General features: G+C 40.5%; 4 protein-coding genes across 8 annotated transcripts in view; all 4 read right to left on the bottom strand.

Moving 5' to 3' along the window:
* grik1a (glutamate receptor, ionotropic, kainate 1a) overlaps positions 1–36,039 on the bottom strand; it is an 84,251-nt gene extending 48,212 nt beyond the window's left edge. The window contains exons 1-3 of the mRNA XM_036595257.1: positions 35,732–36,039; positions 8,133–8,300; positions 6,589–6,846 (exon numbers count right to left, since the gene is read on the bottom strand). Coding sequence (XP_036451150.1) covers positions 6,589–6,846; positions 8,133–8,300; positions 35,732–35,849 — 544 coding nt within the window. The 5' untranslated portion in view covers positions 35,850–36,039. The remainder of the gene's footprint in view (positions 1–6,588; positions 6,847–8,132; positions 8,301–35,731) is intronic.
* A 9,781-nt stretch (positions 36,040–45,820) lies between these two features.
* On the bottom strand, positions 45,821–177,397 carry tiam1a (TIAM Rac1 associated GEF 1a). Of its 5 annotated transcripts, XM_036594673.1 has the most exons (28): positions 177,151–177,397; positions 156,488–156,627; positions 126,804–126,900; positions 123,362–124,271; positions 119,789–120,263; positions 114,785–114,957; positions 113,770–113,994; positions 109,797–109,982; positions 104,749–104,895; positions 103,957–104,031; positions 99,287–99,457; positions 91,719–91,823; positions 89,832–89,913; positions 89,175–89,261; positions 83,929–84,141; positions 81,681–81,817; positions 61,707–61,928; positions 61,035–61,103; positions 60,603–60,728; positions 58,824–58,932; positions 57,133–57,312; positions 56,131–56,249; positions 55,820–55,928; positions 55,286–55,344; positions 52,831–52,927; positions 51,845–51,932; positions 50,287–50,459; positions 45,821–48,157 (listed from the first exon to the last, which is right to left on the bottom strand). In XM_036594673.1, the coding sequence occupies exons 4-28, from the start codon at positions 124,259–124,261 to the stop codon at positions 47,589–47,591; spliced, it is 4,896 nt and encodes a 1,631-aa protein (XP_036450566.1). In that variant the 5' UTR covers positions 124,262–124,271; positions 126,804–126,900; positions 156,488–156,627; positions 177,151–177,397; the 3' UTR covers positions 45,821–47,588. The 5 variants fall into 5 exon arrangements, with proteins under 5 accessions (XP_036450566.1, XP_036450567.1, XP_036450569.1 ...); XM_036594674.1 differs by lacking the exon at positions 156,488–156,627; XM_036594676.1 differs by lacking the exons at positions 81,681–81,817; positions 83,929–84,141; positions 89,175–89,261; ... (11 more) ...; positions 156,488–156,627; positions 177,151–177,397 and adding an exon at positions 71,958–72,317.
* Positions 177,398–253,188: 75,791 nt separating this feature from the next.
* Positions 253,189–258,602, bottom strand: sod1 (superoxide dismutase 1, soluble). Its single transcript, XM_036594804.1, has 5 exons — positions 258,446–258,602; positions 257,170–257,266; positions 256,934–257,003; positions 254,738–254,855; positions 253,189–253,597 (listed from the first exon to the last, which is right to left on the bottom strand). The coding sequence occupies exons 1-5, from the start codon at positions 258,515–258,517 to the stop codon at positions 253,490–253,492; spliced, it is 465 nt and encodes a 154-aa protein (XP_036450697.1). The 5' UTR covers positions 258,518–258,602; the 3' UTR covers positions 253,189–253,489.
* A 1,629-nt stretch (positions 258,603–260,231) lies between these two features.
* Positions 260,232–286,724, bottom strand: scaf4a (SR-related CTD-associated factor 4a). Its single transcript, XM_036594660.1, has 20 exons — positions 286,558–286,724; positions 279,539–279,622; positions 279,328–279,372; positions 279,049–279,210; positions 277,440–277,578; positions 275,674–275,819; positions 275,338–275,514; positions 275,138–275,226; positions 273,486–273,600; positions 273,035–273,205; positions 271,665–271,741; positions 271,334–271,524; positions 271,058–271,158; positions 270,793–270,906; positions 268,687–268,843; positions 268,087–268,193; positions 264,523–264,685; positions 263,748–263,828; positions 263,499–263,594; positions 260,232–262,732 (listed from the first exon to the last, which is right to left on the bottom strand). The coding sequence occupies exons 1-20, from the start codon at positions 286,585–286,587 to the stop codon at positions 261,840–261,842; spliced, it is 3,138 nt and encodes a 1,045-aa protein (XP_036450553.1). The 5' UTR covers positions 286,588–286,724; the 3' UTR covers positions 260,232–261,839.
* Between the last annotated feature and the right edge of the window lie 1,634 nt (positions 286,725–288,358).

Here is a 288,358-nt window from a genome sequence, read left to right as displayed (position 1 = left end):
GCTCCACAGTTTCAGTTTCCATTTCCCAAATGCTTTAGCCGAGCGCGCTAACGTTATTCCTCCTGATAAACAGACACACGTTCAGCTCTGTCTCCTCATTATTCACCACCATCGCTGTAATATTTTATCTGACGAGTTTTCATCAACAAAAACACACAGAGACAATAAGGGCTCGGCGGAAATTGTGTCTGCAGTGTCTGGGCTTTTAAACGCTGTTCGAAAAAAACTCAAGTCAAAGCAGCGTTTTCAGTGTAAATAAATGTAGCGTCATTAAGCTACTTATAGTACACTGTGTTGCGTATCACTGCATAAAACAACAGAAACAGACCGTTAAAACAGAAGTTAAGATGCTCTGGGTTTATCTTAAAGTTAAGAAAATATTTTGGATATTTTGGCAACTTAGGATGTTTCTGTAAAACCGTTTTCTTATCTGGAAATAAGATTATAGACTTAAGAACTGTTATTCTGTAATGGCTTCTGTCCTAACTTCAGTCTTAACTGAAGTTGCCATGACAACAAAGCAGATAAGATATGATCTCAGACTTAAGAATCTTCTGTAATAAGACCCCTGGTTCCTCTCGAGGTTTCTTCCTCTTGCTCTTAGGGAGTCACAGTTATAAAGAACTATTTCATCTTGTGTGATGACACAACTACGTAAAGACAGACTGAGACGGATAAGACAATAAAGTGATAATCTACATTATGAACAGGAGGTTCTTCAGTACAGGCTTAGCAGACTGTACATAATGCTTGTGTCAATGTTTGTACAGATGGTTTCAGTATTGGGGTAATTCCTCAAAAAAGTAATCTGTTGCATGCTACTAATTATTTCTTTCAAACAGCAATGAGATTAGTTTGCTGATTATTTTTCTGGAAAAGATCATTTCACCACTCATTAATTTACTCCACATTATCTCTCTATAGTTTGGATAAATGTGCTTGTTTCAAGCTTTACTTCTTAAAACTAATACAGTGAGATAATTTCACTTCATAAAATTACTTAGTAAATAAATGTCTAGGAATAAGCTAACTTACAATATTCTTACAATTAACTGAAAATGAGAAATATCTGACATATCAACAAGATTTAAGATGAAAAATCTGCAGGAATTGTATGATGCAATAATGTCAACATAGACCAGGGGCCATATTACAAAAACCTCTTAAGTCTGAAATCTTATCTTATCTGCTTAGTCACCATGACAACTTCAGTTAGGACTGAATTTAGGGCAGAAGCTATTACAGAACAACAGTTCTTAAGTTCATAATCTTATCGTTAACCCCAGATAAGAAAACAGTATTATAGATACCTCCTAACTGGACAGCATTTCCTAAATTCTGTCCTAGCTTTAAGATAAACCCCAGAGCGTCTTAACTTCTGTTTTAACTGTCTGTTTATATTGTTTTGTGCAGTGACAGGCAGCACAGGTCACTATCACATTTATCTACACTGAAAACGGTGCTTTGAGAGGGTTTTTCTTTTTCTAACGGCGTTTTAAAACTCCCGACACTGCAGACTCGATCTCCACCGTCCCCTCTTATTAACTTTGTGTGTTAATGTTGATGATAATATACAGTAATGGTGGTGAATAATGAGGAGACAGAGCTGAACGTGTGTCTGTTTATTAGGAGGAATAACGTTAGCGCGCTCGGCTAAAGCATTTGGGAAACGGAAACTGAAACTGTGGAGCGGCGACAGCACGATAAACAGCACGAAGCGCTCAAACAACATACTTAACTTCAAGTTTATAGTGCTTCAGTTTTGTTTGACCTTTTTAAATCAGTAACGGTAGCTAACGTTAGTTGTCTGGCTAACTAACTTGATTACGCGTTTATGCTTCAGCTGTGTGCGTATGGTCGGTTGCTAGGTAACAGATGTGACAGTTGATTGGCGACTTTGATTGGGTAAGTTAAGATTCCTTAAATTGAGATAAGATAAGATGCTGAAAGATACGATTCCTAAATCAGGATCAGATTTGCTTCTGTAAAACTAATTTGTGAAAAATCTTATCATGACCTGTCAGATCTTAAGTTAAGACAAAAAGATAGGACGTTTCTGTAAAACGGCCCCAGAATCTCAGAGGAATGTTTCCAACATCTTGTGGAATCCATGCCACAAAGAACTGGGGCTGTTTTGAAAGCAAATGGACGGCCTACCCAGTATTACAATAGTGTTCCTAATAAAGTACTCAGTGAGTGTATATAAGCCCTACATCCTATAACCTTTAAAAAGAATGGAGGCAAGGCAACTAGGCAATAACCATAATAATAGAGTGACCCTCCTGGGCATGGTATTTTTGCGTCTGCTAACCCATGTGCAAGGAATTATGGAATGGAGGCACAACATGAGATTGTGTGTGCCCCCAACAGATAAACTGGTGCTCTATATACACATTTTATTCAGCACAAGCAGAGAATACGGTCTGACAGTGTGTCATTTTATTCATTGTCATGAACAATCCTATATTCTGGAGTCCAGAAGCAACAACAAAGAATTGAATGGATAGCACTGAGACCTTAGTAACACATTGGGCATACTGGTACAGGAAAGGCGCTCAGGCAATGAAAGCCCAACCTGCAAATGGTATACAGAAGAACTTTTCTTGGGTGTTAAAGTCTGAATTCAACAAGCCAGCTGCAAATCTTAAAACCTCATTTCTAAAAAAGTTGGGACGCTGTGCAAAATGTAAATAAAAACAAAATGCAATGATATGTATATCATTTAAATCCTTTATTTCATTAGAAAAATTACAAAGACAACATATCAAATGTTGAAAATGAGGAATTTTATTGTTTATCGAAAAATATATGTCCATTTTGAATTTGATGCCAATAACACATTCCAAAAAAGTTGGGATGGGGGCAACAAAAGGCTGGTAAATTTGTGTAATGCTAAAAAACACCTGGTGGTTAATTGGCAACAGGTCAGTAACATGATTGGGTATAAAAAAGCACATCAAAGAGGCTGAGTCTTTCAGAAGTAAAGATGAGGAGGGGTTCACCACTCTGTGAAAGACTGCACAAGCAAATAGTGCAACAATTCAAGAATAACATTTCTCAACATAAAATAGCCTTTGGCTTTTCATCGTCTACAGTACATAATACCATTAAAAGATTCAGAGAATCTGGAGAAATCTCTATATGCAAGGGACAAGGCCAAAAACCAGTATGTGCCAGCCGTGATCTTTGGGCCCTCAGGCGGCACTGTGATAAAAACAGGCATGATTCTGTAGTGGAAATCACTGCATGGGCTCAGGAACACTAATGAAAAACACTGTCTGTGAAAACAGTTCATCGCTGCATCCACAAATGCTAATTAAAACTCTAAAATACAAAAAAAAAAAACAAATATAAAGAGGACTCAGAAATGCTGCCACCTTCTCTGGGCCCGATCTCATTTAAAATGGACTGAGGGGAAGTGGAAAAGTGTCCTGTGGTCCGACAAATCAACATTTGAAATTCTTTTTGGACATCATGGACGCTGTGTCCTCTGGGCTAAAGACCACTCAGCTTGTTATCAGTGTGCAGTTCAAAAGCCAGTATTCATGATGGTAAAGGGGTGCATTAGTGCACATGGCATGGATGACATGCACATCTGTGAAGGCACCATTAATGCTGAGCGATATTTACCTGTTTTGGCAACATATGCTGCCATCTAGACGACGTCTTTTTCAGGAAAGGCCTTGATTATTTCAGCAAGACAATGTAAAACCACATTCTGCATGTATTACAGCAGCATTGCTCTGTATTAAAATAATCCAGGTCCTCAGCTGGCCTGCCTGCAGTCTAGACCTCTCACCCATTGAAAACATTTGGCGCATTATGAAATAAAAAACTACTGCAAAGGAGACCCCGAACTAATGAACAGCTGAAATCCTGTATCAAACAAGAACAGGAAAATATTTCAATTTCAAAACTACAGCAATTGGTCCTCCTCAGTTGCCAAACGCTTACAGAGTGTTGTTAAAAGAAGAGGTGATGAAACACAGCGGTAAACATGCCCAACTTTTTTGGAACATGTTGTCGGCATCAAATTCAAAATGGGCATATATTTTTCAAAAAACAATCAAATTTCTCAGTTTCAACATTTGATATGTTGGCTTTGTAGTATTTACCTTTAAAAATATGGTTGACGTGATTTGCATATCACTGCATCCTATTTTTATTTACATTTTGCACAGCGCCCAACTTTTTTTGGAAAGGGCGTTGTAACTCTGACATCTATAAAACTTTACAACTTGGTTATATTTCACAACGGAATAAAACTGACAATTACTTCCACAATAAGCACTGAAAAAAATTGGAAAAGAAGGGAAACAGACTGTCTCCACTGACCTTTGTCCTTTTCCAGGACGAATGCTTGGTCCTAGATTTCAGTGAAACAGCATAAAAGCATTGTATTTAACACACCATCATTTCAGCAATCTGCCAGCATGTCGTTCTCTATTCAGGAAGACTGTATGTTATATAACACAATGTAACAGTAGGCCTGCCTCCAGCATCCATTTCCATCTTCCTCACTTGAATGAATAAATTCCAAAAAAGTTCAACTGATCCGGCAGCGTTGTTTAATCAAGCGGCAGGAAAATCACGTAATGTTCAAGCAACACTCTGAGCCATATCAGTCCCTTCAACTGTAGTGGTTCATCAGCTTCGATGGTGTCAGATACATCACTACAGCAGAATGACAGGGCTTGGAAATATGCTTTCTCAATATTAAGAGGCGAGACCTTCGCCTAGTGCTGCGATATGATCTCTTGAAAATTGTATTGATATGCTATAAAAGCCAAAATCTTTCTCAAGGCTGCAATCTACACCCACAGATATGCTATGTAGTCTATGCTATCCAGTATTTATTAAAGGAAAACATTGCGTGTGTATCAATAACACTGCCCAGTTCCACAGCATTGCCTTCTGGGTATGAAATTCAAACTACCATATCTAAAATTACCTGACAGAAAAAGTCCTCTGTGCCAGTGAGTAATAGGCATGAACTGAACCAGTAGTACATAAAACCCATCCATGCGTAGACAGCCTGCAGTGACTATAAAATTTGCTCCCTTTTCCCAGCCAAGCACATCGAGAGCTCACACTGCTTTGAGAATGCTATCACGAGCTGCAAGAGAGAGATATCTATTGCGCTGTATTCATGTGAAATCAGTTAATCGCAAAACACAGACACTCCACACATACACACCCACGACTACACCCACTCTCACATTCATCACTGCTTGATGTATATCTGAGAAGTCATATGTAGAAAACAAACTGCAGTACAACCATCACTGTATTCGTAACTACCGAAATCCCTGCTGGTAACTACTGACTTAAAAAAGAAAACAATTCAACCTTCCCTCTAACGGCGACAAACATCCCCAACTGCAACTTTAACCATACATCTAATGGGAAACTTGTATCCTTACGGAAAGCACTAACTCTCAAGTGAGAGACACTAACATGACTTTAACAATACACAATGTCCCTGAGCCTCCTGGCCAAGCCTTAATCCAGTATGGTGGCACTGGACTAACTGCAGACAGCTGTAAAATAGGCAGGGGACTTAAAAGCGTCCTGTGGGGAAAAAGGTTGGGACTGGCTGTTTGGAAAAACAATATCTTTTTCATGGTAAATCACAGCACAGCACACTGTGCTGGTTCATTAAGACATCTTTTTTCCCCACTTATTTTGACCTCCTGTTTTTACAGATGATTGATTTTTCTAATGGTTCCTTAAATAGTTACATTATTTTAAGTTGAAATTCAGTTTTTCCATGAACCTCTCTTAAATTTAGCACTATTATTTTGCTGGTTCATCTTGGCATTCCAACCTCCTCAAAAATAAAAATATCAGGACACGTATCACATATTAGGAAAATGTCTTCCAGCATCGTGAAGAGAGTTTATATCACACCTGTTTTGGAAAAAACTCCTGTATGTTTTAGGACACATTTTAAAGCACCTGCGTACCTTTCAGAACGTCTTTGTTCCGACGCATGAACTTAGATCTGCATATACTGGCATTTATTAAATACAGAAAATGTGGAGAGGCCTCTCTCAGTTATGCTTCTAAACTGCGGACTTCAATTCCACCTTTTCTTAGGCAGCTTGGTTCACACTTCTAAGAAACACTGGAAAACGTATCCCTGTTTTTTAGATTTTGACTAAAATTTGACCTCTTTTTCTGAATTTATCTTTTATCTGTGTCTTTGCTTCATGATTTTAAATTAATGCTCTTAACTTTCATTCATTTTTTACTTATTTTCAATTATTTGCCCTTATACTGCTGTTACCAAACAGTAACTATAATGGCAGAAATCAAACTCAACTGTAATTTCTAACTTTATCACCTGTCTGTAAAGCATATTGAGATGCCCCCAGCGTATTATTTTAGGTTATTGCTATTATTACTATTATGATATTTTGTCATATTGCCCACCCTTGCACAATTTTAACAGCCATTAAAATAGAATGGGTAGTGAATGGACTGGCACAGTAAAGGGGACAGTGTCCACTCATTCTGTGCTACTAATGCAAAACTAATTGAAAGTTACATAACATCCCTCCTGCTGTACCCAAGGCTGTGACTGACCTGTGCTGTCCTCGTAGACCACAGTGATGGACTTCCACTTATAGTAGGTGACGACATCCAGAATAGCTCTGCTGATGGAGGTGTGCTCTGGGTACAGGTTGATGAAGAAGGTGTCCTTGTTGTCCACAGAGGGGTGTTTCCAGCGGGTCTGGATGTGAGGGACCTCCAGGGCATTACAGATGGACTGCACAGCGCTGACAGAGGAGCTATGAGCCGGGCCGAAAACTGCAGCCACGCCCAGAGCTAACTGGTCACACACTGAGAGAGGAGAGCCATCAATAAATGCAAAATGAAAATAACATCAACAAAAGCGAAGAGAAAAAAAGAGATGGAGAAAAGAGAACAGCCACAGCATCAAAAATGAAGAGAACCAAGAATGAGTGAAGAAAGAACAGGGGGAAAAACAAGGAAAGGAAGGGAACAGAACCAGAAAGTGAAAGTAAACATAATGTCCTTTGTCTACTCTACACTGCAGAGGTGGACGAAGCACACAAATCATGTTGAGTTAAAGTAGAGACCCCCAAGGTAAAATATTACTCCAGTAAAAGTAGAAGTTCCTCCCTTTAGACCTCCACTTGAGTAAAAGTACAAAAGTATTTGCCTTCAAATGTACTTAAGTATCAAAAGTGAAAGTACTAAAAGGTTAATTATGGCTCTGATGTCCTATTGTCGTTTTTATAACAGAACTCTTGCTTTATCAATTCATTTTAGGTGAAAATACTCCAGTGTCACTCTTGGTAAACCAGTCTTTTAATAGAATGTCATTAATTAGTGACGCTGATGTCTATTAAAATTATCATAAGCACAAAACAATGAAGGCAAACAGTTTCCATTAGGTAGAACTGAGTGGCTCTGAAAAAACGTTTTGCAAACAAGCAAAGTTTCAGTTTAAGATTTATTTGCAACTTAGTTACAAGTTTAAGTTTAATAAAAACTTTAAACTCAGATTCAGAAATGAGTTTCCTTTACTAAACTGCATCTGTAGGTCTCTGTTCATAAACATAAACTAGCCAAAAACAAATTTACTATAAAATGAAATAGTCACTGCATATGTGTACATATTTCTATATTGTGGTCTATTTACACAAAGTTAGGTTAGTTCATCATTTGTGTTGGCATAGGCACAATAACTTTTACGCTGCTGCCCTGACGTTGAACCGTGTGCTTGCACTTGGTTTGGTATGTCCAACAGGTCAAAACAAGCTCAAAACAAAGTGACCGCTGTGCCCTGATTGGTGTTCTTGCTTTGCGCTTCTTTCGTTTCGACATGTTATGTTTTTATACACACATAAACCAAAAGGAACGACAGCTTTCTCATAATGTAGTGGAGTGAAAAGTGAGATATTTGACTTTGAAATGTAGCGGAGTGAAAGTAAAAAGTCACCCAAAATGGAAAAACTTCAGTAAAGTACAGATACAGAAAAAACTACTTAAGTACAGTAACGAACTACATTTACTTAGTTACTGTCCACCACTGCTACACTGTACCCATCTGAGACATAATACAAATGAAACACGATGAAATATGTAATCTGAAGTCCGACCTCTTCGAGAGGCTTCAAAACTGTCAAAGAGGTTCACTCTCTGGATGTCGTAGGTCAACGTGGTGTTTGGCATCAGCGTTCTGTTCCGGTTTATGCTGGTAACAGCAAATTTGAAAGCTAACTCATCCACACTAACAGGCTCGTTCTCCCGGGTCTCGAAAATCCCCCCTGCACACAGAGGAGGGAGAGAGAAAGAAAGAAAGAGAAGAGAGAGAGGGGGTAAGAAAGAAAAATCATCACACAGTACACAGGTAAGAGGCTAAGCAAAACATTTTCCAATTCCCCTTTTCTATTACTGCGGGTTATTAGAAATACAATGGTCGGCAAACAGAACATTACATTTTACATTTTCTTAGATGGTTTCACAAAAAGGCAAACACAAAAACAGATTACACCATAAATCATCCATGCACATCTTGCATAGTATTACATAAATTGGTACTTGCTACTGACTTTCACAGAAGGAAAAAGATCATTAGAGAGCTCATAACGCACAAGAAACTTTTCTGGTATTGAGGAGCAACTTGTCAGATGCTTTCAGAACAAATATAAAAAGCTACACTGAAGGCTTTCTTCAAACAAAAGGAACAAATCAAGAATGAACACATGGAGCTGCTATTAAAGTCTACTGAGCTCAAACATCATAAATTAATTCAATTAGCTGAACACAAATGATGCATACACCAGTAACAATAAATACAGCTCATGCAGACAGACTAGCTGCCCTGCCATAAGCCATAGGTCAGGGGTTCTTAACCTTTTCCACTCCAAGGCCCACCTGTGTATAACTGCAAAGCACAGCGGCCCACAGTAACACTAAAATTAACTCTGTATAATACAACTTTATTTTTCTTTTCTTAAATGCTGACACTGAAAACCTGAAAATTAGGTCCTGAAAAAGATCAGATTGGCCATTCTGGTTGTCAGCAGGTCAGCAAAATTTGTAGGCATGTTAAAAAACATGAAACATGTTTGAAAAAATTCAGAATAGAAATGTACAAATTACAAATTAGCTGTGATTTGAGCTGCAGTCAATCGCATTTTCACTCCACTGGCTTTTCCAAAAGAGTCATTGTTTGGTCTTGAGATGCCTCTAGTTTTGAGGGTTTTTGTGATTCATTTGAAATAAACCACATCTTACCTGATATTTGCTTCTTCAGCATTGGTTTATCACTTTGAGTTTAACCACTCAGGTCACTGATGCGCGACCAAATATATGCTCCGGCATTCATGAGCTGAAATCAAACGCATCTCTTCTCTATTATTTTATGGCTCGTCTCTTGTTTTTAACAGCAGCTTGTGCTCAGTGTCTAAAGAGTCAGTCCTTAAAACAGTCTGCTGTTATGCTGACTGTATGGTGCCGATATGCGGCTAGAAGAGAAGGAGAGCCAGCTCTGTTAAAAAATTCCCTCGTTTGATCACAGAGTGCGTTTCCATTAGCAGTGAACTGAACATGGCTTGTTTAAAGCGGGTGAGACCCGCGGGTTTCTGATGGACCAGTTCAGCTGTTTTTTTGCTGACCCGAATACGGGTGGAGTGTTCGTACACGTCAAAACGCAGCGCATCAAAGAAAAAGGTGTGATAAGTCCTCACCAAACAAAGCAACCTGAGAAGCTTCTCCATCTCCGGCTAGCTGTCTGCACCGCGAGCCCGCGACTGCACTGCCTCAGACCGATGACGTTTAATTAGCCATTACTGCAATGTATTTATTTATACATCTCTATTAATATTTACATTGGTTATACCGTGAAAACGTTTAATTCTTTGATTTTTTAATTATTAAGTTAATCATTTTTCTGCTTATGTTTTTATGACCGATCCTAAATTACTCCCTCTGAGTTCAGGCCCGCGGATCATTATAGGGTGCCTCACGGCCCACTGGTGGTCTGCAGCCCACAGGTTGAGAAACCCTGCCATAGGTTAAGTATGCATAATATATATTCATCATTTCCTTTTTTGAGTTACTTTGTACATTTTAAAAAATGACAGCAAACAAGTGTGGCGACAAATGATGTAACAGATAAGACAAATCTATTTCACTGCATTATTCTGGACTGAACTACACACAGTTCATTACTTAACGTCAGTGGTTGAAGGCAGCACATTTTAGGAACAGATTATGTTTAGGTGCTCATCGCTACAGATAACATAAATGAAATGCCGTCTTGAACATGCCCAAAGAATTTTTACGAATGCTATTATTTGCCTACGAACTGACAGATCATTCAGCTCCTCAGTTTCTTCACGGTACTCCCATTTTATTGATGTATACAAGTTCATTAGAGCCACCACAGCCAATTTAAATTTAAATGAGCTCTAAATTACTGGACTCAAATCAGTAACTGTTATTTAAGACTCTTGCTATTAAAACTCCCTCAGCGGCCGTGGGAGAAAAGTCAGCGCCACGCTAACACAATGAGGTTGATTAGAGGCCAACGATGCTGCCAACTGTGTCCCCACTGCAAAATACTAAACTAAACAGTGAGCTATGTATCCACAGTTACGCACCAGCATCTGTTTCAAAACACACTGACATGCATCACTTGTTTGTGTTCATTGTTGGAGACATCGCAATGCAGTTCCTTCAGAGGATTGAAATACCAGAACACTGCTTTTCAGTCTTCGCAATATTTTTTGTCATATATTTTTTATTACTTATATATTTGATATACAGTCATATGCATAAATGCAGGTACCCTGGATGAATTACGTTTTGTTGATTTTCTAGGTAAAAAAGTACACATCCTCTACACTGATAGACACAAAGGTTCTGTGCAGGTACATTTCTTGTTCATCAAGGTACAAACAATGTAAATGTTCCCTGTCAGTGGTTTTAAGGTCCAATTGTGAACCTTAAATAAGTTCGTATTTGTACCTTTCATAATCTAACATTTTAAAACAGAACAGTAAAATAAAAGCCTGGAGTCGAGACGGGGTGTGTGGAGTCAGTACAGCTGAGATGAACCCTTCAGGGTCCCACCCCAGTGACAAGAGGGGCACTGACCCAGTGACAGTTTTGCACCCTTTTTTCTGAGAGTGTGGAGAGAATGCACTGGGACTGTTAATTTGCTCAATTATACATATTGGAAAAAATACAAAATGTATAGTTATGCAGTTCTGGCACATTTTATTTTTCATTTTTTCTACATTTTATATATATATAAAACCTGGAACTGAAATTTGATTCTTAAATTTTATTATTGATTATTAAATTTGTTCTCTGCAGAGAATGTGTTAACTTATTTTCACTTAGAAAATATCCAAAACCCAACATTCAACTGCAATGTATGTCATTTACTGGGTGCTTCGGATTGTTTTGGAAGAACCATCTAATCTATACAATTTAAATAAACAGTAAACTTTCTGGAAAAGCATCTGTTTTAATTTAAAGGAAGAAAACACAGCAAAACAGTCTAATCAAAACACGTTTGTATGTCAGGTTTGTAAGACATTCTTTTAGCATTGAGGATCATTATTCAGGAAAAATGCTCCTATTAACTAAATTAATGCAAACTTAAATATAATCTGATACCATGATGCTGAGGTATATTTGGAAATCTTGGTTTGTGAATATACTGTCCCAGATTACACGTTCTACATGTCGTACATCATGACACATCCATACTGTAGCTCATCAGTCTGAAGGCAGCTATGAAAGAGTATTACACTTGGGCTGGGGGGGTTGTATAGATAACCAGAATGAGAAGAACAAGAAGAAGTGGAAGAAGTGATGAAAAGCCCTCTGGTACATTTTACTCTGATGCCCCTCATTCCCCAAGGAGAAAAAGGACTGAAAGCCCTAAATATAAAGCTGAAAACAGGAAGATACAGTGTGTCAGAAACTCACTAGGAGATTTGTGTGTGTGTGTGAGTGCGTGAGTGTGAGAGAGAGAGAGAGAGAGAGAGAGAGAGAGAGACAGATAGACAGACTATAAGGGCAAGGCCAAGAAAGACAGATGCCAGAGGGCAGAATATGGCTTAGAGCTTTTTACAGAGTCGACAGATCTGGTGGAAAGAGGCAAGACCAAGAACAGAAGTCTTCACACCATGAGAGAGCTAAGTGGCTTCCAAACACAAATCAGGGCTGTCACTATACATAATCAGTAATTACTTTGATGACCTAACCATAACAAACCATAAATAGCCTTTGAAATAGTCAAAACTATATTGAAATGTACAGTATATATAAAAACATGACGCATATAAAGTCTGTGCTAATCAGGCTCTGTTTCTCACTACAAGACAACACTAGGAGAATTTTAAAATATGCATTATTATTATTATACAATTATATAAGCTGCCAACTAATCATTTCAGGTTCATCAAGATGGTCAATTGTAATCATAGATTTCTATTTTAAAGTGAGTTATTGAGTTTAATCAAGTAATTATAATAGCCCTGTTGTACTGTCCCTGCATCAACAAACAAGGCCCAAGGTTTGTCATCTGTAACTGGAGTTCTGGGGCTAAACAATCGCAAGAGCCTTTTTAAGGAATAAACCTATGCAGCCCTACATACAATAAAAAAATAATAATAATAAAAAAAGCTGTTTGGCACTACCAAACTTGTATTACATCCAGCACAGAACTATGGATAAAATCTATATAATAACAATATAGAAATGGTTTCATACCTGTTGTGGCAGATTAGTGCAAAAAAGGTACCAAACCGGTCCATCTCAGAACCTTTAGTCAGGGAACATAACTGTACCATAATCCACTGAAATGATATGTTCTAAGCTGTACTGACTCCACACACCCCGTCTCGTCTCCAGGCTTTTATTTTACTGTTCTGTTTTAAATCATTCGGTTATGAAAAGGTACAAATACGAACTTTTCACCTGGAAAAACTTATTTAAGGTTCACAATCAGACCTTAAAACCACTGTTGTACCTTTGAGGGAACATTTACATTGTTTGTACTTTGATGAACGAAAAATGTACCTGCACAGAACCTTTATTTCTAATGGTGTGGGCAGTAATTTCTGACTGGCTTTAAACAAATCTGGTCTGGTACATTGTTACATATTAGACTAGACGTCTCGTCTGCCTTGGACAGAAACATTCCATTCGAACAGAGAAGAGGAAACTAAGAAACTGCTTTTCTTCTGAGCATTCTGTGTATTTTGAGTGCATGTTTTGTGTGGCCCCTTCTCAGCTGGAATGGTTATTTAGGCACGCTTAATGCTTTATTTCTATTCATTGGAAAAAGAGACTCCAGGGACAGGGGCACGGCCAGGCCAGTTCACCTCTGGAACAGCCACTATAATGAATTACTCCTCTCTAACGTACTCAGACAATTGAGCCCCTCAGACAAAAAAGATATATCAACATTCCACCATTTCTGGATTATCAGTTATTTTGTTGACCAAATTTTTTGTACAAACCTCTACAATAAAAAGCCAAGCTAGGCTTTATTTGTGTTTTAGTGACCTCTTTATGTAGCGCTGTCGCCTCACAGCAAGAAGGGCCTGGGTTCAGTTCCCCGGCCGGGCGTCCAGGGTCACTCCTAACGCTGAATGATGGCGCACGCGCAGTGGAACAAAGCACATGAATCCGAACTGAGCGTTCACATTAAGGTCGCATGGCCACGAATCAGATACATATCCGATCTAGGACCACATATAAAAGTGGCTCAGGTCGGATTTGAAAAGATCAGATTTGTGTGTCCACACAGCTCTGAAAACATCAGATCTGAATCACATTAGGTCAAAAAATCAGATTTAGCTACGCTGACATTACAAGCCTCATTGTTCAAATCTGATTTTTTGCTCAAATCTGATCTCTCTGACATGATGGTTCACACTTTTTTAGGTGAGTGATTCAAATCTGTCATTAATGTGACGAACCGGCGTCCTGAAATGACCCTCATGAGCACATCCTACTCAGTAACGTCACGTGAATGAATCACGAGCATCATCAGCACAAACTAACGAGCAGAACGAGCTTCGCTGAGAAGATCATTAACTCTGATCAGCTCTCAGCTTCATTATTAGAGCGAGACGAAGGAGAAAAAGGTGAGATGAACTGCTTTTCCACCGTTTACAGGCTTTAACTTCTGTTTGGTGCTGCTGCCATGGTAACACTGAATGATGCCGCAGTGGAAAAAAGCACATGAATTCTGATCTGAGCGTCACATTAAGGTCGCATGGCCACGAATCGGATACGTATCTGATCTAGGACCACATATAAAAGTGGCTCAGGTCGGATTTAAAAAGATCAGATTTGCGTGACCACACAGCCCTGAAAACATCAGATCTGAGTCACATTAGGGCAAAAAATTGGATTTGTGCCACTTCAACCTGGTAACAGGAACGTGGCCTATGTCTGCTCTGCGATGTACTGGCGACCTGTCCAGGGTGTGTCCTAGCTTTTGCCCAGTGACCGCTGGGATAGGTTCCAGCTCCCCCCACGAGCCAGAAGGATAAGCGGTTTAGAAAATGTGTGTGTGTGTGTGTGTGTGAGACCCCTTCATTTTAAATGCAGGACACCAAACAATACCATCCCATTCTTATATGATTTTTACAAAAAGTATACATCGTTTTTCACTGCAAGCGTAAATAAACATTCTACCTAGAAACTCTGCTGTTTCTGCTGAATAAAGACCAGAACCCCATGTGCTCTCAGACAAAGACAAGAAATACACAGTTCACTTTCCGAGAAGACTGTGGTCATTTACTGTATGAAGCTCACATAAATTGGAGGAGCGCTGCCTTCTCTTATTCAGCATCCCCCCGGAGCCAGGCTGGGAAAGAGGGTGGCATACGTGGCAGGTAGGCCCTCCTTGCTGGCTTTGATCAGCAGACACTACAAAGACTCACCCGTGTCAGGTGCAGTGTAAATGCTAAGTGATGGTGATAGCATAGACAACGCTGCAGACTGCAGTAATACATCTATGCTAGAAAAACAATCTGGATAGGCTGTTTCTTCCCTATTTCAATTTCATTTAATACAAAGCATGAGGTGTGCAGTGAGGATAAAGACATTTTCTTTGCCGACAGAAACAAAGTCAAAGATTAATGTATACTAAATGCAAATTTTCCTCTAATGTGGAAAAAGAAATAAGATCAGGCTGTGGGAAAATGGTTTTCTCTTCAGTATGTGACCCACAAAACTCACAAAATGTGATTTACCTTAAGAAATATTCAATGCAACCTTAAAAACTGTTCACTTGAAGGAAATGCAGCCATTCCTTACAATTAAGATGAATCAGGAGTCCACTTACTATATAGGTCACTTTGTAGTTCTACAGTTACAGACTGTAGTCCATCTGTTTCTCTACATACTTTGTTAGCCCCCTTTTACCCTGTTCTTCAGTGGTCAGGACCCCCATGGACCCTCACAGAGCAGGTACTATTTGGGTGGTGGATCATTCTCAGCACTGCAGTAACACTGACGTGGTGGTGCTGTGTTAGTGTGTGTTGTGCTGGTACGAGTGGATCAGACACAGCAGTGCTGCTGGAGTTTTTAAACACCTCAGTGTCACTGCTGGACTGAGAATAGTCCACCAACCAAAAATATCCAGGCAACAGCGTCCTGTGGGCAGCGTCCTGTGACCACTGATGAAGAACTAGAGGATGACCAACACCAACTGTGTAGCAGCAGATGAGCCATCGTCTCTGACTTCACATCTACAAGGTGGACTGACAAGGTAGGAGTGTCTAATAGAGTGGACAGTGAGTGAACACAGTGTTTAAAAACTCCAGCAGCACTGCTGTGTCTGATCCACTCGTGCCAGCACAACATGATAAAATGAACAATGAGTGTAGAAACAAGGAGGTGGTCATAATGTTATGCCTGATCGGTGTACGTCATACCTGCTCCCAGGAGTGTAGGACCAGTTTGTCCATCAGAGCAGATGTGGCAGTACAATAAGCTGCCTTGCTTTTACTTTATTCCTTTCAATGCTTTTCAATGCTGAGATCTACCTCATCTCTCACCTGAAATCCTCACTGACGCCAAAAAGCGAACAACACTCTCTCTTTCAAGGACACACCTTCTCCTTTTCACTCTACCCAAAAGAGGGCCTATCAAGAGGAAATAAAAAGCATTTTCACCACACAAAAGCCAGGCAATTCATTATGTGACCGCATTCCACAGAATACAAAAGACATTTCGCAGCTAACAGCTGTAATATGTACCTTGCTGCGGTGTGGTACCCTGCAATTAGAGCTGACTTCAATTTCTCATTTCTCCAGTGTTAATGGGGAAATCAGCATCTCAAAGGCTTTTTGGAGATTTCGTCTTTCGTGTCAGCACCGCAGGGAGACAGTTTAGCTCAGCCTCAATCGCAGATGGGATTTAAGAACCTGAATTATTTCAGAAAAAAATCAGGAGAATACATTATTGGAGGATAAACCCTGTGAACCAATACTAAAACAAAAAACTGAAGAAACTCAAAGCAAGAAACCTGAAAATTCTCCCTTAGAAACCAGGATACACTCGCATGGTTACCCTTGTTGTTCAATAATGTGTGTATCTTATGGGGTATTTGCTTTGTAAACTTCCATTAAGGCTCAGTCCACTGTGCTTTAAAAGAAAAGGATCTTCTGAGTCCTCTAAAATTACTCATTCTACAAAAGATGATTGACTAGGAACCTTCAGGACATAATAACTCAGTGGTGCATAATAACAATAGATCGCTGTTGTTGGAACAAAACCTTGTATCTCCAAAATGGTAACTTCACAGGAGAAGGAAAAAACTTACTTTACCTTTAATGTAAGTCAATGGAACCAGACTTTTTTCCAAGTCATTTTGGGCTGTTTCTATTGGTCCATTCTTCATGATATTTACACACAATGTAAAGGACAACCGGCACTTTCAGATTATGTCAAAAACTGAAAAATGAGGTTTTGTTCCGACAGCAGCGATATATTTGCCTTAACAGGCAAATATACACCGATCAGGCATAACATTATGACCACCTCCTTGTTTCTACGCTCATTGTCCATTTTATCAGCTCCACTTACTATATAGGTGCACTTTGTAGTTCTACAGTTACAGACTGTAGTCCATCTGTTTCTCTGCATACTTTGTTAGCCCCCTTTTACCCTGTTCTTCAGTGGCCAGGACCCCCATGGACCCTCACAGAGCAGGTACTATTTGGGTGGTGGATCATTCTCAGTACTGCAGTAACACTGACGTGGTGGTGGTGTGTTAGTGTGTGCTGTGCTGGTCTTAGCGGATCAGACACAGCAGTGCTGCTGGAGTTTTTAAACACCTCAGTGTCGCTGCTGGACTGAGAATAGTCCACCAACCAAAAATATCCAGCCAACAGCGTCCTGTGGGCAGCGTCCTGTGACCACTGATGAAGGACTAGAGGATGACCAACACAAACTGTGCAGCAGCAGATGAGCTATCGTCTCTGACTTTACATCTACAAGGTGGCCTGACAAGGTAGGAGAGTCTAATAGAGTGGACAGTGAGTGGACACAGTGTTTAAAAACTCCAGCAGCACGGCTGTGTCTGATCCACTCAGACCAGCGCAACACGCACGAACATACCATCACCACGTCAGTGTTACTGCAGTGCTGAGAATGATCCACCACCCAAATAGTACCTGCTCTGTGAGGGTCCATGGGGGACCTGACCACTGAAGAACAGGGTAAAAGGGGGCTAACAAAGTATGCAGAGAAACAGATGGACTACAGTCTGTAACTGTAGAACTACAAAGTGCACCTATATAGTAAGTGGAGCTGATAAAATGGACAATGAGCGTAGAAACAAGGAGGTGCTCATAATGTTATGCCTGATCAGTGTATGCCAGTTTACACCGGACTGATGTACGCAGGCCTCAAGTGCAGTCAAACATTATTCTCTTCAGCTCAACAATTTAAATTATGTAAATGTTCCAAACATTAGCAGCCAGGCTATAGCCAAATATGATGAACGAACACCTTCTTTGAATGTTTATTGCAGAGGCAATGACTTGGAACAGACTAAAATCAAAAAACATTTGAAAGAAAAAAGTTGTCGTTAGTCATGCTCACATCATCATCAAAAAGCTGAGTCTGTGGTGTTTCTGGCAAACGCACTGACACAAAACAGTGGGGTACACAGTGCCACCCTCCAGTCCTGACAAACTATCTCTTTCTCTGTATTTCACACTCACCCATCATTATAACACGCAGTAAACACACAGGGACTGCATCATCAAAACAAGTGCCTTCCCTCTCATTCAGAGTCGTCCAAACCCATCCAAGTGCGCGGCATGCAAACGAGAACACAAACAGAGCAAGCGAGCACACTAACGCTGCCTTTTTATCAGACAGACAGAAGAAACAGACTGCATTTACAGTGTGTCTTCACTTACACTGTCTCCACCATGCAATCAACACCCTCTGGTTTTCCCTTTGGGATAATTTTGCATGCCTGAGTGCTCTTTTTCATTTCTTTGCATCATTGTATTGTGGACTGGGGCTGAGAATCAAATGCCTCATCATAAAATGCAGAACGACTCTGAGCAAAGTACTGACTGGCCGATTACACTGACTGATACTGAGGTATCACATATTTACTGGTACTGGTAAAAATCCTGATTAATCACTTTCATATCAAAATTGCAATTTTCAAATCACAAGAGCTGCAATTTTGATTGCGTACTACATTTTTTAATGTTTTAAGTTTAAATTTTAAGAAAATGTAATCTAATAATCAAATAGTTTATGAACGAGCATTCTGTTAAACTATGTTCAGCATTCAAGCCTCAAGTCTGAAAAAACTGATGTGTTGGTCTTCTTAGGGGAAAAAAAACAGTCTGGCCTACTTTCTACAGCATAATCACACTTACATTGCATTTGCAATGCTGGTCTGAAAAATCCCAGTTACACATTTTCCCCAAATTGTTCAGCCCTATTTAGAGGCCTGTTTTACACCAAGGCAGACACCTCTGCTGTTAGACAAAATGCTCAGATTAAAGGATTTGATGATTTCAAGACTGCATGCCAGTTTTTGTGGGGACCGAATACTTGAGAGTTACCACATGCTGACTCTTATTACAGTAGCTGGTAGGTTTAAACACAAAAAGTCCATCAAGGTCAAAATAAAATAAGCATGTACAACCCCATTTCCAAAAAAAGTTGGAACGCTGTGCAAAATGTAAATGAGAACAAAATGCAATGATGTGCAAATCATTTAACCCGTATATTTAATTGAAAAAAGTAGAAAGAAAAAATATCAAATGCTAAAACTGAGAAATTGTATTGTTCTTGAAAAATATATGCCCATTTTGAATTTGATGGCAGCAACATGTTCCAAAAAAGTTGGGACGGGGGCCTGTTTACCACTGTGTTGCATCACCTCTTCTTTTAACAACACTCTGTAAGTGTTTGGGAACTGAGGAGACACTGCTGTAGTTCTGAAAGTGAAATGTTTCCTTGTTCTTGCTTAACATAGGATTTCAGCTGCTTGACAGTTCGGGGTCTCTCGTATTTCAAGTTTCATAAAGCGCCAAATGTTATCAGTGGTGACAGGTCTGGACGGCAGGCAGGCCAGTTTAGCGCCTGGACTCTTTTACTACAGAGCCATGCTGTTTCAAAACATGCAGAATGTGGTTCGACATTGTCCTGCTGAAATAATCTAGGCCTTCCCTGAAAAAGACGTCATCTGGATGGCAGCATATGTTGCCAAAACCTGTAAATATCATTCATTATTAATAGTGCCCTAACAGATGTGCCAGTCACCCAAGTCTTGTGCAGTAATGCCCCCCCATACCATTACAGATGCTGTCTTTTGAACTGTGTTCTGATAACAAGCCTGGTGGTCTTTAGCCCAGAGGACACAGTGTCCATGATTTCCAAAAAAAATTTAAATGTAGATTCGTCGGACCACAGGACACTTTTCCACTTCCCCCCAGTCCATCCCAAATGAGCTCAGGCCCAGAGAAGGCGGTGGTGTTTTGAGGTCCTGTTCATAAATGATTCCTTCTTTGGGTTTTAGAGTTTTAACTTGCATTTGTGGATGCAGTGATGAACTGTGTTCACTGACAGTGTTTTTCAGAAGTGTTTTTAACCCCTGCAGTAATTTCCTTTACATAATTACGTCTGTTTTAATTTTACCTGATTTTCTCCCTAATTTAGTCGTCTCCAATTCCACCCGCTAGTTAGGACTCCCCCAATCACACGATGCTATCAACGCTAGGAGGGTGAAGGCTAACACAGGCTTCCTCCGAGACCTGTGAAGCCAACCACCGCTTCTTTTCGAACTGCCGCTCACGCAACGTCATTGGACAGCCGAACGCGCTCGGAGGAAAGCGCCAACCGCCAGATCTGTTATGTCAGCTAACAGACGCCTGCGCTGACTAGCATCATGCTGAGTGATGGGGAGAGAAGGAGGGGCCATCCTACCCACCCGGAGAGAGCGAGGCCAATTGTGCTCTCTCGGACTCCCGGCTACGGACGGCTGTAGCATCACCAGGGATCGAACTCGTGATCTCCTGATGAGGCCAACGCTTAGATGGTTGCGCCACTCGGGAGCCCCATTATGTCTGTTTTTAATGCAGTGCCACCTGAGGGCCCAAAGATCTTGGCTAGCCAATACTGCTTTTTGGCCTTGTCCCTTGCATACAGGGATTTCTCTGGATTTTCTGAATATTTTAATGTTATTATGTACTGTAGATGATGAAATCCCCAGGTTCTTCGCCGTTTTACAATGAAAAACGTTACTCTTGAATTGTTGCACTATTTGCTCGTGCAGTCTTCAACAGAGTGGTGAACCCCTCCTCATCTGTACTTCTGAAAGACTCCGCCTCTCTGAGATGCTCTTTTTCTACTCAGTCATATGACTGACCTGTTGCCAATTGACCTTCCAGTGTTTTTTTTTAGCATTACACAACTTTACCAGTCATTTTTTGCCCCCGTCCCAACTTTTTTGGAACATGTTGCCGCCATCAAATTCAAAATGGGCATATATTTTTCAAAAAAACAATACAATTTCTCAGTTTCAACATTTGATATGTTGTCTTTCTATTATTTTCAAATAAATATAGGGTTTAAATGATTTGCACATCGTTATATTTTGTTTTTATTTACATTTTGCGCAGCATCCCAACTTTTTTAGAAATGGTAAAGTCCAACATTTTTTATAAAGAGAACGGATGAAAAATAAGACAATTCTGATCTAATTAACAGATTGCAATACTGATATATTCAAATTATTTAAGATTTTGTGAGTTTCTGCTGTTTATTTATCACGAAATGCAACAATGTGAGACTCCACAGAGCTACAGGTGTGAGTTGTCGTCTCTGTTTCCACTGAGAGAACACTAAGCTCAACTGGCTGCTACCTCTAGACAACTGTGGTGTTTGATGCCTGTGCTTTGTTTTAGACTGGCCTCAACGGGTGGCCGATAATTTAACACAGCAGGGATGGACGTGAGCAACACAGAAGCCCCCACATTATGTAATTCTCTATCCTAGACTACTGAGGATGCCTTGTTTGATTTCAGTGTTTTTTTTATTATTCGTCATTAAATGCACTGTCCTTATGTGCCTCACTAACACCTGTTGTTTTTTCATACCGTCTCTATTGTTGGTGAATGTGTTGCCTCCTGTATCATGTGTTTATATTCTATGATTGTAAAGCAGCAACTGAGACTTTAAAACCCTATATGACAATTCACAGTTCACGACTGAAAACGATGAAAACGGTTCTATGTTTAGTATTCAGAACAGAACATATGACAGGGTGACCATATCTTGTTATTTTTAAAACCCAAATAAAGAAGGCGGCAGGAGGGTGGCACAGGCAAATGTCAAAACGAAAGCGAAGCCAAATCCCACACAGTTTAGGCAATTTAGAAATCCTGTATTTTTTAGGTTCTATAAAGAGGACATATCCTGGAAAAACAGGATGTGTGGTTACCCTAAAATATGAGGTCACAACACTTGACATAATTTTAAGAAGGCCTTAGCAGACCTTGAGTCTTCAAATGGAAGTAGGTTGAAAGAGTTACTTCATGAGCACTGATGATAGCAAGAAGCTGAAGCATTTGCTTGGTTTGTGTCTGTTTTTTGCACTCTATTTAATGAAATAAGTAAATATATATATATATATATATACATATATAGACATACATACATATTTGCTAGACTTGTCTGACTTTCAACAGTCTGCAGGCAATACTCTCCTACTCTTTAATTCCTCATCCTACTACTTCTACTTTTTATGGAGCGCAACAATCATTTTCGTTCTTTCCACTGAAAATGTTAAAAACAAACAAATTATTGCTGGTTTAGTTGAATGCGTAAATTCATGCAAAGCATCCACGTCACCTCATCTCAGAGCACAACAAACTGAAGCTAAAAGAGCAAAGATGTCTCTGAAGTCACATGTGTGGGAGCACTTTCAATTACTGGATTATAAGAAAAATGCACAGTGAGAAATGGTATACCGTAGGTTGGCATATCATGGAAGCATAACATGTTTGATGAAACGTCTCAAATATGTAAGGTTACTGAACCTTATCTGAGTACTGGCATGTGCCCAATCCACACAGCCTCCAAGTCAGTGTTCAAAATATCAGTACAGCAATATATCGCTGTTGTTAGAACGAAACCTCGTATCTCCAAAATGTTAACTTTACAGGAGAAGGAAAAAACATACTTGACTTTTAATGTAAGTCAATGGAACCAGACATTTTTCCAAGTCAGTTTCTTTTGGTCCATTCTTCATGAAATTTACACACAATGAAAAGGGCAGTAGGCTTTTTCAAATTATGTCAAACACCGAAAAACGACAAAATGGAGACACAAGGTTTTGTTCTGACAGCAGCGATATGGTGAATGAGTGTGTGGAGATATACGTACTGATCCCGTAATGGCTGTATCTGTAATTATGTGAGTGAAACAGATACTTCAAGTTGGAGAATGTGACATTTTGCAGCATCCAGCATGTAGTAAACATACTCCAATAGTTAGTGTTTACTGTTTGTTTATTATTATTATTATTTACATAAAAAGCTGTGTTCAAGAAAAAAAGGTCCAGTCCTGTCTGGTTTTACTGCAGCCCCTTTTGTTCCTGGAGAAACTATGTTGAGTTTATTCTTTAGTTTATCATCTGCTGCTGTGCACTTTAATGAACTGAGTATTCTTTCTTAACTGTAGTCAAAGTCTGTATGATCAATTTTAGCCCTGTACTTGTGTTAGTTTCACTTTAGGAGCTGTGGTTTAATTTGCAAAGTGAGTTATTAATTTTTAAGCTTGCTGCCATTAACATTTTGTTAACATGTTTGTAGTGCTGTTTTGTGTTAAAAACTAAGCGGATGATGTTAAAAACTAAGCGGATGATGTTAATCTGCTGTACGTGATCTGTGTCACGTATTACTGACATTCATTTTTGTTGTTGACTGATAGTTTAATTACCCCAGACTCACACATATCAGTCTCTGTGCGCTCTGAACAGCACCTCAGAGTGAACCAACCACTTCTAAAATATAGTTCTTAGAAGCCCCCTTAGCATTATTAACGTATTCATTATTCGTGCATTTTTTGTACTTTATTAATAGGTAAGCATTAATACAAGAAAATATGTCATCATCACTCTTCCCAACCTTATGTATTTATTCGTCAGTACTGCAGTTTTACAGGGAGATTCACTCGAAAGAGGCCCTGAATATTCTGCAATAACTCTCGCTAGGATGAAGCAATCTGAATGAAACAACATGCAATGTGCTCCTCAGTATATGGAGCTTCGAACAACCCGGGATCCCCTGCAACGGAGCGATGAGGTAGGCGCTGGACAGCCACCGCAACGTTTAACCTCCGTTTGCAACTTACGGGTGCATCCCATACCCCTTCATGTGTCTGGCAGAAAACGGAGATCACTTCCAGCATCGCATGTAATGCAATCAATTACACATACATTAAGGTATGTAGCGGATTTGTTTGGTTCAGATCGCTTCATCCTAATGGGAGTTACAACAGAATATTCGGGGCCTCTTTCGAGTGAATCTCCCTGTAAAACAAATTTTAATGTAAATATTGACCAAAAATGCCTGTTGCACATACAGTGTGTTTTGTATTGCATTACATTGCATCATTTCAGGACACTTGCATTGTGATACGTATCGTATCTTGAAGTTACTGACAATACCAGCCCTAGTCAGCTCTGTGACAAAACCACAGGTGGGAAAAATGGCTCTTTGCTTACTTTTCTTTTCTAATTAAACAGTTTTGCATCAAAAACATCTCTTTAACTCAGCATTTAATTAAAACTCCACGTCTCGTGGTTTTTATCTTTTAATTTGATCTGTCATTTTATTATGATTCTAAATTAATACGTATATTTTTTTAGAACTGTTTTTTATCACCTGTCTTTAAAGCACTTTGAGCTGCCACCTGCATGAAAAGTGCTATATAAATAAAAATTATTATTATTATTATTATTATTATTGTGATTATTATTATTGACAGCACAAACAGCAGATCAGAAAGAAATCAGTTTTTAGCACTGTATCAGAAAAGGTTCCTCTCCACACACTGTTACTACAGTGCAGGAAATGCTTTGCAACAACCACACTGCACCAACAAGATAACCAAATGATAAACAAATCATCCATCCATCCATCCATCATCTAAACCGCTTATCCTTCTGGGTCGCGGTGGGGTGCTGGAGCCTATCCCAGCTGTCATTGGGCGGAAGGCAGGATACACCCTGGACAGGTCGCCAGTCCATCGCAGGGTAAACAAATCATTGTTTTAAATATAGTTTAGAATGCTGTAGAAAATGGAACTGTTTGATTTGACTGCATCTTTATGGAACTTATGCTTCCCTCACAAGTCAGAAGGGCTTGTAAGGCGTGCATCGCAGCCTGACTGAACCAAAGCAACGATTACAATGGAAGAAGTGTATCTGTTCTGTTAGATGAGCAACTAAAATGCTCAAAATATTACTGTTTTTAAGGGTGAGTTGGGTGAGCTTGGGAACAATTATTAAAGTACATGTTCAGAAATATCAAGTACTCAAAGCTTGTAAAATGCTGTACTGGGCCAGCTCTAGTTATCAGTATCATGTCAGTTAAAATCAGTATCGGTACTGGTTAACAAACGCTCTTATCGGTCTGGCCCTACTTTGCAAATATCCAGTAACCTCAGCTATTAGCTTTTCTGGTTTTCTGTTAATCTTCGCACACTGCTTCAAACACGCCTATGAAGACGGATGAGGCTATGAAGCTCAAGCACACATAAACTTCTGCCTGCATGCATATGGCTGAGAGCATTAAAACACTCACAAACACCCACACACACACACACACACACGCTTTGGATACACTTTAAAAAGATGCATGAGCACGATGAAACGGCTGAGGAACTTCTTACGTTCAGCATGCACATTCAGGCTTCAATAAATTGTGCTGATGGCCGTGGAGCAGCAGCATTTCACACCCTGCATCACGCATCCGAGGGCACGCGCGGCCACATCTAACGGGATTAATTCCCCCAGACGGCCTGCGCGTTCCCCGCTAGTGCCACACACACCCCACCCCAGGCCACACAGTGAGAACACCTCAGCAAACTCACTGAGCTCACATTGTCCTCTAACGCCCTGAAACTGGGGTTTCGCGTTATTGTTTGAATGCTGCCCTATGAGCAAAGCTGGATGATAAACTGTCTGGTATGGGTGTCACACCATGATATTAATTTTCAGTTTTAGCCATACTGATTGAATTTTGACAGCACTGTATTCCGTAGAACAGCAGTGTTCCTGCTGTCAAGCAGTTTTTTAGGCTTTTCACCAAGACTACTCTGTTATGTTCCGTTCAATATATATATATATATAAACTTAATAAACAGTAGGTTTCCTCTGTTAAAATCTCATTTCTGACTGGTTAACATTTACAATACCATGCAATGTTCCCTTTGGTAATAATTTGAAGGGCCTCTATCCTACATGTTTTTTATTTTTTCCCCCTGAGGTACATTTAAAATGTTTCTGAGGTTTTATGAACCAAAAATAGTCAGAAATCATTTTCACATAACCCTTCTCCAAACTCTCTTTATCCCTTAGAATTAAACAGGATCTTTTTGTTACTGTGTCTTTAAGACTGATATATGTAAATGACCACTGTTCTGGCTGGCTGTTGTGTATTGTGCTGAAATACTCCTCATAACAGGGGTCGGCAACATGTGGCTCTTTTACTGCCCTGTTGCGGCTCCACAGCAGTAAAATAAAGCTCTGCTGATCGTTATAACACACAGTTCCAGCACAGTTTTCAAAATAAATCATCTTGAACACTGGAGTTGGAGCTGGGCGATATGGCCAAAAATGTTATCACGATAAACAAAATTCATATCGTTTGATATCGATACATATCGCGATAAATGTCAAATCATTATTTCTTTCCAGTTTGAAGGCTGATTTTTGCTCCTGGGTGGTTATTTGCTGTTTTAAACTATCCTTTATGGTCTGAACACGACAAACACTCAAACAGTGGAACATTTCACAGATCTGTCATGGGAGAGTGGGAGAAAGTGTCTGCTGAGCTGTTTTTACCAGCTGGAAAAGCACGGCTATTTTGTAATAGTCATAATTTAAGAAAGAAAACAGATTATTTGTAGCTGGTGCCAAGCGCTCGGCTACCCCGCTACAAACGACATCACAGTATTCAGACACCAGCCAGCGATGACTGGATTTCTCTATACTATCGTAGTAGTTTGAGGGGTGAACTGCAAAATATCAACACCAGACAGAACTTAAACTGAAAGCGGTGCTTTTGTGTCGTGTTTGATCTACAGTATCATCAATTCTCCGTGTTGTGGAGTGACGGAGTGCTACTTCAAGTTAGCCAGCTGCTAAAAACAGCTAGCCTGGAAAGCTAGCGCTCTCCCGCTCTCTTATCGCCCAGCCCTAACTGGAGTTAATGTATAACTGCTAATTCACCCTTTAACCCTGATGATCGGTGCGCAGACTGCCGGTCACCATAGCAACACAGACGGCAGTCACGCCTCGCTAATAGCTAAAGAAATGGAAAAGAGAAAGAATTAAGACAAATATATAATTTGGAGACGAATGGACTTATTTGCATTTATAATCACTCCAGCTGGTTTCCAAATATGTTTAATCTGCAACGAGTCAGTTTCTCATTCTCCAGCTTCTCGTTTGAATTTGCCTGTTCCACCTTAAATGGTGCAGCAGTTACCTTCTGGCGCCTCAGGCACCATTTAAGGTGGAACAGGAAAATTCAAACAAGAAGCTGCGAATGAGAAGCGACTTCAGTCTCGCAAAAATTCAAACGCTGGGGGACATTTTACAAAAAACTGTTCAATTTTTGGAAAAGTTTCTTGCTGGAGATGTGAGAAAAGTAGCTATAGCTGAGCTGAAGCTTAAAGCAGAGCAAAGTAAGTCTATTTTCTTATTATATGTTATCTTATATTTTTAGCCAACACATTGGCTAAATGCTAGTACATTAGCACATACTGAGACATATTTACAGCCAAGATGGTAAAGTGGACATAAAATGTTGTAGCTCCCACGGTGGTTTGTTGAAAGGACAAAACTACTCTTCTTAAACCCCCCTGCAACCCCTGCCTTATAACTTTAGTGAGAATGGGTAGTTAGCAATGTTTACATACTACATCAAGCACTTTTATTTAAAATAAGGGAAGATTATTCAGTTTTCCATGATTAAGGAAAGAAAACCAGAACAAAACAGTCCAATTAAAACAAACAAACAATCAAAACTTTATTAATGCTAAATGAAAGCTTTAGCGCAAGTTCTGCCAGGAAGACTCCAACGCTACGTCACTCATTACCCTGACCAATCACAAGCTTCCACCTGTCTTTAAAATGACTCGACTTACACAACTGCTTTGCTGCTTTCAGATGCTGACGTTTCGTCGTTCCCCTCCTTCCTCCCCGCCGCCACCAGTTGGTCCCCGCTCGGTTGCCCAGGGGGTATGCTCCGCCCCCTGCCGTCCCTGTACGGCAGGATCTGCGAAGCTCTACACGTCAAAGGACCTGGGCTGATGACGGGGCCCGCGCCGAGGACTTTAACTTACAAAATTTTGTTATCTATGGAATCGTTAAATACTATTAAACTATTTTCCTTCCTTCACGTTCGTCTCTGGAGTCTTTCTGGTAGAACTTAAATATCTTCTGATACTGTAATGTAATATATATATATATATATATATATATATATATATATATATATATATAAAATAATGTACTATGTTCTATGTTCAATTTTAACAATATCACTCAACCCTACCTGAACTTTATCGACATTAGGTTCACTATATTTGCTTTCAGTTTGTGATCATGCTGTTCATGATCACATGTTCTACACATAGTACAACATGATGGAACTGCAGCTCAACAGTCTGAGGGCAACTGTGAAGGAGCATCTCCCAGCACTACATATGAGGACACAATTCATGTGAAGCAAGTTTTGGCCTGAACTATTTGATGGGTGTTTGTTGTGAGCACCAGAAAGAAAAAACGCTTCTGTGTGAACGTGTCTGCAAGCATCTCCCTGAAAGTGAAGAGAGAGGGCAGAAAGTCTACACGAAGACTCTGTTTGTTCAGGAAAGATATGCAGCCATTAAGTCAATGAAGGATAACATCCAACAAATTATCCATGAAATAGAAGTATTACAAATATCACTGCCACGCTGCCATCCTTGCTCACTGGAGGCAAAAAGCAGAAATATGACATTTATATGTAAGCATTTGTAAAAATAGATGCTAAAAATGCAGTTTTTTTAGTTAGCCTGGGGTACCGGCATATTTATTGACAAAAGCACTGAGATATTAATGGAAATATTAGATGAGGGTACAAAGGGGTTCTTTAGGTCTGTTCTACCGGCATTTAAATGCCCAGATAAAATAAATAATGCATTGTTTTTCCTCTCTTTTCAGCACAGAGCTAATTGAAGTTCATAAAGGAACCTTGAAGAATGAAATTTTAAATTGTAAGCACATTTCGGGGCACACAGCTTCTTTAAAAAGCAGGCACACATTACCATGAGAATACAGTACCAGGCAAACTTTACCATTAGAATAATTAAATGGTTGAGACGTAAACAAAAGTCATTAAGGGTGGTTGGATGTGAAATGCTGAAAGAAACTTGTCAAGTCACAATTGTTCAATGCTTAGCATTTAGTGCCTCTGAAAGCAACACTACAGAGTTACTACATTAACCCTTGTGTGGTGTTCAGGTCTGTGGGACCCATTTTCAATGTTTACCAACAGGAAAAATGATGATTTATTATTATTTCAACCTCAGATTCTTGGCCTTTGCTCATTTTCTGTGAAGAACGTATAAAATAACCCATTTTCAGTGTCTTCACTCTGTTCACCCCCCACACATTTATATTACACATGTGGTGTTGGGTGAATCTGCGGGGAGTAAAAGTGTGGAGGTGCTGTGTCCTTCACTCTGTTCTCCTCCTACATGGCCTGCTGTTAGTGTGTGTGTGTGTATATATGTGCTTGTATATGTGTGCGTGTGTGTGTGTGTATGTAAGGGTGGACAACATGGACAGGCTGCTGACTGGCTACAGCTGCTAAAGGAGAACCCTACGCTGGACACTTGTGATATTTTAAACATCTGGTATTTTTTACATAAATTGTTATGGCTGTATTGATTTACAAACCAATAATGTGGTGGGTCCAACTGAGTAATACAAATATGAACACCACACAAAGGTTAAATGGTTATCAATAAGTGGCCCTGATGCATGAGACACTGTTCTATGATAGTTTAGAGATAAGGTTTGGGCTTAAAACATATTTTTAACCCCTTAAAATTCCAGCCTTATTGCATACTAAGAATTATTATTCAGTAATTACGTGGACTACAATGCAAACTGGTTGAGCTCTTCTTAGGTTATAGAGGTGTGTAATAAAATGTTGGGTTACAATACATTAATGGCAGAGAAAGGGCTACATGCTGGGACTTGTACGGCAAAACTGTCTACAAAGAATCTGTCTACTATTTATCGCTAGTTTACCATCAACATTATATACAAAAACTCAGAAGACATACATAGGATCACTGGTCATTTTGGATAGCAAATAAAATGGTAGCGGCATTCTCTTTTTGAACTGGTGGCTGGCAGATTTACTACTGCTCTCTGCTCTAGAGGCAGACTTGCCTTTAGGCTTCTTGATGGAGTATTAAGCCATAATGTGGCAGGTTATTGGCTTCAGCACCGCTCTGGACACAAATCTATTACATGTTGCACCGGGTTGTGTTCCCATTAGGCTGGTGTCAGGTGCAATGGTCTAGACAAGTCAGCGATTCTTGATTTAACGCTCTTGGTAGAGTTCATGATGATTAGTTTTGCTGAATCAAAAACCATCACATTTTCCCAAAATGACTAATACTTAGTACTTGATATTTTTCCAGTGTGTCAGATAGAAATGCTCTAATTATCCTGCCAGCCTAGACCACATACACCAATGCTTGTTTGGCGAGTTAGGGGCCTTGAAAAAGAGCTACTAAACTAAGCATGCTCAAGAAACTTTCAGAAGCTAGGTGTTACGAGAAAGAAATATAAAATAAATCAATGCCTTATATTTCAGGTCTATATTTCATTAAAGAAATTACTGAGCTGAATTATAGGTTAGCAAATTCAGACTAAATTATTCCTGAATCGTAAGCACTCTTATGCTGGTTATTCGCACCCCTGAGTCTTTCCTTTACTGACTCTATAGACAATTACACAATATGCTTTAAGCTAATGGTGTTTTATTCAGCACAGCCATAAGGAGGTGCTCCTCTCGCTTTCCGATCATGCTTTCTCTCGTGATTTAGTAATGTGTAGGTATGAGATGAGAATACTAAGCATAACAAGACACAAGCACAACGGCCAAACTATGTAACGTCTGCACTTTTCGTGCCCATAAATGTTAAATCATATTCTCTATGATTCCTTCACTGACTGTAAATGTATTACATGATATTTGAATACTACTTACAGCCAAATGTACTTTTGTTTCAGCTTTAGTTGTGAAATGACAGAGAAAAATGTCATTTGAGATAAAAATGATTACAGTAGACATATTTAAAAACTTCCTACAAAGAGTACTAAAGCATTTAATTAAAACCTGATTGCACTTCTTCAATATCTGTAAATCTACAGTCTGAATAGTGATGTGTTAAACAATAACACACCTACCTGTGTTACCTATTTTAGCATATGTCTGTGTTACTTTTAGCAACAAAGCAACAAAAAATGTGTTACCCATAAATAAGCAAAGAAATATTTGAAATGTTGTTTTTATGTTGAAAGTAACACAAAATGTGTTGATCCTTAACTGAACACAATGTATTGTTTTAAGCACCTCTGCATTTTTCATAGCGCTGAAAGATTAATTGTTTTTAAATCAAAACCACAATTTAAAAGAGTGCAACTTTCAAACCACAAGACCTGCAATTTTTATTATAATCTTATAGTCTGTTATCAACATCTTTGATAAGTTGCAAGTTTTGAATAAAGAAAATTTAACCTAATAACATCGGGCTGCTGAACCGCTTTTAGATCAATTCGTCTTATCAGAAGCAACCAAACATCCATGTGCTGTGACATCACAACCACTATTAACTGGCAGGCTGTTGTGTTATTTAACTTAGATATTGTGTTAAGCCTTCAAGCCTCAAACCAGAAAAAGTATACTCTGGTGTTCTTAGCCCAGAAAAAAGCAATATATAGAAAACAATTAAAAGCATAATCACAATATTGGTCAGAAAAATCACAATTACATATTTTTCCAAAATCGTTCAGCCCTAAATTTTCATACAGGAGTTTGATTAACACTGAGGCGCTTTCATCTTAATGACAAATGGCAATATGTCCACAAGGACAACATCTCAAAGTTCTCAATGTACTCTATTAACCCTTGAGTGGTGTTCAGGTCTGTGGAACCCATTTTCAGTGTTTACCAACAGAAAAAATGATGCGTTTTATTATTATTTCAACCTCTGATTTCTTGTCCTTTGCTCATTTTCTTTGTAGAACATATAAAATAACACATGACAGTGACTTCACACTGTTCACCCCCTGTACATTTATATTACACGTGTGGTGCTGGGTGAACCCGCGAGGAATAAAAGTGGGGAGGTGCTGTGTCCTTCACTCTGTTCTCCTCCTACATGGCTGCTGTAAGTGTGTGTGTGAGGGTGGACAACATGGACAGGCTGCTGACTGGCTACAGCTGCTAAAGGAGAACCCTACGCTGGACATCTGTGATATTTTAAACATCTGGTATTTTTTACATAAATTATTATGGCTGTATTGATTTAAAAAACAATAATGTGGTGGGTCCAGCAGACCATTGAGTAACAAACACCAACACCACACAAGGGTTAAACATGTTATAAAGAATGCTCTACACATGCTGTGACCTACTAGGATCACTGTGTCAGTATGGAATATGCGTGAAATCAATGTTATTAGTCCAGTGAAGACATCTCGGCTTCAACACCTCAAGAAGTATGAACACGAGATAAGGAATGGAGATGCTGTGCAATGATAGAAGAAGCCAGTCTATGCTGTCTGGGCGAAAATGCTGTTCTTGCTAATAAAATCATCCGTGCTGAGTCAACAGCTGAACTGGCTCATTCACAGTTAAAGTGAATCAAATTCTACACTCTGCCCTCAAACAAGCTGAAAAACCGTACGGAAAGGTGACGGGTTAGTCAGAGAGGAAAGACACAGCTGGGGCAAAACTAGGCCGCACAAGCAATATGTCAGCCTCTCTGTTTCAGATGAAGTCCAGTCTTTTGGAGAGGAGGGTCAAATCAAGCCTTGGCTAGGAAAGAGGATTAATGTAGGTTGTTAAAACTGCTTTAGGGATTTACAGGACGGTGGATGCAGGCAGGCACTGGCGGTCATCAGCCACTGTACTGTCAGGGGGCTTTTCTCAAACACAGCACAAGGAGGCCGTCCACAGATGGCCAAAGTGTGGCCACAGCTCACACTATTACAATGAGTATGATGATAGGATGCATGTTTCTTTCTCAAGTATGTCAACATTTCAACCAAAAAAGTTGAAAGGACATGTACAGGGGTCGGCAATGCGGCTGTCCTGTTGTGGCTCCACAGCAGAATTATTATTATATTTTTTTTTTTTCCAGGTAAAAATAAAATAATCCTCCTTTGCAGTAAAATAAAGCTCTGCTGATCGTTCAACACAGTTTAACAATAAATGGTCTTAAACGCTGGAGTTAATGTAGAACTGCTAATTCACCCTTTAACCCTGAAGATCAGCGCAGACTGCTGGTCACCATAGCAACACAGACAACAGTCTCGCCTAGCTAGTAGCTAACAAAAAAGCAAAAAGAAAGATTTGAGACGAAATTCGATAATTTGGAGATTAATGTACTTATTTGCATTTATAATCACTCCAGCTCATTCGCCAGCTTCTTGTTCGAATTTTCATGTTCCACCTTAAATGGTGCAACAGTTACGTAGTTAGTTACATTCTGGTGCCTCAGGCAACATTTAAGGTGGGGCGGGAAAATTCAAGCAAGAAGCTGCAAATGAGAAGCTGACATAAGCCGTAAAAGTCGAACATCGAGAGACATTTTACAAGTAACTGTTCTACGTTTGAGGAAAAGTTTCCTGCTAGAGATGTGAGAAAAGCAGCTATAGCTGAGCTGAAGCTTTAAGCAGAGCAAAGTAAGTCTGTGTTTTTGTTTATACTGTATTTTTAGCCTGTACAAGGATGAAATGTTGGACGGTGAAACGTTACTTCAATAAAATGGACATGAAATGTTGTGGCTCCCAAGGTGGTTTGATTTTTGTTGAAACTTGACAAAAAAATGTTCTTACTAACTTTTGGGTTGCTGACCTCTGGACAAGTACACAGCAACTGTGGCTCTAGCTCGCAGGAAAGGTAAGACTACGCTAGTATTGTGGCTAATAAATGGGTTTTAATAGTGTCAAATAGTAGTTAATAGTGTGAAAAGTCTTGATTTTCTTAAAGGGCTCACAACATGGAAACCAAATCTTCCTTGCTTTTTTCTTTATTTAAATAAAAGAATTGATTTAACAGTTAAACAATGTTTACATTTCAAACCATTCACTACCCAGTCCATACAGTCACTGTCAGATCTCCAAAGAGATAACTTTACAGGAGAAGGAAAAACATTCTTAACTTTTAGTGGAAGTAAATGTAGAAATAATTTATTCCAAGTAATTTTGGAGCAGTTCTATTGGACCATTCATCATAAAATTGGCACAGTGTAAAGAGCAGCTAGTGATTTCAAATTGTGCCAAAGAATGAAAAACCACAAAAATGGAGATACAACGTTATGTCCAGACAACAGCGACAGACTGAAACTGAGCTGTCTTAAATTCGTATTTATTTGACGTCAACCAACACATTTTTTAAACACGCCTCTTCGGCCTACAGCAGTTTAGCCCCGCCCATCCACACTGACATTATAAGGAGTGTTTCAGCACAAACTGCTGAACACAATACAGGGGAGTCAATCAGTACAGAGGTCATTTACATACAGTCTTAAAGGAACAGCAACAAAAACAGCCTGACTCATTGCAACGTTCTGGTACCCAATCCGGGTCCTTATGTACCTGCACGTTTGACCTGGTCAAAACACGGCTGATTTAAAATGAGCTGAGGTCGGTCTGTTAGAGGGAGGAAAACACTAAAATGTGAGGACAGGGCTGCTTCAGGACCAGGACTGTGAACAACTGCATTATGAATTATTGTATATACATAAACGAATTGTAAGTAGGCCACAAAATCTACTATGAGCCTCTTACATGCAGTACAATAAAGATATACCAGTGTAGTATATAAAAGTTGTGAGGAGAGAGAATTTTAAAACAGAGGATACATGTTCTATTACCACACTACTCTCCACACACAAAAAAGCTGTTAAAACAATGAGGATATGTGCCTCACTTTAACCCTTGTGTGGTGTTGATGTGTTTGTTACTCAGTGGTCTGCTGGACCCACCACAGTATTGTTTTTTTAATCAATACAGTCATCATAATTTATGTAAAAATACCAGATGTTTAAAATATCACAAGTGGCCAGCGTAGGGTTCTCCTTTAGCAGCTGTAGCCAGTCAGCAGCCTGTCCATGTTGTCCACCCTCACACACACTTACAGCAGCCATGTAGGAGGAGAACAGAGTGAAGGACACAGCACCTCCCCACTTTTACTCCCCGCAGGTTCACCCAACACCACATGTGTAATATAAATGTGTGGGGGGTGAACAGAGTGAAGACACTGAAAATGGGTTATTTTATATGTTCTTCACAGAAAATGAGCAAAAGACAAGAATCTGAGGTTGAAATAATAATAAATGACTTTGGTAAACACTGAAAATGGGTCCCACAGACCCCAACACCACACAAGGGTTAAGGCATTTTTAAAAAGAAAATTATGTGTCCCATCTGTTTAAACTGATACACTGTTTTGTGTTCGTGGGTTTTGTATATTATCTTCACTTCACATCTTATAGTACTATTTGTACTCCAATGAAACAGAGAGAGAGAGAGAGAGAGAGAGAGAGAGAGAGAGAGAGAGAGAGAGAGAGAGACGCTAAGAAGCTTTGCTACAAAACAAGCAGGGCCGTTTTACCAGTTTAAAACCAGTAACTTCTGTCCGCTGTGAAGGAAACTCACCTATTCGGAGAACCTGCTGCTCACTGAGGTCCCACTTTGCCATCACGAAGAAAAGCAGTAAAAACAGCCTCTTTCGTCGCTCCATGGCTCCGTAATCGAAACCTGTGGTGAACTTCATGCCACAAACGCCGCTCTCAGTCTCCAAACACCTCCACTGCCGTCCGCTTCCCGCCCTTTTCTCCGCGCCTCGCGTGCGTAATTGGACACATTATTCGAGGCGCGAGGCTCTGATCCGGTCAAACACACCCCATTACAGGCGCCCGTGTCCCGTCTGACCTTTGTACTTCATTTCGTCCGAGAGAAAAAGCCCACCGACCGACCCCCCGGAGCCCACCGCCGGCGCGCTCGAGCTACTTGTGGCGCCGCGCGCGCGCGCAGGAGTGGAGGAGAGCGCGCGCCCAGTCAAGAGGATTATGGTGAGTTACTTATTTATTTATTTATGTCCTCTCTGCCCTTTCGCTCTTTTTTGTAAAAGCCTGACCAGCGGTTGCATCATTTCTGACGGTCCTCTTCGTCCGTCTCAGCGACTTCAAACGGCTTCGCCATGACGGCCGCTGATAATGGGAGGTCCTACCTGCCGCAGGAGAGGAACACGGCCCAGCACAGCCACCTTCACCTTGGACTGCCTGGTCAAGGAACCAATCACATGAACGCTGGTGTTCAGAGCTGAATCAGTTCAGTTCAGTTCAGTTAGGAGAGCTGAAGTTCCCATGTGTCCAACAGGACACTGTAAACGCCTGGCGGAGCTCAGGATGAGAGAGATGAGACAAGCCGTGAGTGTGGGGTGGAGAAGGGCGCCATCTGTTGGACAAATGTCTGAACTACTTGTAAATTTATTTAGAAGTATAGTCACTACTTTGTCCTCCTGAGACCCAGAAAAATAAAGAACAGCTTCTTTCATTTCTCATTTTTACCCCTACCCCTTGTTTTCGAGTGTCACCCTAACCCCTTGGAACTGAGTTACAGGGTAGTGTTGAAATCTTCCCTCTGAAATGGGACCCTCAAATAAAAAGAGCATCACTTCATTAACAGCTACCAGCGCTGCTCTGTAGGCGACCCTGCCAGTCTGCAGTGACAGCAGAGGAGGGTAAAGTTCAGCTCCTCACTGCTGGGCTTTAGTTACATTTAGGGCATCATATGCCTTCAAAGAGGGGGGCAATTATTTATTATCACCCACCCCTAATTCTTCAGTGATATGAAGCTGAAGTCAGATATTCACCAGCTTCTTGTTCGAATTTTCCCGTTCCACCTTAAATGGAGCAGCAGTTACATTCTGGCGCTTCAGGCATCAGAACTGCTGGACTATTTAAGGTGGAACGGGAAAGATAGCTAGCTAGCTACAGAGACATCAGCATGCTATTAGAGATTTGTTATGCTTGTTATGAAGAAAACGACCATAATACACTGAAACGACATTAAACTAAGATAATACAGTGGTTATCGTAATTTTAACAGAGAAAATTCTCACATTTGTAGGTTTCTTTGGTCTCTTGTTCAGCCGTCTTGCTGTTTTTTCTTTTTTTTCTCATAACTCTCTGTTTGGAGTCGCTGAAATACCTCTGTTTGGAGGATCATGTAGCCCCAACACTTCACCCTACCCCTCTATCTCAACAAGAATCAGGACACCCCACCCCTAGACGTGAACGCGCAAAACGGAGGGCTAAGGGCGAAGTGGTAGGGAAGAGGGGTGAAATGGGATTGGGCCTAAGACTGAGATATCTTTCATTTTGCACTAGTATGTTTTTATATACTATCTCATTGTGTTTATATTTCTTTCTTTGTCCTTATTTATCTTTATTTCTTGTTCATGTCTTTGCTGTCAATTCTAAAGCTGCTAAATGGTTTTTCATTGTTTTTAACAATGACAATAAAGATCTATCTATCTATCTATCTATCTATCTATCTGTCTAAAAGTTTGATAATTTCATTAATTTTAAGATATAATTAATCTATTGGCTGAACAAAAACTTGTCACAGTGATGGTTTGTCCGTTATAGTGACAACACACTCTCAGAAATAAAGGTACTAAACTGTCACTGGGGCAGTCCCCCTCTTGTCACTGGGGTGGGACCCCTTAAGGCTCCATCTCAGTACCTTTAGTCAGGGAACATAACTGAACCATAATCCACTGAAATGATATGTTCTAAGCTGTACTGACTCCACTCACCCCGTCTCGTCTCCAGGCTTTTATTTTACTGTTCTGTTTTAAAACATTCGGTTATGAAAAGGTACAAATACGAACTTTTCACCTGGGAAAACTTATTTAAGGTGCACAAATCAGACCTTAAAACCACATTTACATTGCTTGACCCTTGATGAACGAAAATATATATCTGCACAGAACATTTATTTCTAACAGTGTAGTGAATCCATGTAGAGTTTCTAGAACTTACTGTGCAGCATAGAATGTAAATATGGTTGATGCTAGTTTCACATGTCAATGTGGCTTCGAAGTGGGTGACTGCAATGCATTTCTAAGGCCAACCAGAGGACACTGCTCCAAAAATTTCAGACCCATTTAAGGTCTTCTAGACTTTACAGCCACAAATAACCGAGAGCTAAAACCTGCAGCAGAAAGAGCCGCGTGTCTAGCACTTCCTTTTTCTAGCCAAAACATGAAAAAGGGAGCAAAGAAGTCAACTACACTGCAAACCACAAACTCCTTTTAGAGAACATTTGCGCAATCTCATATGATCTCCCCTCGAACGTTGGGCCCAATCGTCTCTGTTGCAATTGAATTTATTTCTAACAGTGTAGGACGTTGAATAGTAATTATGCTGATGTCATATTTCTTGTTTCCTATACTGCATCAGTCCAAAACTCTGCTGCAACATCAGCACCACCTTCAAAAACCTTGTCATTAGTCTTCAAAGTCCTGTACTGCTCAGAGTCATTCCAGGGCACCCAGTCAGTTTGGCTTTGGGTGTCATTTAGCAGCAAACTATTCCATGGTAGGGGTGAAGCTTAAGTATAAATGAATAGGGATGAGAATTAATTTATCTTAAATATTGAAATTTTAAATGTACAATTGTGTAAAATAAATTAGGACATTAAATAAAAGCTCAGATCCCGAGCTTAAATGCCAGCGCACATTTGTTCCAGCTGTCCATTTAGCAGTAAGAGTAAAGCTTAAAATACTGGCAGTGCAAAAAATGAGGACCAAAAAGAAAAAAATTAGATACACTAATATCACAATAATGTATTTAATCGCTAAGCTTGCATGTTGTTGCTTCTGACCCTAATTGGATCAAGAGGGGTGTGATCACCCTTTAATTTTTATCTGTCACAGGTGATACCATGAATTTCATCTAAAAACAGATTTGCTAAGTTCCAGTGTCCACCACAGAGGACATCAAAACAGTATACTGTTTATTATAACTGAAATATTAGAAATGGCCCAAAAAGACTTTGATTAAAACCTTGTAACATTAACTTCCATTGAAAGTTCCATTGAAAAGAGAGTTGATCCCGCCTTCATGCCTCTCGTGGCGGTCATCATTGTCCTCCCCTCTCTGGCGGCTGACGTCCTCCTCCTGCCGTCACTCGCATCCCTCGGCGGTGTTCGGGACTCGCTCACCGCCCCCCACTCACTTGCAGTTCTCCTCTCCCCGCTGTCCTCAGGGGGCTTCGTCCTCATTCGGAGTATGGGCCCCGCCTTCCTGCCGGCTCTCGCGGCCTCACCGGTGCCCGGGGGACGGGCGCGTGACAATACTACTATACTTTAACATTACTAACTGCAAAGTCAAATGCCCATAGTTTTTGTTCTGTTACCTAACATGTATACATACTGCTACAATCAGATACCAATATGTCCACTTATGCCCTCGGTCAAAGCGCCATTAGAGGCGGGTACCAACAGCTTAACAAAGCTTCGACTGACAGCAACCAATCAGGGTTGTGATTCGATAAGTCACCAGTCACCAGATTAGACCAAGCTTTCCTATCGGTCCATCAATTTGCCGTCAAAACAGGGTCAAAAATCTGCAGTTGCAAAAAGAAGTTCACACACACAGAAATGGAGACGTGTTCACGGATTTGTACTGTTACACTGAAAAACACCCGTTAACATCCAGTTAACATTGTTAACATGCAGTGGTCGTAAGAAAAAAGACCTTACATGTCGCTGTTGTCGGAAGAAAACCTCGTATCTCCAAAATGATCATTTTACAGGAGAAGCAAAAAAACCTACTTTACTTTTAGCGTAAGTCAATGGAACCAGACGTCTTTTTTTATAGAGTATAAATAACACATAATATGTAATGTTCCTATCTGTATGCTCAGCATGTCCTGCCTGTGATGGAAAATTCGCTTCAATCGTCAGAACTGCTGGACTATTTAAAAAATTACGGGAAAGATAGCTAGCTAGCTACAGAGACATCAGTTATGAAGAAAACGATCATAATACACTGAAACAACATTAAACTAAGATAATACAGTGGTTATCATAATTTTAACAGAGAAAATTCTCACATTAGTGGGTTTCTTTGGTCTCTTGTTCAGCCATCTTGCCATTTTTTCTTTTTTTCTCATAACTCTCTGTTTGGAGTCGCTGAAATACCTCTGTTTGGAGGATCATGTAGTCCCAACACTTCACCCTACCCCTCTATCTCACCAACAATCAGGACACCCCACCCCTAGACGTGATAGCGCAAAACGGAGGGCTAAGGGCGAAGTGGTAGGGAAGAGGGGTGAAATGGGATTGGGCCTAAGACTGAGATATCTTTCATTTTGCATCTCATTGTATTTATATTTGTTTCTTTGTCCTTATTTATCTTTATTTCTTGTTCATGTCTTTGCTGTCAATTCTAGAGCTGCTAAATGGTTTATCATTGTTTTTAACAATGACAATAAAGATCTTACATGTCGCTGTTGTCGGAAGAAAACCTCGTATCTCCAAAATGATAATTTTACAGGAGAAGCAAAAAAACCTACTTTACTTTTAATGTAAGTCAATGGAACCAGACGTCTTTTTTTATAGAGTATAAATAACACATAATAAGTAATGTTCCTATCTGTATGCTCAGCATGTCCTGCCTGTGATGGAAAATTGGTGTGTTTGTTTACAGCCTGTCTGTTTTTCCTCTGGAGTGGATTTATGGTGGAGAACAGGTTTTGGGAGTGTTGTGTTACTGAAATTCTGAAAGCTGTCTTTACAGAATGATGGAAACTTGTTGTGATTATGTCATTTCTGATGTGGGAAGTTGCCTTGGCCTAGACTACAGTGATTGTCAGTGGACAGTCTCCACAGAGAATGTAATGCAGCCCAAGGCCAAGCCTAGTATTTGCTCCCTGGTCACATTATTAGTCTATCTTGTCCACCTTGCTAGAGTACAGCTAGAGCAGTGCTCAAACTTTTTGTCTTAGGGGGCCAAAGTGCAATGTTTGTGGTGGGCTAAAGGGCCAAAAATAAAAAATATTAGATAAATAAAGGAAACAAGAAGGCTTCAAATCATGTTTTTATACATATATTTTACAAAGTAATACTGTATTTTTTATAGGCCACAAAAGCAAAATACAGTTTTAGATTTAGTAAATAATGTAAATATACACCGATCAGGCATAACATTATGACCACCTCCTTGTTTCTACGCTCATTGTCCATTTTATCAGCTCCACTTACTATATAGGTGCACTTTGTCGTTCTACAGTTACAGACTGTAGTCCATCTGTTTCTCTGCATACTTTGTTAGCCCCCTTTTACCCTGTTCTTCAGTGGTCAGGACCCCCATGGACCCTCACAGAGCAGGCACTGTTTGGGTGGTGGATCATTCTCAGTACTGCAGTAACACTGACGTGGTGGTGGTGTGTTCGTGCGTGTTGCGCTGGTCTGAGTGGATCAGACACAGCAGTGCTGCTGGAGTTTTTAAACACCTCAGTGTCACTGCTGGACTGAGAATAGTCCACCAACCAAAAATATCCAGCCAACAGCGTCCTGTGGGCAGCGTCCTGTGACCACTGATGAAGGACTAGAGGATGACCAACACAAACTGTGCAGCAGCAGATGAGCTATCGTCTCTGACTCTACATCTACAAGGTGGACCGACAAGGTAGGAGTGTCTAATAGAGTGGACAGTGAGTGGACACAGTGTTTACAAACTCCAGCAGCACTGCTGTGTCTGATCCACTCGTACCAGCACAACACACATTAACACACCACCACCACGTCAGTGTCACCACAGTGCTGAGAATGCCTGTTGCTCTTTACATTGTGTGTAAATTTCATGATGAATGGACCAAAAGAAACGGCCCAAAATAATTTGTAAAAAAGTCTGGTTCCATTGACTCACATTAAAAGTAGCGTTTGTTTTTTTCTTCTCCTGTAAAGTTACCATTTTGGATATACCAGGTTTTGTTCCGACTGCAGCGACGTGCAGCTACAACGCCATATTACAGTCAAGCTGGCAAGCTGAATGGACATCATCTTTGCGGCCGCTTCATGATTGTGATTTGCTCAAGGCTGTAATAGAGTTAGGAGGCAGTAAGACAACCATAACCATGACCTTTGGTTGACAGCCATCCATTGTGGCCCCGCCTCCCTGTCCTTGTTTCTCACCTCATTAAATGATCTTTAACAGGGGGGATAAAAACCCAAGCCAAACAGTAACCTTCAGGAGAGGAAATGACTGACCACTTTAACCCCATACACGTTATATAAGCATGACCCCAGTCTATTGAAATCACTTTAGATGAAAGTAGCTCCTGTGAGAAGTTTAAAAATACCTACGTTGTCATGGAAAATCTTATCACTGAGTGCTTTATAATCAGAACTGTTGATATTTCTTGTCATCTGATGGAGGAAATGCTGGAGTGTAAATACTGTGGAAAATCCTAATGGCAACTGCAATATTGTACTGCCCTCTTCTGACCATATTCTGACGTTACAAGTGCTGTTGTAATTATCAGCACTGGCCACCCATTTTAACAAAAACACTTAAAGGGGAACTCCATCGATTTAACAAAATTACCTAATCATTCAATGGTTTAGATAGAAAATCATTCCGAGTGGTTCGTAGGGAAAGTAGGGAAATTTACAGTCAGAATTGTTCACCATTATAGTACTGGGAACCAGACGTCATTATGTCCACACTACAAATATCACCATTTTATCTGCTATCTAAAATGACCAGTGAGCTTACATGTGTCTTGTAGGTTTTATATGTCACGCTGATAATGGTAAAATAGTGCTCACAAACTGCACTCAGTGTGGTTCGGCAGCTGCTCCGCATCTGACCTCACAAAAACTGCCCAATGCATCACAGGTGCCCAGTTACCATCCACTGAGAACATTTTCCATAAGTGCTGCCTGGGCAGGGCGAGAAACATCATCAAGGACGTTTCTCATCCTGACCACAGACTTTTTACCCTCCTCCCATCTGGCAGGCTTTACAGAAGCCTCCACTTCCGCACCAGCAGGGTCAGGAAGAGCTTCTTCCCTGAGGCTGTGACCCTGCTGAACCCTTCACTGCCACTTTAACTGCATCTCTGCACTCACTGCATTGTTACTGTACTTTATATCCTAGTATTATTGCACTATTCATATTTGCACCAACATTTACTGTACAAGTTTACTCTGCATACTTATCCTTACATATCATTGCTGTCGGACGAAAAACTTGTATCTCGATTTTTGTGATTTTTCAGTTTTTGACATACTTTGAAAATGCCTGTTGCTCTTTACATTGTGTGTAAATTTCATCAAAAATGGACCAATAGAAACGGCCCAAAATAACTTGGAAAAAGGTCTGGTTCCACTGACTTACATTAAAAGTAAAGTACGTTTTTTCCTTCTCTTGTAAAGTTACCATTGTGGAGATGCGAGGTTTTCTTCCGACAACAGCGATATGCTGCTCTCACAGGACATACACTATATTGCCAAAAGTATTCCCTCGTCTGTCTTCACACGCATATGAACTTGAGTGACATCCCATTCTTAATCCATAGGGTTTAATATGATGTCGGCAGCTATAACAGCTTCAACTCTTCTGGGAAGGCTTTCCACAAGGTTTAGGAGTGTTTATGGGAATTTTTGACCATTCTTCCTGAAGCGCATTCGTGAGGTCAGACACTGATGTTGGACAAGAAGGCCAGGCTCGCAGTCTCTGCTCTAATTCATCCCAAAGGTGTTCTATCGGGTTGAGGTCAGGACTCTGTGCAGGCCAGTCAAGTTCTTCCACACCAAACTCGCTCATCCATGTCTTTATGGACCTTACTTTGTGCACTGGTGCGCAGTCATGTTGGAACAGGAAGGGGCCGTCCCCAAACTGTTCCCACAGAGTTGGGAGCATGAAATTGTCCAGAATCTCTTGGTGCTGAAGCATTAAGAGTTCCTTTCACAACTCCTGAAAAACAACCCCGCACCATCCCCCCTCCACCAAACTTTACACTTGGCACAATGCAGTCAGACAAGTACCGTTGTCCTGGCAACGACCAAACCCAGACTCGTCCATCGGATTGCCAGACGGAGAAGCATGATCTGTCACTCCAGAGAACACGTCTCCACTGCTCTAGAGTCCAGTGGCGGCGCTTTACACCACTGCATTCGATGCTTTGCATTGCGCTTGGTGATGTAAGGCTTGGATGCAGCTGCTCGGCCATGAAGCTCTCTACGCTGTTCTTGAGCTGATCTGAAGGCCACATGAAGTTTGGAGGTCTGTAGCAATTGACTCTGCAGAAAGTTGGCGACCTCTGCGCACTATGCGCCTCAGCATCTGCTGACCCCGCACTGTCATTTTACGTGGCTGACCACTTCGTGGCTGAGTTGCTGTCGTTCTCAATCGCTTCCACTTTGTTATAATACCACTGACAGTTGACTGTGGAATATTTAGTAGTGAGGAAATTTCACGACTGGACTTGTTGCACAGGTGGCATCCGATCACAGTACCACGCTGGAATTCACTGAGCTCCTGAGAGCCCCATTCTTTCACTAATGTCTGTAGAAGCAGTCTGCAGGCCTAGGTGCTTGGTTTTATACACCTGTGGCCATGGAAGTGATTGGAACACCTGAATTCAATGATTTGGATGGGTGAGTGAAGACTTTTGGCAATATAGTGTACTACTTCATAGGACTAACTACCTCATTGTACACTGTCCACTTACTCTGTGTATATGTATATCATATTTATACTTGCATATCTATATATTTTTTACCACTATATACCGTCCCTCTGCACTTTATATGTAAATAATACTGTATTTTGCACTTCTGGTTAGATGCTGACTGCATTTCATTGGCTCTGTACCTGAACTCTGCACAATGACAAAGTTGAATCTAATTTAATCTAATCTTTACTGAACTAACCATAGATTAGAATGACTGTATAAAGGGATTAAATGAAGACAAAGCAATAAATCACATGAAAGCAAGCAAAAGAATTATAATATGCACAATATCAGCTCTTATTTAAATTGTCTCAGTATATTTACTATAATATTAATTACTGGTCCAAAGCTCGACGCACCGACCTTACACTTTATGAGCTCTACCGGCCCTATAGGTCCACTATATAGGTGTACAGTTACAAACTGTAGCCCATCTTTTGTCATGCACAATTTATCAGCTCCCCTCTGCCCCATTCCTAATTGGTCAGTGTCTGACCACAGCACTGCAGTTCACAAGATATTATTTGGTTGGTGAACCACTCTCAGCACATCATTAGTGGTCAGTTTCTGACCACAGAGCTGCTCTTGGCTGGATATTTTTGTGACATTGATGTGTCATGAGTATCAGGCAGTGATGTTGCTGGAGTCTTTGCACTTGCCAGTGTCACTACAAGGTTGACAGTGGTCCACCACACAAAAATATCCAGCCAAGAGCAGCTCTGTGGTAAGAAAACTGACCACTAATCAAGGGCTGGAGGGTCACTAAGAACAGATGTGCTACATTCTCTAACTGTACACCAGAAAAGTGGCAGAGGTTTCTAATCAAGCAGCCAGTCAGTGACTTTTTCCCCCCCTCTCTTTTCTTAAAGTTTGACCACTACTTTGAATGGTCAGTAAAGACAGTCATTTTAAGTATTGCATTGCACATCGTCTTCGCAAAACAGTAGTAACCATATTAACGCGTTTAAGTAAATCAGATAAAACTGCAAATATAAATAAGGAAAATTTATTTCAGGAGAACAATAGTCCACAAACCTATGAACATACACGGCTTCAAAAATGCAAAGGGCAAAAGTTAAGGAATCTTTACAGTCACATCTCTCTAAGCCAAAAAGTTTAAAAACTACAGATACAGTAAGTGATTGCATTTCACAACAGGAGGGTGGTCCTCCACGCTCACGTTAAAAATATACTTTCTTTCTCTTTCAGTAATATGTTATTTCCACCATGATCTAAACAAGCGGTGTATAAAACATCATAAAAAGGTCCAAAAGGTCCTTATATTTCACATATCAGCCATTAAAATGATCTCACAGACACTCAGTGCTACTTCATAAACAGCTAAGTGCAGTTCATGACACTATGTGCACTGATCGGTGATGTCATACCATACGGTATACAAAGTCTGTGTTGACTTTGAGTGACTGTTTCTTTCAGTAGTACATCAAAAAAGGGGGAAATCGTGATGATTTGTGTACCTTGAAGCACAAAATAAGAGGACTCACATTATTGCAGTGTACAGGGCTGAAAGGTCAGGGCGTTACACTGTCTCTAAACAACCTTGACATGAAATTCAAGTACAGCAGGATCAGTAATAATAATTCAAAACATCCCTTCAGTGATTAGGGCTGGGTAATACTGGACTATTGGGTAAACAGTAAAGCCAATGAGGAACAGAAGGAAAGAAAGAGCGAAGACTGTTTTGGGACATGCTAAATAGTAAACAGAGAGTGCGAACTTAATACTAAAGTTTATGCTTTTGTGCTCTGGACGAAGTCGTCTGCGCTTCAAAATAAGGCTTGCGTCAATTTTAGCCAGTCTTTAGCCACAGGCCCCTGAATGTCATGACAGAACACACAGCCCTTGAGTATAGCACAAGTGAACAGCAGTCGAAAAGCCAAAAAAAAAGAAGGAAAGACCCATGCTCCTAGCGTTTTTTGCAAAAATAGTCATTTTGGCAACAAATGTTCAATGAATGGAAGTGTAGCTGCCTACAGGTTATGAGTGCATACCTTTGCACCATGTCAGTGTGTGGAGGATCTATAGATAACATGATTGGACAGTAGGTCACTGTCAACATCTATATGAAGTCCAGGCTGGATGTCAGGTGGCGGGGTGAGGTGCTGCGCCCATACTGAGTCCATCAGCAGCTTGAGTCCATCCACGTATAGGCTCCACGTACTGGTTAATAAGTTAAGAACGTTTGTCCTGTAGGATTGTCTGGAAGTAGGGGCGCACTGATCGTGAATTTTTATGGCTGATTCCAATTTCTTTATTTGTTGGCCAAATTTTTGTCCCATTTTATTGGCCAAAGTGTTTTGCTAAGCTCCAATAAAGATAATAGGACTGTTTAACTTGCACATTGCAGGCGATATGAAAACCCAGACTAGACTTAAAACAAGCACTTGGCTGGCTCACAACCTTTACGTCATAAAATTATTAAGGCCTTCGGCCAAAATAAAAATAAATCGAGGGTTAGATTCCAATCCTGGCCCATTCCGATCCCGCACCCCTATCTGGAAGTAGTGTCTGCACAGTACGTCTGATAAAGGCTGATGAAAGCATTTCAGTCCTCTCTAAAGCTTATGGGACACAGATTGAGCTCAGTCGTCATTTCCAATTTATTTACACTGGCAACGGAGATCCCACTGACGTTCCGTCCAAAAGTAAGCTTAATCTGTGGCTTGAAAACTGGCTCCTATGTCTGGCGTCCATGCTTATATAAACAAGGCCTTCCCACGGCCTCGCTCTCTTCCACTCAGAAGATGTCACTGTTGCAGCCGCTGTTGAAATCCTCTCTGCGGACCCAGATGACCTCCCGTTCCCTCTCGGCTGCGGCGCCCTCCACAGCGCACTGCTTCCGCAGCGGGGTCAGCCTCAACGGGCCGTGGGACTTCTCGGGCAGCTTGAGGGACGGCTTGTCCTCGGAGCCTCCGTTCCGGCCACCATCTTCCTCTTTTTCGCCCTCCTCCTCTTCCTCTTCCTCCCCCTCTTCCTCACCTTCTGCGATAAGGGCCTCAAAAGACTCTTCAAGGCTGAGCTCAGCTGAGGAACCCTTGACGGACTCGCAGTACTCATCATCATCGCTGAGAATGTCTGTCTCCTTCACGTCTGCCTGCTTGTCATACAGCTGCAGGTCAAACTGCTCCTCCACCCAGCGGTCAGTGTCCCGTGTGTTCCGGGGTGGCGAAGGCTGTCGTTGAGGTGGAGAGTCCGCAGAAGCGGTCGAATCCTGGCTGCAGCCGTTGTCAAAGACCACGTCCGTGTCGATGGTGAAGCGGTTCCGGATCAGCTTCCTGCGGCCGAGGGTTCGAGGCGGAGCTGAAACTGCAAGAGACAGAGAGAGAGGGAAAATAACTATGTGAGATTTTCAGAGTGTGATCAGTTTATGCTGATTCTCAAATACAACCAGTTCCACCAGTCTGATATCATCACCATTATCTCCATTTTTGATCATTCTACAGAAACCATTTTTGTGTCCCTAGGGTTTATAGATACATTACACTTGAAAAACATGTCAGGGTTACAATTTATTTATATTTTAAACTAAAACAGTAAGTTATTTTAACAATTATGCCTTCTTGATCCTCAATTTAGCAATATTGGTTTTTAAATCAAGCATCTAGAATTCCAAGCACCACAGAAGAGCTCGTCCTCACAGTCATGTGTAAAGGTGAGGCCGCATTTTGAGGTGAAACACATATGCAGTTTTAACTGCAATAATCTATACATGACTATCAAATGTATGATTTAAATGACAAAGAAAACAAATGCCAAATAAATATTATTAAATATATAATGAAAGTTCCCCAGGAGTCGTGTCACTGGCGTTACCGCGTAACAAAAAATCTCTTATTTTGAAATATAAATCACACTGATGACATCACTTGACTTCCTTTTCCCTGTTTTCTGAGGATCTATGAAGAAAAGCTCATGGTGAGTCCACTGTGTCTTTCAGTTAGCAGAGATTTTCTCATTTAGCTCATGATTTCATATGAAGCTTTTAGCTGAAGTCACTGGTGTGACCGACTTTATTTTGAGGTAACTGTGAAAAAAAAAATGGATTAAATTACATATTTTAGTGGATATTCCGTGATTGACAACATGTCGTTTGATGTTCTGTAGCAGCCATTTTGTAAAATGCATTTTTTATTAAAAATGTCTCTGGTGTTCCCTTTATTATGTGTAACACCAATGACGATCAGTAACACCAGTGACTCCTATAGATAGATACAAAAGTGGACGTTTCTGTAGAATGACCCGTTTCTCTTTTTGCATAATTTGAAAATCCCAGCTGCCACTGTAGCAACAGTCCGAAATAATGGTGAAATAAAAAAAGTTTACTCTTTTGGAGATATGAGGTTTTGTTCCAACAGCGTCAATATATTTCTTTAGCCTGTTTTGAAGAAATATATTGTCCAGATAACAAAATGGAAGAAGCAAATTGGAAATGAAGTGCATCTCTAAAAAACAAGAACATACAGACATACAGACTCGAGACCTCAGCGTTGTAATAAAACTACTTGTATGGAAATAAGCACCATGTTTCTATAGTGAAACGTTCAGCAATGATGAGAGAAAAGAAGTAAAATAAAGTGGTCTCAAACTTAATTTGGTGGAACATTCAGCAGCATTGTGACTCGGCCTGGCGCGATATCTAAACTAGGCCTGTAAAATATCTAAAAATAATTAGCATGATAACGTTTTATTGTTTAAAAAAGTGATTATTGAAGAGATCTACCCTGCCCCAGTGAAAGAACACATGGCACAAAAAAATCAATCCAATAATTGTGAAAGCACTTCCAAGATTTCCATGTTTAATGTGGAAATAATGCAGTGATAAGACAAAATTGTGCACCTTTGCAAGTATTGCCAGGGTTGGTTGAATTTGCATGAATTCGTGATCGCAAATTCCTGGAAGGACTGTCCAAATCTAACATTTTTAATGTTTTGTTAAAGTTAGGCAAAAAAACAAATGTGCACAAATTTCTCCACACCTAAATACAGTGAACAAGACATGCTTATTGTCTGAAGTTTGCTTATTAGCTACAAAGCCAATCTATTAAAACTAACAAGTAAGGAAGTCTAAGTCATCACACCATTACATCGGCTCAAACTGTGTCAAACTGTTAGATAAATTCAAACAGACATGCATGCAGTGTATATATTATCCATAAAATTATACAAAAATTATATTGCATAGCTAAAAACAGCGGCCATCTTGATGCCTGAACTTATGTCAGTTTCTATCACATATAAAATGTCATACATGGTTAAAAGCCACATAAAAAAATATCAAAAGCAGAGTTTTGGCTGATTAAAAACATCTGGCGAGAGGAGAAAATTGTGTAAATTAGATTTTCCGCTGAACTGTTTGTTTCCGTAGCTGTTGAGATGATATTACAGAAGAAAGGAGACAGATATTGTTTATCTCAGCACCAGTTCATTTCAGCTACCTGCTCTGTTCATAGTGGGCCGGACTCCTTTTAGAGCACTTAGGCGTTTCCCTCCAAATGGAATGTATTGCTGATTAAGAGGCAGACTCTCTGTCTTCATCAGCTGCCGACGCTGTTTGTCCCTCAGGACGGAGTGCACAGTCTTCAGGAAGTCCTTCTTGCTCTCAGGAGAGCTGGAACAGAACATAGAGCTCATATATATATATATATGGACATTTTCTTTATAGATGTACCAGCCATATTAGTGTAATGAGATATAACATATGCAGCTCATAATGAGATCCAGTTTCCCTCTGCATGAATCTACATATGCCGGAGGTTCTGTGCCTTCATATGTAATACACAAAAAGATGCACTGATGTCAATTACTAAAGCAGTAAGCCACGAGGGGCTGTGGGTTACTGCGATTTTATCACGGGGAGGGGTGTTCTTAGGCACGGCATGAAGCGGAGTCAAGTGGCACGCACAGTCTCAAGTGGCTTATTACTTTTATAAAACAGCGGCCAACATGAAATATGATAAAATACACAATTGTTCAGAAAATAATTTGAGTTATTGTTAATAATAATCGACATAAACAAGTATTCTGCCACGAAATGTAGTTCCTTTAGAGTGCGGTATCGTTACCAAGCAACCATGAACCGCTGCATGAGGAGAACGTCCCGTCGTCCATTCCTGTATGTTGCGGTCATTTCATGAATTTTCAAACTTTTACTTTATAAGCACTTTCTGGTCACCAAATTATCACCGCGAGTCTTATTTAGCACCAATCCAGCGGCGCCCCTTTTCTCACGCTGGGGCTGAATCTCAAATGGCTCCATGCTCCCTACATAGTGCACTAGGCGGGAATTTAAATACTGGATCCTGCAGCCCAACAGTGAATAATACAGCTAAGAAATAGTCATTTGGGACTCATCCACACTCGATAAATGATGCATTATTTGGCTGTAGATGCTAGAATTTTTCATATCTAGCACACTATTTAGGGAATACAGAGCCGTTTGGGATTCAGCCTGGGTGTGACGCTGTTTCTGACTGAAACACGGACATATGAAGCACCTAAGACATTCAAGTGGCATTTTTTAGACTTCTATTCTGCCCTTTTACAGTCAATCATACTGTAAGTGCTTTAAATCAAGCCTGTGGTATTAATGTTGGAGTTGTTTAGCATGTTTGCTATCTTTTAGCCTGTTAGCTAGCTGACCAGACTAGTTCTAGTTAAGAACTTAAGCCGCCAGCTCCTCAGTTTAAACAGGAAACAGGTTCTTACTTCATCAGTACATTCGGTGCTCCATGCGAGCATCATTAGAGTCAAAGATTATTCCATTAACAGCACAAGGGTTTTGTTCGAGCCGTGGCGCAGTGACACAGAGTTCAGTCATTGTGAGGCAGTCATATGAGTGGGTATATTGTGGATTTTACAACGGCTTCGAACGTGGCTCAGCCAATCAGATTTTAGGACCAGAACTTTTGGTTTTATAAAATTTATTATGTGAAACTGAGAGCTTTACTTGTGAAATGTCAATATGATTCACCCAATATGTAATGGTGGACTCACCTGCAGCAGAGATGGAAGGTCCTCTCTGGTCTCCCTTCAGACTCTGATCTCACATGAACAATCTCGCACATTGACGTTCCTTCTGAATCTAGAGAAACATACCACGACATGATTCGTTCAAAGATCATCTTCAAACAACAGCTTAAAGACATTACAAAATGTGCTGGATGTGTCAGAGAAGACCTCTTCAGTCTGAGAGTCATGCTGAGCAGATAAGCAAGTAGGCCGCAGGGGCTCTGGAGAGACTGAGTACACTTGAAGAACATTAAAGGCTCTCTTGGGGTCAGGGGCAAGGTCACTGAACTTCAGAGCGTTGGCTTGCTGTGCTAAAAGGCAGCGCATTGAACCTTATGGAGGGCAATTATTGCAATGGCTGTAGTTACTCCCCATTCACAGGGGAACATGCACAGCAATCCAGCCATGACCTCATAAAAATGTCCCGTGCTGCCTATGCAAAGCTTGTGAAGCACATGTGACGCCCATAGGGGGTGAAGGAAGAGTAAATGTGATGGGAATTGTATATGTTTGGTAACAGAGCTAGCTATCTTCAGGGAATGGACAGGAATGGTCTGATACGCTTCTAATGACTCGTAGGTTTGATGGCTCCCCAGATGGAAAACAGGTTTGCAAGACTAAACAGTTCAGAAATAGAAGATTCTGATTTATATGTTCAGCTCAAGCTGCATAAACTTGGACTTGCATCAGATTCATAGTCTGACAGTCTAAACGTTGCCAAACAGCGTTCTTTAATAGAAGAGCCACTTGTAGTTTGCTAACTTGTAGTTTTAAATGAAGGTTGTTTAAAGAACCACTTTGAGATGTGCTACTGCGAAAAACCGTTTTAAAGTTTAAAGAACCTTTACCTTTAATGGTTCTGTACCAATTAAGCGTTTCTCCCAAGCTAATAACCATTTAGAAACCTTTATTTTAAGACTGTATTTTTTAACAGTATTCATTTTTGAAAAGTAATTAAAATTATGACTCACTGGTGGGGGTGCGGACTTGGAGAGCGTCCGTGGAGATCATGTGCCTGAAACGAAACGGGTCTCGCTCATCAGACACTGAAGCTCGGTGAGAAGTTCCCTACAGGGGGAAGAGAAGGAGATAATGAGAAACGAAAGGCTAGTAATTCTAAATTACTAATGAAAGACTGAGGTGGCAGAACAGTTCATAAAGTCCTTAAAAAAGACCTTACATATCACGGTTCTTGCAAGAAAACCTTGTATCTCCAAAATGGTAACTTTACAGGAGAAGGAAAAAACCTACTTTACTTTTGATGTAAGTCAATGGAACCAGACTTTTTTCCAAGTAATTTTGGGCCGTTTGTTTTGGTCCATTCATCATGAAGTTTACACACAATGTAAAGGGCAACAGATATTTTGCCAAAATGTCAAAAACTGAAAAACGTCAAAAATGGAGATATAAGGTTTTCTTCCGACAACAGCGATATGCAGTCACTAGCAGAGATAAGGCTAGAGCCTAAAAACTGGATCTTTTATGGTTTGTGATACTGTATGACACACCAATATCTATAAAAACAGACAAAGCGCAGGCAAATTGACCCTCCATGGTGGCTGCTATTACTTATTTAGTCATGTGAGGTACTTTTGCCCATTTCTATAAGTAACAGCATGTAATATAGTGTCAGAAACCACTTAAGCAAATTTACTTGAGATTATTGAATAACTTGACCCAGTTTGAGGCAAGTGTGTGATGGTATACAGTACTGTCCAAAAGTCAGAAAGCACTCTTCATTTATTTAATTTGCAACCAAAACAGACATTATGGACATTAGTTATTCATTTTTCCAGGAGATATTTCTGACCTGGTAGACCCCCAAAACTATCATCATATAATCAATACTGAAAACTCTTTTTTTGAGAGAGAAGATAAAATCAAGCTCCACTCTTGCTTTGGATCTTAAATAAAAATTACAGTTGGTTCCTTCCACTGTGAGAACTGAGAGGGTGTGTAGCTGTCCAGAAGCTGTTACTGAGAAAAGAAAAATGGACAAAAAAAGAACAAAGAAGCTGCTGGTGTTCTCAGAACAATGAACTGACCACCCCAGAGTCCAGACCTCACTGAAAGTGTTTAGGATTAGCTGAATCATGAAAAGGAGAAAATGCAACCAACTTCTAAGACTGAACTTTGTAGGTGTGGAAAAATATCCCTAGAAGTTTCTCTGAAAAACTAAAAGCAAGTCTTCTGAAAGTAATAGGAGCTCTAATAAAGGTAAAGCGTGGACACACTAAACACTAAGACCATGCTATTATATTTAGTGTTATGACTTCTGTGTAATTCTGTGCAATTTTCTGTTATATATTACGTGTTTTCTGCTTTTTCCCCAACACTAAATAATGAGTGACTTGTACTTAATGGCAGTTCTGATAAGAAACTAAAACAAATGAAGGGTGGTCTCTGACGTTTGCACAGCACAGGTTGCTTAATGCTAATGAAGTACAAGCTTCCATTACTCCAGTGCAAAACTAAGCAAAGCAAACATGTCTTGTACATGAAGGGAAAGTTTGTGCAAATTTGATTTTTCACCCAAGTTATGACTCACGTAAAGCCTTGGACTTTTAAAGTCTGAACAGATTGTAAAAAGACTGGGCGTCTCACACCGCCGACTGGTTTTTGCTGACTATTTTGGGTGACTGAAATATTGGGGATCACACACTAAACAATTAGGGATCTACTCAACTTTTCAGCTGCTGCTGAACCGAACGGAGCTCACTGAACTCACGCAAACTTACGCAACAGGTAAACATGTGTGAGGATCATGGGTTTAAAAATGTGATCAGTTGGTATTTTTAGAGTTTTAAATGTACATAAACTCGACTGTGCCTTAAACTCAGCTCATTAAAAAGCTTCGCTCCACACATGAGAGACTTTTTTGTCATTTTTCTTTGTTCACTTGCTGTATTTTCTTCTTTCGCGCTCTCTGTTTTTATTGGCTGTTGCAGGAATCTGTTCAGATTGAGTCGTTTATCAGTTTACACTAGATTACGCTCTGAGTCGGGTCAAAAAATCAATTGTTTGATAAACTCCGACTGGTCTGAAACGCGATCGGGAGGCAGTAAATCTGAGTCTGCGCCCCTCACACCCGACTCGACTCTCTCTCCGACTGTCAACTCCGACTGACCCAAAGATCTGCAGACTAGAGCCGACCAGCACAGACTTGGCCAGACTGAGAATCGGGGCTAAAATCGTGTAGTTTAACCCTGGCTTTAGGGACAGAGCTCATCTTCATTGATGGCACAAGTGAAAGAACTGGAAGACACATTAAGAGTGATCATGCTGGCAGGGCCGCTCTCAGCCACCTCGCACTGCTTCCACTATAATGGAAAGCATGCGTGTACTAAAAGCACCGGGCCGACTTCTCGGCAAGCCTCACAGTCTGTTAATGCATAATGGAGGAAAAGGGGGAAGAAAAGCACTCACGATTTTTTTCTTCTGCTTGGAGCAATCTTTGTACACAAAAACGACGGCTGTCCTGAAAACTGGAAAGAAAGAACAGCAGACAGAAAGGCATTAGGGTTGAATTAGAAAAACCATGTCAAATTTTGAAAGAATTCTCCAGCACAGATGGCTGACTAAGTAAAGCTCGGGGCTCTGTGTTTTCTTTTCCTTTGGTCTTTTTGGTTTAGCATTTAAAAGAGGAAAACTTTGACACAAAGCAATCAGTAACCCATGACCGTGGGGCCAATCAACCTTCTGCATCTTCCAGCTACTTTGAAATGCTTTCAGAGTTTCCTCGTCTGCAGAAAGCCTATAAAGGTTAGTGACTGCAATATTAATGTCCAGAGTGCCTCTGGACAAAGTGGTTTCTTCTGAGCCTGAAGGCGGCAGTGCAGTGCTGGATGGGCTGGTGAATAAGAGACGGGATGCTATTCCGGGAAGCAGCGGCCCACTTTTCCACCACTGCCCCCTCCCCACAAAACTCACACGCATGCATACTCATGCGCTCTCACTTACCGAAAGCAGCGAGCTCGGGGTCTTTCTTCCCCTTCATCAGAGATGATGGTGGGTTGATCCAGGCCACAGTGACGTGCAGTAATAGGTCACCCATAGACAGATCAGCCACCTGGAACACATTTAAATTTAAATGTAGGAAAGCAAAGACATCAGATTATCAAACATTCAAACATGCAAGCACAATAAATGTACAAACAGAAAATCACAACAGCTACACAATATGGTACAAAGTACATAAAAACCTGTTTACATGTTTAGGGGGGTAAAAACAGCCAAATTATGCAGCAAATGAACCCCAGCGGAGGTCTTACCTCTTTCTTGTCTGCGCTCTGCTCGCTGATAAGCTGGTCAAACACAGCTCCGTACTCCTCATGGATCTTCTGCATCTCGTTGATGTGGCTGGCCACTTTATTCATGGTCTTAATCGCAACTGCACAGAATGAAAGACAAGTTGTACTGTAGATCAACCAGATGATGAATCATCAGTCAGCTGTCATGTCAGTCCATGTTTGATCTTGTTATTATTTGCCATTCATGGAGGTTTTTTATGCTTACTGTATTTTATTATTCATGTTTCATCATTTTAAATAAATAAATCTTTAAACAAAGGTTAAAAAAATTGTGCCTGGTTTGAAAATGTGATTTTGCTCTTGTGACACTGCTGTGTCTGATCCACTCGTACCAGCACAACACACACTAACACACCACCACCACATCAGTGTCACTGCAGTGCTGAGAGTGATCCGCCACCCAAATAGTATCTGCTCTGTGAGGGTCCATGGGGGACCTGACCTCTGAAGAACAGGGTAAAAGGGGGCTAACAAAGTATGCAGAGAAACAGATGGACTACAGTCTGTAACTGTAGAACTACAAAGTGCACCTATATAGTAAGTGGAGCTGATAAACTGGACAATGAGCGTAGAAACAAGGAGGTGGTCATAATGTTATGCCTGATCGGTGTATGAATTAATTTTATAGTGAGCCCACACAGTGCAGTCCATATGTAACTGGGCTGTGACATTTTTGTTGTGTCTGAGTTTAACTTGCTTCGTGAGACAGACCCCATGTAAAGAAGGTACAGTGTATTTTAGCAAATTCCTGTATAGAAAAGCTATACAAACGGTTGATTTAGGTACCCAGTTATATGAATGTCTCATTTCCCCATTAATAAAATATATTGCTTTAACTCAATTACTGCCAAAAGTAACTAAACTGAAAGATGAAATTGTGTTGATTCATATGGAAATTATTACACCCTGAATTCACTTTGTCATTTGTTGGCTTTGAGACATTCTGTCCAGTAATAAACTTACTATTGAGATGGTAGTGCTCCTCGCTGTCTGGGTCAGTGAGGCAGTAGAGCTCTCTCAGCAGGAGAGGGTATTTCAGCACCCTCTGGATGGGCTTGATCAGATACGATTCCAGAGTGGACGAGTGCTGCTGCCTGGGATTCCTCTCAGCCAGAAACGCCTTAAACTCTGGGTCAGTCTTAGCTGCATGTACACATAGAGACACAGAAGAAAAAAGATGATGGAAACTTCAGAAGCAAAAAAAGTCTGTAAAACCTCTCGTCCAACTGTATTTCAAGAAAGAAACCATACAGTCTTCTTCCAGTGTTCCCAGGTGTCCTGTGCACAGACTTAAGCCCAATCCCATTTCTTATTTTTACCCCGACCCCTTGTTTTTGTTCTGTGTTACAAGCTGTAGTGGTTAAAATCTTCCCCATGAAATGGGACCCTCAAATAAAAAGAGCATCACTTCATTAACAGCTACCAGCGCTGCTCTGCAGGCGACCCTGCCAGTCTGCAGTGACAGCAGAGGAGGGTAAAGTTCAGCTCCTCACTGCTGGGCTTTAGTTACAGTTAGGGCGTCATATGCCTTCAAAGAGGGACAATTATTTATTACCGCCCACCTATAATTGTTTGGTGTTATGAAGCTGACGTCAGCTATTCGCCAGCTTCTTCCTCGAATTTTACCGTTCCACCTTAAATGATACACCATTTAAGGTGGAACGGGAAGTTTAGCTAGATAGCGACCGAGACATCAACGTACTACTAGAGATTTTTTACGACCATAAAACATTGAAACGACATTAAACTAAGATAATACAATGGTTATTATAATTTTTATCAGAGAAAATTCTCACATTTGCGGGTTTCTTTGGTCTCTTGCGCAGCCAGTTACCCCTCCATCTCAACAAAAATCGGGACACCCTACCCCAGGTGTGAACGTGCAAAACGGAGGGCTAAGTAGTAGTGGAAAGGGGTGAAATGGAATTGGGCCTTACTGACTTTAATATAGAGCTAAATGGTCATAAGAGTAGGTTGAAGTTACCAAAGCAGCAGTGTTTTTTGGAAAAAATGGAAGTCCATAATTTTCCAATAGCTTAAGGGCTCACCTTACATTTCTAACAGTACACGCTGGGGTGCTTCGAGCTGTGAATTAAACAGTTACCCTTTCAATTTCAGCAAAACCTACAGCACTGAGCCCAGCAGGGCTGAATGGCTGACCGAACATTGTACACTTTTCCTTTACTCTCCCATTCCCTGTACTTTACACTCTGCCAAGCCTTATGAAAAAGCTGTGCCATGAACAAAGGGCCTTGGGAAATGGCACAAGCACAGAGGAGCAGAAAAAGGCCTACTCTGAGACTCTCCATGGAAGAGGAGCTGTGAATTGTTAGCCAGTAACACTATGTGTAACGAATGCCATCTCTCACCCAACCACATCTATTCAAGAGAAGGAAAACAACGTATAGGATTTACAGGATTTTGGCCCAAACGTCGCAAATGTCAAAAAGATGTAGACTCGATCATTTAGCTCCTGGAGCTGTGAAGTGTCCATGGGACAAAGAGGGAAAGTATCAGGTTTCAATCAATGGAAAAACAGGCTCACTGGACCGTCTCACAATAAGAAACGAGGTTTTCGTGCAGAGTGATCTGTCTACACAGTGCTTTTTTCAAAAAAGAGGGAAATGAGGCTGTGAGTGATGAGATGGCTTTACCTTTGGTGAGGACTTTAGGGACCTTCGTATGGCTGGCACAGAAAGCACTGTAAAGTTTGAAGCGGTCCGCATAGTAGAGGAACGAGCCACCGAGCGAGAAGAGCACTTTCTGTGAAGTAGAACAAGAAAATTTACAATGACAATACAAAAAATTTGGAAAATAACTTTTCTTTACTGAGAACCATTTGCTAACTATTTGCCATAAAGAACCATTTTGGCACTGACATCCACTTTAGAATGGTATCCCTGAGAACCAATTTGATAATGATTCCACTGAGATCCATTTGATTATGGTACCAATGTGAACCAATATGTAATGTACCACTGAGAACCATGTGATAATGGTACCTTTGAGGATAGTACTAGAGTACCATAGGATAATGGTACCAATAAGTGCAATTAAATAATGGTACCATTATCAAATGGTTCTTAATGGTACCAGTGAGAACCATGTAATAATGACACCACGGAGAACTATTTGATACTGGTACAAATCAGAACCATGTGATAATGGTACAAATGAGAACCATTAGATAATGGTACAAATGAGAACCATTAAATACTGGTACAAATAAGAACTATTTGATAATGGTACCAATGAGAACCATTAGATAATGGTTCAAATGAGAACCAATAAATATTGGTACAAATGAAAACCATTTGATAATGGTACAAATGAGAACCATGAGATAATAGTACAAATGAGAAGCATTATATATCGGTACAAATGAGAACCACTATATATCGGTACAAATGAGAACCATTATATATCGGTACAAATGAGAATCATGGTACAAATGAGAACCATTAGATATTGGTACAAATCAGAACCATGGTACAAATGAGAACCATTAGATATTGGTACAAATGAAAACTATGAGATAATGGTACAAATGAGAACCATGAGATAATGGTACAAATGAGAACCATTAGATATTTGTACAAATGAAAACCATGAGATAATGGTGCAAATGAGAACCATGGTACAAATGAGAACCATTAGATATTGGTACAAATGAGAACCATGAGATAATGGTACAAATGAGAACCATTAGATATTTGTACAAATGAGAACCATGGTACAAATGAGAACCATTAGATATTGGTACAAATGAGAACCATTAGATATTGGTACAAATGAGAACCATTAGATATTGGTACAAATGAGAACCATGAGATAATGGTACAAATGAGAACCATTAGATATTTGTACAAATGAGAACCATGGTACAAATGAGAACCATTAGATATTGGTACAAATGAGAACCATTAGATATTGGTACAAATGAGAACCATGAGATAATGGTACAAATGAGAACCATTAGATATTTGTACAAATGAAAACCATGAGATAATGGTACAAATGAGAACCATTAGATATTTGTACAAATGAGAACCATGGTACAAATGAGAACCATTAGATATTTGTACAAATGAAAACCATGAGATAATGGTGCAAATGAGAACCATGGTACAAATGAGAACCATTAGATATTTGTACAAATGAAAACCATGAGATAATGGTACAAATGAGAACCATTAGATATTTGTACAAATGAGAACCATTAGATATTGGTACAAATGAGAACCATGAGATAATGGTACAAATGAGAACCATGGTACAAATGAGAACCATGAGATAATGGTACAAATGAAAACCATGAGATAATGGTACAAATGAGAACCATGAGATAATGGTACAAATGAGAACCATTAGATAATGAAACCACTGAGAACCATTAGATAATGAAACCACTGACAACTTTTTGATGATGGTACCTTGAACTGATCCACTCTCTCAAGCTTGTCTAAATCTGGAACTAGTCTGGTTCCATCTTCAAGAGTCTTCAGGAACGCCACCTGGAACTCCACCATCTCTGGTAAGTTCCCAAAGAGAACGTCCAGCTGGAAACACACACGGTCAACAAATCAGCATCCAACACTGACCTTAACACTATTTTTAAACCCACAGTATTAAACAGCTGCGACATTAACAAACACAATGATTCATTTTCTTCTATTTTATTCCATTTTTCACTTTAACTATATAATAACTATTATATATAACTATAGTTATATATAACTGTATAACAACAACACAATCGAGAGCCACGCTGGTCATAATTAATCAGCTGCAGTTTGGAAATGACACACGACTCACATGAGCCAGACTTTTACTGAATTTAATCATGCGACATATTTGGCACCCACCTCATCCTGAGAGAGGAAGTTTTCCTTCTGCAGAGGTGTTAGGTATCTCTCTATCAAACAGTTCAGATCCTATTGAGAGAGAGAGCGAGAGAGGAAATATGATAGGGTGGAAGGAAGTAAAAGGGCTTTGGGCATAAGCACGTATTTCAAAGGTGACGCCAAATTATCGGCGTAACTAGGCAGCAGCAGCAGTCCTTGCCTGAAGTCACAGCAGTGGATAATTGGCTCTAGTAAGTCATTGGGTAAGGCGATTAAAGGAAGTAGTTAACCAGTCTGGACAGCTTTAGGCTTAAAAACAAACCCTTTGTCCTTTTTACTTCAGTCATTCAATGAATGCACGCCATGAATGTAGCTTTAGGCACTCCAAATTCAGCCTTCCTCCATGTATTAAAAGCCCAATAAGTACCCTTTTAAACCCTAAAGATTTGTTAAATATGAAAGCTGAATTAATAAAATGCTTTGCCTGAACAGTTATTGCCAAATCAAGTTAACTAAAGAGAGAAAACTGCATTGAAGTAATGCAATTTATGTACACATTTAAATCAACTCAATTCAGGGCATCAACTTGATTTTTGATGTAGTTACTGAAAAATAAGTATTAAGACTAATAACTGGATAATAAGTCTAGCATAAATAGTTCCATGTCGTAATCTGACCCCAGCAGGCGCTGACCTTAACGTAGGTGCGCTCCGTGTCCACCAGCTCACTTATGACCTTGCAGAGTTTGTCTGTGTCAGACAGCTGGCGCTGGGTGGCGGGTGCGGGCACGGGTGAGATGGGGCTGGGTATGCATGAGGAAGAGGAGGAGGAGGAGGAAGATGAGGAGGACGGCAGGGTCTCGGTGGGATTCATGTCATGAAGGCTGCGACAGAACGCGGTCACTTGCTCTGTACTCTGAAAAGAGAAAGAAAGAGAGAGAGAGAGAGAGAGAGAGAGTCACTCATAAGGCCTATTTAGCCTCACTCCTAACTACACAACTTACATATAATTTTAATGGCAGTTATTACATACTTTACATTTCTATTGTTACTAAATAATGAGCCTTAAAATTAATAGCAGTATAACAGGCCTGTAGTTTAAATGATTCAATTGCCATTCATCACAAAGCACACAACTAACCCATTACCTCAGAAGCTGAATGAACATGTAGGCAAAACAATGAAAAATTACTGCAAGTAGTTGGAACCAGTGCTGAGACACGGACACGCTGGCAATATGGTGCAAAGAAACAGATCAGCACTTGTCTGTTCAGGTTTACAACGCCACACCCCTCTCAGAACCCGTTTCTTACGCTGACCCTCCTCCCACTTCTGTCTCTGAGATGCTGCTGATATCGTCTACTGCACAAAAGCATGCGTTTCATATCACTGTGTAAGACATTATCTGATATTTTTCAGGTATCTGGCACTGTATGGGTCAATCATCCAGTTGTTGCCCTTTAAACTCCACTTAATAATTGATGTCTTATCAGGTCTGATCCGAGATCAGTATTATATCTATTACTCTCTTGATTCTCGTTTCTTTGCTGAGGCAAAAAGCAGCTATTTCTGTCTTTTAGTGTTACCGTGTCACAATGTGTTCTAATAATGTAGTCCTTTAATATTGTTTTCTCAATGTTGGTATATTTATTTAGCCAGTTATTCACTAACAGGGTGAACCAATCTGAAAATTCATAGATTTTTTGTTTTATTTCCATCACAAATTGCCAGTTTGAGCAAACAAACCAACACATAGTGACGGTACTCACACTTCACTTGCCTTTTATTGTTAATCCGATTAAACAAACCAATAAAAAGCTCTTAATGATCTGACTTCTGTTCTGACTGTGTGAACATGCGCACTCAGAAATGGTCACAGTTCACCCAGCAATAAAGGCAGCATGGTGCTTCTTTTTTACAGTGTTGTACAACAGTTTCTACCAGTGGCAGAATATGATTGGTTGAGAAGCTTTTTACAATTACTGTATCATCCTCCTAAGCTGGGGTCGGCAACTCAAATGTTAAGAAGAGCCATTTAGTCGAGTTTCAACAAAAATCTAACCACCTTGGGAGCCACAACATTTTATGTCCATTTAATTGAAGTAACGTTTCACTGTCTTGGCTGTAAATATGTCTCAGTATTTGCTAACGCCCTGATATGGGCGCAAAATATAATATAAATGAAAACGCAGACTGACTTTGCTCTGCTTTAATTTTTAGCTCAGCTACAGCTGCTTTTCTCGCATCTCTAGCAGGAAACTTTTCCTCAAAAGAAGAACAGTTTCTTGTAAAATGTCTTTCAATATTGAACCTTTTACGAGGCTGAAGTCGCTTCTCATTCTCCAGCTTCTGGTTCGAATTTTCGCGTTCGTTAAATGGTGCCTGAGGCGCCAGAATGTAGCTAACTGTGTAGTTAACTGTTGCACCATTTAAAGTGGAAGGTGAAGACTTAAATGAGAAACTGACTTCAGCTTTGTGACTTTTGAGTGTTTCAGTTTCTCGTTACAGATTAAAACCAGCTGGACTGATTATAAATGCAAATAAGTCCATTCATCTACAAATTATTGATGTTGGTCTTAAATCTCTCTCTTTGCCGTTTTATTAGCTACTAGGTGGGATTGTTGTCTGTGTTGCTATGGTGACCAGCAGTCTGCACTGATCTTCAGGGTTAAAGGGTGAATTAGCAGTTCTACATTAACTCCAGCGTTTAAGACCATTTACTGTTAAACTGTGTTGAACGATCAGCAGAGCTTTATTTTACTGTAAAGGAGGATTGTTTTATTTTTACCTACAAATCTAATTCAGCTGTGGAGCCACAACAGGGCAGTAAAAGAGTCGCATGTTGCCGACCCCTGACCTAAGCACTGGCTGATAAGTAACAACTTGCTTTATGCTGCTTTATGATATATTTCTAACAGCTGGATTTATACTAGATTATTTACTACAAAATGAGCTGAAAACCTTTTTTTTAGTAACTGTACGTTAAACAATAAAACAATGTGCACTTGAGCACAGCAGCTGCCCAATGCATTGTGTCAAAATTTCAAGATGAATGGACCAATAGAAATGCCCCAAATAAAAAAATCTTATTACACTGACTTACCCCAGTAAAATGACCATTTTGGGACACGGACAATTTGTTCAGTTGCACATTTATGCATTTTAAGTAGATAACATCTCATTTGCATATACAATAATTTTATGTGAAACTTCCAATACACACACGCACAATCTAAGCCGCTTATCATTCTGGGGTGCAGCGGGTGCTGGTGCCTATCCCAACGGTCACTGGGAAGAAGGCAGGAAACACCCTGGACAGGTCGCCAGTGCATCACACACACATTCACACCTAGGGGTGGTTTACCATGGCCTGACTGCATGTCTTTGGACTGCGGGAGGAAACCCAAGCAGACGGGGGGGGACATGCAAACTCCACACAGAACTTCTTACACTTCTTATTACTAATAAGAAGAGTAATATCAGCGATCAACTGATCATATCCATTGTTAAAAACGTGACCATATTCACCTTCAGTGTCTGGCCTCAAACAGAAAACCATGTACAAGCTCTAATAAACCTTTTGATCCACTTTACTATAACTGACCAATGCAATCACTCATATCTATATATGTATAGCAATAACATATATCTCTGAAGGGTAAAATAGAGTAAAGTGATACTCGCCTCTAGCCTGTGTGTACTGGGCTATTTGCTGATGGAGGGTCAGAGAGAGAAATGTGGACAAACAGGCTTGACCGGCTACAGTTTAGTTTTACACACAGACTGCAAACCACTCCTGTACTTCTAGAGGGGAATTCCACCATTTTTTTCAGAATTGCATCCATTAAGAGATAAACAAAGTGATTTAAAGTGGTTTGATGTAACGTGTCATTCTAGAGAAACTTACAGAGAACTTTTTTACTGTGGTGGTGAAAAAGAACTGAACGTCTGAAGTGCTTATTGCACTTAAAACTCCCTCATAGGAGGCTATTACATGAAATGGATACAAACATGTTGCCTGCATCCTGAGACATTGTTTACAATAGTTTTACGATCAGGTTTTGGCTTAAAACAGCACCCAAACAAAACATACTTTTTCAGATTATGACTATTTTACCATTATCAACATTACATACATAAAAACTCAGAAGACATACAAGTTCTGTGGTCATTCTGGATAGTAAATAAAATGGCTAGATTTGCATTAGAGACATCTCTTGGTTCCTATCACCACCACTGTAAAGACATCTGAGGTGGTAAGTTTCTATTCCATGAATCATTTCCAATCAAACCACTCTGAATGAGTTTGTTCACATCTCAACCACTGAATTATGCAAAAATGTTTAAAAAATTGGTGGAATTCCCCTTTACTTACAGGTCTAACGCACAAAACATCACTCTTAGTGACAGAATAGGAACAAGAAGCGGCTCAGAAGATCCAAAAATATGCAAAAAACAAGTGAGCCTGATATCCACAATTTAAAACTGCCATAGCACCTTATAATTCAACACCCAGTCGCACACATTAGACAAAAGAGAAACAGCCTGAGCTCTGTGATTGATGACTGTGGACCGCTTTCTATCGGTTCTGCGTAAACAGAAATGTAATTTTACTGTCCAAACTGAAATATAGGACAGTATCCCAGCATCCTCTGCCGGGATCAGCCAGGATAAATGGATTAAATGAGGTATCTAGAGCATTTTACTCTCTCTGAGACCAAACGCTGTGCGCACACATAAACACGTGCAAGCTGAACCGTAAAGATAAGGCAGGCTGAGTATTAGTCAAATAGAAAAACAGAAAATTAGCTTCATAAAGCAGCTGTGTAATGTGTAAATCATGCCCTCTAATATGCAAAGAAAACTTATTAGAGGTGAAGCGTGTGCCAGCGTTCACTCCCATTTCCGTGTTTATTTTCTGGCCTCCACTACTGTCCAGCTGCTCTCCTCTGGGAAAAATAACAGAGCCAATTTTCCATCAACCGGTTCCTCCAGAGAGTGCTGAGCATGTGGCCGGCGTGATCTTTTCTCTCACTTCAAAGTGCCTCTATACAGTATGAAGACACACTCAGACAATCTCTCACACAAGCAGAGCTTTAAATAATTTTGTAGCTGTTGGTTCTGAAGCACTGAAGACATGGGGGTCAGTGGCTCTGTGGAGCAAGGTGCCAAATACAGGGGGCCCTGTCTGGTCCAGGACCCCCTAACTAACCTCTTGGATGCACCTGAATGTCTCAATTCTGGGGTCCCCTGAAAATAAACTTATTATGACATTATGCTGTCTGCATAGATGCTTAAATACACATTCAGCTCATGTCTAGCCTGCTTCACCCACCATCAGTCTTCTGTCTTTGATATTCTTAACCAACTAGTGATGCAGCGCTGCTCTGCCTCAGGGTGGCACTGTAGCAAACTGGTTCACCCAGTCGGTCCTTTACAGCCTCGCAACTGTAACTTTGACTGGGATACCTCTGAAAAGCGTACAATATGCCATAGCATACTTGTAAATCTGAAAAGATGCTCAATTTTCCAAGAGATTGGTGGAAAGAATGAACTGTTATTCAATTCTTAAACCTGAGAAAAAAGAGGAGATATTTAGGATCTGAATTAGTGTGTGAAACACCAGATTGCCAAATTAGAAAAAAGCATTTCCAGGAGAAGAATGGAGAGTGAGTTAGCAGCCAACCAGCACCGGTGTAGCCAGCCAACACAGGATCCCCCTGAATACCAGGGGGCATTTCACACACTGCTGTGGAGCATCACCAATGTGGAAGTACATTAGAATCAGCACGTAGCTCAGCTTATCTTAAGCCCTATTCGAGCTGGATTAGTTCTACCAGAGGAGGTAATTTGACTGGTTAATTCATACATGATAAAGGATCTGTGTAATTTCACTAAATTAAGCCAAACAGCCCAGATCAAAACATCATCGCACGGACGTTTACCTCAGCAAAACGCGACAGTGGACGAGGGAGGTCACTTTACATCTCATTTCAGTGTGAGGTGATGCACATTATCAACAGCAAATCCAAATGATTGTGCATAATCATAGCATAGGACACCTGTTACTAAGGGAGCCCTGAGTTCAGTGAATTACAGAAGCTGATTCGCTCTGGAATTATTACTTAAACTTGTAAAAGATTCGTACTGGAAAAAAAAATATCATGGATCTCATTGGTAATTACTCAAATTACAGCATCTCTTAAAACGAGTCCAGCTTGAACAGGACTTGAGATGGAGAAAGAGGCTCTGACACTGTCAGAGTTGGGTTAGTTACCTGAAAAAGTAGCACATTATAAATTAAATTGTAATAGTATTACTTTACTCATTACTTGAAAAACTACTTCCTACTCATAACTTCTATGTCCAGTTTTGTAAATCATACACATTTTCACACGTTATTAAAGAAAAGATCATTCAACTGAGGGATCTCCAAAAACAGGTGGAATCTACATTTTATGGCTATTGTGAAAAAGTTCATATTTCTCTTTCAGGGACATGAAAATATGAATATATAATAAAACACAAAATATTCTTAGTAAGTCATCATCATCATCATCATCATCATCGTTAACCGCTTAGTCCAGATAAGGTCGCGGTAGCAGTTGGGAGAGCAGAGAATCCCAGATGACCCTGTCCCCTGCAACTTCCTCCAGCTCATTCCCGGGGACCCCAAGCTGCTCCCAGGCCAACTTGTAGATATAATCCCTCCAGCGGGTCCTAGGACGACCCCGGGGTCTTATTCCGGTAGGCCGTGCCTGGTACACCCCCACCGGGAGGCGTCCAGGGTCAGATGCCCGAACCACCTCAGCTGGCTCCTCTCAATGCGGAGGAGTAGCGGCTCTACTCCGAGCTCCTCCCGGATGGCCGAGCTCCTCACCCTATCAAATAGAGTGTAGCCCGCCACCCTGCGAAGAAAGCTCATTTCCGCCGCTTGTATTCGCGATCTCATTCTTTCAGTCATTACCCACAGCTCATGACCATAGGTGAGGGTCGGGATGTAGACCGATCGGTAAACAGAGAGCTTCGCCTTACGGCTCAGCTCCCTCTTCACCACTACAGTCCGGCACAGCGACCGCATCACTGCTGCCGCTTGTCCCAGCCTGCGGTCGATCTCACGATCCCTCTTCCCATCACTCGTGAACAAGACCCAGAGATACTTAAACTCCTCCACCTGGGGCAAGTCCTTTCCCCTTACCTGGAGTGGGCATACCATCCTTTTCCGGGCTAGGAAAAGTAGGAAGTAGGGCTAGGAAACTTAGTAAGTCAGTAATTGTAATGTGATTACAAGAATTTAACCCCTTGTGTGGTGTTGGGGTCTGTGGGACCCATTTTCAATGTTTACCAAATGAAAAAATGATGCAATTAATTACTAGTTCAACCTCAGATTTCTTGGCCTTTGCTGATTTTCTGTGAAGTGTCACTGCTGGACTGAGAATAGTCCACCAACCAAAAATATCCAGCCAACAGCGTCCTGTGGCAGCGTCCTGTGGCCACTCATGAAGGACTAGAGGATGACCAACACAAACTGTGCAGCAGCAGATGAGCTATCGTCTCTGACTTTAACATCTACAAGGTGGACTGACAAGGTAGGAGTGTCTAATAGAGTGGACAGTGAGTGGACACAGTGTTTAAAAACTCCAGCAGCACTGCTGTGTCTGATCCACTCGTACCAGCACAACACACACTAACACACCACCACCACATCAGTGTCACTGCAGTGCTGAGAATGATCCACCACCCAAATAGTACCTGCTCTGTGAGGGTCCATGGGGGTCCTGGCCACTGAAGAACAGGGTAAAAGGGGGCTAACAAAGTATCAGAGAAACAGATGGACTACAGTCTGTAACTGTAGAACTACAAAGTGCACCTATATAGTAAGTGGAGCTGATAAAATGGACAATGAGCGTAGAAACAAGGAGGTGCTCATAATGTTACGCCTGATCGGTGTAAAGGACAACAGGCATTTTCAGATTGTCAAAACCTGAAAAATTACAAAAATGGAGATACAAGATTTTATTCTGACAACAGCGATATATTATAAATATTTATGAAAACTGATTAAAATGAAGATGTATGTTTTTGCAAATGAACTCTTCATACGCACACTTTTTAAATGTGGTAATGACGAGTAATCGACTACTTTTTTTATTTACTATGGTAAACTTCTAAGAATGAACTGCATGATCCCAATATGGATTTGAGCCATATTGCCCACCCTTGCAGCCCCTGCAAGCCTGAGTTCTTCTCAGTCCCACTACGGCAGAGGTGGAACACATTCATCAGGGTGAGGAAAGGACAGATATGGCCTTCTCCCTGACTAACACAGAGAGACAGACTGACAGGCCATCAGCACACCGTAATCTGATTGGACAGCAAATGACAGACTGATGGACAGACAAAGCAGTGAGTTACAGCAAACGATTAATTAGTTGATTCATGGTGCCTGGAGAGAGACTTAAACGACCAACACTAGGAACCTAGGGAAAAAAATACAAAGAATGGCTTGAAAAAGCAAAACAGCTGGCAAGAGTGGTTATGTAACATTACACACACACACACACACACACACACACACACACACACACATTCACTGCATGCACATTCTAGACATGTAGGTAGGCTCACCAGTTGCAGCATGTCATGGATGGACTCAGAGGAGCGCTTGGAGCTCCTGTTCTTCCACAGCACGGGCATGCTGACCTCTACAAAGGTCACAGAGGTGGTGACCTCCAAAGGAAAGACCAACCCTCACTCCACCTCCAGCTTATCACCTCCACAGAGCTGATACGAGCATGAGAATGAAAGCGCTAGAAAGCGAGAGAGCTTCTGTTCCTTACACCACAACCCTGATCTATCAGCTCCAGCTTACCCCTCCTTTCCTCCCTGCTCACACTTCCCCCTCTCTCTCTCTCTCTGCTTGTCTGCTCTGCTCTACAGGAGGACGGACAGAAAGAACAGAGCTCTGGCGGAAGTGGTTCTGCTAGAGATAGCAAGAGAGAGCCAGAGAGAGAGAGAGAGAGAGAGAGAGAGACTGAGAGAGAGAGAGGAATAATAACAATAATAATCCCATCTGCAGGGATGAGAGACAGAAGGGGAGGGGCAGGGGCTGGAGAGAGAACCTCATCAAATGGCAATGTCACTCGCCCCCACTCGCCCAGCGCAGTACAGTATAACACCAGCACAACATCTAAGAACAACAGTCTGACTACAGCGATGCACTTTTACACAGGACAGTTTCTATGGGGCTGCAACCTCATCTGCCAAAGCATCGGACAGACAATTTCGATTTGGACGATGTTTGAAACTGATATTTGATTGATTTATTGCACCCCAGAAGGGCAGAATGCTGTGATAAAATATCTGCAATTCATGAATTTACTGCCTTTGTAGCTCAAACAAATGGATGTAGCCTACGTAGTTCAAACTTTTATAAAAGTTTATGTATCGGCATCGGCACATATATATATATATATGGAAGTGGCCCACAGGTCCCATATCAGGGCATCCCTACTTTGTAGATATGTAGAATAAATGAGGTAAGTGTACACTGTAAATTAGAAGTCTGCTCAACTTAAAATGTTACAGTAACTGATGACATGGCTTTTCTTGAGTTGACTCAACTTGAAGACCAGAGTTCACCCAACTCAAACTTCCTAACTGAGTCAAAAGTTCTCCCAGCTACTGTTTCTAGGCCACAACATTTCATGTCCATTTTACCATCTTGGCTGTAAATATGTCTCAGTATATGCTAATGTACTAGTACAGGCTAAAAACACACTATATAAACAAAAACACAGACTTACTTTGCTCAGCTTTAAGCTCCAGGTCAGCTATAGCTGCTTTTCTCACATCTCCAGCAGGAAACTTTTCAAAAGTGGAATAGTTTCTTGTAAGATGGCTCTTAATGCTCGACCTTTTAGGAGGCTGAAGTCAGCTTTTCATTCACCAGCTACTTGTTGCAATTTTCCAGTTGTTTCTTTAGCTACCAGCTAGGCGAGGCAGTTATCTGCGTTGCTGTGTGACCAGCAGTCTGTGCACCGATCATCAGGGTTAAAGGGTGAATTAGCAGTAATACATTAACTCCAGCATTTAAGACCATTTAGTGTAAAAACTGTGTTAGAACTGTGCGTTATAACGATCAGCAGAGCTTTATTTTACTGCTGTGGAGCCGCAACAAGGCAGTAAATGAGCCACATGTTGCCGACTCCTGCTCTAGCCCTTCATCAGTGATCAGTTTCTGACAACAGTATGTAACCGTACACCTATATAGTGGACCTATAAGATAGATGGACTTCAAGAAGTGTCCAGTGAGTGGAAGCACATGTACACGTTTGTAATAAAATGTACAGTCACCGTATACGGCATGTAACAAGGTTTGGGTGATGAATTCAGTTCTATACAACCTGAACTTCTAGATCCATTATCTGCTAAATTTCCTTTCCACATCTTCGTTTTGGTGTTCCTCGCAAAACATATGTAAGAATAAAGTCACACAGTGCGCTAAAGACCAACACAAGGCAGATGGATGATACAGGAGAGGTTATATAACAAAGACAAATGTTCCAACATACAGAATTAGGCAGGCAGTTTCACTTCTTAACAAGTACCAGGTGGCAACAGCAGTCAAAACAACCGTAGCACTGCATTTAAGACTGTCCTTAACATCCCAAGCTCACAGTTCTCAATATGCACACTAGAGCCAAAGCTCTAACTTAAGAGCTCCAACCAACAGACAGCAGGCTTATTAAAGCCATTACTTAAAGAGGCACAAGATGACAGGAATAAACAACTGCTGCTCCTCAACTCTTGATCTAATAAGGCTGCCTTATAAGGCAACATTAAACACTGTGCACAGTTGAAGGATATTAGACACCCACTGGGCATTTAAGCTGCAGAAATGAAGATAAATAGTGAAAAAACCTTAAAACGGAATTAGTCATACCTCCATCCATGCAGGTTCCATGGTTAGAGAACTGAAGAGAAGGACAAACAGACCAAGGAGGAGAAAGGGAGAGGAGGCGGAAACAGGAGAGAGAGAGCGAGCGAGTCTAAACCTGTTCACAGACTTTCCTACTGCCAAAGGAATCTCAACTAGGACGCACAGTAAGCTTTGAACACCTTAACCACAACCCTCACACACAAACACACACCCACACACACACCCGCACACAAAAGGCTCGTCTTCATTTGCTTAAGGAAACCCCTGCGCCCTTGTCCCATCAGAGCAGTGACTCACGGGACAGGAAGGCAAATGTTTCCTTCCCCAGAGAGCAGGGACGTCCTCTTATCACCCAGCATTCCTAAACACAACCTCGGCAGCCTTCACAGCTCAGGAGCCGCACCGTAAGAACTACTTTGAATTCACCTCAAGGCATAACATCAGCCTTGTTTCTACACTCATTGTCCATTTTATCAGCTCCACTTACTATATAGGTGCACTTTGTAGTTCTACAGTTACAGACTGTAGTCCATCTGTTTCTCTGCATACTTTGTTAGCCCCCTTTTACCCTGTTCTTCAGTGGTCAGGACCCCCATGGACCCTCACAGAGCAGGTACTATTTGGGTGGTGGGTCATTCTCAGCACTGCAGTAACACTGACGTGGTGGTGGTGTGGTAGTGTGTGTTGTGCTGGCACGAATGGATCAGATACAGCAGTGCTGCTGGAGTTTTTAAACACTGTGTCCACTCACTGTCCACTCTGTTAGACACTCCTACCTTGTTGGTCGACCCTGTAGATGTAGAGCCAGAGACGATAGCGCATCTCTTATGGTACAGTATAAGCTAATCATCCTCTAGTCCTTCATTGGGAGTCCTTTTTTTGGTGGTTGCTTAAGATCCCTAAGCTTTAAGAGACCCCCTGAGTATGTCATTTTTTTAATGTTTTAATTCCATTTATGTCAGTATATCGCTGTTGTCAGAAGAAAACCTCGTATCTCCAAAATGGTAACTTTTTACAGAAGAAGGAAAAAACATACTTTACTTTTAATGTAAGTCAATGGAAATGGAGTTTTTTCCAAGTCATTTTGGGTCGTTTCTTTTAGTCCATTCATCATGAAATTTACAAACAATGTAAAGGACAACAGGTATTTTCACATTATGTGAAAAACAAAACTAAAAAAGTGGAGACACAAGGTTTTCTGCCGACATCAGCGTTATGTCAGTTAGTATACGTCAGTTAGAAAAAATAGCTTTTGTTATTGATGATCATCAATAAAACAAATCTTGTATTACATGTGTATTCAGTGAATTCATTTCATATATTGTTTGTTTTGCTCATAATGTGTTTGTTTCAAGATTCATTTTGCCCAGTTTATAGTTAATTAAGGGAGCCTTTATTGTGTTGACCTTCGCATTTATTCAACTCCTCCTCCTGATGAAAATGAATGTATTCATTCTTTTTCATCCTTGCATCTGAAAACAAAAAAACATGCTTGGGATGGATGACTGGGATGGATAGCTGGGGACCCCCGTTGTAGAATGCTGCTTAAGTCCCCTAAATGCTCTGAAATGGCCCAGGCTACTGTACCGAATCATGGCAATAATGAAGCTAGTGCTTCACCACTGCTCAACATGAAATGCACTGGACTTCAGGCTGCCTTTTGTTTTTCTCCAGTATGATGACTCGGGGCTAAGAAAGCCCTCTAATTTGGCAAAGCAGCATCGAGATCAAGCTCGACTGGCTCGGAGCTTGAAGGACGACCCTCATCACCCCGGCCGTCTCATCTGAGATGCACGCAGACGTTATTCAACCAGAAAACTAATGAAGTCCTTCTCCTCTTTGTGGCTCCCCTCCGGCGCCTGCCTCTATAATTTATCAGCACAAAGCGATCTGAATCGATGCACATAATCGAGCAATTAGAATGCAGGGCTAATTAAAGGAGGTGTCCTCCTTCCTCTGCCGTTCGTCTCAAGGAAAGAAAACAAGCTATGAGATAATAACACTAACCAGTGGTGTGATTTAAGGGGGGGGACAGTGCAGGGGGGCCACAAAGGAAACATCCTGCCCATCCTGCCCACCCCTCTCTCCGTCCCACATGCATACAAACGCAGCTGGTCCAGTGGGCTCTAAATAAAGCCGTTAAAGATGTTCATTTGATAACACACAAGTAGCAAATTGCTTTAATAAGCTATGTGAAGAGGAAAAATATGGCGGGTTAAACGTGCTGCTCGCAGAATTACGCCGCCAGCTACTAATAATCAGGTGCTTCAAGTCTGAGTGGCAGCAGGTGAGACGCTCCAGACACACTGACAGCTCACATTAATAAATAATCACCGTCCTCTGGAGATGGGAATAGTTTCTGTGCCCTTGCTCAGAGCACTGATTGAAGATTAAGCTTCTCCAAAACTAATAAGTATGATAACTAAAACTAGAATAATTAAAGGTAGAAGAGATGAGTTAAAAATAAAATAAAATGCTACAGACTAAACCTCTCCAGCAGAAACATTCCTCAAATCAAAATTTACGATTACATTTTTGCCCATTTCCTGGGTTATATTAAATGCAATTCATGGTCAAATTGTTGTGATCGTTGTGCACCAGCAGGCATGAAAAATATCATTAACCAGTAATATCAGGCATCACTTCCCTTTCCAACGACATCCACCCATCATCCAGTAAAAGCTCATGTATGGAAGGAAAATGCACTGTGATTTCTGATTCACGCTGACTTTAATGTAAGCTGCAAAACACTTAGTTACACTACACACATCTCAACCCCTTAACTTGTATGGTTATAACCATTTTATTAATCTTAAGTTGTTTTATTCAGTAACTATACCATTGAAAACAGATGCTTCTAAGAGGAGGTTCTTCCAACTCATATAACTCATAACTACATAAAGATTTTGTAGTGTTTAGTGCGTAACTTTACAAACTAGGCCCAATCCCATTTCTTATTTTTACCCCTACCCCTTGTATTCATCTTGAGTGTCATCTTGCCCCTTGGAACTGAGTTACAAGGGGTAGTGGGTGAAATCTTTCCCTCTGAAATGAGACCCTCAAATAAAAAGAGCATTACTTCATTAACAGCTACTAGCGCTGCTCTGTAGGCGACCCTGCCAGTCTGCAGTGACAGCAGAGGAGGGTAAAGTTCAGCTCCTCACTGCTGGGCTTTAGTTATATTTAGGACATCATATGCCTTCAAAGGGGGACAATTATTTATTATCACCCACCTCTAATTCTTCAGTGATATGAAGCTGAAGTCAGATATTCACCAGCTTCTTGTTCAAATTTTCCCGTTCCACCTTAAATGGTGCAGAAGTTCTGAGACCTGAGGCACCAGAGTGTAACTGCTGCACCATTTAAGGTGGAACGGGAAATTTAGCTAGCTAGCTACTGAGACATCAGCTACTACTACTAGAGATTTTCTGTGCTTGTTATGAAGAAAACGATCATAATACACTGAAACAACATTAAACTAAGATAATACATTGGTTATCGTAATTTATTAATAGAGAAAATTCTCACATTTGTGGGTTTCTTTGGTCTCTTGTTCAGCCATCTTGCCAGTTTTTCTTTTTTTCTCATAACTCTCTGTTTGGAGTCTCTGAAAAACCTCTGTTTGGAGGGTCATGTAGCCCCAACACTTCACCCTACCCCTCTATCTCAACAAGAACCAGGACACCATACCGCTAGACTTAAACGCGCAAAATGAAGGGCCGAGGCCGAAGTGGTAGGGGCGAGGGGTGAAATGGGATTGGGCCTAAGTTTATAATGATTCCCTTACTTTACTCACTTTTTACGTATTATTGTTATTTTAAATATTGTTGTTTTTGTTGATATTACTGTTTTATTTTGATCATCATCATTTTGTTGATTTTCTTCCTCCTCATATCTCTTTATAGCTATTCATTTTATTATATTCTCTTGTTGGTTTTTGACCCCCTGTGAAGCTCTTTGATACACATATGTATGAGGGGTGTCATATAAACGTAAAGACAGCATGGTGCAAAAGTCACAGCTACCTAAGAAATCTGTTTAAAACTGGGCAATATGTGTGCTTTGCCAGTAAAAACATCACATACCATCAGAATACATGCAAAATGGTGCGCTGGTCAGAAGAAACACAGGTTTTCCAGGTTTCTCCTCAAAGCCCTGAGTCTTTGCATGAATCTGGTTAATTCAATCACCAACACACCTGATTTAATTTAATAATTTAATTTAATACATACAGTACTGTGCAAAGGTTTAAGGCACCTGAGAAAATTAGATTCAAAACATTTCACTTGAGAAAGTCAAAGAGGGGGCAAAAGACATGAACACACACACACACACACACAAACACACACACACACACACACACACACTCAAACACACGGCTCTGCAGCAGATGGTGTGACTGAGCACAGACCAGAGAGACAGCCTGATTATTCACTTCACTATTACTGACAACCACGGACACAGAGGACGAGAGAGAGCTATAAACAGATAGAGAGAGAGAGAGAGAGAGAGAGATAGAAGGGGAGAGAGAGAGAGAGATAAACAGAGGGAGGGAGAGAAAGAGAGAGAGAGGGAGGGAGAGAAAGCAAGAGAGAGAGAGAGAGAGGAAGGGAGAGAAAGCGAGAGAGAGAGAGAGAAAGAGAGAGAGAGAGAGAAAGAGAGGGGGGGAAAGAGAGAGAAAGAAAAGGAGCTAGAGAGAAACAGAGAAAAACAGAAAGAGGGAGAGAAAGAGAGACAAATAAAGGAAGGTAGAGAGAGAGGGGGAGAGAGAGAGAAGGAGAGAGAGAAAGAGAGAAAGAAAAGGAAACTAGAGAGAGAGACAAAGGGAGCTAGAAAGAAAGAGGGACAGAGAGAAAGAGAGAGAAGAGAGAGAGAAGAGAGGGAGAAAGAAAAACAGGGAGAAGGAGAGAAAGAAAGAAAGAAAGAAAAGGAAGCTAAAGAGAGAGAGAGAGAGAGAGAGAGAGAGAGAGAGAGGAACCAAGAAATGGACAGAAAGACTGAGAAAGAAAGGAAGCTAAGACAGAGAGAAGGAGAGAGAAAACAGAGAGAGAGAGAAAATGAAAATGACAGAAAGAAAAACAGGAAGAGCAAAAGAGCGAAGTAAAAAAGAGTGAAATCAGCCGTGAACCTGCGAGGGTGAAATTTCACTAGTAAAACCCTGAACTCTGATCTCTGACCTGCTCACCTGTGAATCTATGAGACAAAAGGCTAAACTGAGCATGAAAACATCACTTCAGCACCGACTCTCTGCTCCTCAGTGAATGTAGCAGCAGCTTTCTGTGGGACTTTATGATGCGATCTGTGAAACAGCCAATTAAACGGAAGGAAACGGGTGTCAGTTTTAAGCGGAGCTTCAGGTAATCAAGGTGACAAGCATGGCGACTCTAGTCTGGCCACTGCACCCAGACGGAGACAAATCAAACCCGCTGAGCGAGATCGAATGAGACTTCATCTTAATTAGAAATGGACACACACACACACACACACACACACACATTCTCTCTGTTTAGTCTGTGAGAAAAGCAAATGATTCTATCCAGCAGGTTTAAACAAGAGCATTTCTCTCAGAGCGCAAGAGCGAGAGTGAAACAGAGCGAGAGACAGAGTGTGTATCTGCCTGTGTCCTTGCATGACTGACCACACATTCAATTCTGATCCAGATGACCTCAACAGGACACACAACTGCATCATCACCATAATTCAGTGCTCAGAGCTGGTGTGTGTGTGTTTACTACTTTATAGGGACCAGCATTCCAGAATAACAGAGATTTTTGCTCCATGCATCCAATCACTGAATTTATTATTTTTGTTTTGTCAATTCTGTGTCTTATGACGTATTATTATATCTTCTCAGGTGCCTAAAATCTTTTCACTGTACCCTATGTAAATATGTTTGTTTTTTTGGTGACATCATAACATAGTTTACACATGCAGACTGTACACACAATTTTTAACAGTGTTTGCATATTACATCACACTCTTGTATTTCAAAAAAGCAAGGAAAATCGAGTTTTATGTGATATGGGATCTTAAAAAGGCAACTCATGTTTCTTTTAAGCACTTAAAAAGCCAATTTTGCTCATTAGAGAGCAAAGAATGTTTTTTCTTCTGCATATCGCTACTGAACAAAACATCGTATCTCCAACATGATAACTTTACAGGAGACGGAAAAAACATACTTTACTTTTAATGTAAGTCAATGGAACCAGACTTTTTTCCAAGTAATTTTGGGCTGTTTGTCCTGGTCTGTTCATCATGAAATTTACAAACAATGTAAAGGACAGTGGGCATTTTCAGATTATGTCAAAAACTGAAAAACGACAAAAATGGAGATATGAGGTTTTCTTCCAACAGCAGTGATATATAACATTAACTCATCACGATTCCTATGTTAAAGTACTAAAAATGTGCTAATGTACTTCACATGTTCATTTAATCCACACAGTGTGAACTTTGGGTCTAAAATCAAGTCTAAAAGAAATCGGCCAATTTGTCTCTAAAGGAGCTGAAATCAGAATCGGCCAGTAAAAAAAATCCTGAATGCCGCAACCCTAAGAAAATGTTGTCAAACTTTTGAGGAAAATCGTCAAAATTTTGAGAGGAATTTTGTTCAAATGTTGAGGGACATTTTGTTCAACATTTGAGAAAAAATACTTTTACTTTTTACCTTTATTTGAAAAAGTAAGCAACCCAAAAGATTTCCTTCCCTTCACTGAATTTAAGGTTGGCTTTAGCATTATTATTAGCATCATTACTAGCATTATTTCGCTACAGTAGAACACACACACACAAACACACACACACACACACACACACACACACATTTTCTAAGCTGCTTATCCTTCTGGGTCACTGAGGGAGCTGAAGCCATCAGGTGGAAGGCAAGGAAACACCCTGGACAGGTCGCCAGTCCATCGCAGGGCCAGTAGAACACAAATCAATGGAATTAACCAGTAAAGGCCACAATACAAACTCCAATGAAGTTACACTCGACCTCAACATGTGCCTGAGACTGTGTGTTTGTTATGTAAGTGAAACCTCACTGAAATATTAGCAGCAGTGGCCTCAGCAATGCGCTCATACAGCTCACAACAACTTGTGGCCCAAGAGGACACTCTGCAGGCGTCTATGATGATGTGTAACAGGAGATGGTCCCATTGTGCTTCAGTCAGGTCGCTGATGGGAGAGTACAGGCTGTAACACACCTGTAGGACACTTCTCGTGAATCTGAACTGGGTCAGGTGAAAACTGAACCACCAGCCTCACAGACAACATGGCAACATGTGCTACAGGTAGTGACACTAAGTCCAGCTTTGAAGCACAGCTGAATAGACTGATAATGATACTATCATACTAGCAGGACTCTGTGATCTTGTATTGTGTGGTGCTGATCAAATGCAGCACACTCACATAACAGCTTCTTTCCAGTGCAGCGAAATCTGAGGTGCGTTCCCACTGACCTGTAGCTCATTACGCTCAGTAACAGGTACATACAGCTCTGTGACTAATTGGATTTGTCAGGTTTGCACTGCTGTCCGTGTTATACTGTCCTGTTCCGTGTATACAGTAGGCATTGTTGGGTGGCATTATGTGTATTTACTGTATATTTATTAGGGCTGTCATGATTACTCGATTGTAATCATACGCCATTCCTATTGGTCCATTCAGCATTAAATTTATACACGACAACTAACGTTTTTAAAATTACTTTTTTTATGGAACAGAAAAGAAGTTTTGTTCCAACTGTGACAATATTTTACATTCGCTTATTGATCTCTCTTACAGTAAGAAACCGAGCCTGATACATACATACATACATACATACATACATACATACATCATCTAGACCACTTATCCTTCTGGGTCACGGTGGGGTGCTGGAGCCTATCCCAGCTGTCATTGGGCGGAAGGCAGGATACACCCTGGACAGGTTGCCAGTCCATCGCAGGGCAGACAGACAGACATACATACACAATCACACACACATTCACTCCTAGGGGCAATTCAGCATGTCCAATCAGCCTAACTGCATGTTTTTGGACTGTGGGAGGAAACCGGAGTACCCGGACGAAACCCACGCAGACACAGGGAGAACAGGCAAACTCCACACAGAAAGGACCCGTCCGTCCGGCCGCAGGCCCTTCTTGCTGTGAGGCGACAGCGCTACCCACTGCACCACCGTGCCGCCCGAGCCTGATACACCCATTTATAAACAGTTCTGTGTCAGAGACCACCTGAATTTCCAGCCACAACAGCCGTTATGCACAAGTTATTCATTTCTCAAAAGAGATTTCTGAAAAGAAAAAATTTCATCTGAAAACTGTTGGATTGTGGTTAATTGTTTAACTCCTATACGCTTATTCTGTGTATCAAAATAGCCATTCTGTCTCTAAGGGCCTGACCCTTTTACGTCATCTTAGAATGTTCTGTACTTTTCTATGCCTCTCTATCATGGGTACACAACCTTGATACTTAGGGTGGGAACCGGTTGGGCCAGCTGAGGGTGACAGCGCTCTGTACGATCGATGTTTGCTCCTGCAAACACCAATGGGAGAAGAAACCAACCAGAGATCTGTGAATATCTCTGTATGAAGACGTCTTGAAATAAATCTAACCTTCTTCTCAAAAGTGCACGACTCTGTCTGGTTTATTCTCAATAACTTCTATAACGACTTCACAAGTCAACAAAATCTAAAAGGTGTTTCTGTCCATCCTTCCACTGTGAGGAGACGACACAAAGCTATGAGTCTAAAAGGATGTGCTGCTGTCAAGAAACCATTACTGAGAAAAGAAAACAGACAAAAAGAAGAAAGTGTGCAAACAGAGAAGCTGCTGCTGTTCTCAGAACAATGGACTGACCACCCCAGAGTCCAGACCTCAACATCACTGAATGTGTTTGGAATTACTTGGATCATGAGAAACAAAAATGCAACCAACTACTGAGACTGGACTGAAAAATATCCCTGCAGACTTCTTTGAAAAACTGGAAATAAAAGCATAGAAGCTGTAATAAAGGCAAAGTGGACACAGTAAATACCGAAAAAATTTAAATATATTTAGTTGTTGAGACGTCTGTGAAATTTTCTATTAAATAAATATTGAAATGTTTTCCTGATGGACTGACCAACCCAGATGACTTAAATGAAAGGTGGTCTCTAACTTTTGCAAAGTTTTGTATATGCATTATTTGTCTCACAGTGTTTTTATATTTTTTTTAATATAGTATTTTAAAGGCATTATTTTTCCAAAAAAAAAAGATTTTTGGAATCTTTGGAACATCATGTATTGTTTAGTATTGTTCAGTTAAATCCATTTTTATAGTTTGCCCTTTCCAAAACTCAGATTACTCCATTAGTCATCAAAATAATCAGTAGATCACTTGATTACTAATATAACTGATAGTGACAGGCCTAATAATTACTGTATTGTAATTTAGCGTATTGTGCTACACTGTCTCGTCTAACTGCACTAGAGTCCTTATGTTCAATGCTTTGTTTTGGCAATGTCTTATTCACTTGCTCACTTGTTAACTGGTAGTTTGTGGTGAGGTACATTGTACCAAGTGTGTGAAGGAACAGTGGTTCCAGTATATGTACATGGCTGTATGTGGACAAACATGGACAACTGCATATGGACAATAATGTTCTTTTTGCATTCTTGACTTTGTGTCATCTCGATGCCACCACAGCATTTCTGAGAACCTCCTTAAATTCCCCTCTGTCTCACCTTGTGTACAGTCTCAGCGTCCGGCTCGTCGCCCAGGCCGTCTCCAGCGCTCTCTGTGGCTAAACTGGCCCTTATGTCCACTCCTTCATGGTCTGGACTCTCCAACACCAGCCCAGAGGCCTCATCCAGGATGTCCTCTAGAGGGAGCAAGAGAGCAGGGACGTGTGTGTGTGTGTGAGAGAGAGAGAGAGAGAGAGAGAGAGAGAGAGAGAGAGGAGAAATGAATTGCTGGCTTATTTTTCTCCAGAGATCTATAATGCAGACTAAGTTCCATTTTAATACACTACAGTAGGTATTATGGGTGAAAAACAGACATAACCGAGAGCTCTGCCAAATACACAATTTGGCAGACACTCCATTAGTCCGCCGTCCATTTTCAAAATGATTTGGGCCGCAGTTAAAGGTACAGTCTAATAACTAATAGCCTTCTAATCCCCACAGGCACTCGAATCTAACAAATGTAAGCTGTGTGCAAAATGAATCCTTTTTTGCCAGGGATACACATGTTCCAGCCACACACCGCACAAAAAGGACCGAACGGAGCGTAAATGAAGTTACCGATGAATTTCAGTAATCCTCCAAAGGCAGCGAAACCACAAATTAGAGCTTTGTGCTGCGAAAACCTATTAAAGTCTTTGCATTGAGCAATGCCCACTAGTCACGATATGTTCAGCCTAAAGGGGGTAGACAGGGGCACAGGCTAAATCCTGGACCTAAGGACTTGGAGCACTGCTTAGTTTATGGGTCTATGAACACGTTTAGGGTGGAATATTCAGTGATGTATTTATTGAACTCCAGAAAAGCAGAAATTATTAAAAGTCACATGTATGTATATAATATACCCACATGCTATGTACAGTGACCGCAGCGCTCAATTTAGTGTGTTTGCTAAGGTTTCATTCCTCTGCCTTGATGGTTTACACTCATGTTTGGAAGTGACCCTTATCCATCTTTAGTGTGAACGCCTCTGCCAAGCACACATTTTAACATTTTATCATCACGTGAGTTGCTGCTAACACACTGCCAACACAGGACGATAACCACAATGACATGCTCTGTGCACATGCGCACTGAAGCACGATTACAAAATCTGGATTTCGGACACGCATGCCTATGTCTAGGACCACATATAAAAGTTAAGAGTGTAATCTGAATCTAAAGCCAGATAGCAAAGGGATAGCAGGCCACTGTTGGCCCGCTGACAGCAAAGCTGGTGGTCCACTGGATTTTTGCTCAGCGCTCACTGGGCGGCCCACTGAAGGTTAAGCAGCAAAACGACACTTTTAATCGCTCATTTTCCACTCAACATCCAATTTACTTATTTTTCTTTTATTTCTTTCTTTCTATGTCCTTTGTAAATTAGTTCAGTGAATAATTATAAATTTTAACAGTGTCAGAAATATTTTCAACAAAAAAATCTAACACACTAGCCACAAGCTAAAATAATACCCCCAATCTAACACATTAGACACATGTTAATGTTAGCCCCCTTTAACACACTAGCCAGCGGCACGGTGGCGCAGTGGGTAGCGCTGTCGCCTCACAGCAAGAATGGCCTGGGTTCGATTCCCGGCCGGGTGACCAGGGTCATTTCTGTGTGGAGTTTGCCTGTTCTCCCCGTGTCTGCGTGGGTTTCGTCCGGGTACTCCGGTTTCCTCCCACAGTCCAAAGACATGCAGTCAGGCTGATTGGACATGCTGAATTGCCCCTGTGTGTGAATGTGTATGTCTGTCTGTCTGCCCTGCGATGGACTGGCGACCTGTCCAGGGTGTATCCTGCCTTCCGCCCAATGACAGCTGGGATAGACTCCAGCACCCCACCGTGACCCAGAAGGATAAGCAGTTTAGATGATGTATGTACGTAACACACTAGCCGCAAACTACTATGTTACCCTCATGTAACACACTAGCCGCAAGCGTACATGTTACCCCATCTAACAAACTGGCTACAAGCTAATGTTATCTCCAATCTAATGTACTAGTCACAAGCTAACCTAATATATTAGCCTCAAGCTAATGCACAGTATAATATACAATACAATGCAATGCAATACATTAAACCTTTAGACTTATAATAAAAGTGTCTTAAATTTAATTTGAAAAAATAGTGTTTACACAGCTCAGAGAAAATCACATTCACTCAAAACATCTGATCCACTTCATCCTGTAATGTTCACTATGTGTCTGGCATCTGCAGGAATAAAGTACAGAGTGGAAGTGAGCTGGAGGTCAGAAGGTCATGATCGTACCTTGGTTTTGGGAGAAGATGTCTGTACAGAGGTGGCGTGGTGTATCCGAGCGACGCGGCAGCAGTGGGCAGTGCTGGCCAGCCTCAGACGTGGGCAGTGTGCTGACGGTGAGGGTGAGGGAGGGCAGAGAGAACGCTGCCCTCATGTCCGACAACTCCAACACACTTGCGTCTTTACCGTTCAGCTGCAGGATCTCATCACCTGCTCGCAGACCTACACACACACACACACACACAAACACAGGTAGATGACATTAGAGATGCACCAATACCACTTTTTACCTTCCGATACCGATATCGATACCTGATTCTTTAGTATCGGCCGATACTGAGTACCAATACTAACTCTATCTAACCTAACTCACCTATAAGTCCTGATATATATACAATTACATTTTAAAAACATTTTTATTTTCGTAAAATCTGTGTTCTACGTCACAAATAAAACACTCATCTTCTTGTTGGATTATATTTATTAGATGCTAAAGATTATTATTTTTGTTTATTTTCAGTATATATTTAGTATTTCCTATTACATAATTAGTAATAAGAACCATGTTTAATGACGTAAGTAAAAGTAAAAAATCTTTATTGTGCAAAACAGTTAAAAACAGAGCTCAACAGTATCCAGATAAGCCTGTGTTGCTTAAACATCAGCACAAAGCAGCATCTCTGGCTCAAGAATGGAGATGAATGTTGTTTCACATCCAAATTTCCTGAGTCGTTTGTCTCATATGTGCATCTTGTTCACTCGCGCTGCATCTCTGAGAATCAGTTCAGTAAATATCACCATCGTTCATGCTGTCAATATCAGCGACTTTCAGTGTTTTTTCCGGCTTGGTTGAAGCGCCGGGCCGTGAGACCCCGCTGCTGAGTGATACAGCTGACCGATGGAGGCGCACTGCAGGTGGTGCTAGTGGATACACATGCCCGGCTAGCGGGCTGCTATGCTAAAGGCTAAATCGAGGCTAACTGCTATCACTACGCCAAGAGTCCAGCGGTTCCTTCCGCTTTCTCAATAGCATTAACTCAGACTGTAAGTGACCACACAGCAGCAAATGAGTGGCTACTAAAAGAAGGAGCTCGGCTGTTCAGGTTAGCGGCTCCGTCAGCGAATTCTTAACGCCAAAAAGTGGCATTACAGATTCTGACATGAGCGTTTTTACTGCTGCTTGTCGTCTCACACTATCAATGTATCGATCGGTCGATACTATCGATAACGGTGCAACAGTCCTGAGCCTTCAGATGACCATGAGCAAAGAGACTCTCTAACACACACATATTAAGTGTACACAGTTTGGCCAAATACACTGCCATCACCCACATCTGCTGATCTCTATGATGTACAACATGTTAAACAACACATACAATAACTGTATGTCCAAGACTGATGGGGAACTTTAAGAGTTTGGCTTAAAATAAAGTCTTAAATTGGATTTTAAAAACAGAACATTGAACCCTGGAAGAAAGAGAAATAAAAGCTCCCTCTTCTGTGCTGAACACCAGCCTCTCACCACCTGATACCCATTCTCTTGATTATCAATTAGCAGCATATGAGCCGCCCAATTAAGATCCGATAGCTCTATTAGCACTCATTAGGCCAGCCTGACACTATAATTGATTACTGATGCTCATGGTCAGACCCACCGGGGGAAATTCGTCAGTTGTTCCAGTTCCTGCTCTTGCAGGCTTACAGGGCACTCACACAGCTTTCACAGCAGCACAAAGTATAGTGATGGCATAGATCTGATATCCAGTCTCAACATCAGACCAGCAGTGAGAGCTGAATCTGACATCGAAGGAATTCCAAGTAGCGCAACAAAGCTTAAAGCAAAGTAGGTAATTTGATAACAACAGTAGCCACATGTAGTCTAACAAACATACGAAGAATCAGCAGCTAACTCTGATACTAAAACTGCACTTCTTATTGTGATTTTATTGGCTGTGCATTTCTTCCTGTGGGGTATGGGGGAGTTTTGGTACCTTAATGAAGCATTTAAATTAACCTTTTTTCACAGCAGCCATAAAATGCAACTTCCACCTGTTTTGAAGGTCGCTTGGTTGAACTACGCAAGAGTTTAGAAATAAACATAAAAATTAATACACAGCCTGTACAGAAAAATGTTCTGCACATTTTAATGCACAATTACTGTTTATTTGCTGAATTTAACACATCGCTGCCGTTGGAAGAAAACCTTGTATCTCCACTCCAATTTTTCAGTTTTTGACATAATCTGAAAATGCCTGTTGCTCTTTACATTGTGTGTAAATTTTATGATGAATGGACCAAAAGAAACGGCTCAAAATGACTTGGGGAAAAAACTCTGGTTCCATTGACTTTTAAAATTAAAATTAAAGTAGTTTTTTTCCTTCTCCTGTAAAGTTACCATTTTGGAGATATGAGGTTTTCTTCCGACAGCAGTGATACGGTGCGAAAAAAATTAAACATAAATTTGTGCCGTGTGCAAAAATATAGCACAATGGCATGCGCCTGTCCCCCCAGGCCCCAATGACGGCTGCAAGAGCAGGACTCGTGCGTCCCCCACTCACTCGCGGTTCTCCTCTCCCAGCCGTCCTCGCAAGGCTTCGTCCTCGCCCAGACTTTGGGCCACCCCTCCTGCCAGCTCCTGCGGCTGTCGCTGGGGCCCGGGGGACGGGAGTATGCCATAAGCACATGCTCATTTTCTGCTTTATTTTTTTCCCCAGTAAGTTAAACTCAGCAAATAAATAGAAACTGAGCATTATAATTTACCGAAAAATGTCATATTTAAGTTTGTTCCCTGTAGAGGATGTGTTTTAAAACTGTTTTTATTGTTTAATTGTTTAAATGCTATGTTTTATTGAGGCAGCCGTGCTGTCAGTTTTATTGGCACGGCCGTCTTTGTTGAGGGGTGTGAATTATTTTCACAGCAGGGGGTTCTCACACCTCCCCTTTCACCCATCATTGCTCACTAGCAGCTCAACACAGAGTGACAACATTTTACAACACAGAGAGTCAACAGTTAATTTGAGTTACAAAGAAAAAACATTTATTGATTATATGTATCAAAAATATCTGCTGGAATATCTGAGAGTGGTTGCAGGAAGAGGCTCAACTGTGGTGTTTTAAAGATTCGTATTTTTGAAAAGAAATAAAAATACTGGAGCATCACGGTTTCAGCATCGGTATCAGAAAAGAAAAAGGAGCAACATTGCATCTGTAGTGTGACATGAGCGTATGTGACTCTTTGTATCAGACCTACTCCTTACAAACATGGTAGTTAATCTTGTTCAAATATAAGAGCAGTGAAAATATTTCAGCTGGCTTTTTCTTTTGAGCGTGGGTGGAAAACAGCATAGTCTTTCTCTTACGTGGAGGTGGAAAATTTTCAAATAGCTTTTTCCTCACACCTTACACACAAATAAACTCGCATGCACTCACAGTAACGCAGGCGTAGCCTGAGGTGTGACCCAGTTGCATGTGGAGCGAACCGTGGGCCGTAACTCAGGCTTGTGATTGGAGGGCTCGGCTGGGCGCCCCCCGGCAGTGGAGCGATGATAAACGCCGGAGTGATGTAATCAAAGAGAGCCTGCAGTGCTGTGTGTCCAAACTGGCCTGAATTTGGAACGTGCCTGCTGGGCGGCACGCTACAGCGATACACTCTCTGCCTCCATTCATCTCAGACTGCGCATGGCTTTAGTTTCAGTTCCACTATAGTCGGTGTGTTTGGGGCACATGCTTCCTCTGAAAAGGGGCTTTGTTCTCCTGGAGTAGACGCTGTCCACTTGGCTTTGTGTTCACTGGCCTGGTTACTCACCCAGTCTAGCCGTGAGCTCTTTTTCTACTCCAGTACTGGTGCAAGACCCTCCGGATAGCATGAGTAACCAGTGCCAATTTGTAGCCAGCATGCACATAAACACACACAGTGTTTTTTTATCTCATATCTTTTTGGGGTATTTCCACTGATCTCTGTATTACTGTAGTTAGATGATGCTAACAATTTTAACTCCACGTGTCAGCTGATGCCCTGAACAGGTTAAATAAGTGATATATACATTTTTTTATTGCGCATTACAGTGTATTAATTTATCAAAAGTACTGAACAATGTTGTTTTCCGATTTATTCTTATTTATTTTCTTCTCATTTTTCTCGTCCCACAGTTTAGCAATACCCTAGGAATACGCATAGCAATGCCATAGCAACCACCTGAAATACTATAACAACCACCTAAAATACTATAGCAACTACCTAGCAATGCCATAGCAACCATTTAGCAACACCTATGCAGTACTAGGGAACTGCGTAAGTTGTGCAATCATTGCTTTCAGGAAATGCAATCTTTTTTCTTTTTCGACTTAAATGCACACAAAATAAAATAATATGTGAAATGATAATAAATGTGGAAATGTTTGGAGTTCAATTAATACATCCTTTAAAACAAGTAAATTAATATACTTTTTTCAGCACAAATATTCTAGCTTTCTGATTATATAAGTCATTTTTATAAAACAGCTTTAACACATACTTTTCAGCAGAGATGGTTGCTCACAGTCTTAAATCTCATATTAGAAACAGTTGTGAAACCTTTTGCCACTGTTCAGCTTCGGCATTTATCACAATCGCTTCAAATTTTAAATCCAGTGTTAAAAGTCGTAGCCTGAGGTCAGATGGCGCTGAGCTGGCATTCGGAGGCCAAAAAGGCCGACCTTAATGGGTGCCCGCTTGGCGCGACCTCGCTGGCAGTGTGGAATGGGTTTAATTTGCTTCTCCAGCTAATCCCAGCCTCATGTGAAAGCCTTTTAAATGAATTTCCTCCAGCCCAGTGGAGATTTGGGTCAGCCCGTTATGTTTCGAATAGCTTGATATTCCCTTGACGATGTCTCAGCAAACTGGCTGGGTAAGGCACTTTACTGGAACATGGCAAGTGAGGGTCAGATTAATGCTGCCTCTGTGTACTAACAACCTCAGGTGAATGAATTCTTAGCCCTTTAGTAGCCGACAGCGCTTATCAGCTGTTGGCCATGATGCTAATTTGCCATGCTGAGCTTACAGACCCAGCTGTGCTGGCTAACTGATGTGACTAGACTGAATGTTTTCTATTTTCTGAAGGCAGACGACTGTGGAGCACCGTCTGATTTGGTCTAAAAAAAGAATATGGGGTGTGATATGCAAACATGATGATTTTAATCCTGCATTAATGCTATTAATCTGATAAATGAGATTAATCTGATTTATATGGAAAAGCCCATTGAGCTGATTTCCCCACCTTTCGTGAAGGCCAAGCCTCCAGCCTTTACATTTGTGATATGGAGCTGCTGAATGCCGTCCTCATCCACCACAGCTACAGAGAAGCCTAGAGAGAGGAGAAGGGAAAAGAAAAGGATAAGAAAAAAGACAGAAGAGAAAAAAAGATAGAAGAGAAAAAAAAGAGAAGAGAAGAGAAGAGAAGAGAAGAGAAGAGAAAAAAGGAGGTGGGAAGGGAACAGAAGAAGAGAAGAGAAGAGAAGAGAAGAGAAGAGAAGAGAAGAGAAGAGAAGAGAAGAGAAGAGAAAAAAGGAGGTGGGAAGGGAACAGAAGAAGAGAAGAGAAGAGAAGAGAAGAGAAGAGAAGAGAAGAGAAGAGAAGAGAAGAGAAAAAAGGAGGTGGTAAGGGAACAGAAGAAGAGAGGAAAAGAGAAGAGAAGAGAAGAGAAGAGAAGAGAAAAAAGGAGGGAAGGGAACAGAAGAAGAGAAGAGAAGAGAAGAGAAAAATGGAGGGAAGGGAACAGAAGAAGAGAAGAGAAGAGAAGAGAAGGGAAGAGAAGAGAAGAGAAGAGTTTTAGATTCAGATTCATTGTTTATTTCTGACATATTCAGCAATAGAAATAGTGTATTTTCCATGTGATGTAGAAACAACAGACCAGGGAATAGCAAAAAACTCCTACCATAGCCGATGGTGCAGGACTCGTCTCTGTCAAACTGGATGACTTTGGTAGTTTTGGTACAAATTTCAATCTCTTTGTAAAGCTGAAAGGAGACAGACACAGTTACTCTAATTACATCCAAAAGAATCAGTACAGAAATGACAATGCTAACAAACAAAGGAAAGAAGCTCTGCGAAATCCTACACAATGGAAGTGTCTGTGGTTTATATATAGGTTATATAATGACTTTATCCTGCGGCGAGCCATAAATAAATAAAATTGAGCTTTGATCATTCCACAGAAATGGGGAGATGGTGATACAAACAGAGCAGGAAAGAGAGAAGAAACAACGGTTGTCTCTGAAATTTATTTGGCCATATTTGAAGAACTGCATCTAAGCAATTAGGTTTTGAGGCTATACAGATGTGGCGGATGTGCTTTTACACATTCTAGTTGGACAGGATGTGACAGAGAGTGAAGAAAGGTAGAGAGAGTGATAGAGAGAGACTGAACGAGGGAGTTCAGAGTGAATTCTCATGCTCGTGTATCTGCAGTATACATAATTCATAATATATGCAGCACTTTCTCTTCAGGGAAGTTCGTACACATCATAACCTACATCCCAGTCGTGCGCCCAACCTTGCCTTTATCTGCAGAGCTTTGCAGCGGCCAGCCCACAAAATAAAGGGGCACTCCAACCAAAATGAAAAATTTTGTCAGATGAGGTATCTTATAGGTGGAGTGAAGTTATGGGGCGGATTATATTATGTATGTATATGTGTTATTATAAGTATTACTGCTATTAGGCTCGACATCATGGCATTTCCTTATCGCACACAAAAATAATAAAAATCTTTGTCAAACTTTGTCAAATTCTGTCAAACTGAATGCTGAGCTGTGCTACAGAATACTGCAGGATAACTAACACATTTACCTGAAGTCTTAGGCTAAAACGCCCCTTTAACATAGAAACTCCATGCTAATTTTTGTTTTTCAGTGAATGCATTACTTCTTCAGTGTACAGTGACTATTCACTATACAGCAGTGGTGGACAGTGACTAAGTAAACATTATTCTTTACTGTACTTAAGTAGTTTTTTCGTGTATTTGTACTTTACTGAAGTTTTTCTATTTTGGGCGACTTTTTACTTTCACTCCTCTACATTTCAAAGTCAAATATCTTTCTTTTTACTCTGCTACATTATGAGAAATCTGTCATTCCTTTTGGCTTATTTGTGCATAAAAAGGTAACATGTCAAAACGAAAGAAGCAGTTGTGACTGACGTGTTTCTTTTTTCTGAATTTATACAAACACTATTTCATTTTATAGTAAATTTGTTTTGGCTAGTTTATGTTTATGAACAGAGACCTACAGATGCAGTTTAGTAAAGGAAACTCATCTGTGAATCTGAGTTTAAAGTTGCAAGTAAATCTTAAACTGAAACTTTGCTTGTTTGCAAAAAGTGATTTCAGAGCCACTCAGTTCTACCTGATAGAAACTGTTTGCCTTCAGTGTTTTGTGTTTATGATAATTTTAATAGACATCAGCGTCACTAATTAATGACATTCTATTAAAAGACTGGTTTACCAAGAGAGACACTGGAGTATTTTCACCTAAAATGAGTTAATGAAGCGAGTCCTGTTACAAAAATGATAACAGGACATTAAAGTCATAATTAATCTTTCAGTACTTTTACTTTCAATATTTAAGTACAATTGAAGGCAAATACTTTTGTACTTTTACTCAAGTGGAGGTCTAAAGGGAGGACTTTCTTTTGTAATATTTTACCTTGGGTATCTGTACTTTAACTCAAGTACATGGTTTATGTACTTCGTCCACCACTGCTATACAGTCAATTGACTATACTAAGTGACTATACAGTGACTTAAAGCTGTGTGTGTAACTCACCAAGTCCCAGAGCTCCTCCTCAGGGTTAGGGACGTACAATTGCACTTGATTGTCGATTAGAAACTTCAGGCGGAGATAGTGCTTGGAAGGATCCAGGCTGTGGGCCTGAGGGATATAACAAAAAAAGGGAAAATCAGCGTTAGCATCCACATTGTAGCTGACGAGGTAGGTGTTACAGTTGATCAAGCACAAAACAAAAGCAGAAAAGGGTCGTTCTCCATTTGGAGGGGAAACCAGTTCACAAAGGCTACAGGGCTTAAAAAGAAGCTTAAAATATCAGGCACGGCTCCAAAAGTCAGTATGTACATTTACACAGTTGACCTAAGATTAAATAACACATTTCTCTGATTTTTCTTTTTTTACCCTGTTTCATAGTCGCTCTGCGTATGTAAAACAGCTCGTCACAAAAACAATTTTCAACATTTGAGAAACCATTTTTTACTATAAAACAATATTATATATTATTATATAAACAATATTATATATTATATAATATATAAATAAGAGGTTTAACTTAGGAATTTGTATAAAACAGATTCATGTTTACTGTTGATATCATTAACGTTATACTATATTTAGAAATATGTATTTTATTTTGGTCACTGCTGTTATCAGCGGTCTTATTTTACATTTTAACACAGTATTTTGTGACAGTGACAGTTTACCACCTTTATTTCTGAGAGTGTAGTGATTTCTGCGAAGTACCCTGATAAGTCTTGGTTGAATATAAAGGGGTTACATTCAGAAAACACCCAATAGGATAATTCCTTTGTGATATGTAGGTAGATATAGCCAAGTGAGCTTTCCCATTGGTTAAAACTTCGGGAGCCAAACTGAAGGCCTAACACATCATTAACCACTAACATAATTAGAAACTAACAGTGGAATCAATCAATCAATCACTGTTTGTTTTCACATCACTGACTGTGAATACTAGATGTAGACTCGATCCCATCTCACCCCTTACCCCTACCACTTTTTTGTGTGTTCATGTCTAGGGGTAGGCTGTCCCGATTGTTGTTGAGATAGAGGGGTAGGGTGAAGTGTTGGGGCTACATGACCCTCCAAACGGAGGTTTTTCAGAGACTCCAAACAGAGAGTTATGAGAAAAAAAGAAAAACTGTCAAGGTGGCTGGACAAGAGACCAAAGAAACCCACAAATGTGAGAATTTTCTCCACTAAAAATTACAATAACCATCGTATTGTCCTAGTTTAATGTCGTATTTTGGTCCTTTTCTTCATAACAAGCACAAAAAATCACTAATAGCATACTAATGTCTGGGTAGCTAGCTAGCTAAATCTCCTGCTCCACCTTAAATAGTCCAGCAGTTCTGACAGCCAAAGTGCCAGAATGTAACTGCTGCACCATTTAAGGTGGAACGGGAAAATTCGAATAAGGAGTTAGTGAATATTTGACTTCAGCTTCATATCACTGAAGAATTAGGGGTGGGTGATAATAAATAATTGCCCCCCTCTTTGAAGGCATATGATTCCCTAAATGTAACTAAAGCCCAGCAGCAATGTTGCTGAAGAAAAATCGGCAAGATGGCTGAACAAGAGACCAAAGAAACTCACAAATGTGAGACTTTTCTCTGTTAAAAAATTACGATAACCATTATATTATCTAAGTTTAATGTTGTTTCAGTGTATTAAGGTCATTTTTTTCATAACAAGCATAAAACATTGCTAATAGTATGCTGATGTCTTGTTAGCTAGCTAGCTAACTTTCCCATTCCACCTTAAATAGTCCAGCAGTTCTGACGCCTGAAATGCCAAAATGTAACTGCTGCTCTATTTAAGGTGGAAACGGGAAAAATCGAACAAGAAGCTCGTGAATATCTGACATCAGGTTCGTATCACTGAAGAATTAGGGGTGGGTGATAATAAATAATTGTTGCACCCCCGCTTTGGAAACAAATGATTCCCTAAATGTAACTGAAGCCCAGCAGTGAGGAGCTGAACTTTACCCTCCTCTGCTGTCACTGCAGACTGGCAGGGTCGCCTACAGAGCAGCGCTGGTAGCTGTTAATGAAGTAATGCTCTTTTTATTTGAGGGTCTCATTTTGTACAGGAAGATTTCAACCGCTACCCCTTGTAACTCAGTTTCAAGGGGCAAAGTGACACTCGAAAACAAGGGGTAGGTTTAAAATAAGAAATGGGATTGAGCCGAAGTCTAGCCAGATTTCAGTCCTATGTTGGAAATACAGAACAGTGGCAGCTCTCTGCCAGGACTCTTCACTGAAGCAAACACTGTAAAACAGCTACAAACAAGGAGACATATATGTTAATATGTCCGTTACAAGCTTAAAATAAAACATAGAATATCTTTTACAGGCTTCAAATGTCTGTGTTAATCTTGAACCAGTAAAAAATACAATCAAGTGAATCGTTTTTAGCTTAGCACTACCATACAACTAGATCATTAGCAGTATTGGACAGGTGAGGTGTTTTTTGACAAGAGTTTTGACATTTATGCCCTGAAATGAAAGCCTAGCTCTAATAATCATGTTTCACCACTGATAAACAGAGCATAAATATCATACTTTTAACATGTTCCAATTTTGTGCGGGTATCCAGAGCTCAGCACAGAGATGCTGAACTGCTTGAGCTCATCTGTTCTGTTTCTTTCTTAGTGCTCCAGCTGTGATCCAAGCTGACGACTCTATTATTCCTGGCATTACTGAACATTTTTGCTTTTGTCCTATAAAGCAATTGTAAGCAATGTGCCCTGCATTATAGAATACAAATGCCTGGCCTTTAAAGGATGCTGCCCATTTCTTATTAAAAACGTAAAAATTCCTCAAATTGAAGATTTTTTTTGGATGGGCACGATACACACTGAGTGCCTTAGACTGTATTCCATTATGTTACTTGACAGAAAACCATTTCTAGGATTTAATAGGTCTGCAACGCCAAAACATAACTTATTTACAACTCTATTTCCAACAGCTGCTGTTCCACGTCTGCACGCTTTTTAAAGACGCCTGTTCACACATTCACACATACTAATTGGAAACATGCAGGTTCTTTGCGGCGACATTCCCCCCACACATCATACACACAGTGTATATGTTTAATACAGACATGTTCATTGTATTCAAACCCTTACACTCTTACTGAACTCAGTTACATGACTTAGTCTTGTACATTTGAAAACAATGTAAATGTAATCCCACAAACCTCACTGAATGCATGTGTTTATTTCCTCATCTTAAACACGTTTTTATCTACAGGTTTATGACTAAATGCTTGAAAATTTGTTACATAACAAATATAACTAGTGCAGGTCATGCCTATGTATGAAATACTTTAGTGACTGTTTTCTTTTTGGAATGCTCCCTAAGAAACAGTTTTCCGCAGCCAGCAAGGTTTCAACATTTGTGGAACGTCTTCAGTCCTGTTGAAAAAGCATTCCAAGTGGCTTCTCATGAAGCTGCTTGAAAGCATGCCAAGATTGTGCAAAGCTGACAAAACAGGCTACTTTTAAAAATCTAAAATATGAGATTATTTTGATTCTTTTATGGTTGCTACATCATTCCATGTGTCATTTCACAGTTTGAGGTCTTCACTTTTACTCTAAAATGAGAAAAAATAAGGCATAAACCCTAAACTTTTGACGGGTAGTGATGCATTACATGTGTCAGTATCTGGTAATTTGGTACACCAAGATATTAAATGTGCACAGTAACATCATCGTGAACACTTTAAAATACAATATAGAGGCCTTGAGGATTTGTCTGTAAAAACCATGTTGATAATACGCTGATATTCGGTGATTCAAACCACCTCCTCGTTTCTACGCTCATTTTATCAGCTCCACTTACTATATAGGTGCACTTTGTAGTTCTACAGTTACAGACTGTAGTCCATCTGTTTCTCTGCATACTTTGTTAGACCTCTTTTACCCTGTTCTTCAGTGGTCAGGACCCCCATGGACCCTCACAGAGCAGGTACTATTTGGGTGGTGGATCATTCTCAGCACTGCAGTAACACTGACATAGTGGTGATGTGTTAGTGTGTGTTGTGCTGGTATGAGTGGATCAGGAACAGCAGTGCTGCTGGAGTTTTTAAACACTGTGTCCACTCACTGTCCACTCTATTAGACACTCCTACCTTGTCAGTCCACCTTGTAGATGTAAAGTCAGAGACGATAGCTCATCTGCTGCTGCACAGTTTGTGTTGGTCATCCTCTAGTCCTTCATCAGTGGTCACAGGACGCTGCCCACAGGACGCCGTTGGCTGGATATTTTTGGTTGGTGGACTATTCTCAGTCCAGCAGTGACACTGAGGTGTTTAAAAACTCCAGCAGCACTGCTGTGTCTGATCCACTCGTACCAGCACAACACACACTAACACACCACCACCACGTCAGTGTTACTGCAGTGCTGAGAATGATCCACCACCCAAATAGTACCTGCTCTGTGAGGGTCCATGGGGGTCCTGACCACTGAAGAACAGGGTAAAAGAGGTCTAACAAAGTATGCAGAGAAACAGATGGACTACAGTCTGTAACTGTAGAACTACAAAGTGCACCTATATAGTAAGTGGAGCTGATAAAATGGACAATGAGTGTAGAAACAAGGAGGTGCTCAGAATGTTATGCTTGATTGGTGAATATTTTAACAAAAAAAAAACACCTCATAGTTTTATTCTCTAATTTTTACAGCTTTATAAAGCAACACAGATCAAACATATGAAGGGACACAATGCACTGAAACATGTGCAAGAGTAAAATGTAATGCACTGAGCTTTCAGCCTAGCTGTTAGCATTAGCGTATGTAGCGTCAGGTCACGAAACTTCAACTCAGAACAGAAAAATGGTCTCATTTTCCTTGAACGTTTGGAACAATTTGACGCCAGAATCACCGTCCAGGACATCATTATCCCGCAATTGTACCCCGGACACTTCGGCCGGCTGGTGCCTACACTGCACAGTTTCTAATTGCAGGAAGCAGGATGCTATCTGCTGGAACTTGTGAAACCTTTCCAGCTCATTGTTTCTGGTCTGGTTCTCTGCTGCTTCCTCCAGACTGAGTAATGAACGAGAAATAGAGAAATAAATCCAGAGAAATAAGGCCAGATGTGGAACCAGATAGAAACGGATTCTCGTCTGATCCCGAAGCCAAGCCAATCATGGCAATTTCCTGTGTGCAGTCACAGACAGGTGATGAGATAACAGCACAGAGGAACTGGAAGCGTCTTCCTGGTGTGGGTGCCGCCCTCTGGGGAGAGGATTATCTGGAGCCAACATCAGGATTATAGCCTGCTGCTGAAGCCTGCAGGGCAGGGTGGGAAATGAGAAGGTTTGGCCTCTTTAAGGTGATTACAGGTCAGAAGATGGGGCCCTATTTTTGAAAAGCATCCGAGCGGAACCGTGGTGGAGCGAGTACTCCTTTGAACACTCTCTCTGAAAGCTAAGATGACCTACATTGTGATACTGTAGGAAAATAGGACCACGGTCCACATCAATGTACATATATATATACATACATATACACTGTTGTAAAAAATCTGAATCTAGAAATTAATAAATTTCTAGAGAACTGAAAAAAAATCTTACATTTAATTTACACTATATGTTTAAAAGTATCCAGACACCCCTTCTAATAAGTAAATTCAGCTACTTCATGGTGCACCCAATGTCAAACATTGGCTAGAGGGGTATAAAACCCCCCAGCATTGGGCTATGGAGAAACGAAACTGTGTTCTCTGGAGCTGAAGTTGAGTTTGTGATCTAAAACTGATCATTCATAATCAGTACCTGACCAATAACGCTCTTGTGGCCTGGTGCAATGAAATCTTCAAAGCGATGTTCAATCATCTAGTGCCCGTGTTTCAAACACAAGGCCCGCGGGCCAAGTCAGGCCCGTGACACAGTCCTATTCGGCCCGTGAAATTATTTTAATTTTCTGTTCTTATTAGCCTGTTTCACCCTGAGATGCACTACAGTGCCCAACATGCACTGCAACATAGTGTTGTTTAGTTCAAGCAGACAGTTTATAAATATTCCTAAAACAATTTTATTTTATTTAGAATTATTTTTGAATAAGTATTCAGTGCCTGTTTTGCTGTTGCAGTTTTGGCATATTTTGAGTAAACATTGCTCCGTTGGGGTTACGGCAAAATGTTAAGTAAAAATGAAATAAAAACACAGCTGGCCCGCAGATTTGCTAATATTTTTTAATATGGCTCTTTTAGTGGTTAAGTTTGACACCCCTAATCTACTGTAAAGCCTTCCCAGAAAAGCACAGGCTTTTTTTGCAGCAGGAGGCGGGATAAACTCGCTATTAATATCCCAGATTTCAGTCAAGTCAAGTCAAGTCAAATTTAATTGTATAGCGCTTTTTACAACTGATGTTGTCACAAAGAAGCTTCACAGAAATCCTTTAAAGACAAAGTTTTAACATTAAATGTAAATCCTCCAGGTGAGCAAGCCAGGGGCGACAGTGGCAAGGAAAAACTCCCTCAGAGCTGAGGAAGAAACCTTAGGAGGAACCAAGGCTCACAAGGGGGGACCCATCCTCCTCTGGTCAAGCCACCTACAAAATTATTATACTACTAATATTAATAGTAGTAGTAATAGTAATAGTTAGGAGAAATACTGGGTGATAGTATCACTGAGAAGCATCAGTAAAAGTGGAAATTGACCCAGGACCCATGTAAATTTAATCCCCTTCATATATATATATATATATACACACATTGCTATTGTTGGAAGAAAACCTCGTATCTCCAAAATTGTAAGTTCACAGGAGAAGGAAAAAACCTACCTTACTTTTAATGTAAGTTGATGGAACCAGACATTTTTCCAAGTAATTTTGGGCCGTTTCTGTCGGCCCATCCTTCATGAAATTTACACACAACGTAAAAGCCAACAGGCATTTTCAAATTATATGAAAAACGACAAAAATGGAGCTACGAGGTGTTCCTCCGACAGCAGCGACACATATATATACATAAATTATATCTGTCCTGAGGAGCAGCTCAAGGCCAGGAGTTCATAGAAAGTTCACATACACTAGAAAGAATCCTGAACTCCTGGTTCTTATCAAATGTCAACTTAAATATCATAATATTACAGTGAATAAAGGCTGAATTGTTTGACTTCTCCTCAGTCCTCTGCATTACAGTGCATCATATGTAAAAAAGCATTGGCCAATATTTACTTTGGCTTTGTCTAGTTACACATGCTGATTAAGATCAACATAAACAGCCGTGTCTGACAGACCCGAGTCTCTTCTCAGGAATGTTACACATTACAAACTGACGTGACTTCACAGTGACAGCTCGCTTCCTCCGGCTAATGCTTATACGACAGAGATGAATACGTTGAGGTATGCAAATGGGAACATTACGTTGTTTAGCTTGTGTTCACTGGAAGTATGAGAGGCATTAGGAGTTACCTAAGATAAGGGAATTTAAAAAGAGAAACAGACAGAGTTGTGGTTGAAAGCATGAATAAAATGTGGTGCTCATAGTTTCAAGAGAACGCTGCATACTCCCTGGCCTCCCTGAGGACTTGGGCTGAACCTGACAGGGTTATGTGTGAGCATGTGTGTGATGTTCACCTTGCACACTGCCTCCAACGCTTCCATGGTGGTCTCTCCTGGCTGTATGATGGCCAGGACAGGCTGATCGTTGGGCAGAGTTAGCCAGGATGGTGTGAGGTAGTCAGGGAGCCAAACCTCGCTGTCTGCATTTTGCTGAGGAAGGCTTTTCATGGAGCCTCTCTGATCCTTCTGAGAAAGCAAGCAACACAGAAAAACTCAACGTGTAAGCAAGAATTAACAATAAAGCATATTCTATGATGTTGCAGTGTTAGCCACTATGGATCAGTGTTATATAGGAGTATAAATATCATGAATCAATCTGAAGATGGCTTTGATTTAGAAGTAATAGAATCCATTATAATCCAATTGCAATAATATTCGATGAAAGTTTCCACTCATTTTTGGCCAAAATAGAATTCTGAGGCAACTTTCAAGCATAAAAACATGCTTTGTTTATAGTTTTTGCACTGTAGCTGTATTTGTGTTGAATATATGAATTCTGAATCTCACCAAAAGAATCAAGTCGAATCAGTGAACTTAGATTATATGATGTGCTGATTCGTTTCCTAAAGAATCATACCAAGAATGAATCAAGCCATGAAAAAATCTGATTTTATGATGCACTGAATCACAATAAATGCTCAACCATCTAAGCATCTGCCCTGTTATTGGGAGATCACGAGTTCAATCCCCAGTGATGCCACAGCCATCCGTGGCTGGGAACCCACAATCGTCTCTCTAAGTGGATAAGATGGCCCTCCCTCTCCTCTCCCGCCGTCATTTGTCACTCGTCTAATGAATTGGCAGTTAGTGCTCTTCAGCTGAACCGTTCAATGGCTTTGCATTAACAAACAGGCCCAGACAATTATCCCTCCTCCACCAAACTTTACTGTTGGCACTATTCATTCTGTAAGCATCCACCAAACTCAGATTCATCCATCATGCTGCCAGATAGTGAAGTGTGATTCATCACCCCAGAGTACACGTTTCCACTGCATCAAAGTCCAGCAGCGGTGTGCTTTACACCCCTCCAGCTGACACTTGGCATTGCGCATAGTGATCTTAGCCTTGTGTGCAGCTGCTCATTTATTGCAACCTATTTCATGAAACTCACGACGCACAGTTTTTGTGTTGATGTTGCTTCCAGAGGCAGTTTGGAACTCAAGTGATGCAACAGAGAATAGGTGATATTTTACGATATTTATGTGTGCTCTAATGCTTTGTAGCTGAGCTGTTGTTGCTCCTAGATGCTTCTATTTCACATTAGTAGCAGTTACAGTTGACCCGGGCAGATCTAGCAGGGCTGTGCATGGCTGTGTGCCTGATTTTTCACACCTGTTAGCAATGGCTGTGGCTGAAACACTTGAACTCATTAATTAGGAGGCTTGTCCACATACTTTTGGCCACATAGTGAAACTTCCACAGCAGTTCGAAAGCAATTAATCGTAGTTAGTGGATAATAAGCCTTAAGGTTATTAACCAAATTGTAAACCTGCAGTTTTAGCACAAAATTCTGAAGCATTAAGTCAGCGCTCTTTTCATGCACGCATTATTTAATCTTATCACAATTAAACAGGGCTGCCAGATCGATATGGCTGAAAAGTGTCAAGCAAGCGCTGTGTCTGATTCCGATTCCGACTAATCTGCGCAATCTAATTAACTTGGCACCCAATCACGGCAGTCTCTGATCCCTTTGTGCCCCTCGGAGATGCGGACTGGGCCCCTGGTGGCCGATCGATAGGGTGAGGTGTGAGTGACAGGGGGGCAGTGTGGGTGGACACGGGGCTGCTGGCCCTCTGCTCTGAGGCCTGTCAGCAGCTCTGGCCTGCTGTCAGCAGCAGCATGCTGCCTGCCCGCCGATAGCTTATCCTCCACTATCGAGTGACAGGCCTCTCCTCCCCCTTCTCACTGCAATCTGGCCGTGCCACTGACGGTGGTCCACATGACGGCGGGCCCACACACACGGAGCGATGGGGAGGAATGGGGATGTGGGGGATTGCGGTTACAGACGCTCAGTATACACGTTCTTCTGTTCTCTCTCACACACATACACAGCTCACCCCCAAAACACACACCATCTGTCTCTTCTCCAGGCCTGTAATGGATGTGTCTGGTAGGAGAGGAGTCTGGCATCCCCCCCATGTCTGTCCCAGGAGACCCCTGGCAGCAGAGTCCAGAGAACTAGAGTCGAACTCCCCCTATTCTCCCTCTCCGTCTCTATCCCTTACTGGGGATACACCCCATGCTTGCATTTGTTGTTTTCTAGTATTTTTTTGGCTTTTTTTGCTTAAAAAATCTGTCATACTGTACAAAACAATTCATTGTAGGAGCTCTTCTAGATGAGGACCTGCACAACAGTGCTGATCCTCCACTCTCTGAAAGATCTCACTAAATAGCATCTACAGCAGCTTTAAAGGAATCAAATTACCAAAGACAAGACGTTTGGGTAACACTTTCTATGAATGTCACCTTTGTAAGCATCTATAAACACATTCATAAAATGTTATAATGCATTCATAAGGCATTATAAACATGGCAAAAAAATATATATATTAAAATGCATTACATGTTATAGCCATGCTTATTATACATTATGAATTGTTAACATAATACATTATAAGTACTGGTCATAACAAATTATAAGAGCTCATAACTTGTATTTGTCCACTCTAAGTAAAGTGAAGCGTACTGTACTAAAGCCTCCTCCAGTGTTAAGAGTGAGGCTTCAAGTTGAAGTATTTACTGAAGGATTTACTGAAACACTAAAACATTCACAGTAAAGCACATTACAGGCTTCAAATGTCAGAGTTTAAACTAGAGCTGCCATCAGTGTTTTACCCAATGTGGGAAAGGTAATGTACACCACCGTTAGCTTGGTATTTGTCTTTACGCTCTCCAAGCTGGGACTGACTTCTTTGGCACTGACAGTATAACATATTATCAACACTACTTATAACGCATTATATTAACAATTCATAATGTATAATAAACATGGCTATAAAGTGTAATTCATTTTTAGAAATGTTTATAATCATGTTTATAATGCCATATGAATGCATTATAACATGTTATAAATGTGTTTATAGATGCTTACAAAGGTGACATTCATAGAAAGTGTTACCGACGTTTGTTTGCTTTTACAGTTTTTCACTGGAGCTACAAAGCTAATGTAACTAACAGAAGCTTATACCAAAGTCCTTATAGAGCAACCGTCCACTCAGTGGACATCTCTGTAATGGACCCAGGGTGTTTTTTCCAGCCATACATAACCAGGCTCCCATCTTTGAATGGGGAGAGGCCTGTAAAACCCCAAACTGAAAGACACATTAATATTTTAAAACATATTTGAAATAACTGGTAAAATCTGACAAAAATCGATGAATAGTTTGTAGTGTTTGACTCAAATAATGCAAAAAAGTGTGTTTTCAGCTCATTCCGGCTGCTGCACATGCATACCTCCACAACAAGAGAGGGCTTTTCCCGCTTGCAGCTTTATTTGCAAGCAGATTGGCTCTTTTTATTGAAGGGTGGAAGTTTCCTCGTAAACAACATCCATGCTGAGTGTTACAAGATGTCTCACTAATTTTTCAAATCACTGAACTGACGTCTCCTCCATCACTGCAAAAAATGATTTCTAAGCAAGTTAAAACATCTTCAGTCCAATCCATTGGTAGATATTTTTCCTTTTTTAACATTATTTCTTGAAATTGAAGTTAAATTATCTGCCAATATAATAAGACACTTTCACAGAATAAAAAATAAAATGACTTAATCTGAGTAAAAAATTTACAGAAATGAGTTACAAAATCTTCTCATAATGAAAAATATTAGACATTTGCTTGATTTAAGATGTTTTATTTGCTTAGATACCATTTATTTTGCAGTGTTTATAATGTCTCTGCTTATATCTACATATAAGCATGAGGCAAATGTCCATAAAACTGTGTCAAGTTGTTAAGCAATCTGAAATATGACTGTTTATTGTTATATATAAAAAGAGTCAGAAGTACAGACAAAATTTTAAGCAAGTGTGTGAAGATTTAGTAATCCATATTGCACAATGCTAACTGTTGGGATATAAGCTTTCATGATTTCTTGGTGCCATTAGCCTCATAAGCAAACTTCAGACACCAAACTTGTTTTCGGTGGTCGACTACAGTATTGTGGTTTCAGGCATCTATACACATAGTTTAACACCATTTATCTGGTCAGTAAGTGTGTTTTTGCCAGTAAAAGCGCAAAATATCATTAGAATAGATGTAAATAAACATAAATACAGTAAAAAAGTCATTGATATCTTGTGAGCTAGTTTGAAGAACACAGGGTTGGTTCCAGATTTCTCCTGAATGAATTTCTGAAATTCCATCACCCTGATTTAACCCAATAAAGCACTGATTAGCCAAAATCGGTGTTGGAAATAGTTAAATAAACACACTGACAGTGTAAAATCACTACTTACTGTATTAATATTACTTGTATTTATCCTAATATTCGTGTTTTTCTAAGCCAATAAATGTGTTCTGACCAGATAAGAAGCTTTTTTAATTCTAATTCTCTCAGGTGTGTAAAATGTTTGCACAGTGCTATTCATTTGGAGTAAAGGGCAGAACTGTGTGGATTTCATTCTTCACCAAATTATCCCTTTAAATGTACAGAGAGTGCTGGTGTGCTTTGGTATTTTCCCTTACCGAGCTCTCCTTGGCTGGATCCTCAAACATGCGCTCCAGACTTTTCTTCACTGGTTCCTCTCCATCCACGAACACCTGCAACAGAGCGCAGCAGTGACTGGGGAGTGAAGCCTCACTCATCTTTGGATCATTAAAGGCCAGAGATATGCATATACATATCATATTCCTGAAACTGAACGAATATTTCACTCAACTAATGTTTCGTTCATATTTTATTCATGAAGCTGTATTGAAACAGTCAGCATATGCAAAGGTTTCAACTAAAATTAGAAATCTTCATTATCCTTCATATCGCTGCTGTCAGAACAAAACCTTGTATCTCCATTTTTGTCGTTTTTTAGTTTTTGCCATAATTTGAAAATGCCTGTTGCCCTTTACATTGTTTCAAAATTTCATGATGGATGGACCAAAAAAAATGACCCAAAATTACTTGGAAAAAAGTCTGGTTCCATTGACTCACATTAAAAGTAAAGTGTGTTTTTTCCTTCTCCTGTAAAGTTACCATTTTGGAGATCCGAGGTTTTGTTCCAACAACAGCGATATGCTAATTGCTTTTGGTTTTATGCATATTAAATATAAAAGTCACAAGGGACAGAGTGATGACAGCCTGGTATGGGTGAGTGGGTTTCTAGACGCTGTGTAAGCCTCAATAAGGGCATCTTATAATATACATATTATAATATATTCCAGATGTTATAAAATACATTATTTTTAGAACGCAACAGGCATCAGATCAGTGCCATCACTAGCCGAAGCCTATAATTCTGCGTTATAGTGAGTGAGGAGGCAAACCTGGTTGATGCTGGGTCTGCCTTTGCTCTTCTTCTTTGAGGTAGTGTCCAGACCCCACAGTGAGGAGAAGCGGCTCTTGCGTTTGCTGGACGAGCGGGACAAGGCCTGCGTGCGCTTCCGGACCCCACTCTCCATCCTCGCTGCAACCTGAAAAACACACGGTCACACATCTGTTATTCTATATGCAGTATATGATGCTCAAAGCCCTTAACTGCATATGATGGCTTAAAAGCCTTGACACGTCCCCCTAGTGGAGTGAGTAGATGATGTGAGATGTCAAGAGGGGCCTAAAGTGGCTCGAGGCCTGTTATTAATGTATTAATCATCAGCATTAGCAGTGACATACGATAGCACAGTTAGCCTCAAGCCTCTAAACCATGTTACACAAACATGCTGACATAAATGCCACCCTTAGGTCCTCCCACACTACATTCTCAACAACACAGGCTCAGAAATGGTTCTCAGTTTAGATGTACAGTCCTAGAAAACACCTTTAATGGCTGTAAATTATAAAAAGTTTCTTTAAAAATGTCTATTTTTTTTACATTAACTAATCATATACCAAAATCTCTTTAAAAGACACATATCCAATTTTTTTTGAGGTCCACTTATGGCATCTGTGTCAAGTTTATGTACTAAAAACATAATAATAATAAATTTTTACCTGGCCATTTTCCAACCTCTCTTCATGAAGAATTAAACAGGCTGTTTTTGTTACTGTGCCTTTAAGATCTATATAAATGAGCTCTGTTCTGATTGTCTTTTGTTTTGCCTCTTTCAAGTCCGGAGAGAAACACTCCTTATAACTTCCGCATGAGAGGGCGGAGCTAAACTGCTGTAGCCTAAATAATGAGATAAATGTATATCATTGCAGTGAGAAGAAAACCTAGTATCTCCATTTTTGACGTTTTGACATCATTTGAAAATTATCCTTCACATTGTGTGTAAATTCAATGATGGATGGACTAAAAGAACTGACCTCAAAGGATTTGGAAAAAAGTCTGGTTCCACTTACATTACATTAAAAGTAATGTTAATTAAAACATTAAATAAAGTGTTTATTTACTACATAAACTCGCATTAAACAAAATGTTAGGCCCTTTAAAGACCCATCCACTGAAAAGGTTCTACAAGTCGTGGGTTCACTACCCAACTTTTAAAGTCTAAACAGATTATAAAAGACTGGGCGTCTCAGACTATTAAACTAGTTTTTGGGAGACTGAAATATTGGGGATCCACACTAAACAATTCAGGATCACACACTACTCAACTTTTAAGCTGCTGCTAAACCGAATGGAGCTCACTGAACTCTCGCTCGTTACTAGAAGACACAAATAAACAAACGTGGAGCTGCTGCTGCTGTTTTCTCCACCGTTTGCGCTACACAGTAAAGAAGCAGCAGGTAAACATGTTTAAATAAGGATCATGGATTTAAAAATGTGATCAGTTTGGTATTTTTTAGATTTTTAAATGTACATAAACTTGATTGTGCCTTAAACTCAGCTCATTAAAATTACTTTCTTTTTTTCTAAGAATATATTTGGTGAATGGAGGAACAGCAAAGTAAGAATTTCATTGTACAGCGTAACTGCCTGTGTATATGACAATAAAACTCTTGAATTGTGAATAAAAAGCTTCACTCCACATGTGAGAGACTTTTCGCCATTTTTCTTTGTTCACTTGCTGTATTTTCTTCTTTCGTGCTCTCAGTTTTCATTGGCTGTTGCAGGAGCCCGTTCAGATTGAGTCGTGTAGTCGGGTCGAAAAAATCAAATGTTTGATAAACTCCAACTGGTCTGAAACTCGATTATGAGGCTGTAAATCTGAGTCTGCGCCCCTCACACCCGACTTGACTCTCACTCCATCTGTCGACTCCGACTGACCCAAAGATCTGCAGGCTAGAGCCGACCAGCTCAGACTCAGAATCGGGGCTAAAATCGGGGTAAAAGTCGTGTAGAGTAACCCCGGCTTTAGGGAACCAAAAGTAGTTCTCCTCTGCCGTTACTCAAAAGAACTCTTTCTAACAATTATTTTCAAGCCCTAAGATGAGAGTCGACACAGTTCTCTCTCTGGATATATATCTAGGATATATTTAGGCCACAGCATGAATATACATACAGTCAGAGTGTTGTTACATATCTGTACAGCTCACGCAGAGACGGAGAATCAGGCTGGCGTTTCTGGGTTAATTCACATCGGGGCCGAGCTCCGGCGCTAAGAGGAGTCACGGCGAGGCTGCGCTGCTCCAGCACAGATGAGCGTTTAAATCCCACAGGTCATTAGAGAATCACTCACTCATAAAATATGATTGCAAACCTCGTACGAGAAAAAGTGCAATCGCTGATGAGCAAACGCACTGAGTGGGGTCCACTCAGCCTCAGCAGCGTTACCCTTCAGTTCAGCTTATCAGGAGCGAGCGGCCGGGCGAGCGAGAGGCAGATACAGTGAGAGAGAGAGAGAGATTTAAAAAAAATTGAATGCAAATTCTTCTATAATCTTAATACACGATCGTAAAGCAGAGATTATGTAGGGAAAAAGCCCGACAGGCCAATCCAGCACAGCCAGACCAATTACTGATTAACCACTGTAACTCGCCCTCTCTCTCTCACTATCTCTCTTTTATCACTCTTTTTTCCTTCTCTCTTTCACTCTCTGCCATTCTCTCTCTTTCTTACAATCTCTCTGTTACTCTGTCTCTGTTTCTCTTTCTTTCTTACAATATCTCCTTCTTTTTCTCTTCTTCTTTCATTCCTTTCTTTCTTACATTTCTTACTTTCTTGCAACGTCGCTGTCTGTTTCCGACAATATCTCCTTCTCTTTCTTTCTGTCTCTCTTTTCCTCTCTCTGTCTCACTTTCTTTCGTGCAACATCTCTTTTTTTCTGTCTCTCACTCTCTTTCTGTCTTTCTCACTCATTCTCTGTCGTTCTTTCTCTCTATCTTTCTTGCAAGATCTCTCCCCGTCTTTCCGCTTCTTTCTCTCTGTATCTTTCTTTCTTACCATGTCTCCTTCTCTTTTTTGCTGTGCCTCTCTTTTCCTCTCTCTGTCTCACTTTTTTTCTTGCTACATCTCTTTTTCTTTCTGTCTCTCACTGTTTTTCTCGCTCTTTCTCTGTTATTCTCTCTCTTTCTTGCAAGATCTTTCTCTCTCTTTCTGCTTCTTTCTCCCTTTCTTTCTTACAATATCTCCTTCTCTTTCTTTCTCTCTTTCCTTCAGTATATCTCTCTCTTTCTTGTAATTTCTCTGTTCCTCTCTTTCTGTCTCTCTCTCTCTTTCTCTCTCTCTCTCTCTCTCTGTCTGTCTTTCTGTCTATTTCTTTCATTCTCTTTCTGGCAGCATCTCTTTCTTTCTGTCTGTCTCTGTCTCTCTCTCTTGGTCTCTTTCTGTTTTTCTTGCTCTTTCTCTGTCGTTCTCTCTCTTTTTCTTTCTTACAATATCTCTTTTGTCTTTCGGTTTCTTTCTCTCTATGTCTTTCTTTTTCAGTCTTACAATATCTTTTCTCTTTCTTATTGTCTTTCTCTCTCTTTCTTGCAAAATCTTCTTCTCTTTCTCTCTCTCTCTTTCTGTTCTCCTCCTCTTTCTCTCTGTCTTTTTTTACAATCTCTCTCTCTCAGTGTTTTTCCCACCGTGTGGAAGAGTAATGCTGTTAGACTGGTGTAGCTCCTCTCTTCATTCTTTCATGCTGTTCTTCTCTCAGACTGAGACAGACACTTATCGTGTCATGCCGTCCTACACATTCCATAACCGGCCACAGGAGCGTCAGGAGCGTCAGGAGCGCCGGCTGAGATTGGTTAGAATGCAGGGAGTCTGTGTTCCTGTCCTGGCGTGGCTTCAGGCCTCTGCTGCGTTAACTGAACTGAGTGTTATGTAAGAGCACATGAGCGTGTGAACGAGAGGAGAATGAGTGTGAGAACGCCGGCGTGATAAGAAACGCGTGAATGTTTCTAAGAAGGGAAACTGAATGTAGATCTATAGATTAGTATATGCGTGTTTCTCTGAACACGTGTGGGGAATCTGAGTATGAAATGAAAGTTTCTATATGTGTGTAGAATATCAAGCATATCAATGTTTTTGATAATACAAAGCCAATATCATTGCATATTAATAATCTCATATTAATCATTTTGTTATTTTATGACACAATACTAAATTATATAATGTAAATGTAAATCCAATGCCACACAATTGGCTAATTTTGTTGAAATTATTGAATTATTACTTTATTGAAAACATTCATTCAAAACATTTGAACAGTAGTGCTCATATTGGCACCGTCCAAAATTGGACGGTGTTAAAATTTAATGCTATGATTTATTTTTATATAGCATTTTTAGTGGATTTCAGTGGCTCTGTACCTGTACTCTGCACATTGACAATAAAGTTGAATCTAGATTATAATTAGAATAAATTATATTTACATTAACTTTTAAAAGTTGAAAGAAGTGAAAGTTGCTAGACTTTATCTTTATCCTGTCTAGTGAATTTACTAAAGTTACTTCCAGATATAAGGATTTGTTTCGACAGCAACAACATCTAAATGATTCTAACAGGCCCAATGCAACTTCTAAGCTTTAGATAATACAGACAAAGCTAAAAATCTTTTTGTAAATATTCAAGAAATGTTAGGTTTGTCCAGAACAAAGAACAGAGCTGTAGATGATTCTGAAATGACTGAGAAAGCCTGACATTCTGAATGCCTCATATCTGAAAAGTGGTGATCAAATCCCAGATTGGATAACTTTACAAATATTTACTGTAGATAGATATTTACGGTATATTATACTGTAATATATATCACTAAAAACTTAAAACCTAAACTTGTCATAGTGCATAAAACATCTAAAAAGCTCATAATATTTACACCAACGCTGAATAATTCATTATTGTATTTAAAATAATAAAAAAGTCCTAACTTTAGAATGGTAGTGTGTATAGATTAGCATTATGTAATCGCATGCGTACGAGTGAAGGGAGGGTAAGATTACATGTAAGTGAGAAATAAAAGTTTCTGTATTTGTATCTGTAAGCAGATGTGTGTTTTCCTCGTACCAGGGCGTGGAAGGAAGAGACGGAAAAGATGCCCAGGCGGCCCATGGCCAGTTTGGTGGGGCGGGAGGCGAAGGCCAGCAGGCGTTTGGGGTTGGGGAGTTCGCCGCCCTGCAGGCTGGACAGATAACAGCGGAAGCGAAACAGATCCATATGAAACTGCTCCAGGTTCTGCTCCCACAGGAAGATCTGAGAAGGAGAAAGAGTAAAATACAGTTAACCCCTTTTCACAGACATAAAATACCATCCCGAGCCTTAACAGGTGAGCAAAAAAAACACTTTTTTGTATTTAAATACTATTTTTTATTGTGGCAGTTGTCCATGATTTCTTAACACCAGGAAAGCTGCAGTTGTGCTGTCTGTTTTACCTCCGTATGGCTGTCTTTGTGGAGAGGTGTTAACTGTTCTCCCCCTTCCCTTTTACTCATCATTGCTCACTAGCAGCTCAACACAGAGCTGAATACAGAGAACAACAAGCCAACAGTGTCCTAGTTAATCTGATATCAGAGTTAAGGGAGATTTTTGCTTTATTATTTGAAAATTGGAATGGCTAGGGGGCTTATGGCTTATGTGAAAATATTACGTGAAACATTTTTCTATCAAAAACTGGCCACAGAATTAGACTGTAAGGCTATAACTGAAGTACACTACAGACCAAAACTTTTGATAGCAACATTCATACTGTAAAAATAAGCTTGAGCACCTATTCAAGAGACAATGGACAAAATGATTTGACTAATTGTCTACAACTAATCGATTCTCCATTGTTTTGCTCTTGGTGATTCTCATTCTGTTTAACTGCAGCTCTGATCAGATACATATTGATGTAGTATATAAGCTCTGTTTCAAACATACTTTCAAGTCCACACACTCCCTGTACAAAGACTAAGTTAGCAAAACTTTGTGATGTCACAAAAACCAACATATTTACATATACCTGCCTAGTCTGCCTATAGCAGTTTGGCGCCGTCCACTCACGCTGAAGTTATAAGGAGTGTTTTAGCTCAGACTGCTTTTTGAATGCCAAACAATACAAGGCAGCAAATCAGAAGAGAGATAATTTACATATTTCAGTCTTATAGGCACAATGACAAAAAAAGCCCAGCTATTCGTCTTTGAAAAATATGCCTTGATTTCATTAATAAGATAGCGTCTAGTATGCAGTGAAAACAAAATTATATGTTAAAACATAAAAAAGTAACAATAAATTAAATGAAAAGGCTAAATTTACCCATTTCACTCTCACAGTGAACTGTCTACAACAGGTATCTTTGCTCTGAACTAGTAAATCTATGATGGCAAGTAGCAACAAGTCAAACTCCTTTGGAAAATACTTGCGAAATAGCAGTTTTTGTCATCCACCATAGCTGCCGCTGTAGCCGTCAATACTAAAGGTCTCTACTGTCTATTCTAAGACATTTTGCTACTGCAGCTGATTTCAGCCTATTCAATTTAAACTGACTACAGCGCTCGGGGTGCCAGCGCCCCCTACACTGACGCCTATGTACAGAGTTCTATTCATTCAGACGCGCAGTTCTCGGCCTGCTGTAGACCTACTGCAAAGCCAAAACAAACTTCTCTCACATAATCAGCCATTACCTTCAAACAATACACCTGCACATTATCCTCAACACCAAAACAGCTATTAAACACCTACACTGAGCCACACATTACAATAGGATTTAGCTAAGTATGCCACCTAGAGCACCACATAAGTCCTCATGAGTGAGTCATTCTCAAAAAACCTCCTCAGAACTTGTCCATAAATGTTTGAGTGTTATAAGCATCATTCAGACAAACTATATTCATATCATTTAGAAGATTAACTAGTGCTCTTCATGACACAGCAAAAAGTTTGAGTAGTTCAGTTTTCTATTCTAAAGTTTTTTTTTATTATTTGTTGGCATTTTTTACCCTAATTCTCATCGTGTCCACGTATGTTTTTCTGATTACCAATGTTTATTATTTTTTAATTAGAAAAAAAAAAGAGTTCAGTCTCTTGTAAACTGTAAGAAAGCAAACCGAATCAACAAAACACTACGTAGCAAAAGTAAAAAGAAAATCTCACTGTGTTGTCAATGTGCTGTGGAAGTGAAATAAACTTGGAAAAATACTGTTTTTCAAAGTATGTATGTCTTATTACTTATCTTAATAATAAAATACTTAATCCAACAACAGTACAGAAACATTGAAAAGAAAAAAATATTACTGACAGATTTATCTACAATTCTATATCAGTTAAATGATTCAGCTTCATATTTTAACAATCCAACAAGGCGGTATGGATCATTCGGTCGAATTAGTTTAGAGTCAGAGTTGAAAATTAATTTCAGACTTTTAACTCAATTGGACTTTAAACCAAAATCATTTTGCTTTGAGTGACTTAATCATGTTAATTTTATTAAAATAAATGATTGAACCATTAATTTCGTTGCTAACAAAACAGTCCCAACACCGAAACTTGCCAAACGCTTCCATAGTGATTGTTTTGGCAGTGACGATTTGAGCATGACTCAAAAAGACTAGCCAGAGCATGACTAGCAAACACAGCTTGTCATAATATTTTTCATTAAAACACAAAAAAGTTTACTTAATTGGAAAGAGTTCCAGTATTTGTCATGTTCGTGAGAATAACCGGATGGTTTCACACTGAGCTTTGAGTAAACTCCACAGAAAGTGAAGCGCAAGCTCAACAAAAACAGTGACCTAATTGGAGTGAATGAAAAACAGCAGCGTGAACACACCTGTGTGTCAGTGAGGCAGTAAGCCCACCTGTGTACACTGTGTACAGCTGTACACTCTCAGTGAAGGATTCTGCCCCTGAGCAGCAAAGCCCACTTGTGTCCTCTGAGTGTAAAGAACATGCCATTCTTGGAATAGAACCGTCGGCATGACAGAAATGTTTTGAAGAGGAATGTTAGAAAAAGGCAAAACAGAACATCAGCCTTGAGTACATGTTGATAGACTGGAACAAGTGAAACATCTTAACCACACGCGCTTCTTTACTGCGCTGAGATGTAAAATAAAGCAGCCAGGGAAACAATCAGAAGAGCAAATGAGCAGAAAGTATGTCTGACTGTATAACTGAAAAATGTACAATGTAATGCCTTAAAAAAGTCAAGCCTGCAGTAATTCAGCCCCTCAGAAGCCTATAGGACTTTGATCATTTAATGCAGAGGCTTTTTCAGCCTTTTAATCTATTCTCCTACACTCACAATATGATTTATTAATTTAGATATGTAAAAGAACCCGATCCAACAAAGCTGAAAATCTGTCCATTTTTATGTTGTTAGTGTCTCAATCTTTTTGAACAAGTAATTGAATGAGGCATAATACAAGACAGCCAATCAAAACATAGCTCATTTGCATATAAGGCACATGAAAAAAAGAGTGGTTAGAAAACGGACGTGTAAAAATGAATTACATTTGTTTTTGGTACGCTCTTAAAAAAGTTGGTTCTTTGAGGGTTCTTTAGTGGTCTGTATAGAACCACGAACACTCAAAGAACCCTTTGCATGGTGAAAGGGTTCTTGGCATCATGAAATGATTCTTCAGATTGTTGGAAAATATGCATGAATGTGCTATACATGGTTCTTTATAGAACCTTATGAAAAAAAGGTTCTATAAAGCACCCTAAAGGGTTCTTCTATTGTTGCAAGCTTGACACTGTAATAATAGAAGAACCCTTTTGGCTGCTATATAGAACCATTTACAGCACATTTTCCATCAATCTGAAGAAACATTTTAAGATGCAAAGAACCACTTAATCATGCAAAGGGTTCTTTGAGTGTTCATGGTTCTACATAGAACCTTTTTCTTTACCAAAGAACCATCTTTTTAGAGTGTACATATTACCCAATCAAACGTCAGAAATGGATCTCAAGAGGAAAATAAAGTAGAACATGGGAAAAAGCGGCGAAGCCGACGTCTCTGAACGTATCGTCGACGGTAGGTTAGGTAAGACAGGGTCACGTACCTGTTCCAGGATGGTCTTCCTCTTCTTGGCGTCAGTGACGGCCGAGAGCTGCATGTCTCCCATCTTCTTCATCTTCTCATCCATGTCGATCTTCTGCTCCAGCTTCTTGATCTCGGAGCGCAGGAAGCGCACGTTGTCCTCCCGGTGGTGCTGCCGGGCCACGGCCGTGGCACAGGCCGAGTGGATGGCCGTGATCCAGTTTTCCAGTTCTGTCTGCCCAGATGTCTGATCACACCAGTGGAAACAGAGATTAGACTGATGAGGCTGACATGTTTTCCTTCTTTAATCAGATATCAAGGTTTTGACAAACTGCAGGGTTGAGCTCAGTTGCTGAAAATCTTAAAAGATCTGGTCCAAAAAGGGCAGATTAAATGTGTTAATGCTTGGGAGGGGGGAATACTGGCTACATAACAGGAGCGTACAAACTGCCTGCCTGCCAAAACCGCACGCAATATAATCATCACAGCAATCAGTATAGCAATCATTAACTGTTTCACATACTAGACAGCCTTAGAAGGAGATTGCCGTTCATTGGCAAACCAGAGAGAAGCTGGTTAGCTAGATACTCTCCATCCTAGTTAATATTACACAGGAATAAGGCTGTAAAACCATTAGATCAACTGTTATTCTTTCGAGAACTTTAATGATTTTAAGATGTGCATAGTTTCCATTATCAATATGACAATGCAAGCGGGTATTTGATTGACATTTAGGAGAGGAGCAGCTGAACGGTAAAGTCAAATCTGACGTGGTAACCTTTAAAATCAACCCCTGAATGATACAGATCATTCCCCACCCCACTAAATGCCAAGCATTAGCATAAAGGACATAAAAGGGGTTCAGACAAAGCAAATCCTGAATGTTCCGTCCTTTTTTCCTACCATCCACCTAAATGATGAACTGATATAATATCATTTGGACACATGCAGCATAGTAGGTAGAAAAAGGTCTAAGCAGACTCGATGCCTAAGAGGCTCAGGCCATACTGCACCTGCTGAAATCAGAGCTAACTCACCTGGAACAGAAAGGCATCTCCCAGAGAGTTACTGAGGCAGAAAACAAAGTCCTTCTTGGGGTGTTCTGGAACAGCCTGGACGATGCTGTTCTCAGCCCATACTGCATGTTTTGGAATGCTGTTGTGATCGATCCCTGAGCGCCCATCAGTCTCAAAGAAGAACAGAGTGCATCCTGGGTTCAAAAGACAGGAGATAAAAGAGAATAAATGGATTGTTTGAGTAATTAGCATGACTTATAATGACTGGCAGAAGCTAGGCAAGAAAGTCAACAGCCAGCAAGAGCATGCTAATCATTCCTAAGTAGCCCCTATTCTTTGTTAAAGGGGAACTCTTCTCAGCATTTTTCAGAATGTGTGGTTGGTATAGTGTAGTGGGTAACTGGGGTTCAATCCCCTTCCTGGGTAAGCATCCTACACTATACCAATAAGAGTCCTTGGGCAAGACTCCTAACACTACCTTCGCCTACCTGTGTGAAATGGTCAAACTGTACGTCGCTCTGGATAAGAGCATCTGCCAAATGCAGTAAATGTAAATGTAAAAATGTGTGCATTATTAAATCATTGAAGCTACACTTTGTAAGACTAGGGGATTTGGAGACCTCTCTGGTGGAAATGTGTAATTGCATGCAATGTATTTTGCATCGTCGGACCCCTTCCCCGAGCAAACTAGTCTGATAATTGCCAGTGCGTTGAAAGAGTATTCAAAGAGAAATTGTGTCTGAGGATTTAAGTGTAAGCTTTACGCGAAATGCACCCCTCTAGAGAAAGTCGAGTCACAGCAGTGGTGATAGGAACCAGACGTCTGAAGTGTTTAACGCATTTTAAAGCTACAGAAAACTACTACATCAAAAGGTTATGAACACAGTGCCTGGTGCCTGGGCATTGTTTTACGACAGTGTTGAAATAAGGATTTGGCCTAAAACATTTTTTTAAGATCCCTTCATGGCAGAGATTTCATGTAGGACAACAAGCCTCTTCAGTTAGCAATTTTAACCATTTATGCTCGTAGGTATATTTCGGTTTTTCCATCTGAATTTACATGCCCAAATCGTAAGGCAAATTATTCACTGTATGAAATAACTGTAAATTTTTATTTTATTTTTTTTTTTTGTAAAAGCTCCCCTCAAATTAACAGAACATGTGTTTTATGTTCATACGCATATTGCTATATGCTTACAATTTACTGCTGAAAGCCAAAAATCTTAGATGCTCTTTGTATTTTTTTTTTAAAAACCATTTTTACAGAGTATATCACTGATGAGACGCCATCTGAGATCCAGTTTATAGCTCAAATTCGTGGAAAAATGGGTCGACTTTGAGTAGAAAAAAAAGTTGTGAGTTCAGCTTCTTTTATTATAAAGTTTTAAAACTACATCACCCATCTATCTGACTGGAAAGAGGACAGCTCTAATATGACACCCACCTTTAAATGAAGCTTATGAAATATGAAAGTTATGAAGAATATGACGAAGTGCATTTTGGCACCACCGGTGGTCCCAAGGAGTTGAAAAGGTTAAAAAGCCGATTAAAACATCTTTTTATTTTAATTTTTCTTATTATTTCTTATTTATTTTTACTATTATTTTATTTTATTTTTCTTGTGATTTTACATTTTTGTATTATGTGCTACAATTTCTTGTAGCTCCGTTTCATTATTATCTTATCTTTCATACTTATTTATTTTATTGTTACTTTATTATTATTATTAAGTATTTATTTTTAGAATTTGTTTTACATGTACATTAAGTTCCTTCCTTTCCTCGATGTTTTTGCCTTCTCTGTTGTCTGCTTTTATTCATTAAATGGTTTATTTATTTATTGTATAATAGTACCTTACCAAAAACAACTTAAGACGAAGGACAAAAGTCATAAAAACTACTTAAGTACTGAGTAACCTATAGAACCTCAGTGGAACTTTTACCAGCACAGAAACTGAAGTTTGTTAGGCTCTATTTTTCTACTTAAATAAAAAAAAATTAAATAAAACAAAAAAAACTAAATATGAATGGCTAAAATGTAACTAAGTAAAAAGTAGATTCTTTTATTCACTAATATACTTGAGTAGAAGTAAGTTTTATGATTTGAAAATACTCAGACGAGTCCAAATCCATCAGTATTTTACTTAATTACATGAATTGGCATAAGGGTAACCAGTCACTACCCACCTCTGATTAAAATAGTATCAAAAGAAAACACATTTTCATCAGATTTTGCCATTACCAACATTTCTTATAACAACTCAGAAGACGTGTAGGTTCACTGGCCATTGCGGATAGTAGAAAAATGGCCATATTTGCATTGTAGACATCATGACCCTTGGTTCCTCGGTGGTACTGCTGCTGAAATAAATCGCTGGCAAGTTCCTCTACAGCACATCGTTTCTAATCAAACTACTCTGAATGACTTTGTTGAGAAATAAAGTAATAAATTAATAAACTGGGCCGTGAACACGGTGTTTAATATGTTTTAATGTTAGCAGTTCCTTTACCAAATTATAGTTCCTTAACAAGCAGCTTGTTGCTATGTCAGCGTAACGAGCTCCGCCCACTCGCTGCACAGTCTGCTGTAAGCCTCGCCTTCTGAAGTACAGACTGAGCCATAAAACTGCCGCAATATCAAGTTTAGCTCAGTTTTGTCAGTTTTTGCCAGATCAGTATTAATGTTGTTTTGTTCCAGCCAGTCTGTAAAGCATCTTACAGCCCATTTAGTTTGGCGAATGGTGTTGGGTTCATTTCTGGCTGATTCCAGGTTGTTTAGGTGTTCTTCTGTCACAGCTGCCGACTGAAAAGCTGCTCAGTACCTTAGTGGTACCACCGCTGAAATAAAGTTCCTCTACAACACATCGTTTCTCATCAAACCACTCTGAATGAGAAAATCAGAAAAGTCTGTTTTCATGGTGTAAGAATCGACTCCTGTCATTGTCGCATAGCCGTGCGATTTGTGTGATCATTTATGCTAAATATCTGTGTAATGTGAGATGATCTTGGATTAGCACATTAGCTTATCACCATATCAGTCACTGGATAATAGCGGGAGGCACACTGATTAGACCATTAAACCACACTGGTTGGGGAATTGTAATCCACAGACAGGCATCTCAGGCAGTTGGAAGAGACTGCGCATTAAAATTCAAGGGCAGGGTGGGGCGGCCTTCAGCTAGGCCAGAGTAGATTTGCAAGGAGTCCTGAATAAATAAATGGGAATCTAAAGGGAAACAAGCGTGGGGATTTATCTCCACCCTCCCGTGGCAGTGAGAAAATGAGGCTCTCTCTGTGCTGGACGAGGAGTGGGAGGGCAGCGATGATTTGATTTGAGGCAGCCAGGTTGAGCTGAATTACCTTAAACAGACAGCACAAGGTTCAGGGAAAGCACTCTGAAGTAATTTGATTATATTCCTTGTGCAAAGGACAGGAAGGGATGTCACTGATGCTATTTTTGGTCGTCTATTTTTCAGGGATAATGAATGAGATGTAATCAAAATGGACTTGAGTGTGAAATTAAATTTTGATTGAATCGAGTTAGGAAGAAGCTGCAAGCCTCAAACACCAGGATCAAAAGCTTCAGGGGAAAAAATGAGTTTAGGAGTGCTGATGCGATTAGCTTGGCGAGGTAAAGAATCACAGGTGCGTAGGTGCATTCTGTCTTTTTGACCTGAGGGCACAGTGAGAGAAGCATTGTGGAATGCTTTTGTTCTTCAGCAGTCACTGACCCTGGCTGGGAGTGCATGACCTGAAAAGGGGACAAAAGTTCTCCAAGGAACTGGTGTGACTTTACACAGTGAATAGAATGGAGTGGACACAGGGACAGCCTTTCGAAGCATGAAATCCTCGTTGCAAGACGGGCACTATAAAAAGGCTCGGGGCAAAGCAGACCAGGTCAGTCTGAGCTTCAGAAAATCACTAAGTACTCCACCATGACTGGAGAGAAGGCAGGTCTAATTCTTAGACACTGCAGTTACTGCCAGCAATGTGTGCCAACAGGAGCATGTTTGTTAGCATGTTTTAACAGTTTTAAAACAAATTAAAAAACTCAGAAATGTAGACTCAAATTTGTGAATACAGAGTGTAAAATGTTAATATTACACCGATCAGGCATAACATTATGACCACCTCCTTGTTTCTGCGCTCATTGTCCATTTTATCAGCTCCACTTACTATATAGGTGCACTTTGTAGTTCTACAGTTACAGACTGTAGTCCATCTGTTTCTCTGCATACTTTGTTAGCCCCCTTTTACCCTGTTCTTCAGTGGTCAGGACCCCATGGACCCTCACAGAGCAGGTACTATTTGGGTGGTGGATCATTCTCAGCGCTGCAGTAACACTGACGTGGTGGTGGTGTGTTAGTGTGTGTTGTGCTGGAACGAGTGGATCAGACACAGCAGTGCTGCTGGAGTTTTTAAACACTGTGTCCACTCACTGTCCACTCTATTAGACACTCCTACCTTGTCAGTCCACCTTGTAGAAAAGTCAGAGACGATGGCTCATCTGCTGCTGCACAGTTTGTGTTGGTCATCCTCTAGTCCTTCATCAGTAGTCACAGGACGCTGCCCACAGGACACTGTTGGCTGGATATTTTTGGTTGGTGGACTATTCTCAGTCCAGCAGTGACACTGAGGTGTTTAAAAACTCCAGCAGCGCTGCTGTGTCTGATCCACTCATTCCAGCACAACACACACTAACACACCACCACCACATCAGTGTTGCCGCAGTGCTGGGCAAATGGGGCTAACAAAGTATGCAGAGAAACAGATGGACTACAGTCTGTAACTGTAATTGTCGTTTTTCATTAATATCAATAATAATATAGCATGGGTATAAAACTCTGTGTTCTATAATGCATTTTAGAAAGAAACCCTTCATATGTACATATATCTATATGTATTATATATAAGTGTCATGTAAGTCTGAAAAGATGGTTTCAGGAAACCCAGCTGTGAGGAATCGTCATAGTTGCGGCTACAACTTTGGGGGTCAATCATGTGTAACTGTACAGAGCAGTCTCACCTTTCAGCGATACCCAGTAGCGCTTCCACTTGCGCCTGGTCGCCGGCTCCACCTTCTTATTCTTCTTATGCACCAGGAAGTTTTTGACGGCCAGCACGCCAGCCTTGCGCACCGTGCCCTGTGCCATGTTAAGCAGAGCATCTGACTGGTAGGCAGAGCTCATGGTGCCGCTGCTCCTCTCATCGCTGACAGCTGACCCCGCCTCCTCCAGGCTCTCACGCGTCTGCCGTGAGTTCAACTCCAGCTCCTGCCGGAAGTTCTCGTACACGCCCTGGTCTCGGCCTGGCCGCTCGGTGCCTCCTCCTCCGCTGCTGCTGCCGCTGTCGCTGCCTGCAAACACGCTGCCACTGGCCGCTGAGTAGACGGAGAAGGAGGCGGACATGGCCTTGCAGCGCCGGGACTGGGGCTCGACTTCAGTTGCCACGCCGTCGATGCCGCTGTCTCCGTACTCACTGCCCTCACCTGCCGTGATGTCCTACACAGAGTGTCAAATAGAAACAAGTTATCTTTGGTACTGAGGTGTGGCGTTAGGTGCATTTAAGGTTCTGATTCTGGAAAGCCACTCCCAGAATTCCCATCCACACTCCATCTTGAAGGACTTTCTGATTCTAAAAAGGGTCATGGGAAGTTTCTCGAATCCCTTAATTAAGATTAAGTGACCCTTATTAGTCCCACAACTTCACCTCTGCATTTAACCCATCCGTGCAGTGAAACACCACATACACACTAGTGAACACACACACTAGGGGGCAGTGAGCACACTTGCCCTATCTACAGCGCCCGGGGAGCAGTTGGGGGTTAGGTGCCTTGCTCAAGGGCACTTCGGTCACATACTGTCCGTTCAGGGGATTGAACCAGTAACCTTTTGGTCACAGGGCTGGTTCCCTAACCTCCAGCCCATGACTGCCCCATTATTGATTAATTAGACTGAGGGAATGGGTCAACCGAACTGTACACTGTTAACTACACAAGATATATTGTTTCGGCTAACATTAGATATCCACGTGTGATTATTGTATCATTTTCTGTGGAAATGCAAATGATTTCTATAAACTGACGTTTATAAATGAACTAACGTTAGCTGTTAATTAGCTTACCTCGCATTGAAAGCAGAATGTTCTGCTAGTTAGCTAAACGTAGCTGGACTGTTATCAAGTATAGTTCATGTCTGCCAGTGTTTGAAGAGGTTAATTCATTTCACTTTTAAACTTACTGCATCCCACATTTAGTATGTGAGCACTCATGTTATATGAGGGTGATGGTGAAGTCTATGAGAAAAAGAACTGGAATTGGAAATTGAACATATCATTTAGATCCACACAGCGGCTTTTCCCGGGTAGCTTCAAGGAAACGTACATTGGTTGGCAAAAGTACACATTAAAGTCATATTAACAGTCGCTGATTTCAAAATCAGTGCAGAGTGCTGTTGTAGAGAAGGTGGATGGTGTTAAATTGGTCCCAGAGATAAAACCCTTCACACCAACGGCACTAAACTTTTTGGGAAGTGCTTAGAGAGCTTTGGGATTGCAGGGCTTTTTAACACCTTAAATGGCCGAAGTCTATTTTACACACTTTTATAACCTAAGAATAGCTCAACCAGTTCGCACAGAAATCCCTGTAGTTACTGAATAATAAGCCTTAGTATGTAACACGCCTGGGATTATAAGGGGTTAAATGCTGAGAGGTAGTGGGAAGGAATGTGGGCTATGACACTGAGGAACGTTTTGTGAAATACCATGTACAACACTACTAGGTGGAACATCTACAGGGAGATTCACTTGAAAGAGGCCCCGAATATTCTGTAATAACTCTTGCTAGGACAAAGCAATCTGAACGAAACAACGTGCAATGTGCTCCTCAGGATATGGAGCTTTAAACAAGCCCCTGCTTCGGAGCGATGAGGTAGGCGCCGGACAGCTGTCCCGACGTTTAACCTCCTTTTGCAACTTCTGGGTGCATACCCCCGAACCCCTTCATGTGTGTGGCAGAAAATGGAGATCACTTAATGTAATGCAATCGATGACACATACGTCAATGTATGTAGCGTATTTTTTTGGTTCAGATTGCTTCATCCTAACAGGAGTTACAACAGAATTTTCGGGGCCTCTTTCGAGTGAATCTCCCTGTAGAACATTGAGAGATAATACTAAAGTCCACCATCACTCTTCCTACCTAGAAACCGCCCCGCATTCAGGATTTGTTCTTCGTTTCTTATCTTACTTCATGCTCGCTGAGCCCTCAAACTAGTTGAAGATGGCAGATGCTGAACTCTCCATGTAACAGCCCATGCTGCACTGAGCCCTCCATGGGAGCTTTTGCTGATTACCATTACAAAGGCACCAGGCGTTTCAAAGGAGAAACCACTGGATTCTTTTTCAATCATTAAACTCCACCAGTAGTGGGTGAAAAAACAGCACAGCTCTGTAGAAGTGTTGCAGAAAAGCCAGCTTTCTCTCTCTCTACTTCTCTGATCCAACATTAAGGAGGAGACACCTGTCTTTTTGTTGTCATGGTGACTTGAAAGAATGACTTGTTTCCCTACCCATGAAAGAGGAAAGTGTCTAGACTTTGCTAGCACATCTAAATCAGCTGAGAACTACTCACACAGCCCTTAATAACTCTACTTCCTGATGTGTGCATGAGTACTCAAGGGCTCAATTAACTGCCCAATGTGTCTAAATTCAAATGCTGAAATCACTATTTGGGTATTCTTTACATTTCATCACAGAAAGGCAGGGAAAACATACAGGCTAATAATTAAGTGGTGATTTTATGTTTTAATAGAACTGTAAAATGTGTGTTTGCACTTGTAAATATTTACTTAGTACTAGTACTAGTAGTAAACTTTGCTACTATGAAACACGAATGCTTTAATGTGAGTGTATTTAATGCATCAATGGTGCACTGATAAGGATGAGACTGAGAGGACTGAGGTAACGTGGCTTTACCGCTAACTAGGCTAACTACTCTATGATAGTAGCCAGTTCTAGAAACAATGGAAAAATATTTCTGACAAACTTATTTGTTGGGCCATTGCCCACTGAAGAATAAAGACCTTGTGTATAAGACAATGAGTCCAATGTTGTGCCTGTTAGCTCTAGTGTTAGCTAAATAGCTCATCTGAAGAGGCAGCATTGATTACTAATCTGACACAAAAATCTACTGTTTTCTCCTGTCTGATTTTTTTTTATTTTATTAACAGCAAGGAAGGAAAAACAATAAACAAAGGAAAAAAACTTGGCTTACCTTTTTAGATGATGGCACTGGTTTTAGGAGATTAAAATGTATCTCTTATAGAAATATACATGATCATAAATTTTTTTTTTATTTCTGTATGGGTTGGCTTTTTGCTGTTTTTAGTTACATATTTGTTCATTTATTCTTAGGGATACTCGAAAAATCAAAATGAATCAGAATATACTACTTCCTGACCATTATTTATGTATTAAAAATATATATATATATTTTGGTTTTTTAATACCTTTCTAGGTACGTAATAAGTGTAAATAGGAAAATAGGTGGGTTTGATTGAATGTAAACAAGCGGAACCAGTTATATACTCTAAACACTTACATGTGAAGTCTGTGCCCGCCGTCCCTGCATACTAGAACACAGCACCCCCTGGTGACTGGGAGGACCTTCAGACAAGCAGTGGGAGCGTCGGCAGGGCAGTGTATATGCTCCGTACCCGCCATTGTCTTCTTCTCCTGGTGACAGCATCTCATCAGTCATTTCTCCCCCCACGGTCCGTTCGCCATCACGGCCATACTTATAGCGGTTCCGAGAGCCACGGAGTGTGGTGCTTTTCTGGGTGCATAGCTCGTCCAAAGAGTTGGCCCTCTCTCCAGAGTGACCATCGTGTCCCCTGTGGAAGTCTCCTTCCTCCTCCTGAGTAGCCTGGATGATCTCCTCTGTACTGGTCAGGTTCTCCTGGCTGAGGTCAGACAGTGAAAACTCCAGCGAATCCTCGCGCCACATGTCCGCAGACTTGGAGCGCTTCTTCTTGAAGCTGTTGCCACCGTCCCCAGGTGCATCACTCACCCTCTGAAGGTATGTCTCCTCCCCCGTGTACAGGCCCTCATCATCCTCTCCATCTCCCACCACCGTGTCCCCACCGTCCTCCGAGCCAGGTGTGGTGACAGGGTCGCCACCTGGGTGGTCGTGGAAGGACATAGGCCGCAAGTTCATGGCCACCTGGTCCACCCAGATAGAGTCTCCAAACTCTTCCAGTGCATCCGTTCCGTCAAATGGCTCCAGGCCGTTTTCAGCCAAAGACTGTGGGATGCTGGGTGTGCTGCTGGACCGTGTGCTGGTCTCTGAGCTGCGGTGCTCCGCTTTGCTGGACGAGGCGTGGCGAGAGCGACGCGACTGCTTGTTGGAGATCCGGAGTGACCGGGATGTGTGCTTGCGGGACAGGTGGACCTGCTCACCGTAGAAGGCATGATCTCCATTCTGGCTCTCCACGTTCCCCATGGTTTAGCATCTGGGATGGACAAAAGGCACAATCAGAGCAGTGAAGGAAAAAGTGATTTTTGTTACAGTGCCTTTAAAGGAGAATTCCACTGAATTTTCTAAATTTCAGAGAGGTTTGAGGTGAAATGGTTCATGGTAGAGAATTTCTTTACAGTGGTGGTGACAGGAGCCAGGGTTCATGATGTCTACAACATAAGTACAGCACTTTCACTTACCAAAACCAGTAGTAAACCTACACCTGTCTGAGTATTATATGTAATGTTGATAATAGTGAAATACTGGTACATCTAAAAAAAATATGCTGTTTTGGATTCTATTTTGCCTTATAGTGCTCCGCATGTACCTCTCGGCCACAGCACTGCTTTGTCTGATCCACTCAGACCAGCGCAACACACACTAACACATCACCACCACGTCAGTGTTACTGCAGTGCTGAGAATGATCCACCATCCAAATAGTACCTGCTCTGTGAGGGTCCATGGGGGATTCAAAATGGGCTACTTTGCTGCAAGGTTTGTATTATATTGTTATTAGTACATCAAACAGGACAGAATTGGTTCTCCATAATACAACCTTTTTAAAGGATACATTTACAATCAGAATTGGTGTAAAAGGGAACATACTGTTCCCACTGTTGAGCTTCCTCCATGACATATCAGCTCTAAAGCTTTCAAACCTGCTCGACCAGTGCATACCTACCACCTTCCTCCCTCAATGCTGTAAACAGTCATCACTTACTGCAAATGGCTCACTGGCACCACAAACATTTTTTTGTTCTGCTCCAAATGAAAGGGAGTGTTTCTTAGATTGTGCTTTGGAAGTTCAGGAAAAAGTGCCCACCGAGGGGAAAATCAGTGCACGGTGGAAGACTGAAGTCTCACCATTCACGCACACACACCTCAGAGTGTTAGCGCTGTGGAGCGTGTGATCAGAGCCTCAAATATCTCTGACGCACAAGAGCCTGTCGACCTCCCACTTCAGCAACATTGGCATGCATTTATGCTGCACAGTATAGGAGGCTTCTATGTGTTCGACTGGATCTTTTGAGCTCCATAAAATGTTTTTGCCAATGAATTCACAAAGGCATTCTGAGTCGTCTGCTAGCAAAACTTGGCAAAAGCCTGAGAGGTAATGAAAGTGCAGCACCCACAGTGATATTTGGAAAAAGGAAGCACTGGAAAAAAAAAGGAAAAGTAAGACTATAGCCGAAATACCGGAGATGAGAAACTACCATTTACATCTAATTGATCGTTTGGTGAAAACTATTTTACTCAATTTTCTTACCCCAAACGTAGTTGATCAACTAAGACATGCTTAGTATGTAAAGTTTGCTTCCTTAGTTTCACCCCGGAGTTACAAGGCTAGTGTAGCCAACAAGTAATGGAGCAAGCAACAGGTTAGCACTGTGCAAAGTGCATATCTATATCATTACACATTTATCTCAAACCAAATCAGGTTGTTAAGTAAAACGGGCAAAAGTACGGACAAGTACTTTCCAAAAAGAATTTCAAATTTTGATTCGTTGGACCACTTTTCCACTTGACCTCAGTCCATCTTAAATTACCTCGGGCCCAGAGAAGGCAGCAGCGTTTCTGGTTCCTATTTTAAGGTTTTGTCTTTTGTGGTAGAGTTTTATATTTGTAGATGCAGCAATAAACTGTGTTCACAGCCTTTTGAAAGTGTTCCTGAGCCTATGCAGTGATTTCCTCTACAGAATCATATCTGTTTTTAATGCAGTGCTGCTTGAGGGCCCAAAGATCACAACCAGTCAGCATTGGTTTTCAACCTTGTCCCTTGAAAATGGAGATTTCTCTGGATTCTCTGAATCTTTTAATGCTAATTCCTAAGTTCTTTGCTATTTTACGTTGATAAAAGTTATTCTTGAATTGTTGCACTATTTGCCTGCACAGTCTTTCACAGAGTGGTGAACCCCTCCCCTTCTTTACTTCTGAAAGACTCCGCCTCTCTGAGATGCTCTTTTACACTCAATTATATTACTGATCTGTTGCCAATCAACCACCAGGTGTTTTTTTAGCATTACACAACTTCACCAAATTTGTTGCCCCATCCCAACTTTTTGAAAAATGTTGCTGGCATCAAATTGAAATTAAAACATAAAATTTTCCAGTTTTAAATTTTGATTTACTGTCTTTGTACTATTTTCAGTTAAATGTAGGGTCTAAAGGATTTGCCCATCACTGCATCCTGTTTTTATTTATATTTTGCATAGTCTCCCAATGTTTTTGGAAATGGGGTGTATATGGATATTCAAGCTAGATTCTACATGAAATGAGTTTATCAGTGATATGTGGTACAACGTGGCTGTGCCGAGTGTGGGTGGAGCTACGCCTTCATTAAAGTTTTGGAAAATACAGTTAAATACAGAAGCCTGTGAATTGACTAAAAGATATGCTATAGATGCTATTCATCCAAAAACACAGAAAAAATGATTGACAAGACCAAAGTCGTGATTTTGGCCTGTGGCGTCTTGTCTTAATACAGTTTGTATGTACGATCTCTGTGTATAAAGATGATAAAGTACCTGAAGTGCAACACTGGCATCACTGGGGTCTCCACAGCGGCTCGTCTCTGTTCACACACCTCATGGTCTTACACAGCTGCTGTACTCGTGCGAGGATCTATAGAGGGAAAAAAGAACTGCGGATAAGCCTTCAGCTCAGAGAAGACACTCCTATAAATCTTTAAATAAGGGCTGTGAGAGAAAAGAGCAGAGTTCTATAGGAGAAGAGAACTGTACTACAGTGTTTGAAGCTAAAAATAGAGGAATACGACCCACACACAAACACGAAACAACAGAACACACATGGCCTAAGGTAAAGAAGAATAAAGCCCTGTGCGGAGAGCATAGTGCAGAAGGTCACATGTACACGCTCACCAAAGCGCTAACTCGCTTACAATCCCACACGTTATTTCCAGCAGCAAGAAAGGGAAAAAAAACTACCCTGATTTCACCAGCCTGTGAAGGAAATATATCCTTTTATGAGCATCAGCTTTATAAAGTAAAATATGAGTGAAGATCATAGCGGATCTGCAGCAATATCGAAGCACAAACTCAATTATATCTCTCTCAATGCCAACATGACCTAATTTCCTCTAAATCCAATGCTGAGAGAGAGAGAGAGAGAGAGTAAGACAGCGAGAGAGAGCAATATCTCTCATTTTCATACCGCAGTAGGCACGAAGAACGGAGGACGATTATGCAGCATGTGGATTAGCCTTTAGAAGAACATCACTGCTCCACTAACCCAAAGAGAGAGAGAGGGCGAGAGACAGTAAGTAAGCACAGAGCAGTACAATCATGTATTGTTTGCTCAGCAAATCGAAGCTCATCTGGAAAACGGATGAAAAATAATCACTCAGACACTGGTGTACATCTCCTTTAAAGGAATATTCTGGAGTTTTTTAACCTAATCTCTACTGCTTTAGTGGTCTCATAGGACCAGATGCTCTCCTAGTGAGATCAGCCATCTCAACTTTGAGCCAAACATGGGAGGAAATACAAACTTATTAGGGCGGAAACATGCAAGAATTCTCTAAACCAGTCCAACACCTCGTGAAGGCAGAGCTCAAAGCAGGGGCTGATGCTGTGCTTGTGGACATTGTCCAATGGACAACAGGCCTCTTGTTAGTCCATGGATGTAAGTTAGCATGGCTAAAAAGTCCCCCCAAAATTCCACATGTACAGATAACATATAACACACACACAATCTAAGCCGCTTATCCTCTTGGGTCACAGAAGACACTGGAGCCTATCCCAGTGGTCACTAGGAGGAAAACACTACGGACAGGTCACCAGGCCTTCACCGGGTAGATATACACAGTCACAAATAGTGACAATCTAGCATCTCCAATTCACCTGACTGCATGTCTTTGGAACATGTAAACTCCACTTGGAAAGGATCCTGGTTGCCCGGTCAGGGAATCAAACCCAGCCCCATTTTGCTGTGAGGCAACAGCGCCACCCACTGCGCCACCCTAGATAACACATCATGAAGGGAAAACAGAGCTAACAATAGTTTCACTAGCTAGCTTGTTTGGTTATTGATTGTACTCTGGACATTGAAAGCGCAGAGACTGGAGGAAATTGACTTTTATAAGTACGTTTCAAGCTCATACGTTTTTCTCCACTATTTTTCAATCCAAACTGCTTCATACAATACAGAAGCAGACGACACAGACGGCTACTATTCCATAAATGACTAATATTAGTGATATAAAGTGATTCCAAACTTTTGAACGGTAGTACATAAAAATGATTTCTTTTCTGAGAGACACTAAGTACCTTTACATGCACTTAATAATCCGATAACTGCAGAAAATCTGATTTTGTCAGTAATCTGATCAACGCGTTTATATGCGCTTGAGTAATCAGGTAACAGGAAAACTCCTGGTCTACGTGAGTCAGACAGTAATCAGATTTCTGCTTTACAACCAGCCAATAAACTCACAGAAGAAGACGTGACGTGAACGTAATGTAAAACTCAAACTTCATGCTGTGGCTTTTTTTTTAAAAAACATTGCACCGCTTTACCTGGAAATATGAACATCATCTAGAAGATGAAAATTAAATCCTTCATTTCATCAAGCATGTAGTCGCTTCACTTCAGCATCTGCCCATTGACCTCTATTATAAGTATGTTTCATGTCAATAGGTTTTCTTCCTGCATTGATGAACTAAACCCCTTTGAGGTGTTGATATGTTTGTTACTCAGTGGTCTGCTGAACCCACTGCATTATTGTTTTGTTTTAAATCAATACAGCCAAAACTATTTATATATAAACACCAGATGTTTAAAATATCACAAGTGTCCAGCGTAGGGTTCTACTTTAGCAGCTGTAGCCAGTCAGCAGCCTGTCCATGTTGTTCACCATCTCACACACACATATACAAACATATACACAGACACACACTAACAGCAGGCCATGTACGAGGAGAACAGAATGAAGGACACAGCACCTCCACACTTTTACTCCCCGCTGGTTCACCCCAACACCACATAATGTAATATAAATGTGTGGGGGTGAACAGAGTGAAGACACTGAAAATGGGTTATTTTATATGTTCTTCATGGAAAATGAGCAAAGACCAAGAATATGAGGTCGAAATAATAATAAATCGCACAATTTCTTCTTTTGGTAAACATTGAAAATGACCACCTGAACACCACATCTGCCCGTTGACTTCCTTTATAAATGCGTTCTGTTCTTGTTGAAGTAAAGGAAAATGCTTTGAAATTATTGTCCATGGTAATCACTCAGTTCAGAAGCAGATTGAGCTGAAAATCACTGGAGTTTTCCTTTAAATAGATGTAATTCTGCTGACCCTGTCCTAATATTTTTCCTAACTGTGTATGTGCATGTGTGCATATGCACTCTGTGGAGTAAACATAAGCGTTTCCCACGGAAACAAAAGAAGCGGAGGATGCATGCAGTGCATGTGTATTTTTTTTAAGGGGGGATGGAGTGGTCAGTTGTCTGGATCATGTCCTGTTCCTCTGGCTAAGGTCAGCAGCGCTGATCACTGATCACACAGTAGAACAGGAAGACGGAGAGAGAGAGAGAGAGAGAGAGAGAGACAGAGAGAGAGAGAGAGAGAGAGAGAGAGAACTCTGCAGCGCTGCAGTCGTTACGTAAACTATAGCTGGCCCCGTTTTTCTTTTCTTTTTTCCTGCTGCTTCTCTCTCCTCTTTTTCCCAGCTCATCCTCTCTGCTCTCTTCACCTCTCATTCATGTCATTTCCTGTAACACAGCTCTCTCTTCCTGTCCTGCAGCCTCTCCTCATCTGTCACAACAGCTGGAGGAAACTCCACCACAGAAAAACTGCTCTGGGATCAACATCTCCGCTAAAGGCAAACCCAACAGATTGATCCAATGTGCTGATAACTACCATTTCAGTTTAACATTGCCCAGTTAAAACCGCCCACTATCACTCCATAGAAACAAACGCACTCCATAAAGAGGAAATTCACTGTGTGTAGTGCACCACATCACTCAGCTCAGCACGTATCATCAATCCATTTTTGTTGATTTTTATTCTTTTAATATGAAGGCTGGGATCTACATTGTGTGAAAATTTCACAATGAATGGACCAACAGAAATGTATAAAACCTCTTTACATTAATGTACATTTTAAAATTTAAGGTAACACTTTATTTGGATGGTCCACCATAGATTCTTTGTAAATGTTCAGTATATATTTAAGTAACTTCAACTGAATAGTCATTAAATGCCACTGAACCTGAAGTTGAATGTAACTTAGATGGTTCACTATGGATGCTTTGTAAATGCTCAGTCTGCCTTTCAATAACATTCAACTAAATATCCATTAAATTCAATTGAACTTGAAGTTCAGTGTGGAAGTGTTTATTAAATCTATCCCTAAACCCTAAACCTAAACCTAACCCTAACCTCAAGGTAAAACCTACGTCTACTCCTAACCCTAAGCCTTACCATAACATTGTTGATAATCAACTGAGGATCACCAGAAAGTTTGTTAATGATTTAGTTAGCTGTAGAGCATCTATAGGGGACCATCCAAATAAAGTGTGACCAAATTTAAGAATATTTTTTGCTTCAAAATTGACTATAATGAAGATACTTGTTTTTCTTTGGCCAGCAAAAATATGTATATTGTTAGTAATGTACAACAAATGAGGATGTTGACTCACATTCTGAACAGATGAATAATTAGTGAGGTGTAAAGATGCTAACGATATTTTCAGGTTTGATACGATTGCCAAGTCAAGATTTGACTTCAACGACAAAATAATCCTGCAGAATTTATAAGTAAATTCAGAAGCAAACATTTGAGCATGAGGGCACGTACATCATAAGCCCCGCCCCCTCCTTTCCTGCTTTTCTCTGTAGGACACACCTAGAAGCCTAGGTGATCACTGTTGGAGATTTCCTTGAAAGACAGCATATGAGAGACCCTCAGAAGTCACCAAGGGCAATATCAGCAGTGCAGTTCACTCGATTTTTCCGTGCTGAATATACAGTACTTCTGCTGTATTTGGTAATATTTTGAAGATGGTCATACTGTATTAATGTCTTTATTGCCGCACCTCTTCTGCTAGCCGATTAACAAACATCTCCATTTGAATTTGCGCTAGCTCTAGCTCAGGTTGAGCACTGTTTAAACTCATTCTGCCCTGTTTTTATGGATTTTTGCATAAGTGTAAATAAGCCTTGATACAAATCATTTGAGCACTAAATTGATAGAGAAACAGACACGGATAGTGACGTTCAGTTACACTCCTAGCTTCATCAATAAACAGGACTCCTCCTCCAGTCCAGTGCAGACATTGGACATGATTTTATCCATTTATTCATGAAAGCATTCCAGAAACTCGGATATAATAGGAAATGTGTAAACGCTGGGCAAAACAAGCTCCACTGATGCCTTTCATGCAGTTATTAACCTCAGAAATACAGGTGTTCGTTTCACTTCAGCTCACCACAGAAAGGTGTCTCACTTTATCTTTGTCGTAGTCACCAATATTGAAATTCGAGGATGCGTCCAGAACTGTTAGAGAACCAAACACACAACATTGTGGGAGTCCAAACATAATAAAGGATATAAATGATTCATGGAAAAATTCCTTCACAGCTATCAGAGCACAGTAAGGTCAGCTAACATCTATAGAGTGGTAAATCGATGGACAGGTGAAAAGCGTCCGCAGAGCCACTGTTGACGTTCTCTTAATTGCATTTATAAGCTCCAGCTGGTTTCCGTTTAATCTGCAATGAGAAACTGTCAAACACTAAAAAGTGGCGAGGCTGAAGTCGCTTCCTGTTTGAATTGTTCCGTTCCACCTTAAATGGTGCAGCAGTTACATTCTGGCGGCTCAGGCACCATTTAAGGTGGAACCACCGGCACCAGTGAACGAACATCTACTCTCCGCCGAGCACTCGGTCTCTCAGCTGCTGATCATTTTTGAGGGAGAGAATGAAAACTGTTGCTCTGAAAGCGGCTGCAGCAGCAACTTTAAAGCACAAACTGCATTCAGTTCAACAGTGTTTCACCAGCGGTGAAATGCAGACACAGAGGATCTTTTACGCCGTATGACGAAGTTTATTCCTTTATTGGAATTTATAACTGAACAAACTCGTTTTCCTCTGCTCATCATCAGCTGACAGACCACTGAAACTGAGATGAGGCTGTTTTTGCTTCAAGCTCTAACAGTTGAGTGATCTATACTCGCTCTACTCATCATTGTCGCTATTGTAATTGCTATCTATCTATCTATCTATCTATCTATATATCTATCTATCTATCTATCACTGTCTGCCCTCTGACCTTCCGCTTATGTAATCCATGCAGATCAAAATATTCAGATGCTGCTGTTTCTCAGCCTTTCTGCTGGTTACATCAACTCAGATTCTGACGATTTATGTCATTAAATGATAGAAATCCCAATTTGCAATGAGTAAACGATGAATCAGCTGTCACTATCTCTCTATATATCTCACTATCCCTCCTTTCTTTCCTCTCTTTCTCCTCCCTCGCTCTTCTCATTCACGTGTTAGTCGGCAAGCCCCTGTGGCTTGATTAAACGACAATAACCTGTTAGAAGTCTCACCGGCCTGCCGGAGGGACCAACAGGAGTTGCAAAAGAGGCCTCCTAAAGCGTACAGTGATACAAAGGGCAGACAAAAGCAGAGCTTTAGAATCTGTATTAAAGCCTTTTATGTGCTGTGCCTCATCAAAAGTGCCTGAAATGCACAAGAGTCTAAAAAGCTCAGTACTAACACACAGGTGGTATTATAGCATGACAAAGTGGTAACGCAAGATATACACAATGTTCCTCTTACCCCTGAGAGGTTAAGGACATAATGGAAGATTATAGAGAGCCAGTTAGCTTGTGGTTTCTGACACTGCCAAACTGTTATCTATTAAAAAATTTAAAAAGTACATCATCTTGAGTGTTTTTGTCACAAGCCAGCACAAAACTAAAGAAGCACCACATGGCTTGGCAGATCAACCACATCTGGAGAAAGGGCAAAACTGTGAAAACATGTTGTTTGCATTGAGCTTTCTCCGCACTCATGTTCTCAGCACACATAGGTTTGGTGAGAAAGGTAAGACCCTCAATACAGCCCCCTTTGTTTTGTTTGAGTGCCTTTTGTATCACTGAAAACTTCTGGAGGCCTTTTCGCAAACCTGAGGGTCCCTCCAGCAGGTCGGTGAGATTTCTAACAGGTAACTGTCATTTAATCAAGTCAACTATTAAGTTAATGCTTACTAACATGTGCTATATGAACGCTGTATAGGTACGGCCTCTATAGGCTGTAGGTGGTGTCAAATCTCATAAGGAATTTTTTTATCTTTATTATTTACACCTTTTAATGACATGAACATGTCAGATGATCTCAATACATGAACAGGAATGGTCTCATATTAAATGAATTAAATGTCACTAACGTACATTGAGAGTTAATAATGTTTCTTCCTATAAGGTCACAGCATAATAAGATACATGGTTCTGCTGCTGAGCGCAGTGTGGGGGGCAGCTTTGAGCAACTAGGCTCAGGACATAGGTGAACGCAGGACAGCAAGCAGGCTTTATTATGATGTGGCTGACTCCAAACTTCAGCTTTAACACTGAACAGAGCATTGAGGGGGAGAGAAAAAGAGAGAGAGAGAAAGAGAGAGAGAGCGCTTTAATCACATGCACTTAGTAGGATGCCACCTCCTCCTCACTGTGGAGGATGTGCTGACCTGGAGTCTCTTATTAAACACACACACAGAAGAAAAACAGCCTTACAGCTAAATGTGGGTACACCCACTGCACATGCATGCACAGGTTGTTTTATACACACTGTGTGTCTTTGTATGTATTATAACCATTTGTGTGCAAAAGTTTTGGCACCCCGGTCAAATAACATTTTGTTGATTATCTCAGTGAACATAAACCTTCTTTGTGAAAATGAAGCTGCTATTTATTTGCCGAATTTAACATACTGGGTAAAAATAAACATAAAATCTAGCAAATTTGGGTAAAAGCATATTCAACTCAGCATGTATTTATATAAGTAAAGTTTGTAGAAATATGCCATATCTGAAAGTGTTCCCTGTAGAGGATGTGCTAACTTATATGCGATTAGAAAATCAACAAAACAGAGGTAGAAACAAGTCGTTATGTTGCAAGTAACAAGTAAGTCTCAAGACTTGACTCTTGAGCCCTGAGTCAAGGCTCAAGTCAAGACAGTTCAGACCCCAAGTCATGCCCTGAGTAGGTACAGGCGAGTCCCAAGTCAAAAGAGGCAAAGTCTTAAGTCAGAATGCATTCTAGAGCAAATTTAAGGCCATTTCAACACTGAACACCGACAAGATAACAGTAGCATAGGTCACAGCATGTTAGTAGCAAATGATAGTATATTAATGGTCAGTTTTAATTACCTCTCCAAAACAATTCCTCAATCTAATGATCCAATAAATGGTGCACAGATGACCATGATAGGAACAATGGTATACACAAGGAATAGTATAGTTAAGGATAATAATTATTGATGATTTTGGGGAGTCTTGGGAGCATGGGGACCTACCTTGTTTAACTATGAGGAAAATGGTAAGTCAGCCTGGTAAGATTCTCCAGCAACACTGGAATGTAAGTGTTGAGTGAGAGCTTATTATTATTACACTATTGATATTAGTGATGCTTCACCTGTTTCTAGCTTATGGTGGCGCTTCCTTCCCGTCTTCTGAAATAAAATAAGCTGAGCATCTGCACAGTGACAGACATTTGATGACATTTCTGCATATCAAATTTACATTAGACGCTGTTCTGGCATGCACACGCCAGCAAACGAATCCATTTACATGTAAAGCAACCGATTGGAGAGTTCTGTCTGCAGCTGGATGCCTCTTCATGTTTCTTTCACTTTGGGTCTCGAGTGTTTTTGACTCACAAGGCTCAAATCCAGGGCAAAGTCCAAGTCACTGGTTTTCAAGTCAAAGATTTTTTATTTTCTCAAGTCTTAAGTTACAAAATTTGTGACTCTGACACGAGTCCAAGTCATATGACTCAAGTCCACAACAAAACATGTAACAAGGGGGGATTTTGTTGTGTAATCCACAACAAAACATGTAACAAGGGGGGATTTCTAAGCCTAAACCTAATCATAACCTAATGTCTGTTGTTGCGAGTGCTGTCTTCCTTGCAGCAGCCTGCTGGGGAGGCAGCGTCAGAGGGGAGATACAAAAAGGCTCAACAAACTGATCAAGAAGGCTGGCTTTGTCTTGGGATGCTCACTGGATAGATATGAGGTGGTGGTTGAAAGGAGGTCACTTAATAAACTCACTGCTATCCCGAACAACACATCACACCCCCTCCATGACCTACTGGTCAGACAGCGGAGCCCCTTCAGCAACAGACTCATTCAGCTCCGCTGTAGAAGGGAACAGCCACTTCGTTTATTTTGTTTATCATATCTCATATTGACTGCCACTTTGTTTATTTGTCCACTAATACTGCACACTGCACTGCCACTTTGTTTATTTGTCCACTAATACTGCACACTGCACTGTCACTTTGTTTATGCATCCATAAATGTCATATTGTTGAATGTAAATTGTACAACTGTTAACATTTATTGCTATTGTCCATAGTCAGTAGGTCATTCACTGGAGGGACAGGCACCACTGCATTGTCTACTGCATAGTATTCCTGCAATTACTTTGTATTTTTGTACTGCACATTACTTTTATTGTTTATTGTTTTAGTATAATTAATTCTATAATTTATCTCTACTTTCTTTTTATATATCTGTTTATAGTGTACGTCCTGTTCATTTTGCTCTTTACTGTGCTTTGTACTGCTGCAATAGACGAGTTACCCTCTGGGATTAATACACAACCTAGTAACTAACTTAACTTTACATTGAAATGAATAAGAAAGTGCCAGACTTTAAGGTGTTGAATATTAATCAGATGTAAATGTGATTCTTTACTTATGTAATTATGTTTAAACAGTACAGCAAAGCTACAAGGAGTTATTTCATTATGATTTGAATTTGATAAGTAAAAGTCTTGCTTTGCGGAAAGAAAAAACATACATGTTTGTGCATCATCAGAGCTTCTAAAGCGAGCAATAGTTGGAAACGCAGACTCGAACCTGTTGACAGAAAGTAAATCGAGCAAAAACGCAATTCATGATGTCACTAACTATGTAATTAACTATGTAATTACATAATTACTGTTGTCCTTCACATTTTGCCACGTTTTTTGCCAAAAAGAGATGCTTTGGCCAAGTTTTAAACAATAAAACGTAGCGTTTTTGTATAAAGCACTTTGAAAAATGAGGATCATTCTGTTAGTCCTGACATTGTGGGTTCCCACGTTTTTAATCTGGCTTTTCAACAAAGTTTCTGTCCTGAAAATGTACAAAAACAAACATGCACACACACACACCCTCCTACATAAAAGCACTGTAGCACTACGGTGTAAGTCATCGCACTGTGAATCAGCCTGTTCCTCTGCCCGTACAGAAAAACAGATCTACATCCACCCAAACAGCGCTTATGCAAGAGGCAGACAGGGAGAAGTAGCAGCGCTGCTGAACGTCATCACTTAACCTTTAAAAACGCATTTACTGTTATAAAAGGCAGCAGCGGCTCCCCCGACTGTCCTAAAGTCACTCATTTGTTGCTTATGTAAAATTTAAAACACAATCCCCCGCACCCCCCTCTGTCTTTCTCGCTTTTTCTATCTCCCTTTCAGAGTGGTGCCACGAGCCCCCCCCTCCTCCCCCAGCCCATCCGCAGATTTGGCAGTGTGGATCTGCAGGATTTTGGAGAGAAAGAGAGAGCAGGATAATGGGATTATGGAACCGAATGACTCTCACCCCCCCTCCCTTTCCCCCTTTCTCTCTCTCTCTCTCTCTCTGATGGGAGACTGTATGAAAAGAATAGCCTCCTGGAAGTGGAGTAATGTAGAGTGGGCTTAAGAGGAGGTCATGCCCCCCCCCCGCCCCCAAACCCCAAGAGAAGGTCAACACCCTACTCCTCCTCCACCCCTACCTCTTCATTTCTCCTCATAACACCAGTCTAATAGCTCACACATGCTCCACCTTTAACCCCCCCACAGGTCCCTCATGCCTTGAAACATCTCGCCTTACATTCTGTTTATTATCTCACACTGATTGTTGATTTAAACAAGCACAGAATTTCCGTCAGAAGTGCAGATTCTGAACCACGTTTCGTTGCGTCCAATGAAAAACATGTATCTCCATTTTTTGCGATTTTTACTTTTCTGCATCTTTTGAGCGCAGCAGCTGTCCTTTACATTGTGTGAAAATTTCATGATGATTGGACCAACAGAAATGCTCCAAAATTGCTTAGAATAAAAACGTTTTCCATTAACTTACATTGAAAGTAAAGAACGTTTTTGCCCTCTCCTGTGCAGTTACTATTTTGGAGATACTTGTTTTTCATTGGACAGTGACGATTTGTACATATATTTGAATTTGTTAAAAACCTACTGTTGTACATACAGTCCTGCTTAGGTCTGGGTACCGAAATTCGATACCAAAAAAGGCACCGACCGAAGCATCTCGGTACTACCGAGGACCGAAAAAGTCTCGTGCCTATTTTTGATACTTTGCACAAAACGCAAATCAGAAGCGATTATTGGAGTTAAACTTACTACTAATGCAAAAAAACAATGCCTGATGCACAGAAGTGCAGATGAATAGGTCGAAGAGGTTGAAAGTCTGGCTCTACTTCAAAAAGGTTACTAAGAGTAGCTCCAGGTGCAACAAGTGCCTTAAGATAGTGGCTTCCAAAACAGGTAATAAGTCAAATCTGACGAAACATTTGATTAAACATGGAATTAATCTCCGTCAAGGAAACTGTAGAATTTTCAACTCTGTCGACGCCAGAGATGGAGAATCTGGGCTAAACATATTACAACCACACGCAGACACCAGTGTTTCCAGTGAAAAAATATAACATCAGTAAGTTAACAGTTTACCCTGCAGCTTTCTCGGTAACTTTAACAGTGGCTACAATAATGTGTTTGTACTTTAGTGATTATGTTTCTCTCTGCTTTTATTTATTCAGAGAGATGACAAAAGCATTAAATCCCAAGTATCAGCCCCCATCCAGAGATACATGCCTTCAAACACACTAAAACCTGCCTGGTATGCAGTAGAAAAAGAAAATAATAATAATAATAATTCCTTTTTTGTATTTCAAATGATACCCAGCCCTAGTCGTGCTTCACATTTTACCATGTTTTGTTGTTGTTTTACACTGAAATGAATAAGAAAGTGTCAGACTGTAAGTTGTTGAATGTTAATCAGATGCAAATGTGATTTTTTACTTATGTAATTATCTGCAATTAGGTAATTATGTTTAAACAGTATGGCAAAGTGACGGAGGAGTTATTTCATTATTATGAGGTCTTGTTCTGCGTAAAGAAAAAACATACTTTACATGTTTGTGTATCATCTGAAACGAGCAAAAGCTGGAAACACAGACTTAAACCTGCTGATACAGAATGTAAATCAACCATAAATGCAATTCATGATGTAACTAACTGTGTAATTATCTATGTAATTACACAATTATTGTCGTCCTTCACATTTTGCCATGTTTTGTCAGTGTTTTACATTTAAAAGAATAAAAAAAAAATCAGACTCAAAGTTGCTGAATGTTAATTGGATGTAAATATGATTCTTTACTCATCAAATTATGTGGAAAAACCTGTGTATTATATTTAAATAGTATAGCAAGTCGGCAAATAGTCATCTTAATATGATTTCCATTTGATGAATAGTGGCACTGTTGTTCTGCAGAGAGGAAAATGTACTGTTTGCCATGCTGTTAGAACTTCTGAACAAACAAAGGTTGGAAGCGTGGACTCTGACCTGTGGATAGAGAATGTAGATCAATTGTAAATGTCATTCATTATGTAGCTAACTATGTAATTCGCTTTGTAATTACATAATTACACTTGATTAGCAAGAGCAAATAGCAAAACGACAGTAACAGTTCCAGATTTCTAAAGGATAACTTCAGGACAACATTAGTCAGTAAATGTCAACATCAATTTTGTTATATTATTCAAATGCAATTATGTAATTACACATTATTTACAGCTTTAAAACTGCAAGTTGGATCTTTTTTTCTGTTTGTTTTGTGGTCAAGAAAGGACAAAAAACATGGAATATAGTAACTTTTCAACTTTTCATCAAACTCAAATAAGAATAACACATCTCCTTTTCTACTCGCAAACCAACCGAATGTTAATTAAAAGTATAGAATCTATTTTATTAATACATTAATAGATTTTTGTTGTTTTTCATGTTTTGGCATAATCTGAAAAAGCCTGTTTTCCTTTTCATTGTGTGTAAATTTCATGATGAATGGACCAAAAGAAACGGCCCAAAATGACTTGGAAAGACGTCTGGTTCCCTTGACTTACACTAAAAGTAAAGTCTGTTTTTTCTTTCTCCTGTAAAGTTACCATGTTGGAGATATGAGCCTTCATTCCGACAGCAGCGATATGCTTGTTCCAATGCGCACTACTCTTGTTTTATTGCCAGCGATAAATGTGGCTTGTAAGGGTTAAACAAAGCCAGACTCCAGCTATTCAACGTGCTTCGCTAACTGTGCCAGTACATCCTGTATGTGGCGGCCACACATTTATCTGTAGTAAAATGTATGCACTAACAACGTCCCTGGCTATAAATCATTTAGACAGGTTGGGGGAAAAAAGCCATAGACACTCAGTCATTATAATCCTCCCACTTTTTGGCTGTATTGGGAGAAAAAGAGGCTGTTAATGCTGAAGAGTGTGGATGGGAGGAATGAGAATAGATGGAGAGAATACCTCCCAGACAGACGGAGGGAGAGCGGCTGTGGGGGAAAAGACAGAACTGCACATTTCTTTCCCTGCACCAGGTCCCATTAGCCAAGCGCTTAGTCTTTTGTTTCGGTTCGCTATCGTTTAAGGCCCGGGGCAAAGAGCAGAGTTATAGAACTCCCCTAAGCCCACCGGTAGAGCAGAGACAGGCGAGAAGGAGGGAAGCCGAGAGGGAGCGAGGGAGAGAAGGAGGAGAGAAGACAAGGAAAGAGGAGTTCTATTGTTCTCTCAGCTGGAGTCTGTAATTCAGTGTGAGCTCAGCCCGGCCCTATTAGTCTAATTGAGGGAGCAGAGACAAAGAGACGAGCACAATCAGCACATGGCCGGCTTCTTACACTGCTGAGTCATTAGCTTACAGAAATCTTCCACTGCACAGATCCAGAGACAGTCTCATTGCACGCTTTCAATCATTAATCGACTGAATCCATTTTATCTTCCTCCAATCAAGTTCATGTAGGGAGCAGTGTTCTCATAAAAGCTTACAAGCCCATTAATTTCTTCACCAAATGCTGGAAAAGAAGGAAAAGACAAAAAATGAAATTAAAGTAAATATTTATAGTATTATAAATGGAGCATGACAAGTCTTATAAACCAGACGTAAGCCTCTCATTAGAGGGTCTGATGTGCTTTCTTGCTTAATGTGGCCAAGAATGGCCTACTTTGACAGGAAATGGCCGTTTGACTGACTCAGACCCAACTCCAACCTCTTGTTTTTGTGTGATCTGGAGGCGTACGTGACAAAGTGGTTTGCGTCTGAAAACAGATGAAGATGCAAACCACTTTATAGGCAGTCTGGACTGCTTTCTGAATGAGGCACAATATAGAGAAACCAATAAAAACAGAGATCATTTACATACGGGGCAGTCATGGACTGGAGGTTAGGGAACAAGCCTTGTGACCGGAAGGTCGCCGGTTCGATCCCCTGAGCCGACAGCATATAACTGAAAAGCCTTTGAGCAAGGCACCTGACCCCCAACTGCTCCCCGGGCACTGTGGATAGGGCTGCCTACCGTTCCAGGCAGGTGTGCTCACTGCCCCCTAGTGTGTGTGTTCACTAGTGTCATGTATGTGGGCATGTCACTGCATGGATGGGTAAAATGCGGAGGTAAATTTCCCCGTTGTGGGACTAATTCAGGGTAACTTAACTAAATTCTTCATAGAAAATTACTGAAAACGTTTAAACATGAAGCTATTCACAAAATTTTTCCCAGTCCAGCCACTATATCTTCCAAAACGGTCAGCTGGCAAGCAAGTTTGTTTCCTGTCAGAAAGATTAGAACAGATGTACAGAAATGGGGACATGTGAGCATCACAGCAGTCAGCTAATAACTATCACACGCTTCACGTACGTGTGGACAGAACAACTGAGGCTCTGACTGAAACAGGCAGACGGTGACTGGTGACTGCAGACTCGGCTACAATTCACAGCCACAATCTAACATTAATCCGAGGAATCCTGCCCAGAACTTTATATTTATACTGCTGGTTGAATTGAAGAGAGTCAAATTCAACACCTTATATGAAATTTGTGATATTTCTTCTATTTTGTGGAGGCTTTTAGCCCAATTCTACTGAACTTTGGGCCTTGGTGGCTCATGGATGCTGTAGGCTTTTCTTCTATCTAATAACAATCTGAGGAATCCTACCCAAATCCTTGATCTTTTGCTGTTGGTTGAATTAGGAAGAGTCAAATGAACTCTTTCTATCAGAATTGTGGACACTGCAAGTATCTTGTGGAGGCTTCTGGCTCTACTTTGCTGAACTTTGAGCCTAGTGGGCCTTGACACTGGATGATCAAAACATGCCACCTAAAGCTTCTAATAACACTACTGAGGAATATGTCACCATGGCTCAAATGCGTGAATTGTTGGACCAGCAAAAAGATTTTTACAGAACTTTGCTTGAACAGCAACAAAAGAGCTTTAACACTTGTGTACAGATCATAGTTGATTCTTCAAACAGGAGGATCGATGATCTGTCAATACTATTTAAATACAAGGAGATACACTCAAAAAAATTAACCAACAGGTTTGTTGTGTCACGTGGTCTCCCCCCTCTGTGGAGATTCAACTTCGACTCCCACTCGCACACCTGTGAGTGATCCTGGACTCATTAACCCTCTATTGCACAATGTTGCCCCAGAGCAACAAACTCATTTTCCTCACTTCACAATAACATTACACATAATTAAAGACAACGATAGGGTTACCAATGAAGGAATGAGTTTGAGTAAGTCAATAAAAAGCTTGTTGTTTGTCACACTATCTCTTGGTGGACACATTTATACCTCTATTTTAACATTCTGTATGCATTTGCTGAAATACGTTTGTTGTCTAGAAGCAACATTGTATGACAGGGCAATGGATTTAGTCTCAAGTCAGGTCTCTTCACTTCAGGGAACACGGCTCTATATCATTTCTTCCCATTGTCGCACAATGTTGCCTCAAGGCAACATACTCCAAAAGGACCCCTGCACACATTATTGTTTTAAAATGTAATAATCAGGTCCGAAAAAATAAATCAAGGACCATTTTATGCAAGAAAAGTGAATTGATAAATTGCTTTCATAATACATGCAGTAGAGGCTTAACTGCCTCATATATGCCCCTTTGTTAGACCTCTGCTTGCAAAGTCTCAGTGTTTCCTAACCTGAGTTTTTGAGCCTGTTTCCTTTGTATTGTTTCTCTTTTTTGACCCTCGTTTTGTTAATATGGATCTGCCTTCGTTATTGCCAGCTTGTGTTTTGACCCCTGCCTGTTTTATGGACTCTGAGTATTGGAACGCCCCAAATAGAGACTCTTCGCATTTGTAACCTGCTTCCCTACATTAGATGTTGGACTTACAAACTCAAATATGTCGACATTAAACACTTGAATAAACGTTTTTCTTTAAGTAACTTTTTTATGCAAAAAGGAAAAAAAATTTATGAACTAAACTTTATTTTGATCCAAAGAGAATTCCATTTCAATGAAACTAAGATAAATCTCTTGAAATGTTTAAATTGTGTTTAATCAACAGTTGAACCTCATATTGAGAAAATTAGATATTAAAGATATTACATATGCACACTGAATATATACATACCGCTCAACTCTGTACTTCAAACTTATTTGATTTGTTTTGATGTCAAAAATGTAAAGGAACAAGACTGTATACTCAATAATAACTTCAGTCATATCTCTCGAATTTCTCTGCTCATTTCAATGAGCTACATGTTACAAATAATTATAAGTACTTCATAATTTTATGACCAGCGCTAATTGTAACTAAGAGTCAAACCTGTGTATGGACCCACACTTCAATTCTTCTTGATTATGTAATATATGTATTACTTACATAGTAGTTACTGAGTAATTACTGAATAATAATGCCGCAGCTTATTTCAATGTTAGAACATTTGGTCTCTAAGTTGTCAAATATGGTCCATTCTCTGTTGTTGGTTGACTCTGTTGAAAACTGAGGGTCCCCACCCAACATTTATCATTTCACCTCCTATACACACACCCAGGGTTCTCAGGTATCAGGCCATAATGGCTTCTCTTATAGCACCTTCTTTCTCCAAGCTGTGTGACAGCGTTGCCCTCTTTGTTCACTATAAGCTGGATAGGTGCAGTCATGCTTCAGTAAAACCCCCCTGACCTGTCCCAACAGGAGAGAACTAGTTCCTCTCCCACTTTCCCTCCCTCTCTCTTCCTTTTTCACTCATCTACTGTACCCAAAATACCACTGCAATCCTACCTGCTGAATGCCGCAACTGAAAACGATGGTAATATAAGGGGTGTGTGTTGAAAACAGTTTGCTTCAAAACACGGCAGGTGTAACCCTGACAGGCCTGACTGCAAAGCCTCATGTGTCACACCCCAACGCCGTCACGCTATGCCAAAATTCCTTATTGCAATTATATTGCTAAGTATTGATTGCATTGACCACACTGTTCCTTTCAATTTGTTAAAAACACATCAGTGAATCCCTCGAGTGACATGGTTAAATACTGGTTTACAATCAGAGGTAATAGAGGCAATATAAAAATATATCACAGTAGTTTAAGAAGTTTTAATGATTCATAATAGATTTGATACGTTTACTGAAGTTTACTATCAAAAACTATGAGTACAAATCACTTTTCACTTACTATACTGCACTAAATCCAATTAAACAGGACTAATTATACTGTCGTTATAATGAAATATGCAGTTGGTCAGTTTTTTTAAAGCACTGACAATATCCACATCATAAAAACACTCGGGAAAGCATACTGTGACATATTGTGGCAATATATCAATATATATAACAATTAATTTTGTCATATTTTCAAGCCTTTTACACCAAAATGGTTGGTTAAATTCCTAGACGGCTCATTTGAAAAGCATATAAATATACCAACACTGATTAACCTTTAGAGGAGCAATTTTGTAGTATAGTATATCATTTCTCATTCGTTGCTCATCAAAACAAGTAAAGACATTTGATCAAGATGATCAATTTGATCTATGCATTGCAAACTTTCAACAGGTACTACATTTTTGTCTGTAAGCGGAAGAAGGGATTTTTTTTTACAATCTAATGAGTCTGACGAAAAGCTATTTTCATGTGCAGCCGAATTTTTGGTTATTTTTGACCTCAAAACAATTGGAAAGAAGTCGACAGGACAAACTTGTCTGTACAGAATGTAAATGAATGCAAATTCATATTAGTTATTACATAATCTAATACTGTTATTTAAACAGTAGAGCAAAACAACAATAGTAACTCTAAGGGTTAACAAACGATATGTCGTTCAGCCCAACTCCACACATCCTACAGACCCACTACTACTCCACCCACAGCCCTCAGGCTGCCTCCTCAGCTCACTCACATTCCTCACTGGATTCCCGACCGGGGGGGTGGGGGAGGGGGTCCGAGAAACAGGTGGAGGGCGGGGAGGAGGAGGTGAGAGGGTCATTGATCACTGAGAAAATCAGCTTAAAGCAACAGTTTAGCAAAAAAAAAAATAGCTCACCCTAAATGTAGTCAATCTGCCAAGACGTCTTTGGTGTCTGAAGTTTGCTTCTTTAACTACGAGCTTTGAGCTAATGTAGCTAAGAAGTAATAGAAGCTAATATGCATTAATTAGCACTAAACAAACTGCATGCCTAAAACATTACACTTAAATCAAACTGTATCGAGTTGTTAAGACAGTCAAATGTTTTTCGATTTAAAATAGACCTCGTTATGACATGGTAAGTCATACTGCCACTGATAAAAAAATACACTGCATGCCTGAGAACGGTAGTAGCTTCAGTGCATTTTTTATTACTGTATTAGTTAAGTTTAGTCTATTAATAAAGATAATGAGGTAAGCTTTCATTACCTGTTAGCTACATCAAGCAGGCATCAACTACAGCCAAACGCACTGTGGTAAGCATACTTTAGGCCACTTCATGCACTGAACCAATTGCAGTTAGAAGGAGGACTCAGAACAATTGATGTGTTAATTATGACCAATGGCTGTCAGGGGTTGGTCTCAGAACAGATGACACGTTGACCAGGACCAATCGCAAGTAGGGGGATATCTCAGAACCAGCAAGGCAGTGATTAAAACCAATCACAGATAGGTGAGGTCTCAGAACAAATGATGTGTTAATTATGACCAACTGCAGTTAGGAGGAGGTCTCAGAATGAACAATGCACTGACTAGGACCAATCACAGTTAGGGGGAGGTCTCAGAATAAACGGCATACTGATTAGAACCAATCGCAGATAGGGGGACATCTCAGAACCAATGACACGGTGATTAGAACCAACCGCAGATGGGGGGTGTCTCAGAATGAACAGCACGTTGATTAGAACCAATTGCAGATGGGGAACATCTCTGAACCAACGACATTGTGACCAGAACCAACCACAGACAGGGGGATGTTTTAGAATGAACGATGTGGTGATTAGAACCAATTGCAGACGGGGAACATCTCTGAACCAACAACACAGTGATTAGAACCAGTCACAGTCGGGGAGACGTCTCAGAACAAACAACATGTTGATCAGGACCAATCATGGTCAGGGGGAGTCAGCAAGCAGAGTATAATGCACCATTTAAACTCAAACCACTGCAACATTTTGGCCAAAAAGATTAGAAATGTTTTCATTTAAAGTTGGCTCATAGTTTCAGCTCAAAACTAAAGAAGCAAAGGACCGTGTCAGGTAAGCAAAAAACTGTGAAAATTAAATTAGCTTAAAATCCAAGACTGGAAAGAGAGAAGAACTGAGAAGGGACAGAGGGGAAGAGAAAGGGAGATATTCCTGTTTCTGGTTAAGACCTTCATGAGAAGCTTATCAGCAGTGGTTCTGCCCTATTTACATGTTTTCATTTTCCCTCTATAAGCCTCACTGCCTAGTAACCGAACACATCCGACACACCACGGCCGCGAGATTTAAATCTTGAATTAAAGGGAATGGAGGGAGGGCAATGAAAACAACCTGGGAGGTAACGGCATGATTCATACGCACTCAAAAACCAGCTTGGGCAGATAACGTCCCGGCTTAGAAATGGATTCCCAGCAGGGAGAAAATACACCAGTATAACAACGTCATTCCAATGAATGACTATCCCAGCATAAGTACGCTGACATTTCCTCTCATTTCGGATTATTAACAGCTATATCTTGTACACGTAAGGCATGTGCCACTATTAAAGTCCATGTAATTTATACAAATGTCAAAGTTAATGTGCATCAGTAGAAACGTGTGCTGTATGTAGTGAATGTAATATGCACTGCACCGTATAATAACACCTATATATTAGATAACGACTCCGAAATTAACCGCATTTGTGTGTCATTTCCGCGTGGGCAGTGGTGGAAGGGAGTCGGACTCTGGTGCCGGTAAATATTTACTGTCCATTAATCCTAATGAAACGGGCAGACCTCTCTTCCACGTTTGCTGCTCTGAAGCTGCTCAATCTTGTAACCCAGGTGACCTTTCGTGTGAACAGTGACCATTTTCACTGTTGTTTTAGCCTCCTATGCTAGCATGAGGGAAGAATGTCTGGCGCCATATGTATCCTCCCTAACTACACAACTCGAGAATGCTAGGAGTTAGCTAGAATACGAAAGGCATAAGCTAACCCTAGAAAAAGCGAGACACTGTCAGCGCCTGCTGCTTGATTTAAAAGTGGAAAGCAAAGACTTCATATTGGTCCAATCAGAAGTTAAATTACCTGCATGCTGCTCTATGTGCTGCAGTGTTTTCTGCTGTGGTTCTTTTTCTTGCTGTCTTGTTCTACAGACACTGAGTTCGTTTACATGCACTTAATAATCTGATAACTGCAGGAAATCAGGTTTTGACAGTAATCCGATCAACGCATTTATATGCACTTGAGTAAACAGATAATGGGGAAACTCCGTGTCTACATGAACCAGACAGTTATCGGATTTCTGCTTTGCAACCCTCCAATAAATTCACAGAACAAGACGTGACATAAACATAATGTAAACTCGAACTTCATGTCGCAGCTTAAAAAAAAAAATTGTGCCACTTTACCTGAAAATATGAGCATACATCATCTAGAAAATAAGGAATATTTACATCCTTCATTTCATTAAGCATGTTTTCAGTTTCAGCGTCGCTCCAAAAGTGTTTTGCTGCGTCTCGCAGCGACACTGCTCGCTTATTTCCAGTACCGCTGTCTGTTTTTGCACAAGCTCAGACTGAGAAATCTGAAAGAAATCAGAGTAAGAGTTTACATGCACTGAGAAATCTGATTACTGAGTGGAAATTCAGCCTCTTTATCAGATTTACTAATCAGATTTCTAGATCGGAGTATGTTGTTTATATGACCATTTGAATAATCAGATAACTGCAGTAATCTGATTATGATTGGATTATTGAGTGCATGTAAATACACTCACTGATAAAACTTGGTAATATAATGCTAGCTAGCTAATCTACGGCAGCAGTGTAGGTATAAAGCGAACATCAGAGACCCTTATTTGAATTTCTAAAAGGTGTAAAGTTCATAGTGTGACTACTACACTAACACCAACAGCCACGTTCTAGTCCAACCAATCAGTTTTGAGAGCCATTTTGTGATTATATTCTTCCATGCCTTAATTCTTTTGATGGATTATGAAAAATTAACAAATTTTCATCATTTTAAACAAAGAAGCTGCTGGTATTCTAACAAGAATGGACTGACCACACCAAAGACCAGACCACAACACCACTTAAGGTGTTTGGGATTACATAGATTGTGAGAAGCAAAAAATGCAACCGACTTCTCAGACTGAGCTTTGGAGGTGTGTAAGAATATCCCTGCCACATGCAGATTCACTAAATACTGGAAATTTGAAATTACATTTAGTCGTTGTGGTTTCTGTGTGATTTTCTGTTAAAAATGTTTTCTGCTTTTTTCCTGGTGCTAAACATGAATAACTTGTCTATAATGGCCATTTTGTCTGGAAATCAAATAAATAAAGTGTGGTCTCTGCTTTTAATTATTATATTTCTAAAGTTATATGGCCAATTAGTATTGCTATGTTTTTAAAAAGGACTTTAAGAAAAGTATAAGTGATAACGGTGTGTGTTTAAGAGGTGCAATTCATGATTATAAACTAAATGCAATTATGCAATTATGACTTTAAGCAGTTAAATATGCGTAGTACAGCAAAGTAACAGTAATCTATAGTCTATGTATACAGTTATGTCACACTGTCCTGTTTTATGTTATGAGGACACCATAAAAATAAGCTTTGGGGCTTTTTTGATTTTAGCATCTGTGATTTTAATATGTCTAATGGCCACAATATATGTATATTAATCACCAAATAAATCCATTCCTTACATAATAACTCAACATGTGATCAATAATAACAACCTCACTCAGACCTGGCATCAAAGTACATCTGCCTCGCCTCATATCATAGTAGTATCTGTGATACCATGCCTCCAAATCCAGGCTGAGGTTCTTTATGCACTGTCCTTCGGTTCTTTTAAAGCCTGCTATCAGCGAGAAGATAAGCCCCTTCACCTAGAGAGGAGCAGAACCAGCACTGTAGGGCTGATCTGAATCTGCTCTCACTCCACACTGAGGCCTTACAGCACATACCGTTTGAAGTCAAGGAGAGATCAGACCCAGCACTGTATCCTGACCTTACATGTGTCTGCTTTAACCTCTCTCTGAAGGTTTATATGTTCACTGTACGGCCTTCAAAGTCACACTTATCAGTCTCCAGTGCCGGGATTAACATATATTAGACAGCATGGCTCCCTGCTCCTCACTTAAACCCTTCTAAGCAGGAGGGAAAGACCTCCGTCTCCATGCTTATGCTAAAGGCAGGCAGCCCGTGAACTCCACTCAAAGGGAATCGACAAACCCTTATCTGAGACTTTTTAAAACACTGCGTCTGCAAGTCAACTCCATCATTTCATGCTTTATTGTTCTTTCTGAATGTTCTGGGAGGGAGCTTAGGCCATGGACGTCACTATCAATAACAAAAACAGATGCATAAGTTTGAACACCAACAATCAATTTACATGTTGTTGACTTTCTATGTGAAAATTCTCAATAGAGAACAAAGATAAACAAGGCATTCTTCTGCTAATTTTGGTGAACTTCTATTTATGTGTTCAATGTTTTGTAAAAAATTATAACATGAAATATGAAAATGTGCCATAACGTTCACAAAGGCCACATTTTGCAATGTCAAATTCAGCAAATAAATATTAATTGTGTGTTAAAATGTCTTCTCAGTGAAGCATAAGTACTTTTTCCACTTAAAGTTCAACAAAACATTATTTGTATAGGGGTGCTAAAACTTTTGCATACATCTGTACATTATTACATTCTAAAATTTTAATCAAGGACACATTTCTCTGCTTTTATAATGATCGGAAATTGATGAAAAGGTATTGTCGCTTGTCTTGTTTTGTGGAACGAGAACAATTCGTGCATTGAAATGAATGAAAATGTCCTAAGTGTGGACACAAATCTGTCCAGACACAACGTAACTCAAATGTGAATGTAACTATAATCATATTAATAGATTTAAAAACAACAACAAAATGACGGTGACAACTCGACCTCTCAGTTACAACAATGCTCAGGTTGACTTGTGGAGTCCTGACGTTTATCTGGGCTCAAGTTGGGCCTGTAACTGACCGAGCAGTGAATCACAGCCAGAGTTAAATAGGGAAATGTTGGAGAGACTGAGGATGAGACAGCGAGAAAAAAGGCTGATAATTAGACAGCTACTGTACTTCTGCTTCTACTGGATCCCTCATGGTTTTACTACTTGCAGCCTAGGGTGATATGGCAAAAACATAAAAGCAGGATATTTCAAGACGTTTTCACGATACGTGCATCATGTCATTTAGTTTTTCAGAAATTTAATAAGCTGGAACGGGGAAAAAGCCCCAGTGGTGCCACATTTAGGAATGCAATCAAAAACTATGAATGTGATGATTTTTATTCAACGTTTCACATGCTGCACTTAATCTAATTATAGAGGAATCATTATGCTGTTTTTGTAATGAAGCATGAGCTGTTCAGTGTTCTTTAAGTATTGATGATACCATGGTATACTCAGAATACCATATTGTGATGTGATGTGACGAAATGCAACACAATAACGCGAAATACTACCTAATTGCCCGCCCATCCTGCAGCCTGTATACTGAATGTCTACAGGTGAGCATCGATCTCACCTCTTTACTCTTTAGCTTAGATGACATCAGGCTTAGCTCTGAGTAATACCACTGAATGTGCTTATGAAAAGAAATTCATGTTGTCTGACATGTTAATTGCAATAGCATTATGGTGAAGTAGCAAAGGTGATATACAGCACACGTGTCAGGCTCCAGTCCTCATGGGCCAAAACACCACAGACTTCATAGCAAAGGTGATATACAGCACACGTGTCAGGCTCAAGTCCTTGCAGGCCAAAACACTGCAGACTTCAGTACTCTGCCTCATTAAACACTCATTAAATTAGCTCATCAGCTAATTAGCAAGACCTTCATGAACTGAACTGATGAGAGTAAACACTAATCTCCACAGCACTTTGGCCCAGGAGGTCCCCAGTTTGACATGCCTAAGATATGATATACAGTATCAAAGTATATCACAGTATACAGTAACATGTTTGTTTGTTACTCAGTGGTCTGGTGGACCCACCGCATTATTGTTTTTTTTAAATCAATACAGCCAAAACAACATACATAACAAAGTGGTTCTCCTTTAGCAGCTGCAGCCAGTCAGCAGCCTGTCCATGTTGTCCACCCGCCCCCCACACACACACATATACAAACACATACACACACACACAGACACACACTAACAGCAGGCCATGTAGGAGGAGAACAGAGTGAAGGACACAGCTCCTCCACACTTTTACTCCCCGTGGGTTCAGCCCAACACCACATGTGTAATATAAATGTGTGGGGGGCGAACAGAGTGAAGACACTGAAAATGGGTTATTTTATATGTTCTTCACAGAAAATGAGCAAAAGACAAGAAATCTGGGGTTGAAATAATAATAAATCATTTTTTCTTTTGGTAAACATTGAAAATGGGTCCCACAGACCTGAACACCACACAAGGGTTAACATATTGAAAAAATGTAAACATAAAATGTGGCCTGTGCAGAGGTTATGGTATGTAATTATTTATTTAGCACAAAAATGTGCATAAAATGCCATATTGTGTTTTTAAATGAATGTTTGGAACAGGGGTGCCCAAACTTTTGCATCCACCTCGGTGAGTGGAAATTGAATGGAAACGTGTGGCATAATTAACTCCATACAAAATTACACACATGCACACGTACACACACACAGGTACTCTATCTGCTCCAGATTGGACAGCGGTTACCTGGTTACGGACAGTGAAGTGAGGGGAAAATGACAGGAGAACGGGGGCTAATTTCTCTGCTCTGTTTTTGGAGAGTGGATGGGGAGGATGGAAGGATGGAGGGATAGAGGGATGTGGGAGGAGAAGGGGGGCACAGATGGGCTTTGTCTGTTCAGACAGAAGAGGAGTTTGGCTGCGGAAACTTATCATTACCACACACACACACACACACACACACATACATACATACACACACACGCAGCGTAAGTGTTAGTAAGAAGTGGTCTAACTGGTTTAATAGATTCAGGAGAAGCACCTCAGCACTTTTGTCGTTATTTTGATGCGTGTTTTTTCATGTTTTTGGAAAATCTGACGAGTCTGACACGCCGCTGCCACAACATCTCAATCTCAAACCAACAGCGCAAAGAGCTGCTGCAGGAGACGGATGAGGAGAGACGGAGCAGGTAGAGAAAGAAACACAGCGAGAGGAGAAGATGCAGACACAGCAGTGCAATCATCTGCCATTACGACTGTTTACTCAGCAAACTGCGGCAGCCTGCATCAACAGTGCAATCAGAGGGAGAAAAGAGGGAGAGATTGTTTCTATTTTTACTTGTTTTTTGTTTTGTTCTGTTTTTTTCTTGTTTTATATCACACCGCAGCGCTCACTGCTTTGGCAGTAGTGTAGCTTAGTAGAGCAATAGAGCTGCGTAGAACTGCATATTATTAAAGGGCCCATATCTTTGATTTTTTTTTGTATCTTTTTTCACCCCCTGAGGTCCACTTGCAATATTTGTGGTGGTTTCTGTAGCAAAAACAGTCATAATTCATTACAGCAGGACCATTTTCCAACCTTGTTTTCTTCTATTAAAAGTTTTTTTATTGTTACTGTGCCTTTAACACTGATATATGTAAATGATCTCTGTTCTGATTGGTTTCTCTATATTGTGCCTCCTTCAGAAAGCAGTCCAGGCTGAAACACTCCTTATGACGACTACTATTGAAAGGGCATGCCCGCAGAATAGGTGGGTTTACGGAAACAAGACTGATATTCAGAATTCAGAACCATTAGCCCACTGTGTTTGCACACAGAATTAGACCTCCGCATTCAACCCATCCGTGCAGTGAAACACCCACATACATGCACACTAGTGAACACACACACTAGGGGGCAGTGAGCGCAGCCCGGGGCGGTGGGCAGCCCTATCCACGGCACCCGGGGAGCAACTGGGGTTAGATGCCTTGCTCAAGGGCACTTCAGTCACATACTGTCAGCTGAGGGGATTGAACCAGCAACCTTCCGGTCACAAGGCTGGTTCCCTAACCTCCAGCCCACGACTGCCCCATATGTAAATGATCTCTGTTTTGATTGGTTTCTCTATATTGTGCATCATTCAGAAAGCAGTCCAGGCTGAAACACTCCTTATGACTACTACTATTGAAAGGGCATGCCCGCAGAATAGGTGGATTTATGGTTGTTTATGTTGGTTTTTGTGACATCACAAAAACAAGACTGATATATGTAAATGACCTCTGTTCTGATTGGTTTCTCTACACTGTGTCTCATTCAGAAAGCAGTCCAGGCTGAAACACTCCTTATGACTACTACTATTGCCTGCAGAATAGGTGGATTTCTGGTTGTTTATGTTGGTTTTTGTGACATCACAAAAACAGGAATTTAAAACGGCTGTTTAGGCAGCTCGGTTTGCTTGTATGAACCATACAAAGTCAAAAGTGAATGGTACATTTCAAACCTTTAGTCTTAAAAGACTTTAGTCTTAAAAAAACAACAACCGCTGGGGAATTTTTTTTTCACGATATGGGCCCTTTAATGTGCACACGACAGAAAACCTGTTGACACAAAACACATTTGCAATAGAAACTGATTGACACATGCAAGAAATAGAGATTAGCCTAATAATAACTCTTTAATCTCAAGATGTATTAATCAGCTCGTGTAAATGATTTGAAAGTAATACGTGTGTTTTGTATTTATGACAGTGAGGGATAAATAGAGGGAGATGGTTGTGAATGCATAACGTCTTCTCCCATCTTAAATGACTTTTTTTGTCCAATTTTGCTCCAATCTTCATTAATGAGATTCATATGAAGCGTCTCTTCTGAATCAGAATGAAGCCTGAGGCTCGTCTCCAGCACACCTGCTGTCACACACTCCTCTCTTTAGCGGACGTACGTGCTCTCTCTCTGTAAAGCTGTGGCAATGTCTCCGTATTCAGACGGGGGTGACGCAGGGCCCCCCGCTGATCATGAGAAGAGTGATGAAACGCTTTGAAAGCATCTGCACATCCCCTCTGTTTGTCTTCAGTGTCAAAAATACAACAGAGACAACAGCGTCACTCCAAAACAGCGAACCAGGATCTCTCACTCAGTTCAGTACAGCTCAGGTCAGTTCAGTTCAGATGAACTCAGTTCAACTCAACTCAATCCTATAGCTTTTAATCAGTAATTCAGTTCTCTATACGTAATACATTCAACAAGCTGTTTATCAAGAACTCACTTCTCTAAGCTCAATAAGCTTTTACTCAATAACTTCGTTCTCTATATTCCATAAGTAATAAGCTTTCATTCAACATTTAAATTCTCTAAATTCAATAAGATGCTATACATTAAGTCAATTCTCTATGTTCAATTCAGCTCAACTCAATTCAAATAGCTCTTCTCTAAATTCAGTTAACTTTTACTGATTAACTCTATTTTCTATATTAAGCTCAACTCAGTTCAACTGAATTCAATTAGATTTTATTCAGCAATTCGATTCTCTAAATTCAATTCAATACACTTTTATTTACTAACTTCAGTTTCTATATGTGGTTCAATTCAACATAATCCAACTCATTCAGTAATTCAGTTCTCTAAATTCAATTCAATACACTTTTATTCATTAACTCTATTTTCTATATTAAGCTCATCTCAAATCAACTGATTTCAATCACCTTTTATTCAGTAATTCAATTCTCTAAATTCAGTTCAACAAACTTATTCATTAAGACTATTCTCTATAATAAGCTCAACTCGATTCAACTGAATTCAATGAGCTTTTTTATTTAACTTAAGTCTCTATATTCGATTCAGTTCAACATAATTCAACTCATTCAGTAATTAAATTCTCTAAATTCAATTCAATAAACTTTTATTCAATAACTCTATTCTTTGTAATAAGCTCAGCTCAATTTAAATCAATTCTCTCTGTTTTTAATTCACTTCAACACAACTCAACTCAACTCAGCAATTCAATTCTATAAATTCTATTCAATCAAATAGAAGTATTCTGTAAATTGATTAAAAGCTCTTGCCATGAATATATTTAGTTACGGTATTTCTAAAGCATCACTGATATAACAACAACTGTTAAGAAATTGAATAAGTCTAAGGTTTGACTGCAAATAAGATTTGGTTTGAAATGATCAAGGACTCTCTCTCTCTCTCTCTCTCTCTCTCTCTCGTTGCTCTCTGTGTAAAGACTACACCCCTCTTTCTGATGTTAACCTTACGGCCTCTGCTTTGCATGCTTTCTCTTTCTCACTGCAGTTCAGCACTGCTTTACTGGCATCAAAGCAAATGACTTCAGTGCAAATTGAGGAGTTACTCATAATAAACAGAAAGAGAAAAAAAGGAAAGAAAGTACGCAAAATTTTGACGCCTTGCCTACCGGCCATTCTTTAGGACACAAATCAGGCTGATGATCTGGCAGAACCACTTCACTCCTTAAAACACACAACACTGTCAGCATAATCCTGAAACTCGAGGTGCTACAAATTTTCTTATACAGCGTATTTCCAATCGCATCATATCTTCTTCTCACTCTCTCAGTTAAGACCTCATGCAGGCCGACGCAGCGGAACATTAAATACACAGGACACTCAGGCTGAGCTTTGTGTGCAGGAATGCCGGGAAACTGTGGCACTTAAAAACAAACAGCATGGACGTTCATTCACACACACACACACACACACATACACACACACACTCTCCTGCTTGTGACAGTGAGTGAGTGGCAGAATCAGGCTCTGGCTCTCGGCCAGAAGACCCTCATGCAACTGGCAGGAGAGAGAAAGAGAAAGAGAGAGAGAAAGAGAGGGAGAGAAAAGTGGGGGGTGTTGTGGGGGGCAGCAGTTCCTCTCCTATGGATAAACACACCTGAGGCGAACTCTCAGGAAGTCCCGCAGCCCATACAAGCCTCAACAAGACCGGGCGAGACATACAGAGAGATAGATTGAGAGACAGAGAGAGAGAAGAGGAAGTAAAGTGAAGGAAAGAAACGGCTGCATGGGGGTTATCTCATCCTTCTGCAGCTGGGTCAACATGCAGGGTCTGCGAACAAAGAGCTGCTGGAGGAGAACAAAAGACAGGCGGGGAGGTGAAAGACTGAAGCTTGTTTTGACCCTGGAGAGGACTAAAAATGTCGCACACAAACAGTGAAGTGACACACAAACACACACACAGATATACACACACACACACACACACACACACACACACACATACACATACCTCAAATGCTCATACAGAAGGCGTCAAGCGATCTTTGCAGGCAACACCTACAGGGCTGTTTCTGAACATCTGGGGACCCTAAGCGACATCCTACACAGGTGGTCCTTCCCAATCGTCTCCAGTCTTCCTCCAATTGTATACTTTTGTGCACATGAACAGAAAAAGAAATGAAAGGTTGATTAATTACCTCTGGAGTCACTGCATGTTTTTGATAAATGATGCTAAATGCATTTTAAACAGTACATACACAAGCCTCTGGTGTCTTGGTGGCCCTAAGCAACTGCTTTTTACCACTTATAGTGGTACCACTTACACCACTTTTTACCACTTATAGCTAGAAAAGAGCCCTAAACACCAAACCTACATTCACAGTGAACACAGAAGATTCAACAATTAAAGCTAAGAAATAAATACATCATTAAGTCTTTCCAGTACAAATGTGGAGTAATAACTAGCAGCGATACTGCAGACCAAACCTTGAGCTGGGCAAAGTTGCGTCTTAGGTGGAAAAAAAGGCCCGGGTTAGGCGGGAAAAGCCCCAGCTTGAGTGGACGTTGGCCAGTTAGCTACTGAACTGTTGGCCAGTTAGCTACTAGCTCAAGTGTTAGTGAGGTGAGGGTAACAAAAAGAAATGCTTTGGAGAAAGTCTGTTGTTACATAAAACTAAAAATGACCCTTTACTGCAGGGGTGTCAGACTTAACTGCTAAAAGGGCCATATTAAAAAATCTCAACCAATCCGTGGGCCAGAGAACGACTATGTTTTATTTCATTTTTAATTAACAGTTTGCTATAAACTGAACTGACCATTGTTTATTTAAAATACATAAAAACTTCAGCAGTAAAATACAGGCACTTGCAGTAGACCTTGAAATATGACATGGATACTTGAAATATTCAAAATGTATATGTCCCCAGTAGCTCAGTCTTTTAAAGCTACCTATTTGCTTTATCTAAACACCTGGCATCCTTTCTTTGCTGCAGGTTCATTAAGACTTGGGCTCAGTTTCTGAGCTGCTGAGCTGACGTTAAGTGTTTATATTGGCTGAACTGCTACTAGTGTGTTTGGTGATTCGACTGGTGTAGAATTGTGTAGAACTGAGGTATAACCGCTGTCCCATAGATTGTTGTTGGGGTAGGAGAGTCAGAGTGCACATAATGTTGCAGTGCATGCTGGGGACTGTAGTGCAGTGCATTGTGAAACAAGCTAATATAAATAGAAAATTAAAATATTTTTGCAGGCCGGATAGGATTGTGTTGTGGGCCTGATCTGACCCATGGACCTTGTGTTTGACACATGGGCTTTAGTGTGTTTGCTACCTAACCATCGAACATGGTTGGAGGTTTAGCTAACCCCAGTCTTAACCCCTTTTAGCTATTCATGCTAGCTTACATTATTGTGAAAGTAGCCAACCCTAGCCAAAACCATAACCTTAACCTTAACCTTTTTATTTTGAAGACATTTACACTAGCTAACATAAAGCTAAACCTAAGTCCTAAACTTAACCATAACCAGGTCCAGTGACAGGGGGTCATTTAGTGGAGCAAAGCCCCAACAACCAATCATCACACCCCACTTAACATACATACATGCTTCTATAAAGACAACAAAAGATTTGACGTGAAACTAAACTCCATGCACACCAGATATCGAAACCTACATCAATTAACATGAGAGGGTGTGCATGCAGCACTTTGTATTGACTTCATTTTATGGACATGTGGGAAGATAATCAGCAGACAGATTTCCTAAATGGGAAGACCTTTGCTGATGGGCTGTAAATATGGTGCTCTTCTTTATTCCCTCATGTATGTGTGGCTTCTTTGGACAGATCTACCATAAATACCCTCTGTGGTATTCAGATGCCCCACTCATGAGTTTGTTCTGGCGCCAGGCCTGACCTTAATGCTTTTATTCAAGTCGTTGCATAATCACATGATCGGTCTGCAGGCCTGTAAAACACTACTGAATGAGTAAACAGTAAGTCAGGTGATTAGACTCTGCTTCCCTTTGTAATGACAGCTATTGTACAACACCTACATCCCAGCATTGGACCTCTCTGTAAAGGAGACGACAGTCAATCATATCTGCTCATCTGTGTATACGTGTTTGTGTGGGCCAGTGAGACTCAGCCTTCACTACAGCGTTACAACAGCGGAACTGCTAGTGCATAAACACTGCCAGCGGCTAAATGTGTGTAAATCCCTGCCTCGTTACCACCCAAGTAAGATTACCACCTAATTAGGAGTCCATTCAGAGGGTGAAAAACACTTAAAAAATAAACCAGCACACTAAAAATTCACCAACAGATGACCACTAACATTCTCATATCTGTGAATTACATGCACACACACCTCTCCTACTCTTCACCTCCTCTGCCTATCAGCGCCTTGTCATGTCCCACAGCAGGCGCCGAGGCTGAGCATGTCATTACCGAACACACATGATTCTGTCTTCACACAGTGAGGCTGACACTACTGACAGTAGACTTTTCAACAGGAATTCACTTCAAAATGTGTAATTCACCTACAAGCAACTACGGCACAACAGTGTACGTTTACAGTGACCTAAATTGGGGCTGTCACTATCGATTATATTAGCAATTAAGCAATCTATTAATTATTTTGACGATTAAATGAGCAATCAGAGTTTATACAAAAGACCACATGATAAAATGGACATGATTAAAATGACATAATCGAAATTAAAAGCCCTGCAAAGCCTATCAAATTTTCCGAAATGCTTCACTGGAACAAGATAAACTGGGAAAACCTCATAAGAACATAAAAATGCTATGTCTGATACAATTGAGTACATTCATCAGGCTCTGTTTCTTAAGAGAGACCATGAGGATAATTTGACCCCATAATTGGCCAGGACCTATTACTCTATACATCAGCCAGTTTGCATTATAGCCCATGTAGTTGCTGAATAATAAGCCTCTCAGATGTTTGCATTATCATAGTGCAAACTGCCACCCAATCATTGCAGACTCATCAAATGTATATGTTTCAATTAACGGTTAATCAAGTTCAACTGAGCTGCCTTTATAAGATGTAAAGCCCTGGTGTTTGCCTACAAAGCCACAAATGGACCGCCTCCCTACCTATGGGCAACGGTCAAAACGTGGTTTATTCCTTTCCAGAGGTGTGGACTCAAGTCATATGACTTGGACTCGAGTCTGACTCGAATCATGAATTTTGTGACTTTAGACTCAACTCGAGAAAATCAAGAAAGACTTGGGACTCGACTTTGACTTAAACGTCATGTCTCAGAAAGACTCGAGACTCAAAGTGGAAGAAACGTGGAGAGAGTCTGACTGCAGACGGGATCTACCCAGCCAATTATTTTTCATGTGAATGGATTCGTTTCCTGCCGTAAATTGAATAAACAGCAGCATCGTCCGATGTCCGTCACTGTGTTTATGCTCAGATTATTTTATTTCAGAAGACAGGCGAAGAGTTAGAGCTCGAGTTCACCTCCATAAGCTGGAAACAAACGAAGCATCAACAGCATCAATGCGCCCTCACTCAGCCTTACTGGAGAAACTCACCAGGTGAACTGACCATTTTCCTTATGATAGCAAAACAAAAGAAACATATTTCTTTCTATTTGACCGATTTTAACAGCTTCTGCAGGTAAAACAACCTTCACCATGAGGCTGAAGTTGACTGTATATTCGCCAGTGTCATATTGGAATTTTCCATTCCATCTTAAATGGTGCAGCAATGAGGTGCCGGAATGTAATTGCTGCACCATTTAAGACGGAACGGGAAAATTCAAACAAGAAGCTGCTGGCATCAACTTCAGCTTCGTACATTCACCAGCATTTTGCTGTCTTTTCTGTAAACTGTTCAGTCAAATTGAGCTAAAATCATCTAAAATCATCTAAATTGAATTAAAATTAGCGGATGACCAAGTTTTTGTGCTAAACTAGTTTTTAAATTAAGTTTAGTTGTACTTTTAAAAATTTTTTATATGTAATGCAATACTGGATTTTGGATATTTTAGTTGGAAAGGTAAAGATATATATATTAATATACAGCCATTATGGCCTTAAATTAGCTGAAGAATGCAGACTGACTTGTTCAGGACTCTCAAAGATTAGGACTGTTGATTTGGGACTTGAATCGAGACTCGACTATCTTGACTCGGGACTTGAGTGTGAAGACTTGAGACTAACTTGTTACTTGCAACTTAGTGACTTGTTACCACTTCTGTTCCTTTCGAGCTTCAAGTGCAACTGAGTTTCAACCAACTAACCTTTAAGATGTAAGGAAGTCTGGCAGCATCTTAACTCACAGGTTTTTTAGACTCTAACTTATTTGTGCTAAGGTAAGGATTCAGTCTCTGAGTGGACAACAAAGCACTTTCCTAAGTCACTGTGGATCAAAACACTTGATAAATACTTTAAATGAACATGTAAATAAGTGTATTATGAAAGCCTCAGTCTCTTTCAGCCTTACTGTCTTCTTTTATAGCATGCTGTCCTTTGTACTATGTAGAACTGACTGTATTATGATTTATGCTTATTGGAGCAGTTCTGGTGAATGAGAACCTTCTGTTCTCCTGCTTGTGTGAAAAAAGCTCTAACTGACAGGCCGAATGAAGGAAGTCCTTCTTAGATTCCAAAACATGGATCTTTGTAGCGGTGAGCTCAGAGGAACTTTCAACACTTCCTCCCTCCTGCCACAGTGCCTCAGGAAGCAGGGTTAGGCAGAGATATCAGATCAGTGAAGCGTGTGATCAGGTAGCCTGACGTCAGTGAGTGTGAGGCAGACGCGCTGTGGGGGTTTGTGTTAAGTCCCACTGCAGGATCACAGAAAAGGCAGAAGAACGTATAGCAGACTGCGATAGTACTTCTGTACATCCACGTTACATTTATATATAGCAGTACATACTTCAGGCATAACATTATGACCTTGTTTCTATGCTCGTTGTCCATTTAATCAGCTCCACTTACTATATAGGTGCACTTTGTAGTTCTACAGTTACAGACTGTAGTCCATCTGTTTCTCTGCATACTTTGTTAGCCCCCTTTTACCCTGTTCTTCAGTGGTCAGGACCCCCATGGACCCTCACAGAGCAGGTACTATTTGGGTGGTGGATCATTCTCAGCACTGCAGAAACACTGATGTGGTGGTGGTGTGTTAGTGTGTGTTGCGCTGGTCTGAGTGGATCAGACACAGCAGTGCTGCTGGAGTTTTTAAACACCTCAGTGTCACTGCTGGACTGAGAATAGTCCACCAACCAAAAATATCCAGCCAACAGCGTCCTGTGGGCAGCGTCCTGTGAGCACTGATGAAGGACTAGATGGCCAACACAAAATGTGCAGCAGCAGATGAGCTATCGTCTCTGACTTTACATCTACAAGGTGGACTGACAAGGTACGAGTGTCTAATAGAGTGGACAGTGAGTGGACACAGTGTTTAAAAACTCCAGCAGCACTGCTGTGTCTGATCCACTCATACCAGCACAACACACACTAACACACCACCACCACGTCAGTGTTACTGCAGTGCTGAGAATGATCCATCACCCAAATAGTACCTGTTCTGTGAGGGTCCATGGGGGTCCTGACCACTGAAGAACAGGGTAAAAGGGGGCTAACAAAGTATGCAGAGAAACAGATGGACTACAGTCTGTAACTGTAGAACTACAAAGTGCACCTATATAGTAAGTGGAGCTGATAAAATGGACAATGAGCGTAGAAACAAGGAGGTGGTCATAATGTTATGCCTGATCATTGTATATTCCTGTGCTTTTGTGCAGCCCACGTACAACAGCACTACATTAAGTATACCAGTATCTCTTCATGTATGTCGCTTTGCCGCTTTGTATGTCTATTGTTTTGTTTTTTCATTTGTTTATATGGTTTAATTACTTTATATTTACTTTGCTTATCTCATTAGAGTCTCATGCAGTTATATCACTTCAATTTCCTGTCAGAGATCAATAAATTGTTATCAGTTATCCACAGTATAACCGTTCATTAATGACTGGAGTACAAGAACATGTAATTGTGTCTAGCATACATGCTAAAAACAGCAGCATTAGCTAGCATGACATTCTAGTTTACATTCTCGTGGACTTCAAGTGTTACCAAAGATAGAGAATATACCTCAAACTGAAGACAGACACAGCTCAAGCTAAAATACATGTACATTAGTTTATATATTGCAATTACCTTACTTTTATGTTTACTTAATTGAGTCTTGTGCTGTTGTGCCACCTCAATTTCCTATCAAGAGTCAATAAAATGTAATCAACTGTGAAGAACATCGGTGTAAACGAATGAGCTTAGCACAGAAACGGAATGGTGGCTAGCATGCATGCTACAAATGTCAGTGTTAGCTTCCTAGCTAGCTAAACTTTCTCACTTCGTGAAGCGTTTCGTTTTAGAAAGTAGACAGATACAGTCATTACCTCAGCGCAGCACTGCTCACTACCTGTACTTCTTCTTTTTTCGGTTGTTTAAATATATTTTCAGTCAGTATGTTTTGCGTTTACTTTGCTTGCTCAATCTCATGCAGTTGTGCCACCTCAACTTCTTGTCAAAGATCAATAAAATGTTATCAGTTACCTACAGTGTAACTGTGAATTAATGACCGAAGCACAGAAACATAATGGTGCCCAGATAGCGAGCGTATATTGGTCCACTGGCTTGATAAGGTTGGCACCCCGCTGACTGTTTGCTACTGCGGGTCCACCCTCGGACCACTCAGATTACTGTCCTGCATACAAGCTCTGCCTAGTTTAATCTTCTCAAACAGATTTTAAATGCTTTTAATTTGGAAAACAAGACAAATATTACATACAACCGAAAGAAAAAATAATAAAAATGTCCTTATATAAAATGATTTTATAGAAAATGTTGTTGCCGACACTGAGCTAGATTAAAATTATTTACTAAACTGATTTACAAAGTATAACTAAAAAAAGGAAGGTAGGAAAAATAAGAAAATTAGACTGTGAGCGGACAATAAGCAATAATAAGTGGAATTTTGTCAAATACTCCACTTTACCAACAATGGGCCGCCCAAAAAACGCTGAGCGAAACACTAGTGGACCACCAGCTTTGCCATCAGCAGGCCAACAGTGGTCCACTATCCTACAAACACCAGTGTTAGCTAGCTAGCTAAAGTTATGATTGTCACTTTGTAAAGAATTATTAGCATATAGCGTTTAAAATATAAAATATCTAAAGTATAATAACTGACCCATTAATTCTAGCTTGCCAAATAAGAGAATGACAGACTGAGCTCAAATAAACAAACATTACCTCAGTACAGCCCTCTGGATGCTCACCCTTATATCCTTTTTTCATTTGTTTATGTTCAATTACTTTGTTTTTCACTTATTTTGTGGAGTCTCGTGCTGTTGTGCCACCTCGATTTCCTGCCAGGGATCAATAAAGTGTTCTCAGTTATGAAGAGCATAACTGTTAATTCATGACTGAGGCATGGAGATGTGATGGTGGTTAGCATACATGCTACAAACAACAGTGTTAGCTACCTAGCGGGTTGCGATTATGACTTTGTAAAGAGTTCTTAGCAGATATTTTACAGCATAACATACTGCAAACACCAGCTTTAGCTAGTTTAAGTTACATTTATCTCTTTGTAAAGAGTTATTAGCATCTAAAAATAACAACTAACCCATTAACATTACAGTCTAGCCTGCTAAATAAGAGAATAACAGACTGAACAAACATTACCTCAGCACAGCCTTTTGGATGCTCACCCTTTGTATCCTTTTTTATTTTGTTTATATTCAATTACTTTATTTTGCACTTATTTTGTGGAGTCTCGTGCTGTTGCACCTCAATTTCTTGCCAGGGATCAATAAAATGTTCTCAGTTATCAAGAGCATATCTGTTAATTCACAATTAGGGCATGGAGATGTGATGATGGTTAGCATATATGCTACAAACATCATAGCGGGTTGCGTTTATCACTTTGTAAAGAGTTCCTAGCAGACATTTTACACAGTGATAAAACTAAAAAGAGCAACTGACACATTGACACTAAAGTAAATAAATTCTGGCCCTGATCCGGGGGGATTTCAGTTTTTCCGGCCCAGATCTGGCTGCCGGATCTGGTTTAGAATCAAATTGCTTACTGGGCACAAAGTGGCCTGCATGCATGCAGCCAAATGTGAGCCAGGAGACCACCAGCTGTAAGCCAGAGCTTCACCATTACTTGCAGAGGCGACATCATTTCCCCTGGTCTTGCCCAGAAAACAGCCAACAGTGCCATAAATGACAAAAGACAGCTAGAAGAAGAGAATAACTTTGAACCAAAGACTGATACAGATTAAGCTAAAATACATCTCTCAGTGCTGCCTTTAGTAGGGGTTATGATACCTGGTAGAAGTTAGAACATGTGTTGATTTTATGGTGCTGATGAATGTCAAGTTTCTGTTTATTTATATTTTAGCCTTATTTATCGCTGCTGTCGGAACAAACTTCCAAAAATCTCCATTTGTGTTGTTTTTCAGTTTTTGACATAATTTGAAAATGCCTGTTACCCTTTGCATTGTGTTTAAATTTCATGATGAATGGACCAAAGGAAACGGCCCAAAATTACTTGGAAAAAAGTCTGGTTCCATTGACTTACATTAAAAGTAAAGCAGGTTTTTTCCTTCTCCTATAAAGTTGTCGTTTTGGAGATACAAGGTTTTGTTCTGTCAGCAGCGATATGTTACCTCTTCTCTAGATTAGATTATGCCTCTGTCAATGATCAGTCATGGAAAACACTTTGCTGGTGATAAATAGGAGAGTCTTCCATCAGTATAATCCCCCCCACAAGAGGAGGAAACACAACAAAAGCAGCTCTCAAATGCCACAGACCCGCATGGCTGGGCTTCAAAAGCAGTGTGAGCTGAGAAGTGGAGCAGGCCAGAGTGCCACTCAGGGCCTCCTTCCGCTAAGTGATCTGATCTCTTCCAGGTCAGTGAGGAGGGGCCGGGGCTGAGGATGTCCTCGGCGTTTGGTGAAATGCGGTCAGCCACGGACATCGAGGCAGACGCACTGCTAGGTTTAAGTAGCGTAAAGGACCAACTGTCCCTTTTCCCTGGGTGTCACTCCATCACACTGTACATGAGGGCAACAGAGCGAAAGGGCTCATACAAAGCAATCAAACCCCATCAACACCTGTCCCCTTTGCACATGCGTGCACACCCGCCACTCAGTCTTTACTCTCTGTCACCAAACTGCATTAGCAGCTGTAATAAGTGAGAGAATGATCCGTGGCTTCGCCTGCGGCTGAGCTGCCTTTCTAAGCTGGACATGGTGGTCATGTTCTTTAGCTGATTAAAGGGAAGAATGAGGGTGAGGGCTTAAGGGTACTGATCCAAAACTAGTGTTTGTATTTATTTATTATGTAATTGCCATAAAGATTGAAATGTAGAGGGACGTGAATTTTGAATCATCACTTAATGGCAGATTTGAGCAAAGATCTGCTGGCAAAATAAAACAATAATTCCCTGAAGATAAAGAAATAATTCATCATTTATTAGGCATTTATTATATATAATCATTGTGCATCACTAGTGCCTAATATATATATCAGCCTAATATGTATATCAGCATCACACAGATGTTTAGTTTTGAGCAATATTTCAAAATTATTTTTATTGAACTCTGGAAGAGCAGAACGTTTTGGCGGCGCTGGGCTACTGTGCCGAAAAGTGACTTTAAATAATTTTTTACAAATAAGTGCTACATTTCGCTGCAATACTAATTCAGTTCCAGGTTCTTAAGTTTATAAATGTTTATGTATCAGCATCTGCAAATATGTAACAACATCATAAACATCCTCTATTAGTACTTGCACACTAAAAAAAGTGAACGCGCTAAACTTATCTGACTAAAATTTCGCTGCTGTCGGAAGAAAACCTTGTGTCTCCAATTTTTACATTTTTCAGTTTTTGACATAATTTGAAAAAACCTGTTACCCTTTGCATTGTGTGTAAATTTCACGATGAATGGACCAAAAGAAACGGCCCAAAATGACTTGGAAAACATTCTGGTTCCATTGACTTACATTAAAACTAATGTAGGTTTTGTCTTTCTCCTGTAAAGTTACCATTTTGGAGATACAAGGTTTTCTTCCTATGCTAGTTATTCTCACATAAATAAAATATCCACATCAACACAGTCACTGTCAAACATAAGTAAACACAAAGACTAAACTCTGTTGGTGTAATTTAGTAATTTAGTTTATTCATGTAGAAATGACGTTCGCAACTGAATCAAGTCAATTCAACCTATTACTTTTGTGCGAGGAGCAAAGCCGATTTGGATGTAGAATCTGTACAACTGACCCCAGTGCAGTGTAGTGTCAGCAGGGGTCAACCTGGGTCTGAATTTTCAGGATTAGTCCACTAATCTCAGCCATAGCAACGGCCCATTTACAGCTTCATACAGTGTGTATATGTGTGTTTCAGTTCACTCCATTCACCTAAAGGTGTTTCATAAACAATCTGACATGCTGGCATGCAGCAGCTCTCAAAGGCCGGTAAAACCAGACAAATTACACTGCGCGAGGGGGAGGGGTTGAGGACAGGATGACTGATGACTGGCATACACGCACACACACACAGAGATATGCATTTATGCAGGCCGTACGTATTTATTTATTCAACATAACACCAACACTAGAACAAATATAGAAAAAATAAATAAATATTCTATTGTGATTTTGTGTGTCAGTGTGTTAGTTCAACCATTTCTAAATCTTTCCTCTTGGACGCTCAGTATTTACAGTTACCATCCAATTTAACAAATCCATGTGATTGCTGGAGCTCACTGAGAAGTCCAACCAAAGTACCAAGTACCAAACCTGTATTCTAACTGTATTCTTTAATCAAGATGCAAAAAATGTCTAAAAACATAACAAAAATTCTTGGTACATTTTACTGTATTAATGTTTATTTGTATTTATTATACCTGTCCAGAGTGTATCCTGCCTTCCGCTCAATGACCGCTGGGATAGGCTCCAGCACACCCCCCCACCCTCCGCAACCCAGAAGGATAAGCGGTTTAGAAACTGTGTGTATGTGTGTGTAAGTGTGTATTTATAATATGATGTTTTATTCATGTTTAATTGTCCATTCATTATGAAATTTACAGTGTAAACAGCGGACATTTTTCTAGTCTTCATATATATATATATATATATATATATACAGTGCTGACAGATAAAGGTGATATGATTTTACAGGTGACCCTCAGAATTAACATTTTTGTCATGCTTTATGTAACTGAAATAAACAGTAATGCAGTTTTCTTACGTGGAAAAAGTAAGCACACCCCTACACACATCACTACTTTAAACGCGTCAGATTGAAATCAGGTGCACTCGATCAGAATGATTAAAACACCACTAGAGAATATCTTGGAGAAACCTGTCTTATTTAAACTTCAGATATCTGGTCTGCTCTTTGTTACTGGAGTGTTAGGTATCATCATGCCTAGATCAAAAGAGGCTGAGGCCTTCAGAAAGAAAGTTGTAGATGCCTGTGAGTCTGGGAAGGGGTTGTCCAAAATATTGGAAATCAATCATTCCACTGTGCAGAAGATCATCTACAAGTGGAGAAGATCTAAAACCTCTGCTAACATGTCCAGGCCAGGCTGCCCCAGCAAATTTAACCTGAGATACAAGCGTAAGATGCTGAAAGAGACAAATTTGCACAAATTTGACCTGCATAGGAGGAGCCAGGAGGAGGCCTTTCCTGTCTGGTCACAATACTAGAAGTCACATTTGCTGAAAACCAAAGCATTTGAACAGAAGAACTTCATGCCAACTGTAAAGCTTAATGGCAGAAATGTTATAGTTTGGGGCCACTTTGCGGCCTCGGGGCCTGGCCAGCTTTCAGTCATAGAATCACTCATGAATTCTCTTTCATACCAAAGAGTGCTTGAGGAGAATCTGAGGCCATCTGTAAAAAAGTTGAAGCTGAAGAAGTGGACCTTTCAATATGATAATGATCCCAAACATACAAGTAAACCCACCAAGAAAAGGCTCAAAAAGGAAGAAGTGGAGAGTTATGGAACGGCCTAGTCAAAGTCCAGAACTGAATCCCATTGAAAGGCTGTGGGGGGAGTTGAAATGGGCTGCACATGTATTTTTTGCTAGTAAAAACACAATAAAACATTAGAATAAATGTAAATAAACTCTAATGAAGTTCAACCACCAGCACACCTGATTTAACTCAATGAAATACTGATTAGCCAAACCAAGTGTTGGATTGTAACACAGCCTCCTTGAGAAGAGGTCTGGAAATGGTTACACAAACATATTGACACATAAATTTATTTCTTTTTGTCTTAAAGCTATTTATAGTTATTATATTAGTATATTAATACTAATATTATATATAATATATATTATATATTATTATATATTGCACAGTGCTGTATATAAAGTCTGACATACTGGAAACAGGAGGGTTTTTTTGTAGTCTTTATATATAGATATATCTAAGGAAATACTCACAGTATATACTTCACAGAAAACTCTTTATATTCTGAATACAGTCACTTCAGTCACACATGTCAAAGCACATGCAGGATGAGGTCGAATGAAAGGGAGCGGTAGAGAGATGTCGACAGAGTGAAGAAGCAGAGGAGAGAGAGATGAGAGAAGAGGGCCAGCGAGAGTGCACATTAATTATAAATCACAAGAAAAGAATGAAAGAACAAATTTGTGGGCTTCTTTTCAGATGTCAGATTCTTTCCTCCAGAACACAAACCCCAACCCCCAAGCGCCCCAACCCCGCTCTCCCTCCCCCTTCCTCTCCCCCTGGGGGTCTTCGCTTAAACAGCCACACTCCTATGCTAATATTGGGGCGGGGGGACACGGCGCATTAGGAAGACACACATTAGCTTAAGAGAATGGGAAACAGCAGGGAAGGTCAGGAAGCACCGAGCGTGTGCAGACTATCTATCACTGGAGTGCAGGAAGAATGGAGAAACACTCTGGACACAAGCTTGGATGGTAGCTTTATGAATTAATCATCCAAATGCACGTCTTATCATCCACATATTATTGTTGCTACATTGTAAAATGATATTTTTGCAAGTGAAAGCATTGTAGATGTAAGCAATCTATGACATTTTGCCATTAAAAGATAGTTTGAAGATGATTATAAGATTTTTAAATCCATTGTTGACATTTTTACTCATTTTAAGTCAGTTCAGCACGTGAAATTAGCTTACTGCACTGAAATGTCACTGTATAACTTACGGAATTAAGCATTATTTCTGAAAACAACCAAGCATTATTTGCCAGTAGGGGCAGGAAATTGTGAAATATTGATTGTTATCATGAAAAATCATATCACATTAAGTTACGTTATGCTTTCTGAGTATATCATGCATAACATCAGTACTAGATTCATTACAATGAGATAATAGTAATTAATTAGTCCTGTTTAACTGGAGACACTACAGTGTGTAACAATCAATACAAATCACTGTATTCTTAGTTTTACTAGTATTTTTTTTAATGTGGCTTTACTGGCTCTTTTTGTTTGTTCCAACGTACCAAAGCTCAAAAATACTAACGCAGCTTTCATGACCAAGTGGGACCAATACTCGGGAAGTCAGAATTGCTCAAGAGTTGCTGTCCTCTGATGTCATTTCAACATGCTGGAGCCCATAGAACGAGACTTGACAGTGTGTTTTAAGCTTTTTAAACAGACCTTTAAGTTTGTGTTTGTTTATCAGGTGCTATTTGTTTATGATATCACTAAAACACAAGAGGCTCCTTTGAAAATTGCACAGTTAAGCTGTTCAGTGCAAGGTTTTTGCTGTGGGTGCATAATTTTATGTCATTTTTGACACTATCTTAATGAGGAATATGTCATTGTCTAAATCAATGATTGAAATAAACGAAGCATTAATCAAACAGCCCTTTAATTGCAATGGTAAGACTTTTTAAGAGCTTTTTATACACACACAGCAGCCAAACAGACGCTAACTTACTGTGAGCGTCCACTTAATCCAACCTCAAGCAGGCGAATGCTTTTATGTGGGAAGGAGATTCCGATTTGGAGAATTCCCAGTTGTCATGAATGCAGCATTAATATCATGATGCACATTGTGTATCGTGAAAATATCTTGAAGTATCGTGATGTTATCATTTTGCCATATCGTCCATCTCTACTTACTTCATGGAAGTACAATGTGCAGAAATCATAATAATAAAAAGAAATAATCTTATAATAATATTACAATAATCTCATAATGAGGAATATTGGTAATATTGCACTTTGCCATATATTTTGACTCAGTATTGGTAAACAGACAGTTATCTTAGTGTGGTAGTAGTTGGCATATGGGCTTTTATCTTTGATTGAGATAAAGAGCCATAAATAAGCACTTACATGTGTGTTTGTGTGTATTTGGTGACACACACACACGAACACACAACTGCTTATGCCACTGTATATAGTCAGGGCAAAGCTAACAGAGGGATTACATTAGGTGATGTGACTGTGGCATAAAAGCAATGAGAAAACTGGGTCACTATATAGACTCTCTCACACACACACACCCGGGGCCCTCTCTTATTGGCTTCTTTAATGTGTGCTTTAGACATGCCGTGGCAATACTATGACCCATTTAAACAGTGTCATCCAACCGACCCCCCCAGTACACATACATCCACTATCCTACAGCCTTTCCACCCCCACTTCTCACCCGATGCACCCTGCTCCGGTGAGGCAGAAGGGTTGAGCAGAGCCGCAGGGTTTAGAGGAGGCACTCCAAGCTGCTACACACACACAAAACACGAAACGCACATACATACAGCCAGATAAACAGATAAACTCACATGCACATACGGGAAAATATACAGTAAATATCTAGCACTCGCTTGAAAAAAGAGGGGTGAATGCACACACACTCACACTAACTGAGGGTCTATAATGAGCCAGTTCACACACACACACACACACATACACACACACACACACAACAGAGGCTCTATTTAATGTCAGTATCCAAAACAATACAAAATCATTGAATAAACTATTTTTATGCCCCATTCAAACAGAGCCACCCTATACAGACTTTATTAACTCTTTTATTAATATAAAAATGTGTTCTTTTATAGCTATTTTTGCTAGACTCGACAAGCTTTATAGAAATGCCATTCTACCTATCAGTGGGGAATCCTCAGAGCCTTCTAGGCCTTCACAGACGGCTTAATGATATAGTTTGTATGCATGCGAAATAACACTGGTAGGATAGATCAGATGATGTTTGTAATCATGTAATTAAGCTAATGTTACCATGGTTGTGTTTTCCAACCTTACTATAACAACACAGTCCAGCTTAGTAGTGTAGCATAACTCAATATTATGTAAAACTAAAAAAAAGACGCATTTGTGGGCTGGATAGGTAAACTGCAGACATATTAATGTTGACATATTTTCAGTCTGGAAGCCAAACAGTCCTCTTGGTACATTTTTTCCGAACCACTGAATGTCAGTAGTCAACCAATACGCTGTCAGAAACCTGTGCTAAGTAAGCAGTAAGCCTTATCTGAACATGTTTGTTTTTCATTCCGTGTGATTCCCTTAGACAACTCTGCTAAACTCCAGTGTAATTCTACACAACACGGCCTGCGCTGGAAGTTAATGGTGTTTGCTAAATGATGGTCAACCTTTAAAACACCAAGTCAACATCCATCCGGAGCTACAATGAGCTGCGGCTGTGATAGAGGAGAGCTGATAAGGACAACCGTCACCGTTTGGGTGGGAAGGAGTAATCAGCCTTCTGCAGCGAGTGTGTGTGTGTGTGTGTGTGTGTGTGTGACAGCGTCAGGGGAACCTAAGTGTGATAAAGAGCAGACACACTCTTTGAAAGGGGCTGCACAAATACCCAGCGCAGCCCAGAAACCAGAGTCAGCAGTACACACACACACACACACACACATACACACACACACAGTGCAAGACTGGCTCATTGTCTTCTTAACTCTCCATTCCTCCTCAGGAGAGGAGAGGGAGCACGTCTTTGTTTGGCTTGGCTCAAATCCACAACACTGCACACTAAGCAATTCCATTCAGAATGAGTGGCAAAGAGTCTACAAGAAAGAGAGAGAGAGAGAGAGAGAGAGAGAGAGAGGGATTCCACGAGCACTCTGTAATGACTAAGGACCAGCTTGCGCCACTTTTTCTCACATTCTCTTTCTCTTTTCTCCCCACAGTATCAGTTTCCGCATTTCTGGCTATCTCTCTCTCTCTCTGGTTATTTTTCAATCTCTCTCTCTCTCTCTACGTTCTCTCTCTCTTTCTCACCCACTTTACAGTTCCAATAGCTTTGAGACCATATTGGTGAAGCAACAGACTAACAATAGCACTAAGCAGCTGTAAATACAGTACTATGCAAATGTCCGAGACCACCCTTCATTTAAGTCATTTCGATTCAAAACACCCCTTCAGTGCCGGTTATTCCTTTTTCAGCACTGAAAAAAAGCAGAATTTAACCCTTGTGTGGTGTTGATGTTTGTTACTCAGTGGTCTGCTGGACCCACCACATTATTGGTTTTTTAAATCAATACAGCCATAACAATTTATGTAAAAACACCAGACGTTTAAAATATCACACGTGTCCAGTGTAGGGTTCTGCTTTAGCAGCTGTAGCCAGTCAGCAGCCTGTCCATGTTGTCCACCCTCACACACTTTTATTCCCTGTGGGTTATAAGTGAAGGTACTGACAATGAGCAAAGGCCAAGGAACCTGAGGTTGAAATAATAATAAATCACATCATTTTTCTTTTGGTAAATTGAAAATGGGTCCCACAGACCCCAACACCACACAATGGTCAGTATTTACCGTGTTTACAATTTGCCTTGTTATTGTGTCTGTTCTTTTTTGGGATATTTTTCCACACCTACAAAGCTCAGTGCTAGAAGTTGGTTATGTTTTCTGCTTCTCATGATCCAAGTAATTCCAAACACATTCAGTGATGTTGATGTCTGGACTCTGGGGTGGTCAGTCCATTGTTCAGCTTGTTTGTTTGATGTGTCCGTCTCCTTTTCTCAGTAAGGGTTTTTTGACAGAAACACATCCTTTCAGACCCACAGCGCTGAGTCGTCTTCTCACAGTGGAAGGATGGACAGAAACACCTGTGGATGTTTTCAGATCTGAAGCAGCTTGATTTTCTCCTCTCTCTCAAAGATGAAAGCTTTAAGTGCTGTTTATCTGATGGGGGGGCAGTTTTGGTGGTCAACCAGGTCTTCCAAGTGGTTGTTAGGAGTCCCATTTTCTCTGTATCTGTTAATAATTCTTTCAACTTTATTTTTAGGAACTTTTTTTTGCTTATTTTCCTTTCGCTTTCCCCCTCTTTACGCAAGTAGATTATCTTATATCTAATCTTCTCAGAAATATGTCCTGAAAAAGGATTAACTTGTATTTAATGGCCATTTTGACAGGAAGTTAAACAAACGAAGGGAACTACATCTGAAACAAACACAATATACTGTTGCTGTTGGAACAAAACCTCATCTGTTTTTGTTGTTTTAAAAATATAAGCTCACATTTACATTGTGTGAAGATTTTTAATGATAAATTGACCAATAGTGATGCTCCAAAATCACCTAAAACACAATGTCGCTGCATTAACTTCCATTAAAAGTTATTCTCCTCTTCCCCCTTTAAAGTTTGCATTTTGAAGATGCAAAGTTTTGTTCAGTGCAGATTTGCTGCTCTTACGCAAACTCTCTCGCTCATACTTCCTCTCTCTCTTTCTTTCACACCCTTTTTACAGTTCCAGTGGATCTGTGACCATATCGGCAAAGTAATCAGCCGACAATAGATTGTAAATGGATCTGTAATAAGACCAAAACAGTTTCCTTTGAACAGTGCTGACGGTTATTGAGTAACTTCCTGCAATTGTCTTTACTAAATGTGTGAGGAACAAAAGGAAGATGTAAACACACACATCAAAGACAGACCAGATTATCTACCAATTCTCTCTCTCTCTCTCTCTGTGTCTGGATTCCTGCAGTGACCAGCACAGCTGAGACCCACAGCAGTGACCCCTCGACCCAAGCAAGGGAATAGTCTCCCTCTCTCTCGTTCTCGTCACCTGATCTTCCTCATATGATCTCATTTCTTTTTCTGCACCCTCTCACCATCTTCTTTCCTTCCTGCCCTTTGTCTCTCCCATCATCCTGACTCACTCTTCCTTTCCTACACCCTTCCCTCCATCACACACAAGTCCGACTTCCTTGGCTCTTCCTGTCCGTCTCTCATCTTGCTTTCTGTTTCTGATAAGCTGACGACAGCTAAAGCTGAGAATTCTATGGAGGATCCCAAGCTGTCAATCAACACCACATTTTTGTTCAGAATGTCCAAAAATATCCACACACCCTTTCTATTTAATGAATTCAGCTACTTTAAGCTGCACCCACTGCTGACACAGGAGTTCAACTACACATGCACAGTGTGCAGTGTGTTTAATCTCCATAGAGAAGCATTGCTGATAGACTGGGATGTTCTGGAGTAGCCAAACCTGAGCCTACGGTCACCATGCCCAGTGCCAAGCATCAGCTCGGGGGGTATAAAGTCCCAGCATTGGGATGTGAAGCAGTGGATCTGAGTTCTCTGGGGTTGGAGTGGCGAAAGTGATCCAGAACTAATCATCCAACATCAGTACCTGACCTTACTAATGCTCTTGTGGCTGAATGCAATCAGATCCTCACAGCAATGGTCCAATATAATATAGACCGTACTGAGAAGAGTAGAAACTTGTTACTGCAGCAAAGAGGGGACAAACTCTCTATTAATACCTTTCAGAATGTTGAGCAAGCATGTGTCCATAAACTTCTGGACATATAGTGTAGAAAAGGTGATGATTAGAGTTTGAAGATATTTTGACTTGTTCGGTTACGTCGATTTTGAATTGTACAGTAACATGACATTAATAAGAACTCTAGATTATCAGTGCTATCTTTACCTGTAGCTATCTTTAACATCTTTCTCTAGAAACTTGCGAAAGCTGTCTGGAATGTTAGCTATTGTCTCAGAGTCGTCCCAGGAATTACTGCTCCGCTTAGGACAAACTCAGACCACACACACACACACACACACAGAGAGAGAGTCACTCACACACACACACACAGAGTCACACACACACACACAGAGTCACACACACACAGCAGGTCCACTCTGTCAGTTTACAGCTGAGTTATCAACCTGAGAGCTGTGCTCTGGGACGACTCGGGCTCTGACAGTTGCTGATAAATGCAGCACGTACAGTAGAGTCTGGAGCAGATACTGTACACAGTCAGGACAGGATTAAGAAGGTTAGTGAGAGAGAGAGAGAAAGTGGTATGCGAGAAAGAGAGACACAGAGAGAGAGAAGGGGGGTATGCAAAAGAGAGAGAGAGAGAGAGAGAGAGACAGAGAGAGATGCATACAGAGAGAGGGGGAGAGAGAGAGAGAAGGGGAGAGATTCCCACAGAGAGAGAGAGAGAGAGAGAAAAGAGAGATACAAAGAGAGATACATAGAGTAAGAGTAAGAGAGAGAGAAAGACGGGAGAGAAGAAAAGAGAGAAAGACAAAGAGAGAAAGGAGAGACAAAAAGAGAAAAGAAGCAGAGAGAGAAGAGAGATACATACAGAGACAGGGAGTCAGAGAGAGAGAGAAAGACAAGAAGGGACAAGAAATGAGAGAAGGTCAAAGAGTGAGTGAGAGAGACAGAGAGAGAGCGAGAGAGAGAGAGAGAGAGAGGGGAGAGAGATTCTTACAGAAAGAGAGGGGGGACTACACAGAGAAAGAGAGAGAAAAACAGGGAGAGATGAGAAAAGAAAGAAAGACAAAGAGAGAGAGGAGATACAGAAAGAGAGAGAGACAGAAAGGGTAGACAGATGGAAAAAGAGAGAGTATAAGAAAGAGAGCGCAACGGAGAGAGAGAGGGAGAGAGACTGAGGGAGGAAAAGAAAAGAGAGATAGCAAAAGAAAAACAAAGCGAGAGAGAGAGAGAGAAAGAGAGAGAGACATACAAACGGGAGTCCCTCACTGACTTCACACATAGACACAAAGCCAACACAAGAGGATCTTACAGCGATGTGAATACTGTGGAGTTAGAGAGAGAGAGAGAGAGAGAGAGAGGGAGAGAGAGAGAGAGAGAGAGAGAGCTCATACAGATGTAAGTGTACTGACTTCACACAAACACACAAAAAGCTGAGATGCAAGTTCTCATCTTCTCCACTATATACAGTGAGGTCGAGAGACATCCAGATAAAACACAGAGAGAGAGAAACAGAAGCAAAGAGCGAGTGAGAAAAGGAGACAGATGAGAGCGCTCCCCCTTTCCTCACCATCCTAATACCTCCGTCTGGGTGAGGGGGCTTTACGACTGCACAGCCATTTGGTTCAGAGACCCAAAACAGTCCCCCACCACACACCCACAAAGCAGTTGTCCAACAAAGACAATAAGAAGCACTTTTAGAGAGGCTTGAACAAACAACGTGAAAGAGTGTTAAAAGCCCGGAGTGTGGGCTCCAAGTCTCGGTCTGTGTCTCTCTCTCACTCTCTCACTGTTGCACACAAACCACTGGCAGAAAGAACTTACAGGTAAACCATCAAAACACAGCAGGTACTCTCCAAAAAGACCAGCAGGAACCACAGAGATCCACTCCATACCTTTCGTGGAAGAAGCTTCTGTCTTCCGTCTCTTTATGAATGAATCCTAGTTGATAGGCTCCGTACACAGTGCTGTACACTCCACTATGATCCAGTGTCTCTCGCTCCTTCTCTCTCTCTCTCCAGTGTTAACTCCACTGTGTTCTTCTTCCAGCCATGTGGAGTGGTCTATCCGGCGAGAGCTCCTAGAGGGGTGTGTGAGTGTGACCGTGTTTCCCTCTCTCGCTCGCTCTCCTGCTCGCTCTACCCTCCCCTTTCCTCCACTCCTCCCTCCTCCCCCTCTCCGCTCCCCCCCACCCCTCTCCGCTCCCTCCTCCTCCTCTTCCTCTGATCCACTACTGAATGGCCAGCATGCGCTCTGGCTCTTCGCCTCCAAGTCATGTGAGCCCCCCTTCACCCTCTTTGTGAGTAAAATTCTCCACAACACACCGAAACTACACTTCTGTAGCCCTTTTTCACTGAAGAAACACCACAGCAACATCTGTCTGCATCAAAAAGCACAGCATGCACTACGGCCCTATCCCATTTCTCATTTTTACCCCTAGTGGGTGAAATCTTCCCTATGAAATGGGAGCCTCGAATAAAAAGAGCATCATTTCATTAACAGCTACTAGCGCTGCTCTGTAGGTGACCCTGCCAGTCTGCAGTGACAGCAGAGGAGGGTAAAGTTCAGCTCCTCACTGCTGGGCTTTAATTACATTTAGGGCATCATATGCCTTCAAAGAGGGGGCAATTATTTATTATCACCCACCCCTAATTCTTCAGTGATATGAAGCTGAAGTCAGATATTCACCAGGTACTTGTTCGAATTTCCCCGTTCCACCTTAAGTGGAGCAGCAGTCACATTCTGGTGCTTCAGGTGTCAGAACTGCCGGATTATTTAAGGTGGAACGGGAAAGTTAGCTAGTCATCTACCGAGGCATTAGCATACTACTTGTGATTTTTATGCTTGTTATGAAAACAAAGACTATTATAAATTGAAACGACATTAAACTAAGATAATACGATGGTTATTGTAATTTTTAACGGAGAAAATTCTCACATTTGTGGGTTTCTTTGGTCTCTTGTTCACCCATCTTACCAGTTTTTCTTTTTTTCTCATAACGCTCTGTTTGGAGTCTCTGAAAAACCTCCGTTTGGAGGTTCATGTAGCCCTAACACTTCGTCCTACCCCTCTATCTCAACAAGAATTGGGACACCCTACCCCTAGATGTGAACACGCAAAAGGATGGGTAGGGCTGAGTGGTAGGGGCGAGGGGTGAAATGGGATTGGGCCTTTATTACTTACATACAGTAGTATGTTTGGAACCTACCTATCGCTGTTGTTGGAAGAAAACCTCATATCTCAAAAATGGCAACATACTCTACTTTTAATGCAAGTAAATGGAACCAGAATTTTTTCCAAGTCATTTTGGGATGTTTTCTTTTGGTCCATTCATCATGAAATTTACACACAATGTAAAGGACAACAGGCATTTTCAAATTATGTTAAACACTAAAAAAAACAACAAAAATGGAGAAAGAAGGTTTTCTTAGCCTTTTAATATTCTCCTTAAAGGGCCCAAATCACCGAAAACCAAACTTTCCTCACTTTTTCTGAAAAAGTTTGACTTATTTCGTAAACATTGTTTCAAAATGTTCACTGCCCAGTTTAGACAGTCTATATGTGGAAACTGCAAAAACAACCTGTTTTGAATTCAGTTTTTGTGATGTCACAAAATCCAAGGTCACAGCAGTTTAGCTCCGCTCGCATTCAAAGGAGTGTTTCAGCCCATTTATTTATAAATAAATAAATTACATAGGTAAATGAGACACAATACAAAGCACCCAATCAAAAACCCCAGTGAGTAATGTATACAGTTGTACGCAAAGGTTTTGGCGAAAATGAGCTAACGTTCTCTACAGAGAACATAACGAGCACATTTATTATCTGAATTTAACCTACTTGGAATATAAGAAACATAAAACGTGGTCTGTGCAAAAGTTATGGCACTTATTTCATGTTTTATTTTTTTTTATTTCCAATATGTTAAATTGAGCACGTAAACAGGAAATGTGCACTAAAATGTGCAGAAAAGTGGGAATATTTAAGTTTGTTCCCTGTGGAATGTAACTTTTGCACATGGCTGTGCATTCATTCAGGTGTGTCCAAACTTTTGACGGATACTTTAAACACAGGACACACACACACACTCTTCACGCATGGCCGTGTCTTCAAAAAGATCCCCCTCTACTTCACGCTAACTTAAAGCAAACGAGATATCTAGGCTCAGCCTACTGATCACATCATCCTTCAGCTATCTGGAAAGTGGAGGAGCGTGGGAAAAATCTCTCTCCCTCTCTCTCTCTCTCCCTCTCTCTCTCCCTCTATTACTCCCTGTCTCTCACTGGGGGGTTTAAACCGTAGGAGTCTGTCGGGAGTGGTCACAGCGTGTAGAAGCAGTGTTATTGTAAAAGCACTGAGCTGGAGCTGCTGGTGAATGAGTAACCGCTGCTCTGAAAGCTGATCAGTAAACAGTGCAGCTGTTGGCGTGGGTGGCAGTGAGTTCCTCAGGACGTTTCTCACTGCTGTCACTCACTGAACCTGAATCTACACCCGGCTGCAGCCGTCATGCCGCTGCTCTGACGCAGCAGTGCTGCCGCAACTACACCACAGTTTCACCTCAACCCAGAGGGAATCCAGAGGAGAGAATATTTCCGGCTTTTCTGGCTCACACACACTTAGATATGCACACAAACACACACACCCACCCCAAGGCTGGGTGCAGTGGGGCAGCCTGTGGAGACAGGCGGTTCTGCTGGTTAGGGCGATTAGGGTGGGCTGTGCCTGAAATGAGAATGGATGAGAAGATCATGCACTGAGGCGACCGTGCTCCTAAAATAAAGGTGCGTAGAGCAGAGCTCCTCAGCCTTTTCCTCCCCAAGGCCCACATATTTATCACTAGAAAGCATGAAGGCCCCAGGAAAACAGAAGTACCCATTTGTTTAAAAAAAAAATCGTTTTGGGGCAACACAGCGATGTTTGGGCATGTCACTGAACATAAAATATGAACAGATTAGGCTGAAATAAGCTTGTTTTTACTAGAAAATAGGCCTTTGGTACATGAACCCATTTAGGCCCAAAGATACAAGGAATTTTTCAGCAATAGCCCAAATTTGGCACCAGGCCACTTTGTGGCACTGCATATCCACCCAGTGTGTTTGTGCATGTGTGTGTGTGTATATATATATATATATATATATATATATATATATATATATATATATATATATATATATATAACAGTAATATTTTTTTTACACTATTCACTCACGAATGGACAAGTAAGGCTTCAGGGGGAGGTGTATTCAGCTTTGTTTGCGGTTGCATGTCTTGTATTAAAGAGCAAAATTTCTGCATAATTCTGTGGTTGGGATGTAAACAAAGGAGTGGTTTGATGTGAAATGATGCATGGTACACTTTCAGAAATAAAGATATGAAACTGTCACTGAGGCAGTTCCCCTCTTGTCATTGGGCTGGTTCCCTCAAGGGTACATCTCAGTACCTTTAGTCAGGGAACATAACTGAACCATAATCCATTGAAATTATGTGTTCTAAGCTGTACTGACTCCACACACCCCGTCTCGTCTCCAGGCTTTTACTTTATTGTTCTGTTTTAAAACATTCGGTTATGAAAAGGAACAAATACAAACTTTTTACCTGGAAAAACTTATTTAAGGTTCACAATCAGACCTTAAAACCACTGTTGTACCTTTGAGGTACATTTACATTGTTTGTACCTTGATGAATGAAAAATGTACCTGAACAGAACCTTTATTTCTAACAGTGTAGAGAAACTTACAGACTGTGATTTCTTTACAGTGGTGGTGATAGTTACTATCCAAATCAGTGACCCTACACATGTCTACAATTGCTCCCCTTCAGCATAGTCCCAAAGACCCCCAGGTACCCACGAGTGACCTGTGGCCCAGTGGTTGAGAAACCCTGCGATAGCAGAACCACTTGTGGCTCCCTAAGGGACCTCTGAAGAGAACCGTTTTTGTAAATGAGAAGAACTTTAAACAAGTTTGAAGAACCTGTTCATAATGCAAAGGTATTTGTTTGAGTATGAGTACACTAACTTATACTGTAAGCATAATGCACAACACAATGAGCGTCAAACCATTTGGCAAATTTTTTGGTTCCTCAAATTAGCCACTCTTTTCCTTAATAACAGCTTTAAACATGAGGCATTCGGCTAACAAGTTTCAGCAGGCGGTCTGATGTGTTCCCACAGATGCTCAACTGACTTGGGTTTCAGACTGAATTCTCCTTGCTTTAGATGGCGGATTCACTGAAATTCAGGAGATTTTAAAAGAAAATGTCTTTATTTTTTATATTTATTTAACTTCCTATATTCCTATATTTCCTTTCTTTCCCTTATTCTCTTCCTTATTCTCTTCTTTACTTACAGTTTTGAGCACAAGTCATGTATAATACCCAGTACATATTAAAACATTTATAGCACAGATAATCAGGAGAAAGGAACCAGGTGTGAAGTACACAGGACTTTTTTTCTAGTAGTATTCATTAAGTAATTTGCAATGAAGTAATTATGCTGTACAGTACAATAGTAATTGAGCAGCATTAGGAACATTTTCAGGTGTGAACTGCATATTCCTGTCATTCTAGCTGAACGTGAGTGTGTTTGTTCTAGAAGCCTTGTGTTTTATGCTGTTATGGTCTCATAGATAAAACTTATCATGACATAAATAAAAAGCAGCTTGTCTTTTTTGGTTTAGTTTGTTTTTGCTAGCAGCTCTAGTTACTAGTGTATCACTTTCTAAAAGGGTAAGCTCCAGAATTTTCCAAACTGCTCATAGCGAAACGATGCTAACTAGTACAGCTGGTTGACAGTTACGATCCAGTGTCGTCCCCCTTAAAGGACTAATTATAGGAACTGGAATTTTCCCCTGAAAGGAATAGAAGCCCTTTACAAATGTCCCCCCGTCAGCTAAGAGACATGCTTGGTTCTTAATGGATGCATAAGTATCAATACTGGTATCGGGTATCGGTCCAATACCACACTCATTTACTCGTACTCATAAAAAAAAACAAAAAAAAACAATACCAACAATTTGATGTGACTTAAGCTGCACTACCACACTAATAAACAAACGCAGCGAAGGAGGATCCACATCACCCAGAGAAACATTAACTGACTCTGTCACAGTCAGACACAGAGCCGCTGGTCACTTTAAACTATTTGTGTATAAACAGACCTACACTGTGTGATTTTAGCTCGTTTCTAAACACACAATCAAAGCCGCTTCCTCAGTGTGGAAGGAGACACACAGGCTAGCAGAACGGCGGCGAAAAAGTCGACATTTGCAACTAAAGTCAGTGTTTGACTGAATGGAATACACACACACACACACACACGTTTTCTAAGCTGCTTATCCTTCTGGGTCACAGGGGGAGCTGGAGCCTATCCCAGCAGTCATTGGGCGGAAGGCAGGATACTGAACAGAATAGCGAGGCATAATAATAATAATTTTTTAAAATAGGCCGTAGAGAGACTGTACTGTCCTGTCCATGTACATCACTGCCTGCTTTTAGCTTCAGTGCACAGTGTCAGCAGCGCTGCTGTGTGTTTCTGCTCAGTACTCGGCTCACTATGTTATTATTTTTAATGAAACAACTATTTGAAATAGTTCATAGACCGAGCTGACTGTAGGGCTGCATTTCACTTAGCATAGACAGACTGTTTTCATTCAGTGTGAGTATATAAATCGTAGGCTTTGTCCGCACGTGATGATCTATTCAAATGTACAGTGTGGCTCACCAAAGAACAAGATTTCTAAAACCGCAGAGTGCATCTCAACTAGTATTTTTTGTAAATATTTGAATTTATTTCAGCCAAACGGAGGCATAACGCAAAAACAGAAGCAGTCCTAAACAAATGGAAGAACAATGATTTCATCCTGTTTGAATGACACCAACATCAGTCAATAACTCGAAGGAGAAAGTTAATGAAGAAACTTTAATTTGACTTTACAAAGCCAACCAATAGCGCTTAAAAGTTAAACAAGTTGCAGACAACTGTTGATTGTTTGATTTAAATTAATTGGATTTATATAGTAATTCTGTGTAGTTTCCCTGGTGTTGCATTGCAGCTTATTGTAACAGCATTAGTTGGTGGTTGTTAGGTTGTTGCTAAGGTGTTGTTAGGCCGTTGCTCTGTTATTCCAGGTGGTTGTTTGGCTGCTGTTGCTGCATCCCAGGTGGTTGCTAAGTTGTCGCTAGGCCATTGCTATGGTATGGTTGCTGGTGGTAGGTGGTTGCTGATATGTGTGTGTGTTTATATATATTTATAATTGTTTTTAATGTGGTACGTGTTTCGGGCTGAATATAATGTCTATGTGGGGCTTTGTAAGAGATGATCCTTTGTGACATTATTTTTGTATTTCTCAACATTCCACCATTTGTTTCCTATGGGGAAAAAATAGTGTTTGAATGAACACTGTACAAACACCGTACATGCAATCGGTCCAAAAGCACACTATTCCCACATAGGCTGTACAATCCTGCAAAGTTTTGTGGTTGTAACTTGAAAACTGTGACTTGTCAATGCAGTACAAAAAAAAAACATGGAAAAAAATAAAGAAGAACGGTATGTTGGCTTTATCAGCCCAGCTTAATAATCAAAAACAGGAAACAGGCCTGAGAACAGACAACAATTCTTCATTGAATTCAACATTGTATATATTCAAAGGCCATTTGTTCATCTAAATGTTAGCATCTGCTGTGGATTATCCAGAGTATTTGAGCCATATCACCACCAATTGTGGTCTGAAGCCTCCAAAGACCTCTGCCAGTCAGAGGCCCCTGGACATTGGCCCCAGTGGTCCGGTCAATAATCTATCCCTGATTACTTACTTACTTGAATAACATATGTGGTTTCTAACACTGTATGACACGATTATCTACAAAAATGAACAAATGTACAAAAAAAACCTGACGTTTCACAATGGATGCTACAACTGTTGTTAACAGTGCATGATATTTTGTAGTTATAATTTTTAAAGCAATCTTAGGACACCAAACATGAATGGCGATGTCCCTTATGGCAGAGCCTCAAATGGAGTTTGAGAGGGTGCAGGCTGAGGATTGAGGGGGGTCTTGGTTCTGCTTGACAAACAATGAGAGAAACATGCCTGAGCAAAGAGAAAGAGAGAAAGATGACACCACCCAGCCTGTGGTGGTTTAGCGTTAACTAAGCTAAGCTTTCTCTGAACACCATGGCGACAGAAGGACACACCTTCCAGCCCGCTAGGTGTGGGTGACATTCCAGTGTCATCCAGCACACACACACACACACACTCGTGCAAGGAGCTGCTTATGCATGTGAAAGGGCTTCAGACGTCGCACACAAACATTTCATTTGAATGGTAAACTAGCTGAAGAAAGAAAAGGGATCCAAAAGCACACGGCCTCACTTCAGTCTGGCGCTACTGCAGCTGCAGTCAGACCTAAAGGCTGGTATCACTGACTTAAGCGTGTTAGGACTTGCACACAGGCTAATTACTGAAAGTGCTGGTTTTTCCTTCAGAATGCCGTTCTAATGCGTCTGGCACGTTGTCCCTCAACCACTGTGTGTTTCTGTAAATCGCTCTGTAGGTGACAGCTGTGAACTAAAAGATGGGAGTTTTGTAATAAACATAAAAAGATGCGAGTGTAACACATATAAAACATATCAAACCTGCAGAACTGATTCAGAAAACACACTTTTAACTCTTTAAAGTGCAGCTTTATTCAGATATTAAGCTGGTTTGACAAATCCAACTTACTGTTTCTTGTTTTCTTATTCTAAGCTTTTTATACTGTTTTCATGGGTCACAGTTTTTGAGCAAGAGCCACACATTTTTGTAGGAACATATGTAGGAACCTATATGGGAATAGTGTGCTTGTGCATTGTGAATCAAATGTACATACAGTTTTTGTACAGCATAGGAATGCTCATAGGAAATGAATGGCAAAATGCTCGCATACATACTAGATGTAGTTATGTTATAACTGAAGTTTGGGGGGAGGAGCATGGATGAAACCCCTCCTTCGCCCTATAAATTCACATCCTCACCTTCCGTTCCCGTCTCCTCCCTGTTCCTCAGTCTGCATCAGTCCTACTACATGAGGGGAGGTCTGGCCTTCTAGCTCCAGGCAGAAGCTGCCCAGAACTCCAGCCCAAGGTCTCAGAGTTCTCCCCCTTCCCCCAATCAGTCTTCCCTCATACTACCACCGCCATGTTGAAGGCATGGTCTGAACTCACCAATATATATATTTACACACGCATATTAGCAACCACTTGGGATATCATAGCAATGGTGTAGCAACACCTAACCAACCATCTGGGACATCACAGCAATGGCCTTGCAACACCTTAGCAACTAACTGAAATTTTATAGCACCAGCCTAGCAACATCTTAGCAACCACCCGGGATAACGTAACAATGGCCTACCAGCAAGGTCATTTTCATGTTTTAATTTAGTTTGTTATGATTAATTTTTATGAATTACTGTTAGAAATACACTGAATCACATCACAGCCGTGATGTTATTTCGCGATAACACACTCCCTCTTGTGTTCTATTGCGTAAATAACAGAGAGCTCGTAAAATTGGCGCATTCAAGCCTCAATCATGAATAAATGTATGTGCTGATCTTGTCCACAGAAGGCAAATACAAACTTTTCACCTGGAACAATTTATTAAAGGTACACAGTTGGACCTTAAAACCACTGTTGTACCTTTAAGGGAACATTTACATTGTTTGTACCTTGATGAACGAAAAATGTACCTGCACATATTGCTAACAGTGTAAATACTGCAGGGTTTCCACTGTAAACTCACCTCAGTTATTTAGAGTGCAATGCTATTCTATCTGTTATTAACTGCAACATGTATTTTGTTTTTGTTTTATTTTTTTTTTGTTTTTGTTTTTTTTGACCCGTTTTTGAATGTTAATGCTGAGGTGAACGTCCAGGCTATGATATTTCTTATTCCATACAAATCAGCCAGTAAACTCCAGGTCAAATAAGGCTTTGAGTGTTATTTAGTATGCAGTTATGAAGTTATTGAAATGTGAACCCATATATGAACTCTTACAGTTAAGCCAGCAGGGCAAAGATCACATATTGCTAAAATCTTATTATGCATGAATGTTTGCGGGTAAAGCGAGGCCTCTTTGAGGGGCCGGGTTTCAGCGCAGCCACCTGAGCAACCACAAATAGAACCAACCACTTTACAATGAGTGAGTGTCAGACACAATAGAACAGGTGAGTCGGCTCTCTTATCTCTTATTTTCACAGCTCTCCAAGTCTGATTAGAGAGCCAGAGAGGGAGAGAGAGCGATGTGGAGGGGGTTGGAATGAAAAGAAAAGCTATAATAAGGATCAGATAAAGATGAGTTCTCCCTCTCTCATCTCTCCCTCTTTTTCTCTTCTTTCTGTCCTTTTTCCTCATCTGTCTTTCTCTCTCCTTCACTCCTAGTCTCTCATTTTTCCCTTTTTCTCCTCTTTTTCTCTCTCATCTCTCCCATCTTTCTGTGCTGCTGTCTTCAGATCTGTATCTGTCTCTCCCCCTCTTCAATTTCTCGTTCTCTCTTTTCTCCATCGCATTCTCCATCTCTTCCTCCCCCTCATCCATTCATCTTCTTTTTTCCTCTCTCCCTCAATAATCTCTCCCTCACTGCCTTTCATTTCTCTCTGTCGCTTTTCCTCTGTCTCTTCCTCTCCTTTATTTCTTTCTCTCTCTCTTTCTCTTTTTCGCTTTTCCTGTCTCTTCCTCTCCTTCTCTCTCTCTCTCTCTGTTCCTCTCCTTTATTTCTTTTTCTCTTTCGTCCGTCTCTTCCTCTCCTTTATTTCTCTGTCCTCTCTCTCTCTTTCTCTCCATTCTTCCACTCCTTTATTTCTCTCTCTCTCTCTTGCTCTCTCTCTCGCTTTTCCTCTCTGACTCTTCCTCTCCTTTATTTCTCTGACTTCTCTCTCTCCCTCTCTCTCTCTCTCTGTCTCTTCCTCTCCTTTATTTCTCTCTCTTTTTCTCTCTCTCTCATTTTTCCTCTCTGTCTCTTCCTCTCCTTTATTTCTGTCTTCTCTCTCTCTCTCTCTCTCTCTCTCTCTCTCTCTGTCTCTTCCTCTCCTTTATTTCTCTCTCTTTTCTCTCTCTCTCTCATTTTTCCTCTCTGTCTCTTCCTCTCCGTAATTTCTCTGTCTTCTCTCTCTCTCTCTCTCTCTCTCTCTCTCTCTCTCTCTCTCTCTCTCAGGTTTTAGTGTTCTTTGTGTTGTTGATTGATCTGGTTTATTCATTTCGGCTGCAGCTCTTCTGCTGTCTGGGGAATTACTTTCCCACAACACTACAGCCGAACCAGGCAGCACTGAGTATAGCTGGAGAATCAACACACACACACACACACACACACACACACACACACACACACACACACACACACATACAGTATACACACACAAACAAAAAAAAAAACAAACTCTCATGCCTGCAGGGAGAGTGGGGCAAAATACATTTATGTTTTAGGAAGATTCTTTAATACAAATGAAGCAAACTTTTGTTTCTAAAACTTACTGTTTATGAACAATCCAGCCAAAAGCACCATGAGTGCAAATGTTACAACTGATCCCACAGGCAGGGTTAAATGTAAAAGACTGAAGGGTTAGTTGTAAATCATTAAAAAACACATTAAATTCAAAACAATTCCATGCTGTTTGATATACATTCCAACCTAAATACATACAAATACATAAATATGATTCATGAAAAGAGACTGTGTCAAACCACAAATTTATTTTTGATTACAAAATAAATCAGATTTGTTACTCCATGACAGTGCAGTTTGACTGGGCCACAAGCTGGGGACTTCGCACCAAAGCAGTGGAGTTTGACTGGGACATGTGCTGGGCACTTTGCACCATGACAGTGGAGTTTGACTGGGCCGCCATCTGGGGACTTTGTACCATGACAGTGGAGTTTGACTGGGCCATGTGCTGGGGACTTTGCACCATGACAGCAGATTTGACTGGGCCGTGTGCTGGGGACTTTGCACCATGACAGTGGAGTTTGACTGGGCCATGTGCTGGGGACTTTGCACCATGACAGCAGATTTGACTGGGCCGTGTGCTGGGGACTTTGCACCATGACAGTGGAGTTTGACTGGGCCGCCAGCTGCGGACTTTGCACCATGACAGTGGAGTTTGACTGGGCCATGTGCTGGGGACTTTGCACCATGACAGTGGAGCTTGACTGGGCCACAAGCTGGGGACTTTGCACCATAACAGCAGAGTTTGACTGGGCCATGTGCTGGGGACTTTGCACCATGACAGCAGATTTGACTGGGCCATGTGCTGGGGACTTTGCACCATGACAGCAGATTTGACTGGGCCATGTGCTGGGGACTTTGCACCATGACAGTGGAGTTTGACTGGGCCACCAGCTGGGGACTTTGCACCATAACAGCAGAGTTTGACTGGGCCATGTGCTGGGGACTTTGCACCATGACAGCAGATTTGACTGGGCCATGTGCTGGGGACTTTGCACCATGACAGTGGAGTTTGACTAGGCCATGTGCTGTGTACTTTGCACCATGACAGCAGATTTGACTGGGCCGTGTGCTGGGGACTTTGCACCATGACAGTGAAATTTGACTGGGCCGCGAGCTGGGGACTTTGAACCTTGAGAGCGGAGTTTGATTGGCTTTATTTATTAGCATGATATTAGCATGATGAAATTCAATATTGTATTAACATGACATCTGTAGTTGTTTTTGGTGAATATGTGTACAAAAATACCTGGCTAGCTCACACTGTGAGTTGTTTGTATTCTTCAAAGTGGTCTTATATCACAGACACCAAGTAATACATTACATAACCATGAGTAATACATTTCTGTTATTTTACCTATACACATAAAATGTAATTATGTTATAACTGAAGTTTGGGGGGAGGAACATGCCTGCAACCCCTCCTTCTTCCAGTCTAATGCCATATAAATGCACATCCTCAAATTCTGTTCCCATGACGAAGTGTTCGCAATTCCCACTGCTGCCCCATTTCCTCCCTGTTTCTCAGTCCAACATCAGTCCTACTACAGCTATGAGGGGAGTCTGGCCTTCTAGCTCCAGCCCAAGTTCTCAGAGCTCTCCCCCTCCCTCAATCATTCTTCCCTAATACTACCACCACCATGCTGAAGGCATAGTCTGAACTCACAAAAAACAAGTTACACTAATGGTACACAAACAGTCCTCAGGGTAAATCTCAAAAAATGCCTGTCTGATTGATGTTACTATAGGACTATGAGAAGATGACTAAAAGCATGTCGTACTTGAACATGTTTAACGACATGAAATATTCATATTACATTTCACCCCCCCCACAGTAATTTCTTCTGCTGAACTGGGCTCTGAGCAGAGACATTGCTTTGGCCTGAAGCTCAGAAAGTGTGTGTGTGTTTGCTTACAGCTCTTTTCTCGCTCCTGCACTGTCTGATTCTCATCTAATCTGCAAGCTTATCATGAACACACTCCGCTGTGAAGATGTCAGGTCAACAAGGTCACGCCCCTATAAACATACACACACATACACAAACACACGTATACATACAGATATGTTCTCTCTCTCTCTCTCTCTCTCTCTCTCTCTCTCTCTCTCTCTCTCTCTCTTGCTCCCCCACCTTGACAGATGTGATAATGTCATCAGAACCAGTGGAGCGAGCGTTCATGATGAATAATAAATACACAGCAGCTCTAACGACAAATCCAGACACACACACACACACACACACACACACACACACACACACACACACAAACACACTTCATCTACAGAAAGGCACTGCATTTTGTTAAAATCATCTTAAATCTAGACAATATATCTAATATCTATTATTTAAGATAACCATTATTTAACATATAAATATTAGAAGGTTATTCAGCATATTCCTATATATGTTTTCTTGTTTTATGGCATTTTATATAGAGAAACTTTTTTCTTTACTGCAGATTACAGTCTTTTCGCTGTTATCGGAATAAAACCTCATATCTCCAAAATAGTGACTTTACAGGAGAAGGAAAAAACATACTTTACTTTTAATGTAAGTCAATGGAACCAGACATTTTTCCAAGTCATTTTGGGCCGTTTCTTTTGGTCCATTCATCATGAAATTTATATATAATATAAAGGGCAAAGAGAGCGAAATTCTAAAGGCAGATAAATGTTCTTTTTTTCAATAACGAAGCAAAATTATAAAAAAAACAATTTCATTATTTAAAATAAACTTCAAACACACTGAAAATGTTATACTTTGTCATACAGGTGCATAAGGAAAGGAAAACTCAAAGGAAAATAAGAGACGAAAACAGAATTGTCTAAAAAAAGAGTTAAAAAATGTAAAAGATACAGAGAACACAGGACGCCTAACAACCGTGCAAGACCTGGTAGACCGCTTTTATAAACTTTTATTTAATGGCTGTTTTGACTGGAAGTTAAAGAAATAAGGGTGGTCTCTGACTTTTGCATAAAACACACTAACAAATTACCATAAGGCCAAGAGTCGGTCAGGCAGATGCAACACACACACACACACACACACACACAGAAAGCAAAGGACAGACTGCAGGTGCCAGAATCAAAGGCAAGTGTGGCACGGCCCCTCAATTAGACCGGCATCCGAGCGTCCGCGTCCGTCAGCGCCCCAATTACTGTAAGCTAGAGCGCATCACAGCACACACAGCCCTTAGCACACACAGACAGGCAGACAGACGCCTGCTGACAGACACACACTGAAAAAGATGAATTCAATATGTGCATCATTTTTACACAAATAAAATCTATATCAACACAGGTTCGTCTTTTTCTTGACCTATTTTTGGCAATAATGGTGTTATATTTTATTCATGTGGAAATGATGTCCACATTTGAATGAAGTCAATTCAGTGCATCACTTTTGTTTAGGGCAGACAGGTAGACCCCAGTAGAAAGAGAGAGAGAGAGAGAGAGAGAGAGAGGCAGACAGGTAGGAGCGAGTCCTCTTTAGCAGCTCCTCTCCCTCACTTTCTCTGCCTCCAGCAAGGTCACCTCAGCCAGCCCACAGCCAGAGGCCACCTGGACCGTGCCATGCATATTTATTTTTGGGGACGCATCACCTGCTAGACCAAAGGCAAGGAGAGGCGATCACACTGGAGGTGAACGAGGGACTATTATTCATGAGCTCTCACTGGGAGAACACAGAGAACAAAGACAAACAATGAAATGAAGTGTTCATCTTGGAGAGCGACAGAAGGAATGTGCAAAAAGGCATCGCTGGGAGTCTCGACAGCAACACATGACACTTGTGGATCATTTAAAAAGCCTCATTCACCGGCCATTCATACACAGCTACGCCAATAATAATAAGAAAGACAGCCAGAGAGGCGTCTATGACGGTGTGTTTACCCAAGAAATACAGGCCCAGAACAGTGAACAGATGTGCTAATGTTTCAGATAAGGTACGAGGACGTGTTAAACAAAGAGACCATTGTTAACGACTGTTAACGACTGATGAAAGATTAACCTCTTCACTGCTCTGAAACATAAACAAATTAAGATATTATAAATCTGACAACAGCCACCATATCCATGAGGGCTGTGTCTGATGCAGCGGCAGATTTACTGTGAGGTTAAGAGTGAACAGTGTGGCGGGACGTTTATAAATGAGGATTAACGAGTTTTCCTGCTTGCATTGCTGCTCTTTTCTTCTATTTACATGAGCCAGAAGTGATTTATAACAATATAATCTTTTTATATTGTAAGAGGTAGGAGACTCACTTAAGCAGGATTTCAGATCGGGAGATTTAACTAGCACTGAATGTCGAACAGCCTCTTCTTTCTGCATCAAATTCCATGTTTCATGAATCCCCCTCCTGTGTGTGTAAAGCAGGTTTAGCTTGTAATACAAATATGTGAAGAGTAATTTGGCATGTTGACATGTTCCAATTGATTTTATTGCAATTCTTTTTAATCCTATTATTTAATTTACAAAAGATTTTACAAAGACATTGTATGTACTCGTATAAAAAGACATTTTTGCTAATGAAAATTTAGTTCTTACTAGTCAGCACAATTTTTCTACACGGAATTTTAATTTTCACATGTGGAAATTTAATTCCTGAGATCAAGAAAAGTAGGAAGTAAAAGCTCAAACTGCTTTCCTCATAGTAATTAGAATTTCAGCATGTCGGCATTTTATCAGCTCCACTTACTATATAGGTGCGCTTTGTAGTTCTACAGTTACAGACTGTAGTCCATCTGTTTCTCTGCATACTTTGTTAGCCCCCTTTTACCCTGTTCTTCAGTGGTCAGGACCCCCATGGACCCTCACAGAGCAGGTACTATTTGGGTGGTGGATCATTCTCAGCACTGCAGTAACACTGACGTGGTGGTGGTGTGTTAGTGTGTGCTGTGCTGGTACGAGTGGATCAGACACAGCAGTGCTGCTGGAGTTTTTAAACACTGTGTCCACTCACTGTCCACTCTATTAGACACTCCTACCTTGTCGGTCCACTTTGTAGATGTAAAGTCAGAGATGATAGCTCATCTGCTGCTGCACAGTTTGTGTTGGTCATCCTCTAGTCCTTCATCACTGGTCACAGGACGCTGCCCACAGGACGCTGTTGGCCGGATATTTTTGGTTGGTGGACTATTCTCAGTCCAGGAGGTGTTTAAAAACTCCAGTAGCACTGCTGTGTCTGATCCACTCAGACCAGCACAACACACACTAACACACCACCACCACGTCAGTGTTACTGCAGTGCTGAGAATGATCCACCACCCAAATAGTACCTGCTCTGTGAGGGTCCATGGGGGTTCTGACCACTGAAGAACAGGGTAAAAGGGGGCTAACAAAGTATGCAGAGAAACAGATGGACTACAGTCTGTAACTGTAGAACTACAAAGTGCACCTATATAGTAAGTGGAGCTGATAAAATGGACAATGAGCGTAGAAACAAGGAGGTGGTCATAATGTTATGCCTGATTGGTGTAAATTGCTTCGACATAGAACTTACGGTTAATCGTCTTTACTAAAGAACCCTTGAAGAACCATCTTTTTTAAGTGTGTAAGTGCCTCAATCAATCAAGGAAAATAATATCAACACACATTTGGGGTAACAAGTGCAGTGGATTTAAACGAACGGCGTCTTTCATTTCCCACAGACAACAGCCATACAAAAGTCTATCTATGCTGAAACAGACCTGAAAAAATGTTGATATGAGAAACACTTTTTATGTTGACATGTAAAACACATTAAATGCTGTTTTGATGTTTGACTTTCCTTCAATATCAATCACAACTGATCAGAGGAAGGTGATATACGTCCAACACTGCACAGATAAGCTGAAGATGATTTGAAACAATATTGTTAAAGCACCTTACGATGACCTTCACATTAGCGTGCTTTGGGAGAAAGTCACTGCGCTGCACGCGGCTCTCGGAAGCTCGATGAATCCATTAGTTTTCTCACGGAATAAATGAATGAGACGCATTACACAACCCCCCACTTAAATCCTGTAAACCTGACAGACGCGCTCTAACCAGCCATATCCATAGTAATGAGGGTGTATTATTGCATTATCGTTTTTGACAGTGAGCGGCGAATGTGGGGCAAGGAGATTCAGAGCAGAAAGCCCCCCTCATTTCTTTAGCCCCCCTCCCCCGGGGAGATCCTTAATGAATGAATAAAGGTGGAGAAATGAAGGAACAGACTCATGAAGGAGGCCTTGTGCAGGAGGCTTGGGCCCATATCTTATTTTTACCCCTGCCTCTTGTTTTCGAGTGTCTCCTTGCACCTTGGAACTGAGTTACAGGGGGTAGTAGTTGAAATCTTCCACTACGAAATGGAACAATCCACAAATAAAAAGAGCATCACTTCATTAACAGCTACCAGCGCTGCTCTGTAGGCGACCCTGCCAGTCTGCAGTGACAGCAGAGGAGGGTAAAGTTCAGCTCCTCACTGCTGGGCTTTAGTTACATTTAGGGCATCAGATACCTTCAAAGAGGGGGGCAATTATTTATTATCGCTCACCCCTAAATTTCTGTCATCAGAACTGCTGCACCATTTAAGGTGGAACGGGAAATTTAGCTAGCTAGCGACTGAGACATCAGCAAACTACTAGTGATTTTTTAATGCTTGTTATGAAGAAAAGGACCCTCACGCTAAATTTACACTGCTCGGGCGCGTCAACGCACCGCAACATATCCCATTCGTTTTCAATGGAAAGCATCGGTTGCCACACAGTGCATGATGTGTCAGGCGTATCGAGTCTGGGGGATGCAGTGCACTGGTCTGAGTGGATCAGACACAGCAGTGCTGCTGGAGTTTTTAGTGTCCACTCACTGTCCACTCTGTTAGACACTCCTACCTTGTCAGTCCACCTTGTAGATGTAAAGTCAGAGACGATAGCTCATCTGCTGCTGCTCAGTTTGTGTTGGTCATCCTCTAGTCCTTCATCAGTGGTCACAGGACGCTGCCCACAGGACGCTGTTGCCTGGATATTTTTGGTTGGTGGACTATTCTCAGTCCAGCAGTGACACTGAGGTGTTTAAAAACTCCAGCAGCACTGCTGTGTCTGATCCACTCATACCAGCACAACACACACTAACACACCACCACCACGTCAGTGTTACTGCAGTGCTGAGAATGATCCACCACCCAAATAGTACCAGCTCTGTGAGGGTCCATGGGGGTCCTGACCACTGAAGAACAGGGTAAAAGGGGGCTAATAAAGTATGCAGAGAAACAGATGGACTACAGTCTGTAACTGTAGAACTACAAAGTGCACCTATATAGTAAGTGGAGCTGATAAAATGGACAGGTGGTCATACTGTTCTGGCTGATCGGTGTACATATACACACACACACACCGACAACACTGTGCAAAAGACAAGTCTTAGGCACCTAAACTCAATGGGCCTCATTCACCAATATCTTCCTAAGTTTTTGTTAAACTTATTCTTGAGAATCCTTAAAGTCCTTAAAGCGCAGAACTGTTCTCACCCTTGTGCTCTTGAGTGTGTGTAGATTTTGTTCTTCCCTAAGAACAAATCCCAGGTAAGAAAACACTGGTGAACGTCAGGATTCTCGTGAAAACTGTGTAAGTGGGTTTTAAGAAAAAAATTCTTTGTAAGAACATTTGGTGAATGAAGCCCATTATTTACTAATCATTCACACTGCCAATAAGAGTGTTTGTGCTCGTAAAATACTACATATAATTAGAATAGACTGAACCGACCATAAATACAGTAGAAAGTAACAAGAATTGCTTATTTAGAAAAAAGATAGATTCTTGTAAGCTAGTCTGAGGAACTGAAAGTTTGGTCCCAGATTTCTCCAATGCTTCCAGCTATCATATTGGTTTAGGGGTGGTAAAAGTGGGGTAATAAGGCAGGTAAGTGAGGTGCTAGAAGAAACGCTGGTCTGAGACGGTAGTTTCAGAAGATGGAATGTTGGGTGTGATAATATATACCAGTATATTTAGAAGTGCAGTTTAGAAGCTGGAATATTGTTTATGTGTAATATTTTAATTGTTCGAGGGAGTGATGTCTTGTGGGAAGAAGCTTCTCTGTAGCCTGAGGGAAGGAGCTGGAACAGGTGGTGGCCGAATTCCATCATCAGCACACCTGATTTGACATAATGAAGAACACAGTGAAGAACTGATCAGCCAAACCAATTATCGGATGATAACCACTGGGCTTGGCTGCCATGAGGAATGGTTTGAAAATGGTTGAACGAACATACTGACATACATAAAATCAGTACCTACTAAACTGCATTAATGTCATTAGTGTTTTTCTAAGCGAATAAACATTTACTTCCTGGATAAACAGCTTTTTTAATATAATTTTCTCGCTTGCTTAAAACTTTTGCATTATGCTGTATATCGCTGCTGTCGGAACAAAACCTTGTATCTCCATGTTTGTCGTTGTTCAGTTTTTGACGAAATCTAAAAGTGCCTGTTGCCATTTACAGTGTGTGTAAATTTCATGATGAATGAACCAAAGGAAACGGCCCGAAATGGCTTGGGGAAAAAAAAGTCTGGTTCCATTGACTTACATTAAAAGCAAAGTAGGTTTTTTTCCTTCTTCTGTAAAGGTACCATTTTAGAGATATGAGGGATATATTTATTTTGTTGGTCTATATAGAAAAAGCTGTTCCAGGGAATGTTGATTGTTGCTAGTGCAGAGGTTAGTTAGATTTCTGTGTGGACTGTTATAATTTATTGCTTCTCATATTGTCATTGCGATATCCAACAACTTTATCAAGCATTGCGTTGTATGTGCATTATATCGTGCAGCCCTTCCGATTTAGTCTTCAGGAGCGTCTGAATAAGAATCAGGTGGATGTTATTAAAGTTGCTAAAACACTTTCGGCCTGTACTCTGCGCACAAACATAGAAACTCCCTGTACTGACAACCGAGCTACAGCGCATGTTTGTGTTCATTTACTTCCTTGTTGATGTTGATCTCTGTACTGTGCTCTGTTCATCGTGCCCGAGTCGAACGGACGACCTCGTGATCTTGTGCGTGTGTTATTTGCATGTGTGTATCTGCTTTCATCCGTTTCTGCCTGTGAGCAACGAACGTTCTGTTCAAGGTTTCTCTCCGTCCCTCTACACAACACGGTCTGTTATTGGGTCACTCTGTTCAAGGGGCCTCAAAGCCTTCATGGAAGCGTCTATTCTGTTGCTTTACGCTTGCTTCCCAGCATACATGCACACACAACGCTGACACAAATAGTGACGCTGCTTAAAATGAGCTTAAGTCAAATCATAAGATCCAGTAGATGACTCACAATGACACATAATGACTTGTAGTATTGAAAATAAGGGCTTGTTCTCACATGCATCAATGCATCACTTGCTTTTCACTGCTTGTTACCTGATATTGGCCTACATCAGCGATACTCTCTCAGTGAAGGAGCGGGAGTGTGTCCATCAATATCCCAAGTGTCAGTTTAATTATAACAGACCCCTCTTCAGGCCTGAGGGAAGCTAAATGATATTTAAAGAGCTGTAGCAAGCTGTCATTACAGCAGAGTGGTGTGTATTACAGAGTATTAACTAAACTCCATCTCCTACATCTGCTCTGCTGTAATTCTCGTTTTCAAACACTACAGAAATCATCCACCCCACTTTCCTACTTTTCATAATCCTCTGAGTTATTACTAAGCTGTCAGTGCGCTGCGTACAGCGAGAATCGTCTTTGCCTGAGACAGACTTGTTGTACAGTCATGTCCACAAATATTTGGACATCACATTTGTCATTGTTTTAGCTGTCTATTAAAATGTAGACTTTCAGCTTTAAGTTACATCTGAATTTGGGTGAATGATGTAAGAATTACAACCATTTTCTAGCCCCCTCCCCCATTTTTAAGGGCTCGAAAGTAATTAGATAATTGGCTGCTCAGCTGTTTCGTGGCCAGGTGTGTGATATTCCCTCATTATTTTATTCACAAGTAAGCAGATGAAAGGTCTGGAGATCAAGTGTGGCAGTTGGATGTGGGATCTTTTGTGGTTATCTCTCAATATGAAGTCCAAAGAGCTGTCGCTGCCATTAAGGAGAAAAGCAATCGTTACGCTGAAAAATCAAAACAAACCCACCAGTGAGATCAGAGAGAGGTGTGGCCACATAAACTATACGGAGCTAAAAAGAAAGAACTTTGGAAAACAACTGTGGTGGATGACAGAAGAATTCTTTCCCTGGTGAAGAAAATTTAGAACACCCTCCTGGAGGCAGGCGTGTCAGAGTCAAAGTCAAAATCAAGAAAAGACTAATTACAGAGGGTTTTACCACAAGATGTAAGCCACTGGTGAGCCTCAAAACGAGGAAGACCAGTTTAGAATTAGCCAAAAACTCTTAAAAAGCCTGTTCTGGAAAAACATCTTATGGACAGACAAGTCAAAGATCAATTTGTAACAGAATGATGGAAAGAGAGAAGTATGGAGAAGGGAAGGAGCTGCTCATGGTCCAAAGCATACCACCTTATCTGTGAAGCATGGTGGAGGTAGTGTTATGGCAATGACATGCATGGCTGCCAATGGAACTGGCTCCCTTGTATTTATTGATGAAGTGACTGCTGATAAAAGCAGGATGAATTCTGAAGTGTATAGGGCTATACTGCACGCTCAGATTCAGCCAAATGCTTCAAAACCCGTTGGACTGCACTTCACAGTGCATGTAAACAATGACCTGAAGCAGACTGTGAAAGCAACCCTAAGACTTTTTTAAGACAGAGGAGTGGATTGTTTTGAAGTGGTCAAGTCAATCATCTGACCTCAATCCAGTCAAGCATGCATTTCACTTACTGAAGGCAAAACTGAAGGTAAAAATGCCCCAAGAAGAATCAGGAACTGAAGAAAGCTGTAGTAAAGGCCTGAGAATCACCAAGGGATTGCAAGGGGTTACTGTCTGGTGAAGTCTGTGGGTTCTAGACTTCAGGAATGAAAATTATGTTGATGATTGTTAGTTTGTTGAGTGTGTTGAGTTGTAAACAGTTTTCCACCTCGCTAACTTTAGCTAAAAAAAAAAACACCTAGATGTAGGTCTGAACGATTTAAAGAAAATATCTAATTGCGATTTTTCTTACCAATATTGAGACAGCAATTTATATGCGAATATTTTCTATAAATGAATCGCCTTTTTTGTAAACAAGAGCAGCACATTGATGCTTTTGGGGTTGCGAGCTGCCAGTTCATGAGCTCTGCATCATTAGGCTACGTTTCCTCATGTAAAAAAAGTTAAGACAATTTTGAATAATATCAGACATAATTAAAATTGCGGCATTTATTATTTGAAAATTTCAGTTTAAAAACAATTATTCTTTCAACCCTTCCTAAGTTGTAAGTTCAGTGCATACCACAGCCATCCATGGATGGTAATCCAAAAAGGCATAATAGGCTTCGCTCTCTCTGGGTGGGTAGGATGGCCCTCTCTCCCTCATCACTCAGTGCGATGCTGTTAGAACTGGTAGTTAGCATTCTCCTCCAAGCGTGTTGAGCTGTCCAATGGCATCGCGTTAGCGGCCATTGAAAAGATGTAGTGGCTCCTCACAGGTCTCGGGGGAAGCACATGCTAGCATTCATCCTTCCAGCGAATTGTCTATTTGCTAAATTGGCAAGAAACAAAAAAAAATATCTATTCTAATATTGTGGACTTGCATGCATACAAACTAAAGATAATTTGAGATCTTTTTTGTCAAAATGTCTTAATTTGGCGCTCACTATTAATCTCAAATGATATTTATTTTGTATGCATGTGGAGGGTCTCACTGTAACACCAGGTCTTTTTGTCTGAGTTAATATCATAATGGTGGCACATTTGTAGTTGTAGTTTCAGTGTTGTCCAACTCGGTAGCATAGCATTTTAAACTCCTCCGCTTTTTAACCTTAGTGTTATGTGGTGATTCCAAACAAAGACCGCTACAATTTCTCATTGGGTTGAACAGGATATTTTATCAGCGTTGCGGAAAGCTTGTCCAAACTGGCAACACTTGGTATGAAAGAACACATTAGCAGGCAGAGCATGGATAAAACCCCCATGTCAGCTTGGGGAAGTGTTTGTGAGTGTGTGTGTAAGGTTTTTGCTCAGTCAGGGGAGGCCAGATCTCCTCTTTTTCTGCATCATTTCAGCATTTGGCCTAATTTGCTCCCTGGACTTGAGTTCTGAGGGCTTTGATGTAAATTGGAGAGTGAGAGCACTAAAAACACACAAACTGGGCTCGCTGCCTAATGACGCGCTCTCTACCACCATCGGCCTGAGCGCTTTAAAGACATACACCTCTCTCTCTCTCTCTCTCTCTCTCTTCCTCTTTTCTCTGCTTTTTTGCTTCATGTTACGACTCACTTGGAATAGGAAACGGTATGACAGTGTCCTATGATAAAATCAGAAACTAACACTTGCACAGTTCTCAATATTATCATGGTATTATTAAAACGGTAACACAGTAAGTGTTTGCTGCTAAGTAATGCGTTTGTCAACATGAACAATTAACACATTAAGTAACTAATGTACTTGTTAACATTTAACACACAAGAGATGGTGTGTTAATAATGTTTCGCAACTTTTTTGTGGTTTAGTTTCATTCTGTAGTGTTGCTTTTACTCATGGACTAACTTTACTGTTGCTCACATCTCTCTCATTGGAGCCTTAGCATTTTATTTTAGACTAAAAGAATCTAAAAAGAGAAGAACAGAGACATACTTCAGTTCCTATGCTGATAGATGCTTGAAGGTCTAAGAACTTACAATGAGTTACTCAGTATCTAATATACACCTGATATATTTAAGCAATAGAACATTCGAGGTTTTGTATTTATCGCAAATAATATTGCAAGCCTTTGGCTTGTGCCTGCGACCAAATCTCAGCCGTGATGTTATGTGTGATAACACACAACCTCGAGTGTTCTATTCCTTAAATACCATCACAGCTATATATATATATATATATATATATGAAAACTAGTCATGTGAAAACAAGTCATGTCTTGTTTCAGTTATTGCAGCTCTTAATGATATGTTTAGCATGGAAACTCACGCAGCCCTATAAATCACATGTCTTGAATTAGGAGTTTGTAAATCATTTTCTGATCAAAGCATCGGACAAATATGTGTCTGTTTCCATTACAGATCAGAATAGTCCAGAGGTCGGCAAACCAAAAGTTAAGGAGAGCCATTTTGTTCTTTCAATAAAAATCGAACCACCTTGGGAGCCACAACATTGTATGTCTATTTTACCATCTTGGCTGTAAATATGTCTCAGTATGTGCTGATGTACTAGTGTAGGATAAAATATATAATATACATGAAAACACAGACTTACTTTGCTCTGCATTAAGCTTTAGCTCAGCTATAGCCGCTTTTATCACAGGATACTTTTGGCAAATGAAAACTTTTCACGACTTTTTAGTGTTTGTCAGTTTCTCGTTATCAGGAAACCAGCTGGACTGATTATAAATGCAAATAAATCCATTCATCTCTAAATTATCGATGTTCATCTTAAATCTCTCTCTTTGCCGTTTCGTTAGCTACTAGCTAGGTGAGACTGTTGTCTGTGTTGCTATGGTGACCAGCAGTCTGCGCTGATCTTCAGGGTTAAAGTGTGAATTAGCAGTTCTACATTAACTCCAGAGTTTAAGACCATTTATTGTTAAAACTGTGTTGAACGATCAGCAGAGCTTTATTTTACTGTAAAGGAGGATTATTTTATTTTAACATACAAATCTAATTCTGCTGTGGAGCCACAACAGGGCAGTAAAAGAGGAGCTGCGTGTTGCCGACCCCTTATATAGACCAGTGGAATATGTAGGAAAAACTTCTTTGGTAAGCAAAATGTCAGTGAACATGTTGTGTTGGTTGTTGGTTAATTTGAATTAATGGTGAAATATTTTTAAACATTGGCTCCAAATCAGCCATGTATGTATAAAAATTATGTCACAAAAACTGGAAACTACCAGTGTTTCACTAGAAACAAGACAAAGAAAATGTATCACTCTTAACTGTGACCATTAACACCACAATTACATGTTGCCCACTAACTTATCATTTAGGTCTTACCTTCGTACTTCTAAATGTTTGGGCTCAACATCAAGTCTCACATGATTTCATTCAATGAATTTTATAAAATTTTTAGGGCATGTTTTTGGTTTTTGTGCTTCGGCCATATATTTTTCATTAATCACCGGCTATAAGTAGACAATAGTGTCCACTGTGCTTTTCCGAACACTCTCACATGATTTTATTCGTATCACAGGTCATGATGCATGAAACCATTTAGCCATCTAGCAAGTCCACGCGTTTTTTAAACAGGGAATGAGGAACTCTACTGACAATGTGCAACACTGCATTTAGACTTACTTTTATCACAATGACCTTTGGCAAATTATTCTGGGGGTTTCTTAGCTGTATGTTGAAGCTGATAACTGATTCAAAAACAGTAAAATTCTAGATCCAGTGCATGTGTGGACATGTTCTTATCAATACCAACACAACTAATAGTGTTCCACACCTACCATTGGATTATATTACACCTACAGACATCCTGTGTAAAAGGAACAGAATGTTTTTTTCCCTAACACAACTTAGAACACAAGAATGGAAACGTTCTCCGAATCAACCGTTTGATTTTTTATCCAAGTTTAGATCCCTGGTCCTCTTCTGTTATTTTTCCATTTTAAAATGCTGCTAGGGTTCTCAGGCTCACCAAGTATCCTGAACACATCTCTCTGATCCTCAGTAGGCTTCACTGGCTGCCCATTTCCCTTAACAACCAATGTAAAATTCTCCTGATTACATAAAGCGGTTCAGGGTCTTGGACCTCTGTGCTTTACCCATATATCCCTGTTTATACCCTAAGCAGTGATTCTCTAACATAAGGGGAGATGGTAATCCTCTACTGTTTGGCACTGGGGCGAACTCTAATGCCCGGCCTAGCCGAGTAAATTAAACAAAAATTGTAAGCCAATCATATGTTAGTGACGCTCTTCCAAGTGTTACGACAGTCCTCTTCAGCAATGGCAAAACTGGTCATCAACCATTAACATTATCTTAATTAGTTCACTGAAATACTGATGGTTAAAACAACAGCCGTTTCCTTCTGCATATACTTGCACTACAAAGGGCTTTAACTACTATAGCTTACATAATAGCACTAAGAGCCGCTGTTGGGTTACTGTTTGCTGCAAGCTGTTGTGTAACATCACCCAAAGATTGTGAAATAAGAGTACATTAGCAGGAGAAGAGCAGTGGGCTAATGTCTGAGAAATGACACACAGCATATCATTTTCAGTTATTTATAGGAATGTTCCTTATTGATTACTACACACTTTTGCACAGTATTTCATTTTTTTGATCATACCATCAGCATTTGGTGATGAACAAGTTTTCTGAGTGCTGGGTAACGCTTTATTTGGAGTGGCTCTTTGTATCTTATCAGTAACACATCAACAATATATCAGTCAAGCAGCAGCAGTGAAGCATCTGAATACACCGAAGTAAATACCTGGTAGTTATGACCTCAACCCAAAACCTAATCCTAACCCTGGCCCTAATCCTAACCCTAACCTTAACCTCAACCCAAAACCTAATCCTAACCCTCACCCTGGCCCTAATCCTAACCCTAACCTTAACCTCAACCCAAAACCTAATCCTAATCCCAACCCTGGCCCTAATCCTAACCTTTACCTTAACCTCAACCCAAAACCTAATCCTAACCCTGACCTCAACCCAAAACCTAATCCTCACCCTGGCCCTAATCCTAACCCTAACCTTATCCTCAACCCAAAACCTAACCCTAATCCTAACCCTGGCCCTAATCCTAACCCTAACCTCAACCCAAAACCTAACCCTCACCCTGGCCCTAATCCTAACCCTGGCCCTAATCTTAACCCTGACCTCAACCCAAAACCTAACCCTCACCCTGGCCCTAATCCTAACCCTAACCTTAACCTTAACCCAAAACCTAACCCTAATCCTAACCCTGGCCCTAATCCTAACCTTAACCTCAACCCAAAACCTAACCCTCACCCTGGCCCTAATCCTAACCTTAACCTCAACCCAAAACCTAACCCTCACCCTGGCCCTAATCCTAACCCTAACCTTAACCTCAACCCTAATCCTAACCCTGGCCCTAATCCTAACCCTAACCTCGACCCAAAACCTAATCCTAACCCTTATATGCTTTTGACATGTTACTGAGAGTCCATTGAGTGTTTGTTTCATCTAAAATGACCTCTTAAAATTCAGGGTACTCAGGCATGTCCTCTTTCTCCACGCTAGCACCCTGTTACACTTTAGACCAAGGATTGCCATCTACACCTGGGGGAGGGTCTCAGCCCTAAGGCCTGTATATTCTGGTCTTCTCATGATCCCATGACTCAGATCCTACTGTAGTTGTTCTGTAATTATTTGTGACATTTCTTTTTTCTTCTTCTTTCAAACCACAACTCTCAAAACTTTTCCCTTGTCTTACTGATAACAAACTCCTGTGGCATGTAGCTCTTTCTTGTCCCCTCTCCCTCCTTCCCTCGCATGCTCCTATGTGTTCATTCTATATACTATGTGTTTTGTATACGGTCGTCTGTGTGTTTTGGTGTATGCATTGTAAAGCGTCCTTGGGTTTGAGAAAAGTGCAATTTAAAGTATACTCTTTATTATTATTATTATTATTATTATTATTATTATTATTATTAGGCCTAAAGTGTAGCCTGCACTTTGTCCAAATACTTTTGGCAGTGGTCACAGTTAGGAAATAGGAAAGTAAGCTAGTTTATGGGCAGTAATGGCAAAACTACCTTTCTGAAATTGCAATATGCTGGAAATTCATTTTGAACTCCTACATCTACTGTGATAAGGGCGTCAATATGGTTGCTATGTTGCTGCTGTTGCTGCTGCTGGTGATTCCATTTCCCCGTGGCTGAGGCACATCTCCACCTGCACATAGGAAGCAGATGAGGTCAGTCACACCCACAATCCATCCAGATTGCCACAACATTTCCTAATCTCCAACAAGGCCCACAGCTGTCGAGGTGAGATACTAACGATACAGGTTACCTTTTTAAACTGACATTGTAAGAAATGTATAATTTATAGTTGAGTTCTTAAAAGTTATGTAGATTAATATTCCAAATATTCATTTTTCAACATTTCGATCAGTACATCAGTCATGAAATGTTCATACAATGTAAAAGGCAGCTGATACATCCAAATGGTAAAAAGAAAAAATTAATTTATGACCATTACAGTTTATGAGAGCAATAAGCCGAGAGAGGCCGTGCATTACAGTGATTATCACGGTAAGGGTATTATTAGGCATAATGTAAAGTGAAGTGAAATCTACTTAACGCACAGTCTCAAGCAGCTTATTGCTTTCATAAACGGCACACAATATATAATATAATATAATATAATATAATATAATATAATATAATATAATATAATATAATGCATTTATGTAACATAAATATAAATGTCTTTCCTCTGGAGTTTTATTGACAGACCAACCAAAAGGACAACAATATTCAGTCGCCCCTTCATTGTGTACTGTGACCTATGCATGTACTTTTTGACTGTTTTATTTAATAATGAACAGATCATAAAATAGCACTGTTTTTGTAAAAACATTTGCTTTATAAGTAGTTTTTGCCCACCAAACTACCACTGTGTTATTTAACACCAGGCTAACTGTGTTATATGTCCTTTTTCCCATGCTGGGGCTGAATCTCAAATGGCTTAGTGCATGAAGTTACTTAGAAATTTCAAATACTGGCTCCAAATAGTGCATAGTATATCTAACAAATAGCCATTTGGGATTCAGCCATGTGCGTACAGTTCCACACTGGACAAATAGACCACAGACTAAACCACAAACTGAAGCATGTAAGACATTCAAGTGGCATATTTTTTACTTTTTTTTACCTTATATATTGCAGTTTTACAGTGAATCATATAATAAGTAAGTTAATATAAAGCCTGTTATATGAAAGGGGGAGATGTTTAGCCTGTTAGCTGGCTGATCAGCCTAGATCCAGTTAAGAAAATAAACAAGATAGTAATACTTTCGAGAGAGAGAGTACTTTTTGAAAGGGAGGTGCCTGTCCTGAACTCTAGCTCCAACATTTCAGCGTGTAAACTTAATTTTTTTTTTTTTTTATTGTTTAAAACATCATCAAAAAGTTAAAAGACTTATATTTATCATGAGTTTAATTTCTCAATAAAAAAAATGACTGAATGAGTTAGGTAATCCTGTAAATAATCCATTAAATAGAAGAATATGACTACTAAACGCCTGTATCTGATTACATTCCCTATCGGAAAGTTTAAGTCCATTCTGATCATGTTCGTCACGTCATAGTGAAAGGTTACAACGTACAACATGGCAGAGCAGAAACTGGTCTGCAGAGGAGACGAAGTTTATGCTCTGATCTTTAAAAGACGGCGGTGGGACGGACGTCCAGCTTATGTGTCTCAGAACACGACGTCTTCCTCTCAGCCTTCTTTAATAAGGACATGTGAAGGACGTTTTCCTGAGGCTGACATCATTAAAAACACAAGCGCTGCTCACTGCTGCTCATCTCACTCTGACTGGACTCACGTGATGCTCGTTGTCCACGCATGTGCGCATTTTGGATCGGATTACTTGTAGTGAGCATGTAAACGGAGATTTTCATCAGATTGTTGAATAGAGTGAGAATAAACACCTCAGTCTTGACAAAGTGTATTCAATCAGATTGGCAAAAATCTTTGCATGTAAACACAGCCAATGAAAAATATTATGATATTATGTGAAAGCAGTCACTACCGAAACATTTGGTGTTATCACTGTTTTGGTAGAAACAAATTGGAATGTTTAAAAAGGACTTTAGTCTACAGTCCAAATTCAAAATGGGTTTTTTAACACAGACTCTGAACCAGTTTGGTAGAATGATCCATACTGAGCCAATCATATTTTAGAACTGGAACGTTTTATAAAGGTGCTGTTAGAACGGTTGAGGTTGCTGGCTGTAGTTTATCAGTATAATCAGTAGAACTTGGTATTCCCCTACACTGAACTGCAGCTGGTGCCATCAATGTGAGACGGACACACTCTGATAACGCAATTGCTGTGCTAGCCAGAGAAACCGACATGCTTACACATAAATAAACCAACTGGCACACACCCATAGTTACTCAAGCAGGTCTGTGGATGCAGACTAACTCCTATTATTTTATCATTAGTCTTACTGGATTATTACATAACAACAAATATGTAAGGTATCTGGGTTATGAGCTTGAGTAACTGAAACACAGGCCTGAATACAAGCAAACAGTGTTTGAGGGTTTTAGGGAGTCTAGTCATGGACTGAATTAGACCGTGATTACAATATCTGCCCTCTGACAATGCCCAGCCTGCAGTGTTCGGGACACGCCTGGTTACTCATTCTGTAACTTCCTTTAAAGTTCTGAGTAATTCACATCTTGAGTAATCCACACGAGTTGAACCGAGGTGCCATCTGTCCACTGCTGAGTCCTCAATGACCTGGAATGGATGAGTAGAAATGAAAAATATACCATGAAAAAAGCCCAAGAGCAAAAGAGAACTCCTTTACCGCGTCACCATGGCGCTGAGGTTATAGCATATAATGCAAGTCTGCAGATTTATGTTCTTGTCTGCATGTGTATATTTTGCTGTAGTTCCTCTTTTCTAACAGAAAGGCGTTCCCTTTTCTATAAACAGGGTAGGCACTCGTTCCACTTAGAAGGTCAACCAAGCCAAACACCTGACATTTAACAGTCTCATTACAAACAACAACTTTTCCAACTCTCTTTGACAAAGTAGTGTCTGTCTATGTTATTGATATGAATAGAATGTAGGGATGCACTGACGGGGGAATAACGTTGCTGATGCACTGATGCCGATACAAAAACATCTATATAATGTCAAAACTGGGAATAAATCTACCCGCATAACATGTCTCTGTAATGCTACCATTTATTTCTATAGGGTTACAAACCCAGTAAAATGTAGCACACATGTAGTACATTTTTCGTTCATTGAGGTACAAACAATGTAAATGTTCCCTCAAAGGTACAACAGTGGTTTTAAGGTCTGATTGTGAACCTTAAATAAGTTTTTCCAGGTGAAAAGTTTGTATTTGTACCTTTTCATAACCGAATGTTTTAAAACAGAACAGTAAAATAAAAGCCTGGAGACGAGACGGGGTGTGTGGAGTCAGTACAGCTTAGAACATATCATTTCAGTGGATTATGGTTCAGTTATGTTCCCTGACTAAAGGTACTGAGATGGAGCCTTGAGGGTCCCACCCCAGTGACAAGAGGGGCACTGCCCCAGTGACAATTAATCTAGCTGGACAGAGCATCTCTCTCTAGTCTGTCTGTCTCACTAAGAAATCCGGTCAGTGCATCTCTTTCTAGTTTATTTCTCCATATAGAGTTCTATACACGCATTCCATAACCAGGTCCAAGTACCACCATAGATCCAGAAGGTTATGAATTATTTGATTAATTTTGATGCATGCATTTATTTATTTATTTATCTACTATTTGGATATCCTAGGAATGAGATAAATACTTTTAGGTGTTCATGTCTAATTAGGAGTATCAGTAGATGTGGACGATATGGCAAAAATATTACATCATGATACTTCAAGACACTTTTCATGATATACATGACAATATTTAGTTTTTCTGAGATTCAATGAGTTTAACAAACAAAATAGAACTTGTTGTACCACATATAAAAATACTATTATAATATTAATAATTTGCTAGAACCTACAATGTTTTTTATTCAGTGTTTTACAAACTTTACTGAACTAAATCCAATTAAACAGGCTTAATTATGCTCAATTTGTAATAAAACATGTAGTTAGTTATTGTTCTTTGAGCACTAATGATATCCACAATATGCTCAGAAAAGTTTACTGTGGCATAACAGAATACATATTGCCTACCCCTAAATGTGAACATAGTCCTAAGTGGTGGAAGAATTTACCCAGAGTGGCTTTCCGTGGGAAGGCGCCTTGCATTCTGTATAATTCATGTGAAAGAAAAGACACTCGACCACTTCAGGGAGAAGACAAACATTAGGCCGTTTGCGGACAAGAGTGTTCAGCCAAGAGCTCGTCATTAAAGGGGTACTTGGGGTGAGAAAGTTTGGGAACCTCTGCAGAGATGCAAGAAGAGAAGCTCCTTTCTGAATTCCTAAAGCACGATTCCACCTGGATTCATTTCCCCAGGGGAGACTCTGTCATGTAATTTGTAAGTCTTGCTAATTTGCATGGCCAGTCAAATTTCCCCAAATTACCCCAGAGAGACCAAATTAAGCACGCGCTATGGGACTGTCTCGAAGCACAGCAATTCTGGGGCTGGGTAATAGACACGACGTCTGCTATAACCAAAGTCCAGTTTCCTTTGGACCCTGCTCTTATACTATTCAATGATTGCTCAAATCTTCATAGGACAGTAAAAATCCATAAGATTTGGTTAGATATTATGGCTGCAGCTAAAAAGTGATTCAGCGCTTGTTCACTCTGAAGTGCTGCCCAGATCACATACACCACAGTAACAACATCCGCTTAACATCTAACAGCGCTACACAGTGGCGTCTCTACATTAGGGGCCGATGGGGCCTGGCCCTAGATGTCGCTGTGGAGCGGTACACAACATAATCAATAATTTAGAATAAGAACTAATATATTTTTCTTCGTAACTAACATTGTTGCGCGTTTATTACATATGACAGTGGTAGGTCTGTCCGATACACTCCAAATATCTTCCTGTACCTGTTGAATAAAAGCCAGTAGGCGACCTATTTCTCCTATCAGTCTTGGTTTGGTGAGCGTGGGGCCCGTCAGCACTCGTCTAACCAAGTGAGCAGTTAAAAACACTCTGCGCATGTTCAACACACTTTCAATAACCCGCTGTGGGGCCCGATCACGCTGGCCCCATGCTCAGAGCAGCCAATAAAAAATAATAAATTTACATATATACACACTTTTAGTAACGTTGTTTACAGTATGGATGTTGCTACACAGCTAGCCACTGCTCCTCATCAGTTGTGGCATTATTATTATTATTATTATTATTATTATTATTATTAGTAGTAGTAGTAGTAGTAGTAGTAGTAGTAGTAGTAGTAGTAGTAGTAGTAGTAGTAGTAGGAGGAGGAGGAGGAGGCAGCGGCGGCGGCAGTGGTGGCACGGTGGTACAGTGGGTAGCGCTGTCGCCTCACAGCAAGAAGGGCCTGGGTTCGATTCCCAGCTGGGTGACCAGGAGTTTGCATGTCTGCGTGGGTTTCCTCCGGGTACTCCGGTTTCCTCCCACAGTCCAAAAAACATGCAGTCAGGCCAATTGGACGTGCTAAATTGCCCCTAGGTGTGAATGTGTATGTCTGTCTGTCTGCCCTGCGATGGACTGGCGACCTGTCCAGGGTGTATCCTGCCTTCTGCCCAATGACAGCTGGGATAGGCTCCAGCACCTCACGGTGACCCAGAAGGATAAGTGGTTTAGATGATGTATGTATGTATGTATGTTAAATATACACTCATTCTGAAATTGATTCCTGCAATGCATTCCTGGTAGAAGAGCAATTTAAAACTAGGAACATTGTGAAATGTTCAGAAAACATCTTAAACAGGTAATGTAAACCTGTTTGAGTATAAAAGTATCCAGGAAAGACTGGGTCCTTTATGGGTGAGAATGGGACAAGGCTCACCACTCTGCCAAAAATGTAGCAGCAAAAATCCAATAGTTTAAAAATAAAGTTCCTCAGCAGGAGATTTTAAGTATTTCACCCTCTGCAGTGCACAATATCATTAAAAAATTCAGGGAATACAGAGAAATCTCTGCGCACAAAGGACAAGGCCAAAAACCACAACTGAAGGCCTGTGATCTTCAACCCCTCAGACGCCACTCTATTAAAACCAGCATGATTCTGTGATGGATATCACACATGGGGTCGGGAATACCGGGAACACTGTCTGTTGCTGCATTCACAAATGCAAGTTATTAGACTGTACTATGCACAGTGGAAGCCATATGTCAACAATGTCCAGAAATGCTGCTATTTCTGAGCTCAAGCTCATATGAAATAGACTGAGGCACAGTGGAAATGTGTATTGTGGTCTAGGAAGTCAACTTTTCAGATTATTTACTGGAATAATGGACGTTGTGTTCTCTGGGCCAAAGAAGTAAAGGGTCATACAAATTGTTACCAGTGTAAAGTTTAAAATCCAGGGTCTGCTGTGGTATGGGGGGGTATAAGTGGGTAACCCCTGTAAAACATATGTTGGCACAACAAATGCTGTTAAAAGTCTTTTTCAGAGATGCTCATTGTTATTTCAATATGACAACAAAAGCCACTTTCTACATTGTTACAGTAGCATGGCAGTGTAATCTGAGAGTGCAGGTGCTAGACTGGCCTGCCTGCAGTCCAGACTTGTCTCCCATTGAAAACGTCTGTCTTATTAAGCTCAAAGTACAACAGCAAAGGCCCTGTACAGCTGAAGACTTGTGTAACAGAGGAATGTCAAAAAAATCTGCTTTCAAAACCGGATCAGTTTGTGTCCTCAGTCCCCACATGTTTATGTAATGCTGTTAAAAGGAAAGGTGATGTAACAGTAACACAGTGGTAAACATGCTCCAGTCCATTTTATTTTGGATCATGTTGCGTGCACCAAATTTGGAATGAGCGTATATTTACAAAAAAACAATTAAGTTCAGTAGGTAGAACATAAAATAGTGTGCTTATACAATACAAGTCAATACAAGTCAAACTGAATTAACTAATAACTGCTTTCTGTTTATATTAGCATTTCACTCACTGTCCCAGCTTTTTTGCAATTAGATTTGTAAAATTGTAGCTCTTGTCAGTAAAGTCTAAAATTATGGTACCTTCTAACTGACTAAACCACTTTGAATAGACATACAATCTGTTCACACAATCACTAGAAATAGGCTGCGTTCACATTATCAGGCTGAAGTGGCACAAATCAGATTTTTTGCCCTAATGTGACTCAGATCTGGTGTTTTCAGGGCTGTGTGGATGCTCAAATTTGATCTTTTCAAATCCGATCTGAGCCACTTTCTTATGTGGTCCAAGATCGGATACGTATCCAATTCGTGGCCATGCGACCTTAATGTGAAGCTCAGATCTGAATTCATGTGCTTTTTCTCCACTGCCTGTGCGCCATCATTCAGCGTTACCATGGCAGCAGCGCCGAACAGAAGTTAAAGCCTGTAAACGGCGGAAAAGCAGCTCATCTCACCTTTTTCTCCTTCGTCTCGCTCTAATAATGAAGCTGAGAGCTGATCAGAGTTAATTATCTTCACAGTGAAGCTCGTTCTGCTCGTTAGTTTGTTTGCTCATGATTCACGTGATTCATTCACGTGTCGTTACTGAGTAGGATGTGCTCATGCGGGTCATTTCAGGACGCCGGTTCGTTCACATTAATGACTTACCTAAACGAGTGTGAACCATCGTGTCAGAGAGATCAGATCTGAGCAAAAAATTGGATTTGAGCAACGAGGCTTGTAATGTGAAACTGACCGTAGAAACTCAATCACACCCACAGGGGTTGTGATACTGACCTTATCATAACTGAACTGAGCTTCAACCAAACAGGAACAGAAGTGAGAAAGGTCAATAGCGATTCTTGCTGTCCCGTTTCGTTGTTGTGGCACTTCGCTGCAGGACAAGTGTGGCTGGGAGATCTTCACCGAGCGACCTCTCAGCTTGGATGATGACTCACTGCTTGTGTCAGAGGAAATTAATGAGATGCAACGGTGCTACAGCTGCATGTGTGGCTTCTGCTATCATGAGTGTTTTATTACTGTCAGGCTAGAAGACGGAATATTTTAGGGATTATGCTGTGTGGTGCATATTTCAGCCCAAACAGCACGCTGTGCAGAGCTCTTCCCTGTTTATGATAAACCGCCTTAGGTTGTGTGTTTATCCAAAGTCTGGTTGACTGTAGTACTACATGCAGACAGTCGGGTCCTGAGGGTAGTGGCATAGACAGATTGTTTTCATACAATGTCAGGACCTGGGGATCATACACACACGTCCAAATATGTAGAAAAGTATCGAGAAATTTTTCACAGCAGCCATAAAATGCAATTATTGACTGTTTTAGATGTCTCTCAGTTGGACTATGTGTTTTTTATTACATTGTTGGTGGGATATATTTTGATGGAAATAAACATGATTTACAAAACTGGAAGCAAAACATATTTTTGTCTTCATAGGTGAGCAAGCAAGTCAACAAAGTGTATTGTGGCAGTTGTACATATTTTATGATATCAAGAAAACAGCACTTCTTTGTAGAGAGGTGTGAACTGTTTTCACAGCAGGGGGATCTCAGCCCCTCCCTTTAACCCCTTATTGCTCACTAGCAGCTCAACACAGTCACTACATTTCACATAGAGTGCCCTTGGTGTCCTAGTTAATCTGATGACAGAATTATGGGGAGAAATATTGTACTTGGTTATATTGATTGAAGTGCACTTACTGCTGATACAGGCGTTAAGCTATACAGCTTAAAAAGCACAATCAGTACAATGCAAATGAACTTGAACAAGAAATCCAATTTTTACTATTGCTGCATGATTCATAATTGAATGTTTAAGAAGCAAACAAAGTTATTCAGAGTGGTTGGATTGGAAATGCTCCACTCTACAGAGTCAAAGCTGTTCACAATGGTGGTGACAAGAGTCAGATATCCAAAGCATTTAAGGCCTTTAAAAGCTAAATCACAGAAAGCTATTACACCAAATGTTATGGATATGTGGCCAGATACCTGATACATTTCTTTACACCAATTTTGAATGTACTGAATGTGTTTTCAGTTTTTAATTAAAAATCAAATCACGTTTATTGTCACATCACATTTTCACAGGTGCAAGGTGAGTAAAACTGCGTAGGTGCATAGCCCCCTTATAGAATTTAAATACATATATATATATACTGACTCTGAATATATATATACATATACACAATATACACCAGTATTGCACTATTTCCAACGTACAGTTGTTGTACAGTAATAAGTTCTCAAATAAAACTATGAAATGTATTGTTGCACACATTTCCATATGTGCAGTTAGTTTGAGGTAGATAATAAATGAGATGCAGGTACACAGGGGACAGAATATTGATATAGAAATCTTCCACATTATACAAGATATGGATAGAAGATGTACATGTCAATCTATACGTGTAAGTATAGATTTGCTAGATTGAAGTTACAGTAAGATCAGAGTGAGTCTGTTGAGATGTGGATGAGGTGTAGATTGTCCATGGAGATGATCATGATGATGACTCAGAGGTGCAGTGACAGGCCTATAGACCAAAATTAATAATAATTAATAATAATTAACAATAATAACAAAAAAAAATGAATATACAAGGTTTTAATATGACAGAATCTAAGTCTAAGCCTAAACCTAACCCTAACCGGAACCTCAGCCATAAAAAATAAATGTTTTGCCCTTTTAGTTTTCATAAATAAAGCTTTTGTGAGGTTTTATGGATCAAAAACAGCCATAATTCATTTATACATGACCATGTTCCAGCCTCCCTTTATCCCTTAGAATTAAACAGTCTGATTGGCTGTCCAGTATTGTGCCTCATTCATAAACTAGGCTGTCTAGGCTGAAACAATCCTTATGTGTTCAGTATAAGTGGGGCTAAACTGATGTAGGCTGAACAGGCTAGTGTATGTAAATGAGTATTTATGCACTATACGTAGTGGGTACCGAACAATATATATTGAAACTTTAACAATATTTGCACTCTACGTCACACTCGATTATTAAGTTTCCATCATGTGAGCTCTTTAAAAGCACTTTACAAAATCAGAATCATATTGTTTGTCCTGACATTGTAGGTTAGCCTGTATCCCTCGGTTTTCCTTATAAAGTCAGGACATTTTTGTCCTGAAAATGTTTGAAAACAAACACACAGACACATTTTACAGGCCTGTGGAGGAACAGCAGCCGCAGTGAGAGATGCCCAGGGCACGCTGAGTGTCACGTTTGATAAGCTCCAGCTTTGCTCTCTGTAGAAGCGCGTCTTCGGAAGCCGCCTCCCGCCGCCCCCAGGCTCCTTACTCCACATCAGCATCAAAACCGGCCCAACACGCTACGAGACAATCCACACATCATATTGCAGTAATAACCAGGCCAAGGAATCAATTATGATTCATGAATCAGCCGCCACTGCAATTCAATATGACTCAGTACAGCTGATCTGCCACGTCTTACATGCCAAGCTATAAAACTACCACAGCTTAAGCACAGACCTATATACACTGATCAGGCATAACATTATGACCACCTCCTTGTTTCTACACTCACTGTCCATTTTATCAGCTCCACTTACTATATAGGTGCACTTTGTAATTCTACAGTTACAGACTGTAGTCCATCTGTAGTTTCTCTGATACTTTGTTAGCCACCTTTTACCCTGTTCTTCAGTGGTCAGGACCCCCATGGACCCTCACAGAGCAGGTACTATTTGGGTGGTGGATCATTCTCAGCACTGCAGTTACGCTGATGTGGTGGTGGTGTGATAGTGTGTGTTGTGCTGGTCTGAGTGGATCAGACACAGCAGTGCTGCTGGAGTTTTTAAACACCTCAGTGTCACTGCTGGACTGAGAATAGTCCACCAACCAAAAATATCCAGCCAACAGCGTCCTGTGACCGCTGATGAAGGACTAGAGGATGACCAACACAAACTGTACAGCAGCAGATGAGCTATCATCTCTGACTTTACATCTACAAGGTGGACTGACAAGGTAGGAGTGTCTATGAGGGTCCATGGGGGTCCTGACCACTGAAGAACAGGGTAAAAGGGGGCTAACAAAGTATGCAGAGAAACTACAGTCTGTAATTGTAGAACTACAAAGTGCACCTATATAGTAAGTGGAGCTGATAAAATGGACAATGAGCGTAGAAACAAGGAGGTGGTCATAATGTAATGTCTGATCGGTGTATATATACACACAGTCTCCATTCCTTTATCTGTTCTTGACTGTTTGTGACTAATGACTGGAGTAGAAAGCGTAACTGATACAGCCTCATATCTACATCAAATCTTAATGTTCACTTCTTGTACGGGTGTGAGATTAGCATGCATGCGAGATGCCTTCGGCTACCAAGTGGGCAAAACAACCACTTGCTATCTTCTATCACTTCATCTCTTTCCCACCAGTCTTCCATTTAAATGACAGTTCAGCAAGAGTTCAAATTTAAACAGTTTTCCAGTGGCACCTCATGACTATTAGAGCTAGGCCTTTAATTCGAGGCAGAAATGTGAAAACTCTGTCAAAACACAAGGAAAATAAAACACTTGTATGATAATGTTAATCTGGCCCTGTAGGGTTCTAGTAGTTTTAGAGCTAAACTAAGGTGACTCACGTGAACATGTTGTTGGCTGTTCTAGATTAACATTAAAATCCCAGACTTCTTACATATTAAGGCTTAATATTCATTAACTACAGGGACTTTAATGCAAACTGGCTGAGTTCATTTGGTGATAGAAGTGTGTAATAAAACATTGGGCCCTGGCCATTTAAGAGGTTGAACACAGACATCTGATGCTGCTAAAAGACATTCCATCTTTTCTTTGAAGCTTGTGAGAGACATAGCAGTTTCACAGTGACTCAGTAGAGAGGCTGGTATAGAGCTGCCACCACTGTTTTCCATTTGTAACAGCCCATCGTTTAAGCTTCTGCTTTTATTCTGTCAGTGACAGATCCAGGACTTCCAGAAGGCCTTTTCTCACAAATTTGGTCCCACCGATTGCAAAACGTGATCATTTGATTCCTCTGTCACTTTAATTATGCTGATGGTTAATCTAATGCATTAAGCCTTCTTTTCAACTCTTGAAGTCCTAAGTAATAGGAGAGTTCGCTTAGCTATATCTACCAAAATACCACAGAGAAAAAAACGTTCCTGACTGGCCAATTTTCCACAAGGCTTTCAAAGAATTGAACCCTTTTGCATCCATCGAGAGCTGAAAGGAGACCAAGTAAACAAACCTGTATTTTCCTTGCCAGTTCATATTCATTAGTTGTCATTATATATTTCATTCTAGAAGTTGTGAAACATGAACTCTCTGCTGTTTTGATGTATTTTCCTTCTAAAATAAGGCATGCGATTCAACAGGCTGCTGGGATTTCCTTCTTATTTCTACATCATGGCAAAGTAGAGCCTCACCGTCCACTACAATAACCACACCCACCAACCCAAACTTCACCGCCACCTCTGCCATTTCCAACGGGATTTCGCGGCAAACTCCATTTCAGATGTGCTGTCGTTGGATGTCAAGTTTCCAGTGAGTCATGCTTTCAAGCTCTAGATTGTGTAGCCAAGTAAACACCTAGTTAGTTTCTGTATTTCATTGTAACTGGTAAAATGATGAGCCCTCCGGACAAATGTTTGCACCCCTTTTGTGACTGGAGATGTTAGTTCTTGACTATGCTCCTGAGAAACAATGCAACCACTAAGCTACATGGGTGACGTTTCAATCCATAGCTTTCTGACCTTAATTAGACTATGAAACAAAACTGATATGTAGGTCTAGGATAAGCAGTCTTGGCTTGGACATCTCTGACGGGTCTACATAGGACAGTTAATGTTAAATTCCTCTGTCTTTGGTAAGTCAGAAAGATAGTGAAGGGACACGAGGTTGCATCTTGGTTGGTGGCTGGCCCTCTGCAGCGCTCTCAGGGTGTTCTCTGACCGACTCCAGCTTGAACCTATAAGGCCACCACACACCAGATGCATTGCGCAGCGTCCAAAAATGTGAAAATTTACAGTGTGCACCAGTGCTGACCTCTGTGACTCTAAGTACTGTTCAGTTTCTCTGGGATATTTTGCCATTACTACGTTAAATCAAAGCCAAATTTAAGAGCACAGTAAGCCGCAGCAGATTGCATGTGGCTTGGAACTTACACAGAGAACGGCAGTTTTTTTAGATAAACAGACCTTGTGTGTTTCAGCTCGAAAACAGCTTGTGAAGTGGTAGGAAACTTATCCAGAGCGACTTACAGTTTGATCAGTTTACACAGGTAGGCGAAGGTAGTGTTAGGAGTCTTGCCCAAGGACTCTTATTGGTATAGTGTAGGGTGCTTATCCAGGCAGGGACTGAACCCCAGTCTACAGCGTATATATACCAATTTATTTTTTAACCAGTAGAGTGTAAAAATGAACTTATTTATATGCATTCTATAGCACCACTCTGCTACATGACACTATGCAGTCTCACAATGCTGTGGTCTACTGTAGCCATTTTTAAACTATACACATCAGCACAGTGATAAAGTCAGCCAATGAGAGTCTTCTCATTTGAATATAGAATCAACGCCCCTGAAAATGAGCCTTTCTTCACAGATGTTAAAAATTCTAGGTTAAAACACATTAAACAAAAGCTGAATTAAAGCATTTTTTCACTCAGCACAAATATCTTCCAAATGTCATCCACAGGTGTCTTCCAGAGACACAGGGAAGTATATCAAACTGAGACAGAAAGAGTAAAATATGTCTCCTTTAACAATGAAAGAAGAATAGAACTGTAATACTTGCAGAGCTTAAATAAAAATGCACTCAAAATTACAAACATGTATTTTTTAATTTCCCTGAAACCACAAGGCCTCCTCTGAAGGCCTAGAAGGCCCTGAAGGGACAGGTTTGGTGTCTGAAGTTTGCTTCTTTAGTTTTGCACTACAGCTACGAGGCTAATATAGCCAAGTAATGAGAACTAATATCCAATTAGCATCATACAAACAGACTTGCTCATGTGCCTTTGGACACTGCATGACATACTGTTATCTACAAAAAAATACATTGACGGGTCAGGCTGTGAGACAGCTGCTGCTACTGTTTTTAACTCTGTGACATATGTTTGTCCATTTTTGTAGATACAGTCATACGGTGTCAGAAACTACATAAACGAGTCTGTTTGAGATTACTTACACTGATCAGGCATAACATTATGACCACCTCCTTGTTTCTATGCTCATTGTCCATTTTATCAGCTCCACTTACTATATAGGTGCACTTTGTAGTTCTACAGTTACAGACTGTAGTCCATCTGTTTCTCTGCATACTTTGTTAGCCCCCTTTTACCCTGTTCTTCAGTGGTCAGGACCCCCATGGACCCTCACAAAGCAGGTACTGTTTGGGTGGTGGATCATTCTCAGCACTGCAGTAACACTTATGTGGTGGTGGTGTGTTAATGTATGTTGCACTGGTACAAGTGGATCAGACAGCAGTGCTGCTATATAGTAAGTGGAGCTGATAAAATGTACAATTAGCGTAGAAACAAGGTCATAATGTTATGTCTGATCGGTGTAAAAGGGCACTCTAGCAAAAAAAGTATTTAGATGTTATTTATTTATGTTATGTTTTATAGTATTCTGTAATGCAGTATTGCTCCCTGTGGGCAGTCATGGGCTGGAGGTTAGGGAACCAGCCTTGTGACCGGAAGGTTGCTGGTTCGATCTCCTGAGCCGAGAGGACATGACTGTGCCCTTGAGCAAGACACCTAACCCCAACTCCTCCGCGGGCGCCATGGATAAAGCTGCCCACCACTCTGGTCACTGCCCGGTTGGGTAAAATGCAGATGGATCTAATTCCTCTGTGTGAAAGCTGTGCAACAGTTGGCCAATGGTTCTGAATTCTTATTCAGCCTCATCAGTTTGACTGAATTCACAATTTTATTAAAATTTTCATGTTTTCACAAATCAGCAGTCACTTATTACAGTACCCAGCATGCATTATGCAAACACTTCACGCAATCATTGGGAATATCTATAGCGCTCAACACATTCTGACTGCTAGCTACTGATCTAGAGACTAATAAATGCATCTGTGGTACTAGTCAGCATCAGTGATAATAGCAGTAACATTTTTCTTTGTGAAAGGAACAAGGCTAAGCGGGAAACTGAGTAGACTGGGAAACAAGAATTCTGTACTGATGGTGATTCAGATGGCACTGGTTTACTGAGGCATGGCAGAATGTGCAGGTCACGTTCTGCTGGCTGGCTTTCATCACCGTCACTGGAATATTGTACTACAACTCTGCTCCACTGTCTGTGGCCCAAACGACGGCGCACAAAGCAAGACGCAGACAGCAGTGCCCAGAGATATAGAGCGTGTAAATGGGGGCTGACGTGCCAACACTGCCGATGGCTGCGGCTGGCATCTCTCTCTCTCTCTCTCTCTCTCTCTCTCTCTCTGTCTCTCTCCCTCTCTCTCTCTCTCTCCCTCTCCTGCCCTTAATGCTCTCTTTGGCTTGCTTTCCTTTCACTTTTCCTGTCTCTCTGCATCTCTCTCCTCCTCTCTCACTCTGCTGCCCTTCCTTTCTCTCCATCCCCCCTTCTCTCTCACCACTCCCTCAGCCCAGAGTGGGAATCGCTTATTTCCAGGTCAAAGCAGTGACGTGCAGGCTCAAACTCCAGCCTGCATCTATCTAGCAGCCAGTTAGATTGGGGATGCATCTGATTTAAACACACACACACACACACACACACACACACACACACACACACACACATACAAACACACACAATTTCTGACAAATAGTCACATATGGGACTGGGCAGGATGGCATGGTAGTAATAATTCCATGATCACCCATTTTGTCATTATATGAACCAAACCATACCTGAGGTCCCAATTTGGTTATCCTTCCAGCTGTGCCAATCCAGAAACTGCCAAAAAATGACATCTTGGGGAGTGAAATTATATCAAATCTTGTTAATATATATCTCTCAAAAATGTTAATATTGTTAACAACTTATTATAGGATTATTTAACTTAGCATACTTTTTAAAAACAAGCAAAATGATATGCCAATACAATGAGATACACTGTATGGACAAAAGTATTGGGGCCCCCCCTCCTAATTATTGAGTTCAGGTGTTTCAGCCAAACTCATTGCTAATAGGTGTATAAAATTAAGCACACAGCCTTGCAGTCTTATTTTAAACATGGCAGGGGTGAATGGATACTTCCCATTGGATTCTGCCTCTGCCACAAGTCAGTTTGGGAAGTTTCTGTCCTGCTAGATCTGCCCCAGACAACTGTAAGTGCTATTATTGTGAAATGGAAGCGTCTAGGAGCAACAACAGCTCAGCCATGATATGGTAGATCACGCAAACTCAGAGTGAGGCTGCAGAGTGTTGAAGTCTATCCTCTGCTGAATCACTCACTGAAGAGTTCCAAACTGCCTCTGGAAGCAACAGCAGCTAAAGAACTGCACATCAGGAACTTCACGAAATGGGTTTCCATGGCTGAGCAGCTGCACATAAGCTTCCACTGGACTCTGAAGCAGTGGAAACGTATTCTGTGGAGTCTGATGGACAAGTCTGGGTTTGGCGAATGCCAGGAGAACATTACCTGCCTGACTTCTTTGTGCCAGCTGTAAAGTTTGGTGGAGGAGGGATGATGCAATGGGGTTGTTTTTCAGGGGTTGGTCTAGAACCCTCAGTTCCAGTGAAGGGAAATCTTAATGCTTCAGCACCAAGACATTTTGGACAATTCTACACTTCCAACTTTGTGTGAACAGTTTGGGGAAGAACCTTTTCTGTTCCAGCATGACTGAGCCCCAGAGCACAAAGCAGCTCCATAAAGGCCTGACTGGGTGAGTTTGGTGTGGAAGAACTTGACTGGCCCTCACAGAGCCCTGACCTCAACCCCATCAAACACCTTTGGGATGAACTAGAATGGAGATTGTGAGCCAGGCCCTCTCGTCCAACATCAGCGTCTGACCTCACAAATGCTCTTCTGGATGAATGGACAAAGATTCCCACAGACTCTCTCCAAAATCTTGTAGAAAGCTTCTCAGAAGAGTGGAAGCTGTTCGAGCTGCAAAGGGGGACCGACTCCATATTAATGCCTATGGATTTAGAATGGGATTCATAAAAGCTCCTGTAGGTATAATGTGTAGGTGTCCCAATACTTCTGTCCATAGAGTGTGGTTCTACTTGATAAGTAAAAAATGTCTAGAAATACATTACATAATCTTATAATAAGCTTACACTTACAACAATTTCAACATTAGACATATCGACTAAATTTAAGGTAATTTCACTTGCCATTATATTATTTTTTCAGGCAGTCTTGCAGAGCAGATGTAATCTTGTAGCAAGAACATCAAGTTAATTCATGTGTTGCTTTTTCGCAAGTGAGTCCCCCACACACACATTTTCAGTATACCGGTCAGATCAGGGCCATGCTTTTACACTTTTTTGAAAGTTGCAGCTGTGCATTTGAATATCAATTTTTATAAACGAGTTTCTCCTTGAAACTGACAATCTGCTCAGAAATTCACTTCATTTTTAAAACCAGACTCCACCCACATTAATTCTTTCACTCAACTGACTCTGAACTTTCTAAATCGTTTCTTTTGTGGTCATCATTGTTATCTGGTTCTGTTTTACTAACAGCACTGACACTGAGATTAATCCATATTTTGATAATCCCTTGTATAGATACTGATACATATGACAGCGTTTTAGGACCACTGTTAAAAAAAATAGCAGACTTAAAGAAGAAAGTCATCATATTTGGAGGATAAAGTGGGCTAACTGTAGGGGGGGCGCCATAACGCGTTGGGGTCTCGGTTGCTGTACTGGCACCGGAGCTCCACTCACTCCTGTCTCTCTGTGGATCATTTTGATCATCATTCTCACTGTCTGTGAAACTTCATGCCCTCTTTGAATTGGGGGAGATGTAGCCCCCGATAGCCGTGTAGACGACCCTGCCTGAGATTCTCCTTCAACAACACAGACAGACAGTTTCCTCCGAGTCCGTCTGGCTCTTTATTCTAGATAAACACAGTTTCCTGCTCAGCCGTTTCAGCCGGTTCTTACACTAGTAACAGGCTGGTGCTGATGTGCAGGAGAGACAGGGAGACTGAGTGTTTCTTTATGGGTGAATCGATATGAAAGTAGAACTCCACCAACTCACCGCCCCTCATTTAACACGAGGAGGTGCTGCCTTCCCTTTGTAAAGCCTTTGGCCACAATATTGCGACCTTTCCTGGTATTACTGCCACTTTAATGTTGTAATTCTATGACTTTTTTTTTCTCAAAATATTACAACTTTTTTTTCCGAAATATTATGACTTTATTCTCGAAGTCTACTATTTTTATTTTTATTAACCGTGGCCCTAAAACACCGTCATAGATGCAACTGTATACCCATCACAAGACATGATTTCTTAACACCAGACTTCACCAGTTAGCTTTTATCAAAACCACACAGGCACTTATGTCTATCCGTCTCATCCATGGTCACTGTTTTGGAATGGAACCTTTACAACCAGCAACATGATATGATCTATTTATAATTTTAAAATCTTTTATATAATAATATTAAATATATAGTTTAACTCAAACACTTAGGTTAATGTTAGATGCTAGTGGGTGGGGGGGCATACCTTGAGAGTAGCATAATAATCAGAGACATGGCATAATAGCGAATAAACAAACAAGGTATATTGTCAGTATTTAATTAATTGAAAGGGGTGGGGGGGGGCATTACTTACATCCTACTTACACCAGTATGACCACCACACAACCTTCAGAGAACACGCCTACACTCACGAGTCTGTTGTACAATGGAAAATGAACACAGATACTCCACCAGGGATACCAATAGATCTGAGTTTGGATTCAAACTGTACTGGAATGCCATTTCAGGCGTCACATTACATCCAAAATTGTTATCTAATACTAAATAAACAAGGCCTGGAGTCAGACTGCTTTCAGGACACGGTGCAGACCAACCCACCCTGACCTGTCTTGTCATATCAGTATCATTCATTTACTGAGTGCCTTCATTACATTTAAAAACGTACAGCGTTCGTACAGCATATGTTGAAAAACAGTTCCTTCCAAGCCAAAAGTTTTTGGACAATCGTCTTATGCCATCATCATCATACAAGTATCCTAGCAAACACTTGGGAATGGCCTTGCAACACTTTAGCAACCACCTAGCAATACCTTAGCAACCTTGCACTACTACTTTATTTGCTATCATGCCAAGCTGGTCAACTAGTGATAAAATGAAAACTGGAAAAATGTTTTTTGCCTCTGTTCATCATTTTTTATGATTCAGGTACGAAAGTAATGCAGTCTGTCATCCAGCACCAGATTCATTCCACCATGACAAATTTATTGCCTGCTTTCTATCCACATATGAGACTCATTAGCTGATATATTACACTCGGCAAAACAACTTAAGGAGTGGGACGCTTATTTGGCCAACTAAATTACGACAAATATAGACTTGGTTGTGTCATTTACAGTGAGCATGTTCTCGTGTTTATATGTGTGGGAGATGAGGAGCGCTGGCCAACGTCATGTTGTTAGCCCACAGTAATTGGCCCAAAACATTACTGGCCCACTGGGAAATCTCCCTACCCCACCAATTACCCACTGAAATATAGTCTCTCAATCATGCACACTCACATTAGCACAGTTATCAATACACAGCCACTGTATGAAAGGGGAATTCCACCAATGTTTTCAAAATTTCTGCATAATTAAATGGTTGAGATTCAAACTGACCATGTGCTCAGAAATTCACTTCATTTTTAAAATCAGACTCCACCCACATTAATTCTTTCATCCAACCGACTCTGAACTTTCTAATTCGTTTCTTTTGTGGTCATCATTTGCACTGCTAATGCTAATTTCTGCATAATTAAATGGTTGAGATTCAGAATGGTTTGATGTGAAAGACTCCATCCTAGAGAAATGTATCAAATAAGAATTGCTCACAGTGGTAGTGATGGGAACCAGACGTCAGAAGAGTTTAATGCCTCTAAAATCTACCTCACAGAAAGTTACATGAAATGCCTTTTTGGAGACAAAATTTTGGCCTAAAATGTATTTTTTTATACGTTCATGCTGAAAAGGTACATACAGGGCATCATACCGCAAAATGTTACTAAAAGAAAATGTTTTTTTTCCAAATTTACTGTTTTACAATTATCAACATTTCATATAAAACTCACAAGACATGAAGATTCACTGGTCATTTTGGATTGTAAATAAATTAGATGCATCTGTGTTGTCACAGCCCTGATTCCCACTAGAAGATTGTAAATCAGTCAGTAAGTTTCTCTACAGCGAACTATTTGACATCAAAACACTCTGAATGACTACATTGTTTTAATTGAGCAGACATTTTGAAAAATTGGTGGACTTCCCCTACAAATCATATGCTTTTTATCTAATACCACACTCTCAAACATGCATGCACATGAAGCTGAATTCACATCGGACTGACTACTTAGTGTTCAATAAGCGCCTAAGCATCATTTTGATGAGGATAGCAGAAATAAGGGGGTGGGATAGAAGTATGGGGAGGGGGGGTGTGTGTGTGGTGGGAGGGAGGATTAAGACATCAGAAGGTAGAAATTCCACTCAGCCAGACTGAAGCCTCGTCCCAAAGGACAGAAGAGAGAATAATCCCTCTACAGATAGAGGAGCTGTACTTTTACCACCCACAGAGCGGCAGGCAGGGTCTCTCACACACACACACACACACACACACACACACACACACACACACACACTCGGCAAAGTCAGCATCTCACACAGCCTCACTCGGCTTCTAGCTGAGGGTGCTTAAAGTGCTGATTTAGAACCAGCCTCTTTAGAACCATCTAATCTTTAAAAGAACACAAAATTGGTCTCAAAACAAAAAAACAGCCAAAGTCATTTAAGAAAAACACCCCTTCCTCTTTCCCAGCAGTCCTGCCCTTCACTGTCCTCCATGCCAGACGGTAGGCATCCAACACGGGTCAAGAGGGGTCATGATCAGTGGTGTAGCTGCCAGTGGTGCAGGCAGAGCAAATATCACTGGGTCTCATAGCGTGGGGGGAGGTCCATGGCCACCAAGCCCTGTAATGTATTAACCCTTGTGTGGTGTTCAGGTCTGTGGGACCCATTTTCAATGTTTACCAAAAGAAAAAATGATGTGATTTATTATTATTTCAGCCTCAGATTCTTGGTCTTTGCTCATTTTCTGTGAAGAACATATAAAATAACCCATTTTCAGTGTCTTCACTCTGTTCACCCCCCACACATTTATATTACACATGTGGTGTTGGGTGAACCTGCGGGGAGTAAAAGTGTGGAGGTGCTGTGTCCTTCACTCTGTTCTCCTCCTACATGGCCTGCTGTTAGTGTGTGTGTGTGTGAGGGTGGACAACATGGACAGGCTGCTGACTGGCTATAGCTGCTAAAGGAGAACCCTACACTGGACACTTGTGATATTTGAAACATCTGGTATTTTTACATAAATTGTTATGGCTGTATTGATTTAATAAACAATAATGTGGTGGGTCCAGCAGACCACTGAGTAACAAACACATCAGCACCACACAAGGGTTAGCTGAACCCTTTATATGACTTATTTCATGCAATTTCACACCCATAACTTATGGGAAGCTACGAGAACATGCAAAAGTCAGAGACCACCATTCATTTATTTAATTGGAAATTAACAGCTGTTAAGTACAAGTTATTCATTTTTCATCACAAAAATGCAGAAAACATGCAGATCTGTGCAAACGTTTTGGGTAACTGAGAAAATTAGATTTAAAACGCTATTTAAATGTGCTGGGTTAGTGCAAACATCATCCAACCAGCGAGAAATCTTTTCCCCGTTATGCTATGAATGGATGAGCTTGGCCTGAATGCTTTCACTGGCGTGGAGTGCATGAGGGCTCTTCATTTGTGGATAACTTCACTCCACTTATGTTAAGTAAATGTCTCTAACCGCCTCTTTTTATGCAGTCAAAGTGAAATCTGAACATGATCCAATCATTAAAATTGCATGTTATTGCGAAGTGTAAACAGGCCCAAAGATTTCTGGGAAACTGGGCAGTAAGCATTTTTTCGCTCAGGTAAACATCCACATTACATACATACATACATCATCTAAACCGCTTATCCTACTGGGTCGCGGTGGGGTGCTAGAGCCTATCCCAGCTGTCATTGGGCGGAAGGCAGGATACACCCTGGACCGGTCGCCAGTCCATCGCAGGGCAGACAGACAGACATACACAGTCACACACTCTCACACCTAGGGGCAATTTAGCACGTCCAATCAGCCTGACTGCATGTCTTTGGACTGTGGGAGGAAACCGGAGTACCCGGAGGAAACCCACACAGACACGGGGAGAACAGGCAAACTCCACACAGAAACGACCCTGGTCACCCGGCCAGGAATCAAACCCAGGCCATTCTTGCTGTGAGGCAACAGCGCTACCCACTGCGCCATCCACATTACAATAAATACAAAAAAACATTAATATAATAAGCACTGATTTAACCATTTCCAAACATCTCCTTGTGGAAGCCTCATGTTATTTGTAATCAGTACTTTATCATGTTAAATCAGTTGTACTGGTGATGCAATTTCACGAATCCATGCAACTGAAAAACATCCAAACTATGATCTTCCAACTAGCTCAAGCACTTTTCTGAAAAAAAAAAAAAGTAGTGGTTATGTACTATTGATTTTAATGATATGTGGTGTTTTTACAAGCACAAACACACTTATAGCCAAGATGGGGTGGCGATCTATTGTTCTGATGACACTCCAGTTTCTCTTTGACCTTCCTCTTATTATGCAAGTAGATTATCTTATATACACTGATCAGGCATAACATTATGACCACCTCTTTTTTTCTACACCCAGTTTTAAACACTGTGTCCACTCACTGTCCACTCTATTAGACACTCCTACCTTGTCAGTTCACCTTGTAGATTTAAAGAGACGATAGCTCATCTGCTGCTGCACAGTTTGTGTTGGTCATCCTCTAGTCCTTCATCAGTGGTCACAGGATGCTGCCCACAGGACGCTGTTGGCTGGATATTTTTGGTTGGTGGACTATTCTCAGTCCAGCAGTGACACTGAGGTGTTTAAAACTGCAGCAGCACTGCTGTGTCTGATCCACTCATACCAGCGCAACACACACAAGCACATCAGTGTTACTGCAGTGCTGAGAATGATCCACCACCCAAATAGTACCTGCTCTGTGAGGGTCCATGGGGGTCCTGACCACTGAAGAACAGGGTAAAAGGGGGCTAACAAAGTATGCAGAGAAACAGATGGACTACAGTCTGTAACTGTAGAACTACAAAGTGCACCTATATAGTAAGTGGAGCTGATAAAATGGACAATGAGCGTAGAAACAAGGAGGTGGTCATAATGTTATGCCTGATCGGTGTATAATCAGAAATAACTCTTGAAAAATGGTTGTACTTGACTGGAATAATAATGTTCATTTTGACTGGAAATTCAATTATTGAAAGGTGGTCTCTGACTTTTGCACAGTACTGTATTTCATCCATTAGCCTACATTACAGCACTGACTAGGTGGAAACAAAGCAAAAGCAAATAAACAAGCAAATTATATGGTTACTTACTGAAGGTCATTTTTGTATAAGGGACATTTTTCATTTGCAGCGGAGAGCATATTATCCTAGTTACGGCACTGGAAGCCATTTGAAAGCAATGGCTACTTCGCTAAAATCCACCATCAGGCCTTCATAATCTTTTATTAAGCACCATTAAAATGCAGGGAAGGCAGACAGGCCTAAAAATAGGCCACGCATCCCTAAAAAAGCTTTGTCCCTGCAGGAAACTGCCAAAAATAAGGACAAGTACATTTTAGAAACCAAAAACACAGCTGGGTTTGAAAAAGCGTTGCTAAATCCCAGACTATATCAGAGTTTCTCTTCTTGCGCTCCCCACAGTGTAACGCACAGAAAGTGAAAGGTGTTCTTGTGAATTATTCAGAATTCATGCTGAAGATATAAGCAGTCCAAGAAACCCTGTACAGGGAAAAAAGAAGCACATAAACACTTCTCTGTATGTGGCCTGCTTTAAGATCAGAGCCTGGATGAGGTCCCGCATCACAGAACACAAACGCACAGAAAGGTATACGTAAAGCACTGCTGGGAAAACTGAATGCCAGACACTACAGTGCACAAACCTACTATACTGACAGCATTGCAGATCCAAATATCCTTGACAAACCTCTCCATCTCTCAGATATACACACTAATACCCTGGAAACCACACATACACACTTGTTGTTTATATAGTGTCAGGACATACGGGTCATGCATAGAGTTGTATGAAATGGTTTGAACACCGCTGGTCAAATTACATGTTCTATTAATTTTCTAAGTGAAACAACGTTAACACACCCTATAGAGGGACCAAACATAAATATGGCATTTTTCCGCAAATGTTACTAAAGCAATAAGCCATGAGAGGCTGTGGGTTACTGCGATTTCATCATGGAGAAGGATGTTCTTTCTCTAAAACTCCCTTCCCCGTGATAAATTCACAGTAACTCATGGCCTCGAGTGGCTTATTGCTTTTATGAAACGGCTGCCAACATAAAATATATTAAAATGCACAATGTGTTAGATAATTATTTAAGTTATTATTAATAATAACTGACATTAACCGACATAAAAGTATTCCGCCAAGAAATGTAGTTCCTTTAAAGTACAGTATTGTTGCTAAGCAACCATTGAATGAAGAGAAGAACGTTCGGTCGCCCATCACTGTAAACTGCAGACATTTCATGATTTTTTAAAACATTTTTTGTATAACAGTGAACATATGATAACACAGCACTGTTTAATGCAAATACTTCCAGTTTATAAGTACTACTTGGTCACCAAATTACCACTGCGAGTCTTCTGCCAGTCTGACGACGCCACTTTTCTCACACTGGGGCTGAATCTCAAACGGCTCCCTGCTTAGTGCACTACATAGGAGCTTAAATACTGACTCCTGCAGCCCAACAAAGCAAAATATTGCTAAAAATGGTCATTTGGGATTCATCCACATTCATACTCGACAAGCAGTCACTATTAGACAGAAGAAGCTAGAATTTCTAAACCTAATGTTACACAGCTCACTATTTAGCTAGGGAGTACGGAGCCGTTTGGGACTCAGCCTGGGTTTAATGCTGAAACACGGACATGTAAAGTGTGTAAAACATTCAGGTGACATTCTTTAGTCTTTTATACAGCCGTTTTTCAGTGAATCATGTTGTGAGTGCTTTAATTTAAGCCTGTGATATTAATGTTGGAGTTGTTTAGCATGTTTGCTATCTTTTAGCCTGTTGGCTAGCTGACCAGCTTCGAATGCAGCTCAGCCAATCAGATTTTAGGACCGGAACTATCTGCTTTACAATGCTCATTTTCTATTTATTTGCTTTAACATATTGGTCGAAAAATAAAATATGAAGTGTGCCATAACTTTGTTTTACACATTTTATGGTTTGGCACATGATGTTAAATTCCACAGGTATAAATAATAACTATGTAAAAAAATGTGCAGAGGTGCGTTCGGTGTTAGAGTGTGTTAGAAAATCCAAAGAAATGTAATTTTACCATGGGCATCTGAACTTGTCCAATTATGTATTGTATTCTGTACTAAGCAAGAGCCTAGAAATCTAATTAAAAGTGAAAAGTAAAACCACTGCAAAGCATAAGGACAAATATAATATAAACAAATACAAATGCAAATAAACATAAATGCAGTAAAACAAAACGAGACTTAAATAAAAAAAAGTTCATAAGAAAGCTGTTCCTGACATTTCAGTGAACTCCAGTCATTGCATGGATTTGTTAAATGCTATCACTTTTAGCATCTGATTCATTTTAATGGAGGATTGCTTAGTTTGGGGGTCGGCAACACGTGGCTCCGGAGCTGCATGTGGCTCTTTTACTGCCCTGTTGTGGCTCCACAGCAGAATTAGATTTGTAGGTAAAAGTAAAATAATCCTCCTTTACAGTAAAATAAAGCTCTGCTGATCGTTCAACACAGTTTAACAATAAATGGTCTTAAATGCTGGAGTTAATGTAGAACTGCTAATTCGCCAACCTTAGCACTAAAGGTTAGTGCACAGACTACTCACCATAGCAGCGCAGACAACAGTCTCGCCTAGCGAATAGCTAACGAAAAAGGCAAAGACAAAGATTTAAGATGAACATCAATCATTTTGAAATTTAGAGACAGACTTATTTGCATTTATAATCACTCCAGCTGGTTTTCTGATAAGTTTAATCTGCAACAATAAACTATTATACACTAAAAAGTCACTAAGCTGAAGTCAGCATCTTGTTTGCATTTTCCTGTTCCACCTTAAATGGTTGCAGTTACATTCTAGCACCATTTAAGGTGGAATAGGAAAATTCAAGCAAGCTGCTGGCGAATGAGAAGCGACTTCAGCCTAATAAAAATTGAATGTTGAGAGACATTTTACAAGAAACTATTTTACTTTTGTGGAAAAGTTTCCTGCTGGAGATGCGAGAAAAGCGATTATAGCTGAGATATAGCTTATAATCATCATAAAACTCGTTTCTAATATATTTTTAAGTTTACACTAGAACGTTAGCACACACTGAGACATATTCACAGCTTTGTGAATAAGTGGTTTAATTTTTGTTGAAAGGACAAAATGGCTCTTCCTATCAGTTGGGGCAGTCGTGGGCTGGAGGTTGGGGAACCAGCCTTGTGATGGGAAGGTCGCTGGTTTGATTCCCAGGGCTGACAGGACATGTCTCCTAGTATGTGTCACTAGTGTCTATGTAGGTGTTTCACTGCACAGATGGGTTAAATGCAGAGGTGAATTTCCCCCGTTGTGGGATTGATAAAGGGTAACTTAACTTATTTGGGTTGCCTTCCCCTGGCTTCACTGAAGCAGGTATGGGATGGTAACAGTAAATACTGAGCTTTTTTAAGGACAACTTTGAAAATGGTTAACTAGGGCTGTGATACATATTCAATAATACTTGATAAATTCAATAAATGAAATATTTGAAAATGATTAACAAATTCTAATAACCAACATTTATCACCTTTTATGTAATCATGCACTTTCTGTGGCATGTAGGAGTCTCCAGTCCCATCTAAATTTAGGTCTTAATCATAATCTTGTAATATTTCAAGAAAGGTTCATTCAAAAGTATAAATAAAAAGCTAAATAAATAAAAAGACTGAATAAAATAGTACTTTGAGATTCACTCGAAAGAGGCCCCGAATATTCTGTTGTAACTCCCATTAGGATGAAGCAGTCTGAGCCAAAAATTTGTAATGTGTATGTGTAATCGATTGCATTACAAGCGATGCTGGAAGTGATCTCTGTCTTCTGCCAGACACATTTCGACGCGGCGCTCCATGTTCCTGAATGTATCAGCAAGCATTAGACAGGTTAAACGTCACGACGACTGTCCGGTGCCTACCTCATTGGCCCGACGCAGGGGCTTCCTGGCTTGTTCGAAGCTCCATATACTGAGGAGCACATTGCACGTTGTTTCAGTCAGATTGCTTTATCCTAGCGAGAGTTATTACAGAATATTCGGGGCCTCTTTCGAGTGAATCTCCCTGTACAAAAGCGAATTAACAACATTACTGCTACTACTTACAATAATATTAGTAATAGTAAATAAAAAAAAATCAATTTCATTTAGTCATTAAAGTGAAACATCCTGAGCTTTTCTTATTCTTGTAGAAAATTCAAATATTGGAAATAATAATTGATAAAATATTAATAATGAAGATTGATCATAAAAATATTCTGTGCCTTAAATGCATCGTTCATTTCTATTGATTCTAATGTTATTACTGCTCATATAAAATGCTTTATAAACGTTCTAAACCTAATCCTAAACTTAACCTTAATCTTAAAAAAGAGATGTTTTTACCCTTTCAGGTGAAACTTGTAGGTTGTAGCACATGAGGACCATTGTTGTTGGTTCTGACATTGTAGGTCAAAATCCTGGAAAATGAACAAAACACACACACAGTCATACACATGTACACTTCAGATCACCTCTGTGCTCTGAATCGCAGAGCCGTAATGCCTCCAGGTGTTCAATTCTCTCCTCACACATCTCCATTCCAATTACCAGCCCTAATTACTGCCCAGGTCTGACGAGCTCCGAGACACACACCGTTTCCACCAGGGCCTGATAATGAAAAGCAATTACAAAAATAACAGCCGCGGTTCAGCAGAGGACGACCCCGGTGCCACCCGGATCCCGCCAGCACGCCACCCAGCACCACACTGATAATGACCAACACGCAACACTGTCCTCGTCACATTATGAACGATCTTAATTCGTCAAGGTTGTTGTTTGATGCTCACAGAGTCACGCAAAGAGTACTAAAACACACAACGATGTAAAAGTGTCTGTCCGAACCATCGGACAACACATACATGAACAGTGTGAGTGGCAGAGTGCAGGAGAAAGAGAGAGAGATGATGGGGTTCATGCTGGCAGTCTTGAAGTTTGAAGTCACCTAGATTTTATATCAAATCCAAAAGTACATAACATCCCTGCACCTTTGGTCTTATGATCCAGTCATATTTGCTTTTGCCAGTAAATTTTTCATGAGTGAAGTATTCACCGATCAGGCATAACATTATGACCACCTCCTTGTTTATATGCTCATTGTCCATTGTAAACACTGTGTCCACTCACTGTCCATTCTATTAGACACTCCTACCTTGTCAGTCCACCTTGTAGATGTAAAGTCAGAGACGATAGCTCATCTGCTGCTGCACAGTTTGTGTTGGTCATCCTCTAGTCCTTCATCAGTGGTCACAGGACGCTGCCCACAGGATGCTGTTGGCTGGATGTTTTTGGTTGGTGGACTATTCTCAGTCCAGCAGTGACACTGAGGTGTTTAAAAACTCCAGCAGCACTGCTGTGTCTGATCCACTCAGACCAGCGCAACACACACTAACACACCACCACCACATCAGTGTTACTGCAGTGCTGAGAATGATCCACTGCCCAAATAGTACCTGCTCTGTGAGGGTCCATGGGGGTCCTGACCACTGAAGAACAGGGTAAAAGGGGGCTAACAAAGTATCAGAGAAACAGATGGACTACAGTCTGTAACTGTAGAACTACAAAGATCTCCTATATAGTAAGTGGAGCTGGACTGACAAGGTAGGAGTGTCTAATAGAGTGGACAGTGAGTGGACACAGTGTTTAAAAACTCTAGCAGCACTGCTGTGTCTGATCCACTCGTACCAGCGCAACACACACTAACACACCACCACCACGTCAGTGTTACTGCAGTAACAGTAACTGTAGAACTACAAAGTGCACCTATACAGTAAGTGGAGCTGATAAAATGTATGGCGAGCGTAGAAACAAGGAGCTGTGATCTGTGTATTTCTCTCCACTGACGGATGAGAGCGCAACCACTCTGTTTGTGATGTAAACACGTGATTGTGAAAGTTATTTGTGGTGAGCTTAAATAATTGCGATCAGCACAAATACCTGCAATGAGGCGATTATATAATAATTGTGACAGGCCTATGTTCACCCCCTAAACTTAATTTAATTAAAGCGTAAATTAATGTGTGGCTGCTATGAAACTATGTCAGTTTTATAGTTAAGAGAGTGAGGAAATGAAATCTGGGCCCACAAACAGGTCCTTACACTCTACTGCAGGCTTTTAGCACTTAATTGAAAAGTAACAGTGAAAAACAAACATTTGTCAGAAAATAAAGCCAAGTCGCCCCCAAACCTTGGACAGGCAGAGTGGCCCTTGGTGGAGACGGAAGGAGATTAGGAGGCAGTCTCTTGTGTAAGAGGGGAATACAGGGGCCCATCCCCCGCGGCACCACACAAAGGCAGCAGAACACTTCACATCCCAGTGGAAGATCTCTCACACAAACATCAGGTCAGCTTCCTGTGACGGCACACACACATGAGATCATTCAGAAAAGCCAACTGCACTACACACTATATTTTGCCATAAATGAAGTCCAGAACCGGCTCATCTTACATTTAGTTGAACTGCTTCTCACTCGTAGCTCAGTGTAACAAGTTAAAGCATTTTGTTAAAGGTGCAACTTTTAATCCGTACCACATTTATGTTTGTACACTGTTAGAAATAAAGGTTCTGCACAGGTACATGTTCTGTTCATCAAGGTACAAACAGTGTCAATGTTCCCTCAAAGGTACAACAGCGGATTTAGCCTCCAATCGTGAACCTTAAATAAGTTTTTCCAGGTGAAAAGTTCGTATTTGTACCTTTTCATAACTGAATGTTTTAAAACAGAACAGTAAAATAAAGTCCTGGAGACGAGACGGGGTGTGTGGAGTCAGTACAGCTTAGAACATATCATTTCAGTGGATTATGGTTCAGTTATGTTCCCTGACTAAAGGTACTGAGATGACCCTTGAGGGTCCCACCCCAGTGACAAGAGGGGAACTGCCCCGGTGACAGTTCAGTACCTTTATTTCTGAGAGTGTAAGTATAAGAGAATCTGATGAAAAGCTACTGTTGTGCCTAAAGTCATGTTTTTGTGAAAAGAAAAAACATCCTTTACATTTTTGCAATATATTTTATTTGTTGACACTGAAGTGCACACTTGAGTCTGTGAACCGAGAACATAAATCTACTGTAAATGTAATTCTTTACATAACAAACTCTGCCATTATGAATTACATTATAAAGTCATTATAAAGTGTGGCCTAATAAATGAAAAATAAGTGAACACATCCTCTAAAGAGAAGACCCTTCTGCACATTTTAATGCACAATTACTTTTTATTTGCTGAATTTAACATATTGGGAAAAATAATAACATAAAATGTGGCCTGTGCAAAAGTTATGGCATATTTTATATTTTATGTTTTTTTTTTCATATGTTAAATTTGTAGAACTTGCAGAATTTAAGTGCGTTCTCTGTAGGGGAACGTCATTAGACTGGGGTGTTCAAACTTTTGCATATGACTGTAGCAAAGTGACACGAATCTACTGTCCCAATGTACTGATATGACACCCTGTTCTGTTTTATGTTATGAGGACCACAATAGAAACACACTTTAGGGCTTTACTGTTTGTGTCCTCTGTGATTTTAAAGCATGTAGTGCAGCATTATTTGGTAACACTTTACTGTAGGGGGCTGTTCATAAGACAACATGACACCTACATAAGCTTGCAATGGCAACTGACATAACCCTACACAACTGTTTATAAATGCTTATTCCAACAGGCGTCATCTGTCATAAAGGCTACTTTGGCTAACTTTGATGAACATTAGCAAACATAACCATTATAGCGAATGTTGCCTATTGGAATAAGTATTTATAAACATTTATAAACATTTACACTAATCAGTGGAGTGCTGGAGTTTTTAAACACCTCAGTGTCACTGCTGGACTGAGAATAGTCCACCAACCAAAAATATCCAGCCAACAGCGTCCTGTGGGCAGCGTCCTGTGATCACTGATGAAGGACTAGAGGATGACCAACACAAACTGTGCAGCAGCAGATGAGCTGTCGTCTCTGACTTTACATCTACAAGGTGGACTGACAAGGTAGGAGTGTCTAATAGAGTGGACAGTGAGTGGACACAGTATTTAAAACTCCAGCAGCACTGCTGTGTCTGATCCACTCAGACCAGCACAACACACACTAACACACCACCACCACGTCAGTGTTACTGCAGTGCTGAGAAAGACCCACCACCCAAATAGTACCTGCTCTGTGAGGGTCCATGGGGGGTCCTGACAACTGAAGAACAGGGTAAAAGGGGGCTAACAAAGTATGCAGAGAAACAGATGGACTACAGTCTGTAACTGTAGAACTACAAAGTGCACCTATATAGTAAGTGGAGCTGATAAAATGGACAATGAGCGTAGAAACAAGGAGGTGGTCATAATGATATGCCTGATAGGTGTACGCAGGGTTATGTCAGTTGTCATGACAAGCTTATGTAGGTGTCGTGTAGCCTTATGAACAGCAGTACAGTAAAGTGTTACCCATTATTTGCATATTAATCACCAAATAAATTCATTAATTCATTCCATAATCAGAAGTGCAAACTGCAAACTCAAAGCTGGGTATTGAATTATTTAATAAAATACCTGTAAATAACGAAGTAATATGAGTCTAATCTACAGCAAAAAAGGGTCAGCAGCATCTAAGGGTTACAACCCTTTAAAAGCAGGAAGGCCTCAAGCTGCTGCAGGCATTTGAAAAGAGTGGACCTTGAAACAGTGGGATTCACCTTAACAAAGTTTCCATCCTGAAAGTTCCTTCTCTTGCTCAGCGGGGAATGATTCGTGCTATTTTCCTCCCTCGGCCAGTTCCTCCAACAGCAAGCGGGTCATTTGCATTGACGCCGGAGTCCGAGCAGGATTTAAATAACTGCTATTCAAATCTGCTGTTAGTTGAGCTGCCGGTCTGCCAATCCTGCAGGACATGAATGGGGTACCATTATTGGGCAATACATTCATACAGAGACAGGCCTGCTAACAGCTGATCCAAGCGCTTTCTGACCTCATTATCTTTTTTAACATGTCTGAAAGGCCTTTTAAAACAAATTCCATTTCCTGTTTGACCTGTGGAAGGAATGCTTCACAAAGTCAAAGTCTCAGAGTCGTGCACATTTAGCAAGTGCACTTGGAATCTGTGTAAAGGTTTACGACCATGCTGGGTGTACAGGAGCATCCTCAAACTAAAGAGGGCACATCTGAGTGAATCCCTTTGATAACAGATCTGCCTTTCACACTACTGAAAAATGCTCTCTAGCCAAGCAGGAAGAATAGCTGAAAGTCATTCTCAAAAACAAGTTGAAGTAAAATTAGTACAAAACGACTTGATTAAAAGTAAAAAACAAAACAAAACAAAAAAAAAACTTCTTAGGTATTGAATTCTACGCTCTCAAAAATAAAGGTAGTAAACTGTCACTGGAGCAGTGCCCCTCCTGTCACTGGGGTGGGACCCTCAAGGGTACATCTCAGTACCTTTAATCAGGGAACGTAATTGTACCATAAGTTGTACTGACTCCACACACCCCGTCTCGTCTCCAGGCTTTTTATTTTATTGTTCTGTTTCAAAACATTAGAAACAGTGAGAACATTCAAAAGGTGCAGATACGTACTTTGCACCTGGAAAAAAAAAAAACTATTTAAGATTCACAACAGCATCTTAAAACTACTGTTGTACCTTTGAAGGAACAATTACATTGTTTGTACCTTGACAAATGAAACATGTACCTGCACAGAACCTTTATTTCTAACAGTGTATCTAGAATAGCAAATGATGGCACTATTGTTACACATTCGTTTCTTTTTGGAATCCTTTTGGTGTGAAATACAGGGTGATTTAAAAAGATTTAAACGATTTCAAAGCGCCATATTTTTACAACCGTGAGGCGCCTAGGAACCAATCACAATCCAATTGAAAGAGGGGGTCATAGAGTTTCTGACGGTCAGTGGAAGATGGCTCCCTTCAGTCTGAGAGGAGATGAGACCCCTGAGCAGAAAGCGTTCTGCGTTCTCCACTTCAATAAGAGAGAATCAGTCATAACTGTGCAGTGTGATTTTCATTGGCAGTGAAGCTCCAACAGCTCAGAGTGTTCGGTGTTGGTTCCACAACACTGGATGATCTCCGAAATCGCACTGAAAGAGCCGTGAGTGCAGCGACACCCAACATGCTCAATCCAGTATGGGATGAATTTGACTATGGCGTTGATGATGTCTGTACAGCTGGAGGAGGTTCATATTGAGCACTTGTAAAATTCCATAATAAACTTTATGCTCATTTAAACCATTTACAGTTCACTGCATTGTTCTGTTATGATTTACAAGTGAAATGAATCATTTTGAAATCGGAAGAATCTTTTTGAATCACCTGTTTAATGCTAAAGCTCAAAAGTAAAAGGTCTGAGCACGAACAAACTGGCCCACGTGTTGTACCAACAGAACAGCATAAAATTCAGCCCAGAGAAAGGAATCACTAAGTGTGAACAGCTAAAGTGGAACTAAAAGTAAAGAGTAGATTACCTTCCTCACAGACGCACCTCGGTATAAGTAAATACAAATCTATCACATTCTTAAATGGGAGTTTTCAAAACGTTTGCATGATTCAGTGGTTGAGATGCAAACATCTCAAAAAGTCATTCAGAGTGGTTTGATGTGAAGTTTGTCATTGCAGAGAAGCAGATTTCTTTACAATGGTGGTGATAGGAACCGGGGGGTATTCCACAGAGCAGGATTTCACAGTCAGCCAGATAACTTAAGCCCAAAGATGAGATCTGTCCACTAGAAATGTCCCTCAACTCTTTTCCAATTGGACAATCCTCATCTTTGGGCTTAAGTGCTCTGGCTAAGTGAGAAATCCTGATTTGTTGAATCCGCTCCTGGAGTCGTAATGTCTGCAACACAAATATAGCCATTTTATTTAATATCCAAAACCACCGGTGAACCTACATGTGCCGTCAGAGTTGTTATATGTGATATTGAACATGGGAAAATAGCAGTAAATCTGGAAATAATGAGTTTTCATTTGGGACTGTTTTGCCTTACAGCGCCCTTCATGTATCTCTCCATCTCAAATGACTATTAAAAACATTTTTTAAGCCAAAATCTCTAAAAACTGTCATAAAACAATATCTTATCAGGCAGCATAATTGTAAGTACTTTGTGTAATAACATTCTGTGAGGGAGCTTTTAGTGGCATTAAACATTAAACAAACCAGACGTCTGGTTCACCACCACTGTGAGCAATTCTGACTCAGTAAGTTTCGGTAAGTACAACGTTGTTTACATCTTAACAATTGAATTATGCAGAAATTTTGGAAAATTGGTGGAATTCACCTTTCAGTAGACATAACTGAGTAAATGGAACTTACATTTGTGGACTGGGTGATCAGCAATGCCTCAACAGCAGAATGAAAACTTTATTAGCTGCACTGTTTTGACTGCTAAGAACAATGAACATCTCAGGATCGCATTTCACTAGTGGTTGGTATGATGTAGTGGGTAACACCTCTCCAATCCCCGGTTCAGTCCCCACCCTGGGCAAGCTCTCTACACTATACCAACAAGAGTCCTTGGGCAAGACTCCTAACCCTACCTTCACCTACCTGTGTAAAATGATCAAACTGTAAGTCAGTCTGGATAAGAGCGTCTACCAAATGCTGTAAATGTAATGTAAATGCCTTCTACAGACAAAAGCAAAAGCTGTTGATTAGCATGTCCAGTTCAGTGACTGATTGGCCGAGGTCAGATTGCACCAAGGTTCAGTTGCTGTCTGAATCTTTGCTAAATCCCTCTGGGGTCAAAGGCCAAACCCTGTAGTTACCGCCATGAGCCACTGACTCAGGAGCCCTACAGAAGCTACAAGTTGGTCTCCTTTGATACTATGCTAATGCTATAACATGACAGACGAGCCTAACATACTTTCAATCACATGTTAAGCTTTTATTACAAACGTAACTCTTCATCCAAACATCCAGACTTCTTGACAGCCACCTTAAAATGTTTCATTGTGAAATAAACTCTCGGCTTGCATTTGCGCTTCCTTTACTTTAAACAGCGTCCTAATCTAATAAAGCCAACATCAAGACCAGATGTTGCCAATTCCACTTGACCTGCATTTCACATATGTGACACGTGATATCAGGCACACACGAATGCAGACAGATATAGGTCAAATGGTACATATCATGGTTGTTCAGGATCAGACACTATTTATGTATTTATTTATTTATTTATTGTGGCTTTATTTTATATATAATGTTAGATATCTCGCTGTTGTCGGAACAAAACCTCGTATCTCCAAAATGGTAACTTTACAGGAGAAAAACATACTTTACTTTTAATGTAAGTCAATGGAACCAGACTTTTTTCCAAGTAATTTTGGGTCATTTTTGTTGGTCCATTCATCATTACATTTACACTCAATGTAAAGACCAACAGGCACTTTCACATTATGATAAAAACTAAAAAATGACAAAAATGGAGATACAAGATTTTGTTCTGACAACAGCGTTATATAGTTATATAACAATAGCACTAAGTCACTTAAGTCACTTTAAAATGTATATACTCTTCACAGATTATCCCTTGTTTAATATAAATACATTTGTACATAGCAACCCTTACATCCCTCCTGTCTCTATATTTTTGTATATTTTGTGTATATTTAATATGTTTGAGTATTTTCTTGTATTTTTATTTTTACTATGTTTACTTTCTTTAGAGTGATTATCTGACCCTCACCACAAGCAATTCAATGCATGAATGTCCTGACATGTTGTGCAAATGACAAATAAACTTGAAACTTGAACACATGGCAAACTCAAGACAAGAAAAGGAAATTGCAAGTTTATATATTCCATGAGTTTAGTCAAAGATTATTCTTATCAGAACAAAAGCTTCAAAATGTGAACTTTCAGGAGGAGGAAATAACTGGGAATAAAAGTGGAATCAAAGTTTCAATTCTTTTGCATAACTTAATAGCTGAGATGTAAACAAAATAATTTAGAGTACTCTGATGAGAGATGGTGTGCTGTAGAGAAATGTACTGACTCAGATTTCTTTAAAATGAAGGCGACAGAAACCAGGAGATGCAATACCTACAACACAAACATGGACAATTTATTTCCTGTCCAAAATGACTAGTGAGTCGGCAACTCAGACGCATGTTGACAACTTGGACTTGGATCATTGGACTTAACTGATTTGATACTTGATCTAAACACCAGCCTAAATACTGAAATAATGAAAAAAGGAAAAAAAACAAAACAACCTGAAACGGTTGGCTAGCATGTTGTTTGGAGTGTTTACTGGGGTAGTGCTTCAGTTCTGTCCTTCAGACTGAAGGTTTTTTACAATAAAAGGCTCGTTATGTAAATCTGCGTCGAATCTAATATGTTTAAAGTACGAGTTTACCTTTGTAGAAAGCAAGGCCTACAGCTGATAGTCAGACTAAACTAAAATCCTCTACTAAAGACTCGAGACTCAATTCCGTGAATATCTCTGCTGTCTTTTGAGTTTTTATATTGTTGATAATAGTAAAATAAACTTTATTTTGCTTTATAACGCCCTGCATGTACCTCTCCTCCATGAATGGAATATAAAGAAAAGTTTTAGGTCAAAAGGCTTCTGTCAAAACCTCTGTAAAACAATGAGTGTGTTTACATGAATTTAATAATCTGACAACTGTGGAAAATCACATTTTGTCAGTAATCTGATCAACATTTATATGCACTTGAGTAATCAGATAATGGGGAAACTTCAGGTCTACGTGAGTCAGACAGTAATCAGATTTCTGCTTTGCAACCAGCCAATAAACTCACAGAAGAAGTCGTAATGTAAACATAACGTAAAACTCAAACTTCATGACAGCTTTTTTTTAAACATCACGCCGCTTTACCTGAAAATATGAATATGAAGCATCATTTAGAGCATGAAGAATATTTAAATTCTTCTTCTGATGTTTGGTTTCAGCATCGCTCCAAAAGTGTTCTGCTGCGTCTCGCGGTGACGCTGCTTGCTTCTTTCTGGTACCACCGTCTGTTCTGTGCTTGTGCAGACTGAGAAAGAAATCAGAGTAAGAGTTTACATGCACTGAGAAATCTGATTACTGAGCTAAAATCCAGGCTCTTTATCAGATTTCTCGATCAGTGTTCTAGATCGGAGTATGATGTTTACTTGACCATTTGAATAATCGGATGTATACGCACTCAATGTCTAATGCATATCAAACAAACTGTTCATACCTGTTTTGATGTTAGTGTTCATAGTGTTCACGTTTTTGGACGGTCCCCAAAACCACTGGTGTAAACAAATTTGACTCATTTCACAAAAAAACATTTTTAATGCTTTTTTCATCGATTTAAACCCCGTACATGGCGAGAGTTCGCCGAATAGCTTAGCCAGTTTTCATTGAATTCTCTGTAGCTAGTGAATAATAAGCTGGGGTATGTAATAAACCTGGGATTTTAAAGGGTTAACAATAGAGTTTTTTTTTAATCTGTTGAATTTCCCTTTAATGTAAGTTTTTCTTTAATGTAAAGCTTTTTTCTGATATGATTTTGGACCATTTCTATTAATGTATTTGTTATGTTCACACAAAGTCCACAAAAAAGAACAGTTGCCATTTTAACATAAAAAAACAGAAACAATGGACTTAAATAGTAAGATCATTTTCTGCCCTTTGATTTTAAACAAACGTGGTCATATGGAAAGTGTGGAGCTGATCCTACATCAGCACTCGAGACTTTTTACAGCTGTGCAGCCTCAACTCCATTTACTCTGTGTGCTATAAACAGCCGGCTGAGCGGAGGAAAAAAACCCTCTCAGGCAGTAAAAGTTCCAGACTGCATTTCTCAGCTGGCTGCCCTCAGACACGCTCATATGCCACCTATTCAAAGGTTCCGGGCAAAATGGTCTACATGCCATGGGTGAAAGGTCAGGTCATGGGGGTCCAGTCATCTGTAGGAGAGCCCTGACCGACCCCGTAACTCACATCGTGGTGGCCATGCATGGCATCTCACCTCTGTGACCCAGACATCTAACATTGGCCCAAAAACATCCTCAGATTGCAAAAGGAGGTCTATGTGAAAGGAAGACTGGAAATGCCTTGAAAGGGTGTGGATCAGGTTTTGAATAGCATTGCTTTGCGTGTGCTGCACCTTTGAATGCATTGCACAGGAACACAATGTCAGTTATGCATTTATCAAGTACAACCAACCACATTGTACTAGTGTTGGGTGGAATGCACTTGCTTCATACCTTTAAACCTTCCGATATTACCACAGAATATGGTATTACTGGGGTGTAAAAGTATAAAAGCGACAAATTACATATAAGCATGTATCGCTGTTATCGGAAGAAAACCTTGTATCTCCAAAATGGTAACTTTACAGGAGAAGGAAAAAACCTACTTTACTTTTAATGTAGGTCAATGGAACCAGACATTTTTCCCAAGTCATTTTGGGTCATTTCTTTTGGTCCATTCTTCAGGAAATTTACATACAATGTAAAAGACAACAGGTATTTCCAAATTATGTGAAAAACTGAAAAACGGCAAAAATGGAGATACAAGGTTTTCTTCTTCAGACATATTGATTTATGATGTCTCTTCCTTTGAAGTCAAGCAACTGGCACTGAAGGGACAGAAAGCTGAAATGTGGAGTCAAAACAACTTAGAAAATATAATTTCAATGGATTCTAATATAATTGATGATGCTATGGGGTTGTTTGTCAGGGGTTGGCCTAGACCCCTTAGTTCCAGTGAAGGGAAATCTTAATGCTTCAGCACCAAGACATTTTGGACAATTTTATGCTTCCAACTTTGTGGGAACAGTTTGGGGAAGAACCTTTTCTGTTCCAGCATGACTGAGTCCCAGTGCACAAAGCAGGGTCCATAAAGGCAGGACTGGGTGAGTTTGGTGTGGAAGAACTTGACTGGCCTGCACAGAGCCCTGACCTCAACCCCATCCAACACCTTTGGGATGAACTAGAATGGAGATTGTGAAATGGGAAAATTCACCTTTGCCTGACCTAAGAACTGTCTCAGTCTTGGTTCTTCAGATCTTCTCCTCTTTGGCTGTTTCTCAGCAATCTCTTCTTCTTGGCAATAAAAAAGGGGAAAAACGTTCACTCAGCATGTAGCATGTAGAAGTTATATACCTGGTTCCTTTCACCACCACTGTAAACACTTCTGACTGGGTAAGCCACTCTGAATCTCTGTTTACGTTTGAACAATTATGCAGAAATGTTGAAAAATTAGTGGAATTCAGCTTTAAACAGAACTGTTTGCCAATGCATTCTGACATGATGTCATCTACATTCTCTGAAGCAGAGTGGGGGAGGTGTTACATAAGCTCAGTGTTGATTTATCCACACTCCTCCGATCCCCCCGCAGAGCTCCAGGGGATTTGAACTGTGTTGCTGCTGAAACAAAAGCCAGCCTGGTCACCCCCCCCCTCCCCCTCCAATCAGGAGCAGGTAATCACTGTGTAACTGAGGAGAAAGAAAGAATGTGTGTCAACCAAACAGACCAGCACCTTAGTCTAACTGTCAGAAAAGTTCTGAAAAATGACCTGACGGGGTTTCTGGGAAATCCAGAGGTTTGCTGTAATTCAATAAGACAGCGCTGAGGATTCTAAGGGACATTTAAAAAGGTAATGATAACTTGAACTTGTCTATTTCTGTGTTTCTTAACCTGTTTATCACTGCTGATGGAACAGAACCTCGAATTTTTGTCGTTTTTCGGTTTTTGACATAATTTGAAAATATGTGTTGCCCCTTACATCGTGGGTACATTTCATGACAAATGTATCAAAAGAAACGGCCCAAAATTACTTGGAAAAAACTCTGGTTCCATTGACTTACATTAAAAGTAAAGTAGGTTTTTTCCTTCTCCTGTAAAGATACCATTTTGGAGATACGAGGTTTCTTCACAACAGTGATATGTTCATGTTCACTGATACACTAATCATGTCATGAATGCAAACACGTAAATATTACTAACTGGAAACCTTGAATCATATCAAAATAAAAGCTAATTATCCCAATAACTAGTATTATTTTTTTTTATAAAGTAACAGCTCATTAGTTTAGCTTTGAAAACGGAAAGCTTGTAAAAAGTGTATTCAGCCAAAAGATGCACACAAAGATGTGTTTGTATACACTAAACAACAGAAGAGCCTGAACTGCAGCTCCACAGCTCCATATTCTCCTCCATTTCTAAAGCTAAGTAAGTAAACAATGATGTTTACAAGCATTCAGCAGGTTGGAAACTGGAGAGCAGTACAACACAACGCTGGATTCCTGAGTTAGTAAGCCAGGCTAGGCTTCAAGAACCAAAAGCCAAGGCCAGCTTAACATTTAACCAGCTAATCCAAGATCCAGTGGGTTATTTTAGAAATATCCTTTCAGCTTTCCTTTTGTTCAAGGCCTCACTTTCTTGGTTTTTTGCTATGTGGCTTGTGCTTTTCCTGCATCTATTGGATGGTTTCTTTATTATTCATAGCCTGCCTTGCTGAGACTATTTATATCAGCTTTTTGAATCATCACGCTCCACTGACTGTGTGAGCCTGAGGAAATTCGTCCATTCGAAGACCGTGAATCTGATTCCTCAGTAAGTTTCCAGCCCCTAAACTGTAGCTTAGGGAAAGCAATGGAAAATGGATCTCAACAGAATGCATATGTATTAGAGTCAAGACTATATACACCAATCAGCCATAACATTAAAACCACCTCCTTGTTTCTACGCTCATTGTCCATTTTATCAGCTCCACTTACTATATAGATGCACTTTGTAGTTCTACAGTTACAGACTGTAGTCCATCTGTTTCTCTGCATACTTTGTTACCCTGTTCTTCAGTGGTCAGGACCCCCACAGGACCCCCACAGACACCTCAGTTTCCTCTACTTTACATCTACAAGGTGGACTGACAAGGTAGGAGTGTCTAATAGAGTGGACAGTGAGTGGACATAGTGTTTAAAAACTCCAGCAGCACTGCTGTGTCTGATCCACTCGTACCAGCACAACACACACTAACACCACCATCACGTCAGTGTTACTGCAGTGCTGAGAATGACCCACCACCCATATAATACCATATATATATATATATATATATATATATATATATATATATATATATATATATACATCCTGCTGGATTCCTGTTAGTTTAAATAGTTTTAATATTAATTACTTTTAAAGGATCCATCATTCAGTTAACATCTATGATTTGTTCCCAGCGTTAAACGACAACAACACGTCCATGTGTTGTGGGTTGCCGTCTCTTGAGACTCGGCCTCTACAATGATAGAAACCTTATTTCCTGTGGGGAGGAAACTGTAAATGCCAAGTTTCTTCATGTGGGAGTTTGCCCCATTACGAGAAAAGAGGTTTTAGAGCATGTAATTTCAGCAGGAATACACTAGCCAGCTGGATAGCAGTGGGCGCAGCTGTTTAATAGCAGTATCGGATATAAAGTCAGATGTCAAAAACACGGCCACCCACTTCAAATCATATTCATAGGAAAAATGATGACTTCAGTTTGATAGTAAAGGCCACACGTTTCCTGAAGAGGGGAAAAGGAAAAACAAGCTATTGCCAAAATGGATGGTCTAATAAACCTTTTTTTGTGGCATGAAAAGTAAAATAACAAAACAAACAACAGTCATGTGCAGAAGTTTGAACATCCTGAGTCACGTGACGTTTTGTTCACATCATTTAAAGTGAGCAAACTTAAAATATGACATTTTTCTTCAAGTTTTAGTGCACAAGTTTAACATATTGGAGCAAATAAAACAAAATATCAAATGTGCCATTACTTTTGCACAGGCTACATTATTTATTACATTATTTAATATGTTAAATTCAGCAAATAAACACTAATTGTGTATTAAACTATGAAGAAGTGTGTTCTTTGTAGATGATGTGTTCACTTATTTTCACTTAGAAAATCAACAAAACATGGCATTTGATCAGGGGTTCCCAAACTTTTGCACACACCTGTGACACACAGGCAATACAGAGAAACAACAGAGGGCAAAAACACCAGCACTGTATTGTCTGATGAGTTTTTCTGTCCTATAGTGAAAATAATCTACACATAATGATCTCAGAGTGATCATATAGGAATTATGGAGTCTTAAAACTATTTCTAGTACTTTTCCTAGGAAAATATCACCACCTAGTGGTCAACCCGAGTAATTACAAAAACAAAAACATCTCTAAATCAGCTCCCAGCTGTGTCCTGTACTTTAGTCCTGAGCAGAATTGAGCAGTAACAGTATCAGGGGTGTCAGCCTGTCACTGTTGATTAAAACAATTTTGAAATAATCTATTAATTATTTTGATTTTGATAATTAATTAGTTTTTTAAGGCCAAACGATGAAAATCCAGTTAACTTTACAATAACTAATCATGGATAATCCAAGATTCTAAACTATATTATTGGAAAATGATAAACACACCAATCAGGCATAACATTATGACCACCTCCTTGTTTCTACGCTCATTGTCCATTTTATCAGCTCCACTTACTGTATAGGTGCACTTTGTAGTTCTACAGTTACAGACTGTAGTCCATCTGTTTCTCTGCACACTTTGTTAGCCCCCTTTTACCCTGTTCTTCAGTGGTCAGGACCCCCATGGACCCTCACAGAGCAGGTACTATTTGGGTGGTGGATCATTCTCAGCACTGCAGTGACACTGATTTGATGGTGGTGTGTTAGTGAGTGTTGTGCTGGTATGAGTGGATCAGACACAGCAGTGCTGCTGGAGTTTTTAAACTCACTGTCCACTCTATTAGACACTCCTACCATGTCAGTCCACCTTGTAGATGTAAAGTCAGAGACGATAGCTCATCTGCTGCTGCACAGTTTGTGTTGGTCATCCTCTAGTCCTTCATCAGTGGTCACAGGACGCTGTTAGCTGGATGTTTTAAGTGTCAGAATGAAAAGAAATGCAAACGAACATCGGCACCACCTGCTGGAGGTTTACTTTTTATTTCCCTCTTTGCTTTTTCGTTTTCAGATTGACCAACATGCAAATATATGTTAATTAACGCTAGGCAGGGCTACAGGGTACATTTTAGGACATCCTCAGACCTCAGAGTCAGAACCGCCTTGTTCCTCGGACCAAACTACTTCAAATCTTGGGAAAAACCATCATGTCTCAGATCTGGTGAAACTGAACATCAGACCAAACGCTGTCAGACCAAACGTAGGGCGCGCGAGAGTTCGCCTGAGCGATCTCTCGCTCAGCTGTAAATGAATGTGTATTCAGTCTTATTGTGTCTGGCGATAAAAGCTGGCTCTATTAAAAATGGAACAGAAAAATGCAGGAAAGTAACTTTCACAGCTGACCTGCACCCGATTCCCGGACCGTCCAACCACAACGACCTTCACGACCTGGCCAGTTTGCTGGAATCATCTAGAAGCCTTGTGGAGAAGCTAAACAGGACACCGAGACTCCCCTTCAGCAGTGGAAGAAAACAGAGCTGGAACAAAGCCAAGAACCCAGCCGTCACTCCTGACCTGCTCGAACCAAGACCTGGACCGTCCCGCCTCAGAGACCTGGACATCAGAACCATCACGCTTCCTACCAAGACAGAAGCCTCTGGCTGCAAGAAGCTGACCAGAGTGTGAGGATGCCAGCGCTGGCAGGCGGAAGTCCACCGACCATCTTGCATCTCCATCAAATGAGCCTCTTCTGTTCTTCGGTCTTTTTGTTTTATTCTTTTTCTCAGTTTATGTTTATCTTCTACATATATTACATCCTTTCTAAACTGGACCTTTATTAAGAACACACCGGCGCAGGAAAAACGGGTTCTACAGCACAGGTATGTACAACTTAGCCATTCTAGAACACAAGAACACACAACTTAGTACACAACCATTTTAAAGCACGAGTAGATTCAACACAAAATCTTTTTTCTTTAGCTTTGCTCTAGTTTTTGTATGTGTTGTTTTAAATGATATCACATTTTATTCATTTATTGATTTAGGACACGAGCGCTGGCTGGAGCAAGACCATCAACCATCTCCCAACTCCACCAAATGGGCATCTTCTGTTCTTCAGTCTGTTTATTTGACTTTTTTCTCAGTTTATTTCATCATTTCTAACCTGAACCTTAAATAAATAGCACACCTGTGCCATGAAAGAGTTGTGATTACTTTTGCTAACTATTCTCACATACTGCTTTGGCGTACTATGTAGTAAGTAAGTCTGCCATTTCGGACACAGCCGTACTGTCCACTCTTATGTACAGGCTATGGTCTTACTCCGCTTCATGTCGTGCCTAAGAACACCCCTTCCCCGTGATACAATCTCAGTAACACACCGCCTCCTCCCATCTAACAGAAAACATCACCACAACATTCAGCAACATTTGCAAAAAGGTTCCAAGGAGGTTAGACTTTCATAAAAAAATAGAAATATTGTTCCTGAAATGTTTTAAAAACATGTTGTATTAATGGTTTGCAACACAACAGCGTTCACAGTTATACAAAGTAATGTGTCAACAAAAAAGTAATGATAGCGGCTGATAAACTGGCCATATTTCAGTTATTAATCAGCCACAACATCAACACTGCAGGCTGAAACCATCCACACATCTAAGTACAGATATAAGCACGTTATGTGATACATCTAACTGCATAAAAACATTATTCTGCTTATAAGCATCCTCTGCTCTTCACCTTGTTGCAATAACACAAAATACAGCGACTCTCTTTAATGACAGAAAAACAACAGTGAACCAAAAACATTATTTCCATTGTATCTCATTTCCAACCAAAACCACTTGAACACAAATCAACTCGTACTTCCGATGTCGTAGGTAGGAACATCAGAGGAGGCAGCAGTAGCCCGCCTTAGCTTTGTGACATCAAATTGATGCGCAGTAGCTTTAGCTTGCACGTAGCAATATTAGTATTAAGTCTCTTTAACGACCTCGTAATTCAGAGGATCCAGTGATGTTCGGAAGAAAAATGTTCATAGGACAAAACTTATCGGGTTCTGAACATTATTATTCAACACAGGGGGGCGATAGAGGCGATTTTTTGAAAACTCTATTCATTCTGGCCATAGAGAAATGGAGCTCAGACCCGGAGTTCCTAATACGGACATAACGAGAACGACAGAATGACGCACGACTACAGTGGTCTACTGGCTTTCACAGCTGAATCCTTTACTTTCCCACTTTGCTTCCTTCAAAATGATTTACAGGCTGAAATACATGTTGTTTTTACTTCCCAACAGTATTAAGTAGCCAACAGACTATAATAAAAATGAACTCAATTAAAAGTACTGATTTAATTCTACACAAAATGCTGTTTTTTTAGGGAATAATGCACTAAAGTACTGTATTGAGAGTAGATATCATTTGTTTCTTTACACCTCTGAGGGAAACACACTTCTTGGATGCACCGTTTAGACGTCCACTCTGTTACCTACACTATATTGCCAAAAGTATTCACTCACTCATCTAAATCATTGAATTCAGGTGTTCCAATCACTTCCATGGCCACAGGTGTATAAAACCAAGCACCCAGGCCTGCAGACTGCTTCTACAGACATTAGTGAAAGAATGGGTCGCTCTCAGGAGCTCAGTGGATTCCAGTGTGGTACTGTGATCGGATGCCACCTGTGCAACAAGTCCAGTCATGAAATTTCCTCACTACTAAATATTCCACAGTCCACTGTCAGGGGTATTATAACAAAGTGGAAGCGATTGGGAACGACAGCAACTCAGCCACGGAGTGGTCAGCCACGTAAAATGACAGCGGGGTCAGCGGATGCTGAGGCGCATAGTGTGCAGAGGTCGCCAACTTTCTGCAGAGTCAATCGCTACAGACCTCCAAACTTCATGTGGCCTTCAGATTAGCTCAAGAACAGCGCAGAGAGCTTCATGGAATGGGTTTCCATGGCCGAGCAGCTGCATCCAAGCCTTACATCACCAAGCGCAATGCAAAGCGTCGAATGCAGTGGTGTAAAGCGCCGCCACTGGACTCTAGAGCAGTGGAGACGTGTTCTCTGGAGTGACAGATCACGCTTCTCTGTCTGGCAATCTGACGGACGTGTCTGGGTTTGGCGGTTGCCAGGACAACAGTACTTATCTGACTGCACTGTGCCGAGTGTAAAGTGTGGTGGAGGGGGATTCTGGTGTGGGGTTGTTTTTCAGGAGTTGGGCTCGGCCCCTTAGTTCCAGTGAAAGAAACTCTTAATGCTTCAGCACCAAGAGATTTTGGACAATTTCATGCTCCCAACTTTGTGGGAACAGTTTGGGGACGGCCCCTTCCTGTTCCAACACGACTGAGCACCAGTGCACAAAGCAAGGTCCATAAAGACGTGGATGAGCGAGTTTGGTGTGGAAGAACTTGACTGGCCTGCACAGAGTCCTGACCTTAACCCGATAGAACACCTTTGGGATGAATTAGAGCGGAGACTGCGAGCCTGGCCTTCTCGTCCAACATCAGTGTCTGACTTCACAAATGCGCTTCAGGAAAAATGGTCAAAAATTCCCATAAACACTCCTAAACCTTGTGGAAAGCCTTCCCAGAAGAGTCGAAGCTGTTATAGCTGCAAAGGGTGGGCCGACATCATATTAAACCCTATGGACTAAGAATGGGATGTCACTCAAGTTCATATACATGTGAAGACAGACGAGGGAATACTTTTGGCAGTATAGTGTACATATCCACATTGTTAGTTCCTCCGTGTAACAGAGAGGAATTTCTGACAAAATTAGCCAATGACACAATGTCTGAGCAAAACCAGGCAAAGACGAGTTTGAAACTTTGAATCTCGTGTTTTTTCTCATATTTTCTCTAATAAGGTGGACATGTTAAGGTTGACCACTTCAGAGACAAAAGGGGAAAATGAGGAAACGGGTGTTTAAAAGTGGTCTTACTTTTTCACTTCCCAAAGTTGTTTTCCCACAAAATGAAGAGCTCAGTTTCAGGATACATTAGAACACAAGACAGATCTTTAACCCCTTAAAATCCCACTTATTACATACTAAGGCTTATTATTCAGTAACTACAGGGACAATGCAAACTGCCTGAGCTATTCTCAGGTGTTAGAAGTGTGCAATAAAACTTCGGAGCTGCCAGTTGGCTCTGGACATTTAAGGGGTCAAGAGGACACTTTTCAATGCATATTAAAGTGTTAAGATGTAAACAGAGACATTCAGAGAGGTCTGAGGTTAAAATGCACCGTTCCAGAGAAACGTACCTGGTCAGAATAGTTCACAGCACAACCAGGCGTCCAAAAAGTTGAATTCCTATTAAAAGCTACCTCACAGAAAGCTATTAAATAGTTACAAATATCACTGCTGTCGGAAAAAAAACCTTGTATCTCCAAAATGGTAACTTTACAGGAGAAGGAAAAAACAAACTTTACCTTTAATGTAAGTCAATAGAAGCAGGCACAAAAAAATTTTCGTGGTACATTCTAAATGTATCATTTATTATATACATTTTGTGAAATATAACACTACGTGCTATATAGCTTGATAATAATATAAATAATGTAACTTTCGGAAGCAAACGTAGGTTAGGTTCTTCTGTCTCTTCTTTCCTAAAACACTCAGCATTCAACACCTAAACTGAACTAAACACAAACCAAACAACATCCATCCATTTTACTATTACGTGAAAACATAGTTACTATTCTGGAGATACAAGTTTTAGATCTGACAACAGCAAGATTATTTATATATATATATACATACATACATATATATATATATACTTGTTTCATGTGTACTTCACAAATGTTCTCTATCTGTTTCAGTGCGGTTTTCCTGTTTGCCTTGTGTTTCATAGAATTCATCTTGTGGAAAAACACTTTTTCCCCCCTCATCTTGGCTCTAAAAAGACAAGTAATCCAAGAGTATCAAAGTAATCAGATTGCATTACTTCAAAATCATAATCCTCTGAATTAGGCTACAGATTAGATTTTGGAACAGCTGATCAGCCATCTAAACCACAATATCTTTTTAAAAGTATTCCCTTTGGTCCTGAGAAACTGTTCCTGACTAAAACTAGCTTAAAAAAACTAAATATTAACTAAAAACATCATCTACTAAAGGCTAATTCAGAAAAATCAATCTGAGCAAATGGTATCCAGCAAATGTTTATTGGACAAGTGGGAATTCAGTGAAAATAAACAATATTTCACTGTCACAGACTTATAATTTTGCCAAGGAAACAAATCAACTGATTGCCAGGTGTAAGTGCGCTGCAGGAAACAAGATACAGACAGCTAAGGCATGGGTACGCTATTCATTTTTCTAAATTCTGTAAAAAATAAACTTTTAGACTTCAACAGGTTAAGTGGTAGACAGGGCAGCTGCGTTGGTCACTGAGCGCTCCGAGTTGTTCCAGTGCTAAAATGGGGCAGTTGGTGGTGGAGCCTGCTTCACTGAGTGATGCCTATAACACCACAGGCCAGGCGACCACCAGCATTACCAGTTTTGAGACTTTCTTCATCGCCTCCTTTACCCAAGTCATCCTCCTTCTCATGAATCTGCAATAGGACAAACACTCAATTAACTGAACACGTCACAATCTATCTATGTCTTACCACATTCATGGAGACCCTATGCTATACCCTAGCTCAGGGGTCGCAACCCAAATGTTAAGAAGAGCAATTTTGTCCTTTCAACAAAAATCAAACCGCCTTGGGAGCCACAATATACTATGTCCATTATACCATCTTGGCTGTAAATATGTCTCAGTGTGTGCTGATGTGCTAGTATAGGCTAAAAACACAATATAAATAAAAACACAGACTTACTTTGCTCTGCTTTAAGCTTTAGCTCAACTATAGCTGCTTTTCTCGCATCTCTGGCAGGAAACTTCCACAAAAGTAGAATAATTTCCTATAAAATGTCTCTCGACGTTCGATTTTTTATGAGGCCGAAGTCGCTTCTCATTCACCAGCTTCTTGTTCGAATTATTCCGTTCCACCTTAAATGGCGCATAAGGTGGCAGAATGTAACTGCTGCACTATTTAAGGTGGAACGGTAAATTTTGAACAAGAAGCTGGCGACTTTGTAATGTTTGACAGTTTCTCGCTGCAGATTAAATACATCAGGAAACCAGCTGGAGTGATTATTAATGCAAATAAAACCATTCGTCTCCAGATTATCGATGTTCGTCTTAAATCTCTCTCTTTGCCTTTTTGTCAGCTGCTAGCTAGACAAGACTGCTGTCAGTGTTGCTATGGTGATCGGCAGTCTGTGCTGATCTTCAGGGTTAAAGGATGAATTAGCAGTTCTACATTAACTTTAGCGTTTAAGACCATTTATTGTTAAAACTGTGTTGAACGATCAGCAGAGCTTTATTTTACTGGAAAGGAGGATTATTTTAACCTAAAAAAGAGAACATGTTGCCGACCCCTGCCCTGTGTGTTTTCCCAGCTTTTACGCACCTGCCTCGTCTCAATAATGGCTTCATAGTTATTTAATCAACGTAAGGGGTGTCAGAACAAAGAAAAAACAAAAAATGTGTGGTGCATTCTACTAAGTACTTATTACACATATGTTAACTCTAAATGCCTACAGACTGCTGTATGCCGGGTTTGTGCATATGTGCCCTGGGATAAATGAATGAGTTATTTCTTCTGGATAAGAAACTGAAAATTCCAGGTTTTTTGTTTGCTCACCACCATGGTCCTCCCAATGATCGAGTACGGCCCACTCAGTGACAGAACTTTATCCTCAATGTTTATTTTGGCAACACCGTCACTCCCAGCAGTCACATTACCCAGATCTCCAACATGCCTGTGGGAAACAGCATTAAGATTATAGCACTGATGCAGGGACAGATCCGGATGCAATGACTTATTATGAAAAAGCTGAATATTTTGTTTAACCTCTTATCCTCATCGGTATATCTCGGTTTTTCCATCTGAATTTACATACCCAAATCGTAAGGCAAATTATTCAGTAACTGCATAAAATAAATGTAAATCTTTGGGATTTTTTTTGTAAAAGTTTCCCTCAAATTAACAGAAAATGTGTTTTATGATCATAAACATAATGCTGTATGCTTACAATTTACTGCTGAAAGCCAAAAATCTAAGATGCTCTTTGTATTTTTTTTACAAAAATAATTTTTACAGTGCATATCACTGAAGAGACACCATCTGAGATCCAGTTTATAGCTCAGATTTGTGGAAAAATGGGTCGACTTTCAGTAGGAAAACTGATGATTTCAAGCTTCTTGTATTATGAAGTTTTAAAACTACATTATCCATCTATTTGACTGGAAAGAAGACAGTTACAGCTCTCATATGACACCCACCTTTTGAATATAGCTTATAAAATATGAAAGTAAAGAACATAACGAAGTGCATTTTGGAACCAACAGTGGTTCCAAGGAGTTAAAAAGTTAAGTTTCAGTGCATGGAGAGTTTGTAAGGACCAGTCAACAGGCTTGGCCATATTTCATATTTTTATACAGTGTTGAATAGAAAAGATTATTCAAATGAAATAATTATCCCATAACAGTTATAATCCTAGCCTAATAATGAATCGTCACAGTTTCACAAGCTTGTTAAAAGGTCATATGACTGTGGATAAGAGGAAAAGAATGCATGGATCAATGAGATTTTCTGCCAGTTAAAATCTGGCAGACCGAGTCGTGAACACAGAGTGCAAATTTTGCAAAATCAGTGGCTCAAAACATGCCGTATCTAAACATTCTGGAAACACCGAGCACAAGTGCTTATTCTGTAATGTGTGGGTCAAAAAGAAAGCTTGAAACAACTCATTATATTATGTGGCACAGCATAATATTTCAGTGAAGAGAGACGTGGTTTTAATGGTTAATGGATCTAGTGCTATACAGAAAGCTAAAATAGGCCTTTTTGAAATAAAGGGGAACTCCACTGATTTTACAAAAATTCAGTCGCTGAGATATAAACTAAATGATTGGTTTGATGTGAAATGGTGCAGAATAGAGAAATGATTTTCTTTACAGTGGTGGTGACAGGAAACAGGGGTTGCATAACTCTCCACAACAACTAGTGAAACTACACATCTCAGATTTATATGTAATGTAAAATAATGGTAAATATGAAAAGGGTTGTTTTCTTTTGGCACTATTTCTCCTCACAACACCCTGCATGAACGCATTTTTACGGAAGTCCGGAGAGGCAATAACCTGTTGCTATAATTTTATGTATTGTTACCTTGAGATAACGAGTTAATTAACAAAGTTGTTATCTTGAGATCACAAGATAATTAACTTCTCACAATAACAACAACAAAGCCACACTACAGAAAGTTATTACGTGAAATGGTTATGAATATAATTCCTGGTTGTTGAGACACTGTTACAATAGATTTACGTTAATGCCTAGCCTACAATGTATGGAAGTCCAGAGAGGCCATAAGGTAGTTATAATTTTCTGTATAGTTATCTCGAGATAACAAGATATATCATTATTTCAAGATGACGACTTTGTTATCTTGACATAACAAGATATTTAACTCGACATCAAGATAACAGCTTTTGCAAACTTTAACAAAAGTCGTTATTTTGAAATAAAGTTAGTTATCTTGTTATCTCGAGATAACAATGCAGAAAATTATTACTACCTTATCTCAACAACTAGGAATTATATTCATAAACATTTCAAGTAATAACTTTCTGTGATGTGGCTTTAACAGGTATTATATATATTTGGAGGTCTGGTTTTTAATCACCACCATAGTGAAGAATTATGATTTGGCAAGTTTCTCTACAGTGGGGCACTTTACATTAAACCACTCTGAATGACTCCGTTTACATCGCAACAAATTATGCAGAAATGTTGGAAACCGTCCCTTAAGCCATTAATGCAGACTAAACGTACCTGATTTCATCATTAGGTCCACCGTGGGTTTTGTTGTGGGGGTTATAGTGTGGTCCTGCACTTATGCAACCTAAGGTCAAAACAGCATGGGCAATGATTTGTGAGTAACTCAACAAACATACAGCACGTCTCAGTAGCAAAACACAACACATGGTCTGATTAATGTGAAGCTTTGATGAACAGGTTAGATTTAAAAGAATACAATATTTGAGTAGGACAAAAAAGACAAAACTCACCGTTCGTGTTGTCTCCAAAAGCATGGACATGAAATCCATGCAGGCCAGGGGTGAGGCCAGTGATCTCTCCTGTAACCTTTACTGGAGCACTTCCATCCTGTAACATGACAACTTTGTCAGTCAGATTTACCAACTTAATCTGGCCTCCATAGCTACAAAACTATACCAAACAGCCCATATTAGTCTATGTAACAGCGATGTTATCCCAATCCCAGGAGATTATAACAATGTCAGGGCGAATCAGATTTGTGGTAAATGACATAAACAAGTGTTCCAGTAGAGTAAAAGTGGTTTATGAAATCAGTTTCAGTTTGCAAACCGGTTTTCACGGCGAATAAATAAACTCAGCGAGGCGAATGACTCAGCAGTATTTATGATCTTGGACACACGTAACGGCCCAGCTAAGCCCCTTTTACCCACTTTTCATGTCTGTCGATTATCCATTAGCTAACCTAGATATCACTCTCCAACGCGACTCGACTACCTAGCAGTATAGAGGTGCAGCCAGGATAACATTTATGGCGTCGACCTTAAATGGAAATATAACTGGATTAACGTGGAAACGCCATTTGCATTCGGTTTGTTCGGACGTTATTTAATGAGACACGCATCGGGATTAAGCCTGTATGAAACACAGCAGTGTTTGCGGCGCAGCCCGACTGCAAAACAAGGCTAAAGTCGGCTTCATATAGTTCCAATTTTCCCACGTTCCACCTTAAATGGTGCAGCAATTGTTATTTTAACGTCTGAGGCGCCTGAACGTAGCTTAACCGCTGCACCATTTAAGGTGGAACGGAACAATCGAACTTCAACTCGGCTAAATCAGCACAAACTCGCTAGCTTAGCTAACGTTACACTTCGTCATTTTCCTCATGTGACTCAACACCAACTGCAACACAGTCGTTGTCATAAAAAACTGCAAAATATTCGTTACTGCGCGGGAATATTTGTTCTAACTGACAACTGACGTGCACGGCAGAGTAAAACGCAGGAGAGCTAGCGTTAACGTTACCAGCAGAAGTGTAAAATTCAGATCCAGAAAGTACAAATCCTTCCCGGGATTTTGTTCCAACGGCCTGGCTTCTCTAGGTAGATCAAGCCACCAGCGGAGCTGTCCATGCAGTTGGAACAAAATCCTGGGAGGGATTTTTACTGTCTGGATTTGCACCTCTGCCAGGCTCGAGCCGCGCTCTGGGAAGGAACTTAGCAAAGTTAGCATTCCCGCTCAGGCGAAGTAGGGCGCAGCAAAACAACGAAAAATACTAAATAAATGTACCTGCTGCTCGAAGTAAACCGTGCCAGTCACCTCTCCGGTCCCTTTGAGAACACACACGGCCTTCTGTGCCATGTTTTTGTGTATATGTGCGTGACAGTTGTGGCTACAAAACGAAATGACCGAGCTGAGCAAAGCCGCCAGACAGCGCAGCAGCTCTGATAAGGCAGAAGGCGGAGTACTCTCACCGACCAATCAGGACGGCGGAGGGCAGGGGCGGAGCTGATTGGCTGAGACGCCGACTGTTGAGATAAGAGCGGCGATGGTGATTGGCTGGCTTTAACCCACAGCAGAATCTCTTCTAGCGGTTCAAGTAATTTCCTTTGATTTACATTGAAAGTGTTGAGGACAAAGCGCTGCATTGTTAACGTAATGCTGATTGCTGACTGTGTAGCCATCGTGCATTTGTCAGCTCAAAAACATCCAGCATTTTTTTTTTTATAGTGGTTTGATGTGAAATACAAGCACCACTCCATTCTACAGAAACTACAGCACAGTGATGGTAACCAGACATCCAGAGGGTTTAACCCTTGTGTGGTGTTCAGGTCTGTGGGACCCAATTTTCAATGTTTACCAAAATAAATAATGATGTGATTTATTATTATTTCAACCCCAGATTCTTTGGTCTTTGCTCATTTTCTGTGAAGCACATATAAAATAACCCATTTTCAGCACCTTCACACTGTTCACCCCCCCCCAACACACACACACACACACACACACACACACACACACACTCACACTCACACTCATTTATATTACACATGTGGTGTTGGGGTGAACCTGCGGGGAATAGAAGTGTGGAGGTGCTGTGTCCTTCACTCTGTTCTCCTCCTACATGGCCTGCTGTTAGTGTGTGTGTGTGAGAGAGGGCGGACAACATGGACAGGCTGCTGACTGACTACAGCTGCTAAAGGAGAACCCTACGCTGGACACTTTTAAACATCCGGTATTTTTACATAAATTGTTGTGGCTGTATTGATTAAAAAAACAATGCAGTGGGTCCACCAGACCACTGAGTAACAAACACATCAACACCACACAAGGGTTAATGCCGCTGAACTCTCCCTCACAGAAAGGGAGTAATGGTTCCAAAAGAGGTGCCTCATGCCTGAGACATTATTTTGTTGTAATTGTGAGATAAGCTTTTACCCTAAATGTACGTTTTAAAGCCATTAATAGCAGAGAAGAACATGAGGACTGCTGTAAGGCAAAGAGGTCCCACAGAAAACCCTGCTTTTCCTGATTAACCACTATTTTATCATCATCAACGTTGCATATAAAACCCCAGAAGACACATGTAGGTTCGCTGGTCGCTTTGGATAAAACATAAAATGGGTATATTTGCTTAATAGACATCAAAATTATGACCTGGTTTAACCATTTCACTTTAAACCACTCAGAATGACTGTTTTTCAATCTCAAAGACTGAATTATGCAAACATCTTAAAGAATCGGTGGAGCTTCCCTTTAAGTTTACAGTTATACTCGTGTTTAGTGCTTTGTTGACTGAATTGCTGGCATCCACACAGTGCATTTAGACTATAGCACAAGCTAACTAGGTCTTTATGTTGGAAACAGCCATGAAAAATCCATTTATTTAAGGTCACTTAATCCCATTCATGTTCAACAACTACATTTCGCATGATAAGGAAAAATAGAGTTAAATTTAAAGCAGCCTAAAACTGAATTTTCCACAAAACACAAATTTAATGGAAGGGATCCCAAGAAGGTCGTGAGCCCCAATTAAGAAGCAACTACAGGGAAAAAAGGTGTTGAGTCAGTTTAGTTCATTTTGGTATGAAAATAGTTTATTAAAACCAAATCCCTATTGCTGAAATATTAAACAGGTTCACATCTCCACAAACTTAATTATACAAACATCTCATTTTTTTTGTACGATGTAAACATTGTAAGTTAAAAACATTACAGCAAAAGGGGCTTTGTCTCTTACTTTAGTCAATGTTTCCTATCATCTTCAGAGCTCATGGGGAATACTTCAAAAAAACACCTTTACCTCCAATTCTACAAATGTAGTTTGAGTAGTGGAAGCATATTTACAGCAGACTTAATTTTCTTCCAAATTTTTTTTTCCGCTTCTGGAACAGTCTCTCCTGACCTTCGCCCTGGAGTACATCTGCACTGAATATTTTAGTATTTTACCTGTTTAACCCATTTGATTCAAATCATCAACAAACTAACAAGTTGTTTATGATCTGACGATGTGCCCGAGCGGGAAAAACCAGAAGAGTGCAGTGCAAAGCAGGTCCAGGACCAGAACTGGGAAACACTGGTTTAGAGCAACATTCAAGCTCCATGGTGGGACACAGGGCCGTGCACCATGTTCAGCCAGACTCTGAACAAGATCAATTAGGTAATAACTGAATTTCGTTTTAGGCTACGTTCACATTACAAGCCTCGTTGCTCAAATCCAATTTTTTGCTCTAATCCGATCTCTCTGACACGATGGTTCACACTCGTTTAGGTGATTCAAATCTGTTATTAATATGAACGAACCGGCGTCATGAAACGACCCTCATGCGCACGTCCTACTCAGTAATGTCACGTGAATGAATCACGAGCATCATCAGCACAAACTAACGAGCAGAACGAGCTTCGCTGAGAAGATAATTAACTCTGATCAGCTCTCAGCTTCATTATTAGAGCGAGACGAAGGAGAAAAAGGTGCGATGAGCTGCTTTTCCACCGTTTACAGGCTTTAACTTCTGTTTGGCGCTGTTGCCATGGTAACGCTGAATGATGGTGCACGCGCAGTGGGAAAAAAAGTACATGAATTCCGATCTGAGCGTCACATTAAGGTCGCACAGCCATGAAACGGATACTCGTCAGATCTAGGACCACATATGACAGTGGCTTAGGTTGGATTTGAAAAGATCAGATTTGCGCGTCCACACAGCCCTGAAAACATCAGATCTGAGTCACATTAGGGCAAAAAATCGGATTTGTGCCACTTCAACCTGGTAATGTGAACGGAGCCATAGAAGGCGGGGCTGGGCACAGAACTTAATCTGTTTATATGGGAACGTAGACCTTATGCATCGAGGGTCCCAACAGAAATGTGTGGTTCCTGCATCATTTATGCTGTAGCATAGCCTGTAGTGTCCAGAATCAGCCTGGATGTGGACATGGAGCAAAATGATCCTAGACCTGCACACGCATGGCTCTACTGCCCATTCTAGAAAGGCAGACATATATGCTTCTTTTTTCTTACATATCTGGCCCTTCCTTTCAGGTCTCAACCAATATGTTGTGATATTTGCAATACCATTCTAGATGGTGTTCGTATGCATTTTAGCAAATGATCACACAAACACACGCATCCACTCAGGTTAAAAAGGACAAATATCATGTGAGCATTAGTGTCCATGGCTATGGCCTATGATTCATCTGCTTTAGTTTGTTCTGCAGGTTGTTGCTGATTTTCCGCCGTGGGTTCAGATGCCTGCGCTTCTGCAGTCACTTCGGTTGGAGGGGTTGGAGCTTCTACCTTGGCTTGGGCAAGTTCTTTAGCAGAGTCTGCAGAGTGCTCGGAGCTGCTAGAGTCTCTGAGCGTCTCGTGTCCGTTGGGCTGACCGCTCACATTAGCCAGTCTGTCAAGTCTGTCGTCCCTGTCCCAGCGGGTGCTTCTCTCTCGCGTTCCTGGCTCCCTTTCTCTGCGCTTGCCCCGCTCCTCACTGTCCCTCCCCTGCTCGCGCTCTCGGTCTCTGTCTCGCTCTCTCTCCCCATCAGGACTCCTCCTCCAGTCCCTGCGTTCCCGCTGCCTCTCCCACCCACCTCTCTGCTCCGCCTCTTCGTGCCAGCTCCCGAAACGTTCCCGACCTTCCGGCCTGTCCCCACTACGGCCCTCGCCGAACGACCTGCGCCCTCCATACCAATCCTGATCCCTGTCCCGCTCCCTGCCTGGCGCAGGGCGCTCGCCCCTAAAAGGCCGTCCCTCGTGCTCCTCTGGCCCATCCGGCCCTCTTGGCCCACTGGGCCTCATGAACGGAGGCCCGGGAGGAGGAAAGGGGCCTCTCATGCCGTGAGGAGGCGGCATGCCAAAGCCACCTGGTGGAGGTTCACGATGCATCATTTGAGGAGGACCCCTGGGAGGCATCATCTGTGGTGGCATGGGGGGCATGCCCGGCCGTGGGGGTGGCATGGGGAAACGCTGCATGTGTGGAGGAGGCATCCCTGGTGGGCGCTGGAGAGGCATCATGCCTGGTCTTGAACCCAAAAGCCCTTGTGGATTTTGCAGGTTCATCCCTGGAGGATTCTGCATATTCATCCCTGGAGGATTAAAACAAAAATAGCCTGTATTTAACCACACTGCACAAAACAAGCGGAATAACGCTTAATACAGCCATAAAACTCATTTACTGCCTTTGATGAGTGTACAGAACCATGACCTGTATACAAAGATGTTGATCTATAATCAGGTTTTCTGCTATTTGCACGTGCCATTAGGGTTGGGCGGTATGACTGTAATAACGCATACTGCAGTATTTAAAAAGTGAAGATGGTATTTTAAAAATCATAATGTTAAATTTGTTGGCTTTAAATTAAAGTAGCATTGGCAGAAGTTTGTGTGACACTGAGAAACTGAACAGTGGTCAGAGCCCCTGAGCGCCAGTGTGCACACTTTCATTAAAAACAATGGTTTTGAATTTGACCAATGCGGCACTGTCGTGTGCTGGCCTTAACACCGATGGTAGCTCAGCGACGACACACAGACACAGACACAACACAATTAAAATCGAGCTACTCTTTTGGATTTTGCTACGAATCCAATGCAAAAAAAGCATCAAATGCTTTAACATCACTTACAACCCCCCCACCCTGCTCCCTTATAATACTGTATACCACAGTAATATTTAAAGATTTTAAAGTATTAAAAAAAAGAGAATATCGCCCCACTCCAGATGCCATCATAATGGAATAAAAATAACTAAACCAACATCAAAATCAGAGATAGTTGTCATAAACTAGGAGGCACAATCATTGTAGACATAAGCCTTAAAGCATCCAGGCATAGTTCTTACTGTCTGACACCCACCTTGAACGGAGTTGAATCCATCTGCACCTTCCCTGTTCATCCTGGAGCCCATGGCTGCTGGATCACCAGGTATTTCCTCTGCTGAGCCGCTGACTGCTGTGGAGAAAAAAACAGCCTCAGAAATCACTCACTGCTGCTGAAAATCAACAGGATGCTCACTCTACACCCACTGTAAGTAGCAGCCACCTAAAGACATTATGTAATTCAGATGCACAGAGGTTACAGTTACACACTGCATGCTAGTCTTACCTGGTGGCATGGCCATTCCTGATGTGGGAAGAGGAGGCCCAGCAGAGGCAATAGGAGGCATAGCACCAGGAGGGAGAAATCCTGAAATCAAATCCATAAATAAATACATAAAGGAAATCACTGAGATTTAATCTGCCATGGCCATGGAACTGTATCACCATTTACATTCATGAGATCATATTTGAAAACAACATCTGCACCAATAAGTGCCAAAGGCTACGTTCACATTACAAGCCTCATTACTCAAATGTTATTTTTTGCTCTAATCCGATCTCTCTGACATGATGCTTCACTCGTTTAGGTAAGTGACTCAAATCTGTCATTAATGTGACAAACCGGCATCCTGAAATGATCCGATTGCGCACATCCTACTTAGTAACGTCACATGAATGAATCATGTGCATCATCAGTAAACAAACTAACGAGCAGAACGAGCTTCGCTGAGAAGATAATTAACTCTGATCAGCTCTCAGCTTCATTATTAGAGCGAGACGAAGGAGAAAAAGGTGAGATGTGTTGCTTTTTCACCAGTTACAGGCTTTAACCTCTGTTCAGCGCTGCTAAGTCGCACAGCCACGAATCAGATACGTATCTAAGACTACGTATGAAAGTGGCTCAGGTTGGATTTGAAAAGATCAGATTTGTTTTTCCACACAGCCCTGAAAACATCAGATCTGAGCCACATTAGGGCAAAAAATCGGATTTGTGCCACTTCAACCTGGTAATGTGAACGTAGGCAAATAGTAGTATTCATGAGACAGAGCAATTATCAAACCTGGAGGCATCTGCATGGGGTTAAATCCAGGCCTCATAAATGGACCAGGAGGTGGTGGAACCCCGGGTGGAAATGAGGGTGGTGGGATATTCATGGGTCCAGGGAAACCATGGGGTGGAACACCAACCGCACCAGCAGCCCCTACTGGCTGGACAGGAGGAGTCTGGATGGAAAAAATCAAAGTTTTGACTGTGTAGAGCAAACGTGACTAAATATTTAGAAAATACTTTTTATGGAGCACCAACATTAAAAAATAGTACTTAGTTCAGCAATGTGATTAATAAGAGTCTGAATTGTTCAAAGTAAAATAATGTTACTGTGCTCCAAGGAAAACGAGACAAGAGACATGAGGTATGGTAAGGTATGACATAATTAAGCCAGTATTCAGACAGCTCCCCAAATCCATTTACAACCATTAAGAATCCATTAACTGGTGCTTAGAGTAACATGAAACCAAGTGACTATTCACTTAAAATGCCTTGCATATCCCAGCACTGCTGCTGTCACGAGAAATCCCAAGACCTCCGTTTTTACCAATTTCACCTCCACCCCACCTAATGCCTTCTAGCCATTCTACAGCTCTGGGAACAAAAAGGAATCAATTTTGATACACAAAATAGCTTCATAACATTTAGGCCAAGAAAGCAGGCAGCTAAATTTTTTTAATAATGCACAATTCAAGTCCATACAGGACAAAGTAGGAGTCACTTCGTAAAACAATCTAAAGATCACAGATTCAGAGACGTGTCTACATTGTACTACCATATGGGCAACAAACTGCTTTCTAAATGCCTGCGCAAACTCTTCAATCTTAAATTTCACAGTTCCTTGTTGATAAACATTCTATTATACATATCGATTATCACACTAGTGGGAGTCATGCCTCATACACAGCGAATTGTATTATATGTTGTGACATGTATATGGTGGAATATTTCAATTTCAAAGCCTTAATTTCAATTTCAAAATGACAAAATAGTCTTAATAAAGGGCTTCATGTTGCAGTGCACTTTCCAAATTCAGCATAAAATACTTATATAAACTCTGGGGCAAAGAGCATAAAGCATCTATGTTAAACTTGACATTCTGACGAGAGCAAAATGTTGAAATAATTAAGGAATGCATGATAAATACATCTTAAATTGTCAGAAAACCTTCCCTTACAGTGTTAGTCGCGTCTAAGTTGCTGTGCGCTTAACAGAAACACAACAAAAGGATTTTGCATGCTATGTAAATAGTAGCAGTGCAGCTAGGAAGAAAAAAAACAAGATAAGGCATGCTTTCAATTTGTCGGGGAAAAAAAAATCAAAAATTTCATTATGCCATGCGGTTTATTCTCACAACAGATAAATTTGCATACTTTCACTTTCAGCGTGCTCAATTCACTTCCTGTGCATTTACAGCTCAATAAAAGCTCAAAATCACTGTTCAAACTGACTAAACATTAAGAAAATTAACAACACTTTTGTTGTTACTGCAATGTCACAATATATACGCTGTAAGATATACTGCAACTAATATGCAGCTGCTGAGTTAAAGGACTAGTTTGGGGCAAAATCTAATTATTTTCTACTCCAAATACAGTCGATCAGCCAAGACATGTCCAAGTGACTTGGTGTCCAAGTTTTGCTCCTTTAGTTTAGAACTGGAGCTGCTGGGCTAACAGTGCTAAAAACGCTTAAAGCAGCCACCAAAACTTCCCACAAATACATGCCAAAATCATCTTGTGTGTACTTCAAAGTGCACTGCTACATAAACCCATATAGCTCAGGAAAGAAGGGATTCCAGTTTTCCCAAATGGTTTCCTTCTTTTAGCTACTCTGAGAAGTTTTTTTTGTTGTTGTTTTTATAGTTCATAGTGAGTCACACTGTGTTGTAAACCACACCGACTTGCCTGCGCGATCTAAATTAAGACCTGGATGAGAGTTGAGATCAGTTTTGGGCACATATTTGTGGAAATGTTTCGGGTGACTACTGACTTCCTGTGTTTTGTTAGCAACATTAGCCTTGTAGCTCATCAGCTGAATTTGGGGCAAGTGGAAGATCACATAAATTTGATTTTTCACCTATTTCTTTTAAAGAGGCTTGTGTTATGTACAACCCCCATTTCCAAAAAAGTTGGGACGCTGTGCAAAATGTAAGTGAAAACAAAATGCAATGATGTGCAAATAATTTAAACCTTATATTTAATTGAAAATAGTACAAAGACGACAACTCAAATGTTGAAACTGAGAAATTTTATTGTTTTTTGAAAAATATTTGTCTATTTTGAATTTGATGTAAGCAACACGCTCCAAAAAAGTTGGGAGGGGGCAACAGAAGAAACTGGTAAAGTTGTGTAATGCTAAAAAAGAAAAAAAATCTCAGAGAGGCTGAGTCTTTCAGAAGTTAAGATGAGGAGGAGTTCACCACTCTGTGAAAGACTGCACAATCAAATAGTGCAACAATTCAAGAATAACATTTCTCAACATAAAATAGCAAAGAACGTTTGCTTTTCAAGGCCAAAAAACAGTATCTGCTGCTCATGATCTTTGGACCCTCAGGTGGCACAGCATTAAAAACAGACATGATTCTGTAGTGGAAATCACTGCATGGGCTCAAACACTTTTGAAAAACACAGTCTGTGAAAACAGTTCGTCGCTGCATCCACAAATGCAAGTTAAAACTCTAAAACGCAAAGAGGAAACCATATATAAACAGGATCCAGAAACGCTGCCATCTTCTCTGGGCCTGAACTCATTTAAAACAGACTGAGGGGAAGTGGAAAAGTGTCCTGTGGTCCGACGAATCAAAATCTGAATTTCTTTTTGGAGATCATGGACACTGTGTCCTCTGGGCTAAAGACCACTCAGCTTTTATCCGTGCACAGTTCAAAAGCCAGTATTCATGGTGGTATAGGGGGCCTAGTGCACATGGCATGGGTGACGTGCACATCTGTGAAGGCACCATTAATGCTGAATGATATATATGTTTTGGCAACATATGCTGCCATCCAGACGACGTCTTTTTCATGTAAAGCCTTGCTTATCTTTGCAAGACAATGCCAAACCACATTCTGCATGAATTACAGCAGCATGGCTCTGTATTGTAAGAGTCCGGGTGCTAAACTGGCCTTCCTGCAGTCCAGATCTGACACCACTGAAAAATCTGCCGCATCATGAAATGAAAAATACGACAAAGGAGACCCCGAACTGATGAGCAGCTGAAATCCTGTGTTAAGCAAGAATAGGAAAACATTTCACTTTCTAAACTGCAGAAGTGTCTCCTCAGTTCCCAAACACTTACAGAGTGTTGTTAAAAGCAGAGGTGATGAAACACAGTGGTAAACATTTTTGGCATCAAGATCAAAATGGGCACATATTTTTCAAAAAACAATAACATTTCTCAGTTTCAACATTTGATTTATTGTCTTTGTACTACTTTCCTTTAAAACTATGGTTTACATGATTTGCATATCATTGCATCCTATTTTTGCTTACATTCTACACAGTCCCAACCTTTTTGGAAATGGGGTTGTCGATGTACAGTGTATAGGACATTTAAAAGCAAACATTTATGCATTACCTGCACAGGGAGCGGAGCTGGGCTCTTGTCCGTCTGTCCCACCTCAGCCCTGCCGTTCTGGGAAGCCTCCTCCATGTTCTCCAGCTCATTCTGAACTCCCTTCCACTCTGGAGAAACACAACCAAGCGAGTCCCACAAGAAAGTCAGACCCATATCAGCTCCGCCAAACACTTTTCATAGCACATGAATTAAAAAAAGTTCTAATACAAGAAAAAAAACCCTTGCTTGTTAATAAAAAAGTGAAAGAATATTTTTTTTTATAATGTTATAATCCAAAAATGTATTTTGTGTTCAAGGTTTGTAAGCTTTCCAATAAACACTGTTCAATTAATGTAATGTTTTATTAGAACCTCATTTCTTATAGTACAAAACCTTCAAAACCCCAAATAATAAAAATAAAACCCTAACCATTAAACTGTACAGGGCTAAGATGCCCATTATGGTGGGAAACAACATTACTTAAAGCCCCAAAACCTGTTTACAGAGACACATTACCACCAATGAACTACACAGTCACGGCTGAGCCCGTCGCTCTTCTGCTGTTCCAGCAGAGGTTACTCACTAATTTACATTGTACAGGGAAAGAATAGGTGACGTTACCTGGAGAAAGTGTATCTGTGTCCAGTACACCCCCTTCTTTAAAATCGTCCAAGTCCTCTGTCCTGACTTTAGACCAGGGGATGTAGGTGACGCCAAGCTCCACATCCCAGTACTGCTTGAACTCTGATTTTATGCCTTTGTTCAGAGCCCAGGCAATCTGTGAAATCAAGGTAAAATCACAATCAAGAGTGCGTCTGGAACAAAGACATACATTGAATATTTTGATGAAGATGGTTAACACTGCGATAATTATTCCAAAAAGTTGACTATGAAAAAAATGTTTGAATAAAATGTGAAACTTTAATGATGGCATTGTTCTGGCAAAAGTGAGAGGAAATGGCAGAAAGCATAATAGTTGGATTAATTAAATAATCAAACAGTCAAAATATTAACTTAGAGACAATCATTCGTTGCAGCTAAGGCCATAGTGTTAATTAGCTTTTTTGTGTAATTACTGGAATGTAATTTATGTTCTTAACATTTATAATTTTCAATGTAATTTGAATACTAATAGGTAACAGAAAAACATCACTAATAAACAATTACTGTCATAACCAGCAAATAACACACTATGGCTACATTCACCAGGTTGAAGTGCCACAAATCAGATTTTTTGCCCTAATGCGACTCAGATCTGATGTTTTCTGGGCTGTGTGGACGTGCAAATCTGGATACGCCTCTGGTTTGTGGCCATGTGACCTTAATGTGACGCTCAGATCAGAATTCATGCGTTTATTTTTTCTCCACTGCGCAGTCATTCAGCGTTACCACGGCAGCAGCACAGAACAGAAGTTAAAGCCTGTAAACGGTGGGAAAGCAGCTCATCTCACCTTTTTCTCCTTAATAATGAAGCTGAGAGCTGATCAGAGTTAATTATCTTCTCAGCGAAGCTCGTTCTGCTCGTTAGTTTGTGCTGATGATGCACGTGATTCATTCACGTGACGTTACTGAGTAGGATGTGCGCATGAGGGTCATTTCAGGACGCCGGTTCGTCACATTAATGACAGATTTGAATCACTTACCTAAACGAGTGTGAACCGTTTTTTCAGAGAGATCAGATTTGAGCAATGAGGCTTGTAATATGAACGTTACCTATGCTAATCTGGGGAGACCTGGCAGCTGGACAGACTAGTCTGGACAGCTACTCAGCATGCTGTCATCTATTCTCGGAAATTAATGCAGTTGAGCATCTAGCTAGCAATCGAGAGCAGCAGGAAAATCATCTGGACTGCATCGGCAGATTAAACCTGAAATTGCTGCCTAAAATTAGAGCTCTAATACAGGCAGTTAAACACAAAGTCTTGACGGCTCGACCTCTGAGTACTGCTGAGATATCACTGTGGCTTTGACAGGAATGGACCTTTACACTGACATGAAAAACGGCTAATCACAATCAATGTTTTTGCGTGACGGTCAGTAGAGATGTACGATATGGCAAAAATATTGCGATACTTCAAGAAATTTCCAAAAGACATGATATGTTACGATATTTATTTTTCCAGACACAAAAAATTAGTCGGGCTACATGATAAAAATACTGTGAAAAAGTGTGACTACAATTATTTTTATCCAATATTTGGCATACAGTCTTGTACAAAATCTTGTTTAATGGACTTATTTTGCTCTACACATAATGAAACATGCACTGATCAGTGTTATACATATCACTGCAGTCAGAAGAAAACCTCATATCTCCATTTTTGTCATTATTGTGTATAAATTTCATGAAAAATGGACCAAAAGAAATGGCCCAAAATGACTTGGAAAAAGTCTGGTTCCACTGACTTTTTCTTCTCCTGTAAAGTTACCCTTTTGGAGATATGAGGTTTTCTTCCGACAACAGCGATATACTGACGATATACACAATATGTTCAGAAAAGCATACTGTATTGTGACAATCTATCACGATAACGATATATATAGTCATATTGTATCGTGCAGGTAGATTAGTAGGTAGATTAAGCAGATGGATGGAAGCGGGTGGTTTTATGAAAAATGCGTATTGGCTATCTGAATGTCTTTAGTCTTCCAATATTTTAATTACCAAATTTATCTAATTTTATAGAATATCTGTTCAGACCCTGAATGTAGTTACGTGTGTAGTACCTTAATGGCTTTTTGGTTGACTTTGTAAGTGCCCCTGCTAAGCTTCTGCAGAGCTCGAAAGGCATCCTGTCGATGAACCATAACAATATAGGCACAACCTCGAGGAGGAATCATCTACCAAACAAACAGCAGAACAAAAATATTACTTAACAAAAAAGGTGCCACTAACATCATCGATCCTTTGTTATGTTACATACTATAATACGAGGTATTACCATACATACATAGCTCCTAATGCTAAAGACTGTTTTAGAATTAGACTTACATTTATTGACTCTATCTGGCCAAACTCCTCTAAGAGACACGCCACGTCCTGCTGCTGGGTCCTCTTGTCCAGCTGTCCCACCCACAGAGTAGTGCTGCACACTGTTTGTGAAGAGTGAAAGAAAGAAAGAGAGAGAGAGAACAAATAATCACAACCGGTAAAAGCACAGTAAATTTAAGGTTTTGCTGAGTTAAACAGCTGCAAAACGGTAATTCCTCTATTTCTCTCTCTCAACCATAACAACTCAGACATAGAGTCTATGCTGTTGTGGCTCACCACTTAGTGTGTCAGGTTTGATGGGCGGCAGGCCTTTCTGTCTGCGCTCTCGTTCTCTTTCCCTCTCCCTCCTCTCCTGAGAGCGGGAGCGTGGAGAGTGGCGCCGCCTTTCTCTGGATCGAGAGCGCGAACGGCGATGTCGCGAGCGTCTAGAACGGGAGTTTGACCGCGACCGCCTCCTCTTTGGAGACCTGTAAAAAAAAGTGGCAAGTTATTACTAGGGCATAAGCCAACTGCAAGTAACTGTGACTGTATATGTAACAGTTTGGACGTGGTTATTTAGAAGTAATCTGATATATAATTCTAAAGCAAGTTGGTCTCATCATCCCACCTTGACCCTGAACGTGACCTAGACCTCCTGCCATCTGGGTGTTGCCTTGAAGACGTGTCTACGTCCATAGAGGCCTCCTGGAACAAATGCAGTACTGATTAAACCAAATAACACTGGTGTAGTTAAAACAAGAAAAGAACAGAATCAAAAGTTCAAATAGTTCTTTACATAGTGTGTAAATTTCAGGATGAATGAACCAAAAGAAACGTAAGGTAGCCTTTTCCCTTCTCCTGTAAAGTTACCATTTTTGAAATATGATGTTTTCTTCCGACAACAGCGATATATATATGTGTGTGTGTGTGTGTGTATATATACACACACACACATACACGTTTTCAAGACCTTAAGTTACGAAACATAATTGAGTCTTAAGACCTTTACAGTATATTTGCATTGTACCTTGGTGAACCGAAGTGCACTTCTATGCTCCTTTTTTCTGACAATGTATAACACACATTTGTTGTTTATGTTTACCTTAAAATGAATAACATTTAACAAATAAATAATGCCAATGATTTTTATGTACTACTGTATTCTAGGTATGGGTCACTCTGGAGTTCCTGTCAGAGCTCAGGGTGGCAGAGGACTGAACTTTCTTCATTTATAATCATGAAGGCTGCAGCACTGATATGGGAACACATATGTGTGAGAGTGTCTGTGGTTGTAAAATAAACAGAGGGTAACAAAAAAAAAAAAAAATCACTAACCCTAGCAACAGATTGCACATCACAGTAACATCATCCACCTAAAAATTTAGTACGTAAACAGTAAACAAAATGCCACTTGCCTAGCACTTATAACAGCAGCTAGAAACTTACGTACTAAAACCGCGATCTCAACTGCATCTGCCAAAGTGAAACTAACTCAAGTATACGACTAACAAACATCATACACACTTTAACTACATTTAGTAAAGGATACTCACTTCATGCACGCACATCACGGTGCGTGATAAACTGAATGAACTCTACTGTTAATTTCTCCTGAACGCATAACGCTTAGAAGAGGGAAACATTTCCTTTTTTGATACAACCTTTTATGATGAAAGAGTAAAGTACCAAACTATTAAAGCACAAGTTTGCCACATGCCTGAAGCTGTTTGTGTCATCTGTATCGGGGAAGTACCTGTGTAGTTGTGTGGCCAGCTGATTAAATGAAATTCAATGAAGTTTAATGTCAGATTTATTTTTCCTGACCTTCCCCCTAATGTCATTCGACGTCCCCCTAAGGGTCCAAGTACCACTGTTTGGGAACCAGTGCTCAAGGCAAACTACCTTCTATTTATATGTTTTTCTCTAATTACACTGATGTAGGGCACTTCCTGAATGTTCTAGAAATATCTGGGATAATAATGGAAATGAAAGTTTTACCTGATGCTGCCCCGCCATGAGCTGGGAAAAGGAGTCATTCTGAGGAGGAAAGGCTCCAGGGAAGCCAGGGTGAACTGCAGTTGGAGGCTGCCCCATCGGAGGCATCATCCCTGGATAGGGCTGAGGGGGCATTCGGCTGAAATTTTGGAGCTGCCCATTTGGAGGTAGAACCTGAAAAAAGGTAAAAATGAAGGACAGAATGGCCCAGATAAGCTTCATGTTAATTTTTCATTATTTCACAATTCATTTTCATTCAGTTATTTACCTTTGATCAATTATTAACAATTAACCATAACACTGCACAATAGCTCATCTTAAGGTTCTGAGGTTGTCTATGCAAAACAAACATCCAGCATCAATCTCACACTAGACTTGGGACTCATAAGACATTCAGCTTCTCCATTGCTGCTAAAAGACATCTAAAATTTGTATATAAAACAAAAAAGCACACCTGTTGGTCTTGAGTCATGCCCATCATATGCTGCTGAAAGTGCTGCATCTGATTGGCTTGAGGAGGGAAAGATGCTGGAACCTGTTGAGCCTGCTGCACTCCTTCAGGAAAGCCACTGTGGACACACATACCAACTTCAGTTAGGGGTGTGAATGTTTGAGCCGACAGCAAAAATGATTTTTGTGAATTAAAAACCTCTTTGTTGAAATTTGATTTTGGTAAAAGAATAATAACAAACTAAAAGTATTAATATACTACAATGAACCAAAAGCTTTTTAGTTTATATTCCTCAGGAAAAATCTGAATGGGTTAAACTACATTACATTAAATTAATGTTTCCAAAGGAACAAGCTCAACTAGGCTAAATATGTCTGGACACAGGCTTCATTTATAACAAACAATGTGTGTGTCTATGTTATGATGTGGTCATAAAGGAGAAATAAAGGCCTACATATGATTTTTCTTAAAATCTGTCCAATATCTCAAGGTACTGCTACCGTGGCAGCGCCTCCTTTCTGCTCTGCTGTATGTTTTTTGTTTAGCTCTTTCACATCACTTCTACAATATCATGCTATCTATGCAAAAACAGCATGAGCAGCAACTTCACAACCTTCTATGTGTAAAAGCACTGTGTGATTATTAGCTAACAGCACTATTACACAGCATTCACATATAGAGCGTTGGCTTGTCAGCCTGATACAATTTAATCAAAACCAAAACAGGAAGCTGCTGTTTGGTTTATTTTTAATCAGAACTGACTGCCGTGTTTGTAAATCTATCGCGCTGAGTTTCCTGAGACGTTTAAGTGGTTTGCTCATCGACACTACTTGAGCCATGCAAGCACTAAGGGGCTGAGGAGTGAGGAGAACAGCACAAATATTTGTTTGAATATTACATATCGCTGCTGTCTGAAGAAAACCTCGTATCTCCATTTTTTGTCTTTTTTTTTTTTAGTTTTTGGCATTATTTGAAAGTGCCTGTGGCCCTTTGCATTGTATGTAAATTTCATGAAGAATGGACCAAAAGAAACGGCCCAAAATGACTTGGAAAAAAGTCTGGTTCCATTGACTTACATTAAAAGTAAAGTAGTTCTTTTTCCTTCTCCTGTAAAGTTAGCAATGGAGATACAAGGTTTTCTTCCAACAACAGCGATATATTAATTTAATTTAAATTATCTGATTTGTTAATAAACTGCTACTCATTGTATTTAAAAATATACACTGACCAATGCAGACGAGTATTTCTGCATCAGTAGTTTTTAACTTTTGTAATCGATGCAGTTGCATCAGGAGGAATTGTAAAAGATGCATCATGAGAACAAATTAATCGTTACACGTTAAATCGTTACACCACTAAAAACAAGTTTTAAAAAACCCAACGATATTTGTTTTACAACTACATCCCAGCAAAGTGTCCCCTTTTCCTTTAAGTTACTTAAGTTACATCAGAAGATCATGAGTTTGACTCCTGGTGATGCTACAGCCATCTATGGCCGGGAGTCCAAGAGAGCACAATTGGCCTCGCTCTCTCGCTGGTGCTATCGGGAGCCCAAGCAAGTGGGTGAACTGGATATGATATTAGGGAGAAAACTGAAAAGGAAAAAAAAGTTTCTCCCAGTGCAGATCAGTACAGGTGACCATTTTGTGACCTACAAAGCAGGCTGGACGGAGGGTGTCTCCTCCTTCTTGCTCTCCTCCCCACCTTCTGGCTCGTCGTCATAATCAAAACGGTCAAGAAGTTTCTGAAAAAGATGAGCAGGCTGCATTTTTCATGTACTCTTCAGACACACTGAACAAAAGCACTAAATCAATTCTAATAATGGTTGAACCATTAGCCTGTGCTGCAGGCTCACCTTGTCAAAAGTGGCTTTCTTCTCTACAGGCTGCGGAGCATGTGGGGGGCATGGAGCCAGACTGGTGGGCGGCTGCACAGAAGGGGTCTGCATCTGAAGGCTGGCCATCATGTTGTTCTCTATTGCTGGAGACTGTGGCTTTCCTGGCTGCTGGAACGTCTGCAGCATCTGCTGGAGCTACAGTGAGAACGTATAAGTGAGAAACTGTGAGAGAGACTGGGACAGGGGAAGTACACTAAAAGCTCAAATGGATAAATATATTTGTCAGTTATTCAAATATGTAAAACATTTCAGACTCTGGATATTGCTTATTATAATGATGATGGTCTACAGTACCTGCTGGCCTTGAGAGGACTGGAAGAGCTGAGCTACTGCAGCAAAGGCATCAGAGTTCTGCAGCTGTGGGACAGCTACCTGCACGGAGTTAGCAGACACCACTGGGTGGCTCTCCGATTCCCTGGCTGGGGAGGGAGGGGATGCAGCTGGAGAGCAAAAGTTTAAGATTATTTTATATTTATATTTTTATTTTAAGACATTTGACTTCTATTTGCTTTATAAAACAAAAACAGCAGGTGGTGCAAGTAAACCAATTTCAACAGACAAACTAATAAATAAATAAGCAATATAGAAAGAAACCTGTCATATTGAAAAAACTGACAATCCTAGAAAAACACTCAAAAAAATAATATGATATGATGATACGCTAACTGGATGTAAACAAATGAATGTATGCATAGTGTACATAAACTGATAGCCTGGCAAATAAACACCCTGAATCACAGAGTATCACTGTTTCTCTTTTCTAAGGACTGTAAATACGGAATCGTTTTCTGACCATATGTCAGTAAGGGCGTTTTCACACTTGGGCCGCTTCAGCGTCTGAAGTGGACTCAGGTTGCTGAGTCATGGTTTCTTTTGCATATGTGAACACGCCAAACAAACTCAGACCCCTCTAAACGGCCCCAAAAACGAACCGAACTGTTTGTAGTTCATTTTGTGGTTCGATTGATTTGTACACTGTGAAAACAAAACAGCCCCAGCTGTGCTTTGTGGTGAAGACCTTGAGGCTCACCGCTCACACAGCCACAGTTAGCAGGTAGAACAGACCAAGGATCATTTATAAGGTTCTGCTCAGGCGAAAGCCTGTCCGTGATCTGCGACAAGACAGCAGCGCTGACATATTAAAGCGTTAAGATGCGAGAGCCCACATGATTTTACCGTGTTAAAGGCTCAAGCTGGGCACGCAATGTAATTTTCAGCTGCTTTCACACTGAACTGAATGAATACAAAATTCACCGCTGACACGGAGATTCGCCGGGTGGAGCTCAGTGAGGAGCGCAGCCGAAAAAACTGAGCCCACCGCGGCAGACCCCCAGGGTCATTTTTCCAATTTTCAGTGTGGCCAGGCGGGGCTGGTGGTTCTTCTCGCCACCTGAAAGGTCAGATTTATCAGAGAACGCTGCCCACTTTGCGAGCACTGCACACACCGTGAGTGCTGTGAAAAGGGTCTGAGCTATAATGGAGTTGTGGTCTGAAGAAGAAGTGGTCTGAGATCTCAAAGGACCAGAAAGAAAACTGAGTCCTCTTTAGAGTTCACTTACATTGTGAACACAAAATGAACTGAGGTCATTTGCAGTTGGTTCCCTTCCAGGTTCACTTTAACAGAACTCAGTTCGGTTCTTTTAAAACGAACTATATGTGAAAACACTGTAAGACTACAGATTTCTTTCTCTTGTGCTATAGATCGTTACACTGGCAAAGACATTCAAAATTAAGGCCACAGTAACTGAAGACGAAATTATTACAGAAAGTCTTTGAAGAACTGACATTGACGCTGGAAGCTCTGATATTAACGGTTACGGCACAGTAAAAAAAAAATAATAATACTAATAACACTTACAAAATAAAGTTTATCTGCTGTACAAATACCTTATCAACACTCCTCCTGCTGTCCCAAATGAATACAGCAAGTTTTCTTTCTTAACTTGCTCTCTAGTGACTCCCACACACACAATCATACACTACCTGTTCGTAAGCGAATCAGTGGAGAAAAACAAAAGCGAAAACTTTCAGGAGGGTCTTTGCTAAGCTAAGTAACTTACCCGCATCTGGGCCGTTGTCTACAGCTGGTGCTCCAGTCGAGCTGCTGGAGCCAGCAGCCATGTCTAGGAGTGGCTGAATAACCTCGATCTTAAACACCCCATTCTTCTGCCACAGGTTCAGAACGCGCACAATTTTACTCTGAAAGCACAGAATGAGAGGAATGAGAGGTTAACACTACATATGATTTATGACTGACCAACAATCAGGGGTGCGCCATTCTGATACTCAGTATTGGTACTGGCCCGATTCTCACCAAAATCACTGGACCGGACATCAGAACAAAAAACAAAGTGTAACATATAATCTAATTGTTTAAAAGATTAGATTGTGAAAATTAATATTCAATTGCAGTTGTCTGCCTTGCGATGTGGGCCTGGGCTGCTGCACTCAATGCACTCATTCAAAATGAGTGAATAATAAAAGAAATCCGTGCAGTAATGTTGACAGAGTTTGTAACCTGACTTGGCCGCAGAGAAAGTGAATTGCACTCTGAGCCATCTAAAAAACCCCGTTTGAACATATTTCAGAGCAGTGCTTAAAGGTCAGCAGACAGCAAAACTGTGGAACCTTAACATAAAGTTGTATGTGAGCTATATAAGCTACAGTTAGCCTACTTTTTCAGCACATCTCGAAAACACGCACCCCTGATAAATCACAGTCTACACTGCGCGCACATACATGCAGCACTGAAACAATGGAAAGCGAAACACATGAAGTCTTAATTTAATAATCCAATCAGCCGCAAAGTGCAATTTTACACCTTTCTTGAACGTTTTTAGTTTCCAAAGTCGCAGTGCTGTTTGGTGCTGATTCCTGCTCAGTGAAAGCGGCTCCTGGGGATGTGGTTCTAAAGAGGAACGTGAATTTGAGGGGCAAATGAGTCTAATGCAGCACTTTTGCTGTACTGGTCTGCCCTCTTATGGACATGATGTGCAAAAACATTATTATTACATATAGTTCGAAACAGTGTTTGTCATTTTTGGCCAATTTTGACAGCCTTAGTCACAAGACAGAGGAGTAGCATGTGTCTCGTGAACAGCAGCTCGAGTGTGAGTGAGACCTGTCAGCAGCGCCGTCATCATGTCACCTTGGTATCAGGTGTGACAGCCTAGAGTTTCAGTTGTGAGATGCCATGTCTAGCGTACTGTGTTCCACTGTACGTTTTATACTGGAAATGCTATTATTTTATCATAAGTAATGGTTATGATTAATTATAAGTTATGGTCTACACTGCAACTTGTTTTTTGCTGTGTCATTAACTATGCAAAGTGTTTACATGCAAAGATTTTTGCCACTTGGTGTAAACATTACGATGACAGCGAACATCACGTGAGGTCCAGTCCGAGTGAGACGAGTTTTCAGCTGGCGCGCTAAGTGGTTCTCTATGCATGCGCGTCATTTTGGATCTGATTACTTGTAGTGAGCACGTAAACGAAGATTTCCGATCAGATTGATGAGCAGAGCGAGAATAAACACCTCAGTCGTGATCTATAATCGGAATGTATTCAATCGGATTGGCAAATATCTATGCATGTAAACATAGCCATTGTGTTTTACTTGCCCCGGGCATTCGGGCAATCGTTATTGTTCAACCCTGAAGATTCTTACCCTGTCCTCTGTGGGGCACAAGCAGAGGTTCTCAAATGTCCCTGTGATGTTCTTTGTGAATCGGGGGCCAAACACGTCTTTGTCTGCACCAAACTGATGACGAGACTGCCGCACGATGGAGTCCACAACGTAGAGCCCTGGGACTTTGTACTCAGGTTTGCACTGTGGGAAAAGCGCGAGACACTACAGTGAAGCACTAACAGAGACTTGGGTATGACACTTAAGAAAATGACGGAAAATTCAGAGCACAAATCAAAATCAGCATGAAGCCATGCTTACCTTCTTGATGAATTTCTCAACAATTTGGACAACATGCTTGTATAACTAGCACAGAGAAAGACAAGCGTTAATATCACACCATCAACAACTCAGACTATACATTACATGTTTATACACTTCAGCCAATGTGATTACAGCCAATTTTATCACAAAGACAGTATTATGTTAATCACACTGAGAATTATTATGCAATTATATATGTTATACTTACTTTAATGGCTTTTATAGCAGACTTTGTAATGGAGATCATCTTTGCCCTGGAGATAGGTGGTTTTGAGTCCATCAGGGAGAACAACTGCAAAATAAACATATGAGATATGTGCACTGGTCAAAGCTATGCTACACCACAACACAAACTACATATGCGCTATCATAAGACGAGCATTTAAAAAATAACTTCCAGCGCTGACATGTGATGTAAAGTAAATGAAACACCAACATGAAGTCTTACTGCTATCTTAGTTAACAGTCTACAACTCAATCTATGAGTGCAAAGCCATCCCCAGTATAAAGCCTGTGCAGTTTCTAAAACTGCCGGAAAATGTAGCATCGTGCAGAGGAATTCATTTCAAAACTTGTTTTATTTATTCAAAAATAAAAGAGGGAAATCGGTAGGTTTTTGTGTGTGTATGATGAATAACATAAGGGAGGCTGGATGAGCTGATGAGCTTAACCACACTGCTAATGCTAGACGTTGATGGAGGTTCATTGTCTAGAGTGTTTTTTTAAGGCAATGATGTGCCAACATGTTTGCTTGTTTTACACACACATATACATACATACACACACACAGCTGCTGTCTGAAGAAAACCTTGTATCTCCATTTTTGTCGTTTTCCAGTTTGGTCACACTTTATTTGGATGGTCCCCTGTAGATGCTCTACAGATACCTAAATCACTAACAAACTTTCTGGTGATATTCAGTTGATTATCAACAACAGTATGGTTATGGTTATGGTTAGGGTTAGGAGTAGATGTAGGTTTCGCCTTGAGGTTAAGGTTAGGGTTAGGTTTAGGGTTAGGAACAGATTTAATAAACTCTTTCATACTGAACTTACATGTAATAGATATTTAGTTGAATGTTACTTAAAGATATACTGAGCATTTACAAAGGATCTACAGTGGACCATCCAAATGAAGTGTTACCTCCAGCTTTTGCCGAAATTTGAAAATGCCCACTGTCCTTTATATTGTGTGTAAATTTCATGATGAATGGACCAAAAGAAACGGCCCAAAATTACTTAGAAAAAAGTCTGGTTCCATTGACTTACATTAAAAGTAAAGTAGGTTTTTTCCTTCTCCTGTAAAGTTACTATTTTGGAGATACAAGGTTTTTTCCGACAACAGCGAGATATATATATATATACACAATATACATATATATACATATGTGTACACACACACACACACACACAGCTACATCAACACACCCGCATTAAGACACTCACATCTCGGAGCAGCAAAGTATAACATACGAACTTGCAAACAACTGTCACGATTCTCAGTCCTATTAAAACATAAAAATGGCATTTCACATAATTGTAAACACACTGAGTGCGTATACATGCACTGAATAATCCGATCATGATCGGATTTCTACAGTTATCTGATTATTCAAACGGTCATGTAAACAGCATACTCCGATCTAGAAAACCAATTAAGAAATCTGATAAAGAGGCTGGATTTTAGCTCAGTAATCAGATTTCTCAGTGCATGTAAACTCTTACTCTGATTTCTTTCTCAGTCTGCGCATGCGAGAGAACAGACGGTGGATGTCGTGAGACGCAGCAAAACACTTTTGGAGCGACGCTGAAACCAAACACGAAATAAAGGATTTAAATATTCTTCATCTTCTAGATGATGCACGTTCATATTTTCAGGTAAAGTGGTGCGATGTAAAAAAAAAAACAAAAAAAAACAGCGGCACGATGTTTTACGTCACGTCTTCTTCTGTGAGTTTCCTGGCCGGTTGCAAAGCAGAAATCTGATTACTCCCTGACTCATGTAGACCCAGAGTTTCCCCATTATCTGATTACTTAAAAGCATGTAAACGTGTTGATCGGATTACTGACAAAATCTGATTTTCTGCAGTTATCAGATTCTTAAGTGCATGTAAACATACTCAATGATTCCCCAAATAGTAATTTCAGTATACGAACAGCGGCACCTCGAGAACTCGCTTAACTGAGAACTCGAGTACCAACACACATCCCTAATATGAATCGTACGCTGAAAAACATTAAATTAAAATTGACAACTTATTACATTACTTTCCAATCTCTGCTGAGGCCGCATCTCGCAACTCGCTGCGACTTCAAATTGGTTTGAGCTGTGCGGTCGTGAAGTACAGCAGCTGCGTCCTTCGAAATCTCAGAAAAGAAGTGTGCATTTCTCAGCTTCATTCAAAGGCTTTTACATTGCAGGACAGGCTTCAGTGACATACAGGGCACATTCTAAGCTTTATACGGCTGAAGTCGTAACCACCGCCAGCAGACTTCCCCTCTGTGCTCTTAGATCTACGTAACATATATAACAGTAGTTACTGAATAACTAATTACTGGATAATAATCTTTAATAAGAGTTTAAGAGATTAACAGAAGCTCCTCTTCTCGGGTCCCATGTACTCCATACTTCAGCTACTGCAATAACATGCTAACATAAGGCGCATAAGCCTAAACCTGACTTGGCTTATAGCTCACTGCTAAGCCCATTCTGAGCTGAACTGGTTGTTTAGAGCAGGAAAATACTACCCAGTACAGATCAGGGGGCTCCAAGAGCAGAACTGGAGCAGTAATAGCACATTCTGCTCTCCGTATTACAGACACTTCTCAGGTCTTATCTTAACTGTTTAGTTACCACGACAACTTCAGTTAGGACTCAATTTAGGACAGAAGCTATTACAGAACATCTTATCGTTAACTCCAGATAAGAAAACAGTATTATAGAAACCTCCTAACTGGACAGCATTTCCTAAATTCTGTCCTAGCTTTAAGATAAACCCCAGAGCATCTTAACTTCTGTTTCAACCGTCTGTTTATATTGTTTTATGCAGTGATACGCAGCACAGTTCACTATCAGTAGCTTAACGACGCTGCATTGAAAACGGTGCTTTGACTTGTGAGTTGTTTTTTTTTCTAACAGCGTTTAAAAGCCCTAGACGCTGCAGACTCGATCTCCACCATCCCCTCTTATTACCTTCGTGTGTTAACGTTGATAAAAACTCGTCAGATAAAATATTACAGTGATGGTGGTGAATAATGAGGAGACAGACCCGAACGTGTGTCTGTTTATTAGGAGGAATAACGTTAGCGCGCTCGGCTAAAGCGTTTGGGAAATGGAAACTGAAACTGGGGAGCGCACTAACGTTATTCCTCCTAATAAACAGACACACGCCCAGCTCTGTTTATTAGGAGGAATAACGTTAGCGCGCTCGGCTAAAGCGTTTGGGAAATGGAAACTGAAACTGTGGAGCGGCGACGCTCTGATAAACAGCACGAAGCGCTGAGACGATATTCTTGACTGTAAGTTTATCGCGTTTTAGTTTTATTTTACCTTTTTACATCAGTAACGGTGGCTAACGTTAGCTGTCTATCTAACTAACTTGATCACGTATTTACATTTCAGCTGTGCGCGTATGGCCGGTTGCTAGGTAACAGACATGACAGTTGATTGTCGACTTCAATCTAGTAAGTTAACACTTCTTAACTTGAGATGAGATGCTGTAAGATAAGATTCTTACATCAAGATCTGGGGCCGCATCACAGAAAATTCTTATCTTTTTGTCTTAACTTACGATCTGACAGGTCAAGATAAGATTTTTCACTAATTCGTATTACAGAAGCAAATCTGATCTTAATTTAGGAATCTTATCTTACGGCATCTTTTTTTTATCTCAAGTTAGGAAATCTTAACTTGCTTGAATGAAGTCGACAATCAGCTGTCATGTCTGTTACCTAGCAACCGACCATACGCGACAGCTGAAACGTAAACGCATAATCAGGTTAGTTAGATAGACAGCGAACGTTAGCTACCGTTACTGGGGTAAAAAAGGTCAAACAAAACTAAACCGCGATAAACTGAGAGTTAAGAATATTGTGACAGCGCCACCTGCTGTTCATCAGAGTGTCGCCATCTCCACTTTAGTTTCTTTTCCCAAACGCTTTAGCCGAGCAATAAACAGACACACGTTCAGCTCTGTCTCCTTATTATTCAACACCATCTCTGTAATATTTCATCTGATGAGTTTATATCAACATTAACACCCGAAGGTAATAAGAGGGATGGTGGAGATCGAGTCTGCGGTGTCTGGGCTTTTAAACGCTGTTAGAGAAAAAAACAACTCACAAGTCAAAGCACCGTTTTCAATGCAGCGTCATTAAGCTACTGATAGTGAACTGTGCTGCCCATCACTGCATAAAACAACAGAAACAGATGATTTAAACAGAAGTTAAGATGCTCTGGGGTTTATCTTAAAGTTAAGAAAATATTTAGGATATTTTGGCAACTTAGGATGTTTCTGTAAAACTGTTTTCTTATCTGGAAATAAGATTATAGACTTAAGAACTGTTATTCTGTAATGGCTTCTGTCCTAAATTCAGTCTTAACTGAAGTTGCAATGACAACAAAGCAGATCTCAGACTTCATTTTCTGTAATACGGCCCCTGATTTGCTTCTGTAATATGAATTTGTGTCTTGACCCATCAGATCTTAAGTTATGAGAAAAAGATAGGAGGTTTCTGTAATACGCCCCCTGGCTTTCTTAGAGTGGCAATAAACACAGTAAAGAGAAAATACAGGCTGTCATCCCAACCTATAACCATACGACTTTTGTCAAACATACTGTATTGCTCGGAAGAAAACCTTGTATCTTCATTTTTGACGTTTTTCAGTTTTTGACATAATTTGAAAATACCTGTTGTCCTTTACATTGTAGGCAAATTTCATGATGAAAGGACCAAAAGAAACGGCCCAAAATGACTTGGAAAAACGTCTGGTTCCATTGACTTACATTAAAAGTAAAGTAGGTTTTTTCCTTCTCCTGTAAAGTTCTCATTATGAAGATACAAGGTTTTCTTCTGACAACAGTGATGCCTTTATGACAATGTGCAGTAATGACATGACTTTGTATCATCAATATTGGTTTTGGTCACAATAATATTACTGGAGTACATTTTGGCCTAGAGCAGAAATGTGTGATTTTGGAGGAAGCTATTGGTGTGATGTTTAAAAGGCCTTAAACAGTCATCTGACTGTCTTAGAAGACCCTACCTAATTCATTTTTCACTTTTTTGAGGATGTCATACTATGTAAACACTGTCCCTGTTTTAGACCACACCGTTCGCTTCCTAGTCCGCAAACAGAAACAAAAATTTAAAAACAGCCCATTATGAATTCACTGTTTTTGTGATGTTTTACGATTCTCATAATGAAAAACCAACACATTTACATATAAATGCCTACTTAGCCTCTTATTCACCAGGGTATATTTTGGTTTGTCCGTCTGAATTTACATGACCAAATCGTAAGGCAAATTATCCAGTAACTGCATGAAATAAATGTACATTTTTATTTTATTTATTTATTTATTTTTTGTAAAAGCTCCCCTCAAATTAACAGAAAGTGTTTTATGATCACACATATTGCTATATGCTTACAATTCACTGCTGAAAGCCAAAAATCTTAGACACTCTTTGTATTATTTTATAAAAACAATGTTTACAGAGCAGATCACTGAAGAGACGCCATCTGTTTATAGTTTATAGCCCAGATTTGTGGAAAAATGGGTCGACTTTCAGTAGAAAAAAAAATTGTGAGTTCAGCTTCTTTTATTATAAGGGGTTAAAATTACATCACCCATCTATTTGACTGGAAAGAAGACAGTGACAGCTCTCATACGACCCCCACCTTTAGAATGTAGCTTATGAAATATGAAAGTTATGAAGAATATGACGAAGTGCGTTTTGGAACCACCGGTGGTCCCAAGGAGTTGAAAAGGTCAGACCACAACAGTTTAGCTCTGCCTATTCACATTATAAAGAGTGAAGCTATAAGGAGTGTGTCAGCCAGGAGTGCTGTTTAAATGAGGCAGAGCACAAGACAGAGATCATTGAAAAATAATAAGTCTTAAAAGGCACAATAATAAAAACAAGTCTTTTTAATTATAAGCAATAAAAAGCGGTTGGAAAATACAATGTAAAAAATGAATAATTACAACAAATGGATTATCACTGTTATACATACAGCCACACAAAAATTCGAGTGGACGTCAGGAAAAAATTATGTATTTAATATGGAGGTAGCTGATAAACAACCGCAGCCACAAACCTCACATCAAGTCTTCTGCACTTTCTAGGAAATCAGCCCTGGTTTAGTCTGACACGATGCCCGACACGAAGACCGTGAAAGGCCGTGAACAGACCAGCCTGCTTACCAAACATATGCACACATCTGTGGTGTTTATTATTAACGCTGAGGGCTTCACCATGAGGCGTGAGCTCGGTTAACCGACACCATGAGACACCCTGAGACTGCTGCTAGCGAGCCAGTAACTTAGAGCTAGTAAGACACAGCGGTTTCCACCAAGCCTCTACATGTCAACAGACCCCTCGGCACGAAGCTGAAGCTAGCCTCTTACTCCTCTTCTCCGATCCACCTTAAATGGCGCAGCAGTTACATTCAGGAGTTTAAGGTGGAACGGAAATTTCGAATGAATAACGTTAGCTAGCTGGCGAGTAGGAAGCCGACTTCAGCCTCGTCCCCTCGGAGATGTTTCTAACTAGCAAGTTGCCTGCTAACGTGCAGTTACGGGGCAGGAAACAAGCCAAACTAGACTGTAAGCGATCCAGCTTGCAGATAAGCGTATCGGCTGCCTTCTAGCTAAGCTAACCTACCCAGCAAGCAGGCAAGCGAGCTAGCATTAACGAGCTAACCATCCACCCACCTCGCCAGTCTGAGCCTCTGAGGAGGAAAACAACACACAGCATGCCGCGTTAACACAAAGACCTCGACTACAGCACCCGAACAAGACAATATAAGGCCAAATATGTGAACCGAGAAGCACACAGATCGCACGCCGACGTCTAACTAACCTAATGGCGTTTCGTTACCGAGGCCTGTTTCTGTTTCTGTGGCCTAGAACAACACGGACTGCCGAGCCCGCTAGCCTGGTGGCTAACGCTAGCTACCTAGTGAGCCCTGTCTGCGCGGCTAGGCTCAGTCGAGAGGGACTAACCTCGTGGTTAAAAGCGTTGACGGCGTCCATCGTGCTCCGCCCGCGCCGCGCTTCCCTTCTCCGTTAAACTCCCGAATAAGTTAAAGGTGATATTTCTGGTCCACAGGCCGCGCCAACATGTCCGCCGCCGCTTAGCGCTCGGAACACAGCGGTATGGCGGCGCGCGGGGCACGCCGGGACAGAGCCGCCTGCTTCACCCGTTGGGTCCACCAGAGGGCGGCGTGCCCGTTCCCGAATCAAACACGAGGCGTTGTTTCATTCATTCATTTAATAAGCGATCATTTTATTTGTCACTTTGTTAGTTTATAAATATGTAATCAACCTCTTCAACTCCTTGGGACAACCGGTGGTTCCAAAGACGCACTTCGTCATATTCTTCATAACTTTCATATTTCATAAGCTACATTCTAAAGGTGGAGCTGTAACTGTCTTCTTTCCAGTCAAATAGATGGGTGATGTAATTTTAAACCCTTATAATAAAAGAAGCTGAACTCAATTTTTTTTGTCTACTGAAAGTCGACCCATTTTTCCACAAATCTGGGCGATAAACTATAAACAGATGGCGTCTCCTCAGTGATCTGCTCTGTAAACATTATTTTTATAAAATAATACAAAGAGAGTCTAAGATTTTTGGCTTTCAGCAGTGAATTGTAAGCATATAGCAATATGTGTGATCATAAAATGCATGTTCTGTTAATTTGAGGGGAGCTTCTACAAAAATAAATAAATAAAATAAAAATGTACATTTATTTCATGCAGTTACTGAATAATTTGCCTTACGATTTGGTCATGTAAATTCAGATGGACAAACCAAAACATTCCCTGGAGAATAAGAGGTTAAAAGCAGTGTCTAATTGTTTTGTTTATTAGCTCTTAAACAGGCAAGTTTATTTGATCAGCTTCATGAGCCACATGCAAGTATTTTTATTCTTTTACTGAGCTATACTTCAGCAACGTTTCACCTGTATTTAAAGGAGAATTCCACCAATTATTAGAAATTTCTGCGTAATTAAATGGCTACGTAATAAAGAGTCATTCAGAGTGGTTTGATGACCATTCCAGAGAAACTAACAGACTACTTTAATATATTTTGATATCTTTATGACAAACAAGGTGTAATAATGACAACATGTTGTGCTACAAACATTATGGTTTTGGTCACAATAATACTACTGGAGTACTTATCAAGACACTACAGAGAGTGTCTTCATAAGTTTGACAATCAAAAATTAGTGGCCCAGCCCCAAAGATGCCATTTGGCACTATTTTTTTCTCTTACTTTTTCTTCCTATATTCACTGATGTGTGTTTAAAATGCCCATATCCTACATTTTTCTTGCATTTTGTTATTTTCCTTTGGTCATTTATGATGTTTGTGTGGGTTTACGTACCAAAAATATTCATAATTCATTTTTACACAGCCATTTCCCTTTATCCGTTAGAATTAAACAGGGTGTTTTTGTTAGTGTGTTTTAGACTGATATATGTAAATAAGCTCTGTTCTGATTGGCTGCCCTGTATTGTGCCTTATTCAAGAAGCAGTCTGGGTTGAAACACTCCTTATAACTTCAGTGTGAATGGGCGGAGCTAAACTACTAAAGGCTGAATAGGTGGATATGTGGTAATGCATTTTGTTTTACTCAACATCACAGAAACAATAAATTCAAATTGGTCTGTTTTAGCATCTTAATTTTTACATATGAACCATATGGACTGAGGAGTGAACCGTATGTTTATTTCACTTTATTAGTTTTCCATGCTACAGGAATTTAAGCTTGTGGCACAAAAGGGTTCATTTTTTA

The sequence above is a fragment of the Colossoma macropomum genome, unplaced genomic scaffold, assembly GCF_904425465.1.
Source record: "Colossoma macropomum unplaced genomic scaffold, Colossoma_macropomum, whole genome shotgun sequence".
Classification (NCBI taxonomy): domain Eukaryota; kingdom Metazoa; phylum Chordata; class Actinopteri; order Characiformes; family Serrasalmidae; genus Colossoma; species Colossoma macropomum.
The sequence above is the reverse complement of the archived record's forward strand: the minus strand, read 5'-3'. Positions and strand labels throughout refer to the sequence as shown.

Bases quoted from the DNA above. Each gene is read 5' to 3' on its own strand.
- tiam1a (XM_036594673.1), bottom strand. From the start codon at position 124,261: ATGGGGAACGTGGAGAGCCAGAATGGAGATCATGCCTTCTACGGTGAG. The intron at 89,262-89,831 runs GTAGGAGTTTTT...TCCTCTCTCTAG, and splicing joins GTCCTGCACCATCGGCTATG to GCTTCTCTGTAGCTGTGGTG. The intron at 48,158-50,286 runs GTAGCTGAAATG...TGTCTCTTGCAG, and splicing joins GCCCACTATGAACAGAGCAG to TTTCAGCTCCGCCTCGAACC.
- sod1 (XM_036594804.1), bottom strand. From the start codon at position 258,517: ATGGCACAGAAGGCCGTGTGTGTTCTCAAAGGGACCGGAGAGGTGACT. The intron at 254,856-256,933 runs GTACGTTTAGTC...TGTTTCCCACAG, and splicing joins GGACCTAATGATGAAATCAG to GCATGTTGGAGATCTGGGTA. The intron at 253,598-254,737 runs GTGAGCAAACAA...GTCCTATTGCAG, and splicing joins TCATTGGGAGGACCATGGTG to ATTCATGAGAAGGAGGATGA.
- scaf4a (XM_036594660.1), bottom strand. From the start codon at position 286,587: ATGGACGCCGTCAACGCTTTTAACCACGAG. The intron at 275,227-275,337 runs GTGAGCCTGCAG...CATCTTTTTCAG, and splicing joins AGAAAGCCACTTTTGACAAG to AAACTTCTTGACCGTTTTGA. The intron at 273,601-275,137 runs GTAGGTCACAAA...GTGTGTCCACAG, and splicing joins CCCTCCGTCCAGCCTGCTTT to TGGCTTTCCTGAAGGAGTGC.